Here is a 248630-nt window from a genome sequence, read left to right as displayed (position 1 = left end):
TGTGCCATGGATAACGCATATTTTGATTCAATTCACATATGTCACAGCATCTTTATACTGTAGTCTACTTCACACCATCTTAGAGCCCATTCACATCTCCACTGATAGAAAAAAAGAGCTGCATTATTTTGTCCCAGCAGTCAAATCACCAGCAGATGCAAGCTTTTTCTGTAAAAATATTTAATTTCTTGCAATTTCACGACTCCATTCAAAGCCTTGTGGTGCTGTATGGAGCCAGGTCTACTCTGAGGGTGGGTGGCCATCTGTTCCCTGCATGAATTCCCTTTGCTCAATGCCTTAAGTTGATGCAAAGCAAATAAAAAATACTGACTGCCAATATGGCTTTGATTTATGGTATGGCAGAAATTAATATTTTATTCATTCTTTTATTTTATGTGGGAAAGACTAAATGATAAAAACATTAGGGTTATGTGTCTTTGCTGCAAAATTATCATTGAGTAAAGAATTTTTATTATCTTTATTTATTTATTTATTTATTTTTTACTAAAGCCAATTGTTGTCACTTGGTTGTCACTTTTTTCATCCCTTTATTTAGCATGCACAGCTGCTTACCTTGCTTCTGTCCCCTCAGCCATCTGTCCAGATCGATGCCCTGCCTGACACATTCTTTTGCGCTTCTGTTTTTTCTTTTCCTCTTGTCCAAAATTAAGGAGGCAGGGAGGTTGAGGCTTCTGTCAAACTGAGTCAAACTAATAAAGATTCTCACAGATCTGTTGTGTGTGTGCGTGTGTGCGTGCTGCTGTCAGATAGGACAACACTGTTACCTCTGCTTTGGGTGTAAAACCTACAGAACTCAGTTTGAAGCATCAGAGTCACCAGTAATTGTATAAAAGTTCTCTGGAAACATAATCTTAGAAGAAGGATAAGACCAACGAGGGATAACTTTGCTTCTTCTCGTTTGCTGGCAGCGCTACACCACATCATCACTCGTAGCCTTCACAGACTGACTTCAGTGCCATTGCAAGCTTATATTAATTGCTTTTGTCATGAGAGAACTGCAGTGTACTTTTCTATTCACTCACTGTCACTGACTCAAATTCAGCACTGTAAATCACTGTCACATTGTTAGTACATATTTCCTCTATGCACGAGTGTGGTTAAAGAGAAAAGCTCAAAATCCATGCCACTGATGTAGTTAGATTACACTTCTAACACTTTGATTGATTAGAATTTTCTGCCTCAGACAGGAGACTGGATTGACAGCTAGCATGCAAATTTAATGGTGTATTAAAAATGCAGCTTGCCAGCTGTTGTTGCAGGCAACAACTCAAATGTGTCCATTTTAATTATTTTTCCATATGTCACTCTTGTTGATATGAAACACGGCCAAGTCACGGCATCCGGAGAAGCGATTACTTCAGACAAAGCCTCCATCCTTGACTTAGCGTGTCATACTTCATTACCTTGCTAAGCCCAACTTTTAATTCTGCCCTGTGGAGGAAGTCGAATTGGTTTTCATGGCAGGCAATTAGTGTTTTTACTGTATGAATACAATGTGTTTTGAATGCTGCATGTAATGATGTAGCAGCAGAATTAGATGGGGAAGTTAACTTTTTATTTACAATGCAATTTCAATATATTAACAAGTCCAGGCATCACTAATTGGCATTCTACTCGAGTTCTATACAACAGCATCGTGCTGAGAGACTGTAGGGACTATCAAGGGAAAGGACTAACAGAGCAAACACCAGTCATTTGTTTCTCCTCTTATGTACTAACAGCTGTTTGCCTCTAATGTGTTCCTTTTTTTGTTTACCTTTTTGTGAAGAACTTGATGGCAGGGTATGACAAGCCCCTCTCTGCATTTCAGTACTCCCCTCTGATTGTGACATAGTCAGCTCTTGTTCCTCTGAATGAATCAGATGCAACAAAAAAAAACAAGCCTACAGGCATCATCATTTCCAGCCCGTGTAATCAACACTCCAGGCTGATAAGACCGAAGATGAAAACATCCACCCGTGAAGGCGTTTGCTGTTGTTTAAGGTATGCAAGGGAAAACAAATCCAGAGACGAACTGATTTACATGGTGGCCACAGATCGTCAGGCTAGACATGGAAGATGAGATACAACACTTGAAGTGTTCTTAGTTACTCAGTTCAGTCTTCAGTCCCGCTTCAGACGACTTCACGACAGCTTGTGGAGTCCCTGATCCTTTTTATTTAATTGTAATGTATTTGATTATTTTTATGACAAGAAGACAAGAAATGGCCTAGGGCAGAGTATGGGTTGCCTGTTTAACTCACTGAGATGCACAGCCAGAGGAACCCCTAATCCTGGATGAGATCACTAAATCTTGTAAAGCACTTTTGCCCTCTTTAGACTAATCTCCATCAATGTGAGTGGATCTAGGAGGCTGCCAAACTAACACTGGTGCTGTAAGGTTATATAATGCAGAATTTCTTCTTAACAGTAATATAATGACCTTATATAAAAAAGAGATTACATAACAAAGGTGGCTAGTGGGATTCAAACAATGTAACAGAATGAGCCAGTAATCGAAATGCTAACCACCCCGCAGCTTCTACTGACTTCTAATTAGCCTTGTGAAACATCTGGGCTGTAAGGTGAACTTAGGCGGTGAAAGGTTTTTCCTGCTGTTCGCATGTCGTAGCCAGAGTACAGACGGGAACCAGACACAGTTTATACCTCTTTATTATTACTCTCCTGGGAAAAAAACACTTTTTGAAAGTTAGAAATATTTTTCACAATGGAAGCAGAGTAAACACTGTCAGTTTTTTCTGAGTTTTTTCGGCTGCATTTCTGTAATTTTGTTAAAAACAAACGCACAAAGAGAATTGAAAGCTGAGCTACTACTGGGAAGCTGGAGTGGAGCATGGGAGAAGCAAGACAGGACAGCTACAGCAGACAGTGGAGAACTTGAAACCTGATGATAAACAGTTTTCTGTGGCAGTAGTATCTTTACACAATGAAGATCAGGGGCACACAGCAAGTCAAAGACGGCTTGTGGCTGATAAGGTGCATTGATTGCCTAAATGTGGCTGCTTGAGTTGGGTTTTATGGTTACATCTGACACTCAACAACATGGATTATAAATTGAGAACTCCCCAATTTTCAACTTAATGACCTGCTCTGTCATGTGAAATTTATAGGCTTCTGCATACATGCTGTATAATGAGCAATTAGCTTAAGTAACTCCACAAAGACTCCCGCAGGCCATTTGTGTATCGGCAGTATTGGAGTATTTTGTCTTTCTTTCTTTTTTTTTGACCTTTACCTTTTTCTTTCATTTATTTACGTATACTGTGATTTAATATTTATCTTAGTGAGAAGTCATTTGTATAACAACGTGACCTGACCAAAAGAACTATTTATTGGTGCTAAATTATTAATCGAAACAATCTCAGTGAACACATGTTTGAAAAATTGTTCTGATTTTATGTTCCAAATTGTTTTGTCTAGTGAGCTAGAGACTCAGTATGACTGAATAAACTGACTAAATTTCCTTGAAAAGCTGTGAGTGTTTACTGCAAGGTCCTTTTACTGATCAAAAACCCTTCAAATCGTGTTAAAGAATAAAATAAACACCACTTACATTACAGTCTCACACAATTACACTAGTAAGTGAGATGCTACTGCACAAAAAAACTGGTCTGAACTCCAAATCTCAACAACTATAGGCCTATTTCCATTTACCGTTCAACCAATCCATTGTGAGCTGCTAAATGCTCAACTATGTTATCCAGATAGCCTGTAATTGTGTCTGTCAAGTATTGTATACTGACTTTTGAGAGCTTTATCTCAGAAATCAGCTGCCTGCTGTGACAGAAAATGGCAGTATGCCAAGCGTGAGAGTGAAACAAAACAGTAAAGATCTACTGTAAACTGACAAGAGAGTCTGCTGATAATTTTCTGTAGATTCATCACAATAAGTGACATTTTTCACTTTGCCATTTGACAAACTGAAGAAATCTTTATGATATCTTTAAATATGACTTCAAAATTTGAATAAGTAATGGAGTTAGGTAGGAAGAATAACTATAAACTGTGTGTAGTTCCTGTTGTCATTGTTTGAATAGCTTTTATGAGAATTACATTGGCTTGTTTTTGAAAGAACAAGACAGTTTTTGTGTTGTGTTTCTTCACTTCTTCACATCTTTAAATAGCTGCCTAAGCAAAACATATAAGGTCTCTTGTGTTGCTTACATCTCTGATGATTAGCTGTTTAAAGTGCAAGATGCTAAAGAAGTAAATCTTTTGTAGGCCTTCACAGCTATTTAAAAAAAACAAACATTTTATAGTATATGATGTGGCATCTAAACATGGTCTTATAAGGAATGAATGCATTATTTCTAGATTTAAGAAGTGTCCCTTTTGGTTCTGCTGGTTACTTTCCCTACAGCGGTTTTTCTTTCCAATGTTAATATCAGTTCAGGTTAAAACACTCTGAAACCAGGTCCCACTTCAGGGAGCAATCTCTACCTCCCAAATCAGTCTTAGGTGGAAATCCATCCTGGCTCTGTGGCAGATTTTTGACTGACAGCACTACAAAGTATCCTGCTCATTCAAAATGATGGTCAGGTTCTGGGGAGGTGGCATGGATGACCTGCTGGCTAAGCAAATCACGGAATAACCATTAAAGAAGTGTTAATAAGGTCCTGTGGAGGGCAAGGCTGGGGCTGTGGTGCTCATTAGCAGGTTCCTTTTAGATACATTACAGAGAAATGATTGGACTTGTCCCATCTCTTAAAGTTCTTCCACTGAATATGCAGGGGAGCCCAGGAGGAGAATGATAGAGGTGAACAACTGTGTTTCTAAAAGAAAAAGAAAAAAAGTGACTTGCTATGCATTTCACCATATTTTGGGCCAGTTTATAGTCTGTTAGAATTAGTTCTGACAGACCGGACTGTGTTTGGCAGAAATCAGTGTTTGTATTTGTTCCAAATGGCTTGCACTTAATTGACATCAAATTGCATGCTCATTGTGACATTAAAAGTGCCGCTAAATAAGTTAAATTATCTTTCTCAACACTCCCAACCACACCATGAAGAGATGATCAGTTTTGCTGAGGTACACGACTACAGTGATCAACCACAACATTAATATCACTTCCTTTCTATTTTGAGGATCCCTGTGGCTCCATACCCATTGAGGGATTGTCAGTCAATCTCTGGTGTCCTGTGGTGTCACTAGCAATGAATCCTGTCTATCGCTCCTTTGTTCTTTGAACTGTATATGAGTAGTTTTGCTGGGTTTTATTTGGATGCATTTTTCTACTCTGGGAGTGCACAGCCATTGGGGAATGTTATCTCCACACCAGGTTGTATACTGCAACAATTTTTGCCAGGACCAAAGGTTTCCCAGTAGAACATTGCAAATGTAGGATGACAATCAATGGTAGTCGTGAGTGGCTGGCTTTAGTAGACCTTTTGATAAAGGTTATATAGTTAGATCAGGTGGCGTGTTGTCACCCCTACATTATGTTGCAACAGCATAAACAAGGGATGGTGGTGGGACACTTCACAAGATGCAGTACCTGATGAGGTACTACAGATGAAGCACTGAACACTTCTCTTTTACTTGCTTCTTTTTCACTTCCCATGTGTTTCTAAGTCACTATTACCATCATTACTTTTGTCTTCTCTGCCCTGTAGTCTGTGTTAATTTTTCGTCTGCCTTTTTTCTGTCTTTTCTTCTTATTTGTCATCATCTCAACCAGTCATTGGACATGGCTGACCTTTTTTTAAATAAGGTGTTTTCCTTTAAAAAACGGTCTCCTTCCCCATCATTATCAAATTCTTGTTCATCTGTGATTGTCAGATGTTTCTAATATTGAACCCTCACGATATAAAGTGGCTTGGGATCCCTGCAACTGACGCTATAAATTGAATTGAATTGAGTGGTTATTATTTGACATTTGTGTTGTTGTGTCCTTAAGATCTCTATAGCTTCTCGTCAGCTGCAGAGATTTAATGGCAGCTTCTCTTTCCCACAATTAACTCGTGAATTTATACAACTCAGAAGTAATCCTCACTGTCCTTTAGCTGAGGACTGATTTAGCAACTGTCTCTGGTTTTTGAAATTTTAACACATGTGACAAACACCTTGTAGCATTTTCCAAAATACCAGCAGAGAACAAATATGTCGAGGTCAGTGAATGACAAGCCACCCTACAATTCCTGACAAGACTCTTGGGTATCCCGAGGAACAATAGCACTTCCAGATACACTGCAGTCAATTACAGTGATGTGAGATGTGGGGGCAGACAGAGGAAATGACAGTTGGGAGACAGCTCTCTTATCATTGTCCTTCTGTTGTGGTCACTTTGAAACAAGTGGAGCTATTTGTCTGGCAGTGAGGTATGCTGGAGGGGAAGAGAAAGAACGCTTTTATCTCCGAAGAGACAGGAGAGGGGAATATGCAAGAATTGTAGCGCAGACGGAATATCTGAGTATTAACCGAGGGATCAAGCTAAAAAAGAAAAAGTACTTTGAGAGGAGCTGTTTGGCAGGTAACTGGCAGGAGAAGTGATAGAGAATACTTGCAGGCAGGTAGCTGGAGGACAATGGACTGACAAGGCTGCTGTGATGTTTGCCTGAGCACAGTAGTGTACTCTAAATGTGGAGCATCAATCAAGATGCTGCCCGCTGCACAGCACGGCAACTTTTATCGCCACTCATTAAAGTAAGTGCAGATATTTTATGCATCAGTTACAATGCAAGGACGTTTTCATGCTAATTTCCCTCTTTTAGATTTGTTATTCATCATCTTTGATCAACATGGTCCTGTACACAAATAAAGCAGAGGCTGTGCTGCCTGATGAATCTGGACGCATCACATCTGTAAATTGCTTCTGCTGGTTCAGTTTATTTAGCAAACTCAGGACTTTTAGTTATTTTTAATGAAACTGTGTGATATATTAAATCCCGCTTCAGTTGTTGTTTAGAACCAAATTGAGTGCAGCATTAATTTCTTTTTGCAAGGGAGTATTTATCATCCTTAAAAGTGGAGAACAAACAGAGTATGGAGTTCAAGTTCTGTTCTCGTTCCAGTTCTGTCTCTGGGAGCGGTTCCATCATCAGAAGAACATTTAGCAATTCTAAATCCAACCTTTGCCTCCTGCCTAACCACCTTTGCCCCCCTCTCCGATAAGATTTGCTAAAAATGCGGTGGCCTTCTCTGAAATGAAATAAACTTGTGAACTTTGGCCCAAATTTCTCACCCCGTGGACCATTTTGCCTCCCTTGTGAATCTGTAAGCACATGAAAGGAAACTGGCATCAGCGGCTGATTTGTGCTTTGGGTCTGGTCCTGGGCTTTGAATTTCAAGTTTCTCTACACTGGGGGCCTTTTGTTTTGTTCTGTTTCACAGCAGAAACAATGGGTTTTAATTGATTTTTTATGAATGAACGTGAGCAGTGAACACCCTCTCTCATTAGAGACATGGGTCCAGATCTGAGAGCTGTTAATCCACTGTTCAAAGGACAGTTATGGGCTTTTGAATCTAACAGCCTTTGTATAGCAACACTTCCTATTTAGGATGCCTTTAAGTCTGGACTTTATTTATTAACTTACACAGCGGCAGTTGTGTTGATGCTTGTTGTCTCTAAATACCTTTAAACTGTTTATCTGCTGTTGCTCTTTTTACACCAGCTGAAGATTCAAAATACCAAACAAAAGAGCAGCTAAGCCTGGAACAGGAGCTGAGTACAGCCTGGGTTACCAAAGATTTTGGCTACAATGGCACTGGCACAAGCTGTATCGTATCGCATTGTATTGAAAACCATAGCACTGTATACAGCCATGTCTTTTAAAGAGTTGCACTGAGTGAGAAAACAGCAGTTGTAAATAGTGATGACAGGGCATTTTAAGGATACTTTCTCAAGTATTTTAGATAAACCTGGTAAAAGACTGATCTTGCCTCTTCTGTGCTGACCTCGAGCAGCTTTATATCCCACCTCCTTACAAGGCAATCTCTTGCTCTCATCTGTAATCTATTATTCATAACGAAGAGACAGAGACTGGGAGAAGCAGATAACTTGGTCACTTCTTTCTCCATCCACCGCCCCTCAACCCCTCATTACTATTATCCAGAAGCTATTGTGTGGGGAAAACAAATGGAACGACTGCCTTTTGTTGTATAGGAGTGGGGAACATTTGTATTCCGTGCAGAATTTGAATGTAGATTTGCCATTCAGAGCACACAGGCTATGGCTGCTAGTTGCATTGTGCAAATAATAATGCACGGGAGGGATCAAATTAAAATTTATCAGCTCTGAGATGGTATCCATCTCCAAATCTATTTCTTGCAGATGAAAAATTGAAAATGCAAAAGTGAGCACGTTTTGAGTTTGCTGCTAATTTGCTCCGTTACTCCAAGAGAACTCCGAAGACAAGTTTGTGGCTAGTCTGTTGGGACATATAGAGTCCAATGGTCATATATATCATTTGTTGTAACGTAAACCATAAATGTTACATAATGAACACCGACCTTAAGCCACAAGAATAATATTTGCCATGTGTGGACTAGCTTTACCCTGCAAAGGGTTCGTTTTTGTTCCCTTGATTGACAATGACAATTTCATTTATATCGCAAATTTCATTCACTATAAAAACCTGTGCAGGTTTGCAGTGCCTTAGGCAGTGAAAAAAGACAAACAAACATCCATCCATCCATTTGCTTCTGCTTATCCTTTTCAAGGTTGCAAACAAACAAACAACAAAACAAAATTTTTTAAAAATGAACAAACACACCAAAACCTCTTAAGCTCAGGCCTGTCTGAATAAAAGGGTTTTGAGTCTGTTTTTGAATGTACGCACAGATGTAATTGACCCCAAGTCAGGAGGTAGCTTGTTCCAAAGAACAGGACAACAGTAACTGAGAGCAGACTGAGACCTGATTCTAGGAACAATTAAAAGATCTAGAATCAGATTTTTTAAATCCATATACATTTTAGATCTAGAAGAAAAAATGAAAAGGTCTGAGAGGTCTGACTGGGTTGTAGAAATGGGGGAGTCAAACTATTGAGAGCTTTGTGAACTAATAGCAGAATGTCAAAGGTAATTCTATAAAGCCAATGAAGAGCCCCTTAAATACTGGGGTAAGGAATCTGCTGCATTTTGAATGAGCTGAAGTCATCCTACTGATGATTTGGGGAGTCCTGCAATAAGCTAACTTGAGATAACCTCAGGTATATTTGTTAAGTGATTGAAAGCAGCCGTGGTTACCTTATGATGTGATTATCAAATCTGAGATCACTATAAAAAACGAATAACTGATGAATAAATGTGAAAAAAATGGTAAAAACGTGACCATTTCAGGATGGTCACATTGAATTAAAAAAACAAACATACTCATGTATTTACATTGAAACACTTAAACACACAAACAAACAGTGGTCCCACACTTGGTGAAGGAGCTGATAAATGACTCCTGTTGTTGAGATAATCAGTAATGATTATCAATTTGCCGAGGGCAATTGTTTACTGAGCACTTTAACAATTTGCTAATATTCACAGATGATAAAACACCACGACACAGTCACCTTATTATTCCCAGTGAATTCGGACAGAGGGATAATACATTTCCTGAACCGGGCTCAACCACACTTTTATACGTACATTTTTTTATTATCACTGCAATATATTTAACAACAAACCAAGTGTCTCTGTCTCTGCATAAAGTAGGCGGTGTTTTCCTGGGCATCTATTTCACACTGTTGTACACGCAAGCTGGAGGGACGAGAGATCAACACCCTGTCAGGCTTGGTATTAGGCTCCAATCTGAAAAAAATCACAAGATGTGAGAGACTTGACATGCTGAGAGGTACTCTGTTGGAGTGATAAAGCTACTCCACGAGTTGTTGGTTGAAGAGAGAACGTGCAGCAATGTCTACATCTCTTAGCTGTCACTGACTCCATTCCCCCGCTGCACATTACAACTCGGTACTCTCAGCCCTCTCCGACCAGAACTGCAAATTGCCTCTACCTTGTTGCCGTTCCTGGTTCTGTGAACTTATCACATGGTGGGCGAATGAATTATCACAGATAGAGGCAATATCTATCAATTTGTCAGTACAGACTGTGGGGTAATAGACATGGAGGCTGAGATATTATAATTGAAAGGCCCCTTCAGTAGCGATATGTAATGAAGTTTCCCTGTGGGCTGTTAAGGGTTGGGGAAGGCAGTGTTTCAGATGGTGGAAGGTGTTTTCACATATATCGAGTCATCCTGTTAACCCCCCACTGGGTGAGGCATGTAGGGAATATGATATGGGTGTGAAAACACAGGAGGGGGAGTCACTCACACTGCTTCATTATGAATCATTTGGAACAGGTCTGTGCATGACGCAAATATGGTATTATCTGAAAGTGCTATTTACTGACAAATTCAGTTAGACATTAGGGAGACAAATCAGTAGCTTTCCATGACACAGTCAATGTACTACACATCATGTATGTGACTGCTAAACATTTTGCAAAATGATTGCAGTTGTCGTTTGTTGACGTTTAAAATCTAGCTGAACCCATGAGGTCTTACTCATCACTGGTGTCGATCCCAATCCTAACAGTACCAGTTTTAAATTTTTTTTTCACATCTCATTCAGGGAACAGAGACAATCATTCGCGCATTCATTTAGCACACATCTTTTAACAGTTTTCCAACATAAGCTTGTTTTCCCTTTCTCCAAAGTATAGGATTAGGGTTAGAATAACACTCTCTACATTAGGTCATTGGTGACCCATCTAGGGTCCATTTCAGTTTAGTTTAGTTTTAAGTATATGGCTTTAAGTATAACTGAATAAACAGGAGAAAACAAAATAATGAGGCAGTTCACCCCAACAGTTTCAGCACCTATTTACACGTGATAAGTCTCCTAGTTACAAAGCTCAACAATCCTCGGGAAAACACGCACAAAAATCACAGAGGGTTTGGAGGCCAAGGTCGGGTCTGTTGCTGCTGTCAGTTCTTGCTCGGGACAACTGCTGGAGAGGTTTTTTCAAAACAGCCACTTGATCAGGAAGCCAATCAGCAGCCACTAGCTCTCCAATCAGGAAGGACCTGCAGAGACTCTTAAAGACACAGAGCACAGAACAAAAACACAGCCACTGGGATTCAAATTATGGCAAGGGCCATAACAGTGATTTTTGTCCATCCATCCATCCATAGGGTGAGAGGCGGGGTGCAACTAAACTGTTCTCTCAGGTCTTGGCATTCATGGAACAGGGTTAGGATTATCACCTATGTTGACATTTTGGAATTACAGTTCTTCTTTTGAAAGTTTTTATGATTTGGGAGTGTTACGGTATGGAAAAAGTGCTGGACATTAACCACACCGCAGTTTCAATAACTCACTGGTGAGCTGGAGATGTTCTGTAATGATTTCACTGATATATGATTTAAATAATTTGTTTCCAAGTACTGAACAAATTTTAACCCCGTGCACCTTTGAGCTACATCTACCCAGGTCAGGTTGTTACAAAAATCAGTTTCATGGCACATTTGGTGATAACACTGCCCTCTACTTGTTCAGTTCAAATGGCTCTAGCATAGGGCTTCATTTCCACTGTGAAATATTTGGGACAGTTCAGTTTTTTTGAATAGGGTCAACAACCCAATGCGTATAGTCTGGAACACACTTATTCATGCTATAATTTCTAATGTTGATTTGTGAACTGAAAAAGAAAAAGATTTTCAAACCTCACTTTTGCTTAATGATGGCAACAGTGATTATGTATGTGCTGTATTTAAATGATTTCAAATTCACTTCATTTGTATGCAGATGAATACCAAGCACTCCAGACAGTAACATGTATTCAGTGACATTAGATCTTATCAGTGGCACTTTGAGGAGAAAATATTAAGTAAAGGGTAACAAGAAATGGAACAAAAAAAACAAAAAAAATTAAGTTTACAAATACTGCTTACAGTACCTAAAAAAATTATTTCATTTTTCAATGTTAAAAATCTGTTGGTATCCTATGATTTTCAAATGGTCTATGAATTAGTGAAAAGTGGATGTTTATATTGATTTCACACCTGATTGTCACTTAAACTAATTATGCAAGACAAGGTTTAAAAACCTAATAGCAGTTTTCCTTACAAAAAGGAGTCAAAACCATTAGTTTTCATTAATTTTCAGACACAATATCCATATAGCCGAACCTTGCCTCCAGTTATGAAACCAGTCTATTATTATTAGTATTATTACTTTCACATTGCTTAATTAAGACAATGAAAACCAGTGGATTAAATAGTCACTGAACTCTCCTTAAATGTTTATGCTGTCAAAATTTGGCAAACTATAAACTAAGACAAAGTTTTTAAGAGTACAGACATGAAAAAAGACTAATTGCTGAACAGGATAAAAATGCATACATTTGAACTGTGCAGCATACATTTAAAAATTGTCTATCAAAAATATCATGTGTGTAATTCATATTTTAACTACATTTATTTTAAAATATTTTCTTATTAATAAAGTCTGTTCTATGTCAGGCTAAAAGTCACATTTTAATATTTGTTCAAAAACCCTACACACAGATTTGAACCATTCACATCCACAGGGGATAAAAGAAAAACAGACCTACTTCTATATGTACATTTATTTGAATACCAACTTTTAATATTTACACATTAGAAAATAAAATATCACTCAAATTACTGAGTTAAGATATGAAAATAAGGTCATTCATTCTAAGGGAGTTCTACAGTTATCTTTTACTCAACATGACATGAGAAAAAAATCACACCATGAGCAACCAGCAGTGCAGGACATTTTTTGTCACTAGCCAGTATATAAGGCTTATTCTGTATCTATTCAGTCAGTCAACTTTCCATAGTTTTGCCATCTAGTAACAAAAATCCAAAAGGGACTGAGAGTAAATCCTTCTCTCTGGATCCAAGCTGGATTCTTTGCCATTATTGCATGGCCTATACTGAGTCTTCCCTGGCCCTAACCAGTATTTTATTTTATTTGAACAATAATAACTTAATAAAATAAAAACAATAAAATCAATAATCAAAGAATTTTAATTTGGCAAATATAGGATATTAGCCTACTGTCACTTCTTCTTCTTTTTTCTTTACAAATAGAAATAATAAACTATCATAAGATTTGGTTAGCAGAGTGATAAAGCTTCTGCTCTGAACCTCCTTTTCAGCTGGATTTCGAGTTTGTATGTTCGACTGTATGGGTTTTCTCTGGCTGCTGGGATTTCCTCCCATAGTTTAAAGATATGCTTGTTAGGTTAACTGGTGATTCTTAATTGGCAATAGGTAATCTTAATAGGTAATGTTATTATTTATGACATTTTCTGTAACAAATTTAATAAAAACAGAAAGAAAAAAAATATCAAAGCTGGCTTCTTTTCCTCACACTTGTTGCAATCAGCTGATTTCAGCTTATGTGCACGAAATAATAAAATGGTACAGTAGTCTATAAATTTTAAAACAGTGGCGATATAAGCATGACTTTTTGTTGTTGTTATTGCAGAACGGACACATTTACGATGGCAAAGTTGTCTCCACGTGTGAGACATGGCATCACAGGGCTTGTTACTTATATTATGTCTAATTACGGCAGGCTAAATGATTCACTACAGAAAAGTCTGAAGCAGCAAGATTTGTAACTGTGGCACACAGTTCATCCAACTTTACGACACGATATTCAATCTCAGAGATAAAAGACTGTTTGGAAAAGATGCTAGAAAAGAAATATTATTTAAAGTGGGCAACGTGATGGCCGGTAGAAATTCAGTGTAAAAATTATGGATGGCTACGTTCTGACTGTTAATATATAATTTGTAACCATCTTCCATCTGATATTTAACAGAAGGCTAACTACAGCCTGTTGGTGGTGTTCAGTACTTTTCTATGCCCATCCCCAAACGTGAATCACATGTCACTGCCTATAGTATATGCACATAGTAATTGGTGCACCCTTGGAGCGCTTTCAAATCAGGCAAAATTAGCCGCATGCTGCCGCTTCTGACAGATATGAGCTTTTCAATCCTCTTCCCAACTGAGTGAAGGAGTTTTCTGTGTCTTAATTACCTCACATTTGGCACAGTGCACTGCAAAGCTGGCTGTCGGGAGATAGGGACTCAACTGAGACACTCAGACAGCGGTTGGTGACAGAAGCCAGGGGAGGACGCAGGAGAGAAAAAGCTCCCAGCTAGCACGCTTTGGATGACAGAAGCAGTGTTGGAGGGGGCCATAGATCCCCACGGAGGGGCAGAAGAAAGAGAAAGAGCCAGCTCAAGGGAGAATCCCCCTCAGGCACATATGGCGGAATTGAAACATCCATATGCTGGCATAAAACAGAAGAGTGTCGATACTCTCGGTCTCTCCTTCTGTCTGCCTTTGGAGATATGGTATACAGGCTGGTCTTTTTTTAATTTTGCACACAACTCAAAATCCCCAGAGGAATGCTGACTGTAGTAAAAGACCGATGTTTCAAAAATCCACACTGGGAATACAACATCATGGCTAGTCCATGTGTGAAGCTATAAAATAGAGGCTGCCACAAGAACAACAGGATTTACAGAACATTATATGAAACAACTAATAAAAGTCATTTTTCTCTAAGACATTATGTATGTGCCATAAACAACTTGTGCTGAGCAAAAACGAAAGTAAAGTTGCACCTTTTACAACATGTGGGCTGCAGTGTTGAGGCACAACTTTACTTAGAAGGCAAACCTTCTCCATTTCCACTTTGCCTCAGAGTGTAGCTGGATAGTGTTTGTAGACCAGTCTGCCACTTTCATTGGAAAATGCACTTTTTCCCCTAGCAACAGGATATTGGCAGGGTTGCTGACTGGTTTGTAGGCCAGCATGACTGTGATTTACGTGACTACCATCAACATCCGGCAAAACAAATTATTCCCTCATGACCGGTTGCTGTCAAATGGTTGTGACCCTGACTCTAGGACTGTTTGATTAGGACCGTATTCACTTGATACATTGTTACTATAACTGCCACATAATCGACAATGGCAAGCAAGCTAATGTCATGTTGTTAGTAACCATGTGTCTGCAAAACCTCAATATAGACTGGTGATAAATAAAAAAACTAACGAATCCATCGTTGTTTTTTGGTCACCATCTTCACACTTCGGTCTGACCACGAAACCACTTGCTCGCTGGATTAAGTCATTAGCCAACGAGCATACCACGGATAATTTGTCATTGTAAAACATGTAAAACAGGCTGTAGATATATACAGGATTTCATCTAACCAATAATGACTCATTCAATTGTCAAAGAAAATAAAATTATATTAACTGTTGCTGGGATATCACAGAGGTCCAGTCACTTAAAGGCACTTCAATCTTATTTCTGTATTTACAGCTGAATCATCTAATGGAAATTCTCCTTTACACTTAATAACTCTAACTTGAAATAAAAGGCTACCGTGCACGTCTTATACCCAAGCAATTTCCTGCTAGTGTTTTCTCTGAGTCAGTTGATAATGGGAAACACATAAAAGGACCCTGCAGAGAGAGTTGACTCCTGCAGCCAGAGGCAATGAACTGCAAAGGCTGACAGCGAAGCACCCGAGGTGTTAGTGTAAAAACTCTTCTTATATCCATGCCACAGATACTCTGCTACCTAAGTATGTGCATGTTTGCTCAATCTTTTAATTATAAGAGTCAGCTGATTGTAGGTAAAACAGGCCTAAACACAGCGCCAACATGACACTGACGCATGATGTCGTATTGCCGACATAAATAACTGGACTTGTGTTGGATATAAAGAAGCAATCGTGTCATTGCAGAGGCTGTTTTTGTTCCCCTAGTAATACACGGTGTGATTTAGAATGGACAGAAACTGTACACAGCGGGCTACAACACAGCATCTCCAAGCAGATCTGCCTCCAGTTCAATTGTGCTCCCTTTACTAAACTGTCTCTATTCCCTTGATGTGGCATTGATCGGTCTACTCGGAGCATTGTCTGATAGTCTGACCACCACCATCAATATTGCATCAAGTTCTTTCTAAACAGCTCAGAACTATTTTGCAGTCCATCTAGGGAGAGGTAATAAACATGCCTGTCTTCATTCCCTGGGCAAGAATCACATGCCGCCTCATCTGACCCTGTGGCTTTATTTTCTGGGAGAATTGAATAATTGAGATCCACTTCTTTTGTGGCACAAGGTGAGCTTTGGAAATAATACAAGCAAAAAAGGGACTTACATTATTAATTCAAATATTGATTAGTTATTCTTTGTAATTAGTATGTGGTCCTTTAATCACACAGTATCCACTGTGAAGATTAAATGTTTACAACAGAGTAAGTCAATATTTGCTCATTGGATGTTAAAGTAAAAAATTAGCACTCAGCACTCAAACCTACGTTAGCAGCAGAGGGAATTCAGGCATTCCAGTTCTGTCTTCTGAAAACGCAGCTGGACCAGATTTTGGCCCAAACTCCACCTAACTTCTCACTGTTTTTTCCCTCCATATCTCTCCTGACCACTGTGGTCTATCTGGCAGATACTGCAATTTAGGGAGGCATGAAGATATTAAATTAAACCAGGAGGAATCAGCCATGCAGCTGCCACAATGCCCTGTGGGAAATATAGTAAAAAACAGTGTTTGAGAGGATGATATCTACAGTACTGGCGACTCATTGACCCAAGTCCTCGAGCTAGCTCATTAGCCCTTTCATTATAACTGGTTCTGCAGACTCTAGTGACAGTGTGCTGATGTTATGTACCTTGCTTTTAATTACTGGCCTGGAACCGCTATTAGATGCACTGCTGTGCTGCCGTGACACCAAATTGCATCTGATAGTGATCTGTGTGCAATTAGGGTCACTTAAAACATATTTATATTTAAACTGGTGGTTTTGGTCAAACGATTTGAGACAAGAGACCAACCAAGTGCCAGGGCCTACTTCTGAAGATGTAGCAGCTGGCTAACGATCTCATCTAATGCTATAAACCCAGAAGAGAGGAATGCCATTTTCCCCAATTCACCTGGTAAAAATGATCTAATTTCATACCTTTATTTAGTTTGATTTATTTAGCATTATAGTAGGTCTAAGGGATCTTTAAAAAACAGTAAGTGATCTTTGATGCAACTCCCCCAATGAATAGGACATCACTAAGGTTAAATTTGTTATAACTGAAATTGACCATAATGCTGGGTTAGAGTAGTAACAAAAATGCACTAGTTTGTACTGACAAAACTTAATTAGACAATTAATCACATGTACAATCATCCAAAAGGCACCATTTATCAAATGTTTTTAAACAGTAAAAAACAATTTATTCTCATTTACTAAAGCTTTGTAAAATAAGTTGTAGGACTCTGTACCGCTCGAAAAACTGCTTAAGCTCTTAATACCCACCTGGTCGTTGGGAACATGTTTAGAGTTATGGGAGGTTTTAGGATCCCCTAACTCTGACCTGTTGTATGTGAAGAGGTTAAAATGTTGAAACTTCCTTTTTATCATACTTATGATTAGATTATAAAAAAAATTAGCAAATAAAACAATAAATGTGTTATGGCATCCGCAGCTCCAGCTCGATTTGAATGTTAGACCTGTCCAGCATCACTAATATACCTATTAACTTACAAATTAACTTAGTAATATTCATAACTGGAGTGTTTATGTTTCAACAAACTTACAACAAAAATTTTAATAACCTTTCTCTAATCAAACTGACATTTTTACACAATCACATGTTCACACGGACATTTATTCTGTTACATTTAAGAAATTCTGTCTCACGCTTACAGCCAATTGAGAATCACCAGCTAAACTAACACGCATGTATTTGAATAAGAAGCCATGTGTCCAGATATGTCAGGCACTGTGCCTTCCCTGACATATTATTTAAGTACTTCTATGTTATGCTGCTTTGTTTTTATTGTATTTGGTTGTAAATATTGTGTTTTGCACTCTATAGAATCATTTTTCAAACTCCAAAATACAATCAAAATTGTAACTATTTGTACAAGTATTCATCTAAACATAAATGATGATCTAGAATGCTACAACTAAAACAACATATCTATTAATCTACAAATAAAGGAAATAAATGATTATTATAAGTTACATTACATTAAAGAAACCAGTTACCCTGTGTTTATATCAAATCAATATTTCTGATATTTGAAAAGTTTATGATCTAGCATAAACTAGCATAATGCTAGCATTACTAGCATATGTGATATATGGCCTCTGATATTTCTGATTTGAATTTTTGATCAAACAAGAATATTCAGAACAGAAATATTCTGTCTTTACTCTCCCAATTTAAAATATCCTGGAAAAGCCCTTCCTTTATAAAGCCAATCCCAGCCTACAACCCTGGTTTAATGCAGTGTGTAGCAGTTCATAAGCCTCCTGCTCTTTGCTTGTTAAAATGTAACCATCTATTGACTTCAAAATTAAATCTGTGTGCATTAACGCCTTTTGCTTCATAGATCTGAAGGAGGCCGCTTGCTGCCTTAATATGGGAAACTCTCTTTTAGTAACATCAGGACAATATTGACATCATCTATTTGTGTGTCAGTTGATAGTCAATGTTAACAGATGATGAGTTAAACATTGATTCTGCAATAGGTTTTAGGACTGGGCAACGTAATTTGCTTTCTCATTAATGTAAACATTATACATGCTTGTTCAAACCTGACTGTGAGAAAATATTGATCGGCCAAAGACTGAGTTACCTCAGTTAAAGGGCCACGCTCTGTGACTGTTGCTGTTTCTCTCACTGTGTGCAGAGGCAAACGAAGGTCAGCACCGATACAGTACGTTCCTCCCAAAATACCTATGACTGGTAACACGATGACTTCCGGGAGACAGCGTTTGAGTGATATTTCAGAAAGTCCTATCGCCTTTTACATAAATAGCTCGGCTGCTCTTTGTCCTTCATGACTTCCTCCACCCTGACAGGCTGATTGATAGGAATGTGCCTAATCCATTATTTTAACCCATTGATTGAGCCCAAAAATCAGTGTTGTGGCAGAGGTAACAGGACCCTCCTATGAGATGGCTCCTTCATGCACACGCAAGCAGAGGTGTCAGCTGCCAGCCTACTAATCACCCTATGCTGTGAGTAATGGGTATGAAAGCAATCACAGAAGAAATGCATCATCGCTGCAGACGCCTGATCTATCAACCTGACTCACTCTCATTTGACTGAAACGCATGCCAACATGAAATATGAAGCTTTGTTAAAGGCAGAGGAGGAGTGGTGGCTCTAGAGCTGCAAAATGCAATAATTAAACACACCCATAAAGACCAATTGTATTTCATATATTGACATGTACATGTTGCGCATTTTCCAAACATCTCCCTGGGTAAACATTTCATGCTTAGCTCTGGTGCATAATTACAATGATTCACTAGTTATATACCAACAGTCATTTTCCACTTCACTCATCTTTCAATTTGTTTCCCCACACGATATCAGCAGAGTAATAGTGGCAGAAGAAAGAAATGGCTCGCTTGCACGCCATCAAATAGCTATTTGTCAGAGAGTTTGATGTGTTTCATGCAAACAAAAGCAACAAGCAAGGCGTTCTCAGCTTCCCAGATTTGTTGATGGCTTGCATTATGAAGGGGTAGCAGGAGAGACTCGCTGGTTGTCTTTCCCCATCTGCCATATTTGAAGCTGGTTTTGTTGTCATTTTGACTGTGCAGACGCAATTTCACACAGTGGGGATCGTCCCCTCCCCCCTCCATTATGGAGAATGCAAAAATTGGCAAAGGGGCTGCTACATTTACTACAGCACGGGAAAGACATCAAGGAAGAGAAAATCCACACAGGCAGATTTTCTTTCAATGAGTGCTAATGTGCCATGACCAAGAATGTCAAACGTGGCCTTTCACACCATAATAGAGTCTCATGATTTATATTTTGGGCATCTAACAAATGCAATATTTATCATTTTGCAACAAATTACTGCTGCATCTCTGGAAATGAATTCTATAGATTTTCCTCGCGGCTTATTCTGGTTTTCTCCGAGTGAGGGTTATTACTTAATTAGATGGGAGGAAGGCTCTGTCAGACATTTCCCCTGCCTCCAACTGAGACTTTTGTTACCCCAGCTGCTTGTGTAGAATACCAATCGCCTGGCAGATACTTTAACCAATTACCTGACAAATCTGAAATTTGAAATAATATATGAATGCCATTCCACAAATCCCTGCTCTTGCTTTACTCTCTACCCATGTTTTGCTGCAGGATGAGTCCCCTGTTTTCAGGATTAGATGGAATTTAAATCTTTCACGTTTTACTGCTCATTAGAGAAAAGAAAAAAAACTCTTTTGAACTGAAATCAATTATAATGAAAACTAAATGTTGTACAAAGGAAAGCATTTCATGACATGATGTTAAGATTAAGAGATGATTATTTTTTAAACAAAGTGTGCCCCAGTACAATCTTTTCTTTCATTCTAGGTAAACATGCTCAGTTATCCTCCCAAAAAGGTTTCTTTGCTGAATTTTATTACATGATACACTTGAGTAATAAAATAATATGTTTTACAGAAACTAAAGTGCGTAGTGCCTAAAAATGCAATACGTCTATTAGGAAGTTGGAGTCAGGGTCAAGTAAGTCTTTACTCTCATCAGAGCATGGACGGGTCTTCCAGCTGTGTCTCCTGTGTGTCATCTGACAAACTGTAGCTGACGCGTCACGTGGTTTAGTTTGAGAGCTTTCTTTTTGGCACTCTGCCACACCACAGATGCTGGTGAAGGACAAGGTTCAGCCGCTGTTGTCTGCACAGTCCCTTCACTCTGAATGATACAGCTTGAAGCTCTTTCAGAGTTATTGTTTCTTGGCGTCCTTCCTTAGAAGTCCCCTTCTCGCTTGCTTACTCAAATTTACAACTGTGCCAAGCTTTCTCCATTTCTTAATGACTGATTAAAATGCCATCAGGGCTTCTCGGTGACTTATAAATGATTTAGGGGGCTTTTATTGAATGCATGTATACTTGGAAATGTATTTTCTTTTAATATTTCAAACAAGACAAGTGTTTTTTCTCGAGTTGATTAAAGTCAAACCAGACTGCTAGTTCTATAGCCATGTTGTCATCTGGAGGAGGCTGCACTTCAGCTACTTAATAATCCATAACCTGGCACTTCCCATCTAATAAGAATGTAAAAGGAAGGGTCCTTTTGATTCAAGTTTGCTTTGCCAATGCATTTCATTATGGCATCTTGAACTTGACTTAGTGGAGTTTGCAGAACAGAGCTGAAATTCAGTGGAATTTGTGGAAAGAATAGCAGAACCAAGTAGTAGAAAAACTGGATTTTTCTTGGTCTGAAAAATGAAGCTTATGCTGAAAACTGCATTCTTTGTAATTTGCCTGCAGGAGATGACTACTATTGTAGTAGTAGGAAAACTCCTCTTTTGCTCCGTTACCTCAGTAAACTTTGTTCAATTCCTAGTTTTGAGTCCCATTTAAAAAAACACATTATGTTTATTTTGTAATTTATGGACCAAAATAGGGTTTTGGTGTTTTGAGAGCTTAATTGCAGCAAAAAAGCCCTGTGCAAGTACCAGTCCATTTAAACTGGTCTTGAAACTACCACCGTGGCTGCTTTGAATACTTTAATGTGTGTATATGTGTCTTTATTAATCCATGGAAAATAGGGTTGGTATGGCCCATGACTACTCAATAAGGGGCTCTTAAACAACGGGGTGCTAATAGACCAATGCACACTTACCTGTTTGATGCCTTTTACTATATTTGTGAGTCCCCACTAAGTAAGTATCTTTATCTTCTATATAATGGGGCAATCGTGGCTCAAAAGTTGGCAGTTCATCTTGTAATCGGAAGGTTGCCAGTTCAAGCCCCAGCCCCGACAGTCTCGGTCGTTGTGTCCTTGGGCAAGACACTTCACCTGTTGCCTACTGGTGGTGGTCAGAGGGCCCCCGTGGCGCCAGTGTCTTGTGTCTGGCGCCCCAGGGCAGCTGTGGCTACAATGTAGCTTGCCATCACCAGTGTGTGAATGGGTGGATGACTGAATGTAGTGTAAAGCGCTTTGGGGTCCTTAGGGGCTAAGTAAAGCGCTATACAAATACAGGCCATTTAACAATATGGTGTATATAATATGATGTGATTCCATTACAGCATATTCTCTGTGTTTAACCTAATGATTCTGCGTAAAAGATCAGGGCACCACCCCTGACTGCCTGAAGTAGAATTTCCACAGAAAGTTAGAAAATAGATTTCTTTCAGTAATTCAATTTTCAACAAATTGAAAATTAGATTAAATGTTCAGAAATTCCCAAAGTTATTGGGATACTCTTATTACTCGATGATGGCTCTTCCAACTTCTCTACTTTGACTTGTAGGTGGCACAAATTACCAGAGAATTACCACATGCTCAAATTTATCCTCATATTTGTCTGGACCAAAGTTGCAGCCTATACAACCAGCAGAAAGGCTCATTATGCCATCACTACGCTAGTGTGGCTAAAAAGGTGGTGGGGTAGCTGTAGAGGTAGAGCAGGTGATGTTCTGATTGGAAGGTTAGTGGATCAAGCCCTGGCTCCTCCAGTTTGCATGGCAAGTATTCTTGGGCAAGATAAAACCCCAAGTTGCTCTTTGATGTGTCCATTGAAGTATGAATTAGGAAGCTCTAAAAAAGAAAATGCTTAGAAGAAAAGTGATTGGTTGAATGTGGCATAGAGTATATAGTATAGTATATAGTATATAGAGTACTTTGAGTACTCCGGGAGAGTAGAAAAGCACTACAGAAGAATCAGTCCAAAAATTTTTCAAAAAGCCACATTTAGTATAGACGGGAATGTGTATGTGTGTGTATGTGACACCCCTTTCTCAACGAGAAGTTTGGGCTTGGGTGAGCCTGAGTGGTGAAGATATCTACCTATTCGGAACCATGGTAACAGGGTTCTGGCTGATCGGAGCTGGCTTGGCCCTGACTTATCGAAGAATTAAGAAAGCAGAACCGGCTGTTCAAACCCCCACAAGGCTGCCCGCTGGGATTGGAACGATGGGAGAGGCGTGAGTTTCTCAAAATGGGCTCATTGAGTCAGCATGGATAAGATCTTGGAGAGGCTACGGCTGCTGTGAATACTCAGAATAAGATCTCTGACTGCAGACTGGATACATCTTGGAAGGGCTAGCCCGGAATAACATCTCTGGGCGCAAAATTGGATGACATCTCGGGTAGGCACACTGCCGTGAGTTCTCAGACATTGGCTCCTTGAGCACAAGAAGTGACAACATCACAGAACGCAAGTATGGCGAAGCTCACGGCTCTCCAACGGGAGATTGAGAGACCAGTGTTGGACTGTAGAACTGCTTTGAAATTCATATGAGCTGTTCGCACTAAAGTAAAAAAATAACATCACTTATGCGGATACCCCTTTGGCGCCAGCTGCAAGGCTGGAGCTGAACAAAACACCCTGATAACGACTGTGTTTAGTCTGTTCCTTCCCATTCCATGCAAGGCCACCTGGGTTGGCTGGAAGACTGTTTACTTAGCCTGGCAGGGCGAAGGACACTGTCTCAGCTGAACTCTGGACACGCACACACATACATATACTGATACTGATAAGCACTCACCGACGCATCACCCTCCCTACCCCGGATCCAACGCCACCTCCAACGCTTACCTCCCCTCTGATGTGGACATCGGGTCAGTTGGAGGCGCAGTCGAAGATTGCAGCGGTCCCAGATCAGATGTACACACTGGAACTCTTTCCCATGTTGCTTGTCTGTGTTTATTGTGCTATGGTGTGTTGATATCTGTGCATTCCTGTATTATCCTTTTGTGTTACACATTTCGATGTTTTTTTTCCTCGCTACCTAGCCTGACCTGTCTCCCCAATGTGATGTTTGTGTATTGAATGTACGGTCGGCAAGGTCTGTCATCTCGGTTGCGGGCAAAAGACCTGCAACTGACAAATAAAGGCTATCTCATCATCATCATCTCATACTTTTTATAGGCAGTGCAGACTGTGTGTGAACTGAAAACAAAAATCTGTAAAAGAGAAAAGGTTTTACTTCCCAGTGAGAAACATGAAATACTAAGGATCCTAAATACTGTGCAATAAAAACCTTTTGTGTAGCTTTTCCTCGCTCGCCACCAAATAAATCACAATCGCTGTGATCGGTACAACTGATGTGACCACTGGCATCTTTCTTAAATGTTAATAAAGCCATGCTGAACAGTGCACTATTCTCAGCAGGAACTCTGTAGCCTGTGGCTGCTCACTAAATCTCAATGACTTCATTAAGTCATTACCATGAGTCATGGCGTGCAGTGCCAACAGCAATTAAAACACAACAGAAAAGAACAGAGTCCTTGGGCCACTGTTTTGCTCTTGAGACTGCTACGCTTTACTAGATTTGGGAGAATGATTGACATATCAATAGGTGCCTAGGTGGATTAAAGAGCCTTAATCAATATTCAAATTTGTCTCACTCACACACCCTTTGCCTGGAGCCAATTGTGCAAACCAAGTCAAGTGCTGTCTGCTTTTGTGCTTCAGGCTGATTTTGAAGCAGGACACACTTTCTGTCACATCCAGGAATGTGATGAGCCTCTGAAATTTTAATGGCGCAAATGGTGAAAAATGATTGATAAATGGTCAGAAATGATCAAAAGCCAAGCAACGGGGCTCTGAAGGTCTCCACTCATACAGAGAAGGCTCATTAATACGCATCCAAACCTTTTTTTGATATTTCATTCCTCATTCAACCAGGAGGCCAAAGGAGATGGAAAAAGCACAACTTTCAATGAATGTGTCAAAGCTTTAAAATTCTAGTCTCTCCTCTTTTCTTCTGCAGAAACACATTTCTATTCATGAAGTAAACCCGTCATAGCCATGATACCGCATCCTTATGTTTCTTTTGTAGAACTCCAGCAAAATGGTAATTGAATTGCAACAGTAGGCTTCCGTCCCTTATGCAGTCTTAAAGAAGCCTTTATCTTAGCAAATGACTGACAGTTGATTATGAAAAACCCAGCTTTTTCTTTTTTTCCTCTTGTGTAAAGACGATCCACCCACACCTTCTGCTTTTGTGTGCACCATTGTTATGGCTCCATTGTTAATGAGTTTAGAATTAACTGTCTGTATTGACTGGAGACCGGAGACCCTGCTGAGGCTGATTGTGTTGTTGAATGGGGAACTGGAGAAGTAATGTATGGACAGAGGTGCACAGTGTGTGCAGGTGTCTGCTCGCTGTCTAGAAATTCAAGCGCTGCTAGAAGTGGGAAGGGTTTTTCACGGTGGTCGCACTTCAATACACGTGACTGCTGTGAAGCCTGACATCAGGTGTCATCTGGTGGGAATTCATCTTTACTTTAGCAGATTGAATTTTATTGTAATTTTTAATGTAAGGAAAGCATCAGCTGCTAAAGCTTGGAGCACCAGTTAAAAGAGGGCATTAGATACTACCCAAACTAATCAACTGAACTCAGTTCTACTTGTATATTCAGAGACATTTGGTATTAGCCATTGTAGATATATTTGGTTCTTACTGCTTTTTTCCAGGAATGGAAGAACAGAGTGATCAGACACATCGTCGGAATGTTTTCACTCATAAGACAGCTTTTATCAGATCATATATAAATAGGTATGTATTCATTGTGACTTGAAACAAGTCATAATGAATCTCTATGCAGAAGGAAATCGTATTGCAACCAGAAGAGTTCCCTCATGCTGATCATTAAAAAGAAGGTATTTCCACACTGACTTCACTTCTCTAACCCAGAACTGGTTTTAACACGTTTGTATTGTTTGACAGCTATTTTGGAAACATTATGTTCTTGAACTGTATATGTGCACGTGTGCAGCTATGTAGACCATTTATTTTTTCACCCACGTTCAACCATTTTTTGAATGTAACACTTCTGAACACCTTGCTGGAATTTCTTACCTTATTAGAATTTAGTGGCCAAAGATCCCTGTGAGATCACTGTAATCACTTTTTTTCCTTAATAACATAAGAAATCACACACCAATTATGATTAAACTTAACTCAAACATATTTTAGGATAAAGCAATGAAGTAATGACATTAATGAATCATGATGTGGAAGCAAGCCCAGAAGCTACAAAACTTCTTCATTCATCCATTTTTAGGGGATGTGGTTTATCATGATTTAAGGTTAAGATTTGATTTTGTTGTATTGTAGGGTCTTTACCTTATAATACAAATGCCTTGAGGTGATTGTTGTTGTGATTTGGCCTGATAAAAACTGAATTGAATTTAAATTGTGTATTTAGATAGGAGTGTACTGGAGGTGTGGATGCAAGTAGGCCATTTAGTTTAAGCCAGCCAAGACTATGGCAATGTTAATGAGTTTTGGTCTATGTTGGAGGATATCTGAAGACAGAGTGCTGCTTGTATGCTTAGTTTCTCTGCTGATTGTCAGTTCATTAAATACCTTCAGTGCCATTCTTTAAAAAATATCTATCGATCAATGTTAAACACAAAAGATATGTCATGTGGATCAAGTAGGTGAAGAATTTATAGAAAGACAAAGCTGGGTTACATTACTAGGAAATACAGTACTATTTAGACCACCCGTCACAGGTCAAGCAATTTTAGTTATATAGCAGTGCTAAAAAGTATACTGTAGTAATCTGGCTGGATGCCTCCTGTGTTTCTGCTACTTCTCTTACCCTCTGTCCTACAGCATAGTTCTCCAAAATGAGCTTGTGGACAGGAGATGAGATATGATTCTTGGAATTAAAACAGCATTTTCTACTTTGATCATCCAGCACTGTGTGAAGCACTGAAATAAGACTCTCCCCTTCTTTATCGAATCTCTACTCTCACTCTCCCTCTCTTAATCTTTCCCTTGCTTGCTCACCCCGCTCTTTCTGAGCATGGGGGATAGCTGTATGAGATGAAGAGTTAATGAAGATTTTTTTTCTTCCCCTGCATGAAGACGGGTAAACTCTTGACAACTTTGTACTCTGCTTTTGTTAATCATGTCACGATCGGCTTTCATGCTTTACAATCCCAACCCCTGAACCAGTTAAGCATGAATATTTAACATTGTTATTTTCAAGTCTCTGTGAATACGGCTTAAATAACTGCATGAGCTGCTGCTACACAAATGAATCGGGACCGTAGTTGGCCGAATGGCTTCAGCCTTCTCCGTGTAACAATCTCAGTAATCTCCCTGTTTATTTCTTTTCATTACACACCATCTTATTTTATACCACTTACACGCCCTCGTCCTTACACAAACACTCATATGTGGCCATGTCTTCATAAACTGCTACTGAGATGCAACATTGTCAAATAGCCATTTAAGATGCTATCATCTGATATGGAGGCTGACGTGGGATGATGCTGGAAGTGTAGTTATGTAAGCAGCTTTCTCAGGGACTGACAGCAATCCAGCAGGGGAGCGGCAGTGTGTGTCTGTGGATGTATATCGGGTGTGGGTCTGGGGGTGTGAAACAAATCACACATTCAGTACGCTACATAATATTACACCCAGTGTTTTGCCACAGGTACAGAGATTCACTCCTTTAGGGAATTTGATTTGTTAACATGCTAATGTGCTGAGATTAGCGAAGCAACAAACTGAGCGCGCCATCACTCAGTGAGGTGCTGATTGAAAGAAATCAACAACTGGGGAAGTGGGGAAGAAACCAAATGCGCATTTTTGAAATTAAACCATTTTATTTACAGACCAAAGATAGACACACTTGATTTTTAACCAAAATAAATACCAAGCTGTATATGGACCATGCTGTATTGCAGAGTTTGCAGTCACATGGCCGCTAATCACGTGACCATACACAAATTTCTATTTACAGGGTATCATAAGCCCCAAATTCTAACTGCATTCTTCTGCTGTATTAAGTAATTCATTCTAAAGACAAGTCCTATGACTGAACTATGAAAATATATAGCTTGCTTTAAATTATCTTGAAGTGATTGGAGGCTCCTTCCATCTCAGTAAACCAGTGAGGCATCCCAACAGCTGCTCTGCATGTTACGCTGAAGGTTTCGAGTTAGCTCATTACAATGATCCATTTGTTGTGATGAATTAATAATCATTTTGTTTGACTGTGTGTTCAGCTCCCAGACTGCATCTCCACTATCAGCAAACATGGCTAATGTGATTTTAGGCCAACATATGCTACGTTTTGCGTCAATATGACATACAAGAGTACGCAAGGAATTTGTAGTCATAAAAAAACATTTAGTTTTATTGCAACATGCATCACAGTATGGCAGCAGCCCCTGAAGTCAGTATTCCCATCATGTTGCTCGTTAATGCTCATTACTATCAGTGATGTTTACAGCATTGATTGCTGGATGAAAACAGATTTGTAAATTATGAACTTCTCAGTAAATATCAGGGGGCCAAGTTTTGCCCATTTTATTGGCTCATACTTTTTCTCTCACCTTGGGTCTGTGTTTATTATGAACACATGCCACGTTTGGGGCTGACATTTGAGCAGGCCGACTCCACATCATTGATTTCAGGTAGTCCTGCTGATATGTCAGGGCCTACGGGGGCATAGGTGGCTGGAAATGCAGCAGCGGCCCTGTAGAACAACCTTGGGCTGAAAATTTGAGCAAACGTTGTTCACTTCTGATGGTGGGCGTGCTGGCAAGGAGATTTTCCTCGGAAAGGAGGTCTCCTCTGTGCACCCACTTCTCTCTACAGCTTCCACAGCCAGCATCACTGCTGCTGAATAAAGGTATGTGTAGCCATTTTATTCCATGTAAGGAGCACATGTAATGTCGTATACTGTTGAGCTTTTTCATTTGTAACCCAACTTTTGATATATCTAATTTCTTAACTGACAGTTTGAAACCTTTAATTTATCTGGTCTCTCAGTATTTTAAGAAAATTGCAAAATAACTGACTGCTTTACATGGCAACACTGTGAAATGAGACAGTTGTTTGCTTGTGCAACGCTGAAGGGAAATGCTGAATCTTCCTGTAGCAGTCTTCAACAATATGAGTTTCTGTTGACTAAAACACTGCACGGATCATAAAATACACTGCATAATGCTGACTCAGAAGAACAGTAACTAATGCTCAGGTATCAAGGTTTCTTGTCACAATTTGCTTCTAAAAAAATGTGCATCAACCCTCAGGCTGGCATGAGAAACCACAAATAAGGCTGATCTTTTGCAGCTCTTACAGCAGGGTCACAAAGAGATGAATTGCCTGCATTACCTCCAATAAAGAAAAGAAAATATATTCTGTAGCTACTAAAGCTGAAGGTTTATGGAAGCTACAAATTTTACTAGGCTTTAAACTGAGCATAGATTTCACTGCAGGTCCTCAACGCTCCCATGCTGCAGGAATACATCCACATCCTCCTCATTATCCCCCTCACCAAGCATAAGGCATCAATCAGGTGCACTGAGCGTGTTCTCTGGGGGAAACACTCAACCATCAATACGTCAGCCTTGCATCACATGTCTTATAGATTTATCAAGTCATTTATTATTTATTGATGGGAATAAAACTCAAGGTCATCTTGTGAGAATCTTCACCCACACTGCTTGAGAGGGTACAGCAAGGGTTTGATTTCAGTGGTCTTTACTGCTCCTGTAAGGTCATGCAGTATGGATTCATAACCCTGTGAGGTCAAAGTGACCATAGCTAATCTGATGAAGAGGTTATCATGAACTACTCATCAATAACACTTCACAGCAGCTCAGTGCTTCTCATATGATAATGAGCACATTCAAATATATATGTCAAAAGATTCAAATGAAAAAGATACATTACTCAGCTTTTGTCTCAATACAACCCATCTTAATATTTATTAGTGTATTGCATTACCTCTCCACCAAACATTTATGACATATGTTTGCTCTAATTAGTTCGTTTTTTCCTCGTATTTTTCGAAGATATGAGCTCATTATTTTTTCAGCTGCAGGCAATTGCAAGCTGCTGTATGTTGTTTCTATTTCATCAAAAAAAAAAAAAAAATAAGCACTTTGTTTAGATATAGAATCAGCTCAAAATCAATAAAATGATACAATCAATATATGAATTTATTTACTACTATGATAGTAACAAATAATCAACTATTAAAATGATACACTAAATTGCTTTCTGTCCGTCTGTTTATTTGTAGCTGAGCAAACAAATTTGTCCCTTATTTCACAGCAATAACATCTGATTTTTATACACAGCCTATTATGACATCAGGTTGCCTGGCAACCACCTAACAATCAGCTGAAATGCTCCGGTTTTTTTTTTGGATGTATTGGTCTTTGCTTTGCATCTGTCTTGGTGGCAACAAAAGCAGGGGCGGGGCTAAAAGAGGAGGGTCTGGGGTTTCACACAGTGGTTTGGGTCCACTGCCTGCAACGGCATGCAGTTCCTTCACTTTGAAAATTGAAATAAAAAAATTAAAGCTTTGGCATACATTATGCTTTCTTTTTTTCTTTCACTCCCACCATTAAATTGAATATAACATATTTAATGGTGTAGCCAGATCGCAGTTTGGCAGCCGCTGGCAACCATGTGCTTTGTTGCTCTCACTATATTGTTACAGGAGCATGTTTTTGGAGCAACAGTGTCCACAGTTAAAATACCTATTACTAGCTTAATTCTGAACCATATTTTAAGTAGTTTTACTATATAAAGCGTCAGATAAAATGATCTGATTTCTCTGCTATGGGTGGTTCTTTACACTAGAAAAGGGAGACAGGAAAGACCCAGTAGGCTATACACTACAGTGAGCACACTAGTGTGTCCACAGTGTGGTGTGTGTCTTCACTTTGCTGGGTATGTGTACTTTAGCATTTCATTACAGATTTTTGCAGATTTCTCTCACAGGGGATTTCACATAAACCACTTAATGTATATGTATAACTACACTTAAATCTGCAATTCATGCTCATCAGTACATCCGCAGTAAAATAACACTCCCATCTTTTGTCATGAATGTATTATAGAGTCGTTGGGTTTAAGGTCAGAACTGCCATGCATACCGTGTAGACACAGAGCTGGGGAAAATATCCTTGTAGCTGCGTGTTGTTGTGTGGGAGGCAGCCACGATGAGAAGCTGATGTTAAATCGATGATGATGGATCAAAGTGCTGCATGGCTGGAGCCCTGCGGTGTTATGGTGTGCGGAACAACAGTGACTTTTACATCTCTTCCTTTCTACTCATTAGCCTCTTTGTCTCCCCTTTTACCCCAATTCTCTCTTCATCTTGAAATCCTCTCTGTCTCTCCCCTGCATTAAGAGGAATGCAATGTGTGTCTGAATTTTTGAGTAGGGAGAGAGGTGACTTGATGCTTTGTGTCATGGTGTCAGGTAGAATCAGACACTAGCAGATGGGAAGAAAAATATTAACCTTTAATAAACAATCAATATCAGCGCACAAAAACTGCCCTCACTTTTGGTAACATTTTGCCTGTAACCACTATAAAAGACGTGTTTGTCATGAATTAAGCTACTACGCTTCGGTATAGCTGAATTTTGGCATGTAAAATAACAGCAAAATGGTTGTTTTCACCTCTGAACAAGACTATTGTAAATTTAACCACATGCAAAAACAATAACTACAAGTTATTCAGTGTGATCATGTTCTATAACCATCCAAGTGGCAGAATCTAATCACTTGATTCTGTTTTCTAGGAGAAAAACATTGGCCGGTCCGCTCCCAGAGTCACCATGGTAGGGATGGCTATTCTTTGTTAAAGGTTAAAGCTGCCTCTAGCCACTTATTTTATGATTTATACATTTGCTTTATGAATCTGTTAAAGATTTATACAGATAATATAAGATAATATCAACTTCCTGCGTGTTTGGAGGCAGCTTATACCTGGAGTGTTAATTGTAGTGAAGTGCCTTCCCATTGATCTCTATTTGTATACTCAGTATATAACCTCCCTCTTGACATTTAGCTTTTCTGTTTGTGTGACAAGTGCACATGTGTAGTCTGGTTCATTTGTGTGCTATTTTTAGGGGTGTAACGGTACACTAAAATAATTGGTATGGTTAAAAGTCTATGCAATGTTAAAACAAGTTAAAAGTTGAAGTTGTACATAATACAGACAAACAAGCTATGTCACCTTTCTGCAAAGAATATTTTTCCAAGCCTGAAGCAGCAGAGAAAACAGAAATATGAGGAAATAACCAACCTGGTTTTGTCCAAAGCTATAATACGAAACAACCAAATAACTGGCACTTTTGAATCAGCTGTGATCACTGGTGGTTTTTCCTGGAAGTATGCCTCCAGTCATGTCTAAAAGGTTGACTCCAAGACATTTTGGTTGTCACGCAGCTGCTAACTGGTCTCTAAAAACCTAAAATAGTTCATTGCACATTTGAATAGTCAAGTCATGGTTAAAAGAAAAATATACCCCTTTTTTTCAATTCCAAGGTTTTATATATTAGCGCATCACAAAAAATGAGAGATGAACAAAAAAATTATATCAAGTCATTATTTAAGAAATATAAAACCAAAATGTAGAAGCACTAAGGGAAAAATTAAGTGCGCCCAATGATTCAGTAGCTTGTAGAATAATTTTTATTAGGAATAACTTGAATTAAACATTTCCTTTATGGCTTTGTCAGTCTCTTCATTGAGGTTTGCAGAGATCTGGACTGACTGGGCCATTGCAATGCCTTGATTATTATTTTTTGGCCATTTTTTTAATAGATTTGCTGGTATGCTTGGGATCATTGTCCTTATGTTACCTGTGAGACATTTAACTCTAGAATAATTTGGTACACAGTACTGAGTCTGTATCCCAAGGTCCGCCACCGTGTTGGATAGTTGGTATGAGGTATTTGTGCTCAATTGTTTGGTTTGGTTTTCACAAATTGTGGCACTGTGCATTAGGGCCAAGTGTCTCATTCATCTATCCAAAGGACATTGTTCCAGAATTCAGGTCAGATACAATTTTTCAAACCTAAGTCATGCAACGATGTTTCTTTTAAAGAGAAGGGGCTAATTCCTGGCAACCTTTCCAAAAGATGTCATACTTGTTCAGTTTTTTTCTAATTGTATTGTCCTGAACTTTAACATTTAATGTGCTTACTGAAGTTTATAGATCCAAGATGTGAGTTTTTGTAATTCCTCTGCAAACTGGTCAATTTGATTTTGGGATGCATTTTCCCTGGATATCCATTTCATCATCACTCCATTACATAACTTTGGATTCATGGACAGATTGTTTGGAAACAAGCTAATAAACCTAATCAGATTAATGAGTAGGACCAGATAATGTTTTGTCCTCAGGTTGTGCTGATATGTAAAAACCTAAGAACTGAAAAGGGGAGGTTTGGGGTTTTTTTTACCCTAGCTCCACTTGTTTCCAGAAACCTTACTTCATCCAAGCTTTAGTTCCACGTATTTGGTAGACTCAGACTGGTGCACCACATTCACTAAGTCCAGTGTTTGTCATTTTGAATGGTAGTCAGGTGGTGCCTCATACATCCAGGAGCTAATACATACATTAGTATGTTGTTGGACAAAAGTGGCAATCTGTTAAAGCTCTTCAGATGGGACCATCTAACTTTAGAAAACAAGTTTCCTTAGCACTTAAATATAGACTTAATTAGTGTTACACTAATTTAAAGGCAAACTGAAACCAATGCCCTGTGACAGGCTATATATATGTACCGTAACACCCCTATGTAGTTCTGTTTAGATAACTGGTGTGGTAATGTGGGCTCGCCTATAAGAAAACACTGTAAAGAGGAGATTTGCACTAAAAAAAGTTTCAGCCTACTTATTTAAAAATATATTTTTTAAAAAGCTAACCAAACTAGGACAGACTTTTTGTAAACAATAATATTCTGTACCTCCTGATGTTTGTTGAAGCTGGCCCACATTATATGACTTTTTTTTTTTTTTTAATTGTGCTGTGCATTAAAACCCAACTGGTCTTGTTTCACGCCTGTGTTCTAATTCCTGCCCTTTGGACTGTATGTTTTGAAATGTTTCACTTTCTATGTGTTGTCCTCTTTACTGAATTGAATGTCCTAACCTCTATGGTGTACGTGCTCTTCGATTCTGTCCGTCTCAGTGGAGAGGAGGGCTGGTCTATGAAGGCATGGATAAAGGCAGTTTTGATGATGTTACTTTTTTAATTTTAAGAAGACATCAGATAAATCTGTCCTTATTCTTGCTTACGATATACGGACCCTCCTCTTCCTCCTCTACCTCTTCTTCGCCCTCCGCCTCCTCCCAAAGGAAGTCTGCTTTTCAACAGCCTGCAAAAGGAGTCGGTTGGTATGTCGATCAACTGTGAAGCAGAAGAAACTGATTTTTTTCTGCTGAGGTATTATTCCTACAGTGCGCCAAGCGATGAAAACGGCATATTGTTACACTGTTTGATTTTCAAGAAAGATTATCTTTAAACCCAGGGAGCCACTGTGGCTTTGTGGTGAGAGAACCGAGTGTAACCATGCAAGCTTGTAGGAACATCATGACACACCGCTTCAATAAAACGGATGCCTTATTGCCTTTTAACACTTGGGGTCACAGTCCACAGTGGGTTCACTGTCTATCACATTTCAAAATGAACTGGGTATGAAGTCCATCTCAACCTCTTGCCCTTCCCCTTCCCTGCTGAGACTATCATGGCACATTTGTCAAGCAGTAGAGGCAGTGAATTGTCAAGTAACTGCTTGGCCTTTGGTGTCTTGGGGGTGATTGTGAGTTATGAGATAAAGAGCGATACTTACTGGCGCTGTGGATAGACACAGTCTGTGTTGTATTTGGATTTTACTGCACTTGGAAGAATGTAGTAGCAACCCTCTTTGTTAATGTATTTATCTATGAATGCATAATGAAATCTGAGTATTTCTGTGCAGCTATTAGCTTCCAACAATTCAAAACACATCTTAATTAGTTTTCATTCATTAAGAGACATGAGGTAGAGATCAGTCAACAACCTTGGCCATGTAGCAATACACTGTGTCTGTAATACTTAAAGTATACAGATAGGAAACCACTCCAGTTACTGTAATTTTTAAAATTAGCATTAATGTATGTAATCAAACTCGCTGCTCTGAAAAATCAATAAAATAATTTAAAATACAATCCAAACCTTTCATCTGATTTTTATAGCCAGTGACAAATACGGCATATGGATGAGAAAAAGATTTTGTTTAGAATTCATTTTGTGAAACTGACCTGTAATTCAATCGTTTTTACTAGCTCTGTAGAGTTACATTTTATTTTAGTCATTACCTGCTTCTTCCTCTGTTCTCCTTTTACTAATGTGTGGCAAATCATTTCTTTGGTATTCCAGGCCATTGGAAAAACTGATTTTGATTCCGGGAATCCAGTCTACCACCTAAATGTAAAATCATTTCTCTCACACCCTAAGAAGGATATATAATTGGTGTCCTGTGTTGTTTATGATTGAGTAATATAGGCTGTATTGCTACTGCTTTCCTACTTGTGGAATAAGATTCTTTCATAGTCTAAAGTCATCAGAAAGTAGCTATATGTACAAAGTAAAGTTAACAATATATTCCACACCTGCCAGCTGGTGAACACAGTGGCATAGTCAACAGTCAAATAAGGAGTGAGCCATTCAGAGGTGGATTTGCTGGTGTTTGTCAAATCATTGTTCTGCTGCATAACCCAAGTGCGCTTGTGCTTCAGGGCCTGAACTGATGGGCCGCCTTTCTCCTTCAGAATTTTCTGGTAGAAAGCAGAATTCATGGTTCCCTAAATTACAGCGAGTTGTCGAGGTCCTGAAGCAATGAAGCAGCCCCAGACCATCACAATACCACCACAATGTTTGACTATTGGCATGATGTTCTTCTTATGAAATGCTGTTGAATTACATGATGGTACAATTAGAAAATACTTATTCACACAGGGCCGGGTAGGTCTGGATGGTTGTTTTCCCTTGATAAAGGAAATCATCATTTAAAAACTGTAATTTGTATTCACTCAGGTTTTCATAGTCTAAGATTAAAATTCATATAATGATCTAAAATAGTGAAGTTTGACTGAGAAATTACAGAACTGTGTGTGAATATGTTTGTCATATCTTTGCAAGGCCATAGGATATCAAATATATCTATGATATGAATTCTAGAGTTTTGTCTCAAGTGGCTGAAAAAGACAGCAACGAGGTTTTAGAAAGCCTTCGTTGTGTGAGAGTTGTTGGATTTGTTAATGACAAACTTGGGTGCTGAATTATCAACCCGTATGCCGTTAGCTCATTATTTTCAGTCTTGTTACCATTGGCTTTGCATATACTGTTCATCATCGCCGCTCTTTCTGCCAGTACATAACACCACGCTGTTGTGAGGCACGATAATTAAAACGGCTACATTTAGGATGGTCATAATTTTCTGCAAAGGAAATCCCGTCATATTAATTAACATGATGTCAATGTGATGCTATAGTTGAGTTTTTATTACAGAATTTTATTTGCAAACAAGTTCCCTTCGCTTTCTTTAATTTGAAATGTGTTTTGCTGATACTGCAAAGGAATGCTGTACAAAGTCTTTTTCCTATCTGCTCAAATTTCTGTTCTCATTGTTTTTGTTATGGCCTTAAAGTCAAATATTTAGTCTAAGCCTTTTGTCACTTAAAATTGTGTTTGACAGATAAGAGCCACTCAGTTAAGAATGAGCACTGAGGGCTAAAATTAGATGGGGTAAAAGTGCTATAAATATAACTTATAAGCATTATCACTAGGATTGCAATTGGGTCAGCGTTAAGCCTCCTGCTCTTCCAGTGAAATCAGAGAGGAGGTGGGGCCTAAAGCTTTGTCCCTTACTTACTGAGTGAAGTAGGGCTATTATGGCAGTTAACATTTAGCGATTAAATGTGAACAGTCTTTGTCAGTTGATAAATGTCAAACCCATGGTGGCTTCCCTTTCGTCTACCTTCTTTGCTGTGAGAGGGAGGGAAGGGACATGTTGGTGCCACTGGGCTGTCAGCTGAGCCAATGGGACATAAACTGCATATCTGTCACAGTCATTCTGCACAGATTCTGGTGCATAGATACACGCATGCACAGTGTAACCCCACCGTCACCACCTCCATCTCCTCTGGGCCTTTTATAATGCTGGTAGCTAGCTAAGGCTAATGGGATGGCAGTTGGTTTTAAAGAGGGGTGTCATGAGAAGAGTGGAGCAGAAAGCTGAAGATGGCTTTCTAATAGAACTAGGGTGGGTGCTTTGGAGTCAGAGGGAAGAGGTGGAGGGATGCCTTGTGGTCGCTGGGCCATTTACTTTTCATCCCAGCACCCCAGCACATCCTCCTTTTTCATACTTTTACCTTCTCTTATCTACTTTGTGTCTCACTTTATCCTTTGCTCACTGTATTTCTGTCTCACTGTGCTTGCTTTCCTCCCTCCTCCTCCATGTTGTTCAGAAATACTAGGCCTTTGGGGTTCCATTAAGTTGTGCATGAGCAGCTTTAACATCAGTGTTTTGAAGTCTGTCTTTGACCACCAGGATTTCTATGATAATCAGCTCATGCTTTGTTTTTTCCAAAGATACCAAACTAGCAAATACACTTAAAAATCATGCAAACAATCTAAAGGGTTATGGAGGTTTTTTGTAAGAAGAACACAACAAAAGAATAAAATATCTTATCTGTCTTATACAAGCTAAAGTTGTCGTTTGATGGTACACGTTTGTATAAGCCAGCTTTCTGTAAGGTATTGCACCACCGAAAAGCTGCAGATGAGTTCTCAGTTTCTCAAACCCACAGCATTAAAACCACGAACAGGTGAATTAAACAGCAGTGATTATCTCATTCAGTGTTGGAAAGGTTACTTTTAAAATGCATTCGACTACAGATTACAGAATACATGCCCCAAAATGTAGTTTGTAATGTATTCCGTTAATTTACTTAATGTGAGTAACATATTCTGAATACTTTGGATTACCTAATATATTGTCATGCTTATTATGTTACTCCCCAACACTGATCTTATTACAATTCAACATTCTGCTAGGAACAAAGTATTTTCCTACATTGTGTACTACCTTCCCAAGGACTACACATCTAAACATTACTGCCAACCAACCACAAAGAAAAATTACTTTAGCAATTACCTGAAAAAAGTTCGCCATGCCTTAAAAGTTCCAGCATCACATTCCATCTAAGGATCTGCTGTTTGCCCCAGAACAAACCTATTCCACTGAGTCCCCACCCTAACTAAGAGGACCGAAGAGTCCCACCTGTCCAGGACTTGGTGGATAGGAGGTGTTTTGATGCAGTGAGGGGAACCTGTGCAGTCTTAGGCAGGTCTTAATGTTGTGGCTGATTGATGCACGTTCACCAGTGGAGAGATAGCAAGGATTTTTTCTTAAATTTTTTTTTAAATACAGTCTCTTCCCTCATTTGGTTAATGGTGGTGAAGAACATCTGATGTGTTACTATGAAATCTCCCATTCCTCAGCAGATTTTAAATAATGCAATCTTGTAAGGGCAACAGCTTAAGTTTCATGCTAATTAGACAGGCAGTATGCACAGCCCTTACTGGCAGACTAGAATACTGGATGAGCAAAATGATTCCTCATTTCAGAACTCCATTAGAGTTAAGGTTTGGAAAACTTTCAAATTGTGGCATAGATCATATGGTTAAGGTCTTGTAGGATTAATGAAAATTTCACTGGGTATTAACTGTAATTTATCTGGATTTGATTTCTGAACATACATATGGTGAGAAATGGATACAAATGTCGGAGAAAATCTCAGGATGACAAAAAAATCTATTTGCCAAACTAAAGAAAAAGGTTAACTCAAAACATGCTGTACAAATCTAGCTGAGGAGAAAACTAATCCAGCAGAGATGCAAGGAAATCGAAAAAAAAATGATGTAAGCTAGGAAAACTGGTAGACACAAGAGGGTGAACAGATGACGTGAAAAATAGGAAGACAGGATTAGAAATACACAGGGACACAGCTGGAGCAGAGGGCGGGTGAGAATCTTCAAAAATAGGCTAAATGGGTATGTTTGGGTATGTTCGTCATAGCAAATTACAAGGCAAGCTAACAAAACTTTTGATTAGCTGTTAGCATAGAAAAGAATCACCTTGAACAATAAGCTACTCAAGCATTATTTGATTTCATTAGCCTGCAGCAGCGCTCAACCATTTCAATAAACACAGTGTGATTATATGAGAACTGTAAGCAGCTTGAAAAGTTTAGCGTTTCTCAACTCTTGAGCACAAACAATGTGACAACATCTCATTTAAACTGGACAAGGGGCATGCCTGAAGCCTCAAATATGTTTGTGTTCACACCATTTATTAACATTTGTTTTTCCTTACCCAGATATGGGGTTGGGGTTAACTACAGCTTTGACTGAAAATGAAATCCAGCGTCTTTCATGAAAGTTGGAGTTTCAGCTCTTCAGCTACTGTACGTCTTCAGCCTCACTTTCACCCTTGCTACACAAAGGGCGCTGAACGTATTTTATTAATTATTAGCTGTGAAACTGTCCTTTCTAAAGTGAATCCCCAGGGAATAGTGATCTGGTATAGAAAAGTGAACCTAATTTATTTATATATCACTTCGACTCTGTTATGTTTGTGTACAGTACATGATGCTTGTATGTGGCTCAAAATGATTTTGTATGTGCATGGTGCTGGAGCCTAACATTAGGCAGCTGGTGTCTAGAGGTTGGTGACCTTGGTCATATGTTTGCTATTTTTCTCCCCTTTCAGTCTCTCGTCACTCACCACTCTCTTCTCTGTCCTTTGCTTCACCAGAGATTGTGGCCAAATACACATATCCCTATTCACTGGATCTTCAGTGGCTGGCTTTTCAGTATTTGGACAGAATGAAAATCCTTAGAAATCAATGTTCTGATAGTTTCTATGATACCTCAGAGTATGTGACTACAAATGCTTATTTAACCTTGCCAAGGGGTTCAAGGTATTTTCTGATTTTCTCAGCATGCCTTCTCTTACCTCCTTTATGTGTTGTATGTGGATGCGATGCTTGGAAGTGTGATGTGAAACAAAATGCCATGCCAAATGTCAAAATACTGAGTCACTTGCACGCCATCTGGATGCTATTATGCAAACTTGCCAAGGAGGTATTCTCCAGAGATCACTTACCGTGTCAGTAAAGGGAAATTTAATGTGAGTAATGTTCTTGTGGACTTGAGGGTGACTGTATCCAAAAAAAGGTGTTTAAGATTAGTCTCTGCAGCCCATTGATCATAGCTATGGGTGTATATGCTTGATTTAACCATTAAATCTGACTGACACCATCTGACAAACACACAGCTCCGTCATCAACATACCGACAGCAAATCGGCCATTTAGCAATTTAGATAGGGACCCTGTTTAACCTAACAATCTGGAGAGCACGTCAATCACAAATAATCAACCCACTGTATGATTAGACAGCAGCGCTGGCTTTGAATCTATTTTAATATGCCAATTAAAGCAGATGAAGGCAATAAGTAAAGGATGGCAGTACATTCAGGAGATCTCACCCTCCACACTAAGCTTACTTAACCACTGAAAAATAGGTTTCCTGGGGTGCTTTAAAGTAGTACCAAGAGAGTTTTTTTCTTTTTCTTTTTTTGCCATGTCAGCTCCAGGAGCCCAGGAGGATGATGGTGCATTTGGGTGTTCCGAGCTGATAAGCAGACTCATGGCCCTGAGAGTTTGGGGGTGCTAACTGTGCTGGGACTCTGTCTTCAATGTGGTTAATTGGTCCCCTGATTACTTTGGGATCAGTGAACGTGGCTCTCCAGGCTCTTAATGAGCTAGTCTTCTCCTGCTTCTCAGCCCGTCATTCAGCTTTGGTTCTCTCTGTGGACCCCTCAGACCAGACTTTGAATGGAAATCACCAGATTGAGACAAAACTTCACAAAGTGTTGCTCTGTTTCTGGGTTCTGTTGCTTTCAAATTTTTACAGACAGAGACACATAATATACATCAATGATGAGTTCCCCTATTAGCACGGTCCATTTTTCTTGAAGTTTGTCACTTTTTAAAAACTTGCTGCGTAGTGTGTACTGAAACTACACATCTCATGTGCAACAACACGTGAACTGCATGCAGTTTACATTGCTGGTGATGAACTGTCCACAATTGTCCTCAATTAACTACTTTTCAACTGAGAACATGTTTCTTATTGTCCAATCAGATTTTTTTCATCTTTTAGGATTTTGTGGAAACGGTATCCTTATTCTGAAAACATGTTGAACTGCATTTACCAGGCCTGGTAAAAGATATCATACTGTCCAAAATAATGACTTTTAAAAAAAGGTCTAATATATGTTGTGGAATTGGCTTATATGCCATTTGGATTTTTAAATATACAATATATACTTACTGTTAGTGTTGTATTTATCAGTAAAGAATGAAAATAATATTTCAGATCTAAAAGTAAAAACATTCAATTTAATTTTAATTCAATTAATTCAATTCAACCCCCTTTTAGCATTTGATGACAGTGGGAAGGAAGAACACCCTTTTAAAAGGAAGAAACCTTCGGCAGAACCAGGTTCATGGACGGGCTGCCATCTGCCGCGACCAGTTGGGGCTGAGGGGAGGAAGACAGCCAGAACATGTAAATAGTCATAGTCATGAATATGAATTAACTGAAATTATGTTCATGTGTTACTGGAGTAACCAAACTAGACTGTGTATTCTACACTCTAATTTTTCTCTGCTTCCCTTCATGATTTATTGTAAGGGTTCACTTTACAATATAAAGCACCTTGAGGTAAATATTGTTGTGATTTGGCGCTATACAAATATATTGTAAATAAAATAGAATAGAATTGAGTTGAGTTGAGTTGAATTGAATTGAATGAAGAAAAAAATGTGAATACATTATTGCATGTTCTGCACAGCAAAGAGGACAGATGCTTACTTGTCACCTGTTGTAGTTCATTACAGAAAAAGTTTGTTTGCAGAGATGAATCATCCACTTTGTGATTCATTAACATAATACTGCAAGTTGTTTTTTGTTTTTTTCCTGGGGGTGAGGATAGGGTGGTGTTGTTGCTTTCTTTGTTAGATTGAAATGGACCAGTTTTAACCATGTTTGATTTAAATGGATGCACTCTGTGCACACTATGATAAAGCATCCTGTGTCTATTCTGCAGTATAGGAATTAAGATCAAGTGAAATCAAAGCAGTTTGTTTCACGCCAGCACCAACTGATACCAGGGCCATAGTCATTAACAGTTTTTAATAATTAAAAGAAGTTAATCTGCTATTATGTACCCTGTATGTGTCATTAAAATGCCGTTTCTCTTAAATTATCACCATTACTGAGGGTTTTCCCAGACACAGGATGCCTTGGCTAGAAGGCAGAATCCCTGCCTCCCCCCCAGTCTGCATGCTAAAGTGTCTAACCCTCAGTGTGTCCATGTGTGATTTTGAGGAAGTGCTTGAGGCATAGAATAAAGTGTGTGAATGTGGCTTGCACGCTACTTTGAATGCTCAGGTAGAGTAGTGAAAGGGCTATGTAATTACCAGTTTGTCAACCACATTTTGTTTTACTAGTCACCTTTAATAAGATTAGCATAATCACATGCACATTCATTCATAAGTCACTCTACTATTCAGTGACATACCAAAAATGTTTATTTCATGAATTGTTTATACTAATAAGCTAAAGTAGATGCAGTGAGCGTTAGCAGAGACAGAAAGTTTTGGTTGTAGTGATCCAGTCATTCTGGCATCACTACTCAAAACAAGCCTTTGTATCAGTAGTACTGATACTTTATTTTCTCTAGGTATTTATCCAGACACCATAATAGAAGTGTCTCAATGCCTAATTTGCAAAGAAATACATCAATCAACGATAAATTTGATGTAAGTTTCTCAAACACTACCTGATTTTAGGTGAAATAATTCAGTAGTATACTGCACAAAATAGTTGCCTTGTTGTTGTCATTTAATGACCTGAGCGCACTTCAGTTTGTCTCAGCAAGTCAAATCCTCTCACTCTCTTTGACTTTCATGCACAGAGAAGCTTTTGATAAGTGCTTTTTCACAGTAAAATTAGCATCCCTAGTTTATGTGTTTTGTGGTTTCATTTGTAAGTGGTGACACAGTCACAGTACACTTAAGCATGCCCGGACACAGTGCGCAGCAATTAGTCAAAGTAACACACTAGTCAAAGGAATTGGACTTTGGGATTCAAATGAGCCTAGTGTGACTACACCTGTTTAATCACACCAATAAATGAAGAAATCTCTCTTTTTGGCAGGTGTATTCCTCATCAGGAGGGGTTTCATTTTAGGGGTCTTCTCCTGAACTCTAACATACATAAGAGAAAACTTTAGAAATGAGGATGATAGTAATCTGAACATCTTCTTTGGTCCACCAGCAATACACCCCACTGCATGGTCATAGACCGTAGATCAAAAGTGAAGAACACATTGATTTGATGCATCAGTAAAATAAGCAGCAAAATTGTGGTATAATAGATCATTAATAATGAACGATAGTGCTACCAGGGACAAATAAAAACGAAAGATCAATTGTGACAGATACAGATAATATAGTAACTAAAAAGACATAGCTTTTTATACATGGGTTTATATTACTAAGCTGTTCATTTAATATATTCCAAAGCAGTTTCTGAAGTCTGTGAATTTATCCCCTTGAATAATCTTTTCTGTGAGTCACTGTTAAGCACTGATACGAAAAAAGAAAAAGCCAGCAGAGGAACACACAGAAGACACATCTCATCTATCTCCATAGCTCGAGCAAATATTGAAACCCATGATGTGAGAGTGTCGGGCCTCACTCTCCTCCTTCACTTCTGTGACAGATGTAAATGGATGTTTCAGCAGTTGGCTCTAATGCATTTTTAAACAGGCACAGCAGCAGACAGCAAATGAACGTGTCGCAATGGCAACCCTCTACACTGGGGTCTCCATCTATCGCTGCCTCCCCCTCACATACAAACACACAAACCCACGCTGCTGAGAATAGCTGTCATTCATCAACTTTCTCAGTACAATGGGCTCAGTAAAGGTCCCATCTTTCAACTAAAGCACCTCCACGGTGCGGTGCCAAGGCGAGCACCATACCACTGCATCACATTCCCTGTCATCCCACAAACACTCCAGCACAGCAGGATGGATAGGTGATTGGGGCCAACTGTTGTTTATCCTCTGAGATGAAATTTAAAAAGGCTCTGCTTACTCAAATGACAACACGTTTGACTGTTACTACTGATTAGAGCTTCCTAGCAGAGACAGAAAAAAGGGATAATGGCCGGAGATGAGGACCAGTGCGTGTTAAGTTTGCAGAGTCCTTTCCAAAGACTACAAGTTCAAAAACACATCCCAAATATATTGTACAAACATTATCCATAAGAAACGTATTAATCGCTCTGATGCATTCTCATCCTGAAAACTTACTGCCTTTCCATGCACATGTGTGGAAAGCCAGAGAAAGAGATGACAGCAGTAAGACCTACAACACAGAACATCAGTGAAAAAAACGGCCTGGAGCCATAAGCTAGTCTGCTGGGATTCTGGCTGAGCTTCAAGTCATGACCTGTCTGGACAAACACTGGGCTTGATTTTTGACTGTGTCAGGTAACACACAACTGTATAATATGCATGCTAAAAAATTCAGATTAACAAGAACACGATTTGGGAAGCAATCAGGATGAAGCTTATGCTAGCCTAATTAGCTAAATTAGCTAAGCAAACAACATGAAACATGTTTCATGTTTATTTGTCTGACTTGTTGAAGCCCCATGTCCCCATTTGTTCCCTTCGGTCAGCTGACCAGTTGTTGCTTTCGGTCCCAAAGTCACGGCTGAAACTTGGAGACTGAGCGTTCTCTGTTGCAGCGCTGATGCTTTGGAATAACCTTCCTCTCCATATTAGATAGGCTATATCAGTGCCAGTTTTTAAGTCTTTATTAAGAACCTATTTTTATTCACTGGCTTTTAACTCTGTGGGTAACTGAAATTTTTATTAATTTTATTGCTATGTCTGGTTTCTGCTATTTTATTACTATATTTATATTTGTATTGTACAGCACATTGGTCTACCAGGTGTGTTTTTAAAGTGCTATATAAATAAATGATGATGACGATGATGATGATATTTGTGTAATTGTGTGCTCTGGACTGGTAATGTTTTGCTGACAGTACAGTTTAATATGCTACTGATGTGGTATCTCTGAAGGTCACTACACTTCACAGCTCCCATCACTGAGGAATCTAAATCCTTCACCATTTGTTCATAACAATGTCACTAGCCGACCTGTAAGCTGATACAATACAATGTTAGCAAGTTAGCTGGTGGCACAAAAATGTGCAATATCTTCACCATCTTAGATTTAAATATAAAAAAACTATGTATCAAACACTATCAACTATGTATCAAACACTATGTATGAACACTATCAGCTCCTTCTTTGTGTGAGTCATAAGATTTTTTGTGTTTCTTCCATAGTTTTTCTTTCTGAGTTTGAATTTTTTTTTTCCACAACTGTTTTTTGTTGTTGTTGTTTTATTTTTTGTAAATAAAAGTATGACAGTGGTTTCATGTCAGCTGACAAACACTGGCCCTAAGTTTCTGGGATTTCTTGGTTGGCTTCAGTGTAATCTAGAACAAATTGTTTTGGTAAGTGATGACCAATGACCGAATTCACTTAATTTCGGTCATGATAGTCAGACTTCATTACGAACAGGTAAAAACTGCTCAGTGTAGACAGGCTGAAGACCTTGAAATTTGCTCTGAAGGTTTGGCTTTGTTTTGGTTTTTTTGCTAACTACTTTTGTCTGAGGTTAAAAGTAATCTGTTTCTAGTTTTAAAAAGTATGTTATATGCAGTGTTGGGTAAGTTACTTTAAATTAGTAACTTAGTTACATTACTAGTTACTTCTCTAAAAAAGTAACTCAGTTACTTCAAGTTACTCGTTACTTTCAAAGTAACTAGTTACTAGGGAAAGTAACTTTGGTTTTACTCAGAATTCTCTTGTTAATGTGTTGCTTCCGTAACTGGATACCCAGCAAGATTGTCAGTCTTCTATCTTGCTTACATGCCACAAGTGCACTGTGCCACGTACCAATAGAAAGGAAAAAATAATGTGCACATTTCCACGAGAGAAATCCCACGCCTGGACCGTCGTTGACCGCCGCCATGATTCTAGCCTGCTTTTTACATCCAACACAAAAACTGCAGTCGTGGTGCTTTTGATTGTACTCAGAACTTGGAAATTCTGCCTTCTGAATAGGAAGATGTAGGTAACACCAGACTGCAGATGAGCTGCATACAGAGCTGGACTGGGACAAAACAATCGTCCGGGCATTTTGACTAGAGACCGCCCACCATTATAGGAAAAATCATAAAGCCTTTGAATGAAAATAAACACTGTTGTGACAGTGATGTACACTGTTCTGATGGTATATATGTATCAATCTATCAATCGTTTGTTGTAAGACTCAGATAATTTTTTTTTTTTTAAAGCGAGACATTTTAAATGAGAATAATAAAGAAAAGTATTTCCTTGTCCCCCCCTTTCCCTGTTAATGCCCTACCTGCCCCCCTGGCAACACTTTGCTAGATCCGCCCCTGCACAGTTACCAGCTGTCAGCTACATAGAAAAGGATCCTGGTGTTATCTGTCTCTCAGAAACAGTTCATAACTTCCCTTCAACTCATTCATGTCACCTAAAAGGTAAACCTGTTTCTCCATCACCTGTTCAGCTCTGATGATTCAGTAAGGACAAATCCTGGTTTCATCTTCATGTTTCCCTCTCACCAGATAACCAAACCGATATCATGACCAGCAGCTTTACAGCTGTGGCTCCAGCAAACATCAGCTGATACTAGAAATTAATATTAAATAAATTCTAACAACAGCTGATCAAGCTTAAACGTGCTGCTGTTGTTTAGCGCGACATCCGCTGGTTTCCTCTTTCTGGCGCAAAGTGGGCGATAAATAAACAAGAGAGAAAAGCCGATCAGCTGATCATTGATCAGTTTCGTGATTGAAGTAGAAACAGGAGAGGAGAGAATGAGAGAAGAGGCAGCTGTGCAGCTTCAGCTTTGTGTCTTTTTCATTGTAGCTGAAGTCCGGGACAAACTGTGTTCCTTTTCACCTCAGTACGAAACGCGTAATATTTTCTCTGAATACCAGACGATTCTGTTTTTACGGGACGGTTGGCAACTCTAATAATTAACCGTATGAACAAAATAAAGTTCAACATCAGTAACATAGCACCCACCCAGCTGTTTAGAAACTCCGTCATGCTAGCTAGTACGCAGTACGAAAATGTCAGCATACCGAAAATAAACTCCACCTAAACTTGGTTTATATCTGACCCAGATAGACTGCAGGTCATAACTTCTTACCTGAAGTTCAGTTCACCTGACACGCGGACCGGCGGCTGCTTCGGGTCTCTCCTCTTGCCTCCCTTTTCCTTCATCCACCTGCTGGCTTCCACCACTTGCTAATGTTATTGAATCTGTGGAAGCTCCGCGATAGCCACCACACGAAGTAACGAGTAACGAGCCTATCTAAATCCCAGTAACGAGTAACGCGTTCCTGGTTTTGGCATAATAACTAGTTACCGTGCTCGTTACCACAATAATAACGTAGTTACTGTAACGCGTTACTTAATAACGCGTTAGTCCCAACACTGGTTATATGTGAGTTCTGTGAGTTCAATATAACTTTCATTTCTAATGAGTTGTTTGGTCATTGCTTATATAAAAATGTTGGTGCAAAACCTCCCTTGGTAGGTTCGCTGTATTTTTGTGTACTGGTCATATAATTTTAAACCAGAATGTCTTTCTCTATTCATTTGTAGTTGTACTGGTGGTTTCCTGTGTTCAAATGCACCTGCAGCACTGCAGTTCATTTATCTTTTGTAATGATGAATGCATAAATGTGGGTCTTTATTCTTAAATACTACACTTTACAAAAAATACAGTAATTGCTCTTGGCTTTTCCAGGACAGGATGTTGTATGCCATATTTCTGTTTTTTTCCTTTCGTCTGTTTTAGCCTACTTTCCAAAATATGTCTGGTGTAAACATATTTTGCAGGCTAATGTCAAGCTTACAGGGGACTCCATTTAGATTTACTCATCACACAGTCTCCCATGTCTTTTCTTAATTTGAGGAAATTAAAGGGATATTTCACTCAGTGAATAGGTTTACACGCAAGTGTGGAAAGTAACTGCGGCTTCGTGTCTTATTTAAACTATAAAAGTCAATTGAAAATGCCCAGTGTTTTCTACATAGATCTATATTTTGTGAATTATATAAAAAGCATATCTCCAAGTGCCACTAGACGACAACATTTTCAGCTTCTTCAGTGAATTATCTCTTTAATTATCACCCTCACACTGCTTGAAGTCTGTATTTGAGAACATACAGATCATTCCTCGTGAACATTGAACAGATCTTTCATTGCTTTTGTCATTGCAGGTACCCATCAGCACAACTATAACCATGTGGCTCTAGGTAGCCCCACACGCACACCTAAGAATGGTAAGGAAAACTAGAGGGAAAGGGTCATATGCAAGTAAATTCCCTGCTCAGTTCAATGTTTCAAATGTTTGGAAGTCTAGAATGCAGATCTTAACATGTTTAATGGTGTATATTAATTGAACTGATCTAATTTTCAATTTCTTCATTTTTAAATTCTTTCGAAATGGGGGTGGGGTGTGGGCTCATATCCCATAGGCACAAGCACTTTTTTCTTTGATAGACAAGAGACAGTAGTTGTCAGCCATCTGTCTCTCTTTCTTTAAAGTGAAACAACGTAATGCTCTGTCAAGGTCATCCCATCCCACGTTTGACAATGTTCCCCACTGTTGTCCTGCAAAACTAAAGTTGTCACCATAACTTCACACTGTCTGAGAGGAGCAGTACCGTGAATCGGCTTTTATTACTCAAGTTAATCAGCTGTTCCTTTCAGGGAGCTGAGGCGGGCCCGTGGTCACAGTCTGCCAGTTGAGCAGTCGTGTAAGAGAGGAAAGAGGAAAGATAGCAAAGATAAAAGAAAAAGCGACATTAAGCTGAATATTCCCTGCCTTGTGCATTTATTACATTGCCCTGATCTCACCGTGTGATTTTTATACTGTTTGTTTCAACCACAAACATTAAAAACCTGCTATCGTTGAGGCACTTTGGAGCTATAGTTACATTATGCAGACAGACTCATTCCTTCTTTATGGACATAACTGACCGTGTAGTCCACACACATACATCCACAGACTCACACAGAATCACACGCATAGATAAGCAAACTGCATACTGGGAACAAATGCCTTGGAGATCTATGGAAAACATGAAAAATCCATTTCAACACATCTAACACAGACACTTTGATCACAAGCTGCCAGAAATCCTTCAAGTTTTGGCACACAGTGTATTTTCCAGATAAAAACCCACAGCCACAACCCCCCCAGCGGCCCTTGACTGAAACAACCAGGAGATACTGCTCCATATCAGAGCAGAAAATGCACAATCATACACACAAGTGTACATAGCATGCCTCTGGACTTAAAAGCTGTTTTCATTAGAATAATTTTAAGGGGAGATTTTCTGTACTGGCTGTGCTGAATATTCCAGTCTTTCAGGAATAGGTTCTGTTTCTCTTACCATCAACATGTTTCTGAAATATTTGTTTTTCATTTGGGTTTTGGTAGCTCACCGATCATTGAGACGTGGTAAGTCATACATACATATGTTTAATTTAGTGTGAATAGTCATTCACTGCATTCCAGCACACATTTGTGTACATACCACGACTCTTACCTTTGTGTCCTCCTTTCTCCCACTTAAACCAGTGTATTTTCAGACCTGATTCAAGCAGCAGTTTTTGTTTGATTTTTGCTTTGACAGAACAGTTTGTTGTTGGTCATGTGGGCCAACGGGAATCAGGAACACACGCTGATGAGTTACAGTAGAAAATTATTTGTGTTATATTTATGCAGTATTTTTCGTACTGTCAAAAAAATCCATCAGAAAGACCAAAACCAAATCAACAGTGTTGAATGCTGGTTTTTATAAGAATGGCTTTTATTGACAAGCAGCCAGTTTACTGAGAGCCCAGCTTCACTGAGACACTCACATATGTGTGTAACATGTAAGAGGACTGGTACTTTGTGTGTAATTCTGTTCGAAATTATGTAAATGCTTTGTGTGACAGGCTCTTATATCAATGGTTATCTTCTTCCATTTCATTGATGTATCCAATTAAGCTTATTTTATGTTGCAAAATTATGTGCCGTCTTCCATGAGACAAGTTTCTCGTGGTCACCCGTGGTTCTCATTAATGATTAAAGCATTTGTCGTTGTCTCAGGGTATCCTTGAAGTTCAGGGTTCAGAATGTTCTACTTGGACATTTGTATCCCCTGAGTTGATTTTCAGAGCAGTATTAGGGCCACTATCAGTGAACTTACTGATTCCTACTAAGTCTGCATCTTAAATTCTGCATCTGTGTGAACATAACACCATATTGTTATTTAATTCCGAAAGACTGCTGCTGTTATCAATTGTCATGTCATTACTACCACCAAAAGTTATGCTACATAGTCAATGTCTTTGGGTTTAGGTTTAATTTGCCAGAAAAAGACAACACAATAATCAAAGTTACAGATAGTTATAGGTATAGATTTGACTGATACAACTCATAATTATTGTTTTTCAAAACTATATCACAACAACAGTGTTGTGTGACCAGGATAGTTGTGAAGTTAAAATCAGAACATCTAACAGCCATAAAGGTGCAGATTAAGAACAAGTAATAAAATATAACATGTCATCAAGTGTGAATGAGAATGAACTAACACTACTGCATGTTGACTAAAAAACTGAAACTAAAAATAGCAAGACAATGAAAAAACAACAAGTTTTTGCCTGACATAAACTCTGCAGTGTAAGTGACACAGTGCCAAGCTTGGGCTTTAGAGTTATGCTCTGAGTAAGCAAGTAAGAAAGTGAGACCAGTTCATTGTTGGTTTTGGCTATTTCACTGGATTTTAATGGCAATAAGAAAATAATCTAATATTAATAATCTTGTCACGTAAAATCTTCTGCTGATTTTTTTCACTATTTAAGTCTTGGAGCCACATCTGTGTGGCTTTACTGTGTTTAAACATAAAGTATGTCTGCTAATGAGATAGCTAACAGCATGCCACAGTCTGAGTTGATTCCCCACTTATTAATGCAGCTGTGGAAGACAACCCACTCACAAATTTTTCACTTCAAACTCCCTCCCTGCAGCTCCCAGGATCCCCTGCAGTCACTCAGCCATGCTGCCATCCCTGCTACTTTATTCTTGTTCCTTCTTACAGTCGTGGTCATAAGTTTACATACGCTCATCATAGGCATTAATGTCATGAGCTTTTATTTCTTTAATCAGTTTTTTTTTCCTAGGGTGGAAGGATTGTATAGATCAGGTGGTAGAGCAGGTCACCTATGATTTGGAAGGTTGGTGGTTCGATACCCATCTGCCCAGTCTGCATGCTAGATAACTCCAAGTTGCTCTCTGATGCATCCATCAGAGTGTAAATGTTGGATTCAATGGGTGAATGAGGCAAGTTGTGTAAATTGCTATATAAGAACCAGGCCATCTACGTCTGTGTGGATTAGAGACAATCCAAAATAAATTATTAATGCTGTTGATGATGCACAATCATTCCACCCCGAAAAACAGTTCAAAGAATTTGTTAAAAAACCCAAATTACTGACATTCATGTCCATAATGAATGTACATAAACTTGTGACCACAACTGAGCATTTCAGTCTCTTGTTCCTTTTTGATTCTCTTATCTCCATCTCTTGTCCTCTTTCTCTTCCATCTCTCCATCCTGCAGCAGTTACTAAAAACACTATTCTTATCTGTCTTTTGGAGGCTAGTGTGGAGTCACACCCATGCCCGCTGCTCTGCACTGCGTGACAAACTCAGAGCTTACAGGCGAAAGCTAGATAGAGCAGGAGTAGGAAAGAAAATGAGAGAGAAGGGAATACTGAATGGACAAGAAAGAATTAAGGAGCAAAGGAAAGTGGGTGGCAGCATGGTAAGACAGATAAGATTGACAGAGTGAGGGAAGTGGAATGGGACAGACTGCGGATGTTTGTGTGTGTGTGCATGTGTGAAAAAGAGAGATAAAGAGAAGGAGTAGAGTGAGAAGAAAAGGAGGCTTGGGTCCAGTACCCCACCCCCACCTTCCTCGTCTTCCTGGCATCATCTCACATCACACCAACAACAGGCAGCCAGGCATTGCTCCCTGCCCTGTCCCAGTTCACATCACAGCACTGTCACAAGCAGGGTCACTCTCCAGCACACATCTGTTGTTTGGTGTGTTGTCTATTTTTTCCTTGCCTTTCCTTGTTTGGACCACTGTTTCCTCCCGTCAAACCACCGCATCGCCTGTCAAGTCAGTCCCACACCAAACACTCACTGAGTGGCTGATGTGTCCGCCTATACTCCCCCATCACTGGCACCAACAAGTTGGAGTTTTAAATATGCAACAGTTTCTTAAAGGCAGATATTCAACTTTTTTCCTCAGCAAACTATGCTGAACTTTCAACTAAGTTACAACATTAAAATCACTGACAGGTCAGTTCAGTTCCATTATTTGTAATAACGGCATATGTCAAAAGGTAGTAGGCTTTGTTAGGCAGAAAGTATCTTCTAGCAGGATGATATGTGGTTCCAGAATACAACAATTGTTGTATTGTTGTATATTTAAGGAATGTAACAAAGAGATCAAGGTGTCCTTCAGCCTCCAGATTCCCGTCTGATTTAAATGAGCATGTGTGGGATGTGCTGGAAAAACAAGTCTAATTGATTGGATGCTCCACCTTGCAACTTGAATGACTAAAAGGATCTGGTCCTAATATCTTGGTGCTTAATACCAAAGGACCTAGGGTGTTGTGTTTAGAAGGGTCAAAGTAGCTTTGGCATACGGGAACCTACAAAACCTACACCTGTTGGCTTTAATGATAAGGATTATCAAATAAGAAATGTTTTGTAGCCATGACTATCTTTAATAGTCTAGTTTACTGAAATATCAACAGGATACGCAACTCTCTCACTTTAGTACGAGTGGACTGGGTTTTCTATTTCACATACATAAAGTGTGATTGTTCTCAAAATCTATCTCAGTCGTTCTCAAACCCTTTCACATGTACCTTCCTTCAGAAGTTTCTTTTTTTAACCCTCTGAGGTTAAAGTCATCATAAGGGATAACCCTAACTCTGCCCTACCCTTGTTGTTTGGAGAAAGGCAAAATAGACTATTAAGAAAGAAAGTTCATGTCACTTAGAATGATTATTTTCTTGGGTCCCTGATTGCTAAGACTTAGGGGAACAAATTAATCAAAACAAAAACAAATTATTCTGATTGTCTAGGGTTAGAGTTAGTAAAGACTCACACCTCGGAGAGTTGACATCACATGACTCTAAAACAATGGATACAAAGTGTGAAATGTAAGCTGCTAACTCTATCTGGTTTATAAAACCCGCCATTCAAAACATATTTTATATATACTCATGTGTCAGTTTATGTGTATTTGTACAAAAATAGATTTTTTCTTAGGTCACTACAACCCCCAAACTCCCAGAATAGGAACAGGTCTTCCATGTACTCAGTGGCTCTCCTTGGTCGGAATTTTTATTTTATACTGACAAGATTATTTCAGAGATTATTTTAAAGGACCTCTGCCTCCAGCAAATATTTGTACAGCTGAAACTCCAGCCTGTCTGCCAGCTCACTCGTTTTTCTTCACAGCAGGTGGTCTTCTGTGATGGTTGCCTGGGGTCTCCTTTTTTGGGGGGTCAGGATAGGAGAAGTCAGCCTGCCCATTTTTTCCCCCCTTTTCCCCTCTTCTGTGTCTGTATATGTATGTATGTGTCTCCAGAAAACAATCGGATAAGTGGCATCCTGACCTCGCAGACGGAGCCCTACGACCTGTCTTTCTCACGCTCCTTCCAGAGCCTGTCACACCTGCCACCCTCCTACGAGGCGGCCGTCAAAGCCGACCTCAACCGGTTCTCGTCCTTGAAGAAACTCAGTAGGTCCAAGTTCACTGCAATAATGCAAGAATAGGCGCCCTGCCCTAATCCTAAAGCCCTGCATGATAAAAACACTGCATTAAGTGTGCTTTCCTGACTCCAGGCTGGGACTTTCTGAAGGGCTCTGAAGTATTTCAGATGTAACAATGGCTCACCTGCTCTAACTTGGGACATTAAACTGTAGAAAAAAAACCTGTATATGTGTTTTTTGGAGATTTTGCAGCTCCCCGTTGATTAAACATCTAAGTGGACAGAGGGCACTATGAATTAAAGCCAGAAAGTATCCCCTTCTCAACTCTGAGCTGTCAAAAAAACAGCCTAATCACCTCAAAAAAACTCTGATTCATCGATATTCCCTGCTTCCCTCTCCGCATCCACGATTTCCCTTGAATCACACATATATCAGCGGCTTCTTGGGTCTGGCTTGGCTCAGTATTAATTTAGCGTTTCTTTGGTGGATTTCTACAGCATAATGAGCTCTCGTCTCATGTTATTCCCTAAGTGAAATACAAATATCCGTTAAGGTTTGTGTAGTTTCATCATGAGCGTCCTGCTTTGCTGCTGGCTCAAGTCAAAATGAAAGATGGCCATCTACAACTCATCCCATCAGGGGTCGCTCTGCACTGGCTCCCACTTAGAGCTGCCAGGCACCATTTCAAACTAAATGGTAAAACAAGTTTGCAGTAGTATTTACTGGTTCTCAGTTGTTTTGGAGAAATAAAAACAACCACAAGTTATTTGAAGAATGCTTGTGAGAATTAACATAATAGCTTTTGATGGGCCGTAAAACAAAACCAAATGAATTCAATTGTCAGAGATAGGACCCCACCAAAGAGACAGTTCTGAAATGGAAAAATATCCCTTGGCGGTGTCCTTCCTTCAGTCTTCCTAACTTTCTTTTTGCTTCCAAAGCAAATTATTTGCTGCAGCTAATAGCCAAAAGGCTCTGCTGTTTCTTTTTGTTGCTCAACTAGTGTCTGCACAATGATAGATCATGCTGGATTGCGCTGGAGGGAACATCGAGCATAGTTTTCATTGTTGAGATAATAAAAGAAGAATGCTACTGCTTATTAATGCAAATTGGTATCAAACTGAAGAGAAAAAAAGCATTTAGCCCATTGCGGTGCAGGACACTATATATCATGAGTTATTCATTCACTCCGTGGTAATATGGTTGATGAGTTTGCAATGCGCTGCCCAAATCTTGAAGACTATTATGCTTGAGAAAGGAACATCTTGTTTTTATTATCTCTCATAATGAATCGATTTGCAGCAAGCACCCGTGACTCGGCGCTGAAGGGGATTTGGATGAGAGTAATTTGGACAGGTGGTGTGAACACTGCTGTACCATTATTGAAAAAGACAGACTCGCACTGAAAAGCCATCTATGAATTCTCAATAAGGTGGAGAGATCTGCTCTCGTAATACCTTTCCACCACCAATGGCACTGGCGTTCACCTGTCTCTTATTGTGCGGGTTAAAGGCTCATTCACAGACTTATAAATGTTTCCATTTTTGAATGGTTTATGCTACTGTCTTTATGACAGGATGTCAAGTTTTTGTAAATGTGCATCACTTTGTGTGTGTGGGTTTTTTTTTTTTTTTATTTGGTCGATACAAATCTCCGTGCATGTATTTTTGTTGTGTGGCATGAATTTAATGCTACATTCACTCCTACTCTATCGTCTTTGCAAATGTATTCTCATCTTTTTGATCTGCTCCTGAATGCATGTTATATCCATTGTTTGGTTTGGAGGTTTTTGTTGGTTGCACACAGGAACACGAAAGAAAACCCCCACTCGAGTTTATACGAAACACTCGCAGCTTCAGTGTTGATGTGATTGTGGAATAATCCTATTAGATTTCCAGCATGCATATATGTGAGGTGCCTGCGTGGTTCCCTCCATGTCTGTATATGATGTTTTTTGTTTATAGACTTTCAAATGACCTTTGAAAAGTTATCCCCCACAGCCAGAACTGCCTGCAGCATCCCTGATCAAGTCTGGATATGTGGATGTTATGTGCCTAGCATGTAATGTGGTCCGACTGTGATACTCTGCCTCTATTTTCTATTCCCCTCTATGAGCTTGGAAAGGTGAAATACGATGGGTCCCCCAACACTATTCTCTGCATTGTGTGCCGTGTTCTCCAATTCCGCATTACACGATTTCTCCCCTAGCATTCTGTACCTACCCATGTTTTCTCTTTCTTTTGCTCCTTGAATTGCCTCTTCACTTCGTGTCTCTTTTTTTTCCACTTCTGTGTCCTCTGCAGCAGATAAAGAAGTCGAAGACTACTACACTCGTAAGCGCCACCTGCCCGACCTGGCAGCAAGAAGCACTCTTCCCCTTCATGTTCTCAAAATGAGTCAAGAACAGGTGGGTACAGAAGTGTTCAGTTTAATAGTGCAGGCTTCAACAAGGTCACGTACTATCAAGTTTTATGTATCTATGATGCAAGAGCACAAGTTTCCAGATTTAAATGTGAGAAGTTATTCTACAGTAGTCGGCAGCAGAGCATTTTACCCCTGAGTTTATGAATAAACTCACCTCATCCATCTTTTGCTCAATAGCACCGGGAACAACAGCAGAGCCAGCCCCCACAGTCCTCCATCTCCCAGGCCCCTCCGCAGTCACAGTCCTCACAGCAGCAGTCTCAGCAGAGGCAGAGGCCCCGTCGTGTCCAGAGGGCTATGTCCCAAGATCGTGTCCTGTCCCCTCAAAGAGCCCCCCAGCAAGATTATACCATGTCTTCTAACGGTGTTTCCCTGTATGGAGGTAGGATCCTGTCCGATGAACAGCTCCTATCTGCTGAACGTCTTCGATCCCAGGAGCGTCTTCTTCCACAGGACCGCCACACCTCCCAAGATCGCCTCTACTCCAAGGACCGTATGTACTCCAAGGACAGACTCCTGTCACAGGAGCATCTTTATTCAAAAGACCGCCACTACTCCCAAGATCGCCTCTATTCACAAGAACGTCTATACTCACAAGACCGCCTCCTGTCCCAGGATCCTCTGCTCTCGCCAGATAAGCTGATGAGGTCGCTGAAGCGCGGCATGGTCAGCAGCATCTCTGGCGGGTTTTATGGCAGTGACAAGTCAATGTCACGGGCCATCTCACACACAGACGTGTTCATTCCAACTACGCCTCTAATGGATCGCTACAAGATGACCAAAATGCACTCCCATCCCAGTGCCTCTAACAACAGCGGTGGTGGAGGCAGCGGAAGTGGGGTACAGGGAGCAGGCGGGAGTGGGCACTCCAACACCTTAGCCATGAACCAGACAGCAAATAAGAGGCAGGCATTTGCCTCGAGACGGACTCACACTGTGGAACAACTCCACTACATCCCACAGCACCACCAGCAGCAGCAACAACAGCCACAGCACTACCGCACAGGCAGCAAGACTGAGGTGACTGTGTAACTGTTCAGGAATACTCACTGCTGAATGCCAGGGGCTGAATCTGATTGACAAACATTGGTATACTGGCCTTCTTTTAGAGTAGGATGGTGGCAATTTTGCTTTCTTTGACCAAGGCTTCTGCCAAATTAGAGATTCCAGGACCAAGAACTTCCACTTACTTACTGTGAGAGACCGGGAAAACGAGCTACACTGTACATTGCATACACAGGCCCAGCCAGATCTGAAGCCAGAGGAGGTTATGGATGGGGAAGGTGTAGTATTATCCTGCTAACTTGCCTACTATTATTTCCACTGTCTTGCCTATCCTATTCATCCACAGGCTTTGGCCCCATTCTGTGTATGTTTTAGTGGGAAAGCACCATTTGTGTCTGTTTATGCCTTTATCAGCCCCCTTTTGGCCAACAAATCTATTCTGTGACCTTTTCTGGCAAATCTTAAAGGGCTTTGCATGGTTAAACACACGAACCGATTCCTACGTGACTTCTGTTGTGCGACATAACACCACCACAGGTGATGAACTGAGAGAATGAGCCTGTAATAACTTTATAAATATATAAATAAATGAAAAAAAGGAACCATTTGTATGCCCTGTCCTACTCATAGTTGTAGAGAATCTCAATGAGAGAAATTGAACTGGATGTTATCAGCACTCCTATTTGGTGCCTCTGATAGGTGTTCTATTTCGAAAAATGAAGTGGTTTTGTGGGTTACAAAGCACAATCAATGAAAAAAACATGTTCTGTTTTGATTATTAATTTTGAATTTTAATACTAATGGCTAGCTTGTTTTGTTCTTAAAGCAATGGCATTTTTTTCTCTTCTTTTTCTTTTTTGTTTCCTCTTTTGCTTCCAGTAGATGATTGTAAATAAGCTATTCTAGAAGCAGTATTATGGACAAGTCTGTACTGGATGGACTTTATATTAGACTGTCTGTTTTCAATAGATTCTTAAAAAACAACTATAAACCATTACTGTTTCGTGAGTTCAGAATAGAAGCCCACTTAACCGAGTATTTGACCGGATAAATTAATACTATACTGTGTGTGTCTTTGCAAAAACTGTTTGTAGGACGAAAAGTGAATGAATGTGTTATTGAAAACTGATATACCACTGTTCATATTTGGATGTAGACTGTGTTTCATTGACTTCAGAAGACTTGAACATCATGGAAATGGAATATAATGCTTGTCAAAGTAGGGTCAAATAAACCATCCATATTTTTCTAAACATGCAACATTGTTCTTGGAGAGATACGTCTGTTTTGTCTGTGCTTTGACAAATCTGTGCACTGGTTTAGCTCAGTGGTTGAGCAGGCGACCATGTGCTGTATGGCCAGAGAGCAGTAGGCCCAGGTTTGAGTTCTGCTCTTGCTCTCTTTCTCCATGTATCACTATATATAAAAATATATATGTGTGTGTGTAATTACACATCTTCACAAATTAAAGCCACTTTTATCATTTGTGACACTGAAGTGAAAAAAGAAGTAAAATGCTAATGTTAGGCAAAAATAAATTACACCAGGGTTGCATATCCTCAGTGTCAACAGCATTAAGTTTCAGCAGGATCACACTAAATGTGTGTGACAACTACTGTAGCCTGATTTAATGAATGTTTTACGTAGAACACGCAGCAGCTTTGAAGTTCATTAGTGATGACTTAAAAGTGCAAAGTTGTAACTAATTTCCAGATTTTAGAACTCATTTCACAATCTATAAAGTTCATAAAGAAAGTGTATTCTAAGGCCTGGTATGTTTTCACCAAACACTAAAGCAAACCCAAGACAACAGATGTAACAGATCTGCCTTTTTTATACTATTAACATACTATTGCACCTAAAAAGCCTTGAAATTTCATATTGTGGTCTAGGATGTGTGAGTGTGGCAATATCTCACTAAAACTACACATTAAACTAAACTCAGTGTGTTCCTTTTGGTCTTTTTCAGCTCGCTGTCCAAACACATCACATTCCCCATGATGATTGCTGGATGGTAGTTGGAACAATTCCATCTCTGAAACCCTGTTCTTTCCTTCATAGCTTCTTCAGGATTACAGGCCTTGCTCGAGGCAAAAGAACTGTCAGCCCGAGAAGATTCATCCTGAAGAGTGCAATGCAAAGACAAGTCGCTAGTAGACTTGCAAAACTTGACTTGTGAATTACAGTAAAAACCAAGTGTCTGAGAGGTGTACTTGGAAACGATCTAAAAAAGACCAGTCGTCTTTTTCTATCACATGCATCCATTCATCCTGTTCTGCTTATCCTTACCAGGGTTGTGTGTGTGTGTGTGTGTGTGTGTGTGTGTGTGTGTGTGTGTGTGTGTGTGTGTGTGTGTGTGTCTGCTTTCACATCACCCTTCACTTTATCTATCAAATAGGGATGAAAAAGGCCAAAAATATAACACAGTGTTGTCATTACATTTGTTTCAACCAAGATATCGCTATACTTTGACCTCAAAAACCCAATAACTTTAATTTCCTTACCTTACTCAAAAGGGCATTTTTAGACATAAAGGTCTAGCGTCTGTATTGTAAAATACGAGTAAGAAATAGTTCAACTCTGAACAATGTTTGTAATATCTTTTGTAGTTCTGAAGGCTGTCTGTGTCTGTGGTGTGGATAAGCGATGTCTACATTACTGAGTTGCACTGGGGTAAGTGCTTTTCTCCTGTAGTTTGAGCATTATGGATTTAATAGATATATGCTGCTGCTGCTGTTTTTAGTTAGAATACTATCTTTGAACAGGTCCTGTGTAAGCTTCATGGAACAGTAACTTTGAGTTTACGGAGCAGCCTTTAAGGTTTCTTGTTTTAATCAGCTTTAACAAACAACAAGTGCTGCATTTTATCTAATGGCGATACCTTCTTAACCTCATTTTAAGAGGCTCGCACTGTGCAAACATCAGTTTTGTCACTGCCCACTGAAGTATAACAACCAATAAGATTATTTATGATTCTGGAACAGCTTTGCCTCAGAAAATTGTCTGTGTAATTACAGGTCCAATCTGCCAGCTGTACAGGTTTGATTGTACAGCGGTGGGGGTCACGCACCTTTTCTGACAGCACGCCACAGCCAGCTAGGCACGCATGTTTAACTGACAGTTTCTGCATGTATGGCACTCAGGGTTTTTCTGGGCAGTGCTTTTATTTGACATCTGAATTAATATGGTTGATTTTAATGCTGGTCATTGCAAATTCAAACCTTGTTTAAATTCATGGGAATCCATGGGTGTGAAGGACAATTCTCACAGCAAACAACAGCGTCTGCAAATTGCACTCCTCCACAAACACACATTTGTTTTTTTGTTTTATTTAAATAGCAATAAGAAAAAAATGGAAAAAGTTTGCATTTGCAATTTACACTGATCCTCGAGCCCATCAGCATTTAAATGAAAATATGAGACTGCAGTCAAAAAGAATATGAATGGGAGAGCAGCTGAAGAGTGAGAGGAAGGCTGGCTACAACAATGACTGCAGCTCAAGCGATGCGAGGAGGAGGAGGTGCAGAACATGGTCTTCCATAAAATAATCAGCAGCTTTCAAACTGTCTTTCCACATCTCAAATAGCACACATTTCTTCAACACTGTAATTCATTACTCGTGTGTTCTGCATTTAATGCTAACATGATACAGGAACAGAGGTCTTATTTTGCTGGTTAAAAATTCAATCTCCTTTTCTGTACTTTTCCATTTGGTCCTTGCTTTTGCCAGCTCTGAGTGCGGTCAGTGAGCACTGTCATGTCTGGATTTGAAACAGAAAGACATTTTCAGTTTCCCTGTGACATTCAGAGGATATAGTTTAGACATACAAAAAATACGAAAAAAGGCAGTGGGCTCTTTTCTGGGTTTCATTTTCCTTATTGAAAGCTGCAACTTTAGTCCGCTGTGGGGAAAATGCTTTATTTTTTTATATACAGCAAACACGATGACAGGTACGAAACCAAAATCCTGTAAAATGAAACGCTCTCTGCTGCCCTCAGAGATGACAATAGAGCGAATGATTTATGTTATTTTATTTGATATTTTTTAAGCTGCTGTGGATATCTTGAAAAAGGTCAAAAGAACATGACAGTGGCCCGGCACCTGCCAAAACACTCACTGTGTTGAGCCGTCATGTAATACATTTTGGCGATATGTTCAAGAACATAATGTCTTTTGTTTTTTGAGCCAGCTATTTCAAGTCATAATTACTCTTAATTTTCTTTTCCTCAAATACTTATAATCTGACTACTGCCCTTAAGAATGGCTTTGAGGAAGTCTCCATCTCCTCGAGGCAAAGCATGCTAATTTTCAATGTTTAGCACCACACATGACAGAGCACACAGCCCAGACCCATCATGCAGCAGTAAATGTGACTGTCTGTCAAATCATCAATCAGGCAGAATGTCACATAAAAAACACAACAGAATAAAGTACACTTAAATATGCAAAACATACATAACTAAAGTGAATGGAAACAAATGTATGTAACAAAAAACATAAGAAATGTATTTATCCTAAAAGTTGGAAAATTACTGCATTAAAGCAGTCTTAGCATGAAAAACAACTTAGCTTCACTAGTATCAAAATACATGCACTGCGTACAAAAAAAACAACAAATATGGAATAAAATAGTTCATAAAGGTAAATATTTACACTAATCAAGGAGCTCAGTTAAGCATAAAATACAAAACAATGAAGTGTTCAATAAACCAAAAATCTAAATATGAGAAAATAAGGAGCTTATGAATGTAGATATATTGTAGATATTATTGTGTGAGGTGATTCAGCAGAATTGAAACAGTTGTTAGAGAAGGTGTTCATGTGCATGTCCAGTAAGTAATGCACAGGGTGTTCAGGATCCACTAATTATTCACATCCATTCACCACAGCCACAGTCATTCAGGTGACCTCACCTCGCAGCAGAATCCAAACAGTGTCGATTCAAACTGGATTCAAACAGCAACACCAAAGACGACTTTCCTCAGTGACTCATGTGGACGCATTCCAACAGCTAGCAGGATTACACCACATATCTTCTCACCAGAATAACATCCCTGGCTGTCTGAAAAGCCACAAAGCCAGGTATGGTAACACTGTGGTCTGAGAAGTAAGAGTTCGGCAGTGTCTCACTTCAACGCTGCAATGCTCCATGAAACACATGAAACAGGTCCCACTCTGAACTGCCATTGTTTCCTCTGTGTCTCCTCCATAATTACAGACCTTCAGCAGAACTGTCAGCACAATCAGCTGGTGAAGATTATCTGCTGTCAAGAATTCGCTATTTCACCTTTGTATGAATCACAATAAGCAAGAAATATCAGTTTCGTCAAGTGATAAAGTCACTAAAATGAACTAAGCAAAAAGCAAAAACAGGAGCTGCTGCTCAGCACAGCCCCTGGACAAATACAAAAAACACATATATTTGCATTTGTCACATGAAGTAATGCATCCTCTGTCAAAAATGTAATACAATCATAAACACTACAAAAAATATTTTGTTTTAAATTAAAAAAAAAAAATGACACAATTAAATTGTAGATGAGTTTCACTAGTAGCATTATAGTTACTCAAACATTTCATAATGATATTGTTAACTACTTTAACCACAATAATGATGACCATCTAATTCAAATATATGCAGATATTCAACAACTATGAATTTACACAACCTCTTGTAACTAAGACCACATTGTATTTCTCTTGTCCATTTTAATTGCGCAGAATAAAAAATGATGTATGTGTGAATAAATATAACTCGTAGTTTAAAGCATTTTCTCTGGTCAGTCTGACAAGGAAGGGGCTATATAAATTCCATTACATTAAATGTACATATTGCATATATCATCCAGCACTCATACTGTTGGATGGAAAACAAATCTGAATCACAGACTAATGAATTCAACAAAAGCTAATCAATGAAACCAGACTGGATGGGTGGGTTAGAGCGACTTTAAACTTCAGATAGATCCAAAGAAAAGCCAAAATAAAAGACACTTTGTTTTACCGTTTCCAAGAAACATCTGTTGTCTGTAAACTGAAACCACTTCAGTCTGTGACTACACGGGTGGTCGAAGACAATTAAAAAAATTACAACAAAACAAAACATTTGCTATGCAATGCCTTGTATAAAGAGTCTGATGTTCAGTTCTTTTTTCAGCCATAATAAAATATTCATAAATACTGACACAACAACATTTTTGTCCCAAAGACATAACAGGCTTAATAAAATCTTTTCAGGCCTAAAAATGATTTGCAAGTCTTCTTGTGATGTATGTAGCAACAACCAACTCTCCTGACAAAGCAGTACCCAGCTCTGAAAAAACCTCAAAGCGCCACATCTCTCACTATACCTCATGAAGTTTGTCATTGTGAAATCATGGCAACAACTGACTGTATCTGCATGATGATCAGCTCTGATCTTCTTTACTCTGGCCACTTGAAGCTGTTTGGTGGAACGCAGCATTTTACAAATAACTTAAAGACAACAACAAGAAAACCACAAACATTTATTTTGTACTCCTACTAAAACTGTGTCATTATATCCCCAAAGACTTTAAAACTTCCTTCATAACACTAGATAAAAGTTTTTTTTGTTCCTGATTCCGTTTGTGTATAATGTCTGCATTGTCAGAGATCTTTATCTCAATGACTACATAATTAAACAAAGGTTATATAGTTCAGCAGGAGGACTTCAGGTGATAGCATCTAAAAAAAAAAAGAGGATGGTGTCTCAAATTGCATTGTTCTGTATGCGTGCATCCACCATGACAAGTACAGGCTTTTATATGTCCCAAATTCATGACAACTGTCACCTCAAGGTGCTTTAAATTGTAGACTACAGATTCTACAATATTAAACAAACACCCGTGATGGTCAAAAGGTTGAGTGTGAATTTTTTGCAAAAACGTTAGATAGGAAAATAATTTTCAGCTTGTTAAAAGAAGATTCACTTATGGTGACAATATCATTGTGCAGATAACAAATGGACACAGCTGCCATGACATCACGCACTGGTTTCTGGACCACACATTTTGAACGACTCACGATTAGCATTTGAACACAACCATGTTTGGGGTGCTAAGTTATTACCTACCACTAGCAAATTGTTAGCAAGCAGCATTTGTAAACTTACAGAACCATATTACAGTACAATGTATGAACAAATTGGAACCAAATGATTTGGAAAATCAGAAAAATTCAAATGGGCAGGTATTAGGAAGTTGAAAATTATCCATAAAGCTTAAAAGAGTTTGGACCAGGTTGTAAACATCCTGTTTAAAGGTCTACATCCGGGCATTTTAACACTAGAGACACTTTGGAATGTGTTTGCTTGAGCCACTGCCTTGCTAACAAGCTAACATAGCATTATCTTTTTCTAGGCATTGCAATTACATGTGTTTTATTATTATTTGGTGTTCATGCATGTTAAATTGTTCTTCATGACTATATGCCAGATGTAATTTCTGTTAATTGCACAACTAGCAACCCCACGTTCTGTATTTACCCATAGTGTATATAGTGTAGTACAAAAACCTTAACTGAGTCTTAATTCAAACATTTATCACATTAAGAAACCTCGAATTTATGAGGAATGCCAAGAAAACTGAACATCTGCATCCAGTTTCACACCAGAAAACACAAAAAACTGCAAAAATAAAATATCGTCAAAGAAATTTTGTCATCAAGGTTTCCTTTTAAAGATAATCCCGTGTCACGAAAACAAACAAAGATGTATACTCTGTGCTAATGTATTAAAAATCAAAAACTAGCTTTGATAACAGATTTTCAAACTGATATAAATCAGTACTTGTAACAACATTTGTTGGTACACAAGTGCCAGCTTGAATATGGACTGAAAGAATCATATAATCACTACGAGTGAGTTTAAGCTCCTAACATGTACACAGTAGGTGCTGTTGTTGTGACTAGTTTCTGCCTGACTGCTCAAAACACCGTCCTCTCTGCTTATCTGCCTGGATGCAGGACCCAACCCCAGTTATTTCTGATAATCCACAGATTGTAGGCAGCTAACAGACATTTGTTTTACGACAGATGCCAGATTCAGATAAACATTTAATTAGCAACTCATCAGCTCTGTCAAAGCTAATTACCCCAGTTTCCAGCCAAAGCCAAAAACTGCTCCTCTCGCAGTTGGTTTGCATAACAGCTGAGTCTGCTGGCTGTGACAGGATATGAGGAGCCAGAGGCTGCGAGGAGACAAGACCTGCTTGCAGTGCTGTAGCAGGAATCTGAGTGGCTAATCCACCCATTCTGCCATGGCTGAGAGTCACAGGTCAGAGAAGTGGAAAGAATGGGTTAAACAGAATTACAGGCTGAGAAAACATTGTACTATTTATCAGCTTGTAACACGCCTGTCATGGAAATTACTGCTAGTGAGATATCTCAGCAGCACATTTCTCAGCACTCAGAAGGAGTGGGATGTGAGTTTTTAGGATGGGCAGTGGACACAGTCTGGCTGTCAAGTGGTTCCTGAGAGGTGTATAGTGTGAAAACAGCACAGACGTGACCAGTGAGCAGCGACAGCATTTGCCAAATGATCGCAGGATTACCGACCCTCTAGTCAGATGACCATCTTGATGATTTTTGCATATGCTGAATTTGTGCGGAATGTTTGCAGCACAGTAACAAACAGAAACCGGAAGTCGTCATCAAGACATCTCCACGATTGTTTGCTAATGTCGAACTCTGGAATTAAATCATCACGTATGACTGTAATTAGAATTTGACTTGCTTACATATTATACACGCTAAGGCAACTCTATAACACTCAGGAGCTTCTCTGGGCTGACCTGTAACCTAGCAACCGTGTGACATCTCACACAAGCAGATGATTAAAGGTACCTTCTTTTCCATTCTGAGCATGGAGCCTTTGATAGATCCCCCCGCCCACTACTTCGACTCCAGCATTCTCCTCAGTAGCATGCCAAGAACACTCATATCACCTACAAATATGAAATATGAATCGTCATGCTTTTTTTAGCCTTTTGAGACCAGGGGTCTGTAGCTGGCGTAGCAGGCAAAGCCGCATCATTAACTGCTCTGAAGAGCTGTTATACATCTGGCTTTTCATGACACACCAGGATAGTGCTGATCTGCAAGCTCTTATTATTAGTCTGCACTGCAAAATAAATAACACACAACTCAGCATTTATATTTTGGCGGTTAGCCTTTCCAAAACTATAACCATGAAGGGATTATTGATGTTTGTGTCTAAAAAAGCTGTTAGTTGCTTTCAAAAAATAGTCATAAGCTGACTACATTTTTCATTTGATTTATTCTTATTGAAATTCCAATTCATTCCAATACACTCTGTCCTTCTCATCTTCAGAGATTAAAAATAAAACAGTGGACTTTGGTTTTAAAGACAATTCCCCTCTCCAAGAGGCTTCTTCAGGTCTAGAACAATTGGTGTAGAGTCACAGGTGATAAACCCCTGGGTGGGTGATGGGAGTCAAAGAGTAAGTACTGGGCTGTGTGTGGATTTTTAGCAAATTTTACTGTTGAGCCTTCCCTCCTCCTCAATGTGCACAGGAACCTATATTCCTTGGTTTCTTGGAAGTCTCGGCTGTAAAAGAAGAGAGGACACTCATTCGAGGATGCCAGTGTTCACATTTTGTACAGGGACGACTGATGGTTTGAGAGAGACCCAAAGGAAGCTATCTATATATACTGTGAATGACCATCGTGGAACAGAGGTAGTGGCTTATAACACCAGTTATCAGTCTGTTACTGAGATCCCTTCCAGGGATTTTTACCACCATTCATACCATGTCTCAGGTGACTTCAATAGCTCATATGATGGTGGGTTTCACCTGTAAGGTTTCACCTGTTGGTGCTAATGATTGGAATGACCCATGCCTTTCATCACACCTTGGCTCACATGATGAATAGTAGGATAACAACCCTTAGGACCATCTCCAAATGTACAGCCCCCTATTACGGGTTGAGAAACTGAAGAAGTCTCTTGTATGAGAAACATCAACAGAAACCTAAAGAAGTCCAGTTGCCTTCTTTTCAAGCTCTCTGTACCACCATGGCCTTGAGGACTGAGGTTACATAAAAGCAGAACAGAGATACTCTGTTCTGCTCCTTACTAAATTCAGGGAGAGTTAACTAATTTTGTGATATCAAGACTTTTCATTTAGTGCCCTCACCCAAGTTTTTTGGCCCAGAAATTTTGTTTTCAAAACTAATGAATTTCTATCTGTTAGAGTTGTACTTCTTTCTGCTAATGGTCTGATGTACAAATTGTTGTATCATCAAAACTGTCTAAAATATGGAAAGTGACACACTTTCATTTTAGCTGTGTACAAATAATAATAACAATAATAATAAAAAAACAATAATAATAATAATAATAATAATAATAATAATAATAATAATAATAATAATCATAATACAACAGTGTTTTTGGTGAAGATGTCCAAAAGTGGTCGGTGGTTGCGATTACTTCAAAAGTATAAATGGAATAAAGTCTTTTAATGTGCCAGAAGATTTAAAATGCTATGAGCTGCTCATTTCTATCAGCTCAAAAAATATTAGCAACCACACAAACTGTTTCTATGCCGTCCGTCGGACAGTGTATTGTCAGCTAAAGGTCCAGCTGCTGTATTTCACAGGGAGAAAAAACAATGACAGTTAACTTCATTCAGAGATGGAGAAAGATGTCAGAAAGACAGGACAGGACAGGAAGAAGGTTACATTTAAAGATAAGGACTTCTCAGTATCCCTTGATAAACTGAAAATTTAAAGCTTACATGTAATGTCCTTATTTTTAAATCAGATATTGGGTCTGCACATGATTTAAGGTTATGGGTTGTTTTTCATATTTTCACATTGTCTTGCAAAACAAACTGAGGCGTATGCTTACTTTGCGTTTTTCAAAAGTCACATGAAAATACAGGTTAGTGCAGGATAAACAGGTCAGCTTGTCAAACGCTGATGGATTTAAAGTAAAGAACAGTGTGTTGGACTGATGCACAGAGGCTGTGGTGTTCATGATCAGTGATAGGTTACATAAAAGGTAGCAGAAATTAATATGAATTTAAGCTGATAATGTTTCGATTCATTCGTTGAATTCCACCTTTCTATTAACTTTATAACTTTTAGTATACAGACAGCGCAAAGACAAAGTAAATCACCAAAGATAGTTTGTGTTTGCTTAAATTCTGTTGAATTGAGTCGTGTAAGTCCACAAAGAGCAGTAAACCTCAGAGCAGCAGCAGCACGTGCCAGCTAATCATAGTCTGTACACAAAACAATCTACTGGAGCTCTGAACAGAAATTATTTTGAGTTGTGATTCTTTTTTTCCATTTTCCCCACAGTGAGCCAGGTAGTTCCCCACCTACCAAATCATACTAAAAATCAGTAGAATTAGAATTAGAATACTCTAATCCCAGAGGAAATTATGTAAAAAATGTATTGTAATGTCCAATGTAATCCTATGTATCAGTATTGCTTATTATTCCATTAATATTGCACAGCTTTTAGTCATCTTTGCACAAAAATAGCTGCTAGAAATATCCTCCAAAGATCTACTTTTAACTTTCTTACTTTGAGTGCAGTTTGGTCTCTTCTTTTTCACTTTCACTTGAACAAAGAAGTTGAATCAGCTTTTCCTACAATCCGCTTCAACTTTTACCAGGGTATTTTTTAACACAAATATCTATACTTCTACTTAAGTACAAAATGTGTGTACTTTTGTCACCTCAGCTGGTGAGGGGGCGATGACAGACCTTCTCGGAAGCTCAGTCAGGGCCAGTTGATGGAGGACATTTGAATACACCCTATTAGTAATTTTAGAGAGGCTGTTGATGTTTTTGGGCTTAACAGAAAAGTACAGCCGTGTATCATCTGCATACCAGTGACAGGAGATTAAAACTATTAATTAGATTACCCAGAGGTATACATATATATTAAAAAACAAAACAGAATAGGTCCAAGAACTGTGCCCTGAGAACTCCACATGTGAGGTGTGAAGTTGGACCCTTTCCACACGTACAAGACACAGACGTGGTGACAGCACTTCTTTATTTTGACATTCGGTTTTACTGTGGTTTTACAATGGGACACAGACACTCCCGCTCCGCTGTCACGTCCGCTCTCTTCCCCTCCGACTGTCGCTGTGAACATATAAAGAGTCACAATCACATTCACATCCCAGCACACCTGTTCACCCCACCCCTGCGCCGCCATGGGGGCTTGATGCATCACCCCTCCTCTGCAGCCGGCCAGAGACCACACCCGCGCCACATGAGGGTTGCAGATGAGGACACACATTGGTTAATATGAATTCTGAACTGTTGGATGAAAACCATTTGAGAGCAGTACCAGTGATGCCCACCAGTTTTGTAATCTGTTGATAAATGTAGCCTGCCGATAAATCTAGGTGGACTCAAATGTAATCTTCATCTTATGTCAGCACTTAAGAATTATTTTTTAATGCAGCTGTTTCAGTGATGTGGTTTTGTCTGTAACAAGATTGGAATTTACTAAGGATATTATTTCCTTCAACTAAGGTAGTAAGAAAAGAAAAGAAAACAAAGAAAAGCACACATATGTGAAACAATATCAAGGAAATATAATGTAGCATTGAAGAAATTTTGTTCTCCTAAATGGTTAAAGTTCAAATGTTAGGCTTAATGATTACAAAGTCCTTTGTAATCACTGGATACATTTCCTCAATGTGATCCTTTGCCAGGTTGTCATTAGATGTCTGTTCACAGGTCTTGCTGTGTTTTGCTTTACAGCCTAGATTACAGTATTTAGCAGCTCAGTTGCATTGAGATCCTAATACTGACTTGGCTGTTACAGAAACTTCCACCCTTTTCTTTGCATATCTCTTCAGTTACTTTCTCAGTATGTTCCAGAGTTAGGATGTGGTAAAGTATTCCTCCATGGACTCCATAATTCATCCAGTTATACATTGACACTGGACATCACATTACACCGGCACCTCTGTGTTTGTGGAGGATGCTGAATGGTTTGGATCAAAGGCTTCTACAAATTTGTATCTTTCTACCATTCTAGTAACCACTTATACAAAATGTTTAGTCTCGATGGTAAACTCTCAGTACTGAAAACTGCTCTTCATGGTTGACCTGAAGTCTTCTTCAGTTTTTATTTATTGCCCAAGATTGGCCTACTTCACTTTAATCATTTCTAGACTTTTAACCTGCTTATTTTATGAATCAACAATTAACGAATTATTGTCAATAGAAAGTTTTTGAGCTTCTTATGACCAGTTCTTTTTTCCCCCAGGGAGTAAATGCGGAAAAATTGACACACACATACACACACATATATCTATTTATGTTTGCGTGCGTGTATAAGTGTGATTTGGCACTTTATACATACAATTAAATTGAATTGAATTGCATAGTTAAACTGTATAATAACTCTTCATTATGTTACAAATGAACACACTTGTCAGGCATCAGATCCCAAACATAATTCGTAATTTACCTTCATGGAGATGTGTTTCTTAGATTTATAGTGTACACAATATTTATTTATGCAATTTGCACTTCTGTCTTACACAATGTCAATGTCAATAAAACTCATTTTAAGTAACTTCATTTTTACTTTTGCTTTTTATCACGGTTATAAATGTAGAAATTATTGCACCCTCATACAACATGGCCTTTAGTTAGAAATCAAAAAGTCTTCTTTTCTTTACTTGTGAGTTTTCACCCCACTGTTAAATCTACAACTATTTGATGGCAAAATCCTCTGTGTAAGAATGCAAAGTTTGACAAATATACTGCAGCATTAGCTACAAAGGATGACTGAGCTCCACTAAGGGTCAAACAAATAATGTCATACTACATCAGAGAATAACTACAGCACGGCTGCTGAACAGCACGCCATAAGCTATGCTATAGCATGCTATGGCGATATGACCTGTGTACCAAAGCAGGATCTACTTTCATAATGACACCTGAAGGAGACCTACATAAAATTCCTCGCCGTGCATCGCTACTTTTCTCTTCCTACTTCCCCTCACGTCCTCCTCGTGCCTCTGTCTCTCAGAGCATTGTTAAGGCTCTCAAATAACCAGATAAAGATGACGCTGGGGAACCTGGGCTTAGACAGCAGCAGAACAAGAAAAAAGAAAGGAAGACAGAGTTTTAAAGTTAGGTTATATCATAGTGCGTGTGTGTGTGTGTGCGTGTACATGGGTGTGTATCTGGGAGATTGCACACTTTCTGCTTTGGAGATGGTTTTTTTTATCTCAAATGGGGAGGAAAGAGGAAGAAAGGGGTGAAGGAAGGAGGAGGAGAGAGGGGGAGAGAGTTGGTCTAAAGAGCTGGAAGAGAAGAGGCAGGACTGGGGAACTGGAAATGTGAGATAGGCGAAATGACTGCATATTGACACTCAAATGGGATATATCGTGGAGTATATGAAAATAAAACCACATGTGCAATCTGGAGAGGCAAGATAAAGCATCTTTATTCTGCAACTTTTCTGGAAGAAAGTACAAATGAATAAAATATTTACACATATAAATATATTTCAAACATATATTTTGTATGTGGTTAGTTAAGATATGATGAGATTATTTGTACATAGTGTAGGTAGCTCTACTGATGTGAATTCAGTGAGAAAGTGTTAAATCACCCAATAGTTAAATTTATTCTGTGATATTTTCCAACCAGCCACATCTTTTACAACACCTCCTCATACAGTGACTCACAGATACATATTTGCAGAATTTCTCCACACACAGATGACCAGTAATTAAAATGCTTGAAGCTTCACAAAGTTACATTTAAAGGTGCATCATGCAAAAGATCCAACATTGCTCTTTGCGACACTTTGGGGTTTAGTCCTACATAAAATCACCAACAGGAAGTGGCAAAAACTTCCTGTTGGTGACTGTCTTGGAAAAACAGTTACAAAAAAATGTAGGCATACCCCTAATTTTAAAAGTGCCCAGTGCATAGTTGTTATGCAGGGAGAAACTGTTCTTAGACGAGAACACTATTGCACAGGACTGTAAGCCTGATTTTTAGTCCTGTAAAACTGGACTTGGAACATGGGAATGTATGGAGCCAGCCTCAAGTGGGAAAAAACGCAGTTTTTAGCCTTTTCACCTTGGCTTCACTTCAGACAGTTGTGTGTGAGCATGGAGCGTCTAAAGATTGAAAGGCTGATGAATCAGTCCCTGGCTTCTCCATGTTTCTGTTGAAATATCTTTGGGCAAATAACTGCCCTCAGTGCATCCATTGGAGTGTGTGTGTATAAATGTAAAAGTGCTGTACACTGTCTACGTGATTGGGTGAGTAGGACTTGCTTTGAGTGTTTGCAGCACTGCAGCCTCCATTTCTACATGTTTCTACAGGAGAGCTGCTGCGGCGAGTACTTTGAGGTCTCTTTGGGCTGGTTTTAATCTTTGCTTTTTGTTGTGGGCTTTGTGTTCACACGTAAACACTAGAGTTAAGGGATATGTGTTGGTGCATGGATTTAAAACCTATGGTTTATACTGTCAACTGGTAATTATGTGACAATGAGTTTTAGGTCAATTTATGGCCTTACAAGAAAGTAATGTAACAAGCAGTTCAACACATCTCTGGTAGTTAGGTAGCATACTGCATTACAGTAACGAGTAATGTGTTCTTTTTTTTGAGTCACGACCTCCAACGACTGGAGGGGACATTGCTTACCACTCATACTAAAGGGCCTCCTTTACATGTGGGAACAATAAGTTTTGACTGTTCAGAGAGCTGAGAGATCATCAAAGAGTCCTATGCTCAGAAGCACAAGATTGGAAATTAAGTCTTATAATCAGGGTTGTCCCATGATCAGAACAGCAACCACTGTGGCCACAAGTCCCACTATTACAATAATGGCACAATCAATGACGGCAAATTACCTATGGGGTTCCTATTAAAGCAATGCTAAAAACATTTGGTCTTAGAGTTATTTATCCGGTGTAAGGTGTCTAATTTTGAGTCAGTTTCTATTTTTGCAAAACTTTTGAAATGTTTATATTTAGGGGGAAAGGAAGAATGGTCTAACTTAGCTTTCTGAAACTATCTAGAGTGAAACCAACAGAGGCTATAGCAAGAATTCCCTGAGTGCTTTGAAGTAAATAAATATGTGGTTTATTACCAATCAATCTACCTTTTTATTTGTTTCTCCCAAACACTACAACATCTCATATATGTCCAATGACATTTGAACCTTTCACTCTTTCAGGATCATTAGTATGTTCATTAACCCATACTAGATCTGTAGAAGAAGAGCCACGCCAGCTAAGGTCCACTTGGAGGGGTTTTCTTTGGTCTTCAGGTTAAAGGTCCATACATATGTGGGTCCCCTCTGACGAGTCTTATAAACAGGGCACTGGTAGAGGTTTCTGTTGTCCTGTTTGTCCACTGGGATAGCCTTGATGAACATGACCGGCATGGTTGGGGTGAGCTCTTTGAGACGGGCATCCACAATCAAGCCAGTCTGAAAGAAAAAGAAATAAAGAAGGAAAGTCGGGGAGATGGCAAGGAGAGGGAGGGTGTGAGGTAGGAATGACAAGCCAATCAACCACAGACAGGAACATTTCACAGAACTGAAGAAGTTATAAATTAGTTTGTGGTGCTGTGGAAGCTTCGCTCAGACACTGTGCTTGCCTTTGAGCCTCCATTTAATAATCATTTTCTGCCAGAGCAAAAAAAGAAAAGAAAAGAAAAGAAAAGAAAAGAAAAGAAAAGAAAAGAAAAGAAAAGAAGCTGTTTGACTAATCTTTGTTGGCACAAGCAAAGTTAGAGTTTGTTAAACACAGTTTTGTGGCACCCTTGAAAAGTGGTGAAAGTCAGGAGAGTCTGAGCTGAAGTCGAGCTACCCTGTCTTAGAATACACACTCTCTAAACACTCTGAAACAGAGTAGTCTGTCTCGCTAATTAATCCTCCTACAATTAGCTCCTGACAAACAGAAGTTTCTCCATGCATGCACAGTGACTTTCAGGAATGAATGTAAATCCTGATGACTTTGGAAAGCAAAGAGGACAAAGCTCGGACTGCATCTGCAATTCCTGCAACACTTTAAAGAGTTGCTAAGTACCAATAACCTTATATCTGTTTCGGGTAAATAACAATGATGAGGATCTTAAAGTGAGCAATTCATTATAAATTGTCCTAATGATGCTGTGTCTACACTGTTACTACACTAGTAAATATCCATTTTGATCGTTTGCTCACACAACATATTGAAAGAATAAAGTATATCACAAAGTGGGACATTAATAAGTAGTGTCCATCGCAAACACAAATCCTTTCAAAGGACATATCTGCATATTCTGTGATTCCACATGCAATACATGATGTCTGAACCTTCTGTGAATAAAATGTAAGGTTCATTAATATTGATTAGGTTTATTATAAATCTCTGACTTTAATGGCTGCACAGAGCAGTGTCCAAACGGAGCGCTACATACTTTCCTATTCACACTCCCTGCCAGTGGCACAGAACTGGCCTTGGGGCTGAGAGGAGAATGAGTAGGAGGAGAAGAGTTGTGTGAGTGGAAGCCACCCAGCCTGTAGGGCTGCCTGTCTATTTGCCTGCGCCTCCAACTTTAATGAAGAAAAAAGGAACCACTCCTCCAAAGGGTGATCTAAGTGCTCAAGTGCACACTCTGCACATTCCCTAATTAAGAAGTCTAGTGGGATGCACCTTGAAAGCTGGGCACATATGCAGAGCTTGAATGTATAGAGATATAAAGAGCTCTGGGAAGCTGAGTAATGTGCTATGCCCCAACAGCTGAAAACAAGCAGGTTGCAAAGCAGAAAATGAAGCCACTAAGGAAATGTGAAGGTGCTTTTTTTGTGGGCTTAAACGAGGTGAGGGTCAGCTCACCTCATTTAGATATATAGTCTGAGGTGCTTGCAAGTGAAAGCGTGTTGTGTTTGCTGTATCAACTTTCTGTAGTAACTTTGTGGTAGTCAGCTAAACAAGGAAATCAATAAAAACTCATGTACCTGTGTGTCCCAGCGTGCACCCTCCATGTACAACCCGTGTATGTAGGCCCCTTCACGAGGTGGAGAGCTGAAGTCCTCGCGATTCTTCTTTGTGACATCACACTGCAGACACATACTGTCCAGGGGCCACTCGTTTCTGCCACACAACCACAAATTTCCTGTTAATGAGCCATGTGGTTTTCATCATTTTCTTATATCTTAATGCTGAGTAACCCTACCTTCTCGCCATAGCCTGCATGATGGCTGTGAGAAAGGACTGAGGGTTAAAGAAGCCAGCCAGCCACACTGCAGAAGGTAAGATGAAATCAGCTGACCAAGCTTCCAGCTCCCTGATCCTGGCCAGCAGGTCAGTGAACCACAGGGCCAGGCCAGACATGGAGGGATATGCCCGTTTGGTCCAACTCTCTGGCACCATGTCCAGAAAGATAGCATTCTGAAGGTTTTCCATGTCACTGGTCATGGTCAGCTCTCCCTGGTGAGCGAGGGTTAAAGGAGAGAGAACAAATGAGATAAAAAAAAAAATATACTGCTACATGTTAAAGGAATAATAAAAAATCTTGTTTCTTAATTCTCCTTTCATTAATTTCTGCAAAACACTGACAGTGGAGCACCTGGTGTTTTAGCTACAATCCCACTGCTACAACATAGGCATCTTCCAACAAACAACCTGCATGATGATCTGCTGGATAATCTGCTTGATTTGGGCTTTAGGCAGTGTCCTCTGGATTGCACCTTACCACCAGCGGAGAGGGAAGGAGCAAGGCTAAATGAAATACTAGCCAGCTTTTACATCGTGTTTATCCTATTAATTCTCCAACAATTTCTTGCCAAGAGCTTGAGGCATCATTGCTTTTGCAGCGTTTTCAGTAAATATCTTTCTATGAGCATGATTAAAAGGTTGGATTCAAAGAAAAATGCCCTCTGTTAGCAAAACTACTTCTTCCTGTTGTGCATGGCTGAGAACAGTCAGGAAAGAGGTACAAAGTGGTGTTACTAGACAAAAAGAACTGCGGATAGCTGGATAGCTAAGGCCTCCGTCACACAGACCTAGAGAATGGTTGACAGTGGTGTATTTCCTGACCAGCTGGTGTGTGGTTACTAGAGGCTATTGCTGGGTGAAGTTGGCCTCAAAGACAGTGGTATACAAAAAACCTCCCTGTGATTGCTTTGGTAGCTAGGAGACTGCTGTGGTTGCCTGTAGATTGCTTGGAAGATGCTGCCTTGCCTGCAAACACTTGCTAGCTAACACAAAGTATGCTAACTAACCACTGAGCCATAGTGAAAATTAAGAAAGTGTGATGCGAAGTTGTGCCTTAATGGAGGAGAAGAATGTTTTGAATCTGGTTGTCAATAGATGTACTCTGTAACCACTCTTCAACTAGTTGCCAAATACCTATTTTTCCTCAGCAAGTAGAGGTTCAGTTGATTGTGATGGCCCCAGTGTGACTGGGGTTTCAGTGAGTTATTTCACAGCAGCTGCCAGTACACAGCCACAATAAACACTCACAACCAGTTGGAAAATATGATTTTTTCCCTACTGACAGTTACATGGTGGGTGCAAATTGGGGTCTAGGCCTGACTTCATAAATCTACCACTATAATAAATTAAAGAACACTTCTATGTTGGCATTACAATAACAATAGGTTATCCCACATGCAGAATTCTGAGACTTATATGTGTGGAAGCCAAAAGAAAAGGAAAATATCATTTGTTCATAAGCTACAACATTTTCTTCTGTTTTGGATACTCCCTTGGTATTCCTTTAAAGTACAGTCATTTCAAGACATTTTGCTTTAAAACGAACATGAATATGATGCAATAGAAAAGTATGGATTTACTTTGTCATTGCAAGTGTCTGTTAGAATGCGAGGATTCCATTAAAAAGGTAGATATTGCAATCTGAATTGCTGGTGTGACCCGACCAGTGTTTGATAGGCAGGTCATGAAACTGTAACATCTACAGAGGTATTGGCAGGTCATGTGTTCTGTTCCTTTGCCATAGAAATTGGATAAATCTAATTTATCCAATTTCTAACTTCATTTCTAACTTCATTTTTGAAAAGAAAATCTATCAGATAACATTATGTTGATATAGTGCGGGTTTGTTGCAGTATAATCACCAGAGCCTTGCTAGGCTGGCGATGTCACCATAAATGCTAATATTAGTTCTATTGCCATTGTTTGCTGTACGTTATTGAACAGGCTGCTTGTGGATATGAAAAATCTGTTGTATAATTTGGCTTTCATGCTCTTCTTGATCATCTGGAAATACCCATTTTAATTAGGGTGAGTGCTCTCAGTGCTGACAAATGCTGTGTCTGTTGTGCAAAAAACTTCTTGCTGGTGTTTGAATGCTATTTACAGGAAGGGAAAAGAGTGACACATCTCTTCCCGTTTGTCTAGCTAAACACTGGAGGTGACATCTTAAAGCTACTTAAGGTGCTGAATGGTAACAAGCCCTCAGAAATCAGTGAGACATACATAAACATGGGAATAAGTAAGCCATGCCAGATAAGGAAACATGCTGTAAGATAGCCAAGAGAAGATCGCACTGATGAGTAATGAGACAGCATGCAAGTGAAAACAGTAGTGTCCTTCACCTGCTGATAGTGTAGCTGATGTATCGCTGATGTATAGATACTCATTTGTGACATAAGAATTCTTTATGAGGGTGATAAGGTTCTGTGGGTTTATCTAGATAAGTGACTTTATCATTAACCACTCCTCAAAATAATCCATCAGTTCAGCCATTTCCTACTCAACCTCATAGCACTATGAAGCTCCAACACCTCAACCAGGATAACATTCAGATAGTTTCTATCTATTGAACTATAGAGGCAAAATATGATTCCATTTGCTGGTACAACAGTCTACATGGCTTTTAAATCACTGAGCCGATTTATTGAGGCTTGTAGGGCGGGGAGATCGAAGCCTCATAACTCCTGACAAATGCATTGACATATTTTTCCCCCTTTCTTTCTCTTTTCATTTGTTGTTAACACATGACTCAGTCAGGCTTGACACAGAGAATGCCGACATCTCATTCCTTTCTGCTACTCTGTAAGCCAGATCTCTAAGTCACTCTTACAACCGTGCTTCTGACAAACAACAAAGGAAAAGATTTAGTTATGCAGGAATACTAATGAAGCAGCGTGTTGATGTCAACAGTAGAGAAGCCTATGTAAAGTGAATCATAGGTGTTGAGAATAACTGAAGCTTTTTATGGTGGGGATTCAAGTCACAGTTCACTGTTTTGCATTGCAGGTTTTTAGCCGTTAGTGCCAGTCCTATATGTATGTATGTATGTATGTAAGTGTAAATGTATGTATGTGTATATGTGTGTGTGTGTGTGTGTGTGTGTGTGTGTGTGTGTGTGTGTGTATGTACACACACACACACACACACACACATATATATATATATATATATATATATATATATATATATATATATATATATATATATATATATATATATATATATATATATATATATATATATATACATACACACACCTCTCTCGCCCCTGCAAGCAGTCTTCTACCAGACGTTGAGGGTCCTGTGGAGTATCTTGGCTGTTCCTAGGACTGCAGGACTGCACTCTTCTGGACAGAGATCTCGAATGTTCTCCATACTTCTTATGGTCGCTCAACTCCTAGCCAAACAACTCACTGATCACTACTGCCGTGGTGTAGATCAGCTGATTAGTCTTGGTAATGGTTGCAGTAGGTATTGTCTGTAATACTGCATTCACATAATCTACATAATTTACTTAGGTATTATTAAAGTTTTCTGATTCTGATTGATAGTAGGCCTTCAGAGGGTACTTGTAATCTTGGTAACCGGCTACAGAAGGTGCAGGTTTCAAGCTTCGCCATGATCCTATCTTTTAGGTCAGTTCCTCTCACACTCAACGATCCTTCTTCCATTGCACTTGGGGCTTGGTATCCAATCTCGGGTGGGGGTGATGATATCTCCCCCCTGACTTGTCGTTCTGGCTCCCACTTGCTGTAGCATTTGTGTTATATAGATATAAATGGCTAAATTCAATGCATGGTTTGAGCTCTGGAACCAGTCTCTTGGAGAGGGGATGGACTCTTTTCCGTTCTGGAGTTGCCCTTGGTGGAAGGAGGTGGGGAGGCCTGGATATCCTACGTATCACCATTGGAGTTTTTATTACAGGACAAGATGGTTGCTTCCCCGCACCTTGGAAAATTGGTCCTGACTGTTGTTCAAAGGTTGCTCCATTTGGAGATATCTCTATTAGGATGAACATCAGGTAGTGGCCTCCAGCTTGCACTGGAGTGGTTTGCAAGTCTGAAGCAGTGGGAATGAGAACTAGAACCTTAGACTAGACTGGTCGATCAACGTCCCTATCCTCACGTATGAATATGAGCTTTGGGTAGTGACTGAAATAGTGTGACCAGTCGCTATCTCCTACCAGCAGGAGGCCCAGGAATAGACCCATGCCGAATAGGTCTCTCTGCTGGCCTGGGAACACCTCAGTGAGGGACTTCTGGGCTTCCCTGCTTAGGCTGCTCATGTGACCCAGCACAGGACAGGTGAAAGAAGATGGATGAGTGGATGAATCGATGGATGGATCTTATTTGACTTGGTAGCTACTGAATTCTGTATCATAACAAAGCTCAGACTTTGTCCACAGGACATGTACAATGTAAATGTTTTTGCAAGGCAAAACACTTCCATCTCCAGTCTCATAACAGTGCACAGACTCCCATTAACTCTTTAAAGCCACTGCTCACCTTAAGTCCAAGGCTTAGCTCGTGAAGAGAGCATCTGATCTCCTGGGTGAGAATGTTCATACGCTCACACTCCTGCAGCGCCACCACCTGATAGGGAGTCCTCTCCTCTGCTTTCCCCAGAAGCTCAGCCATGTTGAACTCCTCTGGGAGTTTCTCCAGTATCTCTTCCAGCACTACATGCACCTGATAACGTGGAAAGGAATGTGGAAAAAAATGAGAGGAGTGTTTCCCAGTAAAATAGCCCATTATGCTGTCAACGTTAAAGCTACATAGGACAAGAAACACCAATGGTAAGACAATACTCTTCTAAGTAAACATCTGAAAAGAAATGGGTTTATCTGAGTCACATAAACTCAGTCCTGTCAATGCTGACAGTCTGAGAAACTGTTTGAAATTGTTCCATAAATATTCATGAAGACATATTTTTGCAACACCAGCTTTTTGTTTTCAATAACAGTATTATTCCTTCAGAAAATCAATGCTCACATCGTATTTTTGTGGACAAGGGGTGAAAGCTAATGTCTGTGTCCAAACTTTCCCAAGACAACCAGCAAGAGAGATCAATCAAAGGATTAGGTACCGAACTAAGGATATCAGGTCATCGTATCTATGGATTTTTTGTTCCTGATGATTCTGAATATCTGATTTGACTTTGTCAGCTACTGAACACCCAGAATACAAAGTGGGCCTTTTCAGTAAGCCAGAAAGATTCCAAATCATAATATATTAAATGACCAATGGAAACACGGAAACACGCACACACCACAATCACATTCACGGCAAATTTAAAGTCACAAATCAACCTTACATACATGTTTTTAGACATTTTAAAGTCAACTAATCATTGACTTTAAAATACAGATGAGAGCAAACATAAGTAAATCAATTCCAGTTAAAAGCATGCGCATATGAATTAAACAAAAATGAATGAAACATGCTGAGCAAACTTCCCTAATGGTCAGCGGTGAAATCAAATTAATGTTCTCTGTTAGAAAGGGGTTGTTGCAGTTATCAAATTGTAATCATAAAGTGGTGGAAATAATTATTTGATCCCCTGCAGAATTCGTAAGTTTGCTCACTTACAAAGAAAAGAGCAGTCTCTAATTTTTATCATAGTTTTACTTTAAAGGACAGAGACAGGATATAAAAAAAAATCCAGAGAAACACATTACATGAAAGTCTTACCATAAGTCTTACCCAACCAGAATTCTGGCTCCCACAGATGACTGACTGTGTTCCCATGTGACACGCAGATTACAGTCAATTAATCAGTCAATTCTAGATACATCTGATCTCAACCCATTATGAATAAAAAGCACACCAATTCCTCCACCAACATGGACCAAAGAGCTGTCTAAATATGTCAGGGACAAGACTGTAGACCTGCAAATGTCCATTAATCATCCTTGTCCTGGAGCTCTATGCAAGATCTTGCCTCATGTTGTGAAGATGATCATGAGAAAGGTGGTGGATGAGCTCAAAACTACACGGGAGGAGCATTTTGATGATCTGGAGGCAGTTGAGACCACAGTCACTAAGAAAACAACTGGTAAAAGAATAGGTTGTAATGGATCGAATCCTAAAAACCATAAGTGTTCACACATTCTTGATCATTATGAACATACTTTTCGTTGGTTTGGTTTGCCACACCGACTTTGTCCCCTATGGTGATACTAACAATCCAGAGATGTACTGTAATGTAACTGTAATATATTTTTTCATAAGCCCATTCACAGGACTACATACTAGATACACAATACAGTTACTGTGGTGAACTTTGCAGTTTTGTCTTTCTGTCCAATGTCATTAACTACTCCCACTTTTAACATTGTCAGCGCACAGTTTAGTCCACTCAGTAATGGAGAATACACATGTGAATGGGGCTTTGTTAATCAATTTCACAACAACTGCCAGCAGTCAATCGTTTGTTTGGGGAATACCTGTTTTTTCTTTGCAATCCATGGTTGTCAGATGGTTGCTGACAAGTCTCTGGGGCTGTGTGGCTTATTTAACTATAGTTTAGTTTATATACAGCTTCCATAACAACTTACTTTACAGGGCACTTTTATTTAAAGCAATTAATTAAAATTTTACTTATTAATGGCTCAGTCATATTAGAGCAAAAATAGGATGAGAGTCTCCTTGTGAGTAGGAAAAATTTATGCATATCAGATTAATAAATTGAACTTTTTGCATTGTGCATCCGACCACAAGTAGTTGAATCAACCAACTAAGGCCTTTTCATGCTTAACCTTGGGGTAGTCACTTTTAAGTTATCTTTAAACAATCTTCAAATTGTCCTTCTTGGACTAACTGCAATCATTCTCAGACAGATTGGTCAAGGTCTGCAAATAACTGGCATTTTTTTCCCAAAACTTTGCAATTAAGTCAGTCTGCACCGATGAGCTGAACCTGTCTGTGACATGCCTTTTTGCAGTAGGGGACTTGAGTAAGCCAGTTGCCAACTCATCTTCTCATTATATTCCTATATAAAAGCTAGACCTAGCAAGAATGCCATTTTTAAAGCAGCAACTATGTCACTATCTGTGAATGAATTTCTGATTCTAATCTTCTGGGATTCTAAATGTAAGCAGTTAATGTGAATTCCTTTTTAATGTGAATTTCCATGTATGTAAAAAGCAACTCATTTGCAATAGATGGGTTTGTACTATTTGCCTATTTATTACAGTAACTACTGTGTTATCATAAACAGATAGCATCTAAAGACACTGAGTCTGTTTTATTGTCATTTAATTGCTGTTGTGAGTCACCAAAATCACTTTGAAGATAGCAGCTGACTGTGAGTGGTCAAGGATCTGTCCCCCGTCTTCAAAGCAACCATATCAAAGGCAACAAAATCACAAGGTCATTGCACACAGTTGCAACAACTTTGGTCACGCTGCAGTCTCCAACAACTGTTTCACTAGTGTGACTGTAGCAATCAAATACAGTAAAACAAACCAAAATAAAAAAATATATATATACATTTTATTTTTTTACTGTATTTTATTTATTTGTCTAGTGGAGTACTTTGACTGTACTGAACTATTTTGCCTTGCTTTCTCATCATATTTTTCTCATTTGTCTTTACTGTTTCCCAATTTCTGGCATATCTTATCTTATTTGGATTAACATACTAACATACATACTTGCAAATACTAAATAGACAGATACATGTATAGTGGTTTTTCTACTCCAACCTAAAGGAATTTTTAGAACAACTTTCATTCGTCCAATAACACACAAATTCATATAAACTCATTTTCTAAGAGTCTTCTCTAACACACACACACACACACACACACACACACACACACACACACACACACACACACACACACACACACACACACACACACACACACACACACACACTCTACTCCTGAACCACAGTCACCCTCAGTTATATAAAAACAAATTATTCATTCTCTCTTAAAGAAGGAGAAAAAAATCAGGGTAACTTTCACTGCATCTTTCTTTAACAAAGCTAACACTTCCAGTTTAAGATATAACAAAAGTGACACTTGCTCCATAGAGGGAGTGCAGAAAACTGCACTCTCTGACAGAATATTTGTTTTAGCTCATATAAACTTTATTTCACAGCAGTACTGAACCAAAAAATGCACCACAAAATGCCATCCTTGTAAAACTCACCCTAGGTGTTTTCAAAGCCCCAAACAGTTGGTCACAATTTATTTTCAATTGGCCATGCAGGAGCCACAGAAAATGTCACCCGTTGTCATCACACATTTAAGTTTTGGGGATCTCGCTTAGAGTTTCGTGTGACACTTGTTTTACTAAGGCCCTGGTTCATATATCTGCCTGGGATATCTACCGTACACAAGGCTTTTCAAGACGGAAAATCACATCAAAATCAAAATCTGAGTTTAAATGCTACCATTCCCATATACCCATGAATATAACTGACCTGCTAGTACTGTCGTCATAACAAATATACATTATGCAGAAAAACACTGCTTAAACCTAATTCACATTTTACTGAAGATGGTAATGGTACCAAATATGTCAGGCCAGTTTTTGAGGGAGAATGTGTGTCAAATCATAAACATGAGATATGGTGCAGCCACAAAACACATGAAATATTAGAATGAAATATTTTTCGTAGGCACCACAAAGGAAGGGGAAATCAGTTTTTGATTCTCTGCTGAATTTCTAAATTTGCTCACCTACAAAGAAATGAACAGTCTCTAATTTTTAACATACTTCAAATGGAGAGACACAGAATCAGCCAACAAACAGAAAAATAAGTATTTGATCTCCAAGCAAAACATAACTTAGTACTTGATTGAGAAAACATTGTTGCCAAGCACAACGGCAAGAGGTTTCCTGGAGTTGTTCACTGGGTTTGCACACATCTCATGTGGTATTTTGGCCCACTCTTTACAGAAACTCTAGATTCTTTAGGTTTCTTGGGTGCTGCTTGGAAACTCAAAGCTTCTGCTCCCTCCAGAGAATTTCTACATAACTGAGGTCTGGAGACCGGCTAGGCCACGCCTTGACCTTAATATGCTTTTTCTGCAGTCACTTCTTTGTTGCCTGAGCAATATGTTTTGGGTCACTTTCATCCTGGAAGACCCATGTGTAGCATATGTGTTAAATGCTTTTAAATTTCACCAAAACACCCTTTTTAAAATTAAATACTTCATTTAATCTCCTGCCAATGTGTTTTGAGCCTGTGTCTGTTTGTGTGCTTGTACGCTGCGTGATGACGTAGGCGCGTGCATGTGTACCCCGGTCACAGCTTCTTTCAGCATGGCCGGAGATAGCAGATGTTGCAGCGATTTGCAATAAAGAGCCCAGAGATCCAGTGCTGTCTCCTGCCTCTTATTCAGAACACAACGCATCAATAGGTCTAACACACAAACGAGTTACACATGCACAAGGCATATTCAGTATTTTGGCTAAGGGAAGAAGGTTCTCATCCAAGATTTTACAGTACATTGCCCCATCCATTAAGACTTAGTGTGTTACCAATGGTGTTCTTAGTGACTGTGATCCAAAGTGCCTTCAGATCATTAACAAGCTTCTCCCATGTAGTTTTGGGCTATCATTCCAACGATCATCCTCACCTCATGAGGATCTGTTAATATTTAGCTGAATATATGTATATGATGTTTATACAGTATGGACACTTTCTGTCAGACAACAGAGCCCTGTAGTTTGAAGCAGGATTTGAGCAAAACTTGATGGTTAACTCTGTTTAAAGCTTTCAATATTAAAATATTGTAGTCTTTTCCTTTTACACACAGTCACACTCTGCTGCTTTGTCTGCAACAACTGAGTTGCTTTCAGCATGTGTGTAACTTCTTTATCTTTTCATAGCATAGTTTTTATCTTTATTTCTTACATCACTCCCTTGCCAGTACACCTGCCCATTTTTCCGATTGATCAGATACCCACAATACCACCCGTTTCACGTAAATGTACTCACAGACTTGAAAACTCGTGGTTGGCCTATCCGGCTGAACACCATCTTCTTGTGCCCACTTAGCCTGATGTCAGTGTAATATGATGTAATTGAAGAAAAATAAAGGATATCTTGGGTATGTTTGTTATGTTGAACTTGCTTTTTAGTACAGGGCCCTAGAGTTAATTAATATGTGTATTCCTTCCTCCCTGCTCTGATCACAAAGCTCATCACAGAACGGATCCAGGCTGATTCCTAATTTTAAAATCAAAAGTAATACCAGGTGAAAATGAATCTGTCAGTTCAGAATAAGAACATCAATTTTTGGCAGAAGATCAGGAGAAATGAAAGAAAATCTTTGGAGGAAGTTAAAGCTCAAACCAAGCAATGAGTATAGTAAGAAACTCCTGAAACTGTGAGAGCATTAATCAGCAAGTAGGAAAAAACATGCTGAAATCAGATCAAATCTTCTCAAACCTTTCTGCAAGTCCTTGTGTAGTGTCAATTAAATAGATTTTATACAGCCTAAAGTACTTCCCCATCAGAGCTCAATTTATTAGTCCATTATTCAACTAGTTAATCATCACAAAATTAATTTGCAACTATTTCATATCTTACTGCAAGAAAAATGGTGCTGGTTAGTTTATCAGATATGATTATCAGTTGACAAAGAATCAGAGTACATCAGCTTTGGGAAAGTAGAGTGGGGATGTTACATTTTCAAGACAAATACATTGGTTTGGGGGTTTTTTTGGTCTGTTTTTTCTTGGATGTTGCCAGCTCCTATAGTTCAAATGAAATAAAATCTTACTTCTACTGCAAATAATATGTTATTATTACTATGAGATTTCTGGATTTTCAGAGTATCTGGTCAGGTCTCAAGAGATGATAAACAGCGGAGCCCCTTTTCTGTGAGGGGATGAGCTTATGCTGTGGGTGACCTCAGGACCCCTGTTTTGGTGCTTTCATTTCTATTTACATCTGTAGATTCCTAAAGATTAGGCATGCTCAACACAAAAGAGGATCAAACACATTATCTGGAAGAAAGGATGAGCTGGTGAATAAGAGAAATACTCTCAATGAGAAAACACCTTTCAGATTGCATGACAATACCTGGTCTGAAAACATATGCTCATCTCTTTTTTTGTGATTTTGCAAGTTTGTAGGAAATCACAAAGCTCATCTCGACAGAATGAGCCTGTCCTAACGTTTTTTTCAAAATGTTTTCAAAATGTTTTCAAAATGAACTAATATTTTTATTAATGGGATCATTCTTTTTACATTAAGTATTTCTAAATAAATATAAAATTTCGTAAACTTATATCTACATTTCCTGAAATATTGTTTCTGCATGTTGAAAACCTGGTTTACCCATTTCTTATTATGTTATATATTATATTATATAATAGTGGTCACATGGGCAGAAACATCTAAGGGCAGTACAAGACACAAGGCATATTATTTGTTATGAAAATCCGCTAAAATGCTAAAATGCTATACAAACACAACACACCCTTTAACAATAATACCAAATGGATGAGTTATTAAAAAAAAAAACAACTCACAAATAAACCACCATACAGTTGATACAGGTTTAGGTTGTATGTTATCCATACAATCAAAGCCTATTTTTTGCACCAGGTTGTAAAACTCTGGGACTGACTCACTTTCAGAGCATTAGACTCAAATAACCATTAAAGTATCTGAAATTTGTCACTTTATGTTTAGCTTCATTTTTCAGCACCAGAATTGTTTTTCGCTCGGTTCTGACAAAACACAACATCTCAACAAATTTTTTTTACCCTATGGCATCCTGACATCCTCACACTGTTGCCTGACAGCAAGAAGGTCCTGGGTTTGAATGCTGAGGCATTTCTGTGTGGAGTTTGCATGTTCTCCCCGTGCCTCTGTGGGTTCTGTCCAGGTGCTCTGGCTTCCTCCCACGGTCCAAAGACACGCAGTTAGTGAGTTTGGGTTAGTTGGGGATTTTAAATGGGCCAAAGGTGTGAATGGTTGTCTGTGTCTCTGTGTTAGCCCTTTGACAGAATGCCAGCCTGTTAAGAGTGCACCCTGCCTCTTACCCTATGGCAGCTGGGATAGGTTCCAGCCCTCCCGTGACCCTGAATTGGATAAGTGGATGGATGCATCCTGACATGAGGTCAGTAACTATTAGATAAAGCCACTCTTTATGATCTGTATGCTAGTGGTCATTTTGAAAAAATAATTTTAATAATTTGATAGATATTGAGCCTCAAAGAAAGCTATGTCCTGACAGAGCCCTAATGATGTTTGCGGTGTCACTACCTCTGTTCCAAAGTGCTTTCCATATTTCCGGCTCCAGCTGGATAAAGATTGAATCAACTGTAGAGGGGTTCTCAAGAGTTCAGTTCAGCCCAGTTAAAACCAATGGGTGACAATCTTTGTATACAATCTATGTACTACACAAATGGATTCTTGGACACGCTGTAATTAGAGCTCACTAGTGACAGTCCTTGACTTTTATTTATTAGCTTAATTTGCCGATGGTTCAATAGGACTGCGATGCGTCAAGCTGACAGTGGATTTTCAGAGCACTATCTTATGGTTCCCAATGCAACCTAATTACGAATAACTACATTTAAATACAAAGGTACTTTGCAAATGGACTCAGCCTATCTCACTAAACTGTAAAAAACAAATTAAGCATTTACCTTCTCTTCACGCGTCATCCCGCTTCCCTCACCGACTCCTCTGTCCCTCGGCTGCATTTCCAGGACAGTGCGGAAAAGTGTCTCTGAGGTTTGTGTAAGGAAGCCAATCTCAGCATTGGGATGAAGGCCATACAAATAAGGGGACTCAGGAGGAAGGTTGTCATCGATGTACTGGAGCAGGAAAAAGTCAGAACTTTATCAGAATCTGTCAGAAAGTATTGTTTTCTTTTAAGATTAAGTAATCCTAATTTACACTTAGATTCCTTTTGATTCTTTTGTATATAACAAAATGGAAATTTGCAACTCAATTGCTTCCTGTCTACGAAGTACCATCATTTTTTTCTTCACTCTGGTGTTTCTTTTGAAGTACTGCTGACAAAGGACAAGATCGGAGCCATATAAATGGTGAGATATTTCTGGGGGAGATTCAAACACTCTGGATCAATTGACAGACTGTTAATGACCATAACAAGGGAAAGGAAATGTGACATTTTCCATCTGCTGGTCCATAATGAATATCAATATGCTTTTAAGTCAGTACAGATGAAAGTGAAAACTCAACTGAAAAGGGGGGCTTTTGTGGGGCACTTAAATAAAAAAAAGTAGTTCTTCTAATCATGTCCTGATGAAAGTCTTGATGGAAAATATACTGGCCTTTAATACAGAAACACTTTGTAGTCAGCTGTTTTGAGATAGCCTCAGTACTTTTTGGCTAACTTTTACTCACTGGGTACACCTGTATGTTGTTGGAAGTGGAGGAAAACTGCTGACTCGCTAGCTTTTTCCTTTGTGCTTGTTCCACCCTTCTCCTCTCTTAACTATACAGTAGGTTTGTTCCAGACAGTAGGAGATGGCCCAACAGACCTCCATGAACACAAAGGTTTTCATAGCCTTTGTTCTTTGGACAAATTTAAACAGCTAAAAACTCTGTTACCACCACCTAGTCAGGCTAACTGCAATAAAAAAAAAAAAGAAAGAAAGAAAGAAAACTCCACTCCTTCTGCAGCAGATTGAGGGGAAAATTAGATACAACACACTCTCCACTCCCTGTGGCTTCACAGGGGACTCACAAGAGCAATGACAACTCATGGTTCACATGCAGTAAATGTGAACTGCACAAATGCTGAAGGGAAATGTCACACTGGTTTGTGCGGTCAAAGACTGAAGATAAATTCTACAGCAACCTGAACATACTTGGCCTTGTTTGTGTAGTTTGTGGGATTTTACCCTATCAATAGAGTTTAGTGTTAAATGATAGGTAACAGACAGGAAACATGGTGAGGTCAAGTGAGGGGAAGCAGTAACGTGATAATGCTTGGAGCTGTCACAACGCCTGTCTGAAGAGCTTTAAAAGCAGAGTCTGGTTTCATCATGTCCATGTCAACATTATTAATGGTGATCACACGGGGAATGGGCAAATGTACAATATGTTGCAGGTTTATTCGAAGAGTCTAAAATGTGTAACTAAGATAGCACTGCAGGGACCCAGTAAAAGAATTCCTGGGTTTAATCTGACTCAAGTCATATAAAGAATTTGACTGAAGAATATTAACATTAATTTCCTTTAATTTCATTACAGTTTTCCATAGCTTACCATTTTCTCAGTATGCGGATTAACACTATAACTTCATCAAATTGTTAAACTTCAGATTTTTGCTTGGATCCATGGAGTTAAACCTAGTGTTTGGATTGTTACTCCAAAAATAAAAGAAAAGAATGGAATGTACATTATCTGTTACTTATGTTGCTTGTTAAGTTGTGTTTGTGTTATTCCACAGCATGGCCTGGGATACTTTGTAAAATAATACGTTTACATTATAAACCTTAAGAGAAGCCCACAAAGGACGCTATTTGAAGTCACCGGAGGCTAGAGAAGATCAACGATATTCAGTGAGTTCAAGCAACAACAATCAAAATAACTGCTTTTTCAATATTTCGTATAACACAAAGCCAGCAGCAAAATTAAAAAAACAACAACAACAACACACAGATCTGAGGCCATGATTGCTCTTAGTTTTGTGGTTGTTATGATGGTGATTTTACATCAATTTTTAAACCTCAAATGTGTTTCTGAAGTTGAAAATATACAAAACTGTTTGGTCTGCATACAATCTTGGATATCAGATCACTTTCAGCTTGGTCCTCCAGATCTTTGGAAACTGTTGCAAACACAATAGTGCCTTTTATTATTGGATTTGCAGGATAAAGGTTTGGTTAAATCCTGTTTTAATCATTGGATAAACATCAGTAAACTCTGACTTATTGCATCAGAATCTGAGATTGAGATTGTTATTCATGGTTTTATTTAATCTTGCCTTGATTGCTGTAACTCAATTTTAACTTGTCACAGTAAAACCTCCTTGGATGCCTGTGCAGGTTCTCAGTCATCCAGGTCCTGGTAATCTAAAGAGTTTGAAAACAAAAAGCGACTGGACTTCTTAAACTTTTCTGAAGACGTTTCACCTCTCATCTGAGAAGCTTCTTCAGTAAAGAGGTACAAAAAGCTCTTATAACATGTGGTTATCCCAATTGGTCTTTCATCAGATCTGCAAAGATGCACAGTAAAGAAGGTCAGACACCAACTGTGGAATAACACAGAAGGACAAATGGAACAACATTGTCATCCCTTATGTAGTTTTAGCAGAGAAACTCAGGAGAATCTTCATCCTAGTGCACAGACAAAACTGGTTCATCCCAAGGACAAAACTCCCAAAAACAAACTAAACAACATAGTGCATGCTGTGCGGTGCAGCGAGCAGTACTCAGGCCTCTACACTGGAGAAACCAAACAGCCACTTCATAAATGCATGGCACAACATAGAAGAGCCACCTCGATAGGACAAGACTCGGCTGTCCATCTGCATCTAAAGGACAAAGAAAGGTCACTCTTTCAAGTATGCCAATGTTCACATTTTGAACAGAGAAGACAGATTTGCTGAAAGAGGACTGAAAGAAGCCATGTCCACTGTGAACGACCCGCTTTGAACAGAGGCAGTGGCTTACGAAGCCAACTCTCTGCCACCTACAATCCAGTTTTCAGATCCCTTTCCCGATGCCTTAACGCCCAATAAATCTCAATAAGTCACAATGATAGGGTGAGGCAAGGTCTCACCATCATAATGGTAATGACCCACACCCTTTTTCACACGTCGGCTCATGTGATGAGGCACATGATCAATAGTGGGTCAACGACTCTCTTAACAGATAACTCCTGCTAGGGCTAAAGTATCTGGGACTCTACACCATTTACTGATGAAGCCTCTCGGATAAGAGGTGAAATATATTATTTCTTGAATATATTCAAGAAACTTGTCAAGTCCAGTCGCTTTTTTTTCCCAAGCTCCTTCGATTACCTTCCCGGATGATCTGCAGCTTGTGTAAAAGGCTGCTGGAAAGCTCTTGACTAGATCCTCCGAGAGCTCCCATGTCACACCTCCACTGATGTCACTGCACTGGCTCCCCATCAAATTCAAAATTCAATTTACAGTTCAATGAACTCTGACAGCCATATGTCACTCTGTGGTCTTCTGATCAGAGGCGTGTTATCCAAACTAAAAAGCAAAGGTGACAGAACCTTTGCAGGTGTAGCTCCCACACTGTGGAACTTTCTGGCCTCCAAGCTATGATCTGTGAGTTTAGTGGGCTTGTTTGAAAATAGATTGAAGAATTATCTTAAATTGGCATATTTAATGTAGCATTTTACTTTATTTTAACTTTTTAAAATTTGTTTATTTCAGCTTCATTTTCTATCTGATGTCCTGATTTAACCTTTTTGGTCTTATGTCTGCATTCTGTTGGTTTTATTTGATGTGAGGCAATGTGAGGGTGAGGAGCAGGGGACAGGACAAAAGACATAATGTGTATACAAGCAATACATGATTCAATAAAGCTACCACTTTTCATTTCTTTAAATTTCTCCTAAACTTTCTCTTCTTCCGTTTTGTTGCAGCTCGTGAATTTCCCAATCGATGGAGAAAAAAGGATATTTCTATTCTATTCTAGCATAAAAGTGCATTCTAATGAACAAACTTTAGTATTAGTGCTTATGTCATCGCTTTGGTGTGCTATTTTCCCCACCACTTTCTTCTTTTTGCTTTTTTGAAATTTGACCTTCAGGACTTTACTCACCTTTATTGTAATAATTTGTTCTAAAGGTAAAAAGTCAAACAGTTATAAATGGTTTCAAGTATCATTGCGTTTCCAGTAGACAGTGACCACCAGATTGTGCAGTCACCTTGAATTATTGGATTCAAATCTAATTCTCCCATGGCTTTAAAGAACCAAATAAACTGGCTCAGCATTAACAGGATTAGTTGAATGCAGATTACACAGTTGATCTTGGATCATTTAAGCAACACATGAACAACGTATCCTCTGCTGAAGCCACAGAGGTTTGAGAAACAAGTGCTGTGGACTGATGGTCAAATTAAGTCTACCATCAGCAAAGGCATGCTTGAAGGACATCCATTTATATTGTGTTCTTTTACAGGAGCTGCAATTACCGACAAAAAACCCTACAAAATGCTATTTTCCCAAAGTCTAGCAGCACACAGCTGTAGCTGCTGTCACCAACTGTTTTCTTATTTTACTATTTTGTTGTTCGGAAACATGCTTTATACTGTAAGCTCAATGACCCAACTGGTTTTATTTATTTTGACTTGCATGCATTTCAAGTTTATTGAATTTTCCTTCTTGGTTTGCTCACATTTAACTTTGCCAGTTACTGGCAAACAGTTTCCACCCACAGAGCAGCTCCACCTCAGAGAAATATTTATGTAACTCAAACAACAATCTGTTATGTCCCAGGGACCCATATGGGAAGCATTTTATTGTTATTGATTTAGCATTGGATTGTACTACTCCACACTGTACATGGGGAATAATGATGGTGAAAACCTTTTAATTACAGTAATTCAGTTATGGCCACATTAATCCACCATTAATTTACTGGAGGCCACATAGACGCCTCTTGGGGACACATTGAAGAATACAATCTTAATATTTTTCTTGCACTGTAAGTGGGAGATACTTTGCTTTTACATGGCTGATTCCACTATGAGTTTCTGCTTTTAATTTTCTGTCATGTCCTTTTTGTGGCTACAATATATTTATTTAATGTTTCATGGCCTAAATGAGTCCAGTCTTATCTGCCTCACCTGGTGGTAGCTGTTGTAGTCCATGTTTCCAGGCAAGGGGAAACCAGGTGCTAGGTACAGCTCCCCCTCCATCATCTCGGGCTTAACAAACTCCTCCAGGTACGTGCGACACAGACGCCGGTCCCAGTCGTCTGTGATGTGACCACCATACATGATCTCCCCGAATAGGTAGCGCAAATCATCGTATGGCACCTGGGGATTACAGAGCACGGGGATGTTGTTTTGCCGGAAAGTGGCCTTTGGTGTTTAGCTGAGGTCACCCGTGTTCGGATTTCCAATTAAGATAACAAACAGCAGGCTTTGTAAAGAAACGTGTACCTTTGGATTTGCCTCCAGATAGTTGTAGAGGACGTTGACAGAAATGGTGAGGTCTCCGGTGTTAAAGGGGTATGATCTGTTCCAACCTTGAGGACCAAATTTCCTCCTCTCTGCCACCACCGCATGGAAGTAGCAAAGGGCAAACAAAATACTCTTAAACTCATTCTCCCTTGCGCACATTTCCAGCGTATCCTGAAACGCAAAAGAGCAAAAAGTGGCATGTTCAAAGGGCATCCCGAACTGTTCGCACTGGAGTTATATCTGCATGTTACCGGTAAAAAGTTGTGGCAGGCAGCCCTGTGATCTGCAATATTTTGTCAGATCCCAGCGGTGCTTCATGGTAAAAGACAGACAATGAGAAGACTAGATGGCAATAAAGCCAACGATGAGATTCCCTTTTTTAATTGTCACAACTTGTCAAGCGCTTTCAGCCTTCAACTATCTCATGGACTCATTATTCAGGACAGGCAAATAAAAAAGTGGACATAAATGGCACTGTAATCTCAGGGGAGAGAGATAGTTAAATAAGCTTGCCAATAACCCCTATGGAAATAGGAAGGCTAAATTCTCTTTATTCTAACATGTGTCATTGAGTGCTACAGTGAAGGCCTTTTCGCTTCCGCTACTGCAGTGCCCAGGGGAGCTGACTCTGACGATGCACGTGTAGATTGCACAAGCAGAGCGCAGGCTGACTACCACACTCACAAACACACACACACACACACACACACACACACACACACACACACACACACATGCACACACCCTTTTGGAGATTTAGTTAGTATTCTGTATGGTACTCCTCTGCTCAACACAGCTGAAAGAGATGCATAGCCTCTCTATTCATGACCTGTGGACTGGAGAAAATCGACATGCTGTCCGATTGCAGAGAGACAAAGACACATAAACACATGTCGAAGCCCTCGCACATGCAAGGAAACACAAACTTTGATATTTATGAACTGACAACAGTTTCCAGATTAACATCTGGGTATGCAAGAGTCTGAAAAAGTCTGATACTGTTAAAATGATTTCATCATTTAAATGATTAGCTTAGACAAACAGTAAATTCACAGCAGCTTAGTTGTACCACTGTGCTGATATTACTACTCTAGCAGAGGCTGTTTAAAAGCTGTGACGCTGTATGCATTTGCCAGTGAATAAGCCAAAAGAAAAGAAATGTCATTTCTCTGCCTTTTGCCGTGTAGGTGGGCCATTATGGAGAGTTAGCCAAATATTGATTAACTTTCACTGAGTACACATGATTGGAATATTCTCCCATCCTCCCCTCAGTGGACCTCCCTGTAGTTCTGCATAAGGCAGGGCTTACAAGCATGATGCTCTTATCAGACAGATACACATCGGCAAACTAAGGATCATGGAAATGGACCGGGAGGAAACTGAGCACTCAGGTAATGGTGCAAAGGAAGATGCATTAGCAGCAAAGCACAGAGGTAATGGTAAAGCTTAGATAGAGACTGAGAACTGATAAGGTAAAGTAAAGCTAGGAGAGGCCACTGCAGCACCCTGATCCATTCTAACTATGGGGCTGGAGAATAGTCTGGGAAAGTGATATTGTCTGGATGCGTTCCAATAACTCACACAAACATCAGCAAATTGACTTTGCTGAGGTTTGTCCTCAAGTAATCCCTCTTTCTCACAGCAGAATATAACCAAACTTTTAGCGTTAGCATGTGCTATGATCACATCTGTCCTCCTCAGGTCAGAAGCAATTCCAGGGTGAGTGAAAGGTGAAGCTGCCATCTGCTCGCTGCAACACTTCTGCAAATTGGCAACTTGATGAGAAATCAGGAACTGACAAGTTTTGTTTCAACTGCCACTCACAGCTAAAAGGAAAATGAGCATTCAGAGGTAGGTAGCATGTAAAATCCTAGAGAATCAAGAGAATCCTCAAAAGAATAGCCTATTAAGATCCTGTGGAACGGACACTTGAACTGCTACAAGAAAATAGTTTTCTTGTCTTTAGTCGTAACCTCATGCTCCACTAGTGGGTGTAACTAAAAAGTTAATTAATAAAATGGTCACAGACCTCTCAGCTTTCTTTGCCAAGTTTCAATCAAATCAAATTTTCTTTTCTCTGCTGGTTTATGACCCAGATTTCAGCCAGAAATACTCACATTAGGAACACAGTATTACAATGCAGCCCTTTAAATCATTCCAGACACAGCACAAAGGAATCTTTCTTCATTCATATCATTCTTATCATGTATGCTTATTTAGCTGAAGTAAAGTTAAACAGCTCTACATTCGGGGTGGCTGTAGCTGAGGTAGAGCAGGTCATCTACTGATCGTAAGGTTAGCGGTTTGATCCCTGGCTCCTCCAGTCTGCAAGGCAAGTAACTTTGGGCAACATATGAACCCCAAGCTGCTCTCCGATGCATCCATTGGAGTATGAATGTTAGCTAGGAAGTACTAAAAGCTTAGAAGAAAGTGATTGGGTGAATGTGGTATGTTGTATAAAGCGCTATATAAGAATCAGTCCAATTTTAATTGGCACATCCAGCTGCCCTAGACCAACATTAGTCATATTTATTGCAATATATTGTCTTATCTAGCCTTCCTTTAGCCACTACCTTTGTTTCTCTGCTGTAAGTGTGGATTTTTGGGGTTACTAAGCTTAAAACCACAGCCTGCTGCTTCTGAAATAAAAGTTCATACAAAAAGAAGCTAAAGAAGGTTAAAATGTTTTTGTCTGTCTGGTGATTGTCATGAATGTGTTACAATGGGCAAATAGTTTCACATAATTACACACAATGTAGCAATATAAAAACCTTTTGTGCTAAGTTGCTTTCCAATGGTGAAGCGTAGGTAGGTAATAAAGGCAGAGCAGGTATTAAACCTGTAAGTGTGTTACCTGGTTGAAGTTGTCCAGGGCCTTGTGCAGGTTTGCGTGCATGCCAGTAGGTGGTTCATTGGTGATCTTGATGGAGGTCTCCAGGATACCCTGGGGGATGATGTGGCCCTCACGGGTTGATGAGGGCTCCGCACTAATAAACATTCTGAAATTTTCATGGCTTCCATCTCCGTACTGCTCCAGAAGTTTCTCAAGGGTGCCCAGCCAACGAGCCACGAGGTGGATGTTCTACAAGGTCAAACTGCTGTTAATCTGGCTCATTTTATGCAAATCAATTTTGCTTTTTAAAGTGTAGAAAACGCAGTCTACACGGAGGTGAAGACTACAAAAGTCTGGGCTTTAATGGAGTGAACACAATACTTTAATACTCTACTTGATGCTAATGCATCAAATATTGCCTATTTATGTATATTTGCTGTAATAACAACTAGCAAAAGGACCAATTAAAATGTTTCATATTCCTCTTGGTTCACCGTGACTTTGATGTGGCACCAAATTAAATGGTACATAGCACATGAAACCCATTTCTAGGTTGCTGACATTAAACGACCGTTCTCTGGCGTTACTTTACCATGACGTTTCTGCAATATCATCGCTCGGTGCGGTGCAGGCAGCAGGGCTGACTTGTACTATCACACAAGCATGGATGAGCTCAATTTTCCATCTCAACTGTCCTGACACTTACAGGATATCCCGTGAATGATAAGGAGTCAGCCAAACCCCCCAGATCTCACCACGGAGCACTGCCCATTCCCTAAATCTAATTACAGCACTAATAACTCCAGTCATTAATTCATAAGCCTCTTTACTTTCTCATTTCCCTTTGCACTCCACATTTAATCTTCCTTACGATGGCTGAAGTTTCCAAACGATGGGACACAGAAGGGAGCGGAACGTCGATTTTAGGGGGAGTCACTGAAAAATACAGGAGAAGAAACTTTTACATTCTGTGAGTGTCCAGAAGGAGCTGGGAGCTGAGAAGGGGATAAGCTAGTTTTCTTCTCAGTGCCTTAGAGAATAATGAATGGTATACAAATTAAAAGTCTAAATTCAAGCACTTTTTCATCAAGCCAGAGTACAACCCTTCCTCTTGGCATGTAAATAGTTTGGCAATAAAGAGAGCCAACAGAAGAAGTGAGAGACTGCCTCAGAACTTGTCACTGTAATGAAACCATTCATCCTCTGGCTGCAAGGGGAAAGGAAGGGGGCGAAGAGACCGACAGACAAACAAACAAGACAGAGGGGCAGCCGCGTTTTTATGGCTTTTTAATTAACTTTCAGGTGCAACATTTTTTGTTCCCTCAACGTCTTCTTGATAAGGGCCTCCCAGCCCTGGCGATGACTACGCTGATACTACATCAGAGAGTCACCTATTTACATAATAATATAAAAGTTGAATCTAAAACCCATTAGAAGACACCACTGGCAAGGTCTTTGATGCATTGCTATCAAACACAACCTGAGGGAAGGCACAATGGCACATCCAACTGCACATGCTGGCTCACAGACTAGCAAATACAAACACGAGCAGGTGTCCGCACACAATCTTTCTATTTTACACGTAAAAAAACCCCTGTTGGTCAAGGAGCTGCAGCACTGCCGGGCTCCAGCACTGAGGAGGCGGCCCTGCGGTATCAGAGCAGACTCTGAGTGACACTGGAACATCGTGAACAGGATGGAGGGACAAGCAGGACTGTCGACACACTGCAGGCACTGACAGCATGACACGCCCTTGATACTAAATTTAAAAATAAAGGCATACATCCACCAATGCCGAAGGATACATACTTATTTACAGTAGGGTTTGGAGGTCTTAAAAGGTTCATAAATGGTCTATTTTTATGCCATTGCTATTATCTGGGGACCTCTTTGTAGAGTAATTTGTAGAGGTCGTGTGCCATGTCCACAATTTGCAGAATGAGAATTCCACTGCAAATGTACTTCTATGTTTCACCTGACACAAATGTTATTCTCCTGCCTTTTTCCTGCTGGAGAGTTAAAGCTGCATGTTAAACCTTATAAGAATTTGTCAATGGACAGGATCTGTATACCCATAACCACTGAAAAAAATGATCAATTTCTAGACATGGATTTCTATCTAAGAAATCTCTGAAGGTCCGATTTTCACCGGAAAAAACACTTCTGGAGCTCCTTCCAGTACAAAATGTCACTTTAGATGTGTCACCCTTAACTTTAAAAAATTGCATGCATCATATTCTAAATGCAGCTGTAATTGTTTTTTATTTATTGCCATCTTTGTAAGACTTCATGACTGTAATATGAGATATTTGTCATTGTGGGATTTATGAATCATTTCTTTCGGAAGTGAGGGGAGGACATCGTGATGACATCTTTTCATCCAACTCTCTGCCCTCCAGAGACGTTTTTCTGTCACTAGCTCAAAATGGGTGGTTTTAAGATTAACAGTGGCATTCGAAACAGACCGGCAAGTTCTGGCCACTCAATTTTGGCCTCCTGGCCAATGTGAGATATTCAACTCCAATCTGCAAACACATACTCCCACCAAATGCATTGGACTGCTTTGAAGTTTCTGCTATTTTGTCCTCTTCTCTCTGAGAAGACGATGCTGCTCTCCAATATAATTACCCAGCAGCAAAAGGGAATCTCCCATTAACATGACCCTAGACTGATGGAGCCAGGCCTCACAGTGGCTGAATAAAGGTGGAGTGGTGAATAGGTAGGAGGAGAACTGAGACAAGAAGGTCAAAGAGGGGGGAATGAAGAGGTAGCAGGTTAGCAGGAAAAGTGGGAGGATTGATAGGGTGGTAGATGTGGTGGAGAAAATGATAAGACCAAAGTATCAAAGTTACTTCACAGAATGAGAGAGTGGGCAGAGGAATAGAAAAGAGAAGATGGAGAAGATACGGATGGTTTAAGCAGGAGATAGATGGGAATATGTTACCTCCCCTCCCTTCCCCTCCCCTCTTTTTTTCTTTCCCTCCCTGGCCAGTACCATGGGGGTGGCACTTGGTAGGCAGACAAACAGACAGATAAAGCGAGTAGGAGGTTTGTTGCCAGGGGGACAAGGCCTTTTTAAGCGTATCGATCGGGATTCTTATGCAAAGGTAATTAAACAACTGCTTGTCTGTGCTATCCTGGGTCTGGAGAGGAGAGTGATGCTGTCGCAACCTTCTCTCCTTTTTTTTGAAATCCTACAAGCTGTGTGAATTAAAAGAAATGGGTGTCCCACAGTGCCTGGTCTGTGGTTCATATCTGTCGATACTTCCCATTAGAATTCCACCAAGGTTTCCACTTAAAATGCAAAAGCCAGCCTTGCCCTCCAGATAAGAGGAGAACAGACACCGTGGCTGTAGATATTGTACTGTATAATGCCGTGGCCCTTTCAGTTAGGAAATTTCCTTCGAAAATTAAATTCGCTTTTCCACAGAGACGAACCTTGGAGGAAAGCAAACATCCCACTGAGTATGCAATGAAAAACAAAGTGATAATATGCCTCATTCCGAACACGTACAGATAAAGGAAATGCCACATAAAATCACCCCTTGAATAGAAAATCCTTGACATAAATGAACCCTGTATTCAATTTCCAAAGAGTGTTTGTTTCTGTTTTCCAAGTGCCTACAGTATTGTATATATTACATTTTATCACCGACATATTTTTTTTGTAATTTGGCACCTTTTATGTGATGTGGATGGGTTTACCACATGGGACAATTCAGTGAAAGACAAAATGTTCTAACAATCATAATGAATTGTCATTTTATACCTTTTGTGTTAGTGTTCAAACACCACAAACTATAATTGGATCTACTTGATATGATTGTTGCAATAATCTTCAGAAAACATATTGGTTGGAGTGTGAACTGGATTTGTGTTGATACTCATATTTACATATAACATCACAGTCCCTATTTGAAAAGTATATTCACTGTACCTGTAATATGACCCAATGGCCGTTTTTAGCTGCCAAGTTGAGGGCTTGTTCAGCTATAACTTCCTGACCTTGACCCAGAGAGACATTATGGAAGTTTTTGTTGTCAAATGTGTAGCCCAGCTTCCTCCCTGAAAGAAAAGAGAGTAATTGTTTCAATAAAACTTTGGTTGCAGAAACAGAAAGGTCACCAAAAGAGCATCCCAAGGTCCTCTCAAGGATATCCAAGTAACCTGTATGTGACCTTTGCTTCCAATATGTCTATTTTGAAGCGAAACATAAGTTGCAAAGACTAAAATGGTAAATGTATTCTACTGAACTGGGCCGCTATTTGCTAGTATGTTAAACTCCATTTAGGATTCATCTGCATCTTTTATTTTAGCTTATGAGCTCTACAGAGAGGTAGCTCTGAAATGTGCTTAGCCTAGATTAGCAGAATAATGGTACAGACCAAGCTCTGATTAACTGTTAAAAAAAAAATAAGCCAAGAAAGTAATAAACAATCTGTGTTATTTATATGTTTAATATCTTTTTAGTCTCCTCTTTAAAAGTAATGCTAGATCTTACTTTCAAGTTCCAATCTATGCTAATCAAGACTGAATGTTGCAAAACTAAAAGCGATCAGTCAGTTTGGAAACCAAAATTTCATACAGAACCTCGCACAGAAAACAGAAACACAAAGACCAGTGGGTGAAGTCGATTTTTAAATGTTCAGTCTATGACTGGGCGTCACAAATGGTTCTTAGGTGGGAGTCATTTTACACCAATCTTCACAAATCACTAAGTGTGATAAACTGTATTATAATCAGTATTATGGGTAGTGATCTAGTTGCTCACTTATTCAAAAGTAATCTAACTGCATAGCTTAGAAAAATATGAACAAGCTACATAGTTATTGGATATGAATCTGTGTAATGAACTGAATAAAATGATTCAATTCCACAATATCTCCTCCTCTGGCTAAAGCACTATCCATGCCTTGGACACAGGCTAAACTAACTAATATGCACTTTAAATCATGATCATTAGATGAGTCAGCTTTAGTTCCCCACTTTAAGCCTTCAGGTTAAAATTTCACTCAAATACTGGAGTGATTTGTGCCCAGTTTATTAGAAATCAAACTTGTGAAAAGTTTGTTTTGGAGCCATTAGTCCCCTTCAAACCAAACAAAAATCACATAATCTGTCTAATGAAAATCTCACCAAAGCCTAATATCGAAGAAACCCCACAGACACAAATATAATGGGGAAAAAAACATGTTCTGCTGCTTTTCATCAGCACAGGAGCAGCTGGTTACCTTTAGCTTTGATGTGATTGGCTATGGTCAGGATGAGGGTGTTGCTAATCAATAATCACAGCCCTCAGAGGCAGTTTCAGTAGGAGTGCTGTTTGGCATGGTATTAGGAGAGGATGGAGGGTTTTACAGGGGGTTTCAGAGCCTATGGTAGCTCCATGGTTGATTTAATCACCTGGTGATGCCTATAAAAATGAAGCATCTAAAAATAGTCACAAATAATGCAGTGTGTTGGGCATAAACCAACATTTTAACATTACACTGAAATGGGTCTGTGGTATAAATTAATACAAGGATAAAAGGACGACAAAGGAGAAACTGAAACCCAAGAAAGGCAAAACAAACAAAAAAACAAAAACCCTAACATATCATTCATTACTTGAATGCAAAAATGCCGATGCATTTGCTTGGTTAGAAGAGAAATAATGAGGAAATCTGTCCCAGTAAACTGAAACAATTCCTGCAATCTGAATATTTCATACAGCTGATTTTAAATACCCCAAAACTGAATTAGTGCCTAGGTCAGTACAAAAACTTCAACTTTTGCCATATTTCTAGTAAAAAAATCTTGCCACCACCCACCCATTATTCATAAAGGAATGTAAAGTAACTCTAAAACCAATGACATTTACTTTCTGTTGCCCCTAATACACCAGTGGTGTCATCTCACATATTTCTGACCTTTAGTATAATCCTTTCAGTCTATCCAGAGCTGGCTGTGCATTGGCAGTGATGGCTGATATTACAGCAGATACACTTTACAATGTGTGTTGTTCTGAGGAAGGGTTGTTGTTCTGACTGATAATCATATGCAACAGAACTAACATTTGAAATCATGCATGCAGGTAGACAAGGCATTCCTTTCTAATAACTAACCCAAAACCCTACACAGCTTAAAGAAACGATATACTGGCAATGTGTTCGCTCTCATAAAAGTCCTGAACACACTTTTAAACAGGATTTAAAAGCTTTTTTAAAGATAAAACAAGCAGGAGCCTTACCATGTTTTTCCACATCCTTCAAAGGGTCAACTCCGGGAGAGAGGATGAAGAACATGGGCGTAGCTGGACCTGACTCTTCAAAGGAGACGGCAAAGTCCAGTGATCTGCCAATCACATACTTGCTTCCCAGTTTCTCCTCTACAAAGTCTCTGTAAGGGAGAGTGTGACTCAGTTTTCCTTAAGACTTTATTATCTTTGACAACAAGCTGAAGAACTTGAAGAGCCGGAATTGTCTGTAGTACAGTGCATTAGACAGACAGCTGCTTCAAAACTATAAACTCTAGTCACGACTCAGCTGTCAGTGGCTCTTTTCAGCCTCTCCGGATTAAATGCTTCGGTCTTTCAAACAGTATGCTTTTCTTGCTTCAGTTTCAACCAAATCATAGTCTTAAATGAATCAACAATTCACTTTTTTAAAAATGTATTTTGTACATATGTTGTATTTTGTGCTGTACATACACCTCGTGTTAAGATGCCTTCCTATAACCTTCCGCCACAGAAAGCGATGTAGCAAAAGGTGAAGACTGTGTATTTGTTCTACAATATGTCAATAAGTTGTCCAAGTGTTGCGCATTGACCACAACTCCAAGAATTTCCTGGAAGCCGTGGAGATCTTTGCAGTTATAAACTCCACAATTTCCTCTACTTTTAGCTCTCTTCTGGTCTCCACCTTGGAAAGCCAACATGATGTCATCCATCTCATATTTTTTAAAACCAGACATTGTGAGTGCAGGGTAGAACTGACTATGAAACTGTGACACATCATGCTGAATAATTAATGATCTGTCAATATCAAGTCATTAGCCAATGATCACACCCTGCTTTATCTTCCATTCTGAGACTAATGAAGAGCACAGTTTACAAATTTACAATCATTTTGTCTTCAAAATGACATGAAACTACCAACCAAGTGCATAAGCTGATAAGGAAAGAGTTTAATGGGGTCATACAGCAAGCGATGTGGAATGCACTTACACATACTGGCTTCAGTTTTCTGATCTAGAAGCTACATCCATATTTTGTAATCAGCTGGGGGTTTTGACACTGTTACAGTTAACTGTAAAACACCTACTGGTGTTAACCATCTAAAGCTGCAGCACATTAAAAACAAAACCATGAACTCTGAGAAGTTAAATTGGTTAAATTGGTTATTATACTGTCAGTCTTAACAAATTACCAAGAGTGATAAACTGCATTATAATGTATTATGAGTAGTGATCTAGTTGCTCACTTATTCATTTCAAAATTAATGTAATCGCATTGCTTAGAAAAAAATACGAACAAGCTACATAGTTATTGGCTAACTGAGCAAAATGACTCAATTCCTCCTCTGGCTAAAGCACTATGGACACAGATTAAACTAAGCACAATCTTCATAAGAGTCGTAATATGCACTTTAAATCAAAATCATTAGATGAGTCAGCTTTAGTTCCCCACTTTAAGCCTTCTGGTTAAAATTTCACTCAAATACTGGAGTGATTTGTGCCCAGTTTATTAGAAATTAAACTTGTGAAATGTTTGTTTCAGAGCCAGTAGTCCCCTTGAGACCAAACCAAAAACCACATAATCTGTCTAATTAACATCTCCAAAGCCTAAGATCTAAGAAACCCCACAGACACAGGCATCTTAATAGAACTAAAATATTGCATCTCACACCTAATGTATGTTAATACAGGGTGTAACTGGGGTCTGGATTTGGTACAAGTGGACACAAACATTGTCTTTTAATACTTAGGTTTGATGATTGTCCCTGAAAATCTGTGTGACTAAGTCAACTGTCATCTCAGGATAGAAGCCAAAGGTTCTGTTGTTCAACTTTTTTACCTTTTCAGTAACCAGAACAGGTCAAGTAGGAGCTTTCACAGATCACAGAGCAGAGGGAAATGATACCACCTCTTACCTGACAGCGTACGTCATGCGGTCAGGCCTCAGGGCTCTCATCATGCACAGTCTCTGGAGTAAGGTTTTGCTCTTCCATTCCTGTGGGAATTTCTCTTTTTCTGGACACTCGGACTCTACAAACTTCTTCCAGCGTTTGGCTGAACCTTCAATGTCTCTGTCCAGGTTTCTGAACTCATCCATGGAGCAAAGAGACTGGAGGTTTTGGAAAAGAAAGAGGATTTGTGCAGTGAAACACAGTGCATGTTGTTAAAAGAGCTGCTGCACTGCGATTAGTGATGCACATTAAAGTTCTTGACTTTTTCACAATGCACAGGAAAAAAAAAGACAGTCTGTTTGCAAAATATGGAGAGTCATAAAAAACAGAGTGCTTATCTTTCCTCATGCCTTTATAAATAATATTTATTCAAACAGAAATGCTGAGTAAACACAAAGCTTTCATAACGGGACAGGGGGTAGGGGAGCACTAAATATGCATCTCTTGCAGAACCAGTGAGGGCTTCATTGTGATGCCCCAGCTGACAGACACCTCATCTCATCTGCAGAGAACAGCAGTGTCACACAGTACAGCCTCAAGCGGCTCTGCTGTCTCCCGCACTGTGCAAACTATGAGCAGGATGCTGAAATCTTCTCTCAGCAGAGACACAGAATACAAGGTGTCAAGGCAAAAACATCCCGTGTCACTCTATGAAACCAACCCCTCGACACTAGCCATGAGGGGAAGACATAGAGCAGAGTGAGAAGGAGCGGCTTGGGACACATTACCTTCACTGTGACTCGGTTTAATTACTACAGGTGGTTGGCGACCTATCAGCCCCAGTGTAATGAGAATACACTGGGTCTCGAGGGATTCCAGCTCTGCTAATATCATCAACTGGGGCAAGCAATCAGAGGACGTTATCCTCCTTTAAATCTTTCCAACTGATTATGTTTCCAACTACGATAAGAAAAATCAAGTGACAGAATTTGATTAGCAGGGACTTAAACATCCACAGCAGGTTGAGAGCAGTTACAGAAAGGCCATCTCTTAATCCTCAGAGGGGTTTTAGGTTAAGTTAATATTGAAGGCGATATAGAGTAAAATATTCATGGGCTAAAAGACATGCTGCAGTTAGGGTTTACTTTGCTGCTAAACTCATCTGACAAGATAAGAAACCTCTGCTGTCCACAGCACTGAGACACAAAGAGAGAGACTGAGTTTTTCTTCTAGCACCCTTCAGTGTTAGAATCTAGCGGGGTCACAGAGCACAGTGGGGCCCTGGAGATTGCATGCTGTCAGACTGGAGTTTTGGGTGATACAGAGATATACACTCCAATTATGTGCATTCACTTCGGTGCAGACTTGTTGGGAAAATCCACTGTACACTGCGTGAAGCTGATAAAGGAACCGGAAGATATTAGCCATGAATCTCGCAGATGACAAGGTGAAGGACAACTAAATTTGGAAAGAAATAGAGGTGAATTTTTTTTTTTATCTGTTTGAGATTTCAACATAAAGGATGGGATTCTAAAAATGGGGCTGATCTACAATTTAAAAAACTCTTCATTCATCTTCTTATTACATCTTTATGTTATTTGGTAAGGAAGTTGTTTGAAACTACAGTCAAACTGGGACATGGAACAGGATATAACCTGAATGTACACTATGGAGAGTTTTACCTGAATTTATTTGTGGAAATTTTAAGTAAAAGGATGAGTTAATGAAACAATGTGGTTTGGACATCATGGAAAAGGTCGAATTTGGATCCATTAAAAATCATACTGGAAAATGAAAACATATTAGGGTTATTACAGACTACAAATGAAATTTTGTAATGTCAGTAAAGTAGTGAAAAAAGCAAAGAAAACAAAATTTAAATGGAAAAATATGGTCACATATTGTAACACCGGCATTTAAAGAGTCCAAAGAAGGACAGAGTATATGCTAGACCGGCTGCACAAGGTGCAATCCATTAGCGCATATTCCAGGAATCCTCCAGGCTTTTCAACAAGTAGAGACCGAAAGGTTCGGAAAATCAAAATTGCTTTTAAATATGTTTGGGACACCAAAAGTTACAGGGCTCCCCTACAAACACAGAATGATAATGACTGCTAGTAAAAACACAAACTTGTTTTCATCAAGAACCTCCAATATTACAAGAAGAGTTTAATATAATGCAAAGTGAGCATGTTCTCAGACATGGTTAAGCCTAGCCGCAGACTGAAAAAAACCCACAAAAAACAAAACCATGAAGATAGTTACAGAAAAAAAAGTTTAAAGTCTAGGACTCGGCTTAATTATTTCTGAGAAACAGAACAAAAGTGTTTGTAACTGAAAAAAATGACCTTTGATATGAGTCTGAATAAGAACACACTGACTGATAAATCAAATATGTATCTATATATAATTATATTTCTCTCTCTGTGTGTCTCTATATGAATCACAATGAATCATAATATTATAATGGTATATACTGGGGGAAATAATTATTTGATCCCTTCATTGGCTTCCTGTTAAATCCAGAATTGAATTCAAAATCCTGCTCCTCACATACAAGGTCTTAAATAATCAGGCCCCATCTTATCTTAATGACCTTGTAGTACCATATCACCCCATTAGAGCACTTCGCTCTCGCTCTGCAGGCTTACTTGTTGTTCCTAGAGTATTTAAAAGTAGAATGGGAGGCAGAGCCTTCAGTTTTCAGGCCCCTCTTCTGTGGAACCAGCTTCCAGTTTGGATTCGGGAGACAGACACTATCTCTACTTTCAAGATTAGGCTTAAAACTTTCCTTTTGCTAAAGCATATAGTTAGGGCTGGACCAGGTGACCCTGAATCCTCCCTTAGTTATGCTGCAATAGACGAGGCCGGGATTCCCATGATGCATTGAGTTTTTCCTTCCAGTCACCTTTCTCACTCACTATGTGTTAATAGACCTCTCTGCATCGAATCATATCTGTTATTAATCTCTGTCTCTCTTCCACAGCATGTCTTTATCCTGTTTTTCTTCTTTCACCCCAACCGGTCGCAGCAGATGGCCGCCCCCCTGAGCCTGGTTCTGCCGGAGGTTTCTTCCTGTTAAAGGGAGTTTTTCCTTCCCACTGTCGCCAAAGTGCTTGCTCATAGGGGTCATATGATTGTTGGGTTTTTCTCTGTATTTATTATTGTGCTATCTACTGTACAATATAAAGCGCCTTGAGGCGACTTTTGTTGTGATTTGGCGCTATATAAATAAAATTGAATTGAATTGAATTGAATAGATGGGTCTGTATATGTGCCTTAAGCCAGGGGACCTTGAGGACACTGCAAGATTTCAATAATTTACAGTGTGTGTTACCAATAGTGTTCTTAGTGACAGTGGTCCTAACTGCCTTCAGATCATTAACAAGCTCCTCCCATGTTTAGGGTTGATCCACCACCTTTCTCATCCACACTCCATGGACGATTGATGGTTATTATATACTTTATTTCTTTCATTTTTGAATAATTGCACCAACAGCTTCTCACAAAGCTTCTTGCTGATGCTCTAGTACCCTATTCCATCCTTGTGCAGATCTACAGTCTTGTCCCTGACATCCTTCAACAGCTCTTTGGCCATGGTGGTGGAGAGGTTGGAATGGGAAAAAAAGGATTCTGTGGACAGGTGTGCTTTATACACACAAGAAGTTCAGATCAGAAGTATCTGTCATTGATTGACTGACTGATTGTAATCTGTGAGCTACATGGGCGCACTTTAAATCTGTGGGAACCAGAATTCTGGCTGGGTCATAGAGTAGTCAATTTCCAACTTTTATGTATGTGTTTTTTCCTGGATTTATGGTTGAGATCCTTCTGTGTTCATTTAAACAAAACTACCATAAAAATTAGAGACTGTTGATTTGCTTGTAAGTGAGCAAACTTACAAATTCAGCATTAGATCAAATTATTATTTCCCCAACTATACATGTTATACACTAGTATTCAACATTTTTTTTAAATTAAAAAAAAAAAGGAAAACAGGAAGTTGAAATGAGAGACAGGAAGTTTAGCCATTGTGTGTGTGTGTGTGTGTTTGTGTGTGTTGGGACAGTTACTTGAAGACACAACGTCACATATCTCTGGTTTGCTCAGGTACTGTGAAAAAAAAGATCGAGTTGTGCCCTTTCACACTGCCTCTTTTCATACCTTGATCCCCCCCCAGGAGTGGTTAGATAGGAACTCCACTGGTGATGTTACACCTGGTTGGACAGGGTATCTCAGGAGGAAGTCCAGCTCTACAGGGTTTATATCTTTATTCATCAGGAGTATCTGGGCACAAAACAAACAGGAATAACTTTACAATGACGCATTTTCGGTACAGAGCACATCTCCTTTCTACTTGATTAAACCCAAACAGGGCCGCTGGTCTCCGGAGAAGCCCGTTCAACAGCAAGCGTGTGCTCAAAAACAAACCATGCAGAGGATGAAACTGGATCCACCTTCCTACCTGGAAAGCGAGCTGAGCGATGTATGTGAGCTTGTCACACTCAAATAGGCCTCTGGTGGTGTACTGGAAGACTGAGGAGGTGATGCTGTCAATTAGGTTGGACACCCGCTGCTTTAGACCTTCCTCAGGCTCAGCCTTTAGAACTGCTTTCTGGAAGACCACACTAAACGCCTGAGGACGCACAGGAGCAGGTACAATACAGAAACAGTGTCTGACATCAGTGTTAAAAGCACAAGAATAACAATACTGTTGGATACAAACTCATAAGGTAATCCAATAAAGCAAATGATAACCCAGTAATTGGGTTGTGTTCATACTGATCTTTAAGTATAAATTAGATATCATCAGTCTTTGTCATTTACAGCTGACTTGATGGATATGATGCAGTGTTCTAAGAATGAACTGATCAATACTACTTTGGCTCTATAAGGAAAGCCGACAGCTGTAATTGATTACAACGTTTATGTATGTATAAATATTTCATCAATGTGGTAAGCTTGAATTAAAAACTTTAATGGACATAGACAATTTAAAATTATTTCTAAATACAAAAAAACAAACAAAATAAAAATCTTTAGCAATGGACCGTATTAATAAGTAGTTTATTTTCAAAATCTGGTCATCTGTGCTACAGTGCTCCAATTTTTTAATTACAGCTCAAAGCTATTTTGTTATAAGGTAAAGACCCTCAAGTATTAGCTAGAAAACCCTAACAACCAGATAAATACCAAAGAGGCAAAAAAATCATAGAGAGACAAGGACAAAGCATAAACTATGAGTGAGAGTAGACAGTTAATAACAAGCAGAAATAGCACATAAACATATATAAACACATAAGGAGTGAAAAGTTCTCAGTGCATTGTGACCCAACAACCTGAGCCTATAGCACTAAGGGACGTTCATTGCACTTACTCGTTTAGGGGGCTTTTCTAATTTTCTAATAATTGTTGCTGCACTGGATCTGACTTCTGATTCCAATATCACGTCATACTGTGATCCTTCAACATACTGAACCATGCAAAGTTTGAAGTACTGGAAAAACAGTTTGTACTTGGTTGAAACAGTGCACTTTTTGCAGCGACTGTAAAATGACTTATTACCACAGAAATACAATAATTGTCCTCTTCCACTGTAGGAAATGTGCTGTCATTCCTGTTCATTTAGCAGAGTCACACTTAGCTCTGAGGTTGTATACAGAACACATATTATAATGTATTTCATTTCATTCACAAGGTCAAAGGTACATAAACACTGAATGTGTTTTCATTTGATTATGTTGGGAAATAAGACGGGCCGAGGCAACTACCTGCGGAGTCGGAAGAGATTGCAAACAATATCTCAGGCTGCCTTCTCTCAGCACTGCCTGGCTGACAATATGAAAGACATTATGCTCTACATAACCACATTAGGGAGCCACAAACACAATAAAAGCGGGGCAAAGAGCATAAAACACAGTGAGCAAATGGAAGGAGGAGGGAAACAACAGAGAAGTGAGTGTAAAGAAGGGTCTCACTGGGGGCCCATGACAAGGGTCGGTAACATGGTGGGTCAATAGACAGGGTACCTTTAGAGAGAACTGATACATGGGGTGGATTTTATTGAGGTCGTTCATTGTGAAGTACAATAAGGAAGCCCGTGCTGCTGCTGGTCGGAAGTGCTCTCGAGCCTCATTGATTTTGGTCTCTGTCACCTTGGCTTCTCTTACCTGCAGTAAAGAAGTGCAAACGGAATCACACTCATATACATCAGCACAGACATGGATATACTCAAGGTCCATCAATCAGTTAATGATGAACTTGTGCACAATCCATTAAAACATACTCCAGTGAAGAGCAGTCCTATTGCAATTTCACGCTTCAAAATGTCCTCACATTCTGTGGATCATGACAATCATGCTTTTTTTTTTGTTTTAATAACCAGCAAACGTCTGTCCAATTATGTTTAAGAATGAACATCTGCAAAGGAAGCACTCATCTTCTCACAGACAGAAGGCACACTCTAAGATTAAAAAAAACACAGAGCTTTTAAGAAGTGCTCAAAACTAATTCATCTTTGGGAGACTTCATACGCTGAGCTGATGTGATCTTGTCATCTGACCACAAGAAATAAAGAATCAAAGCAAGGGAAGCAGAGCTGAGAATATGGCAACACTTTAGGTGACAGTTATTCCGCACCTGCAAACCGGTATAAGGGAAGAAGTACGGTCTACAAAGGATACTGCATTCTACATTTCATTTAGGATAACATTAGAAACAAACTGCGCTGTTTTGTACATACCTGACACATACTTAATAGTTAAAGGGTACAGATTTATTTAGACATTGACTATTTTCTAAAGGGAAAAGGAACTTCAGAAAAATTGCTTGTTCTAATAACTGTAAAAACAATCCAGTATTTTCAGGAAATGCAGTAATACATTTTCTTTCTGCTTGTTTTGAACTTTCACAAGTTCTGATGCAAAAGTGTGCAGAGACAGGTTGGAAGATCAGGCAAAATGCTCTGTGGACTACGATTTTCATAGATGAAATGGAACCTGGGGAGGTGGAGGTATGCTAAGGAGAGAAGAGGAATGAAAATCAGCAGAAGCAAGACAGACTACATGTGACTTGGGTCAACCATCTAAAGTACAGAGAGTGCACAACAGATGTGAAGAAGAGAGTACACGAGTTTCAGCTGTGATTTGTGACAGAACGAAGGAGCAAGAGCGAAAGAGAAGTTTTACAAGATGGTAGTGAGAACTGCTATTATGCATGATTTGGAGACAGTTGCACTGACAGGAGGTCGAGGTGGCAGATCTGAAGATATTAGGAGTTTTATTAGGAGCAACCAGGATGAACAAGATTAGAAATGAGTACATGAGAGGAACAGTTCAGGTTGAACACTTAGAAAGCTAATGTTGAGATGGTTTGAACGTGAACAGAGGAGGGATAGTGGACAAGGGATGTTGAAGATGGAGCTGCCAGGCAGTAGGAAAAGAGGAAGACTTCAGATGGTGTCAATTGTAAGTGCTCTAACGATAGCTTGTAGTCAGGAGTAACACTGTCACTTGAAGACTGTGATCTAAAGTGTGAGAAAAGATGATAAAACAAATAAAAGACAAAAACCTTTTCTTCTATCTCAGCAGCTGTGCGTTTGGTTGTCTCCAAGTTTTCCACCAGCTCGATGTCACTGAGGAAGTTTCCTGAAGCTGAAGACAAACGGGATAGCAGGTTGTCCTCCAACGTCTTCAGAGTAATCTTAAAGTCGTTCTGTTGCTTCGTCAGGTCAAACTTTAAACAGAAAAAAAAGAACCTCAAAGACAGAACTAATCAATACAGTCTGCATCAGTTCTCCGGACACATGAAGGGAGTATTCTGGAATGGATTAACCAGCTTCTGTTTGGTTGCCGACATCAAACTTTTGCAGAGTCACCTAACCCTTGGTGTGATGAGGCCCGTCGATTTGAATAAGATGGGAGGGCGCTTTGATGGGGAATTACACACACATCTTTTCTGAATTAGCTTTTACGAGATGCCGTGTTTACAATTATGTACCAATGCAGGCATCACGCAGTGCAATAATAGGGTTATTACCTCCCCAAATGAATTAGAGCAGTCCGTCTTCTAACAAAGCTTTCAATCTAGCAGGTTTTTCTTTTTTTTTGGTTTTGGCTTAAAAAAAGTACCTGAGAGAAACTTTCACTTTTTTTCAAAGCCTGGTGTTTGAGAGGAGAACAAAGTAGACAGGGCTTCATCCTGCCCTGTCCTTCATTATATTCTGTTGCAGCTCCTTGTTTCTGCCTGTTAATGACTTTGCTTTATTGAAGTTTCCCTTAATAGAAGCCTCCGCGACCTTTGAATTGTTGTAATTACGGAAGGGTGGGCTGTTGTGAGATTTGCCTACTTGGAGCGTTGTCGGTGACTGATAATAGCACAGGGGTTTTTTGAGTGGCGTGATCCCTGACAGACGGCTGGTAATACGTTTCTGGCAGTGCTGTTTCTGCCCACGTGTAATCACAGAGGATGCTGATGGGGTGGAGAGATGGGGTGTGGGTGGAACTGTTCCTCCTCCCTCTGGCAAAACTCACACATGACAAAAGACGTGCTTGGCTTAGATCGCGCCAGGGGAGCAGATAGTTTAAGAGATCACAACGCTTAATTGTTCTCTTTATGACAGTATTTCCTACTGCTGCGATGAGAGGTATTTCACACCATTGTTAGAACTAATTGAGCCTCTGTTTTGTTGAGTCCCAGATGCTTTAAATTTTATGTTATTACCAACTCTGTAGCAGAAAAGTTGCACACAGAGAATGAATCGTGGCATTTTAAGGAAAAACCTGACATGTGTGGGGTTGGAAAGGAAAAGAAAAGAAAAAAGCCGGGTTTGAGTGGTAGACATTTAACTAGAGATATTTGCCTGAGTGACTCAACTGTGACCTTCTACTTGCCTGCACTCTCTGCTCTTGCGGGGAAAAGCTATCCAAGCTAAAACATTCCCAACTGGATCCAGTAATGAGTCAGTTTTTAGCGATTAGCTTTCCTCTGGCACATTGTACTTGCAATTACCCTTGCTTTGGAAAAACAAACAATTAACCAGTCAGCAGAACACTCTAATTGGGATTAAAATGAGATATTACATCTATCATTTTTTTAGGCAAATGATTAGCGAGAGCCAGCGAGCAGCCCTGTTAAGGTAATTTAGGAAGTGGAGCATTTTAGCTCTCATTAATGCCGAAAGGCCTGCGCTGGAGCAAATACGCAAGCATGCACACATACGCACACAAACACACTTGCATGTGCTTAGGGATGACGACGTAGTTATTGTGGTAAAAGGTTGTAGACTCATCCCCCTGTGCACTCTCCAAAAAGGCAACTTGACATTTTAAGCTCCTTAGCTCCATCTTTGGCTTTGCTTAAATGAAAGCGCTTTCACCCAGCAGTCATCTTACGGCTCAGTAGCAACGCTAACCTCATTAAAGGTATAATGGCACAGAGTCATTCGAAGAATATAAACAGGTACAGCCAATTTGCACTCCCTCATCAATCTGATGATTGTTATCACTCCGGGTTGTTTACTGACAACAAAGAGCCATTCAGTACTTCATTCTGTCGGCCACGTTTTGATAGGAGGGGGCTCGGGAGTGAACATAGCCAGCAACAGCTCACCCCCACCCTCACCGCAACCACCACCCACCTTCAACTTTCAGCGTTAATTAAAATGATAAGTGAGCTCTAGATCTTGTTTTTTTTTTGTCATCCTCCAATCTCAGTGAAATGCTAATTAAACAAGCTTCATTAAATCAAACTTTATTTCTTCTCGATTGGATTTTGCTGAGGGGGCATAAGGCTTAAAATAACTCTGGCATTTTGGCTTTTTTAACTTCTCTTTTCCCATCTTCATTTATTAAAAATGCTGATTTGACTTTGGATGAAAGCCCACAGGTTGGAGTAAAGAGCTGCCCACGGAGACCCAACACAAACAAAGGCACCTCGAGAAACCATCAAAATGCAAATAGGATTGTGTTAGAGTAAATCTGCCTCACCCATTAACAGAGTTCAACAGTATCTTCCATTCTGATCTCTCTGAGTCACTGCTGTCAGCTACACTTGTACTCAAGAAGGAATTTCTTATTTCCCCTTCACTCCTCAACTAACAAGAGCTGCATTTAAGGAACAGTGAAAGTGTGTCAATGTGTCGTCTAATTACTGCGGTACAGTAGTGCTATCGGCCAATCAGTTTCAAGCAGCTGATATGCACTGTAGCTTTGATCAAGTGAATTTTGGGTTAAATATAAACATCAGCCCATACTATGGATATTGGAACTAAGAGCTGCTCATTACTTCTCTAAAGTTGTCTACAGAGCTGCCAGGAACTTGCAGTAAATTGCTCACAGTACTGAGTACTGAGCCGGACAGCTGCAGCTGCTGATCAGCAGAGTGGAACAGCAGCTTTCTAATCCTTGCTACCTGAAATAGAATAGCTCTACAGAACAAAGGCAGCCATTTACATTAAAAAGGGAAATACACCTTACAACGTCGTCTATCTGCATTTCGCTTGATTTTGGAGATGTGTGAACATAAATGAGGCTACAAAACTAAAAAGCTTAAAAAAGCTTAAAGCTCCTTACGGGGAGCATCAAGACACGATTACATAATTCTCAAAGTTTGATGATAAACGGCAGCACATCAAAGGAACAGTACCCAGGGTGACTGCAACACAATGGTAAATTAGCACATGTCAGTGCTTCGAAAGTGAACAGGATTTTTTTGATTTAGGATTGACTATTTTACTGGGCAGTGCTTCATGGAATATTCAAATACTTTTTCTGATATCGTCTATCATCAAATTATTTAAGATGGTAACTTGAGCTCATGAACAAATTTCTTTTTGTTTGACCTTGCATCAAAGCAATGTTTCCAGCAATGAAAGGTTTTAGTCAAACGAAAGGTGAAAATCAAAGAAAGAAAAGGAAAGCGTGAGGTCACATATACTGATTACTGTTCTGTAATGTGTTTAGGATCAATGTTTGCATATAATAAAGGTGACAGTCTACACCTTTTCTTTAGGAGCAGAGAACAGTGTGATAGGCTCAATGTGATGCTCGCTATAGGATAAAATATCTGCTACTGTCGGAGTCAAAGCAGGCTTTACATCTGAGCATCTTGGGAAACAGCCACATGTCTTTGATGTGTCAGCTATTAACGTGATTTATCTTATATACAGCAAACAGAGTGAATGACTCCATGTATTACAAAGGGTTGGCTTGATGTGTGGGTCAGCTCCCTTTTCTGGTTATATGGAACATGACTTTGCAGTTTTGGTGCAATCATAGTTCAACTCAACTGATCTTTTCTACAATAAAAAGGTTACTTTTTATTTGTGGAAAAGATCTCTGTTAAAGTAATTGTCGAATCTAGTTTAGTAATAGTTTATTTAAAACAAACTTTGCCCCACATCTGTAACCTGCTTTGCAACCCACCTTTAGTCCCCCCTCTCATTCTAATTTAATGGTAAATGGACTGGTTCTTGTATAGTGCTTTACTACTCTAACTGAACAGTCAAAGCACTTTACACAACTTGCCTCATTCAACCATTCACAGGAGCACTTTTTTATATGCTTTTCAATTTAAGTGTTTCTATCTGCCAAAGAATATCCTGCTCTTGGCAGATTGGAGCAGCCGGGGATCAAACCACCAACCTAGCTGACCTCCTACTACTACCTCCTGAGCTACAGCCACCCTGTTTAATCATTGTCATATCTGCTGTTATGGTTTCTCCTTTCTCCACACCTTCAGGTTTTTGGGTGCACACATGGAAGGGCATGGAAGTAGCAGAACACAACAATACTGCTAAATATAAAATAATGCAGATGCCAAGTCACAAAACAAAATCAGCACTTAATCCGTGTATTTCATTGTGTCCAATCAGAAACACACCACCATTTTCAGAGGCCAGGTGTTTAACTGATTACTGGTTTCTATTTGAGGAAACTCTCAGTGGGCAACTATTTGCTAACATGTTGCAGAAATGCAATCAGTCCAAACGACACATACTGCTGCTTTGATGTGCGAACCTCGTATCAGAGAAGGATAATGGTAGCTGCATGGCCATGGTGAAGATTAAAAAATGAGTGAATGTGCAGTGTGCTTACGTGCCAGCCTGCACAGACAGAGAGAACCCCTCTGTCACAAGAAGGTACTGACAGAGCATGAGAAACAGCGCGATGATACAACACCAATTGATTTCTGCATTTCAAATGAACTGTTTCAATATTATTTGTGCTCTCAGAGCAATATGCAAATTTCCCGTAATTGGGAATTAGCTCTGGGCAAATGTTTGTGTGTCACATTAATTTCAACAACTCCCCTAAGAAAACACTATTGGAACACTGCTAAGAAAATGTGAACATAACCATACCTGAGGATGGACATTAATATACTTTGAATTTAAAACTACCATTTGATGTACATTTAAAAACATTTCATTTAGACGACTTCATGCTCATACACATGCCACGTGAAAACACTGGTGCCGATGTGCACGTTCACAGCCGTGCAGGTTCCCAGTCTCCATAAGTGCGCCATCCTAAACCTCATAATTATCCCACATCCACCAGCCATTAATCAAAGATGCTAGCTGATTGTTTTGGAATCAAAGAGCCCAGACCTTGTGATGTTTAAAGACAGACAATCTTTTCTTGCTGACGAGAAGCATTAAGGATGGATAATGACGAGCAAGAGTGTTATATGCAGCTCCAGGAGGCCCCTGACTCCTGTGACTGTGTCTTTTAATTACACCTGCTCAGAAAAGATGTTAAGAGAGAAACTCAAAGAGTCCAACGTGAATGCTTGTTTGTTCTCTGATAACATCTGAGCAGTGTGACAGATGCTCCTTTCATGTCTGCTCAGGTTCACTTTTACATTCCTGTAACATATTGGATGAAAATGAATCTGTCAAAACTCCCCTTTGTTGTCAAATAGTTGTATCAGGCAGTGATGCTCCTTGACGACATTGACTTTCTCACCTTCAGCTGTTCCAGATCAGGTCTCTCCATGCTGACCACGGCAGTCAGCAGCTGGTCCTCCAGACCGTCTCTGGTCACTGTGAAATTTATTAAGGTGCACTGGGCCTGCAGCTCTGGCTGATAATGAGGGCTGGCAAGCTTGGTGTGTAAAATGAGACGGAAACTGGGATTGTACTCGCACTCCTTGTCTCCAATCTTTATGTACCTGTTTGTATCAATCAGGAACAGAAACGTTTGATCAGTGAGGGTTTCTTGATGAAAGTAAAGATTCTGAAACAGCACATATAACAGTGGACAATCTCATTAATGGCAAAGCTCTTAACATCTGTCTTTTCTGTCTTTCATATGTTTAATACAAACAAATATCTTCAAACTGGGACACTTTTTTAAAAAATATTTTAAATAAGAAACTGTCAAAAATGTCTTTTCTGCAAGGACGATAGTTTTTGACAAGCCAAACCAACTGATTTTTCTTCATGACAGATATAGTTTTAAAAATACTCTCAAAGGTATTACAGTTATTTCCTGAAACTGCTGCACATTTACACTGCAGAAACTTAGGAAACTGTTGGGGACACATATGACACTCTAGTAAGCACGAATTGTCAGTACTATATGTTCTGTAACCCTCTATATGTATTTAACAGTGACTGAGCCAGACAATTTTGATAGGTGTGGCTATGCTGAGACTATTACTTACATCGGGGTGTCACCAGAACAGGCTTTTTTTGTTATTTTGTCATGTGGTTCACTCACTCTTTTCACTGGCTTATTTAGGCACAAGGAGGAACACCACAAGCACTCTATCATAAGCTTTTTTATATAACTAACTAAAATCATGAACAGCTGTTTAAATCCTAAAGTTCTTTCAATACAATGTAAAACACTTCTTGTTTCTAGGTAAGTTGCTTTTCCTACTTCCTAATGGTAAATGGACTTGCGCTTATGTAGCACCTTTCTGCTCAATTTTGAGGATTCAAAGCATTTTCTACTAAAGGTCTCCTTCGCCCAGTCACATACACACTCACAGAGTGATTTATCTAAACATATTCAATTTTATCAAACATTAAATTGTACACTCACACTCCGACAGATGTATCGGGAGCAACTCAGGGCTCGCTTACTTGCCCAAGGATACTTCAACACGTGGACTGGAGGATCTGGGAAACAATCCACCAACCTTCCTACTCTACCACCTACAAGTGTGTGTGTGTATGTGTGTGTGTGTATATATATATGTATATATATATATATATATATATATATATATGTAGATCTGGTCAGAGGGGTTTTAATTGGTTTCAGCTGATTTAGTGTTAATGAGGTTAACAACAGGTGCACAACAGAAGCAATAATGAGAGAACAACCAAAGGAGGCCACTTTTTCCTCCTTGTCCTTTCTGTTTTTTCACTAAATGACTAGGGTCACTGTCACCACTGATAGCATGGAGCAATGTCTGGAACCCATAGAGGTTGCACAGGTAGTCCAACCAAATATGTGTCATTGCCAGAAGGTTTGCTGTGTCTCCCAGCACAGTCTCAATAGCATGGAGGAGATTCCAGCAGACAGGTAGTTACTCCATGAGGCATTAGCAGGATTGGAGGCAGGGAGTTCTTGGAAGATGAAGGAATTGATACCACTGACTTTGCCCCCCCCCCCACTGCGAGACCTAAATCCAATAGAACATCTGTGGGATATTATATTTTGCTCCATCCAACACTGTCAGATTACACCTCAGGCTGTCCAGGGGTTCAGTGTAGCCCTGGTCCAAATCTGTGAGGAGATTTCCCAGGAAAGCACACGTTGTCTCATTAGGAGCATGCCCTGATGTTGTCGGGTATGCATAGAAGCATGTGGGGCTCTTCTACTGAGTACCATTTTAAGTTGCTGCAATGAAATTTTGAGCTGCCGCATAATTTTTACATTGTGATTTCAGGAGGTCTTTCAATTCAGCTCTCTGTAAATTGATAGTTTTCATTTCCATCAATTCCATCAAACAATGTCCTTTCATTGCTAACACATTACCAAGTCAATAAATGCCACTGTCCATCTTCATTAACAAGAAATGTTATATAGTGTAATTACTGATACAGCTCATGTATTGACTCTAATGAAGTAAAATGTATTTAAAATATTTTTGTGTGAAAACCACAGACATAGCAAAATGGTTTATTTGGAAAGTTCTGCTAGGCTATAACTAATCTCAAAGATTTACATTTATAGTTTCTATTTTTAATTTATCATGTGATGTCAATAATTATAAAAGGCAGTGAAAAGAAAGTTGCTGTGTTACATATGAGTAGAAAGTTTCCTGAATTAGATCATTGTCTGAAGCAGTCCCTTACAATGCTTCAGAAGATTTTCATTCAGTGATACAAGTATTAAGGCACCTTTCAACATGAGCCTTACCTTCCCTTCTTGATGGTTTCTCTGCCAAGCAGAGGTCCAAGAACAGGATCTAGCGTTTCTTCCAAGTTCTCTATCAGAACCACATCACCTGCTGCCAGCGCTCTCTCTATGGCATCTAGGTATCTTTAAGGTACAAATAACAATGAATCTATCAAAATTCTGGTTATTAAATGTCCAAAAATACTCAGTACTGCAATTTTCTATGAGGCTCTTACCCTCGCTGTCCGATGCGGATGACTTGCAGGTCTTCACCATATTTATTTTTGATCCACTTGATGCCCTGCAGCTGGGGGTCCACCATGAGGGGCCAGCGTTGGCAGGAAGTAAGAATGGTAGCATTCTCCATGGACATCCTGTCAGCAGGTAGCCCCTCATTCTGCCATGTAGCAATGTCAGCGTCGTCAGTCAGCAACGTCAAAGGGTCCAGGTCAGGTGTCACTGGGATAGGAACCTTACACATGATTTGCATTTTTACTTAGTTTTTCCCAATGAACTGTTTCAATTCTTCTTCATGATGACTGACAGGTCACAAGTCACAGCAATGGTGCGTTATTAAAAAGGAGCAGATAAACTTTTCCTCTAGTATTTTCAATCTATGTTCATCCTCAAAAGTCGACCGGCAACTGCTGTTAGAATAAAAAACATTGTGGTTTCCATGTAGAGCAGGATTACATTAGGGACTATTTACAACTGCAAATGAATGCCCAAATTGGTAATCCTTTCTTTGGATCATTATCAATAAATTGTATGTGATTTGTCATTAAACTTAGTTAATAGCGCAAATACTAAAAAATTAATACAAGAAAATTAATGTTTAATAATATTAATAGAAGAGCTAAACCATCAGTGAACAGTGAACATTATTATAACAGACATGTCTCAGGCGGAGAAGCCCAACCAATGCTGACAGTGGTAGTGATAAAATACAATGCAACTGTAAAACTGTACTACCACTGTTTTGTATTTGTGCCTCAGGACTGTGAACATTCTGCAGTGGTATTTTTAAGCACAAAAAACAGGCATTATATTGCTAGTTATCAATGAATGTCTCTACCTTCACTTTAAAAAAGGATGCTTAAGGGTGCCTGTTGTGTCAAAATGTGATGGTCCCGCCTGGGTGTGAGACCCATCTGTCATTGTGACGGGTGATTCATGACACCAGTGTCAGAGGACACCTTGTATTTATCTCTGAGATGCCATAGAGTTTGACTAAACAGCAGTGTTTAGCGCCTTGGGAATTAGAACAGCAATGTACAACATAACTTTTTCTCAATTGGGCCTCCAGGCAAACAAATGTCCAAACTGGTAAATTCTCTTTAACAACCATTAAAAATGAAACGATTGATCGCTAATGAAACTTTAGTTAAAGTTTCAGGGGTAAAGTTTTACTGACCTCCAAATAAAGCCAACCTAATTTATTTTAATAGTGCTGTTTTAATCTATAATTATAGAGCATATTAGCAGATTTACATTAATTATATAAATCTGCAAAATACTTTGAAACTAAATCTCGGAATATAGCCTCAACCGCACTGCAAGAGAGGTGAGCTGCTTTCCCTCGCATTTTAACAATCCAAACAGGTAGCTCAACGCAGGACTTTTACTGACATTTTGTAACAAAACACCGCTTGTTAGTGAGGGTTCATTTCAGCCAGTTTGCTTCACAGGTGGACTCAAATTATGGAAACACTACTAGTGGCCCGAATAGGCCAGCAGCTGCCCAATAATGGAACATTTACCAGTACCATTACAATTTGCAAGCAATAATAAATAGATAAACAACACTATATAAAATTTTATAACTGCAGTTGTTATTGTGTCCTATCAGCCATGATACATAACCTAATTCAATATATAATTGATAAACTATTGTAAGTGTTTTGCATAACACAAACTAATAACTGGTTGTAACTACTGAGTAAGCATTAATATCCCTTGAATCTGTTTTTTTTTTTAACAAAAGCTACTTATTTACTCAAGTTATATTATTAATCATTTAAATTTGAACCATTTAATAAAATATATATTAACATTTTCTAAAGTGCTAGCCACAAAAATAAACTGAACAGATTTCTGTTTTCACCACTGTACATTTAGCTGTGGGCAAAATTCCTAAAGTGCTGACATCACAAACAAGCAATTAATACATGCCGAGATAGAGAAAGACCAACAGGGCCCGTTGCAGATTCATTTCTGTGTTATATTTCAGTCAGATTTATGAATAAAGGTTTTCAAAGACACAACTTTTGCAGTTTGGCTAATTCAGGTTGAAATAACACATAGTGAACCCACCTTCAGCTGACTGAGATAAGGCCTCCAGGTGCTGTCCATAAGCTGGACCCTGTAGCGTTTGGTAAAATATCCTAGGTAGGAGATGAAGGTGGTGATGAGGAGAACATCTCCACACAGAGTCCTTTCCTGCTTCTTGAAGTTCTCTACAGCCTCTGCCCAGCGAACATTCTCTGATGCTAGACCACCCACCTAAACAGAAAATAGCAGCAGACCACTTTTTAAGTTTTTTTTTTTTCATTTTTCCCAATGAAATATACGTCATTCCAGCATCTTCCCCAAAGCCATTGTGGAAAAAAGAATCAAAATCAAGTGATGGCTGCAGCTGCCAAGGTGCCAAACCATAATTTAAGGAAATCTCCAGAACAATGCCGTGCTACCTTTGAGTTACCGTGCACTTTAGCAAGTTGACTGCATTTGCACTGACATTTTGGATTGACTAGGCAATAAGCACAACCTCAAACCCCGTTTGTTGCCTCTGTCAGGTCTTTTAGAAGCTTTCTCTGAATAATTTAGATTATCATACTAGCATTGTCAACATTCATCTTTGCATTTTGCTGCTGTAAGCAGGAGATTTACAAACCAAAAGATGATTACAGGCTTTATGTGTATATGTGAATATATATATATATTATATATATATATATATATATATATGTATGTAAATGTATTGTGGACCTAAAGGCAGAGACAACCACACTAACATGGGACAAATAAAATAAAATATAAAAACATTGGTAAATTGTTCCAAGATAAATATATTAATCTAAGTCACAGTTATAGACACACTTTCACACTGGATTAATTAACATCTGTCCTAGCAGTTTTTCCAAAGACTAATTGGAATAAAGTTCCAGTTAACACTTTAAGTTCTGTCATCATTGGGGACGATTTGATTAAATTATCCTCCAGTGTTGGAGGATAATCTAGGAACAAAGAAAATAATAATTACTGAATTGCAAAATTCAATATATTTTTAAAAAGTCTGGTTAACCTTCTCCAAAATATCGGGTTATAGTCACCACTTATAATGACTCAGCTCTCATATTTGAACTACTATTAATCACTTTATCCATTTTAACCACCCTTATTAAATAAGCAGCACGATATATAAGTGAACACAGCGTTCTGATGGCTATGACAGATTTTTAAAGGAGGCTCTTTGTCTGCAGACCATTTTGAATACACATTTGAGATGGTCCCTATCTTGTGTATTATTCAAGGTGGCAGCTTTTCATATCAAATCATGGAGTAGACACCTGTGCAATATCAGACCATTTCTCTTATTCTGCAGCGCACAAAATCTTTGCAGAAGACTGGATGAAACGTTATTTATAAGGATAAAGATGTCTAGTGTTTTTTTTAGCCTGTCAGTAAGTTGTGTCTCCATTACTGAATAAAGCCTTAGCTTCTAGCGGTTTAATTTTGCAGTCTTAGATAAGTATCATGTGAATTGCTCCTAAGACAGAAGGAAATGTCAGAATCTTCTCATGAAGCCTTAAAAGCAGGTTGTCTGTAAGGACTCAGAAAAGCAGTTGTGCTACATGACATATCAGCAGGATAAATGATGGTAAAATGGTCAAATAAACTAATTACTCTTTTTACTGGAAAGTGCCATTACATGACTCGAATCTAATTTCAACAGGCCAAACTGTGCAAGGTGCCTTGCTAGGCCCAGACAACAGTGCCGGGAGCAAATGTTCAATATGATGCAGTCAGTCCATGACTGGCTGTCATCCATGCTTCCCTCCCAAGCAGCTCCACCTCACCTCACATGATATTACCTGATGCATGCGTGTTAAAAAAGATTCTCTGTCTTTACAAGCTTTGGTGGACTTCGGTGCTGAGCAGTAGGCACAGATTTTTTCTTTTATTGGTGAGTATTCACTCACCAATCCAAATCATTAAATTCAGGTGTTCCAAGCACTTCCATCACCACAGGTGTATAAAATGTATAATCGAGCATTAGGGCAGAATGGGTTGCTTTTAGGAGCTCAGGAGCGTTACCATTGTGGTATCATTCTATAGTAAGCTGTTGGTGGTATTATAACAAACTAGAAGCAGAATATCAGCAACTAAGCCACGAAAACTGGTGCAGAAGTCACCAACTTGCTACAGACCTCTAAATGTCATGTGGCCTTCAGATTAGCTCAAGAACAGTGGCACAAGAACGCAGAGAACTTTATGGAATGGGTTTCCATCTGTTCAAAACCATTAGAGAACATCGCTGACAAGTCCCTTGAGTACTTCAAAGCCTCACTGTTATCACAAAAAAGTGTGATTTTGAGTTCCATCTGTAACCTTCCGAGGGTACGTCTGTGAAGGTGGACAGATGAAGCCGACCCAGAGAAAATCAATGCAGTAGCTGATTGCCCCACTCCAAGTTTTAAATGTGACTAAAGCCACACCCTTGCCAGACTTTCCTCCTCTAATGTTTCCTTCGTTTGGGCCCAGGAAGCAGGGTCAGGCTTCCAAGAGAGATTCTCATCTCTGCTCATGTTCTGATCAATCCGATTCTTTTGAGAAACAACTCTGACACTCAAAACATTTCTGTATAATTTTATTTTATTTTAGTTACCTTGGGGAAAACAAAAATCTAGTTTTTAATCTTATTTTGTTAAATATTTACGACCTACTAGTTTTTACCTGCATTTTAGTTAAAATTAATAACCTTGATGGACAATGTTGGTTGTCTGAAAAAGTAACATATCTTTTCCATTTATTTATACCAGTGGGACCACAAGGGGATTTCTGTCAATCATGAGTTATTATTAAATCATATAACTGCACAAAAAGTCACAAATAAATTGAAATTTATAACATTAATACTCTGTATGTATCTGCAGCAATCCTGTTTTTTTACCCCCAAGACTTTCAAGTTGGCAGAATAACTACAGCATGAAATAGCAAAGATTTCAGGCCTTCATTCATATGTGGCCCAAATAGCTTCTATGCTATCTCATATGGCATCAGCTCCTCTTCTGATTGTATTATCAGATTAAGAAACTTTTGATATAGACATTGCGCGTCACCTGTCGTTTCTTTTATTTCATTTTAAATCTATTTCCTCCCAATAATTGATGGTGAAGAGGATGTGGCTGGCCTCTTCAGTCAGCGCCTCTGATATCATTTTATGTGTGTTAGGCATAAAATCTTTGAAAACCACTGGCCTACACCACAGACAAGAAAGAGCCTGTAACTCAGGTACCCAGCAACAAAGGTGTTGACAGTTGTAACCTCAAAATAAAAAATATGACACAAATAAGGCTTAATTGATTAAAAGTGTCTTAGTCTAAATGCTACTAATCAAAGATAAGACAAAATCAACATCAGATTTAAAATGCAGTATTGCAGTGTGCACACATCTGTAACTATGTAAGAATGCTGTGACAGGAAACACAGTGTATTTGTCTGTGGTAGTGGCTAGCTGAGTCTCTGCTGTTGCCCTCCTCACCAGACGGTTGGCCAGGGAAATGGTGTGCGCGGTTGATTCTGCTTCCTGTTGGCACTTGAGCTTGTCTGCAGTGGCCTTCTCAAACTTGGCTGTGAGCTTGGCCAGGTTCTCATTAAGGTGCTGATAGGCCACAAACACACACGCACACAAAAACAGAGAAAAAATTGGCACTTGTTAAAGTACAGTGTGGTCATAACGAATCCTAAGAGACAGAGATTAAAGACAGTCAAAGAGTTTCTATGAAAGAAACTTAGGAGTCTGTGGAAAGTTGGGTAAAACTTATCATTAGTCCCACTATGGATTTATTTGGCATATGGAAGCAATTAGCGCAAGGACAAACAGGATTAATCGGTGGAGAGGCACACAGGTTCAGTAGATTAGTTTGAGGATTGCTAATTCCCCTTGGCTCCGAAGCCACTCTCCACTCAAGCGATCTGACTGAGGGCTTGAAAAATGACAGCGAGAAGTCACGCTGGATCTTATTAATAGTCGTCACTCTGCACTCTGCAGGTTTTGATGTAAGCAGCAAAAGCTGCTGCAGCGTACCGAACCCAGCGCTCTGCTGGGGCTGTCTGATGCGCTGAATGTCAAACTCCACTGAGAAACAATTATTTACAGCTGCTTTTATCAATAGGGTTTTTAGGCTGACAGATTTGGTTTTAGATTAATGAACTGCAAAAGCCTTTAAAAGCACTTGCATCAGCTTTGTATTGATGAAATGCTGTCAGTAGATCATTGCTGGAAGAACATATGTGTCAACTGTCACTCAAGCGTTGGAAAAATAATTCTGAACTTTTGCTTATGGCTTCTGGTTGTTTCTATTTTATTTCTGTAGCACCAAATTCTTATTATAACTGCATATCTTCAGGTGATGGATTTGTTGATCCTCACTGATGTCTCACGAATCTTTTATAGTGAGGTGCTGAGGATTTCTGACTTTCATAAGTCATTTTTCAACTCTCAGTCTCTTTTAAGTTTTAATACTCTTTTGTGCGTGTCACTGCATTTGTGTCAAAGAAATGATAAGGCAGAAAACAAGAACATGCCTTCAAAGAACAGTACTCCTTTCTTTAATAAAATGGTAATGCAATTTCAAAGAATATATCCTCTGGATTTTAGATATTGAAATTGTCTTCTTTTGAAACAGATACTTGTCAGGCAACAAATAAACTTTTCATTTCCTGTAGTCTCAGTTCAGTGCAGTGGCTTACATTGATTTTGCTTTTGATGGCGGTGAGCTTCTCTTGTGCAGCCGCCAGCTCTGCATTGGCCTTGCTCAGAGCCTGACGTTTGGGCTCCACCTCGCAGTAAACCTCGTAGAACTTGACAATGTTTAAAACCCAGGAGCAAAGACCCGCTGCAGCATATGACTTGGACGCCACCAGATCTGGCTGGAACTCTGGATCCTGGAGAAAAAGATATACATGCTGTCACATCCTGCTTCCAAATTCAAAATGCCTTAATAATTTCTCAGGCTGTCAGCAAATGTCCTGAAAATGATAACATAAAATTCATATCAAATTATGGTTAAAATGCAATACAAAATGTCTTTCTGTGTCAGGAGAGCTGTGTGGTATAGTTGCAGGCTTAACACTGTTGTTGATGTGAAGTGAGAGAGAGTAATAAATGATTTACCACACTTGGACATTAGCAGGCTTCTCACATACATTAGCTAGCTTAACTTCTACATCAACATCAGCTTGGACCTGGAATAATTCATCAGCAACTACGTGGTAATGATGGTAGAAAATTCATAACCAACTCATAAGTATGAGAGGCTAACAACGATATAGCTAGCTGTTTCTTTTCTTGGAAAAACTTTGATATAGCTGCTACCTTTAAATGTACACCAAGAATGAATATCAATTTACAAATTACTTTGTTATTGCAAAAAGAAGTGCTGACATATTTTTGTTTATTATATTTCTTTGGCACAGTCCTTTCATGTTATCCTCTGTAATTTGATCTGCAGCAGCTATTGTAGCTAAAGGATACAGGATATTATTAGATTCTCAAACACAGTGTCAAAAGATAATCAGTGATAATGAAAGTAAAATCATTTGGTGCACAGGCAGTTGGAAATGAACTTTAGCCAACATTAGAGAGCCGATCCAGTGAAGCTAGCAACAAGTTTGAGCTCCGTGTGCTTATGGTCATGGTTTTTCTCAGTTTGAACTATTTTACCTGTTTTTCCAAAATAATTATTTTTTTCATAAAGTACAGAGATTACTTTCAGTACAACAGTTCCAGGAAATGAGTTCCTACATAGTGAACTTGAGCTGCACTTTACCTTTATTGGCCACACTGACATACCTCATGTTTGCTCCACTGAACTTCATCATCAGGGTGGCTGTTAAATTTGTAATGCTTAATTTACTAGCTGATTTTCTCTCTTTGTCATTTCAACACTTGGCAGCCATAATGTGCCATTGTCATTGTAATCACACCCCTACTAAATTTATGACTTATTAGTTGAGCTTGCCATGCGGCAGACATTGCACTCTGAACAGCGTTAGCGAGGACTTCAATGAGTAAGGGCTAATTGAACACTTACCTGCAGGTAAGGCTGAATGGCCTTAAGGCAAGCCTCTGGGATCTTTTCCTTGTTGAAGTTAATCAAAGAGTCCAGGAATGTGTCCACTTTGGCCATCATTACCTTTGCAGCCTTCCAGCTGCGATCCTTTGGGACTTTGCCACCAGGTGCCATCAGGACCATGACTGCTGCTGTGACGTTGGTCACTGCTGCCACTGGAGAGCCAAATGACTTCAGCTCAGTCAAGTTGTTCTGATGTAGGGGAGACAGACAGAGTCATTAATGAAAAATGAAAGCTGTGATCGAATTGAGTTTGTATAAAAGTACTTGTCTGTGGTCTTCTGGGAGGAAAAGAGAGAACGTGGAAAGGATTAGAATAAAGACAGAAGAACCTGTGCTGACTCTGAGAAGACAACAGAGAATTCTAATTAGGGCATCTTTAGAGAGCTCTAAGCAGTGATTGAACTGTCTGTTCTGCTTGTTTGAACAGAGAGCACCTTTAAACACAGAGGGTGTTTTTGAATATCCCCCAGGATGCTCATAAACCTACATGGGATGCAAGGATAAAGTAAAATGTCTGCAGAACACAGAGAAGACATTATTTTGGGGAAGACCTGGCTAAATCCTGTGACTAAATAATCTTCTATAGAATTCAAGGCTTGTGTGGACATAAGTTATTCCACTGAAGCTGGGAAAATGAAATCAAACAAATAAAAAAGACCTTAACCAAGCAAGTATAAAGTATGAAGCAAATCAATAAGTTACAGCAGGGGACAAGAGAGTAACTGACCTTATTGAGAGTGTTAAGGGCATCCTGAGCAGCAAGCAGGGCTGGTTCGGCCTTAGCTAAGTCTTCTTCACAGTCTCTCTGTTTGCCGCTGACTACCACAGCAATGGCAGCCACTTTTTTTTCTTCTTCATCAGCCACCGCCTTCTCTTTGGACACCTTCTCAGTTTCTATCCCAACCTCCTGGGGCCAGCACACAGGGTAACATGTAAAGTGGCTTAATAAACACAACCACTCCTTAATTAAGCAAAACTGGTATTTTAAACTGTAAAAAGACAAATCAAAATTCCAAGGTACAGGACATTGTAAACTGAGGACAAAGAATGCTCTGAGAAACAAAGTACAGGATGTTGGTGTTTTTTCTTCTGACTAATTTGACACTGAGGTTCAAGCCCAACTTTCTCTGAATATCTAATATTTTACTGAGCAGTTCCAGCCAAGACTAGAAATCTATCCAGAGATAGGGACCCTGCTTCTGATATGACAGCCTAGTGCTTAATTAAGATTTATTTAACATCATATTTCATTTCTTTAAGCACTACAAGAACAAATTCACTCCCAAAATATGTCCCAAAACACAGATAAGTGTTTTTTGAGGTGCTGGTGTTATATATGTTCTTGCCTGTATAAGCTTGTCAGCATCCTCATTCTTCTGCTTGAGTTCCACTTCTTGAGCAGCCAGCTTGGCCTTGAGGTCATCCACCTATCAGAAGATGAGACAGCGGAGAGCAGGAGGTCAGGAGGATTTGCCTGGCTGAAGGTCTGGATAAATGAGATCTTCAGCCAGTCAAATCCTTGTTAAATGGAAGAAGCAGTACAACAAATTTCTGACAGTAGTATATGTTAAGAGTTACAAAGAGATGAGTGCCTACCAGCAAATCTGTAGGCAAGAAACGAGATTTTTTAAGAATGAAATTGAACAGACCAGCATTTATATGGAGTTGTTCTATTCTTATTGAGCACTGAACTCTGTATTGCTGTCTTCCACAGCATGTCTTTGTCCTGTCTTCCTCCCCTCACCCCAAAGAGGTTTCTTCCTGTTAAAAGGGAGTTTTTCCTTCCTGCTGTCACCAAAGCACTGGCTAATAGGGGACTGTGTGGTTGTTGGGGTTTTCTCCGTTTTCTTTGTATTATTGTAGGATGTTGACCTTACAATGTTAAGAGCCTTGAGGCAACTGTTGTTTTGATTTCACACTCTATAAATAAAACTGAACTGAATTGAATAGTTTAAATCAGTGAGGAAAGCTTTTAGTATAGGCCTGTACAGGATTCGCACCCAATACTACAACCTGGCTGTGATTACAAATGGACAGAGTCACTGCGGTGCATGCTGAAACACCTCTGACCTGCAGAGATATAAAATGTATCAACCACCACAATGAAACCATCAGCTTAATATTGCAAAGGTCCCCCCTTAGACCATCCAGTTATTGATCCATCCAGTTCACCAGCTTCAGCGTTTTAATGTTAAGATAGACACTGTAACACCAGAAACATGATACTAGCATCAGTCTATTTCTCCAAAAAAGAGTCACTGCTGAGATGTTGAACTGTTCCTTTAAGTAAAACATGAAACAGTCTCCAGTTTAGATAAGTTGAAAGGAAAAAAGTAACACAAAGATTAAGATGAAGGGAACAATGACTTGAGCACAGAGGCGGGTTACTGACAGTAATCTATTTCTGTTTTGTTAAATGGTCTTGCAATCAGTGTGCATATCATTAAGACTAATGAATCTGTCACTATCACCTAACTAAATCTCTCAAGTAGTTTTGAAGGACTGATCATTTTGTTTTTCTTTTTTGCATCATCGTTGGATATTCATTATTAATACGACTGCTAATTGAGCTCAAAAGCATCTTAACTGAAAGCTAAACATCTCAGTTCTTCAAGGCAATAAATATGATTCTGTGTCTTATGAGAGTCAAACAAATACGCTTCACAAAGGAGACTAGACATTTGCAGATAATATTTTGTGCCCTATAGGATTGTGCCATGGGTCATGCATGTGACCTTTATTCCATTGCTGTAAAAAAAAAAAAAACTTGTAACCTGTCCAAGCAGATAAAGGGACAAAAAAGAGATGAACGGCATGCATAGTTTGAAAATATAAAAGCTTTAGGACTGGAGCTGCTATCAGTGCACACACACACACACACACACACACACACACACACACACACACACACACACACACACACACACACACATAAATGAACAGACCAAAGACGATCATAAAGAGAAATTAAAGCTGTTACAAAATCCTCATAACTCCCTGACAACTAGGGCTCTACATTAACGTCCGACTCCATCAAAACATTGCACTGGGGAAATAAAAACAGACTGCTTTTCATGCTTGTCTTTCAGCTAATTAACAAACAGAAAAATCAGGCCTGAGGGAAGACGGCCCTTTTGGGTTGCGACAATTCTGTACAAAATATGCAGTTGAACATTAGACGAGCACCAAGTGAGCCATCAACATGATGAATAGGTGGGGTGGGGGTTGGGCAAAAGAGGGAGGATGGGAAGAGGGAGAGGGGCGAAAAGGGACAAACTAATTGGTGAAAGACATGCGTGATATTAAATATATCTGCACTGCTTCGGTGTTTATGTAGTGCAGATGGAAATCCAAGTAGGAAAAACATGTCTCTGTGCCCCTGACTGTCTGTATAAAACAGCCCACTCTCACTCCCTGCAGCTGGAAATGTAAATTAGAACAACCATTTCTTAAGGCAAGAGAAAATTCAATACAAAACCAAAAGACTATACCCATTCATCCAAGTGCGATGGCTTATGGACTCAAAACACGCGTTTAAATTCAACAGAGTTTGGGATTTCAGTGTTGGCTTACATTGCCGTGTGGACTAAGTATAGCTTCATTCATGCAACAAAAAAACATCTGGCTGTTTGTGTGTTAAGGGAACGGGGTGTCTAAAGTTTCCAGTTATTATCCATATAAGAGAAAACCCTCCCTTTTCTTTTTCCCAGTGCAAATAGCTGTCAGGAGTTAGCCGCTTTTGGTAGGAGCTTAGTTTAGAGCAATTACATGAAACACCTCCACACTGATTTGAACAGGAGAATTACTGGAAAGACGTACTTATTGCTACAGCTGTGATTAGTCATACTATACCTTTTATTTTTCATTCTGCTATTATTACAAAAATGACCACTATTTGGCTAACTATAGTCCTACTTGTACTTGTCTATCTGTACTCTTTCTTGTACTGCTACAGTGGCTTGCAAAAGTATTCGGCCCCCTTGAACTTTTCCACATTTTGTCACATTACAGCCACAAACATGAATCAATTTTATTGGAATTCCACGTGAAAGACCAATACAAAGTGGTGTACATGTGAGAAGTGGAACGAAAATCATACATGATTTCAAACATTTTTTACAAATAAATAACTGCAAAGTGGGTGTGCGTAATTATTCAGCCCCTGAGTCAGTACTTTGTAGAACCACCTTTTGCTCCAATTACAGCTGCCAGTCTTTTAGGGTCTGTCTCTACCAGCTTTGCACATCTACAGACTGAAATTCTTGCCCATTCTTCTTTGCAAAACAGCTCCAGCTCAGTCAGATTAGATGGACAGCGTTTGTGAACAGCAGTTTTCAGATCTTGCCACAGATTCTCGATTGGATTTAGATCTGGACTTTGACTGGGCCATTCAAACACATGGATATGTTTTGTTTTAAACCATTCCATTGTTGCCCTGGCTTTATGTTTAGGGTCGTTGTCCTGCTGGAAGGTGAACCTCTGCCCCAGTCTCAAGTCTTTTGCAGACTCCAAGAGGTTTGCTTCCAAGATTGTCCTGTATTTGGCTCCATCCATCTTCCCATCAACTCTGACCAGCTTCCCTGTCCCTGCTGAAGAGAAGCACCCCCAGAGCATGATGCTGCCACCACCATATGTGACAGTGGGGACGGTGTGTTCAGAGTGATGTGCAGTGTTAGTTTTCCGCCACACATAGCGTTTTGCATTTTGGCCAAATGTTCCACTTTGGTCTCATCTGACCAGATCACCTTCTTCCACATGTTTGCTGTGTCCCCCACATTGCTTGTGGCAAACTCTAAACGGGACTTCTTATGGTTTTCTGTTAACAATGGCTTTCTTCTTGCCACTCTTCCAAAATGGCCAACTTTGTGCAGTGCATGACTAATAGCTGTCCTATGGACAGATTCCCCCACCTGAGCTGCAGATCTCTGCAGCTCGTCCAGAGTCACCATGGGCCTCTTGGCTGCATTTCTGATCAGTGCTCTCCTTGTTCGGCCTGTGAGTTTAGGTGGACGGCCTTGTCTTGGTAGGTTTACAGTTGTGCCATACTCCTTCCATTTCTGAATGATGGCTTGAACAGTGCTCCGTGGGATGTTCAAGGCTTGGGAAATCCTTTTGTAGCCTAATCCTGCTTTAAATTTCTCAATAACTTTATCCCTGACCTGTCTGGTGTGTTCTTTGGACTTCATGGTGTTGTTGCTCCCAATATTCTCTTAGACAACCTCTGAGGCGGTCACAAGGCAGCTGTGGAGCTGTTTTGCAAAGAAGAATTGGCAAGGATTTCAGTCTGTAGATGTGCAAAGCTGGTAGAGACATACCCTAAAAGACTGGCAGCTGTAATTGCAGCAAAAGGTGGTTCTACAAAGTATTGACTCAGGGGGCTGAATAATTACGCACACCCCACTTTTCAGTTATTTATTTGTAAAAGATGTTTGGAATCATGTATGATTTTCGTTCCACTTCTCACGTGTACACCACTTTGTATTGATCTGTCACGTGGAATTCCAATAAAATTGATTCATGTTTGTGGCTGTAATGCGACAAAATGTGGAAAAGTTCAAGGGGGCCGAATACTTTTGCAAGCCACTGTAGACTAGTAAATATTAAAAAAGAAAAAACTTGAATGCTATCACACAATTAGAATGTAACAGATTAAGATAAATTACCTATTGTCATACATTTTTGATAAAATAATGGTTGCTGTGTATAAGTAATTTAGTTGCTCACGAGGAATGCTCTGTCCCCTTATTAGTATGCGAGACAAAATAAATTATTGTCTTTAATCTACTTTAGCAAAACCTACTATTGCAGCTGCTAATTTATCAAAACTAAACTACTACTTCCTACTGCAACTGGAACACATTCTACTAATATTTCTACAACTGCTTCTACCAGAACTTACAGTACTTTGACTACTTGTATTAGTACTACTTATACTAGAAGTATTATACTAGTAGTACAACAGTTAGCATGCAATATTACTTCAGCTGGTAGTACCACAGCACACGCACAAATATGTCACAACGCAAACTAACCAAAGGTAGAAATCCACCTCTGTAAAACTGAAGAGGGAAAAAAAAAACATGAAACTAATGTGTTCTCTGGGGAGCAGATGACTCATACACACACACATACTCACATACTGTACACACACACACACACACACACACACACACACAAAGATCCCTTGCTTGAACCCTTCCGGTCGTTGTTTATCATGACCACAGCAGCCCCCGGTGAGCCACGGTTTCTCTTGCACAGAATGTTAAATAACAGTACTTACAATAGGGCAGCCATCAGTGTGAATGCACTAACAAATACAGGGTGCACTAATGGTGGCTTGCTGCTGTAAAGGGTGTGCTCTCTAATTAGAAGGCTCCTGAATTATCATACAACCCCCCCCCCCGTATATTTCATATATGTGGCTGTGTGGTTGCATGTGTGCATGCATGTGCGTGTGTGTGTGTTCGTCTGTTCCTACAGTAAATGGGAGACGGGAAACAAAACTTCACTCTGCAGCTTTCAACACTAACGTCACTTGTTTATGGGGTGTTTATGTATGTGTGATCTTGTGCGGGTGGAAATGTGTGGGCCTGTTTATGCAAAGCACTGGAGATGCATGGTATGTAACAGTGAAACTGTGTGTGCAGGGCTGTGTGTGTGTGTTAGGCTTTGCTTTTACTCAACAGGTTCAGTATACCCACTATCATTAGGGCTGCCTCACAGCCAGAGTTTGTGTTACATTATTCATATTCCATATCGCTCTTCTGAAAAGGTTTAGAGATGGGAAACATTTAAACAAATTGATCCAGGTGTATGTATTAAAGAGGGAAACATTTAATGATTTGGCTAAACACTTTGTAATACAAATGAAAAAACAAAAATTAGCCAGGTATTTGTCTGCTCTATCTACAGTTTAGTAAGATTAACAGGCTGTCTATGGCACACAGAACAAATGGCCACAGTAGCAGACTCAATCTACTGCTGTTACTAATACAACTATTACTACCATTAATATTGCCTTTACTCTTGCCACTTGTGCTACTTCCACCACTATGTTAATTATATATATCACTTCTACTACTGCTAACCCTAACTCTTTATAATTCATGTCACACTATTGAGCATTTGTAAGGTATTAGCAAGTACTTAATTAATCATACGTCTTCTTAGTATGTCATTCATAAATACAGATATGTTTATCCATCTGTTACTGTTACACCATGTACAGCTATCACTGCAACTACATCCCTGCTAGTAAAAATCATATATCTGTATTTATTATAATGTCATACCCATAATGAGAGAGCACTACCTCTTCAATTGTCATTGCTAATATTATAAATGCTAGCTTTACTACCTCTGTGCTACTATTTCATCCAAGTTAATGAAGTCTCATTAAAAGGCCTTAAACTCAGCATTGTCCCTGTCACTATATTAGAGCCACTCCATATACTTGGCATCTGGCTTAAAAAAGCCAATTGTGAAACTTAAGGATACGGCACACTAATTAGTTGGCAACTTGTCAATCACGAGGAATTAGCCTTTAAATTATCCTGTTTTATTCTCTTTTCAAACTCTAATTCAATAACTAGGACTTACGTTGCATTCAGTAAACATTTTTATGATGAGTTCATAGGCTTAATCACTCGAATCAAGTCTTATTGAGGTCACAGAGGAAAAGATTCAAGAGTCATTTTCCCATATACTACAAAATAAAAAGTCCTTTTGCAGTCACACAAGCCATTATTTCATTATATATTTATTTAACAGGGACAACAAATGTTAGTGAACATCAACACGACTAGATCACTATCCAGCTGGAAAGAAAATAAGATGTATTTAATTTTATGGGCTAAAAAATTAGGGTTAGGGTTACCATTTATTGAATGGTGGAAATTAGTGTAATGATGCAGTTGCAGGGTTTGCAATGCCCTACAATCCACAATGATGTAACTAGTTCACTTAAGTAATAACCAACATTCTACCAAGGTCAGCGAAAGTTCGAGAGTCAAAAATCTGCAGACCCAATGAGAGAGCAGGAAGGAGAGAGTGGAATCGCTACTAACCAAAATAATCAAGTGTAAGGAAACTCTCTCTGAGAGTGCACAGTGCATAGGGTTCTGAGGATTGAGAGTCAGGTGGAGTGCTGAATTTAGTCAAAGGAAAGGTGCATTATTACAAACTGTTCCACTGAAACTACGTAGAACAGCTGGCCTGTATGATATGTAGAACAACACCAAACATGATTATGAGTGATCAGTGTTAATATGTTAGTGTGCCACATTCCCCTTTTTTGTAGCGCACAGCAACATTCAGGCATAAATCTAACACACTCACACATATATATTAATAGCTGAATTTTCCAAGACATTTCCCTGCTCTCACAGCTTTGCGCGTACACAAAGTGCCAATTACACTCATTCTGATAACATCTCCCCCTCTTAAAACTGACACCCCTAGTAGCAACCATCACATGCACCTTAGGCATAAGACATGCTTTTTTTGGAGTTAGATTTTGTGCAACTCGCAGTAAATTGTGTGCCGCAAACTCTGTAAAACACATTTGCATGGCTCATGAAAATATTCTCCCGGAAGCGAAACTCTTACAACTACATATACCATAAGGCTAGCTGCAAAAATAATCCTGTCCACAACTCTCACTTACAAAATTGACATCTTAGGTAAATCCAGTAGGTTTTTTTTAACACCAAAAGGTTTCGCACTGTCACAGTAAACCTGTCCCTAAATGGTCCTCCTTCTTTAGACTTGTAATGCAGAGGTATTTTTCACAGTCTCTTATCGTTTAATTGACCTGACTAAAACAACAAGCTAAGTACAACTTGTGGTGGATTAGATGTATTTTGTAGTCCATCTTCTGCCTATTGTAGTTTCAACCCAGCAGACATCCAGAGTCACGCTCTTAAGGAGACTAGTGCTAGGTTGCTCAGATTTTCAGTGCACCACTCTTCTCTTCTCCTAAGTCCTAATCAATTTTCCTACCCACCTTTCTTTGACACTGATGACATCTTTGATGAAGGAGATACTTTTGAAACATGTTCATAGTCTGAGAGCTTCTTTTTGCCTGGTTCTCAAAGGTCAAATGGCATATTGGCCATTTTAGGCCAGAAATAATGCTTCACTTATAGCACAAACACTGTCATAGCTTTAACTATGACCTATGGAAGAAAAATAAAATTGCTATAATAACAATAAAAACCAAGAAAATGAGGATAAATTGTTAAAAAATGCTTAAGAGGCAAAGAAATGTTAAAGGAAAAAAAACAGAAACAAGCTCATATTTTCATACTGAAAAAACATAGTACAAGGCATAAAAGAGAATTTTAAATAGTTAACATACAGTCTGGTGGTAACTATAAGCTGTATTATGCAAAATAAAATATTCAAAATATTAGTTAGCCAGGATTTTGATTCTTTTTTAGAGACTGAATACTAAATGTTAACAAGAAGAGATGCAGGACAAAAGAAAAGAACCCTCTTTGACTTTAACCTGGACCTTGAAGCAGCTAAATGGCCTTACCCAGCAAAGCCCTTTTTAACAGCATAGAGCTGACTGATGAAATCTGGTGCCTTGTTATATAAAGACTCATATGTAATTAAAGATACTTTGACATGGATTCTCAAAGAAATTCACAAGTGCAAAGAAGTTATGATGATACTGATGTGGGACCATCTGGTCGTTGTCAGTATCCAGGATGCACAAGTCTGCACAAACTAATGATGAGCTACAGCTTGGGCATGAAAGCAGTGCAATAACGTATTGTTGACACACACAGACACACACCTATATAAGTGTGTTTGTGTGTGTGTGTCTGTGTGTGTGTGTGTGAGTAAGAGAGAGACAGAGAAAGAAAATTTGGACTTTACTTTCCACATCTGCTGCAGTTGTGCCTTCAGCCTCTGGTACTTCTTTGTGCTCCTTCTTTCTGATGTTACTGTCTGCTGGGGTGTTCACATTTATCCCACATTTACAGACTTCTGTTCCTTGTCAACCACCACTATGGTTGACCAGATACCAACCGGATATAGGTTGGTGGTTGGTAGCTGGGGCACCTTGTCTGTCTGTGTGGCACCTTTGGACAGCCAGCAACTTAGGCCCTGTCAGCTGTGGTACACTTTTGCATTATGGATCAGAGCCAGTGAGTCAATGTTTCACTCAAGCATACAGCTTGATAACATTCATGTATAGGAAGTGGCTGAAAGTCACTCCACTCCTAAATCTTTATCAGTATCCACTCTTTGCATTGAGTTGGCTTAGGGGTTTGAGGCCTATGCATAACAACAGTGGGGACAGTGCATCATTTTGGTATATGCCACACTTGATGGTGAGTTATGCGATTGCTTTGGAGTTGTGCATTAATTAATGCATTGGCTTTATACAGTGTAAAGCACTCTAATATCCATGTGTGGGGCATTGGGTCGTAGGCTTTCTTGTACTCAATCCAAACTAGTGTTACAGTCCTGATGTACCATTCATAAAATACATGAAGCCACTATTGATTAATGACTTGTTAATCACAAGTCATGAGTCAGTAACTAAGGATTCCTTTGTTTCAATTCCTTTCTGGCTGTGGACCATAATTTACGAAGTCCAAATGTCCTGATGTCTTAGTGAAGACTTTAAACTAGCACTAGAGCCCATAAAAAAATCAGGAAAAGTGTCTACTCAGGTTAAAGAGCAAGGGAGCGTTTTCTCACAGACTTCCACAAAACTGGAATTGTGAAAACAGAGCAGCTGGCCCTGTTGGCCATTAGAAAAAAAGAACGAATGCAGGTTTGAGACACTTCTGTATTGCAGCCTGGTAGAGTTTGGAACTGTATCAGGCTGGAACAGTTTTGGTATTGATAGCTAATGTTTCCTTTTTATGACAAAGACTTAATTATAATGTACAGCTTTCTTGTAAATTTTATTAAACATCTTATATCTTTAACATCCTCAGCTTATCACAGTTTTATTGTTTAGAACTTTTCAATTTTATGTTAACTTTATTTTTTCTTTACTACACAGTCACACTGTATCTTATTTTAATTAATGCTGCTTGCCCTGTTTTGATATAAGAATAAGAATAAGAACAACTTTATTCATCCCGAGGGAAATTCTTTTGTCATGTACATGCTCAAAGCAGCAGGAGAGACAGAGAAACAGATGAAATAGATATAAGATATACAATATATACAATAAGAATAGTGTACAGTAATATACAGTAGGGTAGAGTTATCCGATACTATGTCTTGCACTAACAAAGTAATATATATAACTATATCCTGGTGAATAAATAACATAACTATCAGTGCAGGCGGTTCTAGAAAGTGACAAAGTATTGTGCAATAGAATAAAGGGAGTAGCAGCATATGATGGGGGGATGAAAGCAATATGTGCATTGTGTATTTATTTTTTTTTTTTAAAGTATATATAGTCATATAAAGAACAAAACAATTTGCTTATTCTTTATTTTTGGAAAGTATTTTGTAATGCTGGTTTTTAAAATTACTATTTATGAGAGTTATTATTATTATTTCATCCTACTTTGAACATTTTATTTTAAACTAGTTTTTTCCCGACCAAAGTTTTCCAGTTTAATATTTCACTGTGCCTGCACCTTGACCTTGCATTATCCAGTAACTCCCCAGCGCTACCATCCTATCTAAATACAATCATATCTGGTTTTAAAAAAAGATGGCAAGAGCCAAAACTGCCAAAGTCGAGACTTGAAAATGAAAGTGTGACCTTAATATACAGTTTATGACCCTGGTATCACCATCTGTTTCAAAACTATAAAATATTTTTTGCAGCATGATACACATAGTTCTAGTAAGAGTAACACTTCTTAATGATAAAAAAGGTTGTTTTTTTTCTTTGACTTCGTATAGATAAATATAAAGAATATAAAGAACACTTTGGCTTGTTGTTCTAACTATTAGATATTCTATTTCCATTAATATATAAAAATCCATGTTCTGATAAAACAATCTATACACAAGGCTTACATTAAAGAGGCATTTTACAAGCTGATATCCAAGTTTAATAACACCATTTAGTAAATGAGGTTTGTGGTAAGATTATTTTGTGAACTCGTGCTTCCAGTTTCTACATCACACTTTTGCAGGTTACTTTTTAAACCATATCAGCTTACATGTCACAGACCCCGTAATTCAGCACATGAACCTGAAAACCTCCCGAGTGTCAAAGTGTGAACATGTCTCGCTTCACACAGTGAAGGTCAAAACACAGTGTAGATGAATACCTGAGCAGAGGTGCTGTTGAGCTTCTGCAGGCCGTTTTCCAGCCGCTCCATCTTGTTGGTGAGGTCTTTGCTCTTCTGGGCCAGCAGACTGCGATACAGCTTGATCTGCTCCAGGAAAGACTTGGGCGTGGTGTAGTTGTAGCGCCGCTCGTTGGCTAGGTACTCCTTCGACATTTGATTGACACTCATGTGGACATAAGCCATGAATTTACTGATCGACTCCTTCACTTGGGGCTGTGGGAATGAAAAGTCCTACAACTGTTTAGTTCCCATTAAAAGCAGATGACTGGGCAGATTTAGATACAGAGTAATATTTCTTGAGGCTCAGGCTTGGAATTTAATTTTCGGGGGCCTCTGGTACTCTTAAATTAATATCACATTCACTCTGTCACGGTGGTTGACATTTGAAATTATATTTTCAGAGTGTGAAAATCATTTAGGTGAGTAGCTTCACCTCACTGTATTAGATTATGAACTGTTCTCACATTGATATTCTCGACCTCCTCGAGGAACCTGAAGCTGACCGACTCCAGAGCCTCCTGTGGCCACTCGTGGAACCAGTTGATCGCTGTGCAGTTGACTACTGCTGGGAACTTCCTGCTGCGAACCCTCAGTTTACTGCCAACTGGAGAAAAACACAAAGCCACCTGCAATACATGTACACACACACATATCCAAAGAGACAGACAGGCACACTGAGGTCAAATAGAATCAAGTGTCAAGTCAAACACAGTTGATCAAATTCATTTCTCTTCCTTCTGATTGGAGTTACAGTGAGCACTTCTGCTCAGACGTATCCTTCTTCATGGTCAAGAGAGGGAATGGAACACTGTGAATTAATTTTCTGCAGTTCCATCATTAAACACACAAAGCCTCCAGCAAAGATGTGAATTAAAGCAATATGCTGAGCTGGGGGCTACGTCAGACTGATATTCACCGCTGGAGATGAACAGCTGGCTTGTTGAGAAGCTCAGCCAGATGTTCGATACATTAGACAGAAGAAACAAACATGCAGGAGGCATACCCAAAGACACTTCTGATTATAATTAACTCTAGAGAAAGAAAACACCACACATCTACCTCACAATCACTGTGATATTCTATTTACAGGCTGAGGATTTACTTACTGTAAAAGATGTCGTAATGTCACATCACTAAGCTAATTTAACTCACATCTTACAATGACAAAAAGTCGCGTCTACCACTCTGAGCAGGATTAACATAATAGTGAGCACTGTGGCCTCTTTCTTTCTCCGCTCATTTACAGCAGCTCTTTATTCCCCACCTATCAATTTTTCTGTTATTTTATCAGGGCAGATTTATTTGATCTGAATTACTAATGATGACGTCAACAGAAATAATAATTTTATGATTTTTCTTTTTTCAAGACTGCATGAAACATGGCTGTTCCACATTGAGCTGAACAGTCAGACCCAAAGAAATATTACCACAAGTGTGTTTTTTGGCTAAAGTGGTGAAACAGCGTTGTTGTTTCCACCTTTAGCTAGAACAATTTTCTTGCATATTTTGCAACGTTCCATCCTTTTGTTGGAGGTTGTTCAATTATCTCCCTTTTGAGATGGTTAATGTTCATCAGGGAATTTAGCAATATGGCATAAAAATGTAATGTAATTTGGCATGCCTCACACTTTTCTTCATGCTTCTATTTTTTGAGGATGATTTCTTGACAGCCATCCTTCTACTCAGAGCATTTCTGATGAGGCTTTGGGAACCCCAGAGATATGGCTGAGGTAAGTGTTTTGCTAATAGGTCTTTGAAAATCATCTTGTTGTCGGAAAAATAATAAAATGTTATTCCAGTCAAACTGTGTTATTTGGCATTTGTTGTAGATTCGATTAAAGAAATGGGAACACCTCATTTGTTTGTGTGATACTGTTAGTGACAAAGTGCCTAAAGACATAATTTAAAATTGGTTCTTTGCTAAGGCGTCTGTTATGTGTAGATGCAACACTGATTCATCATTGAAGTCTGGTGCCTTTTTTATGCTTAAATGAATAACAGGTCAGTGTTAAGTGGCTTATCAAATGATAAAAAACACCAAACAAACACTATAAATGTTCAGGTACAAGAACTGAACTGAAAATTGAAAGACACTTTGGCTTTTTGGAAGCAAAATATAAAGAAATGTGGGTGGACTCAAGACTTTTGCACAGTACTATATCAAAATCTAAATATAATACAATGGTTAACATTAATAAGCCCTCCGCAAAGCCAGAACATCTTACTATTCGTCACTGATTGAAGAAAATAAGAACAACCCCAGGTTTCTCTTCAGCACTGTAGCCAGGCTGACAAAAAGTCAGAGCTCTACTGAGCCAACAATCCCTTTAACGTTAACTAGTAATGACTTCATGAACTTCTTCACAAATAAAATTTTTATCATTAGAGAAAAAATTACCAATAATCATCCCACAGATGTAATATTATCTACAGCTACTTTTAGTACCATCAATGTTAAGTTAGACTCTTTTTCTCCAATTGATCTTTCTGAGTTAACTTCAATAATTAATTCCTCCAAACCATCAACGTGTCTTTTAGACCCCATTCCTACAAAACTGCTCAAAGAAGTCCTGCCATTAATTAATGCTTCAATCTTAAATATGATCAACCTATCTCTAATAATCGGCTATGTACCACAGGCCTTCAAGGTGGCTGTAGTTAAACCTTTACTTAAAAAGCCATCTCTAGACCCAGCTGTCTTAGCTAATTATAGGCCAATCTCCAACCTTCCTTTCATATCAAAAATCCTTGAAAGAGTAGTTGTCAAACAGCTAACAGATCATCTGCAGAGGAATGGCTTATTTGAAGCGTTTCAGTCAGGTTTCAGAGCTCATCACAGCACAGAAACAGCTTTAGTGAAGGTTACAAATGATCTTCTTATGGCCTCTGACAGTGGACTCATCTCTGTGCTTGTCCTGCTAGACCTCAGTGCTGCATTCGATACTGATGACCATAATATCCTATTAGAGCGATTAGAACATGCTGTAGGTATTACAGGTACTGCACTGCAGTGGTTTGTATCATATCTATCTAATAGACTCCAATTTGTACATGTAAATGGAGAGTCCTCTTCAGACACTAAGGTCAATTATGGTGTTCCACAGGGTTCAGTGCTAGGACCAATTCTATTTACATTATACATGCTTCCCTTAGGCAGTATCATTAGAAGACATAGCATAAATTTTCACTGCTATGCAGATGACACGCAGCTCTATCTATCCATGAAGCCAGGTATCACAGACCAATTAGTTAAACTGCAGGAATGTCTTAAAGACATAAAGACCTGGATGGCCGCTAACTTTCTGCTTCTTAATTCAGATAAAACTGAGGTTATTGTACTCGGCCCTGAAAATCTTAGAAATATGGTATCTAAGCAGATTCTTACTCTGGATGGCATTACCTTGGCCTCCAGTAATGCTGTGAGGAACCTTGAGTCATTTTTGACCAGGACATGTCCTTCAATGCACATATTAAACAAATATGTAAGACTGCTTTCTTCCATTTGCGCAACATCTCTAAAATTAGAAATATCCTGTCTCAGAGTGATGCTGAAAAACTAGTTCATGCATTTATTACTTCCAGGCTGGACTACTGTAATTCTTTATTATCAGAATGTCCTAAAAACTCGCTGAAAAGCCTTCAGCTGATCCAAAATGCTGCAGCAAGGGTACTGACAGGGACTAGAAAGAGAGAGCATATTTCTCCTGTTTTGGCTTCCCTTCACTGGCTTCCTGTTAAATCCAGAATTGAATTCGAAATCCTGCTCCTCACATACAAGGTCTTAAATAATCAGGCCCCATCTTATCTTAATGACCTTGTAGTACCATATCACCCTATTAGAGCACTTCGCTCTTGCACTGCAGGCCTACTTGTTGTTCCTAGAGTATTTAAAAGTAGAATGGGAGGCAGAGCCTTCAGTTTTCAGGCCCCTCTTCTGTGGAACCAACTTCCAGTTTGTTAGGAGGCCTGGGTCGTTGACCCAGGGTTTTTGAGTTTGTTATATTATTTATAATTTCTAGTCTTTGGTTTCTTTGAGTTCTGTCTTATGGTTTTTGTCTCTGTCGTCTCTAGTTGCTCTGTCTCCCCTGTCAGCTGTATCCCCTTGTCTAGTTCGTGTCTCTGTGTATCCTTAGTTGCTATATCCCCATGTCCAGTCAGTCTGTGTCTGTAAGTTCAGTCTGTGTTGTGTTTCCTGTTTTACTTTGAAGGTCTGTCTTTTCTCAGTGTGTTCAGTTTACGCTTCTTTGTCTCGTTAGTCCTGATTTGCCCCAGCTGTGTTTCCCTCCTGTTGCCCATTCCCTGATTACTCCCTCTGCGTATTTAAGCCCTGTGTTTTCCTGTGCTCTCTGTCGCGTTCTACCGTTTACTTAGCTGTGTGTTCTGTTAGTCCTCTGGTTTAAGTTTATTTTGATTTTTTCCAGTCATGTTATGTTACCCCTTTTGAGTTCAGTATTAAAGCTGTTTTGAGTTCACCTTTGGTCTCCAGAGTCTGCACCTTGGGTCCTATTCCTGTCTGCACACAGCCTGCACCTAACAGAAGAACGCGACCAGAAAATGGACCCCGCAGACTCTTTTTCCTCAGAGGACAACGCTGAGATGGAGCGAATGGTGAGCCTGCTTGACCGCATTGCCCAGTCACAGGATTTACGGACTATGGCAGTCGGGTTAAGTGCAGTGGATGCCATCATTCGGCATAACCCTCAGCTTTGTCAGTTTGCCAAAGATACTAAGTTGGATCGCACCATTGCTGCCTGGAGAGAGCAAGTCAAGGCTAGTGAGCTTGCCCTCTCTCTCACTAACTCTTCCTCTTCGCTGCCCCACTCCCCACCTGCCTCAACACTGCCACGGACTTCCTCTCCCTCGCCACACCATCCGGGACCTCGTTCGCCTGCCTTTTTCCTGGCAGCTATGTGGTCGGAGGATGAGGAGGTGGTCTCCATGTCTCCACCAGTTCCTGTTCCCTCATCCCGGAGGAAACGGCGCCCCGCCTCGCCACCGCCACTCCTCTCCTCCGTCGCCTGTTCTGCAGCCTGTTCCCGCTGGAGGGTCCGAGGGGCCCGCCCAGCCTCCTGTTCCCGCTGGAGGGTCCGAGGCCCGTCCAGCCTCCTGTTCCCGCTGGAGGGTCCGAGGGGCCCGTCCAGCCTCCTGTTCCCGCTGGAGGGTCCGAGGGGCCCGTCCAGCCTCCTGTTCCCGCTGGAGGGTCCGAGGGGCCCGTCCAGCCTTCGTCTGCCTCGCCTGGAGGGTCCGAGGGGCCCGTCCAGCCTTCTGTTCCCGCTGGGGGTTCTGGAGAACCCCACCAGCCTTTGTTTGCCTCCGCTGGGGGCTCCGAGGGGCCCGTCCAGCCTTCTGCCTCTGCTGGAGGGTCCGAGGGGCCCGTCCAGCCTTCTGTTCCCGCTGGAGGGTCCGAGGGCCCCGTCCAGCCACCTGTCTCCGCTGGAGGGTCCGAGGGCCCGTCCAGCCACCTGTCTCCGCTGGAGGGTCCGAGGGGCCCGTCCAGCCACCTGTCTCCGCTGGAGGGTCCGAGGCCCGCCCAGCCACCTGTCTCCGCTGGAGGGTCCGAGGGCCCGTCCAGCCACCTGTCTCCGCTGGGGTTCTGGAGAACCCCACCAGCCTTTGTTTGCCTCCGCTGGGGCTCCGAGGGCCCGTCCAGCCTTCTGCCTCTGCTGGAGGGTCCGAGGGGCCCGTCCAGCCTTCGTCTGCCTCGCCTGGAGGGTCCGAGGGGCCCGTCCAGCCTTCTGTTCCGCTGGGGTTCTGGAGAACCCCACCAGCCTTTGTTTGCCTCCGCTGGGGGCTCCGAGGCCCGCCCAGCCTTCTGCCTCTGCTGGAGGGTCCGAGGCCCGTCCAGCCTTCTGTTCCCGCTGGAGGGTCCGGGCCCCGTCCAGCCACCTGTCTCCGCTGGAGGGTCCGAGGCCCCGTCCAGCCACCTGTCTCCGCTGGAGGTCCGAGGGGCCCGTCCAGCCACCTGTCTCCGCTGGAGGGTCCGGGGCCCGCCCAGCCACCTGTCTCGCTGCTGGAGGTCCGAGGGGCCCGTCCAGCCACCTGTCTCCGCTGGAGGGTCGAGGGGCCCGTCCAGCCACAGCCACCTGTCTCCGCTGGAGGGTCCGAGGGGCCCGTCCAGCCACAGCCACCTGTCTCCGCTGGAGGGTCCGAGGGGCCCGTTCAGCCTCCTGCCTCGTCGGCTGGGGGTCTTGGAGGACCCAGCCAACACATCCTCATCTCTATTGACCGTTCCGGGGAGACCGTTCAGCCACCACCTACGTTGCCGCCTGCAGCGCCCACATCGTTGCTTGCAGCATCCCCGCCTGCGGCAGCTTCATCCACGCCGCCAGCAGCTTCAGCTCCGCCGTCGCCGGGTCCAGCTTCAGTGTCGCCTGCAGTGCCACCGCCTGCGGCTCTCACACCGTCGCCTGCAGTGCCACCACCTGTTTCGTCACCTGCAGCTTCGTCCTCGCCTGGTCCGGCTTCAGCTTCAGCTTCGTCTCCTGGTCCAGCTTCAGCCTCGTCGCCTGGTCCAGCCCCAGCTTCAGCGCCTGCAGCGCCTACGCCGTCGCCTGGTCCAGCCCCAGCTTCAGCGTCGCCTGCAGTGCCACCACCTGCGGCTCCCACGCCGTTACCTGCAGTGCCACCACCTGCGGCTCCCACGCCGTCGCCTGCATCGCCACCATCTGTTTTGTCGCCTCTGGCTTCTGCTTCACCGTCGCCTGGTCCAGCTCTGGCTTCTGCCTCGCCGTCGCCTGATCCGGCTTCGGCTTCAGCTCCGCCTGTCCGGCCTGTCCGTCCTGCACGTCCTGTCCGGCCTGTCCGGCCTGTCCGTCCTGCACGTCCTGTCCGGCCTGTCCGGCCTGTCCGTCCTGCACGTCCTGTCCGGCCTGTCCGTCCTGCACGTCCTGTCCGGCCGCTTTCCGGGCCAATGATTGGGCGTCCTCGCCGTCGTGGACGGCCTCCTGACCTGCTCCGTCGCCGCCGGTGCCTCCCGCCCGGCCGGCCTCCTGACCTGCTCCGTCGCCGCCGGTGCCTCCCGCCCGGCCGCCCCTGAACTGTTTTCTGGGCTCTTGGGCGTCGGCCTCCTGACCTCCTTCGCCTGGGTCGCCGCTGCTGCCCTCTGCGTGGCCGGCCTCCGGACCTTCTTCGCTTGCCTTGCCGCCGTTGCTTTTCGCACGGCCGGCCTCCTGAACTACCCAGGTTTGGACTTTGGTGCCGTCAGCCTCCGGGCCGGCCCCCTGAACTTTTTTTGGAACTGTCGTGTGCCTGGTTTTGTTTGGTTGTTTTCTGGGCTCCAGTGTTTTCCGTTTTGGTTTTGGGGTTGTGTTTGGTTTGTTTCGAGCCCTCCGTCCTGTTTCCCCCACCGCCCGCCCTGGTTGGGTTGTTTTTTCGTTTTTGGTGGTTCTGGTTTGGGCTGTCTGGAAGCCAGCCCTTAAGGGGGGGGTACTGTTAGGAGGCCTGGGTCGTTGACCCAGGGTTTTTGAGTTTGTTATATTATTTATAATTTCTAGTCTTTGGTTTCTTTGAGTTCTGTCTTATGGTTTTGTCTCTGTCGTCTCTAGTTGCTCTGTCTCCCCTGTCAGCTGTATCCCTTGTCTAGTTCGTGTCTCTGTGTATCCTTAGTTGCTATATCCCCATGTCCAGTCAGTCTGTGTCTGTAAGTTCAGTCTGTGTTGTGTTTCCTGTTTTACTTTGAAGGTCTGTCTTTTCTCAGTGTGTTCAGTTTACGCTTCTTTGTCTCGTTAGTCCTGATTTGCCCCAGCTGTGTTTCCCTCCTGTTGCCCATTCCCTGATTACTCCCTCTGCGTATTTAAGCCCTGTGTTTTCCTGTGCTCTCTGTCGCGTTCTACCGTTTACTTAGCTGTGTGTTCTGTTAGTCCTCTGGTTTAAGTTTATTTTGATTTTTTCCAGTCATGTTATGTTACCCCTTTTGAGTTCAGTATTAAAGCTGTTTTGAGTTCACCTTTGGTCTCCAGAGTCTGCACCTTGGGTCCTATTCCTGTCTGCACACAGCCTGCACCTAACACAGTTTGGATTCGGGAGACAGACACTATCTCTACTTTCAAGATTAGGCTTAAAACTTTCCTTTTTGCTAAAGCATATAGTTAGGGCTGGACCAGGTGACCCTGAATCCTCCCTTAGTTATGCTGCAATAGACGTAGGCTGCCGGGGATTCCCATGATGCATTGAGTTTTTCCCTTCCAGTCACCTTTCTCACTCACTATGTGTTAATAGACCTCTCTGCATCGAATCATATCTGTTATTAATCTCTGTCTCTCTTCCACAGCATGTCTTTCATCCTGTTTTCCTTCTTTCACCCCCAACCGGTCGCAGCAGATGGCCCGCCCTCCCTGAGCCTGGTTCTGCCGGAGGTTTCTTCCTGTTAAAGGGAGTTTTTCCTTCCCACTGTCGCCAAAGTGCTTGCTCATAGGGGTCATATGATTGTTGGGTTTTCTCTGTATTTATTATTGTGCGATCTACTGTACAATATAAAGCGCCTTGAGGCGACTTTTGTTGTGATTTGGCGCTATATAAATAAAATTGAATTGAATTGAATTGAATTGAATTAATAGAGATAATGTGGTATGACATGGTTAAGATTTTCTGTCAGCTGCATGTCCAGTATGGGACCAAAAGAGCCACAGTCATTTGCCACACAGTGCTATTAACCACTCAGCTTTAATACTGTTGACCCCAAAAACAAGATTATGAGTCTATAAATGAGCATATTTACTCTTTAAAACAGTAAGGCTAAAATAGTGTCATCTAATAATACATCTAATACATCTGATTCTGATAAATCCTCTCTAGAGTCTGTGAGGTAGGAGATGGTATGCTCTGATTTTCAGTTCATAAATAAAATACACACTATTCAAAATACTTTCCTGCCACAAAGTATTTGTCACAACATTTATCATGCATGTAGTGTTGTGTGTTTGCAATAAAATAACTCTAAACTCGGGTACGTTGCAAAGTAGTTTCTGAACAGCAGCCTGCTTAAAGATGCTCTCAGTTAGATTTTTGACCCAGAAATTCTTTCACTATTTTCTAATGTCTCAAAGAGTAAAAGACTATAATGACCTGGCCAAGCATAACTGGCAGACTGATCAAAATATTTGAATAAAGTCACACCTGCTGCAAACAGGATGGGACAGCCACTATATGTCAGCAAACATGGGCTTCAAGACAATCCAGAGCACGTCCTAAGCCTGCATCACTGGATACTGTGATATCATGCCGTTACTTCCTTCTCCACATATTGTAAGCTTAGAACTACTCATCTAAAAGCATTTTAATCTGTGACAGTGATAAAGTAATAATGCTGTTAGGTTTTCACTCAGCTCAGAGACACAGCCTCAGCAAATGTCACACAAACTCTATGAACAAGATTAGGTAATTCTTCGGGAAAAACATCCTTTCCATCCAGACAATTTTGAGACACATAACTGCATAGTTAGAAACGCACTCTTGATATGTCTGTGCCCTTGGGATTGCCTTCTTTATTTATCCACTTGCCAACCCAGGGAGGCTTGAGCTGTTAGCGAGACAGAAGTGGAGGATGATGTGGGTGGTGGCGGTGGCGCATGCTTGTAATAATGACAGAATAAGCAATGCTTTGGAATCTGTCCCTCTCTAGGGGGAACAAAGCGGCTACATGATGGTGAAATTATCTTCAGCTAAACGCCGGCTTTTCTGCTCGTGTCTGTGATTTATAACGACATCCAACACCTCCCATTGTATTCAAGTTCATCTGAAAATGTCAGTATAGAAAATTGTCTGGGAAGAGGCTTCATCCTAAAGCCGGATGTTTATCCAAGTATGAGGGGTTTCTTATTTAGGAATAGTAAATTAGAGTGTGAGGCGGCAAGTTATTGCTCTATTAAGAGTGGATGGAGATAAAATACAGATGCAGTTGTGTGGGAAAGATTAATGGAAAAGTTCCCCCCTGATGAGAGCCCCTGAGAGCAACTTGATAATAACAAGTAAAATTCAAAATAGCAAAAAACACAGCTTTCACTCCTGTGCATGTCTAACCGTCGGATTGCTTCACCTTAAGCTGTCGGCGAACCCGATTGATGAAGAACTTCCAGCAGTTTTCCTTTGTATCCATCAATCCAGAACCACGGACCTCTGGCCGCACGCTGCCAATGATGTTCTCCACCTCGTCATCTGGGAACAGGTCAGGAATCTCTCCTGAAAATGAATAAAATAATTCACACTGCTACGGGGAGACCACCAAGTGTGCAGACAGCAGTGATTGTGTGTATATGTTTTTTAGGTTTTTTAAAATTTCTGTCAGCGAGCTAAACTTATCCAAGAACTCTCAAGAAGTTTCTTATCTTATTAGGATCTGAGCTGACACTGAGCAACGGCACTCTTATATCGAATCAGGGCCTGTTAATAGAGGTGGTGGCAGCAGGAGTTCAAACGGAGGACTTATGCTAATGCAGAGCGCTGCTTTAAGTCAGCCTCACAGAAGCAAAGATGAGCAAAGGAAGGGATGCATTTAGCAACGCATGCAGGAATTTTAAGTTCCTTAAATGCTTTTGCTCATTTTACTTGTTTTTATTTGACAACAAGAAACAGGTAACAACATTGCATTATAAGCATCAAATGTGTTATTAAGGCATTGCATTTCACTACCCAGGTCCAAATACAGCCAGTCATATTCTGAAAGGTTAGCCAAAATATGACTAGGGTTCGTTCCCTTCAGGTGGAAGAACTCCCTAAAAAATGACTCTGCTGGACGAGTCCTAGAGTAAACTTTGCTTTTGATTTTTGAACGTTGTGTTGTCGAATGTTCTTGCTACACAATGGAATGGCTTAAATGTGGAGCTAAATAATAAATGTCAGCCACTTTCGCTATGTAAGCTGCAGAAGTGATTACAGAGATAATGGTGAATTATCTCCGTTCCTATTCCTGCTGGTTTGAAGAGATCATTATGAAGTAACCTGCTGAGAGCAGATGAAAGGGAGGGACTGCGACAACCTGCAACATGGAGGACATGTTTCTGACAGAGTAGCGCTCTGCATTGAAAAATCTGCAATCATGTTTTCCGGCAGCTGATGACTTCATCGTATGATGTACTTCCATTATTATAGCTTTTACATTTGAAAACTTAAATATGCTTTCCCACATTCCTTTAATTATTCTAAGTTCACACGGACACTGTATGAGTATTTAATGCCAATGAGAAGTGGAGGTAAGGGACCTGATGGGAGGGTTGGGTGGTTCAGTTGATGAGAGATTTCCTGCCTATGTGCGCATACTGAGAACATACTTGACCTCCAAAATTGAAATATTCAACTGGATCAGAGTTTTACTTCAAATACTGTAAATGACTACTACATTCCTGGGATGCATATTCGATGCAGCATTGGCAAGTGAAAAACCATCACTTCACTGCCCCACAAATTTTACTTTATTGCATCTGGATGTATCCTTTCTCCTCCCTATAACAGGTGGGCCAGTCTGAACGAAACTTGAACATCATCACACAACAGCAATTATTAACATCTGTATGTTTTTAAAAAGCATTTCATATAAATGCCAATTCTTTGGATTTCCATATATATTATAATAATTTCATCATCCTCCCTGCAAATGCAGTGTCATGTTCTCCTTGGATTAAAGCCACATTCATTTTACAGGGAGTGCAGAATTATTAGGCAAGTTGTATTTTTGAGGAATAATTTTATTATTGAACAACAACCATGTTCTCAATGAACCCAAAAAACTCATTAATATCAAAGCTGAATGTTTTTGGAAGTAGTTTTTAGTTTGTTTTTAGTTTTAGCTATTTTAGGGGGATATCTGTGTGTGCAGGTGACTATTACTGATGATTTGATGATGGACCACAGGTTCTCAATGGGGTTCAGATCAGGTGACCAAGGAGGCCATGTCATTAGTTTTTCTTCTTTTATACCCTTTCTTGCCAGCCACGCTGTGGAGTACTTGGACGCGTGTGATGGAGCATTGTCCTGCATGAAAATCATGTTTTTCTTGAAGGATGCAGACTTCTTCCTGTACCACTGCTTGAAGAAGGTGTCTTCCAGAAACTGGCAGTAGGACTGGGAGTTGAGCTTGACTCCATCCTCAACCCGAAAAGGCCCCACAAGCTCATCTTTGATGATACCAGCCCAAACCAGTACTCCACCTCCACCTTGCTGGCGTCTGATTCGGACTGGAGCTCTCTGCCCTTTACCAATCCAGCCACGGGCCCATCCATCTGGCCCATCAAGACTCACTCTCATTTCATCAGTCCATAAAACCTTAGAAAAATCAGTCTTGAGATATTTCTTGGCCCAGTCTTGATGTTTCAGCTTGTGTGGCTTGTTCAGTGGTGGTCGTCTTTCAGCCTTTCTTACCTTGGCCATGTCTCTGAGTATTGCACACCTTGTGCTTTTGGGCACTCCAGTGATGTTGCAGCTCTGAAATATGGCCAAACTGGTGGCAAGTGGCATCTTGGCAGCTGCACGCTTGACTTTTCTCAGTTCATGGGCAGTTATTTTGCGCCTTGGTTTTTCCACACGCTTCTTGCGACCCTGTTGACTATTTTGAATGAAACGCTTGATTGTTCGATGATCACGCTTCAGAAGCTTTGCAATTTTAAGACTGCTGCATCCTCTGCAAGATATCTCACTATTTTTGACTTTTCTGAGCCTGTCAAGTCCTTCTTTTGACCCATTTTGCCAAAGGAAAGGAAGTTGCCTAATATTTATGCACACCTGATATAGGGTGTTGATGTCATTAGACCACACCCCTTCTCATTACAGAGATGCACATCACCTAATATGCTTAATTGGTAGTAGGCTTTCGAGCCTATACAGCTTGGAGTAAGACAACATGCATGAAGAGGATGATGTGGACAAAATACTCATTTGCCTAATAATTCTGCACTTCCTGTATTTTAGACAGCTTTGATGAAATTAGTAAAAAGTATGTAGTATGTGTGTCATACTATGTACCTCTAATGCCTTCAATAAGCTCACAGTTGGCTGTAGCTAACTAGATAGAGGAGGCTAAACATAAGGTTGGTGGCTCAATCCCTGGCTACTCCAGGCTGTGTGCCAAAATATGTGAATATCATCTGAGCATGCTGAACTGCAAGTTACTCTGGAGTGTTAGAAAGAAAGCACTTGGATGTAGCAAAAGGTGGTTGTATTAATGGATGAATGACGCATCAAGTAAAGCGCTATATAAGAATCATTTAAGCTAAACCAGCTACTAAGAGTATACTGGAGTAAAGTCATGTAATTCCAGCTTATGTTTGCTCATATTTGCAGCCATAAACATAAGAAAACCAAACAAAGCGTTTCATGATAAACATGTAATGGTGTTGCCGGGTTTGGTCGTTCGCACTACTGTCCATGCACATCTCACAAGCTGCTCTTTTATTCATTTATATTATTGACAGTAAATAAATATATTTTGAAATATTGTGTCAGTAACGCACATATGACAGCACCCCGGGTAACTGTGTAGTTGTTCTTTTTGTTCTTTTCTTTTCAGGCAGGCAGCAGTGTTTCACTAAATAATGCATCGACATCTGTTGGCACATGCCTCATATCCTAAATATCCTACTATTTAAAGTGATACGGTACACTCACAAAACTATTGCAAGCCAACATTAGCACAGATTGCTTTGAAGTAATTTCTATTAACAGTAATTTCCATTCATTAGATTATTAAAATGCCCTGTATAAATGTAGCTGTGAGTCTGAGCCTCCTCTGCAATTTTTCACAATAATGTGTTGGTAGCACATGAGTAATGGTGCCGAAAATGGCACCACAGTGATGTGTTGCTGTTGTGAAATGAAAGCATTTCTCTCTTGCTAAACATGCAGTAATTAGCAAAACCTGCTGTTACCCGATGCCAGCAGATCGTTGACCAGAACGAGGAACTTCTCATCTGCCACTTGGGCATCAGTCATTAGGAACACAGTGCCAATATTCTTTACACCAGCTTTCATGTAGAGGGACGCCAGGTCACTCTGGATGACAGGGAGAGTGAGAGGGTTGGAGTGGGAAAAGTGGCACCCATAATGAGATTGGGAGATTTGTTATTTTGCAGCAATACATGCCCGAGTGCTTTAAGTTTATGTTTGGCAAAAGTGTATGCACATAATAAACTTTCTTAGATTTTAAATGAAACATGCTTTTACAGGATGATACGTTTGTCAAGTGCTCCTCTTTAAACCTTTAGGTCAGCGATACCGTAGCCTTTCCTCAAGGTGATCTGGAAGACCTCCAGATTGGAGATGAAAGCAGCCAGCCGGGTCAGACTCTGCTTGCCGCTGCCGCCCACTCCGACCAGCAGCACATTACCCCGTGGAGACTCCAGGATTCGGTTTATCCGGCAGCTTCATGTGGAGGAGCAGACAGCCAGGGGTGGGAGAGGTGTGGGGGAGGAATGAATGAAAGGGTGAGACAAGAGAGCCAGATAAAAATGTCTGACTCATACAACAAACAGCAAAAGACAAAAAGGTTTGTCTCCTGCTCTCTCTGTTCTAATACTAACTGTCACCACCGTCTACTCCAGACTGTTCCACTGACACGTACAGCAATGAAATATATCAAACATTACACTCAGCGGCACTGTGCCCCGGAGAATCTTTATGATTTTAGTAACACAAGACGGGTGTTGCTGTTGTCGATGAAATTAGTTCATTAACGCTTTTGTTGCTCCGTTTGTGCCAAAAGACATTCACTTCAGCTGGCCTGGTAAATGTAATCTCTGACAGTTCAGTTGCTTCCTTTTCTTACACTTCTAATTATGATTCAGAAACTTTTAGAGCTTACACATCCACATTAGCAAGTCATAGATACATCTTCTGCTTCTATGCTTTCACTTCTAAGTTGTTTAATGTAAATTAAACTCAACTGACACATCGACTAAGATTTATTACACTTCAAACTGCATCTACATCACCATGTCAATTGCCACTTTATCCATTTGCATCTTTTACATTACAGTTAAGTGCTTTAAGCTCTTCCCTGTAAATGTCGACTTAGTTGTTGAGAGTGCTTCGAATCACAGTGTAACAGCTTTTGAAAGCTTTAGATTCAATTTTAACTGTCGTTGTGTAAAGCTCCCAACTTCTTGAACTGTGTTCGTCAACAGTACGGCTTCGTTTTGCAGCTGCTGTCAGTTCTAAAACTTCACCCATTTTCACTTAAATCTCTTCAAATGCTTTTATCTTTTTCCATTTAAACGCTTTCCGTGTCAGTACTGGGCCGGACATGATGATACTTTAGCTTTTCACATCTCACTTTTTCTATCTACAATAAATGCTTTCACTTAATCTGACACCTGAGAAGGAGTCAGTTCTCTGATGCTGTAAACTCACTTAAGTGAGTTTAGATATTTTAAAATTCAAGTGAACTGAAATCTCTCCAATTAACAGCTCAGTTGCTTTTTTCTCTTTCACTTTAATTGCTTTCACTGCTTTGGCAGTTGTTTCCACGGTTCACAAATCAAGTGACACTTTTCATATTCAGGTAAAAGTTTGACTACTTGCAGCTGCTAACTCAGCTGTTTTCAGTGATAGTACACAAACTGCTGACTCTACTTCCTGCAGGGCTTAACTTGAAAATTTTCATGCTTTGAGCAGCCATACTTCAACTCATCCACTTTTAGCTTCCACCTAAGATCCAATCAGTGCTTCAAAGCTTCAAACCTAATGTGAATGCGTCCGGCTTACAGTTGCAGTGAATATCACAGTTAGAGATAAACTATTTACAGTAGCTAAAGCAATAAATGTAAGAAAGCATACTTTTTTCTTTTCATTGGTTAACTTATCTATAAAATGATGAGAAACAGTTTCTGTATCTGTCTGACAGATAATCTTACGCCATGCTAACATTTCAGGAAATAAATTTATCCTGGCTGATAACAGGTGTCAAACATTAGATAGATAAAAGAGCTGACCTTTACAGAACAAGAACTTTGTGGTGGCATTATGACATCACTTTGAAAAAGTGCACTGAGAACTCTGAGTCTTTTACTTGCACACATTTTCTAATCAGTCATCGCCTCCTTTACTAAAAACTTGTCCACATTAGTTTTTAAGAATGTTATCTTAAAGCCATTGAATATTGCCCAAGTATTGTTGTTCTTATATGTTGTTAATTATCCCACAAAAATACCAAAACCAGTAAGATGTAGTTCTGCTATTTTCCTTACTACGAACCCATTGATCACTAATTATTACATTGTATACTGAATGTTAATCCATCTGCCTAGACTGGAAAGAACTTTGGGTCATCAGCTGTTAGTTTAGATGTGCCGTATAAATACAAGTCTCATAATTACACATTTTAGAAGACTTTAAGATGGGAAACTAGCAAAATAAAAAACAAAAAATAGGCTACAGAGGCCGGGGTGACAGGCAGACTTTTTTTAAACGTTTAAATTTTTTTAAATTAAAATCTCTTTGGCATTTATTTCATCGGTTCATCTACTCGGTGAAGTGGCTGCTGCTACTTCTCTAAATTCTTTTAGTCTTAAAGACTTCTTAGTTAAAGAAACTCCCCACAGAGGACCAGCTCAGGAAGCTGCATTCTGGGGAAGGGAAAAGCAGCACATCCCGTTCTAATCAGTCTAATTCTACCCCTGGAGACCTGAAGCTTCAATCAGTTTAGGTTTGTTTTCTTAACAAAGTGTTTAAATAAGGCATTTTTATTCAGTTTGAGATTTTAAACCAGATATAGAAGAAATATTAGCTACATATTAATGTAACCAATCTGGATGTTATTTCTAGGAATAGAAAACGCTGATCAGACGTTCTGGACAACCGGAACTGTGTGGCACAGAGGACTGGTGTATTTGGCTTTTTGTAGAATTTGTTGACTGTTTGTTAAAATCAACTTTAATGATGACTGATTTTTTTTCTGAATGTTGCAACCAAAATACTTTTAGACTGAGCATCCAGTCTGGATTAAATTGTCATGATATATGCTATTTTTTTATTTTTCACAGAGTCACTTGTCTCTATGTTTGACAGTCTATGAAATGGAACTGGTAATCCTAAAATACCTTGGAAGCCAGCTGACTGTCTTGACAGACAATAAAGAAACAGATAAAACATTTTTTAACTCTATCTGTACTCCTCCTCCTCCCCGGGGTTTCAAACTTCCACTCACATGTGAGCCATGGCATCCTCAAACAGCACAAGGTTTAGGGTGGCGTTGACCTCATTGTAGCTATCCAGCACCTCCAGCAGGGTTTTACTTAGGCTGCTCCAGGACTCTACAGCCATGTATCTGGCCTCCCCCAGACCATGGGTGAAGTGGCAGTACAGGTTCATCTCTCTGGTCTGGTCCAGAGTCTCCTCCATGTCCTCAGGAGGCACACACGCAAACACACACACACATTTCAGCGATAAACATACATACAGACCCACACACTACCCCTGTCAGCATAACATTAGTGTTAAGCCTAAACAGTCTGGACAGGGACACAGCTGAATATCACAGCTGCGCAGAGGGTGACCCAGTTCATTTTCACTCTGGCAAGTGTTAGGCCCCAAACATTTGACTGGAGAGAATCTGTGTGTCTCTTCAGGACGCTGGTTTCCTCTGAAAACAAATAGCTGCAGTAGATGTGATGAATTAGACTATTTTTCTTCTTTTTTTGCAAGTTCACATATTTATTATGTTCAGGTGTCGTATATAAAGAGACTATAAAAGTCTCTAAACATTGTCTTGTTTGCATGTAAAAATATAGCAGTAAAACATGCTGCATATTGCTCTGTGGCACAGGGGCAAAATGTCATAAGTTTACCTTAGTTGCCAGCTGTGAGTACTATACATGAGCAGGGTTATTCTCTCCCTTCTCCTTCTGTGTGTGTATGTACACATACACTTGTCAGGTTCTTCATTGTGGGATGACTAGTGTGCATGTGATAGAGCTAGGGAGTGCAGTGAGGGAGCAGTGGACAGAAAACCATTAAAATGTTTTCCAATTTGCCAGGCTGACAGCGCGGACCCTGACAGCCGGACCCCCATACCACACTGATTAATATTCTCCCCCAACATTCCTCTTTCTCCTCTCCTCGCTGTGTTGGCCAATGATGTCCAGGTCCAGACACAGAGCAGGCAGCCTAATGATCCCGCCCTTCCCTCCCTCCCCATCCTCCAGCTTCCCGCTCTTGTCTTCCTTCGCTGAACTTTGTAAAACTCTCACCTCATAGAACTTCTTTACTGTGTCTGCCTGCAGCCTATCAAAAAGCTGGAAGTCCTGCTCCTCCACCAGCTTGTCTCTGTAGACCCGGTTGGACTCATGCAGGTAGATTTTCAGCAGGTCTAGGGGGGCTTTCAGACACTCACCAGTACAGAAGAGAATGCCCTGAGCAGGGAAAGGAGGGAGGAAGGTTTCGAGTTTCATTCCATTTATTCCACAACTAGGAGGGAAACACAGCACACTCACTGGAGGTAAATCAATGGATATTGAGTGGACAAGCTGTTAGGAGGTGTGTCAGATAAAACTAAGAAATATGGGATCACTTTTCTTTCAGCGTATAGTCTCAAAAGTATTGCTGCGTGCAGAGAAGAATGACCAAAAAAAATAAAAAAATAAGGCACTGACTGAACATGTCATTCCCACAGAGGTTTTAAACAAAAATCTTATGCTCTAACCTATATTTGAATTGGATATCAGTCATTTATTATAAGTTTAATTCACTTTTTCAGATATGTGCTGGTTAACATAGAATTTCAGATTTCATACATGACCTCCAAGGTATGACAGCAAAGAAGAATTTAATACAAGCCACACTGCAATCCAGCTCCACTCCAGCTCCTATTTAATGCAATACTGACCTGATCAGTGTTACGTCTGTTCTTATTGATGCCTGCTCTGGAATGCACTGGAGGTCTTGCTTCTACTGTCTGCACTGCTGGGTTTCTAAGAAAACACGTCTCAAGGAGAGGGAGTCGTGCTCAACAGAGCTAGAAACTAACTGCATATGGAAATTTTAGTCCTTTTTGACCATAATGGTACTGAGCTATAATTACTGCCTTGCTGCAATTTACATATTTTACCTGTGCAGACAAATATGCACATTGAAGACTTTGCAGGAAGTGTTAAGAGTCTTAAAAGTAAAACTTTCAACACTTGTTTAGAGTAGATCAACTGAATATTTAATCCACTGCAGACAAGAAAAAGTAAGGTTAAAATCAAAGAACCCCGACCTCAAAACTGGGGGGCATCAGTCTGATTCATCTCCTGTGGACTGTGAATATTTTGAGGAAAACCTGTGCCAATTCAGCATGTGAATACAAAGCTATTTGATAAATGAAAATTTTGACATGCCGATGAGTCAAGTAGTCAAGACTTCAAATAATGACATATGAATGAAATGTTAGCCTAAAACTGAGCAATCAGATTGGTCTAAATGCTGATTCAGGCAGCTTTTTTCTATTCTTGGCTCTTTCTGATATCACAGAGAGTAGAAATCCATGCTATGATTATCTGGGCCATACAGAAGTCCTATTCAAGTCTGTGTTTGTATTTATGAGGGCAGCCAATCACAAGGAAGTTAGCTTAGAGAGGTGGAAGTGTCATGGTCCTGGGTCGAGCGACCCAGTGTTTGAGTTTATGTATCTTTTGTATTCTTTTGTGCCTTAGCTTAGTTCACCTTGTTTATTTCTAGATTGCAATTTAGTCTTGTTCCCTTATGTCATCTCCCCCTGCACTCAGTCTCCCTGGTTCTGTGTCTACGTGTCATGTTTCATGTCTATGCAGTTATGTTAAGTTCATGCCATGTTTCATTTCCATGTCTATGTCTGCGTGTTTCCTGTTTTATTTTGGAAGAGTCTGGTGTTCTTTGTTCATTGTAGTTAGTGTTACTCTCCCCTGTATTGTCATTATGTTCCATTCTAGTCAGCTGTGTTCTCATGTGTCTCCACTTCCCCTGATCGCCTCATGTGTGTATTTAGTCCCCAGTCTTGCTGTGCTCAGTGTCGCGTCGTCTGTGTTCTCACCTCCATGTTTTCACGGTCAGTCTTTGCAGTGATCATCCTAGTCTCTGAGTCTTCTTAGTTTGTCACAGTATTAGTTTTCCCAGTTTAGTTATAGTCTAGTTTAGTCACTCTATCCCTGCTTTGTTTTGTACACTTTGTCTTCTTCAGCCATAATAAAGGCTCGCTTTCTGTTAAGTTCACTCCCGTCTACTAACTTGTGTACGCACCTGGGTCCATCACACACACCACCGCACGGCCTGTCTCCGCAGACCGTGACAGGAAGAACACTTAAACTTCTTCTTTGAGAGGCAATGAACTCAGAAGCTACACCAAGGCAAGAAAATAAGGATTATTTTGAACTGTGAATCATGAAAAGCTACTCGAGGTCCAGGAATAAAAACATGGAGGAAATGGAAATGAGCAGAATTAGTCCCCATTAACAGTAAGCCGTGATGCATATCTGTTTTAAATTTTATGGCAATCGGAGACAACTAAAAATATAAACCCTATGGTGGTGTTTAAGGAAAAGTAAGAGCTTATTTCTGGCTATCATCAAGAATCATCTTTGTCTGAGTTTGGCCAGAAGCAGCAATTGCACTCAACAATATCTATAAAACAACTGAGCCAGCATGGCTGAACATCAATGTGTTTTTTTAATTTATTGTTTTTCTGGGTTTTTCTTTTTATCCCGTAAATTAAAACAAAAAAGTCACGACAATGAGCAGATGAGTGTTTAGTGGATGATTGATGATTAATGCATCTCTAGAGAAAGCCAGTATGATGCGACGGCTTTCCCACGGGGACACTGACGATGAAGCCAGGCGGATCTCGTCACAGTCTCAGTGCGTCACATAACAGGTGCCGTATAGGATGAGAACAGGCTGGAGAGGCGCCCAGGCACTGTTTGTTCCCCTCTGCACAGCGTTACCCAGGAGGCAGCGGCAGAGGCAAGCAGATGCTGTGTGTTTCCAGCCCCAGAACTTATTCTAATCAACAGAACCATCTCCGGGGGTAAAGCCAGCTGAGTCTGATCTGCCTCCATATCTGAGCTGGCTGAATGAGACAACTGGCTGCTAAATCCACTGTGTAATTGTGCAGATGGGAGGTGTGCTCTGGGTGTGGATGAGTGTTCTTAAGATGCAAACCGAGCCTGAGTAATGGACACCACTCTGGCTCTACCAAAGTTAAGACATTTTCCACGAGAATGTGTGAATGATGTCATATTTTTGACTTTTAATAGATCCAGCTCTTTCTACTTCATTTCTTTGTTTAATGGTGTCAATCATGACTCCCCGCATTCATTGTGTACAAGTGTGCTTGAGCAAAACAAAACACCATATGGCACCTAACTCTATATAACAGTAATAATCACAGCCTTAGCTGTTAGCAGTATCACTTGAACAAACTGAGAGCAGACAGAACTTTGTTTTTCTTCTATCCAGCTGACTTTGGCATACTATCTCATCCTCTGTGCCCCTGATCTTTCATTGCTTTGTTCAACTCAGAGGAGAGGGATTAGAGAGTTCTGGGTGTCGGCATGTATCTGTCTGTCGTTCTGTCTGCAGCGAGCTCGCTTTTCTCGTAGCCTGACAGCTGCTCCGAGCCCCAAACAATGCTTCCCCTGCTAACAAATGCACCCAGCTGACTATCTACAGAACATCATGCAGACATATTGCGTAGTCAGTACAGTTTGGCTTTGGTCTCTCTGCACCATCGTGTATTCTCTTTCTCTCCCTAGTCTCTGTCCTCTTTCACTCCACATCCATCTTTCCCCCCGTCTCCTCCCTCGCCTCTTGAGCGTCGAGGAGCTCATTTAGGCTGACGTGGAGAAGACGAGCCCATGGATATGCCCGCTGGTCATGGCAGAGAACGAACGCTGGCAAACGGAGCTCTTTGACAATGCTCCCAGTCGGACGCCAAACTGTTTGTCTAGCCCTATTAGTGGAATTTGGCTACTGTACTTCACTTATAGTGCGTTTAATTTAACATCCACAGGGTGGAATGATCAAACTAAAGCCCAGGAAAAGTAAAGATTTATGGAGACAAAGTGTCTGCTCTCTGTCTACTCGCCAACTTTTTTAAGGACAGGGTACTTTAAAAAGTTGGCGAGTAAAGGAAGGTAAAGTTTAGAAAGTACTAGCTCCTGTTAACTATTCAGCAACCTCCACTAACCTTAGAACTTTGCAAGCAAACAGCAACAATCTTCTCAAGATGCAGCCTTGACTGTTTTGTGGACCCGCTCCTTTTGTCATTTTCAAAAACACCTTTATACAGACCACTGCAAGCTCCCACAGAGCTTCTAAGCTTGGCTTTTTGCCTCATTAGTGTTGATTATAATGAGACAGCTTCCTCTGGCTACATCTCCAAGTTTTGAAGAAAAGAGGAAAAAATCAATTACAAAAAAGTCCTCCAATTATCTCAGCTGAGGCAAACATCTGAAACATCAAGCTAGTAAATACTGACTGACAACTATTTAGGCCTCATGGCTGAAATGAGAGGAAGCGTTTGTACTGTCAAGCCAAATACTTTCCCACTTCTGAAGGTGCAAAGGCACAGAGGTATGGCTGGGAAAATACTGCCGAGGCAGAGCTGTGAGCTAAGAGGTTTCTCGCCTCTACCCACCTGTCCTCGGGTCTTTGCGGCGAGAACTGAGTAAAAAAAAAAAAAAACTTCAAATAAGCTCCAGGAGTCCTTTTTCTGGCTTTCTTTACATTTCCTCTCAGGATGGGGAGAGGAGACAGCTTTGACATTGTTTCCTCTTTGTGGTTATTAGATGTCCGATCTCGCTGTGCAGACCAATTAAAAAAAAAACAAAGATTTTGATGAAAGAGGCAGAATGGCTTATTTAAACACTAGCTTCAAAGTGTTGTGTTGCAATTTAATTTCAACTTTTTGAAGGCAGTGATGTGTGTGATCTAGGACCTAGAAGGTAAGTCTTTAGGTGGTCAGGGCGAGTGCATTGGCACGGATGATAAGTAGGCTTTAATCTTAAAGTGCAGAAGGCTCAAACCTGCTACAAATATCTCAGCGTGCTTCATCTGACGATCTGGTCTAAAAGACTCTCTCCTTGTGACGGCTGAACACTGACATTGCACCCACATTATGCAGTGATTTGCCAGGTGTGGTGGGATGGTTTAAAAACTTTGTCTGGCTCCCTCTTTTCATTCTTTCCTTAAACTCAGTGAGGCCTAACACATTATCTGTTATAGAAAAGTACCCTAACCCTAACCCAGTGATGTAAGACTGTATGAATGTTGCCATCTAATACTGTCCTCTTCAGTGTTTGGCAATGCTAAAATATTTTGTAATGTGTACTGGTCTATTCAGTAAGTGTTGGTATTAGCAATGCCTGAAGGTCTAGCTATTCTAGCTTCTTGAGCTGCTGTTTCGAGCCCTCCTGTGTGCAGCACACAGCTGTCTTTCACATTCTTGCTTCTGGTGAGATGACCAAAGACACTCCCACATCTCCACATCACAGTAGTGTCCACATTGGTTTTGCTGTTTTTTGATCGACACCAACTACAGCGTGGGTCATAAACAATAATAACTTTCCATCCACCCATGGATGAACAGCACATGCTGAAGCGTATCCCAGCTGTCATAGGGCAAAAGACAGGATACACCCTGGACACCCATCCATTCACATTCACCTACAGCTAATTTAGAAAACCAGAATTCCTAAAGAAGACCCACACAAGCACACAGGAACTGCAAACTCAGCTGGTCATCAGGTTCAAACCTCGCTGTGAATCGACAATCATAACAACTCTACCTCCTTGATTCTTAAAGTAAAATCTTGATATTGTGACAAATATGCACAAATAACAATATTGCATATAACTGCGTTCCTTTTTGTATGCTTTTATACAGTTACACTTAGAGACTTTCCTGCTGCCTCCTTGCACTTACATTTTGTACTCAATGAATGTGAAGATGTCTACATTCTTCCGGGGCAGTGAAAGTTGTCAGTTGAGGTCCATCATGTACCACTCATTCTGAACCACACGACGTGCTTGGCAGACCACAGGCAGATGATTGCTGTCCTTTTAAGCTTTTGCTAATGGCCATTTTGGATTCAGCTGCCGTTTTGATTTTGATTGCTGGCATTTTTGGGGAGTTTTTGCTTTTAACTGACCGGCCCTGTCTGTCATGTTTGTGAGTTTTGCTTGTCCAAACTCTGGACTGAACTTTCAGTCTATATGAAAAAAATCATAATTAGTGCAGCTAAAAAGAAGAATCTAAACTAGCGTAGTTTTATACCTATGTATTCTGCACGTAGTGCAAAACTCAGAGATTCCTCAGTTGGTCCTCTGTAAACTCCAAGCTAAAATTATGAAAAATCTAGTTCCTATAGCTCAGTGGCTTAAAGCATTAATTATACAACGGAGGGTGTTAAATGAGAGTCTGCCCTCCATGAAACCGTGGAGGATTCTGACAGAAATATTGCCCCAAAAGCTTCTCCCCTGACAGCTACAGCGCTCTGATATTATATTCATTTAAATACATTAAATCATCACTAACACCCGTGGAAGTGCAAATCCATTCTATTTTCTGTTACACTTATTTCAGACTTATTTCTGGCTTTCAGACTCAGCTCTTAAATCAATAATCATTTAGATGAGAAATTAGTGATAGAAGCCTGGCTCTACCCGCATGGGAAGCAGAGCCGTAAAAACAGAAAGGAGCAAGTTAAAAGGAGTGATGTGGAAAAAAGCTCCTAACTTTATAGAGGTAACTTCTTGCCTTTCGTTGTGAGAAGTTTAGCCTGAGGTCATACCTCTCAAATAATTTCTGCATGGATAAATCCTTCTGGTGTATGTGCTCTGTATGCATCACCTGGAAAATGTTGGAGAGGTCTCGCAAGTTAAAGATGTAGTGGAACTTGACTGCGGTGGGGAGGAAGGTGGAGGAGACGCGCTGGTGCAAGGCCAGGGCTAACTGCACAAGGGTGGAGCAGCTCTTCTGCAGGGCAGCAGTGAAACCCTCTCCTCTCAGGTGCTGAGACAGAATGGAGATGTAGATGGTGCTCAGGGCCTCGGCTCCAGGAAACGACAGGGCAAAAACTGAGAAGTGGCGCTATAGAGGGTGGCAGAGCATAAAGGAGGCAAGAGTAAACATGTGTTTGTCCCTTATTATGCAGTCAGTTTGCTTCTAGAATGAAACCAAGGGTCACCTTGTGGGTGTTTGCAGCAATAGGTGAAGAAAGGCTGTCAATCAGTAAAGAATGACTTTAGAATTTAAATATGACAGGGTGAATGTCTGGGTGAACAAAGTGTGTGACTTCAGGTCAGTCAGAGTTGGTGTCTATAAACAAAAGTTATTTTTTAATCTAACTGCAGAGGACAAGGTCAGAAATAATCTGCATTTAGCAAAGTTTCCACCCAAAGTACCAAGACTTTCATTTATTAAACAAAAAGGTCCCTCATACTGTTGGTTGTCTGCTGCACCACAATAAGATAAAGAAAATTAAGTGCTATGAAAAATGATCTTCACTCAAATTTTAATATTAGACAAAGATAAACCAAATTAATACAAAATGCAGTTGGTAAATAATGATTTCATCTATAAGGAGGGAAAACAAGCTTTCCATACCTGCCAGACCCTGTGTTAACAAGTAATCAAAGTCCAGACTTAAATCTGATAGAGATATGTTGTCATGACCTGAAACATGCCCTTCATGCTCAAAAATCCTCCAGTGTGGTTGAAATAAGACAATTCTGCAAAGAAGAGTGGGCCAAAGTTCCCCCACAGCAATGTGAAAGACTCATTGCCAGTTATCGCAAATGCTTGATTGCAATTCGCTGCCAAGGGTGACACAACCAGTAATTAGGTTTATAGGACAATTACATTTTCCCATAGGGCCTGCTAGGTTTGTAAAGCTTTTTTCCCACTTAATTAATTGAAATATTCCCTGGAGCAGCAAGTGTATGTCACTCCACAGTTAAAAAACAGTCCCTAAAAACATTAGTATTTACACCTGCTCTCTCATTCCACAAAGTTCATTTTTAAAAAGCATCAGAGACAGACAGAGTGCTTTACTCTCCTACCTATCATGTCTGCAGCACTGATAGTACAACTGCTGGAAATCTCTCCTGCTGACTCACCTCCTCCTGCCCCTGATAAAGTACACTAAATACCTTCAGATCGTTGATCTCTCGCTTCTTTAACGCTGTAGCGCTGTACCAAAGTTTGCCCCCCAACCTCTTCATTGCAGGCATGTCTCACTAACTTTTCTACAAGCTGTTTCAGTGTAATGACAAGAGGCACCCTGACCTACCGTCATCTGTTCTTTTTCTACCAGAGGAAGCAATCGCAACAGTATCAAAAAGAATCCAGTCCAACAATCTTCCCTACCGCTGAGCATGACACTCTGGAACGGAATGTTCCGTGAGAACTTTTTGTTGTTCATGCTAAACTCCTTTTAAATTGGAGTGTGCAGCATTGTTCTCTTATCTAAGCCCTGCAGCTGCTGATCTACTCCTTCAGATGTTAGATGTGATGCTAGCTACAAAATCATTCACTGACAATATGGCACCATCCCTGCTTCTATGACTCTCAAACGACATCTAATTGATGTCAGTCTCACTCTGTGTTTTGATTATTTCATGTATTAAATTCTTTATCTTTGAGAAATGTTTGTTTTTACCACCTCTACTCTTTGCAGCTTTATTGTTACACCTGTCTATCCTCTCATTCTCACATATGTATTCTGCCTTGATTCGACTGACTTTCATTGCTCTTCTCACCAAAGCATGCCTCCACCTTCATCAACACTCTGAAAGCAAACATTATATCACCTGGACCAGCCACCTTTCCTTTCTCCTTCCCTAACCCTAACCCTTCACAGCTGCCCTCAATTCTTGCTTACTAATCCTCTGCACATTTTCTTTATTCAGCTCCATTCATTCATATGTACATTTCCATCTGTACCCTTAATCTTCCTGGCCAGCTGCATATCTTTTCCAGCTCAATCTCTCTGCCTTACCAATTGTTACAGGTCCTTTTCTCTTTCCTTATGTCCAGCCTCACATACAACTCATCATAATCCTTTTACCACCTCTCTCTTTGCCGTACACCAAGCCTCCCAGTAGGGCTGTCTACTTTCTTCATCTCTCTGCTTGTTCCACTTTTTATTTGCCAACATCTTCCTTTAAATAATCCTTTGCTTCCTCATTCCACCAATTCCATTCCAAGTCTCCTGTCCTATTTTCTCTGTGCAGAAAATACACTAAACACCTTCTTGGCAGGTTCCCTCACCACTTCAGCTGTACTTTCACAGTCTTCTGATAACTCTTACCTACCACCCAGAGCCTGTCTCAGCTCCTCCCTGAACTCTGCACAATATTAGTAACAGTAAAGCAAGTAGAATAAAATTTTATTTTTATAGCACCTTTCGAGACAAAGCTCATAAAGTGCTTCACAACAGAGCCAGAGCATTAAAATTACATAAATTAATATTTATTTTTCAACTACCACCATTTAATCATTGCGTCTACCTTCCCTCGCTTCCTCTTCTTGATTTCCAAAGCCAACATCCGAGGTTGCCTAGCTACACTCTCCTCTGACACCACCTTGCAGTCTCCTATCTCTTTTACACTGCACCTTCTGCATAGGATGTAGTTTACCTCCCTCCACTCTTATAAGTTATCCTGTTTTCCACACTCTTCCTGAAATGTGTGTTCAACACAGCCATTTCCATCCTTTTAGCAAAATCCACTGCTATCTGCCTGTTCACATTCCTCTCCTTAACCGACCCAACAGCTCCACGTCATCTTTGTTCACTTCATGTCCACTGAAGTCTGGTCCAGTCACCACTCTCAGTCCACTGGTGATACTCTCTACCACTTCATTCAACTTACTCCAGGAGTCCTCTCTTCTAACTGACATCTAACTTATGGGGCATACCCAGCGACAACATTCACCATTCAATTTCCAGCTTCTAACTTCTGATCCTGTTTGGCACTCTTTACCTTTACAACACTATTCACATACTCTTCCTTCAAGATTCCTACTCATCTTCCTATCTACACCATAGCAGAACAGTTTGAATCTACCTCCAACGCTCTTGGCCTTGCTTCCCTTCCCAACAATACATCTACCGTCATTCCACTCTGGCTGCAACCTCCTTCTTAACCTTTCATCTCTGTTATTTTCTAGTGGATGGTTCCCCATTTTCACATATGGTCTCAGATTAGGCATGACAGTGCAGAGTCAAACAGCTTTCCCTGGGACATAACATAGAGGACTGGGTCCTCCCACAGTTTTACTGCCCTTTTGACATTGCTTTCACTGAGACTGTAAGTGAAACAACTAGATTCATACAGCAGAGACAGATAGACATCTGTGAACATGGAAAACAACTCTTCAAAGCATCAAACACGTTAGTTTTTCTAATGGTTGTTGGTATAAAACATTTCTATCATGACTGTTCGTGCATGCTTTACGTAAATGTTATAAATGCCTCTTTGCCTCTTGGACTAGTGTTGAAGTAAATAGACCTAGGCACTTTGCAGTCGTCGAGTTGATCACAAATGCTGATAGAAAGTATTCTATAGTCAAACAATGAACCCAAGCACACCAGCAAATTAACAAAAGGGAGGCCGAAAAAGAAGCAAGGTGTTGCAGTGGCCCAGTCAAAGCCCACACCTTAATCCATGTGGAATGAGTCGGTGGGACCTCAATAAACGAAAATTTCCCCATAATGATGTCATTAATAAAGTTATACAGAACATTATTACTGCACCTAAGCTACTGAATCATGGGGTGTACATTTATTGACTTTAGATTGAAACCAATATATTTTAAAAACTAGCAGCTTGATGTGAAGATGAGTCTACACCACAACCCAGCTGTGATGTTGCTCTGCTACATTTGTTGGAGACAGGGCTGGATAAACCTGACATCACAGCAAAGCGTGTAATAGACACGCTGGCTGGATATACTGTAAATAATGGAATTGGAGCTGCTCTGCTGGAAAAACTATGTGATGATATGGTGTTTAAAATTACCCACATCTTTTTTCTGTATTGTGTATTAAAAATACCAAACAATGTGCCTACACCTCTGCTATATCTGTGAATCAGTACTGACTGATAATATCACAGTACAATGTGCTCATCATGCTGCACACTGGCTTGTTACATTTCTAACAATATATATATGCAGAAGTTGTTTGCAACTTCTTTAACTCTGACCCTGCACTCTTCTGCATTGTAACCCCTCTGTAAGGCAGAAAGTCACATGAATGTATATTGTGGTATTTTCTTTTTTTCTTTTCTACTTTCTTACATTAGATTAGTTGTGTGTGTGATAACGCAAAGCCACACAAATGAGCAAGAATAAATGCGGCACCACCCTCAGGCAAACCAGTCTAATTTTCTAAATGCTGAATTATAATGTTGAGAAATGGTGGAGTTAACGCTTCCTGAAAGTTTTGTCAAAATCTAATCAACTCTGCATGAATGAACAGACAAATTAACAAAGAGAAAAACAAACAATTGGGAAATTCGTAAGGAAGAAATAAATGACTGTGAAACAGCATATTTAGATTAAGCTTAGTCCTAGACTAAAAGTAAAGGTCAGTGAAAATGGTCTAGGACTGGGCTAAGTTCACATCTGCTTAACTTGCTGATAATGGTACTGAATTTAAACTCAGAGAAGCAAATTTAAAGAAAAACTGATAACGTGTGAGATGTAGTGCACGTGTAACCCCAGCAGTGAGTTGCATAACCAGTGGAACACAGCGTGCTGGGAGGCCGAATGTGTGTGTGTGTGTGTGTGTGTGTGTGTGTGTGTGTGTACCTGCAACCGTGGATTAATGGTGAAGCTGCCAGCTGTGGGGTTCATGCAGGACACGTATTGAACGTTGTGTATTTCCTTCAGAAGCAGCTTATTACGCTCATACCTGGGAGTCCACACACACATGCAGAAAAAAAATCACTCTTTAACAGTCTTGCATGCAGAAAAATACTCATGCCCCCTGTCTCTAATACACACACACACACACACACACACACACACACACTTTTGCAGATATGGACGCCTCAGCTCCCACTTAAGCTGGCGTGGCACAGCAGCATCCTCCTTCCTCTAAATTTCATACCTGAAATCCTCCTAGCATATCTCTAATGGGCTGACCGTGTCTAAGCCAGTTAGCCTGTGTCTGACGCAGTGGAACCATGTTCAGAATGGCTTCACTGTGTCAGAGAGATGAGCAACAAAATCCTTTTAAGGCGAATCACACAAGCCTGCTCCCACATTTGACTTTTGACACTCATAAAAGTTGTAGCATATTGATACTAAGGCAGGGATTTCTGTGAATACTAAAATGAGGGGGTTTTCAGAGGAAAGCTGCGAATTATTAACATTTCACAGCTATCAGCTGCTGGCACTCAATTATCTGAATGATCCTTTTATCTGTTAATACAGGGAGAAATTGTCAAAAATGTCCATCATTTGAGCAATTAAAGCGGTGCTGATATAGCGTTTTCTGAAAATCACCTCTGACAGCACAACCTATAAGTATAATGTTCGTCCTTCGAACAGCACGTGTATATTCTCTCCCATACATGTGTGTATACTGCACAGCTACATGATAAATGACAGCGCCTTACCAGTGGTTGTAGTCCATGTGTTGGCGTATTAGTGTGTGAGGCTGAACCGTGCCATATGCATCCACCTCAGGCATGTTCATGTCGTCTATGAAGTAGATCAGTCTTCTGCTGCCTGGGGGTCCGTAGTTGCGCCCTGCCTTCTTCTCAAGGGGTTTTTCTAACACAGCTGTGCAGGAGATGAATGAAAGAGCAGACAGCAGAAAGAGGAAAATCAGCACGGAGGAAACTGTAACTGAAAAACAGCATTTATGGAGTAGCTTCGGAATCTGGGAGTTGGGGTCATTTTGACTTTAGAAGAACACACAAGGCAGTGATAACTAATATGTAAGAAAAATGATTCCACTATACAAAATATAATTTTCTATTATTCTCTTTTTGTCCTTGGAGTATTTTTAACTTTTTAGGTCTCAGTGTCACTTACATTAAAAAAATGAGAAAAACAGAAAAATATTAATTGACATTTCAAGTGAGCTGCAACATGCAAAGAGCAGTTAAACATTTCTGTGTGTTAAGCACTGACAAGCAAAAAACACAGGGACACAGGGTACAGGTACTGAAGCAGTCTGAGGTGTCCCAATATGGAAAATAAAGATTCGGACCAGCAGCATTGCCCATGCTACATTTGCATGGATGTACGTATGTATTTCTTTTGATAAACTGTATATTCAACCTTCGAAGGCCTAAGTTGTCATGACGACCCTGACGCTAACTCTGAGGCAATTGTCTCTGATGACTTAGACTTCACAGGGTTAACCAGCAGCTAAAGACAAACGCAGATTTGTTATTTATATTTGCAGTAATTTACATTTGGCTGAACAGCTCTGTTCTGGGACTCTGTGTCCTTACAGAGACCCCAACACAGAAAAGACCAAGCATCCTGATAAAAGATCACATACATATCCTTTAACATAAAAATATTCTACTTATTTTTTTTACAATATTTATGTAAAACAAAATGTAAAATTATGTAAAATAACTTTTATATTAATGTTGATGTTTTCAAATTTTCTGAATAACCTTACAGAAACACAGCTATGGCTATATACATCATGCCATCATGATTTCAGGTGTCTCTCTGTAAGGATCACTGTGAGTTGGTCAGCATAGAAGAAATACTGGTGACTTCCAGTGCTACCCCTTGGTCTCCAAGTAAACACATTTATGGTATAAAATGGTAAATGGTAAATGGCCTGTATTTGTATAGCGCTTTACTTAGTCCCTAAGGACCCCAAAGCCCCATTCTCAAGTTATCACATTCACAAAACTTGACCTCTGACCTTGACCTTGAGGTCGAAGCCACTAAGATTCAAATTCATCGCAGATTTTTAGTAGATATACAATGGTATCAAAGTCACAAAGTGCCTGCATAGCCGGCTTGGTGAAAACAATACTCTATAAGTCTTTTATGGATGAGGGGTAAAAAAAACCTCCATCAGTACTATGATCTCATGATGCAGTATAGCACAATTATTAAATCAATTACAGTCCTTCAGATGCACAGCTTAAACAGAGAGGTGTGCCATTTGCCATTTTAAATCGTTCCTACCTTGAAGCATAGCAGATGTGGTATAATAGTTAAAAGGGACATTTTTGATCATATATTTCTCTGCGTCCAGTGATCCCAGTTTTTCCCCAACCAGAACAGACTTCCCGGTGCCAGCATTTCCAACCAGCATGACAGGCCTTCGGTATTCCAGCAGACGGTCCACGAAGTAACGCAATCGAATGGTCTCTGTAGTGTGGACCAGGCATGCCTGCAACATGGGAATCATTCACAAATATTTGATACACATCGTCTGATGGGGACACTACAGAGTGAAAGACTGTTCAGTGCCGTTATTATACCTCATACATTCCTTGTTATTATATGCCATTTTGTTTCCTCGTATTCCTAATTGTCTAAATTGTGTAATATTATAAAACCGCTCCTTTGTCCTTTGTCTGTTTGTTACCTGATTTACATTGTGAGTGCCAACCTATGTACAAGATCAGATTGTATTCAAGAGTTGGATTATTAACTTTTACTCTGCCTCTATCCTGTTTTTCACTCGCTGGGCCCACGTCCTTATTTTAGGTTTGACAGCGTTTTAGTAGATAAAGGTGAATGGCTTGGACTTGAATTTAGTTGCGGTTTGGGGAAGGCCTTGAAGGCAGCAGCTCCCGGGCCTGGCAGATCCCCATAGAAGTAAAGAAGTTAAAGAATTGAAAAGGGTAGGGAGGGTGGGGCACGTAAATGAGAATGAACAGCTTGTAGAACTGGGGGAACCTATATAGATGAGAACTGGAAGGAGCGTGTTTGGAGGTGTGGTCCCGCTCCTGAAATTCTGATACTTTATCTCCAATTGAGTTCCCATCCTGCTGCTATGCACAACAGGAACAACACAATAAAGACTTTGAATTATCTTAACTCTCTAGTGTAGCTACATTAAATTCTAGGTGTATTACTATGATCACTTTTTCTCATGTGGACATGTCTTTAAAACATTAGCTATGGTTAACATAAAGACAAGTGCCTGTCTATTTACACATCTAAAGCATTTGGAGTTAGTTTCAGCCTCCTGCAGAATGTAATCCTAATTCTGTGACAGTTTTCACAAACCATGATGAACATGCCTTGGTGTTAACCTTGCTCAGAGTTGTCCAATGTGTCAAATTTGTCGGCTGACATTGTGGTAGTCTATCGGAGACTTTAAAACACTAAATATTCTATTAGAACTTCTAAAGAAATGATATTTTCAAACCCTTTTGGAGCAAGTTTAACAGTAGTTTTTATTAAAAGGGACACATTTTTGATCATACAAATTAATGTTAGTTTAAATGTTTAAAAATAACTGCCAAAATTAATGCCTTGAGGTTTTTCAAGATGGCTACTGATTGGCTGGTTGGAACATTTAGTCACATAAATAGCACATAAAACCTAAGAAAGCAAAGAATGAAAGAAAACACACAAAAAAAGCATCTAATCTAAAACCTTTGTTGTACCTGAAGTGGTGTGTCTGCATCCATCTCAAACTTGGGCACCATCTTGGACCAGGGTTCAAACTTCTTACTCTTGGGGTCGATGTAGTAATCAAACACGGTGCCCTGGGTAGGGAACTTGATGGTTTTGAACTCGGTCACCCACCACTTGCTGAACTCCACTCTGTAGTCGATCAGCTGTGCTCACACAGAGCACACATGCAGAGACACAGAGGGTAGGCGAGCGGTCAATACTCTAAAATGACTTCCCCTCTGCTTCTTTTCTGTACAGTAGCTATGGATCTATGTGTTTGATTTATACTGGTGCGAATGCAAACCAGAGGACAAATAAATGGCAGCAATATAGTGATCCAGCTACAGCAGATGAAGGGTGGAAAATAAGAGATGGCAGGCGTATCTATGCATCTCTGCGAGTCAGACGGTGAAGTAGCCTCATCACCTGCTGGCTGGCAGCGCCTTGCCTTCCTCTCTGCCTCCCCACTCCTTCCTACCTGTCTTCTCTATTCACTACCAACTCTCCAGTCAATAAAACCACTTAGCATTTAAATGCATCTGTGATGGGAAAATAAAGTGGAGTACATTTGTACCAAGGGGAAAGCAGTTTTATCCCATAACTTAGATGGACGCGCTTACTGTACGGCACTAACTGGATTGCTTAGCAACTGCTCGCCATGGCTCTCCTGCTGATTTAAATTCAGCCAGTCTGTGTGTTGTTCAGGGGGAATGGAGTCCACTTCATTTTCAGATGAAGATCTCTCCCTTTTAAAACCCCTGCCATTTCTTCAACTGAAAATAACATTGAAATGACTTTTCACGAATAGAGACACAGAGTTGAGTTGCATAAGAGCCATGACGGCTGGAATAATACCAAGAAATACCAAGTGCAAGAAACTCTTTCAGGAAGGGGATATGGGAGAAAAAAAAACATTTGGCTGTTTCAGTTATTTCCCATTCTTTTCCTTTTTTATGCAACCACTTAGTACGCATCTCACACGCCCAAAGCCCTATGCAGTACCTGGTCTTGAAACATAGCTCCTCCAAAGGCCCAGACCGCAGCAAAGACAAAATAGAGCTCATAAAGTTCTTTGGCACAGTCTGCTGGGGTGTTTTCTGGAGTCAGAAGACATTCCAGCAAGTAGCACAGCATCTGGACCATACTCTGCTCAGGGATAGGGATGATCTTCTTAAATCTGAACAAAGATAGATGCATTACATCACATGATTCCAGCATTGTAGTCGTCTCATGTTCCTCATTCAGTACATAAAGGAACAACTGTGTACACAGCAAACAATAAAATGTTAAACTCTGGTGTTACAATCTGCAGTTTTGAATTGGATCACGCATTTCTTTTCCTCATTTAACAGAACAAACACAGCTTCTTTCAATTAAATACACTGAATTATGTTGAAGTCCAAGAAAAGAGATGACATATTTATGAGCTGTGGTACAGTGGTTCCATACACACTGTCTCACATTGTGAACAAATTTGCCCTCCTCTGCTTCCTGTTATTGCTGTGTGCTCTAATAGGAGCAGTGATGGAGGTGTTGGAAGAGGCGAGTGGTCCTGTATAGAAAGCACCATCCAATTCTGCTGACTCAGTCCGTGTTTGCTCGTCTAACACACCCACTTAGCACCATTTGTTACGTGTTATGTCACACCCCAACATCCTGCGTCAATATGTGACTCCAAGCACTTCCTGTTACAGTGGCACAAAGCCACAGAGGTGCTGCATTACCTCGACCTGAGTGCTTCCAGGCAAGGTGGGATGTACTTGTCAAAGAGAATTGTCAGGTTGGCCTTCTCTGACTGGACTTTCCTCTTGTCGATCCAGCTTGACACTGGTGGGTTCCACCCAAGGTCTGCCGGGTTTATGTAAAGGATGCCTGAAAAGAACGAGATCGAGTAAGATTTAAATTTGTCACATTCAGGTTTACGGTGTTTATAACAGGGTTGGATTGGGGCAACAATATTTTTTGGACTTCTGCTGAACCCCCCACCCTACTTTCCATGCACCTAGCATGTCGTATATAAAAGATGGATGGAACCACTATGACATCAGCCACTGGTTTTGGAGCTTTTACACCTTTTACACTGCAACTTCATTTTTTGGAGCTAGAAGTGATCATATACCTGAACGAGAGGGTGGAGTGCTAAGCTATTAGCTAATGCTACCCAGCTTGGTTCACAAGTTCACAAACACACATATTGCTAAATAGTGCTACGTGACAGACCAGTATAGTACTACAACGTCAGTCAAATGTTCTTATGAATACGAAAATGATCTAGAGAGGTTATGTACTTATAATATTATGGGGGCTTAGTATTATACAGGTACCTTCAACAAAATCATCTGGTATAGCTTTAAGCCTATGCCATGATAGTGGGTCAGTTTACAAGAAAAATTAGATATCAGTGCAGCGCACATTATTGTAATGTATTTTAATGTCACAAAAGAATTAAATCATATATAACTTAGTGGCCCACAGTGAATTTGGTTCTTTTTAGACACTTATCAGAAGTGCAAAAGTAAAACAATGAAAAAAGAGGAATAACAAGAACTACCCGCTCTGGATACAGTAGCAGGGGTGGCAGTGCGAAGGTGGCTGATCTCAAACACCAGCCTCATGGTGGGGTTCAAAGGGATCCGCTCATTACTGGCCAGAGTCAGCACCTAACAAGAGGGGAAAGCAGATTTTCATACACAGAAATAACTAAAACAGAATGTGTTCTTTTCGTGCCTGGCACACAGTCTAAGCCTCTTTTTACATGCAGACACCGTTATTCACTCTCTCATTCAGAGAGTACAAACAGTTTACTATCCTTTCGTATCAGTGATGAGTCAACCACGTTCCCTTTTCATATCCGAATGCTCATTTAGTGAACAACAGACAGTCTTTTATTCTGTGTCAAACTGACATTTTCATTAAATCAATACAAGCACACACTTGCATGCGTTTAATTCACGAGCACCTTGTTGTCATCCATGACTGTGTTGAGTGATTCAATCCACATTGGGTCAATGTCTCCATCCAAAACAATCCACTTCGGTCCGCCGTGACTAATGTTGGCCAATTCGCGCATTATATTGGAGAACAGACCTGCAGGAAGGACACAAGACATTTTGGATGTTTGAGACAGGTCACTAAACACTTTGCACTGATCACATTGTATCTGTGAAGGACTCTGTAATCACCATCTTTCCACTCTCGGGTTGCTGGGTTGATGATACCAAAGAGCTCGTCATTGGTCACAGCCTTAGGGTTGAGGTCTGCCCACACGGGCCGACGCTTCATGTTCTGATAGGTCCTGTGGAGTGACCTCATCACCTGGCTCTTCCCAGTGCCTGCATTCCCTATCACAAACACAGAGTGACGCACTGCCAGCAGCTCATCCAGCTGCACCACCTAATAGACAGACACAGTTTAACATTAGAAATTCTTTTTTGTATATAAACACAAAGAAAACATAACACTGAGGACTAAATTCCCTTTACAAAATATGCAAATATGTAGCTTTCTGTGTACCCTGTGGTGCTCAGTCTACTGCAACTCCTCCTTGTTATTCTGCTATAATATATATGCAGAATGACAGGAGTGTGATGCATTGCAGTGCAGCACAGCAGCTTAGTACACTGTTCACAGACCACGATAAATGACAGCAGTTGTTTTCAGGGAGGACAGATCTCTGCACACACTACTATGTCTGCATAATCAAAATGCCACCCAATCTATTTTACACAGTATAATAATGTGTCCTGCTCTGAAAACCAAACAATTTAATGAATTAAAAAGACATTTTAAGATAGCATTAATAAATGCAGGCACACAAATATACACACAGTTTAACAGAACTGATAAAGAAGGGCATTTGGTTGGTCTCCACTAAGACCAACTTTTGATGTGATTTGGATCTCTGTTCTTTCCTTTTCATATGCTCCACCTCGCCTCTTGTTTTATGGTGCTCGGTTTGCTAGTTTTGTGAAATCTAGAACTATTTTCTGTTCCAACAAGAACAAAGATTTCCCTAACAGATGGTATGGGCCCAAAGAGCCCTGATCTCAGCACTATGGAGTCAGTCTGGGATTACTTTGAAAATACAGAAGAAACTGAAGCAGACTAAATCCACAAAAGAACAGTGGGAGGTTCTCCAAGATTGTCTAAAGTAGCAGTGCATAAGGAGAAGTGATGCTGTTTTGAATGTAAATATTAGGTCAATATTAGGTTGTCTATACCCAACCATCTTTTTACTGTCTTTCTATTTTCCTCGCTCTTTTCAGGTCTTGTTGTTGGCCCCGTGTTTTTCTGTATGTTTCTGGCATGGCGTCATTAAATACTCCATTAACTAGCCATGTTCCTAATCAAGTTACTATAACCTAGCACTTATTGAAGGATTGAAGATTAACAAAACACTATATGTCAGGTTGTAGTTTACTTGTCTTGTTTACAGGGCCCTCATTAGTGAAAGACATTATTTGTCTCCCTGTGTCTCAGTTAAGCTACCAGCCCGACAGCACCACACACACCTTGCTTCCAGCTCTCTCACCGGTCTTATATGCTCTCAACCTCAAGACACTAGCTGACTTGCCCCCCAGCCAAACATTCAATTCAACTGCACCTAGCCAACGAAAAACATAACTTTCAAGTCACAAATAAGCCTTATTTACTGTAACCCCTCACTTTCCCCACTTTTATAACATATTATATTTGATTTAGCCTTTTTTCTCACCTTTTGTATAAAAAACATTCAAATCTGTTTATGGCAATAATTTTAAGAGGATACTTATTTCCCCACAGTGATATGTATCTACACTGGTTAGCCGCAACAGTAAAGCTACCTGCCTGATATTGTATAGTGCTTCCTCCAGACAATGCTTTAGACCAGGGGTCCCCAATCCCAGTCCACGAGGGCCGGTGTCCCTGCAGGTTTTAGATGTGTTCTTGATCCAACACAGCTGATTTAAATGGATAAATTACCTTCTCAACATGTCTTGAAGTTCTCCAGAGGCCTGGTAATGAACTAATCATGTGATTCAGGTGTGTTGACCCAGGGTGAGATCTAAAACCTGCAGGGACACCGGCCCTCGTGGACTGGGATTGGGGACCCCTGCTTTAGACACTTTATAGATTTAATCCATCATAATATATGCAGTATAGAAAGTTTTCTGTACTATTTTTAGTACTATTTATAACTATTATGAAGCACAGTCCTCTCGTACTCTTTAAAATCCAGGGTGAGCGCACTGCTAATGTGTATCACTATTTTATCCCAGGCCATGAAGTTATTGGTACCTAAACCAAAGTCACAAAGGAAAAAGTACAAAGTGAGTAAAAATGAGGGAGTAACTTTAAAATGAAACAAGAAAGCAGAACACAAAACTCTCAAATTGGGATATGAACTGTAGCCTGGCTGAGAAACTTGTTTATTACACCGCCACCCTTCCTGCCTCCTTATCGAGACTCTTTAAAACAGGACCATTAGCCCGGTTCTCAATATTGCTGTGCACTGATGCATTGAGGCACCAGTGCCAATGGGCACCTTGTACATATATCTGCAATACTGACCTCTTATAACAAAAGCACCGCTGTTTGACACACTGGGATAAAAATGCATTTCCCCCTCCTGTCACCAAAACCTTTCTTCTGAGTATACTGGGATTGCCCTGTAGATGGTATGAATAAAAGTAACACCTAAGTGAATTTTAGGATCCAAGGTTTTTGTCCTGAGATGATCAACGTCATCTGTCAGATGATAGAAGTGCTAAAGAATCCGCACTGATAATTACATATTTTGCTAAATGTGTAGTTTGGTTGTTTAACAATGAGTATTGCTGTGATTTGGTTCTATATAAATACAATTGAACTGAATTGAATTGAATTAAACTATCAGTGTCGTGGATGATCTGTGTGTATTTTATTGTGTGCATAAAGAGAGATGAGAAGCTGTTTACATAATAAATCCATTCATTCATTCACAAGATCCTAAACATGCAATGCTTTTCAGCTTAATGTTTCAGCAATATATTGCTTTTAAATACAACGTGCTGTTGAAAATGCTGTCAATTCACTTTAATGGCAAACTAGAAATAAAATATCCTAATAGTTTGCTTTTCTTTCTCCACAGAAACTGCAACATTTCTTGATTTTTAGAACTACAAATTAACCGTCTCCAAAGTTCCTTTGTGGGTTCAGACTTCTTCATTTCTGAGTTAACATATTCAGTACGAGTGTGAGTGGACACCACAGAGTGATTTAAAAAAGAGTGACAGAGACAAAAAAAGAGAGAAAGATATTTCCTCCCCACTTCCGCTCTAACATACACCCAATCAATGCCATCGACCCGGCTTCTTGGGGTTCCTTCTCCACATCCATTCAGCCAGAGCACAGGCAGCTTTGCACTCTCAAAGACCCTGGCTGATTACCGCTTTGATGTGGGGAGGACTAATGCTAGCACAGGCTAACACTAAAGGTATGCTCTTGCCCTCCCCCCTTAATGGTCTGAAATCAAAAGGTTTGCTACACAAACATAGAAGTAAAAGTTCAGGCTCTGGGTGTGGACGGTTGTTATTGACCGCTCTGCAATTCTCTCCCTCTCTTGCGCTGATTCTCCTCCTCTTTGTTTATTTCTGTGGCTGGCTCTCACAATGTCAGGGTTAAGTGGCATGGTGCAGCGCAAGCCTCCATTGATGGAGTGTTATTATGTGGTTCCGTGTCTATTTGACCTGAGGCAGATTGCACTTATTTCCCCTGGTCCTGCGTACATCTGTCTCTGACATACAATGCCTTCTATTGAGAGTCTGTATGTGTGTATCTGTATGTAATATAATGACTAGAATTAGGTCATCAGCTTGGGCACCTGAACTCTCATTGGTTTTCAGCAATATTTGCCCAATTCATCCAGATGCTGGTGTCTTGTTTGACACTAATGTGTATTTCCCAGTGGAACATTATGACATGAGGTAAACAGCTTTTGGAAAGAACTAAGATAAATCTAAATGAAAGTGCTACAACTGTAATATCTATCTAAATTGTTAAAGATGAAACCCCCCATCTGGGGACCTGGCTCATGCTTCTCAGACAACTTGTGATTATGTTTGCTTTCATCCGGAGCTTTGCAACTGACTTACACTCATACGGGTCCTTCATTTATTCAGCTGTAATGAAAATACAATTGGATAAACTGCAGCAGATAACCCTGAAGACTGTCAGGGAGTAACCGCACCTTTAGTACAAAATTGTCCTCGGCTTGCAACTTCAAGTCCAGGATGGACTCCCTCACGCCCTTCTCAAAGTCCAGGTCTCTCTTCCTGGGGACGTCCAAGGCAGGAAACAAGTCTCCTATTAATCCCATGAAGACAGGCATGTCGTCGGTCACGATCTTGGGAATGTTGAAGTCTCTGAGAGCTCGCATTAGCACCTGGTCCTCAGCTCTGCCGGGGTCTCCTCGCTTCAGAGAACCGGCCACCACCAGGACTGACTTGATGGCTCGGAGACCCCAGTCATAGTGGTCCTACAGAAATATACACACCGCTCGTATTAGAACCTTTTTCATCGACAAGCTCATCAAAATGTTTTTATGGAGGATAATTAAGAAATTCAATCTTAGAGAAATAACAAGACTAAATATGCAACTCTATTTACTTTGTCATTTCTGACTTTGTGTAAAAACCTATACTGCCCCAGTTTCCATTTAGAACATATCTAAAGCTGCCACCTGTGTTGTATGACTGTATCTGAAGTCATTTGCTTAATGGCATAAGTATAATATCACAAGTTTTTGACTTCTATCCAGAGGCTCTCCAAATAACATGGAAGAGTAAGGCAACACACACACATACACACACACACTCGTTTTCATATCTTTGTGAGGACATCTAATTGACATAATGCTTTCCCTAGCCGCTTATCCTAAGCCTAACCATCAAAAATGAATACCTAACTTTAACCCTTAGCTTAAAGCTAACCATAACCTAATTGTAACCTTGACACTAAAACCACATTTTGAGCCTCAAAAATGCCTTCAAACTTGTGGGGACCGGGATTTTGGTCCCCACAAGTATAGTAAATTTCCAATTTTTGGTCCCCACAAAGATATCAATAAATGCACACACACACACACACACACACACACACACACACACACACACACACACACACACACACACACACACACACACACACACACACACACAGAAAAACCCACTTAAATATAGAAAGAAACCACCAGGTTCACATCACATCAATATGTGCTGCGATTAACTGTTAACCCCCCTTGTTTTCACAATGAAGGAAAAGATAGAGCCATAGATTTTTTGTCATGTAGCTATCAGATCTGCTGCTGCTTCATATTTTGTTGATCAGCACTTCAAGTGTTTAGTCTTATCATATCAGCTAGGCTGTTGGTACCCAGCAGTCTAACAGCTATTCGTGATTCAACAGTAAATTGAAGGTGATCAAATGTTTTGTACAAAGCCCTGTGTCCCAAGTTACTCTGAATAAATGTGATTTTCTTTTCAATACACTGATAAAATAAAGTAGAATACAAGTAAAAAATAGTAACTGTGCTGTAATATTGCCTATATTTTAAATGCGTCTATCATAGATTCTGATGATAATACAGGAGGACGATATGAAAACAAAAGCAACTGCCTACCCTAGTGTCAACTCAAGAAAAGTGGTTGGTATCTGGATGCCTTGGGAATTAATGAAGCTGCCGTGTACAGCATGGATGGATCTGGCAAAAAGCGCTGACGCAAAAATGAGATATGAGTGACACCTCCTTCCACCATCACTCTGGCAAACAAATGAATGAAGGAATACGTGTCAAGTGAATGCAATATGAAAATATTCACACTCCAATGAGTGTGCTACTCAGGTTCAGCATTTTGTCCAAGGATACTTTGACATGCAGACTGGAGCAGCCAGAGATTCAACCACCAACCTGCCCAACTAAATGACCTGCTTTACCTCCTGAGCCACAGTCCCCAAGAAGTGGAAAGGAAAGGAAAAAAACACAAAAAGGAGAAAAAAACTATCAAAAAAACCAAATAACTAACAGAAACATGAAGAATATCTAACAGTGAACACAAAGGACAGAGGAACAAAGGAGTCAAGAGGAAATTGAGAAAGCAGTAAATGGAAATACAATCATTTAAAACCACTTTCATGGCCAGTCACAAGCCCATGGAGCAGAACTTCTGTAATATTAAAGCCACAATTATGAGGCACTTGTTAAGCTTTAGAAAGTTGTTTTCTGAATCTGCACTTTTCATTGATTTGCAGTTTCAGCCCTTATATGAATTTAGCTTAGAGAAGCAGTCTGTTCATTATCTTTTCATCTCATTGCCACTAAGTTGCTAATGTTGGAAAACCCAGGGAAAGAAAACCTAAAAAGGTGATTTTAAAACATATCTGAAGAACTAGAGATTCATAAAACAGCCATAAAAAGAAATTAGTGTCCTATGACACTTAAACGGGCCTGTGGTCATGGGAAATTCATCCAGAATTGAGGGCTCATAAAATCACTTACCTAAGCTGAGGAGCTCCTGTGTAGCTATTAGTCAGCACTGTGAGTGGTTTTATTGCTTTTTTTAAACAACGAAAATGATGGCATAACATGTAAAACAGGAGCAGGGTAAAATAGATTAAAGAAAAATGTTGATGAAATAACATCCAATCCCCCTGCAGCTTCTTATTTATATGCATGTGATACTTCACTCGAACGGTTGGTCACAAGGTTAGCTGTTGTGTGGAGCCTCTGAGTCATTCCTTTATCAGAAGCCGCAATTATAAAAAGAACTTTGTGTCAGCTGCTCAGTTTATAAGTGGAAATGGATCTGGGTTTTACTAACCACACCAGCTGCGTTACATCGAATGAAGCAAGCAATACCTGTTTAGACAGCAGCTCTTTGCACAGCGTATAGAGGGTGATAAACTTCCTAGCAAGGACCCGGGCATTAATGAAGCCTTCAGCCACCAGCATGATTTCACAGATGAGCTCAAAGTCCGGCACCACCATGGCACACGGTCTGTGTACAAATGTAGAGAAGGCAAACAAAAAACGACTGAAAAAAAACACTGCTGTTAATTTCCATATGGCTGCCATATGGAGAAGTGCTACAGTACACTACAGTACATCATGGATGGTTCTTATGTAGCTCTTTTCTACTCTATTTGAGCACTCACCTTGCACAGCTCGCTTCATTCACCCATCCACACAAGCACTTTTTTCTGTGCTCTATGTAAGTGCTTCTATCTACCATTCACACACATTCGTACTCTGATGGATGGATCAGACAGCAACTTGGGGTTAGCCCAAGGATATTTGGCATGCAAACTTGAGCAGACAGGGATCAAACCGCCAACCTTCTGATAAATAGGTGTCCTGGTCTACTACCTGGGCTACAGTCACCCCTGCAGACTAATGAGACAAAAGCTGAACTTTATGGAAGGTTTGAGTCCCGTTCACACACTCGAAACCCTGAATTAAAACAATTCTGTTAAGTATTGTCTTCACAGTGATCTGAAAGACAGACTCATTGCCAGTTATCGCAAATGCCTAATTTTGCTGCTAAGGGTGGCAAAGCCAGTTATTAGTTTAAGGGAGGCACTTTTTGTATACCCTTTTCTCTTAACAAATGAAATCATCATTCAAAAACTGTACTCTGTGTTTACTTGGAACGGGACAAACATTTTTCACTGCACTATAGGGATATTGTTCATACATTGCAAAAATAGAACAATGTCAACTTAAATACAGGTCTGAATCTGTCACAGTTATTTAAAAAAGTGGCACAGCTCTTCTCCAGTAACACATATGCAAACACAGGTTATCAAGGAATGTCCACTCCAACATTAACCTGAGATATTACAATGTTCAACTTTTTTGTTGTTTTTTTATCTTTCTGTTATTTAAACAACTGTGAAACAAATTAGAGTCACAACAGTTATTTCATTTTTAGTCAGCCTAAAAGAAGGATTAGTTATGTGATATTTTAAATTAAACCCGTTTAATGACACACAATCATCAATCATCACCTGAATGTACAAAAGCTGCATTTGTCCATACAAACATGTTCTTCTGATAATCCACAGAAAACACAGTTGGCACTTTTCATTAGGCCTACATTATGCTGAAGAAACAGTCCCTACGTATCAATTTTGGTAATTTGACTAAATACACTTAGGGAGTCTGAATCACTTTAGTGGCTCGGGGTCTGGACTCTTTCCAGAATTTTGGTATGACTTGTACTCTTGATGCATGAGTAAACCCAGGATTAAATATTAACAGATGGATTAACCCAGCTGAAATAAATGAAAGGATCGAGCCGAACGATTTCAATTAAGCGTGCATATTATGAAAATATTTTGGCCTACCTGAACAGAGCTTTGAGATTCTCAGGAAGCTCGGTCCTGCCAGCGTAGCCTGGATTCATTGTGATGAAGATGCCAACAGAGGGACAAAGATTCACTTCCTCTCCCATGAAGTTAAATCTTTGCTTCTTATCGCGGATGGCATCTTGGATACTTTTGACCTAATTTCAAAGATAGTACAAAATGGAATTAACTGTCGCTGCCAACCCACAAACATTTTTTAGCCCCATTTTTGAGGATCAAAGGGGTATATAGTGTATGTTCCCAAGCAGTAAAAAGATACATGTGCTCAGGGCACACTCTGTCTACCACAATTTTAAAAAAACAAATACAAAAATGTGTTTTTTTAATCATGATTTAAGTCAAAATCATGTGATACATTGTGACAAATTACATGGTGTTACTCGGCTTTTTGGTCACATTTTAAAGAACGGCATGTTAAAATTATTTTTAAGCTAATTAATGAATAAAAATGAAAAAATACAATGAGAATGTTAAACTGCTAATACTCACTTTTACTTAGTACAGCATTGGTTACTGTAGACTTTTTGCATCATGTCTGCTAGTGCCCGCTTGGGTCAGAGCCATGAAATTTGTCTGTGTCTGTCTATTGTGGCCAACAGACATCGGACTTGTCCACAGAGCATTTAAATGACAATGCACCAATTACATACATCCCAAAGCATAACACGGATATATAATCAAGTCATTACATACATCAGCTAATGTGTTGAATCAGAAGTGCTAATATGCAATCTTTGCACAGTTATTCCAATTCAATACCTTCAGGTTCCTACATGTTCAGGGCACTAAAGAAATTTCGAGGGTGACCAAAGTTTCCATAATCCTCTAGGCACCAAAAATGTTTGTACAGAATTTTATAGAAATCCATCCAATAGTTGTCAAAAAATCTTGGGTCAACTACTCTCCCAACAGTGCTATCCCTGCAGGACTTGGGTCCATGGTGCCATGATTTTTCAGTCAACAGTATTCCTCACTTTCATTGGTAGTTTATTTAGTCACACATCTGGACCTCACCAAATATTTACTCTCTTTGGTTTCTGGTTACCGCGTCGCTATAAATCTCTTGCGGTGTGGACACGCCTTTACTGTCATTTTAAACATTCTATTTTGGAACACTGAAAATCAACTTTAAGATGAATATGAATAGAGTTATAGCATTTGTAACAAACCTAACAGCTTGTAAGCTGGATGAAAATTCAGTACATCTGCCTTGAGAAATATACAGGCTCACTCATCCAATATGGCGGCCTCACTGACGCATCGTCGTAATAAAAATGCCAACCAATGTGGCATCTACGTGCGGGTAATAGCTATGATTGCCACCGGCTCCCTACCGAACCACGCCAAGCCGAAACTATTTGAAACACAGTTGATATCCCGGCATCAAGTGCAACTCTCATTAACATATTATTAATATCACCAAGCACACAGCAGAGTCGATTTGCAATAGCCTGTCAAATTGTTATGCAGCACGTAACTTTTTTTGCAAAGGGACGCAATTTCATCAATAGTATGAGCATGTTATCAGCCAGGGTTCACTGGATGGATGAACTACCAAAGCCCTGCTTGTCTACATTATGAGGGAATGAGATATCAGAAATGAACTTTCTGTGAGTGTGTATACGTGCATGCATGTGTGTGTCTCGGCCTAAAACTCTGAATCCCAGCCTGTAAGAAGCTTTATGAATTTAACATGCGAGCGGTAGAACAGCGAGTCGACAGCTGGAAAGAGGAGGAACATCTCTTCATGGATGAGTACTCGGCTACAGATCACTCAGTCATACTAACGCAACGGGGAGAGGCAGGAGGGGGAACGCAAAAACAAACAGGGAAGCTGCATCAGACAAAAAAAGAAGAAATAAAAATTTTTAGGACAACATCAGAGGAGCTTGTGTTTTATATGAAATGGCAGCAGCTCACCACTGCTATCCTACAGGGATAGGAAGGGAAGTAAAACACAAAAATCACATTTAAAAGAAGCTCAAGAAAAGAGGTACGGTCCAGAGAGGTCCAGCTCCATTCTTTTTCCTCTCTGGAGCAAGTGGCTTCAATAAAACAAAATAAAACACATTCAGTGTTTGATGTAACTGAGGCAGAACCCCACCAACTCATACCCATGTTATAACAACTGCAGGCCTTTGGTTTGTTTCAGCTTTATTTAATGTAGAACTGGTCCAGGCCCAGGCCTCAGCCAAGTTTGTCACTGTGCAATGCCACGCGCACCTAATCCATCTGTAAGAAGATGGATTAGGTGCATGTGGTATGGTGGGAGATGGCTCTGTGTTGGCTCCTCTCAGGGAGGCTGAGCGCTGGAGTGGGCTGCCAGCTGTCACAGCAGGAGTTTGACGCTCCTCTATTCTCGGGGTCTACTTCTCCACGTAGGAGCCACCGTGATTTATTATTCATTACACCACGCAACACCAATTCATTCTTCTGGCACTTTAAAATTCTCTAAGTACTGTAGACTTCTATGGCTTATGAAGGAAGACTGCTTGACTTTCATTTCTGCTACAGGGAGAAGGGCAGAGGAGTGACTGTTAAGTCTAGGGGTGAATAATGATCCTTTGAGGAGCTCTATCTCCATTATCATCATGATCGCAATCAGCATCCTTATCAACTGTGTACATTTTGCTTTGACACTAGTGTACATGCATGAAGATAGAGTCAGGACCAACAGTAGGCAGGATTGGAGTACACCACAGGGACTTGTGAAACCACAGAGAGAGGATCTCTTTGATCGAGGATGACAGAATGGAAGATAGCTGAAAAGCTAGCATCAGCTGAAACACGCAGAGTATGGCTGATTTCTCAAAAGAGTGCTGTTCTCAGAGGGTTAGCTACTGTAGGTCACACAGAGTATACGATGCTCGGTGTAGTCTTTTTTTTCTCCACATGTGTCATTTTGCATGAAGTGAAGAGAGAAAAGGAGCATAACTATAAAGAATGATCAGTTCAGGTCATTCACAGAGCTCCATGTAGTAAAAAAAGAGCACTATCCCGGCTTCTTCTGGGGAAATAATTAACCCTCTTGTGAAGCACAAACGTTAATTCAATAATCAATTTTAGGCCACTTGAGATCAGTAACACCAACTGAAAACCAGGTTTGGCCACTATCTGACCACTTTACCCAAGGGCTTCTTTCAAGAAAATGTTGTTATACCCAGTGGATGCTGCAACTGTGGGGGTGGGGTGATTCAATACAATTTAATGGTGCACTCGATTCATGCACTCGAGTCATGTAGTGCAACCCACTTTCTTTACACTAATTAGTGATTGTGCAGTGGCACAGAGAGAACAGAGGAGCTTTGTATGTGCAGCTCTGGAAAAACAAAGCAAGAGGCAGCAAGGACTTTATATGTTTTCCAGTTCTGGGAAAGTACCAAATCAAAGTAGACCTTTTTGATATACGAATGATTTAGCTTACCTTTATTAGTGGACATAAGTGGATGGGCATCAGCAAAACAGGTAAAACAGTACTACTACTTTATATTTCCCTAGTTTTTTATAGTCCATTTTTTAATTTCCTTATAGATTTTCAGGCTGCATATGTATAAATAGCAGTTCCCCCATTTTTAGGTCCGGTGGATCACTGAGGTTGTAATATACTGCCCAAAATTATGGGTACAATACATGCACAGCTGTCAGGTTCCCCACATACATTTATGAAGGACTGTTTGTTTTTCAAACCAATGAATCAGACAGTAAACACTGAAGTTGGTTTATCTTTAATGAAGTCACTGCCCTGTTTTGTAAAAGATGGAAATCAGTCCAACAAGAATGTTAGAGTGGGCACTAATAGAACCTACCAGTTCTATTAGTGCCCACTTTAAATTGCACTGTAATGGGTCATTGTTTACCAACCAATCACAACATATTTGTCCAATTCCCCAATTGTACTGTAAGCACAACAGTGACACAACTAGCATGTTTGCCCCATGGCACTATATTATTAAGAGGAACATTCATTTGCGCTTATGTTTCTGTCCAACTGTTGTTGTTGTGGTCTCTGGAGGCACTACAGTAAATGGTGCACTGGTTTTAGCTGTTCAGCTCTCTTATTTTCTGGCTCAGGTTGGAACCACCTTATGCATGTACCATAAAATGAATACAGAAACTTTCAGGACAATGCAATGTCAAACATAAAAATACACAGATTTTAATGAGGAACAGCGTGTCATCATCCTCGGTCTTTGACACAGTGTTTCTGAGTTTATGTACCTTCAAGTTTCATTTATTTAAATTACTTTTATTTTTATTCTCAGCATACTTAGTGTTTATATTTGCTTCTGGTATGTATGTATGTAGTTCCTTGAGTCTTGAGTTCTTAGTTCCAGTTTGTATTCGAGTTTAATTCTACAGTGTTTCTTGTTCTTCTGTCACTTCCCTCATATTAAGTTCATTCAAGTGTTTCCCTGCTTCTTTGTCACTCCTCACTTCCTGTTTGATTTTGGTAGTTATTTATCTCTAGTGTCTTGCATTTAGTACTATTTTCCCTCCTGATTTGTCTTTGATCACTATCAGCAGAGTCTCATTACCCATCTAGTGTATAGGTAGTCCCGTGTGTTCCCTTTAGTCCTCGTCACGGTGTCTGTTATCTCACCTCGTGTTCTTTTAGCCAGTTGTTTTGTATTTTAGATTCCGTTAACTTCCACTACTCATCACTGCTTGGACTTTGCTTTTGCTGAAAGAAAGGTTAGTTTTTTGTAACTTCTGCCTACCTGAGAGCCTGCATTTGGGTGGGCACCATGTGATTTAAAACTGAACTATAGGAAAACTGAAGATTACGTAAAAAAATCATTAGAAGGTTAAAAACTATTATGGTGTTTTTTGTTTTGTTTTGTTTTTAATTTATGGATGACAAGAGGCCAGGTTGAAGGTTCTGACTGACTTGTAGGGGGTCAGTTGTATCAGGAAAAACTGTAAGATGATTTTTCTACATTTTGTTGGCAAATAAAGAATATTTTGCTATCTTTTCTCTGAGTGTTTGATGTCAGTCCATCTGAGTTGCAAAGATTGCTATTAATGTTGCCTGCAAAGTTAAGTTGGGGAGGCAGTTTTCCCTCTTCAACTCTCAAATCAGATCACAGAAGGCTCCAATTATAAAGAAGCTCTGGGGTGCAAAGGTGGCAGCCTTGGTAGAGTAGTGTTATAGCTGAAAAAATTATACTTGGAATTGGTTATGAAGAGGCTGTTTCCTCGAACAGCAGTGTTTTCAAGGGCTTTTCACTGGAGCTTGATTGAGCTTGATTGAGTTGGACCACAAATAAGATGGAAATGCACACATGGTGCTCTAAATCAACTCCACCTGCAAATACCGGGGGGGTGGGATCGTACCTGTACAGCCACCACAGAAAGCACCTCCACAGATATCCTGTTAAACTCATCAAAGCAGCCCCAAGCTCCTGTCTGAGCCAGGCCTTTGTAGATGTTCCCACAGGACTGTGGACACAAAGAGAGAGACAAATATTCAGACACATTGGGGCAGTCAGATTCAGATCCAGTCTGACTGGTAAGACGTGGAAAGGCAGATACATATGTATCAGCAACTACACAAAAGATATATGAAAAAACTGTTTTGTCATAGCTACTACAGAGACATGCAAGTTTGTGAATAATAACACAAACAAAGCCTCACACTAGTAAAAACAGGGGCTGATGGCAACAAAAAGAAGGCTAAAATATTGCCTACACACATTACAGCTGCCCCTAACACTGGCTTGAGAGCAGGTGAACAGCCCCCCTGAGACCAAGATGAAGCAGGCGGTTGACTTTTCTCTCCAATTACAAGTAGAAGGAACGAAGCCTCCTTGACATGGACTGGAGGTGATCGGAGGATTGATTTAACTTGTGTATGTGCGTAACTCAATATGACTAACAATGCAGGGCTCTGCGAAAGGTTCAAGCGCACATGTGTATTAGCACATCTCTCTGTACACAAGAGCTTTGGAGTTTATAGGTGTGCCGGAAACCTCTATAATATAATGATTCCCCTGTCTGGTGGAAGCAGGAGCAAGCTGGATTGCAAGATTGCATTTATGTCTCTCTTGACCCCTCTATATGCAGAAAATATGAGTGAAATATAAAAGCATAATAAAGGCAGAAGGAGGCTGAATACAGAGAAGGGTTTTTGACAAGGTTTAGTAAAGAAATAACAATGGGGGTTTACTTAATCAGCTCTTCTTTCAAGGGGAAAGCAAATAGAAGATGAAAAGAACAAAGATGAAAAGAAAAGGGCATAAAGGTGGGTTGACAACTTTAATGGCAAATGCATACCATATCGCTGACAAAGGCAAAGATGAAAAGAAACACACATGCTGTGAACGCACATTGGCTCTGTGCGTGGGCACAAACACAGAAGCTTGTGCTCATGCACGCTTGCTCACCTTGTAGTCCATCTGCTCGGAGCAGTTAAACACGTACACCATGATTCCCAGGGCCCGTCCCAAGTCTTTGGTAGTCTCAGTCTTCCCCGTGCCTGCAGGCCCAGCTGGAGCTCCACTCATTGTCAGGTGGAGGGACTGAGTCAGTGTGATGTAGCATCTAAACATAGTGGAGATATTTCTAGTTGCATTACTACAGTCCACGCACATCCATATAAGTCGGTTCTCTGGTTGAGCACAAAGATGGGAGACTTAAACATGAAATCGCAGCTTCTGGAGTAAAACCTCTCTACAGAAGGCTCTTGCTTCTGTTCAAGTTTAAACCCAGAACACTCTTGCTGCTAACTACAGAGCTATATTTTTATGTGTCAAAATAAATGAATGCTGAGGATCTGGAATTTCACAGTTGCTAATTCTGGCCAAAACTCAGTTTTCCTGTGAAAACACAAGCAGGAGCCCAAGGTTTTTAGCATGGGTATGTCAGTGTGCATGAACATGCTTTTCAGTGAACAGTAAACTGAACAAATGCGTTTGCCACTATTTGCTTTAGGGCGTCTGTATAGGTGCTACCAGCTGTAAATACTGATATAAGAAAACAAAAACATATTCATCTGAGTGGGAACCTGCACATTGCTGCCTGTGTATCTGAGGACTATCATGAGGATTTGAATGAAGACATTTTCTTCAAAGCATGAAAACCAAATTTGGATAGACTGCATGGTTTACAGGTGGCTTACTGAGACACTGAAGTCCTCCGTGTCAAATCAAAATACAAAGTGGCATCAATGATCAGCATAACATTACACCAACTCACTTAAGAACAATGCTTGTGTCCCTCACACAACCGAACCAGCATGCAGTGAAAGAGCTGAATGCAGAGGACTTTCTTCCCCGGTCACTGCAGCAACAATAAAATCCTGTTAAATCATCCACACTCTCTTATAATAAATGCACAATAGGAGAAAAAAGCTTGGGTTTCTGCCACAGCATTACAAGAACTGCATGCAGCTATTAACATGACAAAAAACAACCCTGCGTTGTCCTATAACCAGCACTGACAATGTCTTGGTGTTGTCTCAGCTGTCACTGTACATAATTTTATTACATGATAATATAATCTGTTCCTGTGCTTTGATTATGACACAGGCTGATTAGTGACACCATTGATTGCTTCTGCGCCACAACCTGTCAGGACTAGCAAACAGTCTGCCCAGCTAGTGTCAATAAAAAGCAGAAGCACTGCGAATGTGAACTGACAATCAGGACTCCATTGATCACAGCAGTGAACATGCTGGTTTGCCTTAAATATCAACACAGCAGTTGTTTTAATAAGCTGCTGGTTAATAGATGATGTATGGAAAGGGAAAATATCGGGAAGCGTAACGAGAGATAGAAGTCAGAGAAGACAAATGATGCCATCTGTATACAGTGTATCAGAGCCAATAGGCTTCATGACTCTTCGCTAAAATACGGCCAGAAATCTCACACTAAGTCATCAAGGAGGCTGGATAAGGATGGTCTGCACTGAATAACTAAAGCAAGATAGGAAAGAGTGAAACTAAACAGGGTTGCGATAAGGTGACTTATTTTATTACAGTGTCTTTAAGAAGAACAGCTATATATCAGTCTACCTGTCTGACTCATTCTCCCTCCACTTCTGTCTGTGTGTGTGTGTGTGTGTGTGTGTGTGTGTGTGTGTGTGTGTGTGTATGGGGTGGGGGTTTGACATTTTGCATAATGGAGCAGCTTTGGAGTATTGAGTGAGTCCAAACATTACGCCGATAACATAGCCGCTGTTATAGATTAGAGTCACTTCCTTTAGCCTAATTATCCTGCTGCAGAAGGTGAGCACAACAGACTGAAAATAACCAGCTTCTGGTACATAATCACACAGAGGTCACATGAACGAATTCACATACTGCTTAAGAATTCATATTTCTTCTAGATAATTTTAATGTTTAAAATCTTAAGTGACAAAGGCTTTTATAAACACAGCAATGTCAGTAATTAAGAAATTCTGTTTGCCTGCTTTCATGTAAACCGATGCTGTGCAGCCTTGTCACAGAAAGCATTCTGATTTGTCATGAGAGGGTTATTAATAAATTAATAGTGTCTGTTAAAGGGACTTGTAAATTACAGCATTGAAAAATTGCTTAAAACCTTTCAAAATTAACTAAGGCTATCAACAGCATATGAAAAAATATCTGGTATGACCTTATGCCCAAAATATGCCATGTTAAAGATATATCAACTTAAGTTAAAATAGGGCCAGGTTGTACTTTTCTGTAGTACCAGTTTTAACCACAAGATGACGAAGTGAATCAATGCACCATCCTTTAGTTGAAGTCAAGTCAAGAATTATTGTTCCTACATGTTAGGTGAAACTACATGCAGTCTGGCTGCCTGAAGAGATATTTTACCTCATGGACCACCCGTGTCCTTGTGACATTTTTTTTTTGTTTAAATTTTTATTATTCTGTGAAGTTGAGGGTCACTCTGACCAGAACACTTCAGCAGGTAGAGTAAGGTTCATATGGTGCTATGTCAAGCTTGACGATAGCCAGTAAAAAATAAATGATTCTGTAGTAAACTCTGAGATGTATTTTTTCTTTTTTGCCATAATTACAGAAAAATATATTTCCATCTTTCACCATCCATCCATCCATCCATCCATCCATTTTCTTCCACTTATCCGGGACACCTCCCCAGACACCTCCTCCAGCTTGTCCGGGGGAACACCAAGGCGTTCCCAGGCCAGCCGAGAGAAATAATCTCTCCAGCGTGTCCTGGGTCTGCCCCGGGGCCTCCTCCCTCACTTTTAAATGAAATCTAAATACTGTTTAGACATCTCTTCAGTCTTGCTCCAGTTCTCAGGGTGCACTGGTTTCTTGTGTGTCCAAGGACTGATTTTCATAGCTTGTACTGCACTGCAACAGTGCTGCTGATTTAGTCTAAATCATATTTATAGGTTTGTTTGTATTGCCTTGTCATCCTCTTGCATCGTATCTCACAGCTTTTTTCCATCTCTAACAAAGTTGTTCTGAATTGAAAAATAAATGTCATATAATATAAACTTGATGAACTTTGATAAAGATAAAGGTTTTAATACTTTAGATAAACTAACCATCTAAGATATGTTAGTATACACAGAAATGTGCATGTAATGTTAAGATAAAAACGTGGATTTTACTCTATGCTGCTGTGGTGCCTGTGGATGTAAGGTTGTGGGTTTTTTTTCACTCTGATGTGAAGAATTGTGTAACAATTCATGCAGCAAACACTCTTTTAGCCATTTTCTCAAGTCATGGATTAAAGGATTTGACACCTCGCCCCCTGGTCCATGGTCCATTGTTTCAATGAAAGCCAGTGGCAAACTGTGTGAGTCACAGCGAGGGCATGCACCATATGGTGAAGCCTTGCTCCACAGCCACTGATGAGGCCATCAAAGCCCATTGTTTATGCTTTGTTCAAGCTTCAAAGGGAATACTGGTCAGTTTGGAAAACCATACAGTCAAACCCTGCGGTTTGCAAAAGGACTCTGAGAGGCAGGTATTCAACTCCCTGTAGTTTAACTAACCCTGCAAAAACATGTGGGCACGAACAAACCAGCAGCTGGCACAGTGCCCATGCAGAGTTGATCTGAAAGATTTTACTTGTGGTGGGTGTGCATAATGATTCAAATGAAGATTCTTCCAAAGCATCAGATGGTTATTATCAGATGAGAAACCTCCATTTTCTTCTCAGTGACAAGGGAAGAAGACTATTAGTACAAATGGATTTTTGAAAAGCACTCAAGTTTCCTGCAAAACAGCACCTGTAGAGTACTACACAGTAAGTATTCTTGGTTGTGTTTCATTTACTTTGTTTATTTACTGCTAAACCTCCTCTCCTCAACATAGCAGGCCAGTTAATCTTTAGATTCTTCTACACACATAAGAATTCAGAGAATGGCTTCATTTTAAGACCTTTGCTTTCTAGGACTCATCCTATCCAGCCAGTGTCCGCTCTCCTGGCCAAAATGCCCTGTTGATGTCAGAGATGAGAGACGAATGGTCAGACTGCTTCAAGCTGACAGAACAACAGTAAGTCAAGTATCCAGTTGTAACAACCGAGAAAAAGAAGAGCATCTTTCAATACACTACACGTCAACCTTTAAAGCAGAAGGGCTACAGCAGCAGATATCCACACTCCTGTAAGAACAGTTCACAGAGAAAATGTTGTCTGGTCTTATGAGTGGCAGTCTCCAACAGAAGAACACTTTTTTTAGGCTTTAACTCAGGATTTATACAAAGCTTTTTCAATCTTTGTATAAATCCTGTGGTTTCAGTTTTAGTTTTTTCACACACTGTCTGTATCTATGTGTAATCAGACCCCAGCAGTATGGTTCTTGTTTTAAAGCAAATAATGTACAAATCTGAAATACCTTTAATACACTGTTTAAAAAGAGATAACATTAGCTTGATGACCTAAAACGCCATAGTAACAAGCCTAGCCCTTTTGAATAAAGGACCCACAAGCTAAGGTTCCCATTCAAATCTTCCAAACATCCAGGTTGGCTGTATGCTGTATGTGCTTTATGAATATCCACTGGTTATCTTGGCCTTTCTAGCAAAGTTGTTGAGTATTGTGGCGAAATAATCTGAGTTCCATCATTTAGACATGACAGCCTCTTTGGTGGCTCATTCTGTCCCTTCTCTTGGGTCTACCAAGGACTAGGCTGCTGGTGCTCCAACTCCAGTTCAGTGGCTGTTCTGCAGAGGACTATATATGTCCCATACTATATGTGTTATACTGAGTGAACTGGCTAAAAGGAAACAAAGTCTTATGTCTACAACTTCTGCTCCCTGAAAGACAGGGTTGACTGTGATGACAGCAGTGTATGTGTCTAGGCAGGACCTCACATACATCATCAGAGGTCATCTGTCGTAAAGGTGTGAATAGAGGTGTCTTCAGGCAGGATACACGGGGTGTGACATCCCCTATCCCATATGTTTTGTACCTCAAATTCAGAGAACAGAAGTTATAGACATAACACTTTGTTTTATTGCCTCTTTGTCTGGTTAAAAAAGAGATAAAAAATTGTCCAAGCCCTCCGTACCTATCTGTTAGAGGAGTGATGACTAATCGCGGTGTGTTTCCCAGGTATTCGTAGGAGTAAAGAAACTGGGCATCACAGATGTTAGCAAGACAATGCTTCTCCTTTTCATCCCAACGGTGTCTCAACTGTGACAGCCACACAAAGGCCTGAGAATTCTCCACCTAAAAAAACAGTGAGATAAAATCCAAAATAATATATGCTTTGTCACCTTCTAATTATGGTAATGACATACCTCGCTGGAATATCCTTAGTTCATTACTCACTGGTAACAGCATCACAAAAAATACAGCAGCTGCATAAGATTTTTTGAGCACTGGCTCTCACACTGGCAGATGTATCCCTCGTGACCCTCTCACCTTCTGAGCGATCATCTTGGCCACAACGTCTCTGGCATGGACATCGATGGTGCAGATAGTCATGACCTTCTGCCGATCACCCGGTGTAAGTTGGCCAATCAGCATTGAGATGAGAGTGTTGAGCTGGGAGACCTGTTTTTTGTAGTACTCCTTCATGGCGTTGTCATAGCCCTCCTCCAGACGGGCAAAAGCCATAGTGACGTCAGACGTCCACCAGATCTGTGTGCAGGTCAAAGCCACCTGAAAAGGGAGTCAGAGACAATGAAATAAATCACCTGGAGACTCATAACCCATTGAAACTCACCACTCTGATTCTCTCTGGTAGTTTACTTGTATTCACTTTGAGCTAAAACATCATCTAAATGTAAAACAAATCTAGGAATTGTGCCAACAAAGGCACACAAAACATATGGCCCTATATGATTTTTGCATAAAAATGCCCACCATTGCAAAGAGATGTAAAGGAATATTTGAACTGAGAAACATTTGCTTTGGCTGTTGTTCCTGACAAATGTGGAGAGTCAGCTTTAAGGAACACTACACTGACTGAGCAGGTGTTGTTTTGTCTGGGTATTTAATGGACTTGGCATTTAAAAATAATTCCAGTTGAAACCTCCTAATACCTTTGCAATTGGAAAGGGTAGGGTTGGAGGGTATACAGAAATCAGGTATACAGATGAGCTAATAAAGATGGGCTTAGCTTCTGAGTGATGCAAGGCAAAAGAAAGCATTCTATCTAATGCCCAACAAGGAGCATCTCCACTGGTTACAAAGAGACGTCTACAAGAGAAACATCCTTGGGTTCCCCTAACCTATGACCTCAGTAAATACTTTTCTGATAAACTTAAGGTCTCAAGCACTAGTTACTGTTAATGAAAGAGCATCATGTTCATTTTGTAATTTATGGTCCCCTTTAGGGTCAAAAGGGAGAATAAAACTTTGTGTGATTTACTGTGTGACTGATAAGTTCCCACCATAAGAATATACAGTTATACAGGCATTACAAACTATCTCAGGCTATAAATACAGTGTTGTATGGTATGGTTTATGTAACACTTGTTATACTTGTAAAATAAATAATTTCACTATAATTTATTTTTTGCAAAAAAGTCAGTTTTTCATTTATTTATTGGTTAAAGAACACCCGATGATGTATTGCACAGCGGGTGTCACAAAAAATACAGCTTTTTTTTGTGCCAAACGACTTAAGGAGTAGCTTGTTATACACAACCAAAAACTATTCAGCAGCTTCAAAAGTCTGTGAAAATGACTTACAAAGGGCTTGTGTTGCAAAGTTTGGGGATGAAGATTGAAAGAGCTAGAAGATCAAACAACTCAATAGCATCTAACAATAAATGCTAATGAGTATGTGGGAATTCTAGAAGACAGTTATTTCAAAAGGCAAGATTTCTATGTCTCTGCTGCTTTGATTTTGACCGTTCTGCTTTTATTGCTAACTTTAAGTTCTTAATTTAAAGCCCTCCCAAAAAATTAATTTGGATTACTAAAAGACTGACCTTCAGTCTTTGTCAGTTACTTCTGGAATCATTTAAACTAAATATATTTTTATCCTTGCTTTCATAAACACTACTGATCATGGAATTGATTTTAACATTGCTATAAAGTCCTAACTTTTTTTTTAAAATTGCTATTCTCTGTAGATTTGGTAGCACCACCCAGTTTGAGGGGCAGTTAAGGTTGTTCATGAAGCATAGTTTGTGAACGCCCTCAAAGTCAGATGTGGAAACCCCAGGTTGGCCTCATCGAATTCATGTCTCAGTTTATAACCATCTTTGCGGACTGCTTAGCGACACTGCTGATGTTAGAGTAAGTGAAGCCAGATAACAGAATATCCCGGGAATGTTGAATTTGCTTCATATAACAGGACTCAATTCAAAATAACAAACAAATAAAAGAAATTATCATGTGAACAATAATCACACTAAGGCTGTGATGATGATATTTAGGATTGAAGATTACCAAAGTCATTGGCAATAGCTAATCAATGATGCATTAAAGTAATATGGTCATTTTTATGAGATTCATAAAAAATATCTACATTGCTGTAGTTTCAATCCATCTCTCTGCATATAACTGACACCTATGACATAGATAAATGTCATAGGTGTCTAGGAATGTATGTGTATGAGTTACACATTTAGCACTGCTGTGCATGTTAAACTCCCCACCATTAGTATAATCAAAACAACGAGCAGATCGTCCAACCCTAAATCAGACAAAGTGAAAAGAGGTAGGAAGTGATCACAATCGCAGCAGGCTCTAACTTTGATCTGCAACACCTGAATCAGTGATATCTGGTATATAGCATTTTCAGGTAAGAATAAGTGGTACATTATCACAGACAAACATTGGGTATGTAAAGGATTTTTAAACTTGTGAAAGTAACTATGAGAGGCTCAGAAAGGAATTTGGTACCAGTCCAAATTCCTGTCAGCAGTTAAATCTGTAGATACAGAACTGTGAAAATGTATTTGTCCCCTTCTCAATTTCTTTTTTTTAACTTGTATATTTCTCACTTACATGTTTCAGATCATCAAACAAATTTTATTTTTTAGAGAGATAACCAGATTAAATACATAACAAAACTACTAGTTTTAAAATGATTAAACTGATGAATTTCTCTGAGAACTGGGATCATGCGAGTAACCTAAAGTTTTCATTCCTAACATTTCTTTCGATGTCTCACTATAAGAAATTGAGACTCTATAACCCATATGCAGGTTCAGATATGCTCTGAAGTGAGAAAAGGTGTTTTAATTATGCCTGTGTAGTAGCACAAGTGACTTAAGGGTGAGATGTTATAGCCGACGTGGTCACTGCAATCACTAGCCAATCAGGATTGGCAGAATGAGGAACTATACGAGGCACATCCTATAGTGAGAGATCGAAATTACAGTATTAAAGTTTGACTGTATTGAAGCAGTGTTAAATTACTGCTTCGAGAGTGCACTAATGACCACAAAAGAACCCAGAACAACACCTAAAGAATGGCAGGCCTCACTTGTCTCAGATAAGGTCAATGTTCATGATTCAATAAGAATAGGGACTGGGCAAAAATGGCATGCATGGAAGAGTTTGAGGTTAAAAAAAACACTCCTGGCCAAAAAGAACATGTAGGCTTATCTCACATCTGTTAAAAACACCTTGATGATCCCCAAAACTTTTGGGGGAAATATTCTCTGGGCTGACAAGAAAAAAACAAACTTTCTGGAAGGTTTGTGTCCCATTACGATTGGTGTAAAACTAACACAGCATATTATAACAAGGACATCATATTACAATTCCAACATAGTGGAGGTAGTGTGACGGTCTGGGCCTGCTTTTATGCTTCAGCGCTTGAGCAACGTGGATGGCTCCTGCTCTCAGAACCAGAAAATCCTTGTGTGATGCTATTGTGTTTTGTGTAGCAGCGTTATCCTTAGCAGGCGGTAGTAACGTCCCTTTTTCGGCTTCATCAGATTAGGGTTGTAGTGTGTAGGAACGAGGGGTGAGAGGTCACTTTCCCTTGCTTTGCTTGAGAGCACTTCCGTGGCTTTGGGTTGGTTGTAAGTCCGAACTTAAATTCGACTGACATGCTTTGGCGTTATCTTAAAACAGGTCTTTCATGTCTGGAAACCCTCCAGTGAGGTTGAATTGAAACAATTCTGCAAGGAATAGTGGGCCACTCATCCATAGTGATTTGAAAGACTTGAAAAATTTGAAAGATTGAGTTACACAACACAGGAAGGGGGAAAATATTTTTCACAGCATTGTACATCAAACCGAACCTATTTACCTGAGCTGGATAGTCGAACAGCCACTGCTCTCTAGGCTTTTCCTCATAGGCTATTACTGCCTCGGTCATCTCGTGGCGAACTGTGGAGCGCATGGTGTCGAGCACCCGGTTTAACCACATCTCCACCTTACAGAGAAAACACAAAAACAGGCAAACCCCTGAATACAAAAACCAAAAAAATATTGCAATGTGTGTCACATGAGCGCCAATGTACTCTCTTATCAGTGGACCCTAATGAGGCCATTAATAAGCATTAAAGTGGAAGTGGAGTCAGGCAAACAGTACGGGATATAGTGGAAAATGAATGAATTTATGAGCTTTAAATGCAAAACAGATTCATTCCATATATATATATATATATATATACATAGATAGATAGATAGATGGATAGATGGATAGATGGATAGATAGATAGATAGATAGATATTTAAATGTGTGTGTGTATTTCCTTGCATTACAGAAAAGGACTGGTTTGAAAAATTGTCAATGTCAGCAGTAAGTCACAAAGATAAACATCATTAACGTCGTCAGCATTTGGATCCATCTAGAAATGATGATGTCCAAAGTTCTTTTTACCTGTCCACTGCAGTCACAGGACTGATTGAAAGGGACATACTCGTCCTCCTTGCTGTACATGCCTTGACCAATCTTCGAAGGATTTCCCTCTCCATCTGTTTCAAATTGCATCTTAGCCATGTTGTCAAACAGCTTGGACAGATGCTTCTGGACCTGAGCAAACGTATAGCTCGGGATCAATTTACAGTCACGGTTTGAAATGTTACAATGTTGCTTTTCAGGACCAGTGTTCTGCTACACCTCTGCTAGCTTCTGATGAAAGATATTTGGTGGCGAGTTGTTTTTAACAGTTATTTATTTTTATGAGGACAAAAAAACCAGTGCACTCATGATGGAGGTCGGAGTAACATACAAACTATAAGCACCATTGCCCCTGTGTGGGCACTAAATGTACTACAAAATTCAGCAGCAGTGAGTCAAAAGCCTAATGACGCGATGGAGCATAGTTTTAGAAAACTGCTAAAAAGTAAATTGTAGAAAGAGCTGAAAACATTAGTACTGTTTTTTTCTCATCTGTGTGAACAGACTGAAGCATTAAATTCACTGCCATCCCTTGGGCATAAATTTGTGAAACCACCTGGTGTGGGTTGGTCCCATTAGACAGGATGTCCAGCAGATCAGCTGAAGAGATGAAGTAAAATCTGGGAAAGGCCAGACGTTTGGTGTCCAGGTATTCTGCCAGAGCCTTTTCACACAGAGAAAGCCTGTAGAAAAATGCACAGCACATGCAGAGTCAGTGTGTGTGTGTGTGTTTGTGTGTAAGACGTATGGGGAAGAAACAGAGAACTGCTCATCTTGGCTCAACTTTCACCTGCTCTGGATGTCCTCCAGTTTACGAAACAGGCCTGGTTTATTGGTGGCCTCCACTACGTTGGGCGTCTCGTGCATAGCGTTTGCCAACTCTTTGAAATCGGCATCAATCCCCTCAAAGCGCCTGGAGTCCTGCAGAGGATTTCATGAGGGAGCCCGGCAGGCGTTGATTCCCACAAGAAAGAGGGAGAATCAGAGGTTTAATAGCAAACATCTGGGCTTAAGCACAGCCTGAACATCACGGGAGCAATTAAAAAGTTGTGTAATCTCAGCTCTTAAACTAAGTAAGGCTAATTAATGGATTCTTAATTAACAGCTATTACAGTTATGCTGCCTAGGTTCATATGGCAACAACTGGGGCACAGGTTGAGGCTTGCATGTATATGAGCTTGACACTGACGAATACCTGAAATATAGAACTGTAATGAACTCTGTGTGTGTGTGTATTCTGTTTGGTGTGTAACCTCAGGCAGCTGTGAGCGAATGTCCTCGGAGCCAAGGAAGATGCTTTCCAGGTGAGTCCAAGTCCGCTGAACCACAAACCAGATGGAGATGACGGAGTCGACCACAGATAGCTTGCTTTGCCATGAAGATACTTCATCCAGGAAGTGTGCGATATACTTGGATGACATAAGGTTCTGCAGCTGGACCTGGTTGTCTTCCAGCGTCTCAATCAGCTCCTCATTTGCACGGAGCAGAGGGAGCTTGGTCCTGTGGTGGGGCTCATATTGGAATTGCATACCTGCAATAAAGTCCATCAGTACATCATAAGCAGGTAAAAAAAACAAAAAAACAAAAAAACCTTCACTGTTAGAAGTTCAAATATTGTCTTTCTGTACCTGTCCATGTGGAGTTGAGCTCAGACAGGACTTTCTCCATCCCCATCTCTTTAACAGCCTTGTCTACGATCCCTCTCACCTCGTCTTCAAAGCAGTGCAGGTTGAGCTGCAGCAGATCAGCCAGAGTGGTCTCCTGCTCACAGACAACCATGTCACTGCTTATGTCACACTACCCAGGACTCAAACAAGTTACATTGTGTATAATCTGGTGATATTAGAGTCATAGTAACAGTGAATACTAGCTAGTTTCAGAGTAACATGGACACACATATTTATCAAAAGCAGACATCCATTTTTTATAATGAACGAGGGGTCAATGTCCAAACTCTGTCACCTACAAGTAGACATGTATGTCACCTGTAAGCAATGGTTACTTAGTTACTCACAGACTATAATGTTGACCTCTTATCACCCACAGCCTTTTTTAGTCTCACTGACCACTAAAAATCACTTTAGACCTATTTAAAGCATTGCATCTAACTCACAACCACAGCTAATTTAGAATCACAAATTAAATTAACATGCTTTTGGATCGGACACTGTAGTACCTGAAGGAAACACAGGGAAACCACAGTGAGAACATGGAAACTTCACACAGAAAGGCCCCATTTAAGGTTTGAAACAGGAAGCTTCGTGCTGAGTGCCGAGCCTAGCCACTGTACAACTGAGCCACGAACCAGAAACTGAGCTGCCTGTAGTTCTTTTGTCAGCAGTACCTCAACAATAACCGCTAGAATTTTCTTTAAAAAATGTGAAGAACATGTTAGTTTTGCTTCGGTAGTATTAGTTGACTTCTTGCTGCTTGTGCTGCTCATGGAAGATTATGTGATAGTTTGGTTATTCTATCTAATATTGTGGGGTCTTTACCTTTTAATATAAAGGGTATTGAGGTGACGGTTGCTCTAAATTCGTACTATACAATTAAAACTGAATTCATTTATAAAATAAGTAATAGTATGAAAAAACAAATGAGATGGCACATTTGGTCAGTTTTTAATATGTGACAGATGACACTGACAAATGTTTATGCAAAAAATATTGTGTTTCATTTAAAAAAAAGTGCAGGGATAAAAGTGCAGGTGCAGTGGTGATGCTGCTGATGCTACTTTGTCAGAATAGATTAGCAGCTGTAGACCAACTCTGATGGTAGTCAAGCAAATCCCTGCTGTAGCCAGCTGAATGTGTGTGAGAGAGGATTTTGTCAGAGATTTACAAAGCTAGCACTATATAAATCTATATATTAAAAAAAAGATCAAAGCAGATCAGTTAGCCTCTGTGATACATTTTTGTACAGACTTAAAAGCTGTAAAAACCTCTCATCTTAACTTCTGCAGCACAAACTACCCCAAAGTGGAGCTGAAGAACGAATTTGCTTATGTGTGTAAGAATCCCTTTTTAAACCTCCATTAAAATATTACCACATCTGCTTGGACCTGAATAAAAAAAATACTGCAGCTAGTGTGATAATAATGTTAAAATACTCTAAATGAAACTCCACAACATCTTGGGGTTTTTTAAAATTAGAATAAGCTGCAAACCTCGTCCATGGTGAAGCGGACTCCAGTAGCAGCCATCAGCTGATGCCAATGTCTGGATCGTATGGCTGGATTCTGGAGCTCTGCCACAGCCCGGAGGGAGGTGAGAAGGTTCCTCACCCTGCTGTCCAACCCTGTGAAGGCCTCCCACGCTCTAACCTGCCACACACAAGGCCAAATATTTAGGACAGAGGGAGGCAGCTTTAAACAGCATGTCAGGATTTATTTTGAGTTGTACTTTTTTTACTTTGAGCAAGACATTGAAATCCTTTAATGCCTGATTTCACTCCATTTTTTATTGCTGCTTTATATTCCTGTGGGCCTAATGTACAAATTTACATTAACATTATTATTATTTAGTGTGTTCTTACAGTATTATGCTAAAGAAAACTCTATGGACATGGATACAACAGCGCTGTAAATATATTATCAATTGCTATGTACAACACATCTATATATTTCCTGTGGTGGTTTTAAATTATCTGTAGGTGTGAATGTGAGCATGAATGTGTTGGCCAAGTTTATAATTTGTTACTGACTGATGATCGCTGCTAGAGGAACCCCAACTCCTGCTCTTTGTTAGCTGGGACAGGCTCCTGCACCCCACAACTGTTATTTGAATGACTGGTTAAGGAAAGAGATGGATGGATGAACGCGGCATCTGCTGTGACATTACCACAGTCTGAGGATTTCTTACCACTGCATCTTCTATTAAAAGCAAAATTCCAAAGTTCACTTTCATTAGGAAATAGTTACAAGAAATACAATGTAAGATGACAGAATGTATGAGGCAGTCAGAACAAGACAATGCTATTGACTGAACCTGATACCACAGGTTATACCCAGTGGTAAGCTACACCAAGTCTGTATGGTTTACCAAAGACACATAATCAGGGTGTGCCTATAAGACAATTATCTGTATGAGCTACTCAGTCACCTAATTCATCTCAAAGTTTCTCGCTTCGATCCTCAACGTGGTGGTAGGCAGCTCTGAACACCACATCCAGAACACCTTGGATTTTGTTGAGAAAGTGAGAGTATGATGTTCAACTGTGTGCTCCAGTCACGGAAGCAGTGGAGGCAGTTTGTAAGAGATTACAGGATAACCCCAACCTCAGCAACAGGACCACTCTCCGACCATTGTGTCTGCTCTTGGATCTGTGTCGTCATTCCACATATTTCACATACAACGGTCAGTTTGACCCTCTGTTCCACCCATTGTGGCCAACTTGTTCATGGAAGAAGTGGAAAAGAGGGCTCTGTTATCCTACCCTGGAACACCACCAAGTCATTGATTCAAGCATGTTGATGGCACCTAGTGAAAATCTCAGGACATACCACGCTGGTTTGAGCAGGGAGTCAGAGTGATATGTTAGATGAAGAGCTGAACTTGTCAGTAAGGTCACCAAATGTTTCACTGCTGTTTTTAGCATCATGCTGTGTGAGGTGGAAAATTCGATCACAGTTGAGCACTGAAAAAAATCTGTTTATTAAATAAATGGCTTAAATTTTAGAGATTTTTATGCAAGTATGTGAAGTATGCAAGGATTGTTTCCACTTCAGCATCAGTAAAATTCCCATATTGGATGTTTGAAAAAGACATTTTGTGGATCATAAGTATTTTGACTTGTGCTTTGGTTCTTTCCTTAAAACACGTCTCTCCTCTCACCTCTTTATCCAACATGCGAATCTCTTTGGAAAAACGTTTACATTCCAGTTCCATGTCCTCCACATTGATCTCTCTCCAGGAAGTTGTCCTCCATGCTGTCATGGTGGATTCCACCATGGTGATCATGTCCCACAGCTCTTTCAAGAGAACCACCTCACGCCTTGAGAATGAAGCAGAGCACAAAGTTGATTAATCTAACATGAAACAGCTCAGAAACTGAATGCAAGATAGCATCTCTGTTAAACTAATGACTCTAAATTAGTTTTAAATGTATCATTGGCTTGTGGTGTTTTGTTTTTTTCTTATTGCATCTTTGGGCTTTACCTGCATTGTCGGAGCTGTCTGTACTCTGACACAGTGACCTCAAACAGGCTGGCAGACTCCACCAGAGAGGCCATAATTGCTTCCCGTTCCTGGATTTGCCGGTGGAACGCATCCAACATCTGGTAGGGGCTTTCACTTTCAAACCTGGACAAATGCATGAACGCACACAGGCACCCATCAAAACACACACACACACACACACACACACACACACACACACACACACACACACACACACACACACACACACACACACACACACACACACACACACACATTTGCACAAACTCAGTATAAATCACGCTCTGTTTAGGTAGTGAAAGGCTCCAGTTTTGCCAAACTTGTCTTATACCCTCTGCAGGATAACCAGAGGAGAGTCCCAGTGCTGTGACAGTTAACAATGACTTCCATGACATTAATGGGAAAATAATCACCAGGTTATTAAGAGACCAATTACACACATAAGTAATCTGACAATTATATATTATGACGAAGCATCTCCACCTATGAATTAATTATCATTATGTTAGGATTCAATTAGCCTTGTCGGATGTGAGAGCCTCCAGATAATGCTTCTCTATTATCTAGTCAGAAGGTTAGGAAGGTGACATTCTTAAACATTCAAAGGTCCTCACTCAACTTCATCTCCAAAGGAAAGTTAAACAGGAAATGTTCTGGAAAACTCTAATGAGATGGCACATTATACTTCAACATCCCCTTATTTAGCACTAGCAGAAGCAGACAATAGAGTAATAATTAGGAGAAATAAGCTCATCTGTCATCTTTGTGCCTTCAGTTACATTAGATTCTACATAAAATAAATAGTAGTGCACAACAGTATTTTAAGAGAATATCCACTTTTTTCTCATAAATTCATGGCTTCAATCTGGGAAATTGTAACAACTCTGTAACTTGGGTTAATGCGTTAACACAAATCCTTTACAGTGGCTTGCAAAAGTATTCGGCCCCCTTGAACTTCCACATTTTGTCACATTACAGCCACAAACATGAATCAATTTTATTGGAATTCCAGGTGAAAGACCAATACAAAGTGGTGTACACGTGAGAAGTGGAACGAAAATCATACATGATTCCAAACATTTTATACAAATAAATAACTGAAAAGTGGGGTGTGCGTAATTATTCAGCCCCCTGAGTCAATACTTTGTAGAACCACCTTTTGCTGCAATTACAGCTGCCAGTCTTTTAGGGTATGTCTCTACCAGCTTTGCACATCTAGAGACTGAAATTCTTGCCCATTCTTTTTTCAAAACAGCTCCACAACTGCCTTGTGACCGCCTCAGAGGTTGACTAAGAGAATATTGGGAGCAACAACACCATGAAGTCCAAAGAACACACCAGACAGGTCAGGGATAAAGTTATTGAGAAATTTAAAGCAGGCTTAGGCTACAAAAAGATTTCCCAAGCCTTGAACATCCCACGGAGCACTGTTCAAGCCATCATTCAGAAATGGAAGGAGCATGGCACAACTGTAAACCTACCAAGACAAGGCCGTCCACCTAAACTCACAGGCCGAACAAGGAGAGTGCTGATCAGAAATGCAGCCAAGAGGCCCATGGTGACTCTGGACGAGCTGCAGAGATCTACAGCTCAGGTGGGGGAATCTGTCCATAGGACAACTATTAGTCGTGCACTGCACAAAGTTGGCCTTTATGGAAGAGTGGCAAGAAGAAAGCCATTGTTAACAGAAAACCATAAGAAGTCCCGTTTGGAGTTTGCCACAAGCCATGTGGGGGACACAGCAAACATGTGGAAGAAGGTGCTCTGGTCAGATGAGACCAAAATGGAACTTTTTGGCCAAAATGCAAAACGCTCTGTGTGGCGGAAAACTAACACTGCACATCACTCTGAACACACCATCCCCACTGTCACATATGGTGGTGGCAGCATCATGCTCTGGGGGTGCTTCTCTTCAGCAGGGACAGGGAAGCTGGTCAGAGTTGATGGGAAGATGGATGGAGCCAAATACAGGGCAATCTTGGAAGAAAACCTCTTGGAGTCTGCAAAAGACTTGAGACTGGGGTGGAGGTTCAACTTCCAACAGGACAACGACCCTAAACATAAAGCCAGAGCAACAATGGAACGATTTAAAACAAAACATATCCATGTGTTAGACTGGCCCAGTCAAAGTCCAGATCTAAATCCAATCGAGAATCTGTGGCAAGATCTGAAAACTGCTGTTCACAAACGCTGTCCATCTAATCTGACTGAGCTGGAGCTGTTTTGCAAAGAAGAATGGGCAAGGATTTCAGTCTGTAGATGTGCAAAGCTGGTAGAGACATACCCTAAAAGACTGGCAGCTGTAATTGCAGCAAAAGGTGGTTCTACAAAGTACTGACTCAGGGGGCTGAATAATTACGCACACCCCACTTTTCAGCTATTTATATGTATAAAATGTTTGGAATCATGTATGATTTTCGTTCCACTTCTCACGTGTACACCACTTTGTATTGGTCTTTCACCTGGAATTCCAATAAAATTGATTCATGTTTGTGGCTGTAATGTGACAAAATGTGGAAAAGTTCAAGGGGGCCAAATACTTTTGCAAGCCACTGTAAGTATCTAATTAGCATTAGCTTGTTAGCAGGCTGCAATTAGCTGTTAAGCTACCATTAGCTTGTCAGCTGACTCAACTAACAGAACTCAGTTACTGTCATGACTGAGGCATGATGAGTTTCACCCCTATCCAACAGCTATAGCTATGGCTATCAGCCCTGCCAAAAGGTCAGAACCGAAGGCCAACTCTAATCCTGCATTACAAGGTCTGCAAACAGACTTCTACTCCTCACTGCACGGCAAAGTGGCACTAAAACAGACACTCAAACACTTCCACAATATGCTCAGCAAGCCAAAGTAAGAAACCAGTTTGACAAGCATTCCTTTGCAGCAGCTGCCATAAGGAACCAGGAACATCAACCTCTGGTGTGTAGTGTCACAAGGGGGGCATCTCTGGTCTCAAGGAAGGCCCAAAAGGTCTGTCATGAACACACATGCTCCTTCATAGACAAACATGGTGTTTTTGGAGCTTTAGTCACCCAATGCAACTCCAGTAGTCAAACATTTTGTCCAAAGAACCAGAGATTACAAGTAACCCAGAGTGTTACATTGTCACTTTAATGTAACTTTAATGTATCTTTAGCGATAAAAATATGAACACATTGACAATAATGGCAGGATAACATATAATAAATGTAATTGTAATATTAAAATTTCAGCAAAGTTGTTATGTATCTTTTGTCTGTTTTTTAACCAATAGAGGAGAATCACAAGAGGAGATGGTTTTATTTAGTTTTTTGTGAAATTACTAAGCTCAATCTCTCTCTTTCAAGTAAGTTTTAAGCATGCGATACACTTTGACATTTCTTCATGTGTGATTAGTCACGTTATTTCTGATTACCATGTTATACACAGCAGAGATTTTCTACCTGAAGAGCTTGCTTTTGCGGAAGTGCTCCCTGAATGTGTGTTGCTCAACATCAAAAGCAGCACACTTTCGACGAAGACTGGCCACCTCGACAGCCTGCAGAGGTGCCACCTGCTGCTTGACCAACACTGCCTGCTTTTTCACATTGTCCCACTTTTCTGGCAGCTCCTGCAGACAGACAGACAGATGCAGAGATAGATACAGAGAGGGGGAGAAAAGCGAGGAGGGCAGGATTGACAGATGATGGATTGCCAGGAGGAAGTGCATGAAACAGAGATTTAAAAAAGCAAAGAAAAAGGAAGAAAAATTGCTCTGTCTCAGTTGGAAGAAACAGACTAAACAATCTGGGCTTGAAAATAATAGGAGATGACTGAACATCACTCCTTACCTCTAACTGTTTGTAAACCACATCGGGCAGCTCCTGCTCATACTCCTTCAGAAGAGCGATGGTTTGCTGCAGAGGCTCAAACATGGTGTCTGTAGTATTCTGTCTTTCCTTAACAGCCAGCAGGTTACCCATGACCTCCACCAGGCCATCGTAATCACCCTCCTCCACCTGCTGGTTCAACCCAGCCTGAACCACTGTGATAAACTTCTCCAAGTCTAACAGACTGGAGACAGGGGAACAGGATTTTAATGAGCCACCAGTTTCAAACATCAACATTTCTATTTTAGTTTACACTAAAATCTATCTTAACTTGAGCCATAAGCTAGTAAAACAAGTCCTGTAATATTAGTCTGTCTACTTGGATTGGACACTGTTGTATTTTATCATATTTATTGAAAATGCTAATTTAGACAGCATGGTGGCGCCGTTGTTTGCGCTGTTGCCTCAGAGCAAGAAGGTCCTGAGTTCAACTTCACCATCTAGCCGGGGCCTAGTTTTGAGGAGTTTGCATGTTCTCCTTGTGTTTGTGTGGGTTCCCTCCGGGTACTCCAGCTTCCACCCACAGTCCAAAGACATGCAGTTAGTTAGGTTAATTGGTGATTCTATATTCCCCATAGGTGTGAATGATAGGGCAAATGGCTATCTGTCTCTCTGTGTTAGTCATGCGACACACTGGTGACCTGTGGAGGGTGTACCCTGCCTCTCACCCTACGGTAGCTGGGATAGGCTCCAGCGACCCTGATAAGGATAAGTGGAAAAGAATGGATGGAAGGAAAAACTGTAACTTTTTTCTTTGTCTGCGTGCCATACCTGTTGGTAACAAGGTCAACGAGGTGCTGTTTGAACATGAAGCTCCACTTTTTGATGATGTTGAGCAAGGCACTCTTCATGCTACGACCATCCACCCTCATCCACCTGTGGAACACATGCACCGGCTCCAGAGCCTGCACCTCTTCATATATCTTCTCATAACTACAGGACAAAGACAAACAGATGGCAATTTAGCAAAAACAAGCTATTACTTCTATGCTCAACTGAAAACAAAACCTTAATCCAAATTTTAGATGAATTGCTTTAAGATATGACTTAAAAATGTCCTCAGATCAAAATTTAACATACACTCACATTCCTCTTGACTAATGCCTACCTGTCAACCTGCTCTCTAAAGTTGTCCAGACTTGGTGGACTTTCTGAGACACTATTGTCAGGATAAATCTCCATCTCCTGGTTGGCGAGAATCTGGCCGTACAAAAGAAACTGACGCATGAACTCCTTCCTGTCGTCCACATACAGGTAGCTGTAACGCTCCAGAGAGTTGCGAAACTCGCAGCATGTTGCCATGGCCGCCTGGATCCGCTCCATGATGAGATTACGCATGTCTGCCAGGTCAGCCATGTCCTCCATGTCAGCCTGAGTGAAAAATGTCCACATTAAATCCTAATGTGACCCGTTACATGTGTTGGAGTTGCATGAAACCAGTTGTACCTGGTAGTTTGGAAAGGAGCTATGCTGGGCAAGGCGTGGCACCAGTGAAGAGATTCCAAACACATCATTGATGAGGCCTTCCACCAGCTCAAACAAACTTTCTCTAGTCCCAACGTCCAGAGAGGGAGTGAACACCATGTCAGGAACCCTCAGATCCAGCTGAGCCTCAAACAGGGGGGCAATGACAGCTCTTTGGTCTGAAGTGAAAGGAAATGCAACACACATATTATGATTTGAATAAGTGTTAAGATGCTACTATAAGGCTCTTTAGTCTTGTGAGCACCGTTTTACAGCTCTACCTGGTGCAGAACACTGCCACTTGAGATGTTATTATAAAAGCTCCATGTTGATCCATTTATTGGCTCCTTGTAAGGTTTTTACAGATACATTTCACACTTCCCCTGTTTGGCATTGTTCCAAAACATATCACACACTTCATGACTCTGTATGTGGCTGAGCCTCCTCGCAGACTGGTTCTTGTGGATTTTCCAGACTATTTTTTTTCTTGCCGTTTGAGCTCAAAGTTAATAAATATTCAACCTTTGAAAATCAGAGTTGGCTAAATCTTTCAATCAAATTATATAACATTAACATTATCCTTTATATGAATACTTTTACATTTTTATGTCCTCTAATTTTATGATCCAGTTGGATGTTTTTTAATGTTTTTTAATGATGTTTTTACTTTTTATTTGAATTGCTTTTGATTTATTGTTTGTGTTTTGCACTTTGTATGTTTGTGTTTCAGTTTATTATTGAATTATAAAAGAGATTGCACTGTGACCATTACCTACAACATAAGACTTACTCCTGTCCTTTGCTCAAATAAATAAAAACAGAAACCTAAATGATATTTAACCTAACTGGCTTGGTCCTTATTGCTTTTTATTCAAGTTTAGGTTTAAAATAAGTTTACTGTATAGTAATTGGAATAATTTCTTCTGGCAATGACACTAATCAAATTGTAATTTGCTGAGTGAGGAAACCAGAAGCTGGTTAATGTATTAATGCGTTAATCTGTTAATGTTATTTATCTACCAGTAAAGAAAATGGAATGGTGCGGCATTAGAACCACAGAAAGTTTTCCTAAATACACCACTTTAGAAAAAATCAACCGAACACTTGATCATCACAGTATAACACATCCATAAATGCTGATGCAAGAAGGCTTCCTGTGTCTCCCAGTGCAGTCTCAACAGTGTGGAGAAGATCTCAGAACATGGGCATCAACCTAGCAGCAGGGCCAGCATGTGCTTCTTCGTGCAAGGATGAACAGGAGGTGCACTGGCAGAGCCTTACAAACCTATGGCGGGCTCCTCATTTGCACGTTTCGGACCAGTCCATGATGTTGGCGTAAGGGCTCAAAGTCCTAACATGTGACTTGTGCTCACCAGAAACAACAGTACAGACAAGTCCACCCTGAACTCTTCACAGATGATGTTGCGCGCCACCACATAACATTTGCCACAACCTCTATACGCTCTTTCACATCTGTACCGTGTGCTTTGTGTAAAACTAAGTCTACTGGTTCTAAGCAGTAAACCTATATAATCATTCAAAATGTTTCGACATTCAAAGAGCTTTGATATTTTGAAACATGCCTTTTTTGCTACTTATCCATGTCCAGGTCACAAGGGTAGCAGTCTAAGCACAGACTCTATTACGCAGCTCTATTCAGAGTCCTTCATGCTATCGCTAAGGGCCACCGGCTTCGAGGAAGCTCATTTCTGATGCTTGTGACCTCATTCTTTCAGTAGTAACTACTCAGAACTGATTCCAGTTTCAAGACTGGATCCAGAATAAAATGTTTAGATGTATTTAGTGCTGTGTGGTATTTTTCAGATTATAAGTCTCAGAAATTCAGAACAATACAATAACACATTCAAATGTTGTTGTTAAACAACATTTGGCGGTTACATGGACATACTCAATAAACACATGCACCGCCTTCTCGTCTGCTAAACAAACTGTCAGACTTAGACCAAGGGCATTTAACATATATTATAATATCATTTTAGTTTTGTGGTTTAGCTTTTTTCTAAAGTTCAGTTCATTTGTAATTAATTACAATATAATGAAAACAGAAAATCAGAATCAACAACTACCATTCCCTCCTGAGATATGTTGATATTCATATTTAAGTGAATGAGATCTGACACTGGGTTCTGTTATAAGCAAAGTATTGGCGTTCTAATTCAGTGCTTAATTTTAAAAGGACCTAATCAAGTTGAAAGTACTGAGCCTGATCAACTGGCCCCCCATCACTGATATTTCTATGTAAATTTGTCACTATAAGCTTTTCATTTGATCCGCTCTTGATGTAAAAATTTGGAATAGCGCTGCTTTAAAACTCTCGCTCTGCTTGTCCTTTTATTTTAATGGACACTTGTGGTTCTTACATTAAACAAGATACTGCATTAAGGAAAGGAACAGCTTAATTCCAGAGCTTTTAGATGCTGGACCTGCTGTTTTTGTAGCTACCCCTGGGTCACATCATTTATTTAAGAATTTTCCAAATCATAAAACAGTTTTTGAAGCCAAACAAGGAGAGGGAAAGGAAAAGATGAAGAAGCGGAACAAGGAGTAGAACGTTTGGTCACACTAGCATTCTGGCAGCAGTCCATCTCATATTGAACCACATCCCAGTCCATCTAAACTGGCTGACAAAACTCATGCCAGCTAACAAGTCCAGAATTATTTTATATCCACAGCCAATAGAGGCGGACACCCAATTGACATCAAAACCCCCGAGGACGTGTTGCTAAGAAGCTGTCCAATTCAGTGCTGGCTGAAGGGTGCTGTTGGATCAGAGTACTGAGAAGTGCTGCATTTTTTTCATATTAATTTCAAGATTGCCAGCAACATTCTGGCTTTGAGACAGCAAGTAGTAACACCATCAACACGACTGAGACACAACAAATAGTAAATAAGTACTTCTTTTATGTTTTCTTCCTTATTTAGAGTATTATTTGTTCATGAAAATCATACCAGTGTTATCGAGGAAAAACCTGAGAGAGCACTCGATGCTGTTGAAGAAGCCATCTATGATCGTGTCATCAATGTACTCCACATAGGCCTTCCACTCCTCAGAGGACGGCTCAGCTTTGAACAGCGCCCGATTGCACTAAGAGACATAACAGAGTGTGACACTCATAATGAATCACCATCTTTACCACATTTGAAAAGTCCTGCAAAAATGAAATTCAAATCCTAAATTGCTGACTCCATAATAACTGCTTAAAATGATGAAATGTGAGTGAAACTTAAAGCCCATCTGACATTTCATATAACAATGAGCAAAGCACCTTAACTAGGAAGTGGATCTTTTCCCCGGAGGACCGAATCAGACTGTAAAATCTGTCAAGCCTCTCACTCCTGTCCTCCAAACTGAGCAGAGCGTCTTTTTTTCCCTCCTTCCTGTCAAATATGGGGGTGGACCAGGACCTCATGCAGCTCAGAATCTCCTCTACGTTGTCTTTGGCCCTCTGGAGCCGACTCTCCAGGTCACACACCAGGTCTCGCACCTCCTGGATATACTCCCAAACACCTGAAAGAGGTTAAAAGGTCAAATAAGTTAAAAAAAAATAATTAACTGATTTTAATAATATGAGTCAGACTGACTAAAACACTCAAATATGAAAGAAAAAATAATAATCAGTGCTTCCTGGTGTATACAGGAATAAACAAGTTGAATTTAAGACTTTTTAATCCTGTTTTTAGAGCGTCCTTATTCCACTAATATTTGAGGACAAGGCTTTTTTTTCCCTGTTGAACAAAAGAAATATTTAACTAAACAACCCCCTGGTTGTCTATGTAACATTACAAACAATACATACAGTTGGCAACCAAAAGCTTCAAATCACTTCTGGTATATTCCATAATAATGTGCAAATTTCTGCATCGAGCTTGTGTTTCAATATCATTGTTTGATGTTGTGAATAAAATAAGTAAATATTTAGCACCGATTTTGTTGTTTCTTTAGATTTTATGTGATAATATTCTACATTACAGAGTTTAAGAGTAACATATAAATTAGCTGATTCCAGGATGTAGAGACACAACACAGGGATATGCAAAAAAGAAATTAAACAGCTGGGATTTTTTCTATTTTCAAGATATTTTTAACCATGAGCTACTACATGAGATACTCACATAAGAATTAATACCAACAAAATTACCAGTGGATTAGAGATTCATTTGCAACAGTAACAGACAGGTACACAGCCCCTCCAAGCACATGAGAATTTTGAGATTTCACTAAAATCTATCAGCAATTACCTGACAGCTGCATTAACCACATTTACATTATCATTAAGGTAGCAGTTACGGCTGCATCTTTAACAATAATAGACAGTGGGCTTCTCTACTTACATTGCTTCCCCCAAAACCCACATCTAGATATACAGCAGAAAATTGATGGATAGGTGGATGGATGGATAGATAAATCAAACCTAAAGCTGAGGCTGAATTAAAATATCTGCACTAAGGCACAGGTATAATAAGCATATGATTTTCCCTGCTGATTGACAGGGAGCTGCCAGCTGTGGGTTTGCTAAAAAGGTTTGACAGAATCTAAGCTCCAAACCACACTATCATATTTTGCCAGTATTTAACAAAATACACATTCAGTGTCTGTAAAAGTCTGTAAATATACTGAAAATGAAAACTGAAGTTCAAAAATTGTATGGTTCTTATGATCCTTTCATATAAATGTGGTTCATCCTTTGGTTGAGCACAGATACAAAAGGTTTTCTTAAAAACATGACTTTGTCCAGCTAAAACAATACAGAGTGTTTCATATAAAGAAAAACTTACTGATGGCCCCCAAAGAGACTTTAGCTAGCTCCAAAAGAGAAAGTCTTCTTTCTAATGTCATAATGAAACTATTTTCTAATATTAACTATTTTTTAAACTTGGAATTACCTTATTAAAGTGCAAAATACATCTTGTTTAATCAAACTTCTCTCATAGCTGCCTCATTGTATTTATTGTATGCAGTGATCAGGCTTAGTACAATTACTCCTACTACTACTCTGAGCCAAAGAAAATGTATGAGGATACAGAAGGAATTGTGGGCCACCACAGGCAGTTATGGGTCCATGTATTACCTGCTTTCACTAAAGTCTAATCTAACAAATACTGCAGCTGTCCGTTCTCAGCTCATGACTGACTGCACCATACCATTGTGATTTCATTTTGTGATTTTGTGATTGTATACAGTTCTTCGATACCTTTTTCACCCAACAATCAGCCCCAAATGTATTCTGCGGCTTGATACAACAAGCCCTAGCATGCAGTCGGAGTCATAAATAACTAACTTCGAGACACAAGAATAAGGAGCCGTGCAACAGATGGCATGGCTCCCACAGTGCCCTGATCTAAACAGCTACATGAAGAGAGACAAGACAGTGAGTTCTCTAGAATACTTATACCATCCCACCTGCCAAGTACCTTAAAAACTAAAGAACTGCTGCTACTGTAAAGGCAATTTGTGCTCACAACAATTACAGTTAAATTTAAATATTTTTCTCTTCGCAGTGGGTTAACTTAATTGAAAAAAAAATCTCACTGCATGAGGTTTGAAAGTATCCTTCCTTTAATTTCAGATCCTAAGGCCTTTGGTAAGTACTGTATGTATACTCATTTTCTTTTTTAATTGATTTTTGTAGTTGCCCTTGTGAATTAGGTATTACCTGAATGAAACTAGAAGCTCATTTTTAAGCTGACTTCTGCATTTAAAATAAAAACTAATAAGGGTAACTAACTAATTTCAGTATTTCATAGTTTTCTCTTTGTGGTTCTGTGGTTGCAAGAACATTTTAATGAGATTTTTAAAAACTCCACAACCTCTACGTGGCACAAAAGAGCATCTGACATGTAAATAAATGCAGAAAAAGGCTTACCTTTTAACAAAAGTAGCCCTTCCTGCTTTTCAGGACATACAGTGTATGGTTATATATCATCACATTCTTTAACTGTACATCCCAAAGAATATGATTGGAAAAGGTGCTGCTGTAAAATAATGAATTCACTTCGTGTCACCAAAGCATTTAATGATTGTCTTTCTTATCAGAGTTTGACCTGTTAGGTCTGGTATAATTAAGCAAGTCTGACAAATCTGTATGATTAATTTATCTTATTCAGTTCATATACATGTATTCAGGGAGCTAAAAGGAAGCCATTCGCTTAGCCAGAGGAAATCTCATGTGCACGCTCTGTGCCCTCAAAATGCAGAAGCCAAAAGAAGCTCATAAAAGTTTCATAAGAACGAACAGGGAGTCACATTTATAGTAGCCTGGTTGTCAAAAATACTGCTATATTTCCTGAGAACTTAATGGCTTTTAACCTGTTATTTACTGAAATTATCAGTCAGGGAGAAACAATCACTTATGAACTTTTAAAGAAAATATCCCTAGAGGATATGGATTTTTAAGAAGTTGTACTCAGTCATTTTAATAAGGCAGGGTTTGGTTTCTGTAAAATACAATTAAATGCCAACAGGAGACATACATGCAATGCTCCAGTAGAGTAGAAAAGCACAATATAAGAACAGTCCATTTACCATTTATTTAAAGTGGACTCTTTGCTCTGTGTGTGTACTGATGGTGTCTTTTTGAGCATTTATCTCAGATTATCAGACTAATATTACAGATGTGTGTGTAGTACAAACCATTCAAGAGGCTTATGTTTTGGTGATAATAATAATAATTCTGTTATTTAGCACTAAACGTGATTGGCTATTTCCTTCTTTTAGACTTCTATGGTCCAAACAGAGAATAAATCAGACTTGGGATATTCACTTGATCACTTTTCAAAATGTATTCACACAGATATATTTGTCATTGAATAATCCTGCCTGGGTCAACCAGACAGATGAAAAATGTAAGTCTCATGATGTAAGCATGAGTTTCAGGACCTATGCACACACACACACACACACATAGGTGAATGTAGTGTATGGTCTGCAGAGGAACTGTGGCTTTGTCCCCAAACACCTTCAAGTGCATTGGCTCGTACCGTCAACAGTCCTCATTTGTGCTACGTTCCTCAGGGAATCCTGAAGTTGAAGAAACTAGCAATGTGCCTGCCTGCTCTGAGTCAGTCAGAGCTAATCAATGATTAAAAACCTCTCCTATTCTTATTTCATGCGCTTTTCAAAAAGCAAAGCCTCTCTGTTCACGTTACGTGTCAGAGCACACTGCTCTGCTCTGGAAATGGCACAGGGGGCCATGAGGGGAGGAAAGAGGAAAGCATGTTTATCCCATCATCTGTGAATATTCATAGAAATGATAACTGCCTGATCACTCTGCATTGCTGTTTGTAATCATGCATCTACTCTAATACAGCAAACATTGGTCAGGGTCATATTTTTAGGACACAAAATATTTTTGTTATTTTTTCTGTTTAATATATTCGGTTGGAAGTCCTGTGACTTCTAGTCAGGGCTTTCAGCTTTGGTTCAAGGGGTTAAAAAAACCATTAATCTCTGATAAAATCTGTCTGCTATTTTAATATATTTAATTGGAAAATTCAATTTCATAAATGTTTGTGTGTGTGTTTGTGAGTGTGTGTGTGTGCGTGTGTGTGTGTGTGTGTGTGTGTGTGTGTGTGTGTGTGTTTGTGAGTGTGTGTGTGTGCGTGTGTGTGTGTGTGTGACTTTATAAAATTAGCAGGTAGAAAGCATAGAGGTAATTCAGAGTGATTCAAGCGAAACTCTTTTGCTGCAAAAGTAAAGCAATTTCATCGTCGTCGGTCTGAGCTGTGGGCAAATCAAGAGCACAGATACATAAAGATGCCTGGCTATCCACAGAGGCACTAATGATTAGCAAGACATATTAAACATACAGCTCTTTACAAGACAAAATACCCTGCCTCCCCTGTGTTCCCTGTGTCTCCATGTCTGTGTTAGGTAATTTAGGTTTTCTTGTTTTATTTGGTAGTCTTTGGTAGTTATTTTGATAGTGTGCTGTCTCTTGTGTTTTGTATTTAGTTTTACTTTCCCTTTCTTAGCTCAGCCTCAGACAATCCAGTACATAACAGTAGGGTGCAAGATGTTAGCAGGCAGGGCATACATGGAACGCCACAACCAAGTGGCCAGCATAATATACAGGAACATCTCTGTTGAGTATGGCCTGGAAGTCCTGAGGTCAAAATGGAATATACCCGCCCAGGATGGTTGAGAATGAGCTAAAATTCTGTGGGACTTCCAGATACCGATGGACAAACCACTAACCAATCGGATATAGTAGTGGTGGACAAACAGTGGACGATGGCCGCAGTGATAGATGTTGATATATCAGGAAGAAGGAACATGAGAACCTCGAGAAAAACCAAGGGCTGACAGTGGCACTCTGGAAGATGTAGAGGGTGAAGGCAACACTTCTTTTAAGTATGCTAAATTATGAGGCATTTGGTAAATTTGCAAAGCCAAATATAGGCCAAATTTTAATAGATCATTAACATGATCCCACTCGACATTTCTAAAACATGTTATAATTAATTTAAAATTTTTAATTTAAAATTAATTCAGACAGGATAATGATACACATGTACCCAAAACAAAAACTACCTAAAAACATAACCGCTTTGGCGGTTGTAATAAATTATTTACAGGACTTTATAAACAGAATAAAGAAAATATCACAGGGCAAGAATTAATATCACTGCTTAGCAATCAAGATGTGAACACAGTGTAAATTATTAACATCTGTGTGCAGGCATAGTAACCAACCTGGCAACCACACTGTCAACAAAATCAAGGAAAGCACTGCTTGCCAAGGGTAACACCAGCATAACTACAAATGTATATGAAGTGAATCAAGTGACTTTGGACAGAGCTAGGCCAGACCCCCTGCGCTTCGGTTAACTCTATAACATGCTGTGTAGTTTTTGGTTCCCCTCAGGAATCTCATTCCTCATTTACTGCCACTGTTTCCACTCCATGTTAAATATAGAGTGGTTGTTAAGATGAGGATTAAAAACCCCTTTTTAATACCTGAATTATATTAAATGTACTTGAAAACATAGTTTCTCCATCAGAAATGTACATGCTGTTTTTTTGTTTTGTTTTTGAACAAGTCAGATGGAAATATTTGACTAGCTTTGTGCTTAATATTCAACGAATTTCAGCAGCAACCAGCCTGAGATACTATATATAACACTGAGTACTGCACTGTTTTTCTTTTGTTTTTGTTTGAACAAAGCTCAGTAGCAGACATCTACTTAAAAATCTGTGTTTGCAAAGATGCAAAGAGCTGTGATTGGTCAGCTCCGGCTTAAATACAAAGAAATCTGCTGCTTTTTTTCAAAACATGAATAAAAACATTGCCACTTTACAATATTTCTACACATTTGTGTTCTGGGTTGAATTAAAGTACATAAGTAATGGAATGTCAAAATGATCCAACATGCTGTAACAATGAAAGAAGGAAGCCTTATTATTGCTGCAAATTGTCGGTAAGAGATACACGCAAAGTCCATTTAGTGTTGCAGGGATGTTATCAACACTAAACTGTCAATCAACAATACTCACAGAATACTTAAAGAAATAAAAGTACTGGTTTTGCATAATTTCTTCAGAAAAGTGATGCCATCTCCATTGTACTGTGGTGTCAGTGGAGTGCTATTGTCAGTAGACTGACAGCAGAAATTGACATATTTAAATGTGTCATTTGTCTGGAGCTGTATTGGCTACTAATCAGTAAATGTGCAGACCTTGGCTGTTCCAGTTCAGACTGTCCTCTGCCTTTCTGAGTTGAGCGTCGATGTCGCCGAGCTGGCCCTGAATCAGAGGACGTTCCACATCAAGCATAGAGTGCACCACCTACAGCCAAACAGCAGAGGAAAAAAAGAGAGAGACCTGATTTTCTGCTCCCACTAAGTGAGTACAGGAAAATCATTTAAATATCATTTCTACAAAAAGGCCAAGCACAAGCCCAGAGCGTCAACACGGCATGTCGTCCTCATTATAGTCACTATTTCTGCATTGTTCCATGCTGTCATGACTTAATTGGACTTGAACTTTTGGCTACCTGAAGCACTGGATTTCTACATTTTTAAAAATGTAATCATCTCGTTGAGGTGGCTGTGATACGTGTAGTTCAGCTTAGTGTGGCTGAATTAATTACACAACGAAACTGTATACTGTTTCATGGAGCACTATTGAAACTGCCATTTTGCCTTAACGCTTAGTTCTTATTAAAACTGTGAAGGTGTCTTTGATAAATGCAGACTATGTAAGTAATTCAGCTAATAAATACACTTCAGAAATAATCCAGCAAAGGCCTGTGTCAGTGTTTTGTGGGATTTCTTCCTGTGTCTTAAGGACATGACTTTCAGATTCTGTTCATTTGCCACTTCTTTTGTCCTCCACTTGGCCATGTTTTTAAAAGACACACTGCACACCGTGTCGAGATGTGCCAAGTTTTTTGCTAATAGCTCTTTGGGAATCACCTTGTTGGTGCAAAAATACAACTTTTCCCTGCCAGAGTTTGTTATCTTTGGCATTTATCATAGATTCAGCTAAACCTCATAACTTTGGCTCACGACTTTTGCACATCACTGTACAATGCTAAATAATTCTGTATATTTTTGATAGTGCTAGTCTCCAAAAGGTAAGGACATGTCTAATTGCAATGTGCATGTCACAGAGTTATTCTTCTTCATTATCTGATAGTGCTCCACCCAGGCACACTGTCCCGAGCTCATAGATTATTTTACTGTGGGGACACAGGCCCACATGTTAAATAACTTGAGAGGGTAGCTTCTCAACATATCCAGCCTTGAGGACATCATGTCAGCCTTATATTTCTATTCTATTATATAATATATATGCATTCATAATTTCTATTGTAGTTATTAACAAGTTATTGTAAATTCTATTCTTTGACATTGTGCTTGAAAATCATGTTCCTTTAGATGTTTCCTTAGCGCCTTCTTCAGTGTCACCCTCTATCATGCAGTTTCCACTGAGTGACTTTGATGAAGGTCAAATCTGACTGGAAAATTTTGCTGGAGCATTTCTACAAAAGCAAAGCTCATGTGGTAAACAGAGTCGAGTACCTGCTAGCAGTGATTCACGAACAAACAAACCCTGACTTGGTGCCAGGGTTTAGACTAGGGCTGTTGCTGGCAACTAATATACTGAATATTTATGCTGGAGAAAATTAAAATTATGGGAGGCACTTCAGTGCTGCAAATGTGTGGCATTTTGCTCTATGCATAGCAGTCACAGACCTTATCAGACTAATCTGCAGTGTCAGGAGAAAAGGAAATATACAGCTGTTAACTGTTTAAATTAAAGCAGATGCGTACTGGTTCACCAAGCTGTCATCTCCTCTTGCCTCCCACCTTACTTGCTTACTTCCTGTCACAGAGCGAGAAGCTATACTGTTTTTTCTATTTTTCTTTCAAGGAGCTTCTTTTTTTTTTAAATAGTCTAGTTCTCTAGGACTCCTGAAGGTGCTAAAAAGCTTTCTTTGGACATGGGCTCCTCAGGCCTGAAAAATGTTCTACCGCACATGACAGGAGTCATGTTTGGGGACTGCATTTCAGACAGCGGTCTTGGAGCACTTGTCAAAATTGACTGAAGTATAAGGAGGAGAAATAGCTGAGCTAAGCCAAATTACACAAAAACTGGACATAACCTATTAAGCCCCCAGCATTTTTCTGATCTCCACGATCTCCTCCCTTTTGCGCCCATCTTTGGGTGTGTGAGTGCTTAAAAGGTTAATAGCAACGATGAATCCAAATTTGAGGTTTTTGGTTAGTATCAGAGGTCAGGAGCGAGGTATAACAGAGAGTGTCTACAGCCATCTGTAAAGCACAGCTTTCTTCAAAAAACAGAACTGTTCCTAAAGAAATCACACGAAGGCTTGCTTAGAAGAGTTCAGGCTGTGTTGAAGAATAACGGTGGTCACTTTAAAGCTCATCAGAATTGTACTCTTTTTTTTGCAGTTTTTTGATGATAAATTTCCACATCACAGTTTGAAAACTTGCAACCTAATCTGATCCAACCTTATTATATCGGTCCACAGTGAGTTCAAGGTTAGCCACATACTGCCACAGCTGCCCCCTGATGGTGTAGATCTGCACTGCAGTTTCAGGGATGGCTTCAGTCTGTCTTGCCACTAAGTACTTCACCTCTCTGAGCACAGCCGCCAGCTAGGAAGAGATTAAAAAGTACATTAGAAGCACTGAAACATACATCAAGACATTAAAATGGGTCTGATCAGTACAAGCTGATGATAATTTTTTTTTAAAATTCATGATGTTAGAAAAGATAAAATCACTTTGGCCCATAATTATAACCCATTATATCATTTCAATTAAAAACTGAAATACTGACCAGACTACTGAGGAAGATGAAAACAAATTAGCTTGATATATCACCACTCTAATATATCTCATTACAAAAGGCACAAGCATATCAGCATTTCTAACTGTGTGGAGGCTAATGTAGACCTGTGGGTTAAAGTTGACTGTGATCAGCTGAGTGTCTGGGTCCCGTTTGATTAACGGCAGGCTGAGGTTGAACTGAGAACTCTCACCAACAGTCTCTGTCCATGTGTCAAACAAGCTGGTGGAGTATCTGAAACAGCAAACAAAAAAGCAGACGAGCGATGACAATCGAGCAAAAGTTATTACAACAGAAAAACAATTTGCACTTTTACCATCAGAGTATAACATTGTTTCAAATTCCCATTACCAGGGCCAGGTTTTTAATTTAAGGCCACCGGCACAAAAATGTCTCATATCATGGAAATGAACATAAACAGCAAAACAAGAGGCTAAAAGGCATATGATTGAGCCATTCTCCCATTTCTCCATGGTTGTAAACAGAATGAGAGGCGTGAATCGCTCATCTGCATCAAGCACACAATAAGGATAAAGGGAGAGGAGTGAGGAGGGTTAGATGCAGGCGTGCGGGGAGGTAATATGAGGATAAACGCTGATTCATCTGCGAGAGGCAGGGAACAGACAATATGTCAGGGCTCTGTACAGCTATATCAATCTGTAAATAGCTACGATTATGATGAGAACTTCAGTGCGCGCTGTGTGCTCCTTATTGGATTTCAGCTGTGAGCTTCATTTCCTGATAGTGGCACCGCAGACGCAGAGGCAATCAAATGCTTTGGTCATGGCCATAAATCACACTACATTTTGTCTGTGGGGGTAATGAGTGAGGATGCCCATTCTGTTCCTGACTAGAATGTGTATAATAACGGTGGCATTCATCGGAGGCAACGGCGATGATTATTACAGCATAACAAGGGCTCTAATTTCTGATGGGAGTAAATCGAGGGCAAAGAACTGGTGTTGTTCATCATCTCATTACTCTGGTTGCGGGGACATGAAGTGAAGGAGTAATATTAAGTCTGTGAAGCATAAGGAATGGGCTTCTGCATGGGAATCTGTAAGTGTGCGTGGATTTCATTCACACACTACCATGCATACACGTGCATACACGCATCTACACTTCCAGAGCAGTAAGGGCTGACTATTCATTCCACCTTTTTGAACTTTTCCAACCCTGCTGTGCTCATTTTTTTATCCTTCACTAATTCAAAGTGGAAAAACACAAATTTGAGAACAAACATGTGGCTCTCTAATGAATTTGTTCAAATCATACTTTGATAGACAAATGTTTTTCAATGTATTTTAAGCTAACAAATAAATGGGTGGAGCCTTTTAGCTTTGTTTTATCTGTTGCTGTACAGTTAACCTTTACCGTGCTCAGTAACTGCTGCTTACAATGCCCAAAAGTAAACAGAAAGATGATCCTTTATGATGACCACCTTTCTAGTGCTGGCTAAAGCTCCCTGATTCAAAGATACTGGACCAATAGGCACTATTTGCAGACCATCTCTAACAAGCATGTAGCAGCAGAATTCCAAGCTATGTACTCTACATAAATACTCAGGGAGTACATTACTAAACGCATGGAGAGGGCTCTGATGGACAGTGCATAGTGGATGGACCATAAATGACGAAACAATGGATGGAATAGGGAAACTATAAAGATAGAGGTCTTCGTAGGTACAATATACCAAACCTCTGAAAAAAGATTTGGTTAAAAAAGTGAACATAGTTGTTAAAGAAAAGATATTACTTCACTAAAATAAAAATAAAAACTCAACTTTAGAAAAAAATAATAAAAATAAGTGGAAAGATTATTCGAAAAGCCAACTTTAAAAAAATAAAAATGTGGTGAAAATTTCAGTTTCAGCATCTGTTAGTTTGGTAAATAAAATATATGTATATTAACTTATTAACAACACAGGGTGTGTTAATTTCAAAAGAAGCTAATGCTGTTTAAAGCTTGCTGCATAATAAAACCTTTTTGTGGCAGACACTGAGTTGTCACAGCAGTAAATTTAATTTAAACCAAACTGAGAATCATGATGACTCAGTTCCACTGAATGTTCCACTGAGCTAGCATGCAAAAGAAGTCACTCTTTAATATTAATCACACTAATGCTATTCCAGCATATCCAAACGTCTGCTGTGGAAAATGTTCATGGATACAGGTTTAAAGGTCCTGTAAGTCGACGCAGGTGCTTTCAATTATCCTGCATAATTAAACCTCACTTACTCACTCACACTTACAGTACTGGGCAAAAGTCTTGAGCCACCCCTCATTTCTTTACGTCTAACAAGCATTCCTAACAAGATGTTAGGAAAACTGAAAATAGGTGCAGCAAATTACAGAAAGGGGTAAATATATATGGAAATACAGCACATAAGGGAGAAATTGAGTCTGTAAAATTTGAACAACCTTGAAAATTCATAATTGGTATGACTACCTTTATTCTTCAACACAACCCGAACTCAAGCTTTCTTGTAATTAAAGCTTGTAAAGAAAGCTTTACAAACTTTCTTATAATTATTTAAGTAGTCTTCAGAAGTAGTTTCTAGGCTTCTTGAAGGACATTCCAAAGCTCGTCTTTTGATGTTGGCTGACTTTTACTATCTCAGACTTCCTCAGTAATGATGAGGTTCAGGCTCTGGGAAGGCCGATCCATGACTTCATGTTTCATTGTGCCCTTTTCTATCCAAGTATGCTTTTACTGTATTCACACTGTGTTTGCAATCATTGTCATGCAATGAAGCCATTCCCAACCCCTGTTGAGGTTAACGTACCGCTAATTTTCAGATGGTATTGGATCAAAGTCTGATTGTATTTCAGTGTGTTCACAATTCCATCAGTTTTGATAAGAACCACCCCAGCAGCTGAGATGCAGCCCCAAATCATGATGGAGTCGCCGCACTCACTGCTGAAATTCTCCTCTGACCTCCTACTGACAAAGATTTAAACCAAAAATGTGAATGTATTACTCCATAAGAGCTGTTCCCACTGATTTTTAAACCAGTCCTTGTGTGATTTGTCTCTTCATCATGTTGTCCTTTCTTATTAAGAATGGTTTCTTGACAGCCACCTTTCCACTATGACCATTCCTGATGAGGTTTTGAGAAAAGGTGGATGGATGAAATGAAGAGCAAGATTCATCTCTGAGGTCATGTGCCAGGTCTTTGCTGGATTTTTCCCCCCTATTTCTTGAGGACATGTCTTTCCTCTATCAGATGCTGTAGGTAGCTTCTTCTTCTTTTGTCCTCCACTTTCACCATTTTGGTTTCCTCAAACTTCTCATTTTTTTTAGATTCAGCTAACGAAGGATTTTGTGTTTTATTGTGATAGGCTGCTATTATTAATTAATTAAGTGTCTGTATGATACAATTTAAAGATGGTTCTTTTCTAGCTGTCTTTTTTGTGCAAATGTTATAGTTGAGTTATATCATATATAGGAAGTCTGGAAAACTATGGATAAAGACCATTTGTGGCTCCTCTTCTCTATTTTGCACAGTGCTGTATTAGTAGTAAATCACTCCGTACTTCTTATACAGTGCATTGATATTTATTTTTACTATGAGTATAATTGCACTATATATAGAAAATATAGCACATTTACACTCATACACTGATCTACATACACTGCACTCTAACAAATCCTGCAATAAATTCTCCCTTCATGAAAATGTTAATGTGTTAATCTGTTCAAGAGAAGTCTTTCTCTAAATATACATCATTTTGGACAAATTTGTTATGTTAAAGTGTTAAAGTGTATCTTAACAGATAGATAAAATAATATAAAATTTAATAGAAATTTAGAGTAACACAATCCAATTCAACTGCATTAGCTAAGCTAACTAACATATCCTAACTTGGCAACAGTAAAACAAGTGAAAACATTTTTATGGTTTGCAATTTTTTTTTATCTCTGTGATTTCTTTGACTCGTGTAACTCAGTTTGATTCCATCCAAACAGCATTTCCTGCCAGGTACCAGGTGGTTGTTGGGAGCCTGGAACCCTGGGACCCTGATCTCGGCTTGCAATGGGGTGTCCGTCCTCCAGGGGATCAGCTGCCCATCGCCTTGGATGTGGGCGCCCCATTTAGGCCATCTCTCTGAGATGTGAGGCTTTAGGTCTTCAGTTAGCTCTCTGCCTGCCTCTGGCTCCTGGGAGGGTGTTATTGTGGCTTCCAACCCTCATTTTCAAGTACATTTCGTGACAAAGACACAAACACACTCACAATCTCTCAGTTTCTCTCTCTCACACTCACACACACACACAGACCACAAGAAGATTGACGGCTTATGTACCTGTGTATTTTTGAATGCCTGTGTTCCAGATGTTGTATGTTTGTTTTTTCTTACAGGTGTGGCAGTTGGCAATACATTGTGCATTACTATTTTTACTTCCCTAATCCTTCCTCTCTCTTTTGTTATTTTTGTTTTTTTTCTGCCTGTCCTGTCTCAGACATTGTCAGACCACATATATAGTGTAATACGTGAAATAACATGAATAGAAATAAAGAAATAAACAGATAAACCCGGAACAAGAGGAACAGCGAAATGTGTTTGGCACAACGGTGCATTAAGATCATAATTCTGATTGCGAAAGCTGCCAGAAGACAGGACAGGATTAAAAGAAAACAACCCCCCACCCACAAACCCCCAAAAACAAACAAATAAACAAACCCCCCAACATTTCCTTCCCAATGGGATGCTTTATCTTGCAAGGGTTTGATGTTGGATGCAGTCTATAAGGCCATTTCTCACTTGGCATCAGTAAGCAGTGACAGGGCATATGGGATTATGGGAGTCCTGCAAAATAATCTGCAGAGCAGCGCCACAGTAATGAGAACATAAATCATGCCCAGAGCTGCATGTCTACATGCTATTCCACAGGGGCTGCTTCATAAATTTTCTACACTCAACTAACAAAATCACAAATGCTGGGTTTAAGAAAGGTTGGCATGAAATTACAGGGAAACATTTACATTTCAAAGACTAAAGCTAATATTTAATATCTGCCTTTATAGTATTATTATGCAGTCCAATAAAATGGTGTCATATTCTTGCACTGTCTATTCTGTTTAATCTTCCTTTCTGTTCTTTTATTCAGTAATACATACATCTCAGCATGATGACATACAGTGTAACACGCTGAGATAAATGCGGCACACACCTGTCCAGCAGTTGCATCATCTCCTCATACTTCTGGATGACCCTGGCTCCTTCTGCAGTCTCCAAGCACCTGCAGAGAAGATGAAACTTTACAAGCCATGCAAAGGGTAGAGCCAATATCTTTCCAGGGTCCAATATTCTAAAGCCTCATTTTTATGAGGCCTCTAAAACTGCTCACAGAGTGATTAATTCATACTGAGACCACTGGAAATGCACGGCCACATCAACTTTCATTTTTTAATCTGCTTTATTTGAGGTGAGACTCACGGATATGCGAGGTGTCTGAATTTGAAGAAGGGGGTCTGGATGCGCTGCTCCACCTCCTGGGCCCATCTCAGCCCTCCAGCTACTGCTGGCATATTCTTATTCACTGGAGCCGAACCCGAGGAGGTCAAACATCATCACATAGAATTACACAGATAGGCGGTTTTATGCAAAGTTTGAGCACCCTTAGGCAAATTACATATTTTGGTCATTTATGAAGAAGTAAATAAATATAGCCCCTGCAGCAAACACACATTAAAATGAGCTTTTTGAACTGTGAATTAACATTTAATTCACAGTTTCTTTTTATTTCATGAAGGGACAAAGAGTAACTGTGACATGTGCCAAACTCACGGTACACTGCCAAGTCAGTACTACCTTTTGGCAGCTTTGTTTTTTTAGCACCAAAAACTTTTTCTCATCCACTGCTCCTCACAGATGACTTCAAGTTTATACAATTTCAAGACCGCTATAGGCCTTCTTGCTCTGAATACATAAATGAGTTTCATTCAGTTTTGTTAGTTATCTCTGATTACAGTAAATGTTTAAAGGTGAACCTTAGATTACCTATACTTTTACACTCATCCCTGTGTGTTGATGGCTCAAGTATCTCAGCAAGTACCAGCAACTGGATATACATGTACATGATTAGGCTTCATTGGCTTCCTGTTAAATCCAGAATTGAATTCAAAATCCTGCTCCTTACATACACGACCTTAAATAATCAGGCCCCATCTTATCTTAATGACCTTGTAGTACCATATCACTCCATTAGAGCACTTCGCTCTCACACTGCAGGTTGTGAGAACTTGTTGTTCATAGAGTGTTTAAAAGTAGAATGGGAGGGAGAGCCTTCAGTTTTTAGGCCCCTCTTCTGTGGAACCAGCTTCCAGTTTGGATTCAGGAGACAGACACTATCTCTTCTTTCAAGATTAGGCTTCAAACTTTCCTTTTTGCTAAAGCATATAGTTAGGGCTGGACCAGGTGACCCTGAATCCTCTCTTAGTTATGCTGCAATAGGTGTAGACTGCTGGGGGATTCCTGTGATGCATTAAGTATTTCTTCTTCACTCGCTATGTGTTAATAGACCTCTCTGCATTGAATCATAGTTGTTATTCATCTCTGGCTCTTCCACAGCATGTCTTTATCCTTTTATCCTTCTTCCTTCTCTCACCCCAACCGGTCACAGCAGACGGCCGCCCCTCCCTGAGCCTGGTTCTGCTGGTTTCTTCCTGTTAAAAAGGAGTTTTTCTTTCCCACTGTCGCCAAAGTGCTGTTTTTCTCTGTATGTATTATTGTAGGGTCTACCTTACAATATAAAGCGCCTTGAGGCAACTGTTGTTGTGATTTGGCGAGGTATAAATAAAATTTAATTGAATTGGTACTTTGCATCATTATCACAAGCCTGTCCTATTTCAATTTCAAGATTTCTGCATTGAGATTTTGCAGATGGCTTTTTAGTTGAATCCATTCTTTCCTTTCTCTAACCCACCCACGGACGGTCAGCAAGCCAGAGTACCCTTACCGCCAGTCCCAACCTCAGCTCCTTTTATTTCCGCTAACACATGATTTTGAACTTAATCAGTAATTTTGGACTTCCTGAGCATCACCAGTCTGGCTGATCAAGATGTTGCTTTGCAGACATCAGATCTTGAGTTTTGGGCTATGATATAACCTATTTACACATCACCATAGCTCATTCCGGAGAGCAAAAATTCCAAGGTAGAACTGTAAAATTGTTTGCTGCAGGAGTTCTTTTCACTTTTACCAACGACAACAAAATAAAATTAACTAAATATGTAATTTTCCCAAATTTTAGATACTCCCAAAATTCAGATAAAAGCTGAACTAAAAAGGCACATAACTGAGCAAGGACCACCCACTAATGTGAGATCCTCTCATGTCCTCGTCGTATAGTTTTCATATGCTAGATTTGACAGTACACTATAATCTATCGAGATTATCTTTAAAGCACAAATTTCAAAAGACTGCTGTTTCCTTGTGACCTCATATCAGCAGCTGGGAGGAGCTACACTGGGAATTACATGATGAACAATTACAGGGTGAGTCAGCTGCCCTAATTAAGCTCAGTATGTACACACCCACACACAGGAAAATCAACTGTGTGGGTGGACTATGGGTGTGTGGGGGTTTTAAGGGTTTAAACTCAGCAAATTTCCAAAGAGCTGGGTCATTTCAATTAAGAAGTTTTTAAATCAAGAACACGCCACGTTTAATTCCTTTAGAAACTTTGACAACATCCTTGAGGGGTTGTAATGGATCTCACTGTTCACTGATCTCAACTTTATTTCCACCCCAAGCAGAAGCAGTTTTAGGATATTTTTCAACAGGGAAAGACAAGTTCCCCTTGAGACTCAAATTTAAAGGGTGATCACAGCTAAACTACAAAAAGAAATATATTTAGGTGTATAAATGCACCTTAAATATAGAGTTATCATGGACACCAACATTAACTGCTGACTGTGTCTTTCTTTGCAAGTTTTTGAGACTAAAAAGTGGCATATTTTTTAAATAAACACCATCATAGTGTGATTTACAATTAGACTTTTGTGGAATAAAGACTTTGTAGTAAATCTCACCCCACTCCTCAGCAGCTTGAATGTGTTTGTTGTAGAGAATTTTACAGCAGTCCAGCTCCTTGTCAAACATAGACACAAGCAAATGGTATTTGTCCAGAGCATCTGTAGCCACTAGCGGGCGCTCCAGCAGGCCACCAAACATGTCCAGAACCTGCAGACAACAATTATGTCAAAGGGCTTAATGATTATGTGTGTGTACGCGTGTGAGTTTGGGCGGGTGGGTGTATGCATGTGTGTGTCTGTGTCTGAGAAAAAGTTCCCAGACCTTAAAGGCATGCTCCAGACCGTAGGCGTCATCAAAGGCCTGACAGAAGACAGCTCCGAGTCTTCGGTCTATGTCATCCACCTTCAGTTTAAACTGCCTCACGTCTTTTTCAAACTCCTGCAGAGGAAATAGCTCAGCTAGACCAACAGCCAAAATACCAAACAGCAGTGCGAGGTAATGCAAAGCCAGCAAAGCATATTCCTTTTCACAATTCACTGACTCAAAGCCATTCAACAATTTGTATGAGATATTCAAGTTAAGTCAATTTATATTTGCTTATAGGTCTCAAAAACCTGGATAGGCAAACAGATGGCATTTACAAATAAAATACTTTATTGGCAGAAAAGCAATTTGCTCCACCGATGCTGGGGTGACCACGCTGCTGTGCTGTTAGCCTGGATCAGAAGCAGGTATAAAAGCTCCGCTGGGCCTGTAGCCTTTCATATTTCATAAAGCTCTTTTAAAAGGAATTCATCTTGACAATCCTCAGTAAAATAGGAGTAGTAGGCAAGTGAACTAGACCCCCATATGATCATAACATAGGATATATGTTATAACAGCATACCATGTTGTTTACATCCAAGCAGTCATAGGGCTTCTCTGTGAAGAACTTATACATGTCAGTAAATTCCTGGTGGAGCTGTTGGACTTGCTGGCTGAGGGCTCGACCTCGGACGCCTCCAATCTCCAGTTTCTCAAGCTTCAGCAGGTCGACAGCTGTTAACAAGATATCCTGCAGAGAAGGCAAGCTCCAGTCAACTGTCATACCAAAAATGCTGGCATTTCTCCGAGAGGTGCTGAGAACTTATTTCCATACTCACCTTAATGATTTTGACTCTGCTAACAAATCGGTCAAGTCCAGAGAAAATCAAAAGAGGGGAAAAGTCCCAGGGCCTAACCAAGCTCCCGTTCCTCTGGTACTGCCTCAGATTGGCCCGCCGGTCCTCATAGGTGCTCTTGAAGAGAATCAGGACCTCCAGGGTGGTCTGTACTTTCTGGAGACTCTCAGAAACCTCTCCTCTCACAATATCCTCTGGTACTAGATACATGCGGGCCTGATAAAGGAGAAACAAGAATTATCTTCTTCTCTAAATAAGCTTAAAAAAATATGTGATGGGTAATTAGTGTCTGTGTTTAGTGGCATCAGTGGTTTTGTTTAATAGGCAAGTACAACGTCCTGCAAACTGAGGCATCCAGATGGACCTCCTTATTTATTCCATGTCTTCTGCTCTACAGTCAACTGTCATCAAACAGTTGTGAACAAATATACATATTTCTTAACCAATAGTTTAAAAATATATATTAAACCACCAGTTACCATGAAAGCATTCATTAAAGAACTCCAAGGTACTGACATAGAAATGTATCTACATATGCACAGAGCATCTGAGGACATAAACACAGAGAGCCTTTTATAGAGCTGAGGATACTCAGATCTACAATTCCAGAGAAAACTACAGCACTTCAAACCTTTTCTTTCCTCAAAGGCATTAGATAAACATTTTTCAGCTGCAAGATGTGCTCAGAATTCTTGTGCCTATCACAGTAAATGTAGCATCAGGAGAGAAGAGCTTCTCTAAGTTGAAACAAATCGTCAGCTATCTGAGCACATCACATTCTCGGGGCAGACTGTGCAGACCTGCTGTTCTATCCATTGAAAAGGATGCTGCATCTAAGATGAATTACACAGCTCTTACTGCTGAGTTTGCTGCAAAGAAAGCAAGAAAAGTGACTTTCGTGCATTTTATGTGATATCGACCCTTTCATCTAACTCTGAGAAGAAAGCAAATAAGCCTGTTCCCCGCAATGTTAGGCCATTAAATAATAGTGTATTTTCACCAAATCTTGAAAATCTGGGTTGTTTAATGGCCAAATTTCAATACTGAGTTTTAATATTATAATCATTATATGGTGAATATTGTTTCAGGTAGTGATAAGAAAAATATGAAACAGCAAACAAGCAGATAGTCCAGATAGAAGCACTGGTTGGTCTCTGGGATCTAGGCCAAATTTGAAACTGCCATGTGCAGTGTGGGCACTTAAATGCCATGGGACACAGTGGCAATCTAAAGACAGCCTACAGCTCAGTGTTTCCCAATGCACAGCCCAGCAGGTAAACGCTGGTGGCTGCCAGGTCTTTCCTGGGAAGGAGTTTCTGGTACATTATATATTTCTGGCTGCAAAAACAGGGGCTTGCTTCCAATAAACTTAACACAATAAAATAGAACAGTTTGAGAGCATGAACTTTCATGGTTGAGCAGACAAAGAAAAAAGTTCCACCTACAGACAGAAAAAAAACTCTAAGAAGAAAATCACCCACCCACTTCACAGTGACAGGTGATCCCTGAAAGCGCAGTTCAGAAACGCTGCAGTATGACTACTTAGCAACACCGACTGCCCGACTGTAACCTAACTGTAATACACATTCACTTGCCTGTCTATAGGGGATAGTGTGACGCGATGTTGTTTGATTGTTAGGGTTTCTTTCTAATATTGTGTTTACCTGGTAATATAAAGTGCCTTGAGGCAACCATTGTTGTGAATTGGCATTATAGAAATAAAACTGAATTGAATTGAAACTGAATTGAATTGAATTGTGAAGACAAAAGTCATTTCAACAAAACATTCAGACAAAGAGCAGAAACTGCAGCTGACCTGCTGTATGAGGAGGTTACATGTCTCCTGCAGGAGAACAATCAGCCGTGCTGGGGTGTTGTAGTATCTCGAGTTTGCCCACACCAGACATATTGTGTGCATTAAAGGGCCGATTTGACCCTTGACAGCAGGAAACTCCACATTTTCCATGTCCGTAAACAGAGGCTGCAGGGGTCTCAGGTAGGTGCAGATGTCCTCTGCCTCCTCGAGAGCTGCAAATGAAGATGTGATCAAAGTCAGTTTGACCACAAGTAAAAAGATAAAGCATCATAAATCATTCTTTGGCCCTTAAAGAACAAAAACATATTGCATCTCAGAAAGCAAACTTCATTAAGTTTATTGTCTGTTGTTAGATTACCTGCAAGAACATCCTGCTGCATGTTCATAAAAGCAGCATGGTAGCAGCTCTCCACAGCCTCCAACAACGCTGCCATCTTATTCACCTTGCATGATTTTAACTGGGAGTAGATGCACTTAAAATCTGCATATCTTAAAGAAAAACAAGGGAGGTTTATGGATGTATTTAACTGCAGCTTCCCAGGGGCCTGAATCACTTCTGAAAGACTGCAAAGAATGACTCAGAAAGTGTAAAACTGTTCTTAAAAACCCGGAAGCATTGCCCGGTCAGTTGTGTAAAAACAAGGTTACTGCAACAGCAACCGCAGCAGAGGTGAAGAAGAAAAATTACAGAAAAGAAACTATTATTAAAGTGGTTACAAGTGAAAGGTAAAAATCTGATTGGCCTAACGTGACCAAAATGTTTTAATAATTCATGCCACGAATGTTGGACAAATCTTATCTGAGAAATGCCAATTATAAAAACCATTCTGCTTTTGGAAACCAGACATTAGCAAAACCTGGTTCACTGCACATGTATATGATAATGTCAATCACCTTCAGCATTCCAGGCTTTATCATTTATTTCACATTTATTGGGACCATGATTTATAAAATATACATTACAAAATATTCAAATTACAGACTGAGACCATAAATTCATCCTAAAATTTTTACGTGGATTGGAACTCAAGGAACAAATCGAAACATTTTCTCGTATATTTTTCCTTAAAGATTCTTTAAAAAGCCAAAGGGGTTGCAAAAAGAAATGCAGATTCTCTGTTCTTCTTTCTTTTTCATTTGCATTATTGTAGAGTCTTTACCTTACAATATAAAGCGCTTTGGGGCAACTGTTGTTGTGATTTGGTGCTACATAAATAAACTTAATTCAATTAACGCAGGGTTAGTGTTAATTTTGTAGCTACAGACTGCACAATATGAACTACCATATGTATTGGCATTAGTTTGTTCATATGAATAACATAAAAAATGTAACAAAAGGCTGGTGGCATTATAGTATATATTTAAGAAAAAAGAACTACTTCAAAGTTTTTGTCTAATTTCTTCAGTGGAAAAACAAATGGTAAAAATAGAGGATACTGGACTGTTAGCATGTAATTCTCATAAGATGTAATTCTGTTACATAAGCAGATTTGTTTCAGCAAAGAAATAAAGAAAGTACTGGGCTGTAAATTACATTGCTCACTCGACAGCACAGGCACTCAGAAACTGAAATTAGAAGCACTAGCAAAAACTTAGGTCCCTTCAGGATTTCAAAGTTGTATTATTTTCAGTGTTATTTTCTCACACTTATGAAACTGAAACAAGTACTTCTCAGAAGCTGCCACTGGCTACTTTGTGTGTGTAATAACAGAGGTGCTGACCTGTTCTTCCAGAAGAACAACTCAGTGTGAGGTGTGGGGTTTCTGCCTTCCAGCAGAGCCTCAGAGGAGTCTTTTTTGAGGATAGCACGGATTTGATGGCTCCACTCTATCACTGCAGACTCCAAGGAGTGGATGATGCTTTTATCCACTATTTCCCCCCTGTGATGTTTCACAAGTAAAGCCTTTTAGAATGTATGAGTTGGACAAATGATGCATTGACACAATCCTTTGTGTCACAGCGGTCTGCTTACCTTTTGTCCGTCTCGAGGGCGGCTCGGTCTATTCGCTCCGAGCCTGCGGGAAGAGGCAACAGAGTCTTGCCTTGGATTTGGCCAGACACCACAAACACACTGTTCTTAAGGGAGTGGACATGACACTTGATATCCTGTACCACAACCTGTGGCCACTGAATGTAGTTGCTGCTGTTGGAGAGCAGTGGAGCTATAACCTGAAGGAGTGTAAAGAAATAGGAAAATGTTATGGACTAAACTTTTGATGTACAGAGTGACAACAGTATTAGGAAAAGGACCTAAAGTTTTAAAAGTACTCGTTTTTCTCAAGTGGGGCGTGTAAGTATTTGTACAGCTACTACATGCATTGACATTAGCAATTATTTTGGCCCCGTCAATCATTAACTGTTACTTGTGACAAGAATTTTAACTTTTAGGTCATTAGTGTTATGCATATTACTGTTAAACAATTACTCTTACCTAACAATGTCAACCATTTAGGTACAATATTGGTTTTGGCAACATATTAACTAATACTTTCAATTACAGATTTTAAATTCAATTTTTAATTTAAGCATTTTTTTTTTTTTTAATAACACTGACTATTTGCTATTTCAATAATTTGGCTGTTTTGCTTGGCAAGGTTTGCTTGCTGCTTTCCCCTAGAAATACCTAAGTACTTGTACCTAGTACTACTTATCCACTTGCTTCTGAAATATGAACTGTTTTAAGCCTAAAAAAGGAATAGTACTTTGTTTTTGGACCACGGTGAAAGCGGTCATTTATTTAATTTGAAACCTCACTTGTAGCTCTGCATGCTTACTGCAGTCTAGGTAGGAGGTTAATGTGTTGAGCAGGGCTTCATGCACCTAACAATCATTAACATACCCTGCTCTGTGGCTTACCTCCTCAACTAGAGCAGAAAACTGGTCAAGTGGAGCATAAGACAGGTCCCCGTAAAACAAGCTCTCTTTCATGGATTCGGGACTCAGTGTGGTTGTGGTTCGCTTTATGAAGTACACCGCCTTGCTCTTGGAGTCGCCAGTGAAGGAGGAGGCGGTCTGTAGCTGTCCTCCTGCGGTCACAGACACCACCAGAGTCCTCTGCTCGGCTTTGTCCAGGAACTCCTGCAGCACCTGCCTGTTGTCCTCGCTGGACACGCATTTCTGCCATTTGTCCTGTTTCAGTTTAAGAGTCCTCAGGACGCATTCCGCTATATAGTCCAGTCTCTCGTCCTCAGCAGCAGGCGACTCCTTCAGGTCCTCCATGTCCCCGGGTCAGTCACGTTGACTGTATGCACTGATTGTGTCTCGGCAACTATAGTAACGCCGTGTTTTGCATCAGGCCGTTGCTTAGGGAACATGAGCGACTTGGAGCTGACCCAGAACATCCTTCAGTCCATCCAGTTGCTGATTGACACCCATTTTTCCCTGACAGGCTTTCACTGGAAAGTTTCTCTGGCTGTGGCAACGACAAGCAACACACCTGAGATAAATGCACCTGATACATGTCACAAAATCATGTCAGTAAATAACTATTCATTAAAGCCGAATCCACTATGAAATGGCCATGATAAAGTATAAACCAGCAAGGGCGCACAGACGAAAACGACTTCATTTTATTTGACAAGTTTAAACATAGCAAAAAGGTATCAGAACCAAAATAAATTTACTGCGTAAAACATTTTAACTTCTCGCAGAGTGACTCTTTGAACAAATGTGATGTAGTAAACCTGAGCAGTATGCGTGTGATGGAAGAGATAACTCGTGTTTAAAATGAAATACGTTTGCACATTCATAAGTTCTGTAGTTGTAACTAATGTGTGTCCTGTATGTTAAAACACTTCGCATACACATTAGTATTCGAAGGGCATCTTCCTTCTGGGTCATCAAAGACTGGAGTGGATGTTTAAAGCTGCGCCCTGTAGGGTTAAGCTGTGATGAGCACCATTACTTTTCTACGTGAAGTCTGCTTTAATTGATTACATGCAGAGGATACAGGATGTTTACCTTCTCGAAAAATCATCACGATTATCAGCACACTGGATATGTTCGGACGAAATATGAATCCATAAGTAACCTGTATGAAAGTTACTATTTATTAACCCTTTAATCTAAATGATGTAAATCCTGATGGTTTTGTGAAAACTCCAGTTTTTGTCTTTGCCCTTCCGTTTATTAGGAAAGATGCGATTGCCATAGCTAACCACAAGGTGGCAACACTGCACTTACTAGTCAGAGGCCTGTTCCAAGAAGCTCCTGATTTTGTCTTTATGCTTACTTCATGCTCCACACTTTGTGTATTCCTGAGCAAAAATCTTACATTCTGCCTTTTGAACAGACTCCAGGTCTGATATGAGAAATTCCAAACGTCACTACTGTACTGGTTTCTTGGAAGTGGTCTTTCTGTGTGTCCTCTGTTTGTGGGAAATGATCAAACCACACAGACTGAACGTGAACCATCATGCTGCTGTTTGACAGGATCTGAGGCCAGCAGAGGAAATGAGTGTGTGCTCCGCTGCTAATCCTGTTCCACATCCCACATGAGAATAATGAACAAAATGACATCAAACACCGCCTCTGACGTCTTTTACCCTATGTAGGTGCATTTTATGCTGGGCCACCTTCAAGCACAGTGTGTGTGTAGGCGTGTTTAGGTGTTCGTTTGTGTGTACGTGTATGAATGAATATGCATGTGTGACCAATTGTGAGTCACTCAGACTGTCCAGAAGCAGAACTAAAGAGTTTCGCTTCTTATGACAGAGCAAAGAGAACTGCAGAACCCAGACTTTCCATTTCAGAATCAAACGAACCACCTGGTCCCTGATATGATGGAGCTGCTGGCTACATCCACTTGGGTGGCTGGACACTGGGATACATAAACCAGGAATGTTTCCTTCAACTGGATCTTTATATCAGCAAGGAGGATGAAAGTGAGTCTGTTACAGTAAAAAATCCCTAATGTTGCTGATCAGTTACTATTTGTTTCTGGTTATCAAGAAGGGATCAGGGTGGAAAGACAAAGAACATTCATATTAATCTATTATTATTCAATTAATCATATTAATCTAATACATACTAATTAAGATTCATTTATCTGACAGTCTTGCAAGCTTCAGAGAAAGTCTATTTTGCATTTAGAGGTTTGCTCAGCTGGATCAGTTTTGCAAATGATGCACTGTTAACGAGCCACAAAGTTGACACAAGTAGGAGGACGGGTAGAAGGATTCTATCCACTTTAAAATAGAAGATTGTTGTATTTCAGTGGTTGAAAAAAAATTTCAGTGGATTATTTGTGATATTTTAGAGAGTTAAAGACCAAAAGTAAACACAGAGCAGAAATATGGGGAAAGGATCAAGGCCACAACAAGCAGTGAAAGTCCAGGTTTTTCCAGATTTTTAATAGTTCATCTGTGGCATGTCTCCTCAAATTGGCATCCTCCTGCTAGGACATACTGAGGTCACTTCAGTCAATATAGTTATAAACTGTTGTCATTCATCAGACAGTAATACGTGTAGTTTTGGGGGGGAAATTCAACAATTTCTGGTCTCATGTGACACAAAAATGATTCCAAGTCATTCCATGTTAGATATACAGACTCTGGACAGGTTTAGATTGGCAATATTCTGAGTTGACCCATCAAAATCAGTATCACACAGCTGGGGAGACTCTGGCAGTCTTTATGCAACCCATCACACACACTTTTGATGGCTTGCTCTCAATAATGAGAGATTTATTTTTAAAAAAAGATTTCCAGTTTCAGCTTATTGCTGCCATCATACAGGCAGCTCACAGCTTGTCTTTGGTATTTTGCAGACAGAAGCTTCAGTTTTGTTACTGCAGCACTGTACAGAATTTGAATCTGTACAGAAGTGATACACAATAACTGTCTCCACTCCATGCTTTATAAAAAGGTGTTACTTTGTGCTGCCATTGCTGTTTTTGGAGCTTATTTTTTCAGATGACTACAAAAAAAAAAATCCTTTGAAGCAGTTTGAAAGGGCGCTCAGGCATTTCTATTACACTTTCTTAATTTTAGATATGAAACGGTTGTTGTAAACACAGTAGACCAGTAGAGGTCAGTAAAATCCTTAGATTAAATCAAGTAAATGCTTGCAGCCAGGCAGGAATAATCAAGACTCACTAATAAAGTTATATAGACTTCCACAGAAAATATCATACACAACTGTATGAATAAGGCACACACTCGTCCTAAGGTCTTTTGGCACACCCCGGTAACATCTGTGTTCATGTTAGCTTAAGCTCCAAGCATAAATACAGATTAATAGACCAGTGCAGTGGGATATGTAAACCTATGGTATGATTTTAAAGCTTTGTTGTGTTGTGTTGGCATCAGTTGGCTGTTTAAACTTACCTTGTTTCAGCTTCACATAAAGCCTTGTAAACAGGTACAGTAAAAAAACGCCTTTATGAACTTGTTAAAATTCTTCTTTCATCATCTATAATTTGCCGGTCCCTCTTTCTTCCTTGTTTTATTGCTTTCAGATGTGTATCAGCATCAGTATGAGAGAGCCCTGCTGGATGAAATTCAGGAGAAATAACAGTTTTGGTATTTGTCCTAAACGATCCATCGACACATCCTCATTCCTCTGAAATAAAGCTAAACTGAGTTCACAGACTGAAATGTGGCCAAGTGTCTGAAGAGCAAGTATGTTCACAATTGTGAGTCACTGTTTTTTTAAAATGTATTACCACGCATGTTAACTTACTCATACAATATTAACAATGTAGGACTTTGCAGACATTCCTCATTTTCGTACTTTAGCTTTTAGATGACTTCTTCTTGACACATGTCCAGGACGTCTGGTCCCGACTCCAAATCTCTGTGCTAATTCACGAGTGCATGGTCGTCTGTAAGCCTCAGTTGATGTAAAAAATGTATGCACACACACAGTCCAAGTGTCCAGACATCGTCATTAGCTATGGATAGATTCTCTTTTTATTATTAATGACTGAAATTAAAAAAAGTATCAAGAAAGGATTTTTGTGTGTCTCTTGTAGTAAGCCTGTCACTTTTACCTGGATTGTATAAGATTACAAATGATTTAGTATTACACAAGAAAAATTAAGTGTGTGTCTTTGAAACAGTCTTAGAGTCCGTATCTGAAATGTCAGTTTATAGTAGAACATTCTGTTTCACGTTGGAATTGGTTTGGTATCTTCCAATCAGGCATTTAGCCACTGAAAGTCATCAGCTGTGCTGTTGGTCTCTTTAGAAACATTTTTTAAGGAAGTATCTCGGAAATAATGTCTTACTGTGTGGAACAGCTCATCCATGACGCTTGTGCTTTATTTTTAGTGAGTTAACGACTAGTATTTTCTTAGTTTGGTAGTGTATGGATACAGCTTGATAACAGTAGTTGAGAACTTAGCTCATACACCGGTGATTACTTCTTGTTCTGAAAAACAGATAAATAATTAAAAATAATAACTATGATGTGGCAGTGCCACAATGCCAACAATGACGGGTGAAAATGTGGAGACCAGAATCTTTTATATCCATATTCTATGTGTCTGTGGGCCACTTGTGATGTGTTCGATAAATAAGAAAAGTCAAAACAATTGTACTTTAGTGTAAAGTACCTAAACAAAAGAGAGCAATGTGATTTATAGTAAAACTGTCCAACTGCCCACCCACTTTTTATTGGACAACAACTAAAGTTAGCCTGCCAATCAACAATGCAACACACAACTTTTCACTCAAGTGAGGCTAACACAACATGACACCAAATCTATAACAAGAAAACAAGTTAATTTAGGGGCCATTTTGTACTTTCTGAGCCTGAAATTGCAACAGTCATTCGTACTCCAACAGGCCCTTACGTGCAGCGCACATCATTTTGTTGCTTTTGTATTGAGGTTCAGACACTTTTGTGTTACTTTTGTACATTTGAAAACTGTTGGAGAATGTGTTGAGATTTTCTGGCAAATTGCTTTAGGTGGGACATAAAATTCTCAAAAGGGAAGGCACATACACAGTATAAAGGGTCAAATGTTCAGTAGACTGGAACATAAACAACTCCATGGATTTCTAACAATCCAAATCAGACTTTTTTTTGACATTTTGATGTTTGGTTTTTCATTTCCTTTTTGTGCTACCAGGGCATGCTGTGTGTAGAGCACAAAGCAAATTGAGTCACCATCCATAAAGTCATACTGGTTAGTGAACAGCCTTTGCTTTACTGTTGCAGGGCAGCTATGTGAGCAAGTGAAAAATAGTAAACCATTGTTGGGCAACAGCTGGACAACCTCTTCCACAAAACCCTTCAAGAACTGATTGACATCATGTGCTTTCTTCTTTCATAAAATTATCAAGAAGAAAAGTTTCCTGAGATATGGATTAACCCACTCAGAATGTTCAATGGTAAGCATGACAAATAAAATCTACAGCATCATCGACAAAAGTACAGTGAAGAAAACAGTAGATCAGGGATGTCCAACTCCAGGCCTCGAGAGCCGATGTCCTGCAGGTTTTAGATCTCACCCTGGGTCAACACACTTGAATCAAATGATTAGTTTGTTACCAGGCCTCTGGAGAACTTCAAGACATGTTGAGGAGGTTATTTAGCCATTTAAATCAGCTGTGCTGGATCAAGGACACATCTAAAACCTGCAGGACACCGGCCATGGAGACCTGGAGTTCGACACCCCTGCAGTAGATTGTAACGTTAAGTATTTTAAGCAAATTTGCAACACAGGTCAAAAACGGCATTGAAACACACCTAGACATGTTCTACTGAGCTGACAGTTTGAGCTCAAAATGTTAGATGTATTGCTTTGTTTAAATTTACACCAAATCTTATCTATCAATCAAATCAGTGTGCATTTCTATGAGCAAGCAGAGTCTGCTATACTATCAATGCTTTACAGTGCTGGAAATGTGACAACATTTTGCTTCTGAAATGAGTGAAAATGTTGTCACTATCAAAATGCTCAATGTCAGCATTAATAAAACATGCATGCATGTCTTTTAAAGACAATAGTGATTTATATCCTAGTTTAAAACATCCTGAACTAAATCAAACTAATTAAATGGAATAAGCTTTACATTACAAAGTCTTTGTCTTTAACAAGCTGTCACAGTCTATCTCTTTAATGCTGAATGCAGCTTTCTCAGCACTGTGACACTCTTATGTGCTTCTTGGCATCGCCTCTGTGGTGTCTGAAAGATGTGCACCTGCATAGTTTGACATATGGTTGTCTTTCATTGGTTAGCTGTGGTTGTTGAGGCTACAAAAAGTACTCCAATAGTTCCTCAACCAAGATCAGTTTACCAAATTCTGTAATTCTGTAGACAGATTTAAAAATAGCAGAGGAAAATGTATGTGTGGTCTTGTATTGTTAAAGGGCCAAAAATCAAAACCACCATCTCTGGAGGAAAGCACAAGCCATTAGCAGCCCTAACAACATGATCAGATTGCCAGCTACGGTGATAGAAATGATGTCCAGAACAAAGAACTAATGAACTGGAATGATCAGTACACTGTGGAGGGGTTCACGATGTAACACAGAGCCACTCGGCCTATACGGTGCTGACCATCCGCAAAATGCCTTTCCAGAGTGCAAAGACGTTAACACGCTCACACAAACCTGCGTGTGGGTGCCGAACCACTGCGCGAACACGTGCTAGATGATGTGTAAACCACATTAATAGCACTGTCAATTACCACAGGAGGGGGCTGGAGTATAACACAACGACAGCTCCTTTTAACACACGTGCCCTCGCAAACCCTCACACACATCTGTGAGATAAACAGAAGTTTAATGCCTGTGTGCCTGACAATGACCTCATACACGTTTGAGAGGAAATGCCAGGCAAAGCCAGCTCCCTCAATAACAGTTCAACACACAGAGCTAAAAGAACTCATTGATTTCAATGGATGCAATTCCAATAACCAGACGTTGAACACCAGACCGCAAATAGACATCGAAAATAGGATTCATTTTGCATCCGTTCTCCCTCTCCGCACTCTGCTCTGCACACCAGCACACATTTCACATTTGAGTCATGTTGCGGGATAGCTTTTAGACACTGATTCCAAGGCATTCTTGGCAAAGCTGGTTAACCGAGAAATGTGGCGCAAAGTCTAGTCCTGAGGATATGCCACAATTCATAAAGGCAAGCATCTGTTTCAGTAAAAGTCTGGTTCCTGGGGAGTTGCCAGTTGCTGCTCAAACCGCTCATGTTGCCAGGCTTGACGTTTTTAATGATCATGCCCTGACACTGGCAGGACTGAGAACAGCACCTGACACCTGATGCTGTTTGTGCATGAATGTGTTTGAGGAATCTGGCGAATACCTCAGCCTCTTGGGAATGCCAGTAATCCTGAATGCTTCTGAATGATGCTTTTCCTTCACGGTTTGGATGGAGCTTGATTCATTTGTTCACTTCATGTCAAGAGCAGCAGCATTAATCATACTTGACTTGGTTTGACTGAAAGCAAACTTTTTCTTTTAGTAAAATCCGAGGATGAACTTCAGATATTTGGCTTTTGTACCCAATCTCTGGCAGTGTTTCCTTGTATTTATCAGTAATGAGGCAATGGTGCTTTTCTGAAAGCCTCATCAAACTTCACTGACAACACATTATTGTGCAGCACTCAAAGTACAAGTGGTCCTCCCAGCACTGTCTTCAGTTTACACATTTGGAAACCACTGCAGAGAAAGAAGTGCATGCTACTAGCCTGCTCACAAAAAAAACAGGAGAGCACACCCAGCGACAGCATGTCATGCTATTTCTGGGCCCGACACTGCAGAGGGATATGACACTTTGAGCGAGGCAGGGGTAAAGCACAGGCCAGAGAGTGTATGAGAAAGCTGATAACAAGCTAGGAGGAAGCTGATGCTGTTTATCTGGGCTTTCTGCATAGCTATAATTGCCAGGCCGCGCGGTCAGTGAATTATACAAATAGCGTGAAACAATCCTGGTTACTTTGTTCCTCTAAGGGGAAGGAGGTGAGAGGTTTTGTGGTCTATGGTGGCGGAGGGCAGAGTTGCCTTCTGCCAGTCAGGTCTGGCCTCTGAGCCATGTGGAGATTTGTCAAAAGGAACACTGATGACTTTTAAAGAGCTTCAGGCCACAACTGGATGGGTAATTTTCATACTTTTGCGATTTGGTTAGGGGCCAAAAGCAACATGCTGGAGGCTCACTCTCTCTGAAACAGGATATTAGGCTATTAATGGCTGTCAGGGGACCAGCAGAACGACATAAATGCGAGGCTTTTTTCATACATATTACTGAAAGCTAACGGAAGTTTTTGCATCTATGACTCTTGTATAGATACCTGGAAAATGGCTCCAAATTTGGGTCATATTAAAGGTTGGACACTATCAAACTGCTGTTAAATGATTTGGTGACAAAGTAATTAGAAATCAAATATTAAAAAACAAAAACAAAATGACCAAACAGAATTAAAATTATTGTCCATTCTGTCATTAAAATATCCCATTAAATCTACATTCTACTTAAATATATGACAAATTAAGCAAATTAAACACTTGGTGGCACAAATTGTTCAACAATCTATCATTAACGCATGCAGAAGAAGAGGACATAACAAGATTACTTCAAGGGGAACTACTATTATTTATTTTCTTGTTTGAACTTCCTATTTTCAGTTTTGGACTAAACTAAGGCAGCTTAGCATGATTCACAGTTCAAAATAGCTTTTATTTATATCATAGTCAGCCTTGGTGCTGCCCCTCAGTTTAAAAACCTGCTTTTAAGACCGCTTTCTTCTGATTTGCTGCCCCTCTCAAGTTTGAGTAACTTGTCACAAAGTAAAGAAGTCACAAAGTAAAGAAGTTAAAGAAATCCAGACGCTTTTCTTTGCAAGCTCCTTTGACTTGTCACAAAGTAGCCACGCCCTACAGGATACCATATTGTCTATTTACTCTAAATGGGAATATAATTTACAAAATGATTGTGTTCTAATCAATAAGACTTCAAAGAGTGTTTACTGAGGACATAAAAGTGAGCAATATGTTTTATTTTTCGTAGACTATTATACAATCACTTCTTTTTGCAACCAGGGAAGATGTTACCTGCTAGTCATTATAAAAAACGCAGGTCTAAATCAATTTTTAGTTTGGCTTCACTTTAAAGGCAGGAGGACATGTCCATGCTTTATAAACATTCTATAATGGGGAGAGACAGTATTAAAAAAGGCAATAAACCAACTAAATCTTCATCTCCATGCAGCTCACAAAGCTTCATGGCTAAGTTTGGTTTTAACTGAAATGTTTCATTCTTCATGGTGATTAGCACTGTTGCCTCACAGCAAGAAGGTCCTTTCTGTGTTGAGTCTGCGTGTTCTCCCCGTGTTTGTGTGGGTTCTCTCCAGGCTTCCTCCCACAGTAGACATGCAAAGACAAAGACATGCAGTTAGCAGGGTTAGGTTAATGGATAATTCTAAGTTGCCCATAGGTGCGAATGGTTGTCTGTCTCTATTTGTTAGCCCTGCGACAGACTGGTGACCTGTCCAGGGTGTACCCTGCCTCTCGCCCTATGGTAGCTGGTATAGACTCCAGCCCCCCACCCGAGGGACAAGGATAAGCGGAGGAGAATGGATGAATGTTTCATTCTTCATTTCTTCACAAAGTATCTTTTTGACTCACTGTTCACAACCAAATGGCAGATACACACTAACTGATAGAAGTAGTGGAGCATTTAGCATTTAGCATCTAAAGAGCCAAATGTCTCCTGCAGGAGTTGGAGGCAAAAACAGAGCAGTAAGAATGGAAATGCTGGACAAAATTAAAGCAAGTTAGCTTATAGTGTTACCGACTACTGTTCAACAGCATGAGGTAGATTCCAGGGACCACTCTGTAATACTATAAGAACTTTATTTATGAATTGCCTTTTCTTCTTTGTCTGCTATTAAATTGCATGAAATTATGTTCTGGAATAGCAATAATGTAATAGCCCCTATTTCTATTTCCAAACAAAGGCCCACTGGGTTTTAGCCCCGCGGTGACACCTTACCTGGGCTTCATAACAGTGTCTGGCAGTGGTGTTAACCTCCGCGATGAGGCTTGGCCTGGCTCTGTGTGGAGCACTCTTCCTAATAACTGTGTAATCAAGCCCCAATTAGGAGC

General features: G+C 40.0%; 2 protein-coding genes across 5 annotated transcripts; one reads left to right on the top strand and one right to left on the bottom strand.

Annotated features, from left to right (window-relative positions):
* Positions 1-31573: 31573 nt before the first annotated feature.
* Positions 31574-58535, top strand: LOC120441394 (protein shisa-6). Its single transcript, XM_039616204.1, has 4 exons — positions 31574-31606; positions 48305-48367; positions 56181-56284; positions 56479-58535. Exons 3-4 carry the CDS (start codon positions 56270-56272, stop codon positions 57331-57333), a joined length of 870 nt encoding a protein of 289 aa, XP_039472138.1. The 5' UTR covers positions 31574-31606; positions 48305-48367; positions 56181-56269; the 3' UTR covers positions 57334-58535.
* Positions 58536-71760: 13225 nt separating this feature from the next.
* Positions 71761-238819, bottom strand: dnah9 (dynein, axonemal, heavy chain 9). 4 transcript variants are annotated; one of them, XM_039616385.1, is made up of 78 exons: positions 238418-238819; positions 237534-237730; positions 237283-237441; positions 235920-236050; positions 235562-235773; positions 233728-233961; positions 233472-233639; positions 232907-233023; positions 232642-232792; positions 230045-230147; positions 229779-229847; positions 224713-224839; positions 224266-224412; positions 221965-222073; positions 215556-215797; positions 215239-215374; positions 212251-212447; positions 211913-212175; positions 211576-211737; positions 210766-210988; positions 210379-210545; positions 206933-207076; positions 206609-206768; positions 204943-205098; positions 203405-203537; positions 203030-203307; positions 202567-202697; positions 202333-202459; positions 201756-201908; positions 201180-201305; positions 197384-197623; positions 197028-197188; positions 191933-192089; positions 190884-190988; positions 185529-185686; positions 184042-184180; positions 181375-181662; positions 177350-177560; positions 177127-177254; positions 176719-176827; positions 175892-176039; positions 175170-175344; positions 174158-174331; positions 172722-172929; positions 171176-171341; positions 170364-170466; positions 165399-165638; positions 158785-158946; positions 157743-157939; positions 154798-154960; positions 154468-154591; positions 150648-150790; positions 141079-141240; positions 140594-140827; positions 129677-129757; positions 129058-129237; positions 128289-128519; positions 126946-127140; positions 125735-125854; positions 122284-122472; positions 120207-120442; positions 119992-120114; positions 117583-117787; positions 112184-112348; positions 110644-110784; positions 109080-109250; positions 108779-108901; positions 104639-104832; positions 102739-102887; positions 100447-100574; positions 96531-96758; positions 93656-93847; positions 93338-93529; positions 88182-88352; positions 80064-80246; positions 75518-75771; positions 75300-75435; positions 71761-73784 (listed from the first exon to the last, which is right to left on the bottom strand). In XM_039616385.1, exons 1-78 carry the CDS (start codon positions 238778-238780, stop codon positions 73557-73559), a joined length of 13395 nt encoding a protein of 4464 aa, XP_039472319.1. In that variant the 5' UTR covers positions 238781-238819; the 3' UTR covers positions 71761-73556. The 4 variants fall into 4 exon arrangements, 3 of the variants coding, with proteins under 3 accessions (XP_039472319.1, XP_039472320.1, XP_039472321.1); XR_005614072.1 differs by lacking the exons at positions 71761-73784; positions 75300-75435; positions 75518-75771; ... (3 more) ...; positions 93656-93847; positions 96531-96758 and having other exon boundaries at positions 102739-102885; XM_039616386.1 differs by lacking the exons at positions 224713-224839; positions 229779-229847; positions 230045-230147; ... (7 more) ...; positions 237534-237730; positions 238418-238819 and having other exon boundaries at positions 73557-73784; positions 224309-224388.
* Positions 238820-248630: the final 9811 nt, after the last annotated feature.

The sequence above is a fragment of the Oreochromis aureus genome, linkage group 8 (assembly GCF_013358895.1).
Source record: "Oreochromis aureus strain Israel breed Guangdong linkage group 8, ZZ_aureus, whole genome shotgun sequence".
NCBI lineage: Eukaryota > Metazoa > Chordata > Actinopteri > Cichliformes > Cichlidae > Oreochromis > Oreochromis aureus.
The sequence above is the reverse complement of the archived record's forward strand: the minus strand, read 5'-3'. Positions and strand labels throughout refer to the sequence as shown.

Coding starts and splice junctions, on each gene's coding strand:
- dnah9 (XM_039616385.1), bottom strand. CDS start 238,780: ATGGAGGACCTGAAGGAGTCGCCTGCTGCTGAGGACGAGAGACTGGAC. Junction 203,308..203,404: donor GCTCAACTCCACATGGACAG/GTACAGAAAGAC, acceptor ACTTTATTGCAG/GTATGCAATTCCAATATGAG. Junction 96,759..100,446: donor GCCATTGGGTCATATTACAG/GTACAGTGAATA, acceptor TTGACCTTGTAG/AACATCCACCTCGTGGCTCG.